General features: G+C 40.3%; 1 protein-coding gene and 1 non-coding gene across 2 annotated transcripts; both read right to left on the reverse strand.

The window, feature by feature from the left end:
- Positions 1 to 62,161: 62,161 nt before the first annotated feature.
- On the reverse strand, positions 62,162 to 238,525 carry LOC126418501 (merlin). The gene is made up of 12 exons (XM_050085289.1): positions 238,299 to 238,525; positions 202,591 to 202,720; positions 196,586 to 196,791; positions 186,731 to 186,958; positions 177,335 to 177,544; positions 170,524 to 170,630; positions 159,716 to 159,845; positions 145,456 to 145,587; positions 139,828 to 140,028; positions 128,596 to 128,888; positions 97,774 to 97,933; positions 62,162 to 71,092 (listed from the first exon to the last, which is right to left on the reverse strand). The coding sequence occupies exons 1-12, from the start codon at positions 238,440 to 238,442 to the stop codon at positions 71,042 to 71,044; spliced, it is 1,992 nt and encodes a 663-aa protein (XP_049941246.1). The 5' UTR covers positions 238,443 to 238,525; the 3' UTR covers positions 62,162 to 71,041.
- Trnai-gau (transfer RNA isoleucine (anticodon GAU)) lies at positions 149,852 to 149,924 on the reverse strand. Its single transcript has one exon. It is a non-coding gene; the product is annotated as a tRNA-Ile (tRNA).
- Positions 238,526 to 285,235: the final 46,710 nt, after the last annotated feature.

Consider the following 285,235-nt stretch of genomic DNA (forward strand, 5'->3'; position numbering starts at 1 on the left):
ACAGTTCATTCACATCGTCCTCTCCCTTTGAAAATTGATGTGCTGGTTTGTTGGCCTACTCGTTATGCTGCGACGTAATTATGACAGTGCTTGTTCACATGCCTAAGTCCAGCCCGCACTGTGAGAATTGTGTTCACCACATTGGTTTTAAGTCTATTCCTAATGAAGGTTTTCACGTTGTTGAGCATGCTAAATGCTCTTTCGACCTCAGCATTTGACCAAGGTAACACCAAAAGCATCATTGCAAAATCTGAGAACTCCTGAATTGGATTTTGGGAACTAGCGTCTTTATATAATGCGATCTCTTGGCAAAGTTCTGCTGTATTGTCGACATTTTTCCATTGAACAGCAGTTAATTTTGACCACTGAAATTCAATTTTTGTTATTTCTGTGTCAGATAATTGAAATTCCTGAGCTAGCAGGATTATACGTCCTTTCACCACCCTCAAACACTGTTCTGGGGCAATTAGGCATACTTTTTGCAAAACCTTGACATTATTCAGCAGTCATCTCTGGAGCTCCTCTGCTACACAAAGCAGAAAATTTTCGAATCTGCTGCAAAAAACGTTTTCGCTTTATGCGTTAATTTTATATTCTTACATCATATTTACCAATGAAACTTCTCATTCATGGTCAAGACAAATATTAGTAGATTTGTATTTTCTAACATCTACCGTTAGCAGATCCCCCTTATAACAGGGGACAACAATCATTCTCATAAGACCTACAGTAAGAACTTAAGTCTTGCAGTAGCTTTGAACGGACTCCTGTACTTGATTGACATGTTTCATTGACCCTATGACATTCTTCTGGAGTTGGTCTAAGAAACAGAAGATAAAGCTTATTGATGGCATCAGAGCACATACTATATAATAGTTCAGCTGTGTAGCACTTAGTCTGGACATTTCAAAATGTGTCTGTAGTTCAAGACACAGACTTTAAATGCGATTAACAGTAACTTTGGTCGATAGCCATCTTTTGCTTGATTGGTGTATAATTTTAAGGGGTTCAGCTCCATCATTTATTGCTAAACAACTCCCTATACACAGTTTGTCGAGAAGAAGATTTAGAAAACCAAGAATAAAAAAGTTCCAAGAATTAAGAACTCAAGATTCCTTGGTAGCATTTGGGCAGCAGAGGGCACTGCTAACTGAACTGAATAGCAAACACAGGGGATCAATAGAAGATTAGGGACCTCACATTTCAGTTTCTGGTAAACCTCATAGTTAATACCCATCATTACTAAGGCAATATCCATATCAATTCCTCTCATTTGTTTAATATCTAGACCATAATCTCAAAGTAATAACTTTACTGCAATAACAAAACATTCAGCATTCCCCTGTTCTAGTTCAACAATTCCTAAAAAGGTGGAAATATCTCTGCTTTGTTATTCTGAAAAATATACAAAGCACACAGCCAACAATTTGCTGACAGAAATGTCTGTAGATTCATCTGCAAGAAGACTGAAATGTCAATTACCAACATTCCTCTGTAGTTCTGTTTTAAAGTGCTGGAAGAGAATGTTCTGATCAAAGCACTGCTCTTTGTACGATGTAGCCACATCAGCAGCAAGACGTTCGTACATATGTTTGATACACTGAAATGGCAATGTTGACTGATGTGAAGATGAAAAAGGTTCAGCTGCTTTTAAATGTTTCTTACTTTTTCCACGCAGAAGTAAATCTGACAAACGCACATTCAGGCTGCGTTGGCAATATTTGCACCACGCACAACTAGGTTCCCCAGGCATGTTTAACAACCAATCCATTAATTTTTTATCACTTAACCACTATTTTCTAAAATGTCGTACATACTGCTTGACATTCTTTTCAGACATGTTCAGTCACTCATAAAAACAAAACAAAGAGCACCAGACACTAGTGTTAAACACACAATAACTCACAACAACACCGCAGTCCGTAGCCTGGTACGCAGCTCCCCAGTTATGAGTGATAGCTGTCAGCAGCAGCCAGGAGAATTTGTGCCCTTGTGATTCGCAGATGTTCGTTGCCAACAACGCAGGGTACCATTGCCCTGTGTTGGCTGCATTGTTGTCTTCTTTGTTGCTGAGATGAGGAATCTGTCTTTTGTTGTACTACATTCATTGTGATTTTTACGAAAATGGGTGATGATGCACTTGCTGGCTCATAGCGGGGGCTATCTTCTACTCCATTTCTGAAAAGAAAGCCGGTTATCAGGAGTTCATTGAAGCTCAAAACACAGGTTTCTGTTGCCTGCACTGGGTGCTTACAATACATGGAGGTGGAGTTTGTTCTCCCTCCCTCTTGCCCTCGCAACTCATCACTGCATGGAGAATAGTCTGTCTGCTCTCCCCTTTGTCCGCAAACTCAGCTCAACAGATGCCAAGTTACAATTCATGAGAAGTACTGCACACTAATGTATTGCACTCACTATCCAGAAATCGTGGTATTAGCTCTTAGAGCAATGCATATTTTTGTTAGTGTGCTGCTGGTGCTAGAGGCACAGATCGTATATTTAAAGCCAGTTCGAATCCTGGTGGTGGATGGTACTTTTGCTGCTACTATTTGGCCATCCAGGGGAGGAGAGATGGTAGTTCAAACTTCCTGATCGCCAGTTTTTGCGCCAATGTCCTGGATTAAACTCCAAGCCTCTCCACAGTCTATCATGAAGATAGGACAGGTGCCACTGTTGATGGTGATTCGTCCATCAGATGGGGATGTTAAGCTCAGCAGCCCCCTCAATGCTTTTCGGGAGAATTATGCAGTATGCCAGCAGCGAGTTTCAACCCCTCCCTCCTCATCCATAAAAACACGAATACGACACCACAAAGTATCAGCGCTCATCAGAGTCCTCGCCTGTGTACAAAAACTTGCTCAACACTTCGTAACAGGTCAGACGAGGGCAATGGCAAACCATTTCCACTCGGACCCTTCCCCAGGATGGCGTTCCAGAATTCGTGCTTCTGCTCCCCATGCACATTTCGTGAGTATGGGACCCCTACTTACTATTGTGTCTTTGCTTACAATGGAAATTAGAGCCATTTACCACTGCATTATGTATGCTTTGCTGAGTTTGCCAATCATCAGAGATGTTTGATACTATTAGCTAAAAAACAGCCATGTACACTGCCCAGTAGGAAGGAAATCTAAGGAGTTAATTTCAGTTCAGTTTTCAGTCATGTCCTACATGTACTTGTGGTTATCACAGGAGATCAGTCGAGAGATAACTCACTTCGATATGAAATATATATATTTATTGAACACTTGTAAAGATGACAATTATGGCTGTTACACGTATCACGAGCAGAAAGTTCACGCCAGACTAGCTAGTCCAAAGAAAAAGGTTCCCAAAGACAGGGCTTTCTGCGCCAGAGATGCCACAGAGGCCTCCCTCCCCCCCCCCCCCCCCACCCCCACCCCCCGTTTGTGCAGAGCACGGCGAAGGGAAAGCTCATGGGATGAAGTAATAATCTCAGTGGCAACGCGGTGGGCGTAGGCAGCGGCTGGCACAGGAAGCGGGGGCAGCAGTGTTGGCGGCACTGAAATCCGCTGGTTCCAGCGGCTGCACGTGATAGGTGATGGAGGGCGGAGACGAGTCGGTCGAAGGCGGGGCAGCTGCGTCAGGTGGAAGGTCGTCGTTGAGGGACCGAGCTGGTTTATGTCTATTAACTGAGACTGTCTGGGGCCATCTGTGGAGGTGGATGACAAACGTGTTGGTACCATGACATAGCACATGGTGAGGGCCCGAACAGGGTGGCTGAAGGGCTGCCTGCACAGTGTCGTCCCACAGCATAACACAGTTGCACGTAGCTAGGTCGTTGTGGACAAACAAGGGGGGGGAGGGCATGTGTGGGGCAGGGGGGTGCAGAGGTGTGTGGGGTGCACAGGTGGAGAAGGAGTGGCATGCCATTCAGAACCTCAGTTAGCGAGTCACTAAGATCTTCCTTATCAGCCGAGCGAATATCCAGCAGAACCCATGGGAGAGCCTCCGACCATAGTCCTCTGTGGCACATTAGGACGGCCTTGAGTGTGTGGTGCCACAACTCGATGAGGCCATTCGCCTGTGGGTGGTAAGCTGTGGTATGAAACTTGGCGATGCTGCAGAGTTCGCAGACTTGTTCGAAGAGTGCAGACTCAAATTGGCATCCCTGGTCGGTGGTGAGAGATAGGGGACAGCTGAAGCGAGCAACCCGTGCCGAGATGATGGAACGTGTGACTGTCTCGGCCATGATGTCAGTAAGGGGGACCGCCTCGACCCAGCGGGTCACACGGTCGATGACTGACAAGATATATCTGTAGCTCTCGGATGGAGGAAGGGGACCAACGACATCAATATGCGCGTGCCAGAAACGCCCCTTAGGGATGTCAGACTTGCCCCGAGAAGGTTGAGTGTGCCTGCCAACCTTGCTGCACTGGCATGGAACGCATGCACAGCTACAAGTGCGACAGTCGTGGTTGACACCAGGTCAGACAAAGCACTCTGTAACCAGCCGCATTGTGGCTCATGTCCCAGGGTGAGCTAAGCCATGCAAAGTGGTAAAGACCGTATGGCGAAGAGTGGCAGGGGCAAGGGGGCGAAATGTGCCCATACAGGTGTCACAAAGTACAGGGATTGCCGAAACAGGTAGTATACGGGGCTAGACAGAGAACGATGAACCCTTGTCTGAACTTAGTTGCTGTATATCATCGTCGGCTTGTAGTCAGGTGAGCTCCTCCAGATTCAGCAGCGTGGTTAGCATGCAGATACGGGAAAGGGAGTCTGCCACAACATTCTCTGTGCCACAGTATACCATGCGTCAGAAGAGTGCTGACAGATGTAGTCCGTATGGTGGAAACGCCCGGGCGGAAGGTCTTCAGCCGGATTTTGAATAGCTTCCACGAGTGGCTTGTGATCAGTATAGATCATGAAGGGTTGCACCTCGAGGTCACTATAAAATGTTTAAACACCTCGTACACTGCAAGCCACTTGCATTGGCTCTTAGTCAGTTTCTTGGTAAAGAAGCGGAGGGGCTGGGTGGAGTTGGTGGTGTGCTGTTGTAAAACGGCGTCCACAGCTGAGTCACTGGCATCAGTCATGAACGAGACATGGGCCTCAGGGTCAGGGTGGGCGAACGTGATGGCTTTGGCTAGAGCAGTTTTATGGTTACCAAAAGCAATGAGCATTGGTGGGTCCACTCCAACTTCCATTTTCCAGTGGTGTTCTTGCCGGAGAGAGTGTCAGTGAGGCCATTTGGACAGAGGCAGCTTGAGGAATATGGTGGTAGTAAAAGTTTGCCACACCCAGAAAATGATGGATCTGAGCATAATCCTCAGGGAGAGGAAGTTTAAGTGTGATTCCGACACGAGAACTCATTGGCTGGAGGCTGTCGGCAGAGACGGAATGGCCGAGGAAGGTAACTGATGTGGAACATAGTTGAGATTTATCATGGTTGATCACCATGCCATTGGAAGCGAGAGCCAAACAGACTGAAGCAAGGTGAACTTGATGCTCCTCAGCAGAGGAAGAAAAGATAAGGATATTGTCTAAGTAAGCGTAAGCAAAAGGCTGAGGAAGCAAAATGGAATCAATGAACTGGTGCCATGTATGTGCAGCATTTCTGAATCCATAAGGCATGTAACAGTATTGAAATAGGCCAAAGGGTGTAATGATGGCCATCTTCGGAATATCTGGTGGATGCTTAGGAATGTGGTGATATGATTTGGAACAATCTAATACAGAGAAAAAGCTAGAACCATGAAGCAATTGTTTGAAATTTTGGATATATGGTATCAGGTAGTTATCGATAATGGTGCGGGCATTAAGAGACCTGTAGTCCCCGCACATGCATAAGGTGCCATTCTTTCTGGGAACAAGGTGAATAGGGGAAGACCAGTTGCTATTGGAGGGGCAGAAGATGCCCAAAGCCAACAGATCCTAAATGATCCCTTTGGTGTGCAGAAGTTTAGAAGCATTAAGGTGCCTGGCCTTATAATGAACAGGTGGGCGAATCTTATGGCAAGTGCCATTACTGATGGCCGACAATCACGTAGGGTAGCCGGCATGAGGGGTCAAGAAGGTATCCACAGGTAATGTCAGTTCACTGACCTTGATGAACCAGGGCAATGTAGGCCAGGCATCGGCTGTAGCCGGCGACAGAAGATGCGATGCAGGAGTGAAGCGGAGTGAAGAATCTGGAGAGGTGCACCAAGTGCATCTTGGAGATTCATCCGTGGCGATGCGAAAAAAACACCAGGTGGTGGGTTGTGTAGCGATCCTTTTTTCTATCCCGACTTCCGTATCTTGCATGAAAGCAGGAATGTTAATTTATCTATACATTGACTGGTATTGAGGGGTTTTGTTTTATCCTGGCTAGTTTTAAATTAACCCCAGTGAGTCACTACACGTATTGTCTTCCCAGTTCTGAAGGAAAAAACCATAATTAAATTAATACTAGTGTTTTCAATAGATTCTCGTTCACTTATTTCAGTTACTAGTCTGCAGTTCATTCTTGGTGAAAATCACGTAACCTAATTATTTATGAACCTAAATCGAAGTAAAGTTCAAGATGAATAGTCAGTTTCAAATTAACACCTTATTTTACTTAACAATAATTATTAATAGATCAGTTCATTCAGACGATCGCATTCAAAAGGGGTTCTTTGAATAAGTATCTAATCTGGAATCCTGTCAATATCAGAGATTCTAAACAATGTTCTGTCACTTTCCATAAAAAGATTGTTCCCGTTTAATATCCATAAACTGTCATGAACTATGATTACTAGTTGCGTGAAGTAAAGCTTTTCCACTGTCACAATACAAAGTCCGAATCTGTCCAGAAATCGTTAATTCCGTAAAATATTTAAATCTTCACACGAAGTGACGTTAAAGTCAGAGAGATTATTGATCACCTCCCCGTTCCTCTGAACGACCTGTGTCTTGAGACCCGCTGGTCGCGAGTCCTCTAAAAGTGCGTCTCGCGGGCCCCGAGGAATCGCTTCATGACGTCATCAGTAAGGCTGAAAGCGTGACAGCGCTGCCTGGTGACTAGACCTATAAACAACTCTGTTGACGTAAGTGGCGTCACACGTTGGCCATAGCGTTTATACCATGGAGGTAATTCTTACCTCCATGGTTTATACAGACTTGCCTTCAGCTGTTGTTTTGGAACGTCAAATCAATCCAGATTGTTTGAATGAAGTTTCCATTAACTGAATTAAATGTAGAAAGAAGGTTTGAATGCGAATAATCTGGATTATGGTGACATAATAATCCGCAGCGTAGTCAAAGTTACACATTAGAGTTTTACGTGATTGATTGAAGCCAACTGATAACAAATTATTGGTCGAAAGGCAGAATGATTTGTAGCATAACACATATTACGCATTGAGGACAATGTGTATAAATGTTTTTAACGCATTAACTGCAGCTTACTAATGTAGGATAACTACCTCCTTCCTCTAATTTGACAAAAGTTCTAATTCTGATCTGAAATTAATACTCCCCAAAAAACAATCTCATCGGGATTTATTCTTGCACCCTGGTTTAATAAAGCTCCTATTGTTGCTTCCTAAAGCTGTACGTCCTAATTGACTTCGAACAGACTAGAGGATAGAGACTGGAGTATCATAATTGCATTGTATGTCTATTTATACTTTAGTAAACGCTATCTTTGGTGTTCAAGACCTATGTTCCGTGACTATAATATTGATTTTCTCATATATAAGAATAACTAATAATTTAACCCTTTCTATCGTTTCCCCCCCACCCTTGCTTCCAAAATTTATGATTAAAATTATTTTCTTTTTCTATTATTTTTCTACTATAGATTTCACTCTATTTGTCTCTTATTTCTATTTCGTAAATTACTATTTGTGGAGGGGCTTAGGACATTTTCTGAATTTATGTTTCGAGGGCATGGGAACTAATTTGGGAGCTATTTTGGTTTATTAACACCGATAGGCGTTGTAGGTGTTACAGTTGCTCGACACAAGCAGGTTGGCGAGAAGACTCTGTAGGTGCGTGTGCAGGGCTGCCTTGCTGCGGGGCTGCAGGTAGGCAATGTATGGTATGCCATGCATGTGACTATTAGACGGAGGCAGAGGCAATGTGGGTGCATAAGTCATTGTCTGGGTGCATAGTTCATTGATCTGGAGCACATGTATGACAGACCAGAGAGCCCTGAGGTTATGTGCTCGACCAGGGAAGCACATATGGAAAGTGCAATCAAGGAGGCAGAGAGTGAAGTAGTGCTCAACTTGGGTACGAATAGAACTGTAGAGCCGAACGCACGGTGGAGCATGGCGGCCTGGTGAAAGTTCGAAACTGTGTAGAAAATCCAACCCAATCACAAGTTCATCCATGTCGGCAATGGAAGGTCCGAGGGAAGGTGTTATCCGGTGAGAGGTGAAGCAAAATCTTGATGGAGCCGTGGACCACAATGGGAGAACGGTTGGCGGCGATCGAGGTGAGGTAGAAGAGGATAGCGCATTGCCAGCATGCTTGGCCGGGATGACACTAACATCGGCGCCAGAATTGACAAGAAAGCAGATGTCGGTCGAGATATCTGTGGTACAGAGGTGTCACGTCGCTGAAGTGGGTGGTGCAGCATTGGAAGATAGGTGTGGTGAAGGTACGTGGTGGGATGTGGCACCTAAACGTGCCTGACAGTCATGTTTGGGTAGGTGTAGTGCGCACGGCAGTTGTTGGGGTTGTCCCTGTAAGTAGTGTGGAACCAGCACAGTGGGAAGGCCGGGTGGTGGGCCAGCGCAGAGTGGGTGGAGTTAGCAGCTGACTGTGGCGGGGCCGGTAACCGATCGGGCTGCTGCTCACGTGGGGTCAGCGGCTGTCGGGAGGCCGCTGGCAGTACATCTTGTAGGCCACTAGGTGGAAGCTCCTGACGGGCAGCTGAGGTGCCGAGATGAGCGCACCTTCCTCTGTGGCAGGGCATGGAACCGGAAGTGCAGGTGTGCCAACTGAGTGGGATGGTGCAGATGTCGGTCGTGACAGGTGGTGTCGGTGATGGATGATGGCGTAAGCCTGATCTGCAATACGTAATCGAACCTCGAGTGGGTCAGCAACATGAGACAGGAGAGGAATCTGCAGACCCAAAGTAATTTTGACCATCCACAACGTCCAAAGAGCGATGTCAAGCAATGCCTGGATGTCCATTAAAGCACATACATGCTGTCAAAGTTGCGAAGGAGTGCAGCCATCGAGATGCTCTTCATGTGTAATGTGATGTATGGCCTCCACCGGAGGGCAGGAAAGGTGCTCGATTAGCAGTGATATGGCCGTCAAATATTTGTGCGAGGCAGGTCGTGAGAGGAGCAAGTCGCTGATAAGGTCCGTATGTGTGTGGAGATGGCTCACCGGGCAGACAAAATGGGCGCTGTGGATGTCCAGGAGAGAGCCCACTACGGCGAACCAAGTTTTTAGGTTGTCTTTTTGCAATGCAGGTAGCTTAGGGAACCTGCCTGGTAACACATGTTGAGCCTGCACCAGCAGCTGGAGATTGGTGTGGGCAGAGCAGGACGCCTCCAATGCCGAAAGTGCAGTAGTGGTGAACGGTGCATCGCCTCAGGTCTGAGTGGGGCGGTGGCCGCATGCAGCACGCAATACGAATGGGGCAGAGGTGGGGGTAAGCGTATAAGCCGGCAAGATGTAATGTGCTGCGAATACATAGAAAGATAGATCCCTTATCATTTATCTACAAAATAGCAGGTCAGCAACTGGAAGCAGTTAATTCCATAAATTATCTGGGAGCACTCATTAGGAGTGATTTAAAATGGTATGATCATATAAAGTTGACCGTCGGTAAAGCATGTGCCAGACTGAGATTCATTGGAAGAATCCTAAGGAAATGCAATCCGAAAACAAAGGAAGTAGGTTACAGTACGCTTGTTCGCCCACTGCTTGAATACTGCTCAGCAGTGTGGGATCCATACCAGATAGGGTTGATAGAAGAGATAGAGAAGATCCAACGGAGAGCAGTGCGCTTCGTTACAGGATCATTTAGTAATCATGAGAGTGTTACGGAGATGATAGATAAACTCCAGTGGAATACTCTGCAGGAGAGACGCTCAGTAGCTCGGTACGGGCTTTTGTTAAAGTTTTGAGAACATACCTTCACCAAAGCGTCAAGCAGTATATTGCTCCCTCCTACGTATACCTTGCGAAGAGACCATGAGGATAAAATCAGAGAGATTAGAGCCCACACAGAAGCATACCGACAATCCTTCTTTCCATGAACAATACGAGACTGGAATAGATGGGAGAACCGATAGAGGTACTCAAGGTACCCTCCGCCACACAGCGTCAGGTGGCTTGTGGAGTATGGATGTAGATGTAGATAGAAGGTGTGTTTGGCCAGCAAACCTGATGAAGAACGCGGCAGAGGCGTAAGGGCTGGTGCCGTTGCAACAGCAGCCAGGGGATGGTCGTGGTGGAGCCACGGGGCAGCTGACCAGGGAACCAGCATGGGTGGAATGGCCGGCACCATTACGAAAGTGAGCAGAAGGTGGTCACGATGCAACCACAGTGCGATGGTCGTGGAAACCAGCGTGGTCGAGGCGACTGGCGTTGCCGAAACGACATGCTGAGTGGGGGATGCTGCAACACTGTAAATGAGAATGTGCTATCCCATGAATTGTAATGTTCGATTCACAGCCCTGGAAATGTGCTGGCATGCCAAGCCATCCTGAAGGTAACATTGTACATGAAGGATAGACTGCAATGTCTTAAACTGGAATGTCCTCCATGTTGCAGTTAGGCGGTGTGGGCACTGTCCATGTTGTGACTGTTGTTGTGCTTCCATGCTAGGCGGCAGCCATGTTGAATCAGGTAAGGTTAAGTGGCCGCCGACATGGCCAGACATAAATAACTGTTCACATTTTACCAAGTTCAAAGGAGGTACACTTGTCCACTCATGGTTGCAACCGGCAGAGTTAATGGGGCCCATTATACTTGCACTGAAAGTCCCAGGTGGATGCATTGTGTTGTAAATAATGCAGTCTGGCTCGCAATGTGAGTAAATGACAAAAACAAGCCCAAATACTGCTAGATGAGACGTCGACAGTGTTAGGGTCACCACTGTGGTTATCACGGGAAATTAGTCAAGAGGTAACTCACTTCAGTATGAAATATACATTTATTGAACAGTTTGTACATACAACAGTTATGGCTTTTACACATATCATGAGCAGAAAGTTCAATCCAATCTAGTTAGTCCAAAGAAAAAGGTTCCCAAAGATAGAGCAATCTGCACCAGAGACACCACATATGTAATTTGAATGAACAACTCCGAAATACAGCCAGCTTTTCAACACACTGAGTGAAACTTAGCGTTTTAGAGCAATATATCCATGGCACAGTCTTGCACATGCACAAAGCTTTTCATTCATAATAGGTTTATCAAAGAATTTTTTAAAATTAAATTGAAACAGAAAAATCCATCAAAAAAAGGCCCAGTTTTAATTATATCCACCAAAAAATCCTTACTCGTCACACAATATGAAATTCTGTCGAATTTTAAGGGAAATCCATGAAGTTGACAGGGCTTTTTCTAGAAGACTGTGGCAGTTGTTCATGAAGATATAGTATTCTCTATCTCTTTGATTCTCCAACAATGTAAAACTACTATCGAATTATTTTACTCACTGCAGAAGCATTCTGAAGTACGATTCACAGTAGATTGTAGAATATACGTCACGTCAACTTCGGAGAGTATTCACAATGGACGCCATGTAACGTCATGTCACGTCACGTTACATCAATTCGCTTTTAGCCCTGTAAAGAAGACTCCTCTTTTTGGGAACAAATAAATGACGACATGGTTAGGACACGGGGTCTGGCTAAAGACACACAACACAGTGTTCAACTCGTTTTGCAAAAGAAAAAAGTCATTTGTAAAACCTAAATTACACAAAGAAGATTAATATGTGTGTGCAGTGCCCTCAGAATGCAAAAGAAGGAGGATCAGTCACAACAAAACATGATAAGCCATCACTGCAGGACTTCATACAGATTGTTCTACAAAACCATATAATGTGAAATCACCTTTTCAATTAACAAAACATGCCGACACAGAGGTGCCGAAACATGTTTGGGTAACAAAAGAAAAAAACAGTGTTTTTGCATGAAAGTCGGAACTTGTATCCAATAAAAGACTCCTATGATTCACATATCACAGAATAAAACGGGATGAAACACAACTCCAATCATCCACAAGACACTTTAAATAGCGACTGGTGATAGGCTTGCCCTTACAAAACCAGCAGCCCATCAGATAACAGGTAACTTGCAACTCACCTGTCTGCCAGTATTAGCATCTGTTTTATGTGAGACATGAACCAAGGACTCAGAGTTTGTGAATTAAGTAGTGGTTCCGACACATCACTCCTTGGTACTTGTGTCTGAAGTGGTAAGTGGGCGTGAATGCTTGCAGTTGCATGTACAGGGTCCTTTACACTGAGGTGAAAAAAGTCATGGAATAGCGATATGTACATATACAAATGGCGATAGTACCACGTACACAAGGTAGAAAACGGCAGTGCATTGGTGGAGCTGTCATTTGTAATCAGGTGATTCATATGAAAAGGTTCCTGACGTGATTATGGCCGCACAATGGGAATTGACAGACTGAATGTGGAGCATACCAGAAGCTGTTAGGGAATTCAGTATTCCAATATAGTGTCAAGAGTGTGCTGAGAATACCAAATTTTAGGCAATACCTTTCACCAATGACAAATTAATGACCGACAGTGTTCATTTAAGAACCAAGAGCAGCGAAGTTTCTGTAAAGTTGTCAGTACTAACAGACAAGTACACTGTGTGAAATAACCACAGAAATCAATGTGGGACGTACAACAACCATATCCTTTAGGACAGTCTGGCCAAATCTGCCATTAATTGGCTATGGCAGTAGATGACCAATGTGAGTGTGTTTGTTAACAGCACGAGATCACCTGCAGCACCTCTCCTGGGCTCATAACCATATTGGTTGGACTGTAGATGTCTGGAAAACTGGGCCTTGTCAGATGAGTCCCAATTTTAGTTGGTAAGAGCTGATGGTTGGACCTGAATGTGGTGCAGACCCCATGAAGCCGTGGACCCAAGTTGTCAATAAGGCATTGTGCAAGCTAGTGGTGGTTCCATAATGGTGTGAGTTCCATGGAATGGTCTTGGTCCATTGTACAATTGAACCAGTCATTCACTGGAAATGGTTATGTTTCGCTACTTGGAGACCATTTGCAGCCATTCATGGACTTCATGTTCCATGTCAACAGGGTGCAATTCGTTTGAGGAACATTCTTGACAATTCAAGTGAATTATTTGGCCACTCATTTCACCCAATATGAATCTGATTGAACATTTATGGGACATAATTGAGAGGTCAGATCGTGCACAAAATCCCACTCTGGCAACAATTTCACTTGTTGAGTCCATGTCACATCGAGCTGCAGCACTACACTGGGCAAAAGGAGCTCCAACACAGTACTAGGAGGTATCCCACGACTTTTGTCACCTCAGTGTATACATGTTGGTTTGAAGTCTTCAATTGGAACAGTTTCTAGTTTGCTGTTTTTTTCTGTTGTGAACATTTTATCACTTCCTTTAGTGACCCTAAAGGATCTGGCAAATGGTGGAGTGAGTGGAGGTCTTATGGCCATCATCCCTCAGTCACACACAATCACACTTAAATAAGCGCTTAAAAAAGAAAAATTTTCTTTCTCTGTACCCTACAGGGATATACAGCACAAGAGGACACACATGTAAACATAACTGGTGTAGGAATGCTGCTAAATAATGATGGGGAAGCTGAGGAACAGGTGTGGTCAAGAAAAATTCTTCTGTTACTAGTGGGCACATCTGTTCACCATACGCAAGATGTGCAGCTGAACAACACAATCTTTTTTCATCTCCATGTGCAGTCCCAATAGCACCAAATGCAATGTGTCTGACAACACTCCTTGAACAGCTGGGCCGCAAGTTGTCTGCCTCTGTCCATAGTGATTACCTACAGAATTTCAAATCTCCCAAAGCAACAATGCAATAGAGAATGGGCGACTGATTCCATAGAAATGTCTGGAACAGATAATACTTCAGACCAACTGGTAAATCAACGATTCACAGTAAAATAGAATCAAAATCTGTCAGAATATGGATGGGCCCACAATATCTATATGGATCTGCAAAAATCTTCTGTAGGTGGGGAAAGGCTCCACAGGTGCAAGGACATGCCTGGAAACTTTGCAGCTTTGACATTTCCTGCAAGCACACGACTATCGCCAGTAATCCTTTTGAACCCTTGACCAGACGACCTTATCTACAACCAGCTTTGTGGACGTTTTAATGCCAGGATGTGATGGTTTGTGGTAAACATTTTAAATGCTGTCTCACCATCTCTTAGGAACGAAGGGACGTACTCTGTTACTCGATGTGTCACAACGAACCCCTCAATGTGTGTTTTGCATCAGAATGTGTTCTAGGCATAACACAGCAGAATCTGGGTCAACTATAATCTGCTGGAGGAAAGCATCTGTTTCTTTTTACGCTGCCAACTCTGCCCAGTCAACTACATTAAGGCTTGCTCTGTTCCAGGACAGATAGTCTGTTACAACACTGTTTTCATGTGCAGTGTGATGAAAGTCAGTCACAAATTGTGTGATAAACTCAGTGTGTCTGCACTGGCAAGGCAAATTGAGTTCTGTCACTTATTTAAAGATCTGGGTCAGAGGCTTGAGATCCATAAAAACTATGAAACTCTAGCCCTCAATCCAAGGTCTAAAATGTTTCACTGCCAAGTACATTGTGAGTAATCTTGATCAAATGCACTTTATTTTTGTTGTTGAGCCAGCAGATTTTTAGAAATGAAGGTTAGTGGTTGCCAGTTTGCAGAAACAAACTCTGGCAATATTGCACCCACAGCTGTCTGGCTTACATCAGCCACCAATGCCATGGCAGCACCTGCAACTGTATGTGCTAAAGTGGTAGCATTTGACAGTGCTGTTTGTAGGTCATGAAATGCATCTTCAGCCTCTGTTGTTCAAGGAACCTTCCTACTGGCAGCTGAGTTTTTACAGATGAACAGTCTGTTTAGAGGTTTCTGTATGCCTGCCAAATGTGGTAGATGCCATCTATAATATTTCAGCATTCCCAAAATCTTAACAGGCCTCTGAACGCAGGAGGCAGGGGCATCTGTATAATATTGTCCACCTTCTCAGGAAGAGCTGAGTTACCTGTGTAAGATACTGCACAGCCCAAACACTACACTTCATTTATAGCAAAGACACACTTATCGCAACTGATCATCATCCCATAATTCTCTAGTCTTTAAAACAGCATCTGTAAATGCTAAATGTGCCACTTACTAGTTTCAGTAAACACCAAGATCATACACGCAGCAAATAAATGAAGGCAAAACCATGCAGCACTTTGTGCATGAAATGCTACTGTGTCTGGGTCGTGTTCCTTAGGGTGAATGGCATAGCATTATATTCAAATAACTTGAGTGCAGTGGTGACTTCAGTTTTGTGCTTAGCAGTCTTTGCTACTAGTTTTTGTGAGGATACCTTCACACAATCTATCATCCTAAAAATACCTACATCAGACACATTATTGTTAAAATCAGCTACATTTGGAACTGGATATCTGTCCAGAATGGTATGTACATTTAAGTCTCTATACTCTTTGCGCATTCTCCATGAGCCATTATTTTTCTTTACAATTTGAAGAGGTGATGCCCAAGCACTGCCAGACCTTGTGACTGTCCCCTCCAAAAGCATACTGTCGAAATCTAACTGTGCAGCATGTAATTTATTTGGTTGTAAATGCTGGGCTGCAGTAGCCACAGGTTGCCCCTCAGTGGACCGGATGTGATGTTGTGTGGAACAGCACCATTTGCTCTTAGCCAATACTGAGTTCATGAATGTAAGGAAAATCTTGGAGCAGCTGTTGACAGTCATCATCTATGTCCAGCGTGACCTTGGTAGCCACCATAGGGGTATCTGTATAGCTCCAATCATTTGACTCAACAGAGTGGTGAAATCACTGCAGTAAATCCCATTGTCCAACTCTGCCTGTGTAGTAGCCACTTTAGCTCTAACTCCAGCATTGCTCTTTTGTAACTCCTCTGTGATCACATGCACCTTGGTGTGCTTCTCTGCAATTTGCAGCAATGTGCTTGCATTTAGTATGAGGCAAGTTTCTCTCCATGGTGAAGTTTCTTTAACACTGGCTGTTGTCATTCTGAGTGTTCTCATGTAACGCATGTGAGTGTATTCTGCATTGTGACAAGTGTGGCAATGAGTAATGTAGAATGGCACGGAAGCTGTGGGCTGTTTGGAAATCAACATATGGTGTGTGTTGGTGCCATCACACACTTCGCTGCCTGGCATGAAAGAGAGGTATGGATGGTATGGTATATAGATTAAATAGTGGTTTGTGAAGTCTGGCGCCATGGAGAAATGACAAAGGAAGTCTTCTCCAATAATCACACCACTCAATTCTGCTGCCATAAAAGTCCACATGGGGCAGAAATAATTATATAAATCTAATGCAGAATTATTCATTGCTGTAAGTAAGGGAAGTGCTGGAGATGTAAGGTGTTCATATGGGCCCTTAGGATACAAACTGATTTCTGATCCTGTGTAGATCAGAAAATGGTCACCAGTTGTACTGTCTTGTAAAAATGGCATCCAGAGCTGATAAATATGGATACCATGGCATTTTTATAGTGAGAAAGGCAATTTGTCTTTCTTGGATGAACACGCATTTCTACTGGCACCTGTCATTGGAGTTTGGGTAGTGGCATGGGCTGCGGATTTCCTGGCAGCATCACCAAAGTTCTCTCATTTAGAACTGTGGGGAGGTGAAGTTTTCCTTCGTCCATACATCTCTCCAGCTTCACACTCAGTCTTACAAGTCCAGCGATCAGTCGGCTAACAGATGGTTCTGTCTGCTTATGTCAATAGCTGGCATGGCAGAGCAGTGCATGGTTCCAGGCTGCCTGATGTGGTAAGTGTTGGGAAGTGTGATTCAGCTCCTTCTGCCATAACCTCTCTAATCGATGCACGTGAACTGTCATCCTTACAAGCAACAGCGACACCATCTGCTTTGCATGTCAGATCATCAGTTGGAAAGTCTGCAAAAGTGGACATAATTACACTAATACTTGCAGGTGATCCACAAAGCCAAAACATCTGTAGTGTCTGTTCTGACAGTAGTTCATTGCCAGACAACTAGCACAGTGATCAAAGTATCTCAGAAAGAGAACCACTGATATAAGTTTCACTTTCAGTAAAATTATGCAGGAGAGGTTCAGGTGTAACACAAATCATTACAACAGAGTCTTTTTAAGAGCTGTATAAGACTGCTGTTGTAGTAAGCCATTGATTTGTTTGATTACACTTAGGTCCAACTGTGACACACCAATGATCTGCATCAGCATTGATCCCATGTACATGAAAGATGGTCCCCATTGGTGTGTGGCACAGCTGTTTTTGGTGTGTCAGAAAGGTTACTGTTCTGTTCCAGTAGCCTACATTGTTGTTGTCGTTCGGTGTAGGTAGTGGTGGCACGACGTTACTAGTCAAGGGAAAAACCCACTGTTCTTGCTTTATTGTGGTGTTGTTACCAGGATCCATTGTTCCATGCACACACAAAATAAGATGGTACATCTATTCGCAAACAGTTCAGTATAGGGTAACCACTGTTGGGATATGCTTGCCCCAGATCTTTTATAAGTACACCGCAAAATTGTTTAATACACTTTATTCATATTAATTACATTCACTACATGAAATCTCTGGAATTACACAGTAATAATACACTGAAGCGCAAAAGAAACTGGTATAGGCATGCATATTCAAATACAGAGATGTGTAAACAGGCAGAATACGGCATTGTGGTTGGCAATGCCTATATAAGACAACAAGTGTCTGGCACAGTTGTTAGATTGGTTACTGCTGCTACAATGGCAGCTTATCAAGATTATAGTGAATTGGAATGTGGTGTTACAGTCAGCGCATGACCAATGGGGGACAGAATCTCTGAGGTAGTGATGAAGTGGGGATTTTCCCATGTGACCATTTCACGAGTATACCATGTATATCAGGAATCTGGTAAAACATCAAATCTCCTACATTTCTGTGGCTGGAGAAAGATCCTGTAAGAATGGGAACCATCGAAAACTGAAAAGAATCATTCAACATGACAGAAGTGCAACCCTTCTGCAAATTGCCTGCACTAAATAAAGTCTTACGCTTTGCCTGGGCCTGTCAACATGAGCATTGGATGGTTGATGACTGGAAACATGCTGCCTGGGTCGGATGAGTCTCGTTTCAAATTGTATTGAGTGGATGGACATTTACGGGTATGGAGACAACCTCATGAATCCATGGGCCCTGCATGTTAGCAGGCCACTGTTCAAGCTGGTGGAGGATCTGTAATGGGGTAGGGCATGTGCAGTTGGAGTTCTATTGGGTCTCTGATACGTCTAGATATGACTGACTGGTGATCACCTGCATCCATTCATGTCCATTCTGCATTATGCATTCCGATGGACTTGGGCAATTCCAGCAGGACAATACAACATGTTACACATCCAGAATTGCTACAGAGTGGCTTGAGGAACACTCTTCCGAGTTTAAACACTTCTGCTGGCCACCAAACTCCCCAGACATGAACATTACTGAGCATATCTGGGATGCCTTGCAACATGCTCTTCAGAAGAGATTTCCACCCCATCATACTCTTACAGAGCCTTGCAGGATTCATGGTGTCAGTTCCCTTCAGCACTACTTCAGACATTAGTCAAGTCCATGCCACATTGTGTTGCGGCAGTTCTGCATGCTCATGGGTGTCCTACATGATATTAGGCAGATGCACCAGTTTCTTTGGCTCTTCAGTGTATAACCATTATCAAACACAAAAAACACAAACAAGAGAGATAATTTTATACCATTATGATATTAAAGATAAGTCATTGCTTGAATAATTGCACCTGGACTTGTATCGACTCATTCTCTATTGATGTTGCCTCAGTGGCATTCACGTAGGCCACCAGTGGAATGGAGTGGGACGTCAAAGTTTCTTGGAAAGAAAGTTTTACCATTGATGTTGGTGAGAGTGGGCAGATGTGTCATTAACATCAGAAAATGGCCTCTTTTTGCTGTGTTCAATAATTTACAGTAATGGATTTCATGCTTTAGAGCCTCCTCAGCCTTTGTTTTATGATTTTGCTTTTTTTGTGACGCATTGCAGATGTGACATTTGTACTATTAACTGTTACAGCAGTAGTTCTGTTTAAATTAAAATGATCAGCTGCTTTTCTGTGATGTAGTCATTGCTTAACGAATTAAATCTTGAATCAAAAAATTAAGTTCTCAACTGTCTGAGTACGAATATTCCTCCATGAAAGTATGCCGCATCAAAGTACATACTCAGGTGTGACTGTCAATTTAGCAGCTTAACCAGAGAGTGGCAGTTTCACACCTGGTTTTGAGGGAGAAACACTTGTTTTGGTCTCAACAAGATGACAGATTGCCCTGCCTCCTGGCTTGAGCCAATGCTTGTTCTCAGCCCCAACGAGCTGGTCTCTCAAGGCTTTGGATCCCTCAGTGTGCCCAGTTGGCAAATATTGTACTACACTATGAACCAGGGAACTTTGTGCCACTTTTGAAGGTTTTCTTCATAAAACCTTTTTTCTAAAGAAGAGTTTATGATAAATTCTGAGAGTGTATATGTTACAGTCAAAATCCGTTTTTAGTTAGAATGCGTTCTTACTAGTTAAAACTAGTTTATACTGAGCCACTTCATCAAAATGTATTTTGCCTTCTTAAAACTAGTTTTAACTGAATTTCGCTTTTGACCAGCAGTAAATTCTAGTTGAAACTAAAGCTATCAGTATCAACTAGTTTCAACTAGTAAGAATGTGTTCTAGCTAAACTTGACAGAACTAGTTTTCACTAAATTTATTTAGTGGCAAATATTAAAATTAAGAGCAACTGCATATTAACTGAAATAAAAAAACAGCATTTTTGTATTGTGCAATGCAATATTTATTGAGAATATTGATCATACATCTAAGTCATTAATATTAACTACAGCAATACAAAAATAACCATACACTGAAGGAACATTTTAACAAACATTACAGAGCCATATTAACAGTATTAGTCATACAGTAAAAGAATATTAATTACTCATACATATGACAAAAGTTGCTACAGTCTTAATGAAAGAGAAACGTACCAAAAAATTTAACAATTAAATTTTGATTATTTGTTATAGCAAGGCAAACTGTTGTGACATTTTGAGTTACAAAGGTTTCCTTTTTCCCTACAAAATCACTTTTTTGAACTACATGTCTTCTTACACACACAGCGAACAAATCCTTGTCCTGATCCTAAGGCTGCCATCTTGGCAGCAGTTCTTAATGATACCTTTGTCTCTGGCACGTCTTCCAGCAGCAAGAATTTATCTTTGGACACATTGAATTTGGATCTGGAAGAGAACTTTTAATTAGCTTGTTTGAAAGGTGATTAGGTACTTAATATATATTATAAAATATATTACAATGCAAGTATTAAAACCTTAGCTTGAATGGAAGAGGGCAGCGCGCAGAGTACTGGTAGGGCACTTAGAGGGAAAACGTCCTGTGGGGAGACTGAGGCATAGATGGGAGGACAATGTGAAGGCTGATTTGAGGAGCCCAGGTATTGAAGGTGAATGGAAGGAAATAGCCCAAGACAGGGACAGATGGCGAAAATACGTTGCTGCGGTAATGGACTCTCAAGTCCGGTATGACCAATCTGAGTGTAAGTATTAAAACTTAAAATATTAATTAATTGAATAGTTAGCAACATTTTCAGAGCATTAAATCAATGAAGTAATCTATATTCTGACATTTGTCCTTAATTATTGAAATAAATTGAGAAATACATACCTGCAATACAATTTGTTGAGTATCCCATGTCTCATTCCATTCTTGTGCAAGCCCTGTTCATCTTTCTGAAGAACAACTCCAATAATATTGGAGTAATCTGCTTTTGCTCTGTCGATAACAGGAATAAGTATAATTATATTGTCACTGATTTCTACAGTGGAGTGTATTGAATCTGAAGCCATCTTCATTCTTTTGGCCTGTTTCGTCAGGTTTTCATGAGTGTTTTCTCTAGCTGTTGATATTTGAGATTGTTGTTTCGTAGTAGCTTCAGCTTCTGGATCTTCGTGGCAAGCTGGAGTTATTTGAGGCTCAGCACTCATACTAGCTATGGCTTCTGAATCCTCTTGATTGGCTGCTGCTGTTGTTGGAGACTGTATACTTGTACTGGGCGAAGCATCTGCATTTTCTTGTCTGGCTGCAGCTGCAATCTGTCCATTGCTACTAGTCATAACTGCTATCTCCTCTGAGTCGTGAAATAGTTCCAGTTCATCAGGTGTCTCATTTACTGCATCTACCACATTAATTTTATTTAAAGCCTCTTTAAGATCATCTTCATCTTGTATCTCCTTAATAACATCTAGAGGCAAACTCGAAGTCATAAGCGCTACAAGCACTAATCATGGTTCTGTGCCAAACATAGCTTTGTAAGGTGTTTACTTGATACCAGAATGATATCCCTTATTTTTCATAACCTGTACAAAGTGAAGACCATTTGACCAGTTGGTGGTAATGTTGTCTTGCATCCATGAAGCCAATATTTTTTCAACATCTTCGTCAGTGCGTTCAACAGAACGTTGGCTTTGGCTGTGCCTCGGTTTTTTGTGAACCAGTTTAAACTCAGGCCAAAATACAGCCAGCTCATTTATGACAGAATTAACAAATTCTCTGCCATTGTCAGAGTTTAATATACAAGGAGCACCAAATGTCAAAAATATATCTGCTAAATGATGTGGCAAAACAAAACAAATTTTGTCAAGTGGTCCTGATACACCATTATATACTTAAATCCATGATCTTCTTGAGTTTGCATGTTGATCAGATCAACTTGGCAACGACTGTTCATTTCTGAATGAAGTATAGGTTTCGAAACATGCTCCCTTTTCTTAATGCTCCTTTTGCGCTAACAAGTTTTACACATAGACAGATGAATGTTTATCATCTCCACTGTTATGTTTGCATATTTTTTTGAAGTTTCAACCTTTAATCTGTCTCGACCTCCATGACCAATGACCTGATGAACTGCTTCAATAATGTTGAAAATTTCTTCGACACATAAGTAGTACTTCACAGGCTCTTTTCTTGTCTCTAACTTCCTGGTCCCACAAATATTAATAACTTTGAATCAATTTAATCTTCTGTAATGCTTCTGTGTCTTTTTCTCAGCTGATTGTGCTTCTTCAATTTCGTCCACTAATTTATCATAAGATTCTTTTGTCATAACATTATAGTGGTTTTCTCTTTTGTCGTGTTCTTCAATCTGTAACATCCTTCTCACAAATTCTTCTTTCCATTGCCTTTCTTGATTTAGACCTGCCATGATAAATACGTGCAAGCTGATCTGCACATGCTTAACCCCTCGACCGTGTTGTTTGTTGTAGGGAAAAGTGCCCAGTGGCAGGCTATTGTCGGCCATTGCAGTGCTGCTCAGACGGGGAGTTTTGGCTCCTAGACCTGTTCTTGTGCATATAATTTTTTCCGCGCCTCTAGTACTTATAGTGGCAGCACGTATTTGACACGTTTATGTGCGATTGTTGTGGAAGCAAGTGATTATCTGACACTGAATCTGACAACAACAATTCGAAGGTTTTTGCAGTAGCAACGCTGTTGCAGAATTAAAAATTATTTATTATTAATTTTTATTTAATGAGGAAGGGTTTTAGTTGTAGATCTAATGGAAACACATTTTCTTGAAGAATATTTATTAGAAATGACTCTTTGTATGGTATAGCTCAAAGCATGGTATTGCATCCAATCCGACATTGCACTCTTCACAGTACACACACATTTCTCTTCTTACGTTTTTCCCGTTGTCATCCAGTTTGCAGCAACACTCACCATTTTCATGTCAGTGCCTCCTTGTTTTCACTAACTGAAATGTGTTTGGATGTATGATCACTATTCCAATAAATATTCCATTGCACAATACAAAAATGCTGTTTTTTATTTCAACCAACATGTAGTTGCACTTAATTTTAATATTTGCCCCTAAATAAATTTAGTGAAAACTAGTTCTGTCTAGTTTAATTAGAAAGCGGTCTTACTTGTTGAAACTAGTTGATACTGATAGCCTTAGTTACAACTAGAATTTACTGCTGGTCAAAAGCAAAAGTCAGTAAAACTAGTTTTAAGTAGGCAAAATGGGTTTTGTCGAAGTGGCTCAGTAAAAACTAGTTTTAACTAGTAGGAATGTGTTCTAACTAAAAATGGGTTTTGACTGTAACATATATAAGTCGAACAAATGCGCCATACAATAAACTTATTACTTATTTCCTGGAGTTACCTGCCAGGTTAGCCGAGGGTGCTAATGTACTGCTTCCTGGACTCGGATCAGTGTACTGGCCCCGGATTGAATCTGCCCAGCAGATTATCAACAAGGGCCAGTGTGCCGGCCAATCTGGATGTGGTTTTTATGCGTTTTTCCACATCCCACTAGGTGAGTACTGGGCTGGTCCACATGTCCCGCCTCAGTTACATGACTCACAGACATTTGAAAATGTTCATACTATTTCACGGCTTACTCTAGATGCAGACAGCTGGGATACACTGATTACGTCCCAGGGGGGGTACAGGATGGTGACAGGAAGGGCATCCGGCCACCCTCTGACACTAACTTCACCACATCCATAGTTACAGGGCCAACCCTGCATTGAAGTGGGACAAAGGCCCAAGGAAATGATGATGAACTATTTCCTGGCGTACACTTTCTACAAAAAATGTTGTCGGAAACTTGGCACAAAGTCACTTCGCGGGGGGAGGAGTGACTTTGTGCCACCGGCTTGTTCTTGGGTTTTTCAATGCTAAACAGCGTGTTGCTTAATGCCAACCACCTAAAAACTAACTATATGACATTAAAAGGCAACAATTCCAAAATAATTATATTTTTTGAGTATTTAATGCAATCATGTCATTGTGCATCCAGTCAGTGTTCTATAGGGGCACAGGCATGAATCCAAAAACTAACAAGGTATCTTTTCCTTTTAGGTGTGCCTGTCAATGATCCAACACTTCTGCTCTTAGGTCAGTGACCTCCATTACTCCTAAATTGTTCACAGTTTACTGGAACTTTCCTACCATATCTATTCTCTTCTGACGTATTTTTAGCACTACTCTTAATCTTCTCTCCTTCCGTCCTCAGTTAGTTGGTTTCCACATGAAAAGTTGACCAGGTGCAAGAAGGACTTGTGTGCCGAGAGTTTTCTTCAAACTTAATTATGTATGTAGACCATTCACTATTCTAGGAACCGAGAATCTCAATCATTTTTGCCTGTTATCAACAATGGTACTGGCAAGATATCGGTCCTAGGTATACCAAGACTTTTGAGAATATTTTAATTTCAATAATATAAATGTGATATAAAGTTATGCAGTAGGTAGGTGACCATTATTATAATAATCAGCAATTCTCCATTCAGGCTGACTGGATTACCACGGCAAAAATCAAACATCTTGCAAGGAATGACTTTATTGCTCATATGATATGTTCGAGAATTTATCCATCATCTGATATCTGGGAAAGATTACTGCATGTAGATATGGCATTTCAAGCTGTATGCAAAACAAACACTCCCAGACTAATATGTGACATAAATTTCAATGTGGTATGTGTTCCCATTCTTGAGAAAAAGGGGTCTTAACAGATCGATGGATGGACAATCAGATAATAAATGACCAAATAATTTTTTTCATTTGATGTAATTACAAATTTACAATTTTCAGATTTTTGCTTAGGTAGTACTGTGAAACATTGCTTCTTGTGAAATTCATGATTCTAGTCCAATGGGAAGTATCCTATAGGTTCTTATGCATGATTTTGCAAGTATCAAAATATGTGACATAAATGGCCATATCTTTTGGCTGCACTCACTTAGAACTTCCAAAATCTTACTCTATCAAGGAACTATAGCCCTTGGGGTGTGACATAAATGTCACATCAGGGTCACTTTGCCTGTCCTACTCAGTTCCAAGTTGGTAAACCCTTGGAACCTGAGCAACCCTGTGGAAGACTGGGCTGGGTACCCAGCCTCAATGGGAAACAGGGAAGGGGAGATGAGAGTATGAGAAACGGTCCTCTGAAGAATATGTGTTGGGCTATGGGCTGATAACCCATACCCGGAAAAAAGTCTTATTACGGAAGCTCAAGGAAATACAGCCAGACAGATACTCAGGCAAAGACATGGCAAAGGAACGAGAAATATGAGAATTGGATCATGGAATGTACAGAAGTTACACTATGTGATCAAAACTATCTGGACACCTGGCTGAAAATGACTTACAAATTCTTAGCACCCTCTATTGGATATGCTGGAATTCAATATAGTGTTGGTCCACCCTTAGCCTTGATGACAGCTTCCACTCTTGCAGGCATATGTGCAGTCAGGTGCTGGAAGATTTCTTGGGGAATGGCAGCCCATTCTTCACAGAGTGCTGCAATGAGGAGAGGTATCGATGTTGGTTGGTGAGGCCTGGTGCGAAGTCGGCATTCCAAAACATACCAGAGGGGTTCTATAGGATTCAGGTCAGGACTCTATGCAGGCCAGTCCATTATAGGGAAGTTACTGTCATGTAACCACTCTGCCACAGGCCGTGCATTATGAACAGGTGCTCGATCATGTTGAATGATGCAATTGCCATCCCTGAATTGCTCTTCAACAGTGGGAAGCAAGAAAGTGCTTAAAACATTAATGTAGGCCTGTGCTGTGATAGTGCCATACAAAACAACAAGGGGTGCAAGCCCCCTCTATGAAAAACATAACCACAACATAACACCACCGCCTCCAAATTTTACTGTTGTCTCTACACCCACAGGCAGATGATGTTCACAGGGCATTCACCATACCCACACCCTGCCATTGGATCACCACATTGTGTACCATGATTCATCACTCCACACAACAGTTTTCCACTGTTCAATCGTCCAATGTTTATGATCCTTACACCAAGCGAGGCATCGTTTGGCATTTACTGGTGGGATGTGTGGCTTATGAACAGCCGCTCAACCGCGAAATCCTAGTTTTCTCACCTCCAGCCTAACTGTCATAGTACTTGCAGTAGATCCTGATGGAGTTTGGAATTCCTGTGTGATGGTCTGGATGGATGTCTGACTGTACACATTACGACCCTCTTCAACTGTTGGTGGTCTCTGTCAGTCAACAGACAAGGTCGGCCTGTACACTTTTACGCTGTACATGTCCCTTCACATTTCCACTTCACTATCACTTTGAAAATGGTGGACCTATGGATTTTTAGGAGTGTGGAAATCTTGGATACAGACATGTGACACAAGTGACACCCAATCACCTGACCATGTTCGAAGTCCATGAGTTTCATGGAGCACCTGAATATGCTCTTTCACGATGTCTAATGACTACTAAGGCTGCTGATGTGGAGTACCTGGCAGTAGGTGGCAGCACATTGCACCTAATATGAAAAACCTATGTTCTTGGGGTTGTCTGGATACTTTTGATCACATAATGTATATAGAATTTGAGCCTTTGGAAGACTGATTGAATTAATGAAAACATAAAAGATAGATATCATGGCCTTACAAAAAATAAGGTGAGTGGAAAGGGTACCTTCCAGAAACAGCTGTCTGCTATGTACTACAGTGGCCACAATAGTAAACACATACACTGAAGAGCCAAAACATTATGACCACCAGCTTAACAGCTTGTTTGTCTGTCTTTGGAAAGAAATACATCACTGATTCTGCATATCAGGAATCTGACAGTTTATTGGTAGGACTGCGGAAGTATGTGGCATTAGATGTCTATGCATAGGCCACATAATTTGGATGAATAAGTGGCTGCTGATTTGCATCTGCAGTGATGACGCCCAATAGTGACCCAGATGGGTTCAATAGGATTTGCATCACAATAATTTGGTTTTCGAGTCTCTGTAAAGTTCCTCAAACCACTACAGCCTGGTTCTGGCTCTGAGAGATGTACAATTATACTGCTGAAAGATGACATCACTGTCAGGGAAGACATCAAGCACAAGAGATACAGGCTATTCACAGTTGTTAATATGTCTTCGATTACTAGAACAGGTCCAGTGCAAGCAGGGGAGAATGTTTCCCATAGCATAATACTGCTCCCATCAGCCTGTTTCCATGGTGTGCTGCATGTTTCAAGCCATTTACCTTGATGATGTCATTTGTGGAGACAACCACCAGCCTAGTGTGGCAAAAATCTGATTCAGCCAAAGAGCCAACATGTTTCCATTGATCAACAGTCAAATCCTGATGGTCTTGTGCCAACTGGAATCATAACTGACAATGTCATTGGATCAACATGTGAACACATAGGGGTGGTCTGCTGCGGAGCTCCAGGTTCAACAGTGTACTATGAATGGTGTGCTCTGAAACACTTGTACATGTTCCAGTATTCTTCTCTTTCAGGGGAGATGCCACATATCACCATCTATCATACTTTACAGAGCAGACGAGCCTCCAAACCACATGTCTTGTGAAGAGTCATGGATATGCAACCATTTAGCGCCTAGTGGTAGTTTCACTATCCTCCTACCTCTTTCCGTAGATGCTCACAACAGTAGCATGTAATCATTTGAACAACTTTGCTGTTTTCAAGATACTCATCCACAGGCTCAGTGTAGTAAAAATCTGATCTGCTGGTTGTCAAAGTCACTTATCTCAGTGGATTTCCCCATTTTCAGCCTGTATCTTCGCTAGCGTAACCCCCATCTGTGTCTGGTCTGCTTACATACTTTTGTTACTGCGTCAGGTGTCACCAGGCAGCATCCAATGCTGCAGTGGGCAGTGGTCATAATGTTTTGGCTTATCTGTGTATTTCATGTGAGATTTACAGTCAACCAAAGCACTGAACAACTAGTGATAGTATTTAAACCAATAAGTCTGTGGGAATCGAGATGTTATGTACGGTAATATCGAACCCAACATTAAGTATTCGCTCATTTATAATGAATTAACTTTATTTTGATCATGTCAGTACAAACACATCCGCTCAAATACAGAGTTCGGAACACACTGAGATCAACAGTTTTCAAAGAAGTTCGTTCTCAAAGATGAGGCGGTCAACTCTTGCAGTCGATAACCACCACAGAGCCCCCGCCAGCAGTGCGGAGCTTGGTAACGATGATGAGAGGCGTGTGTGCACCCGGCAGGCTGATGGCGCAGGTGCGCGTGACCGATCCTGTCGTGGCAGGCACTAGCGCAAGGCGCGATTGTACCTTTTCTCGATGTCTTGGTAGGCATTACCAGTGGAGAGAAGGAGGCGCGGAAGGCGTCCACAGGCTGACCGTGCCATGCTGCTGATGGCACGATGGAAGCAGAAGGCAGCGGCGTCTCAGTGGGGAGAACATTGTCGTGCTGAGGCCATGCGGGGCAGTGGGGTTTTGATCTGATCAAAGGGCGGAGTGTGTCGAAGATGCGATGTGATGTATTGCCAAAGCATTTGCCGGCGAGTGCCACAGTAAGTGCAACGTGTCTGGGAACAGTTTGTTATTGGCCGTATGACATAAAGGAGCAAGCATACTGTGGCTTAACAGGTTGTGTAGGAGATGCCGGATGAGCAACATTCGCGGTAATGACGGAGTTATAGAGACACTTGATGTCGCTACAGGAGAGAAAACAGCAAGCTGCACATGACTGACCTTGGCGGCGGATGGCTTTGGTGTAGACGGAAGCGGCACCTCAGAGTCCGTGGACGGTGAGTGTGTTACAGCGGTAGATGGCAGGATGTTCCAAGCGGAGTTGACAGTGTCGATGTTTTGATGTGTAAAACAGCCATGATCGAAGGTTGGGGAGCGTGGCCGTGAGCCCTGTGCATGAGGCATGGCGACGGCGAAAGGTGGTGGAAGGAGGATGTGGTCGGCGAAACCCTGGCCAGAGCAGGAAGGCGATGAGACATAATGTGAATGTGAAGAAGTCAAATCGGTGGATGAACTACTGGTCCGTGGCGGAGAGGCAACACAGTTCGATGGAACTGGAGCTGCATGTACGCTGTCACTGTCGGCTCTGCAGTCGAGTCGTAAGGCTGCAAGCTGCTCGCACGAAACTGCTGCACGGTCGAGTGTCAGAGCGGAAAGGTGCTCACTCATCGAAGCAGAAACGGCAGATGTGTTGGTCGTACATTGCAGAGGTAGTGAAGAGGGTGGCATAGCAAGTGGCACTGGAATGCGGCTGGTTATGCCATGGTACAGAAACGAAGTTTCTGGAACTACCAAGGAAAGGTGGCAGCGGCTTATATAAGTTGCTTGTATCACATCAGTAACGTAGAATTTCCACTTGAGGTGATGTGATGATGACAGTTGTGACATCTGGGACATGGATCCATGTAGTGTGATCATCAGGGTATTAGTTGCAGCTGGTACTAACAGCAAAGGATCATCAGCAGTCAGAGGTGGAACAATGACAGGAGCATCTCATTGCATGTTGTGCTCGGTTGGTGTCGGCTGCAACATGTGTAACTGATCTTGTACAAACAAGTTCTATGTCACAATTTGCTCACGTAGCTGTCGCAGTTGTTCAGGTGAAAATGTATGTCGTGAAACAGTCTGCTGTGTATCACTGAGTAAGATGGGGTCGAAATCAGGATTTGTCTCAATCAAAGGGTAACCTGGCGTACAAGGCAAGGTTGGCGGCACAGTATTGACGTAACAGTTCGAGTAGAAGAGATCATGTGTGCGATCACGTATGTGAAACTCAGTACTCAGTGGCGGCGGAGTGAGAACACGTTCACTGCTGTATGAAGCATTGATATGGCTGAAATCGTTCTCTGGGGTGGGTGAACAAGTTGCGGGCGTGATCAAGTAGTGAACGGACGGGCGGTAAGCGTGCGTAGTGTCAGCAAGTTGTTGACAAGATGCAGGTGCGGTAGCCGTGGCAGGATCGTATGATGCGCAGCTGTTTGTTTTGACTGGGTCGAGGTCAGTGAGCCAGCAGGCGGTGGCCGTGACGTCGCTGTCGGTAGCGATCGAGTAGAGTCGGTGTGGCTCGGGTGCTGTGTAGAGGGAGGCGTGGCACATCCAGTGTTTCACTGAGAAACAGCCAGCATTGTCATTAGTGTAATTGGCACATTGTTGTTGATCGGTAGGATGTCCTTGATGAAATTGTTCCTTTGAATTTGACCAGGCATGTGATTTAGCCGTAGTTCGGAGTTCGTGTGAACTGGGATTTGCAACATAGTCCCTGTTTGTTGCAGTCCATTGTTTGGCATGATTGTCCGATGTCAAAGCACTGCACAAAGTTAATGCATTACACAAAAGCAAGTCAAAATTGTCCAAATTAATCGGCGAAGGAGCACTGCACTGTCCGGAAGTGAAATTACCGACACATTGAGCGGGTTTCGACGGATGACGTGTGCGCCTCGGTCACATTGTCGATGTGTGAGAAGGTGACGAAAGTTACCAAAAAGCATGATTCACACAAGAGTTGGGAATTTACACACTAATTACACTTCCTGTACGCTGCAGATGTGGTGCGATGCGAAGTCGATGGACATAGAAATCTGACAAAGGGTTGCTGCATTGTTTGTCCATGGCAATGTTCCAGTACACATTTCTGGTGTTGTAAGCAGCGTTCGTGAGCGTCGGGGTCACCAGTGTGGGGATCAAGATGTTACATACGGTAATATCGAACCCAACATTAAGTATTCGCTCGTTTATAATGAATTAACTTGATTTTGGTCATGTCAGTACAAACACATCCACTTGAATACAGAGTTCAGAACACACTGAGATCAACAGTTTTCAAAGAAGTTCATTCTCAAAGATGAGGCGGTTGACTCTTGCAGTCGATAATTGCCACAAGTTCAAGGATATGTTATATGCAAATAAAAGGGAAATTCCAAACTGCAGTCTCCTAAATCAACATGCCCCTACTGGAGAGAAGACAGCAGAAGAGAAGGAGATCTTCTATGAGGAACTGGAGCAAGCTTATCAACAAAATGATATAAAAATGGTGGTAGGAGATATGAATGTTAAGATAGAAAGAGAGGGCTGTTTCCTCTGCCATTGGTATATACGGCCTCCATAAAGAGAATAACAGTGCATTCCATGTGAAAAATTTCATAGCACCACTTCACATGACAGTATCCACCACATGGTTCCAGCATAAGAATATATGTAAAATGACCTGGGTGTCACCAGACAACTATACTAGAAATCAAATTGATCATATATTAATAGATACCAGGTATGGTTCTGATATACTATCCTGCTGCAGTTTCATAGGTGCTAATTTGGGATCTGATGATTAACCTGCTCATAGAAAAAGTTAGAGGGAGAATTTCAATTGCACATAATGTTAAAGGAGAAAGACAAAATAAGTGTAATATCTCAGAACTTAAAGACCCAAGGAAGGCTGAAGACCTAGCTGTTAATTTGGAAAATAGATTGACAGAAATCCTGCAGAACTATACTCATTATGTAAATGAGCAGTGGAATAAAATCAGAAATTAAAATCAGGTTGTTGCAGAGGAAGTGATTGGTATGGAGCAACAGACCAGAAGGAATGAACATTGTGATGAAGAGTGTGATGAGGCAACAAGAATGAAGAAAGAAACAGCAGATTCTGAAAGCAAAGAAGAGAAGCGTTTTAGAAAGACAGTTGCAGGACATTGAATCACTGCATAACACTATTGAAAGCAAGAAATTCTACAGAAAGGTCAATAACCTTAGAAAGGAATTTAAACCAAAACAACACAACATAGAGGAAAGAATGGTAAACTAATAGCATCACTGGAAGGAGTGTTACATTGTTGGGCAGAGTACTTTAAGGAAATATTATACTTTGAGAATGCTCAAACGTGGGAACTAACTGAAAACCAACACGTGGAAGAAGAGGAAAATGAGATTCCCTTGATGCAGAGATTTAGCTAGCAATAAAGAAACTAGCCAACAATAAGTCACCTGGCAATGACAACCTGCCAGATGAGCTTATTAAGAGTGGTGGAGAATGTCTGGTTAGATGCATGCACGCCCTGATCTCAGATATATGGACGCAAAAATTCATCCAAGACAATTGGAATATTTGTGTGACATGTGCTATACACAAGGAAGGGGACATCCTGGAATGTACAAACTGTAAAGGAATTACATTATTGAGCACCTCATATAAAATATTCAACTCCATGCTTTGTGCCCTTGTGAAACATTCTGCAGAAAAAGAAGTTGGGAGATATCAGGCACGCTTTAGATCTAGTAAATCAACTATTGACTGGATATTCACCCTGAGGCAGATATTGGAAAAAGCAAGGGAATATAACATACAAACACATTGTATATTTGTTGATTTTAAAGCAGCATATGACACCATAATAAGAAATAAGCTTATTGAAGCCATGAATGAACTGGGCATACCTCAACATTTAATACGCCTCATAAATCAAATAATAGAAACTCCAGGTAGGAATATCAACAATGTAGGAAAAGACAGATTGCCACTTACCATAAAAAAGATACATCAAGTTGCAGACAGGCACAATTAAAAGACATTTAAATAAAGTTCTCGCCACAGCCTTTATCAGTAAATGAAAGACACACTCCATTCACACACACAAACAAGCACACCTCATGCACCTCTCTTTTCCTGATGAAGACTGTGGCCGAAAACTTAATGTAAATGTCTCTTAATTGTGCCTGTCTGCAACCTGACATGTCTTCTTTATGGTAAGTAGCAATCTGTCTTTTCCTACATTGTTAATACACCTCACAAGTTTGAATATGGAAAAAGTAGTATATAATGTACAGATACAAGGAAATCTAACACCAAGTTTTGAATCTAATTGTGTGTTGATGCAAGGGGATATACTATCATGTATGCTTTTAACACAGAATTAGAGAAGATAATAAGGACAGCTCAAATCAACATAACAGGCACAATGTACAACAGAATGGTGCACCTTCTGGCCTATGCACACGATGTAGATATAGCAAGAACAGAACTGGCTGCTAAAGAAACGTTTAGGGCACTGGTGGTAGCAGCAATAGAAATGGGACTGGAAGTGAACATCAATAAAACCAAATACATGTGAATAATTCAACCAGAACTAAATACAATGCTAGAAACTGACCAGGCACAAATAGAATCTGTGAGTGACTTTGTCTGTCTAGGAACACTGGTAATATCACAGAATGATATTAGTATGGAAATAAATCAGCACATCCACATAGCTAATAAAAGCTATTATGAGCTGGCCCCACAACTTAAGAGCAGAAATCTGCCCAGAACAACAAAGTGACTGTTGTATAACACTTTAATACATATCCAGTATTAACATATGTCTCAGAAACCTGGACCTGACACACCAGTGTGAAGAGCTAATAAAAAGTTTTGAACTAAAGGTGTTACGCAAAATCTTTGGGGCAACTAGTGAAGACGGAGCATGGCGCAGATGATATAATTTTGAACTTGAAAAATTATTGGTGTCAGAAGATAGAGATGTAAGACACTGAACAGGGACAAATGAAATGATGTCCTAGAGTTGGCATCAAGACCCATCAAGGGCTGTAGAGCCAGGAAGAAGAAATCCAATGGGAAACGCTATAAATTTTGATGAGTGCCTTTGAGAGCATCAAAATATGTGACGTAAATGGCCATATCTTTTGATTGCATTGACTCCAAAGTTTCAAATTTTTACACCACCAAGGGACCACAATCCTTAGTATGTGATGTAAATGTCAATTTGGTACACCCACTCGTTCCAAGGAAAAATGAGTCTTAGCAGGTGGATGAACAGTCAGTCAGATAATAAACGACAAAAAATTTCTTTTGTGTGATGTAACTACAAATTTAAAGTTTTCAGATTTTTTCTTCGCTTGTACTGTGAAACCTTCCTTTTTACCAAATTTTGTGATTATATGTCAACAGTGTGTACCCTATGGGTTTTGGAGAGTGAGTTTGCAAATATTAAAATATGAGATGTACCGTAAATGGCCATGTCCTTTTGTTGCACTGACTTAGAAACTTCAATATTTTACACCACCAAGGGACCATCGACCTCATTATGAGACATAAATTTCAACATGATACATTTCCTCATTCCTGAAAAAAATGGTTTTTAATCATTGGACAGACAGAAAGACGAACAACAAATTGATCCTATAAGGTTCCGTTTTTACTGTCTGAGGTACAGAACCCTAAAAAAGTGCTTTACATTATTCCAATTTCAAATTTACCTTTGTTTTAAGAATTTGTCTGCAAGTATTGCTTCACTTTACACCAACATCCAGAGATGAGATTCTTCTTCAATTTTCTTTTGAAGTTGTTCAGCTCCCTTATGCTCTTTATACTAAGTGGCAATCTGTTACAAAATAAACTTCCTGCATTTCTACAGTCTTTATCTGTCATTTTCATCCTTCTACTGAAGATATGGTAATTTTCCCTACTTTGTGTATTGTGCTAGTGTAAATCTCTGTTTAGAGGTGTTGTACGATTCACCATCAAGAGGAATACTGTTTCATAGATTGACAAAGTAGGTACAGTGTTATCTCTGATGCCTTCATGTGTACTTCATGGTATTGTATCCAGTGGTTTCAGTTCTCTCATTGACTCACCTTGATGATGGCTGTATGGTTATCAGCCAGAATATCAAAAAAAGGATTTAATACTGCCACAGATGCATGCCAGTAAAATGATTTAATATTCCATCCACTGCGAAAACTCCAAGAAAAATGTATGCTGGTGGTAGTAGGATCATTCTGCAGTCTGTTGCAAATAACAGTTCTCTGAACTTTCTCAATAGTGTTTCATGAAAAGAACATCAGATTTCCTTCAGGGGTTCTCATTTCAATGGTGGAGCATTTCCGTAATATTTGCATTCTGATGGACTGCATTGGTATCAAATCTCGTAGACCAACTCTGAAGTGCTTTGATTTCTTCCTTTAATCTGACATGTTGGGGACCCCAGACACCCAGGCAGTACTCGAGAATGAGTCATACAAGTGTTCTTACACAGTATCCTTTATAGATGAGCTACACTTTCCTTGAATTCTCCCAATAAATTGAAGTTGAGCACTTGACTTAGCCATTGTTATACCTAGATATTTAATTACTGTGACTGTGCACCACTAATACCATATTAGAACATTACAAGATTACTTTTCCTATTCGTCTGTATTAACTTATATTTTTCCACAATTAGAGCAAGTTGCCATTCAACATACCAAATAGAAATTCTATTCAAGTTATCCTGCATCCTACTGCAGCCCCTTAATGCTGACACTTTCCAATGCACTACAGCCTCATCAGCCAACTCTTGCGCATTCCTGTTCACACTATCCATCAGTTGGTTTATATACACAGAGAACAAGAATGGCACTACCACAGTGCACACACAATCGATAGACATTGGTTCTGAGGGGCACTTTTCACAGGTGCACACATTTCATTCTGGAATCCCCTGAGCCAAAATTCTACATGCTGTGATTGCATGTGTGGGTTTTCTGGCTATAATGACTGACTGCACACAGAAAACTCCAACTTGCTTCGATCAGGCACTTTTATTAAGGTTCGTATAATTACACAAAACACAAGAAAAACAATACAGAAACTCACAACATGCACATCATAACCTCTGTTCCACAAGACCCAAACAAAGAACAACGAGTCCTCCAAAGACCTTTTACTCTGCACTTCATAGATGGCAGTTACTGGCAGTCGATGGTTGCCACAGAGCCACACCCTACCCCTTCCACCCGCCCCACCTCCCTCGGGAGAGCAGAGCACTGGGAGAAGGACGTGGGCGTGGTGTCTTTCTGTGCTGTGTAGTGGTGTTTTGGGATGCTTGCTGGTTGATAGAGGCGTGTGCGAAGAGTCCATGCTGTCAGTGCAGGGTGGACTAGCACTGGTATAGTCCACCATCCAGTGGAGGTTATGGACTGGTCGACCTGCACGTGTGAACTGGACTGGCACGGAAGATGTCGGTGTTGCAGTACAGGCGGAGAGGGGGATGCAAATCTTGAGCATCCTGTAGGTGCTGAAAGTTGCAGCTATACCAGCCATGTCCATCCCATTTGGGATGGGGACTGTGAGCAGTGTCCCCTATGTGGAGGACAAAGACGGATCCCTCGTGGAGCTGCAAGGAAAGCTCATCATGTGGGCACTCAGAGGTGCTGATTGAGATGCAAATTTTGTCAACAGTGGACATAAGGGGCACTATGGGAGGTGGTGGGGAAAAATAACATAGTTCAGGAGAAACACTGAAACACTCTGTGGTGGCACTGGGTGCCGCCACTTGCCATGGGGTAATGTCACATGCAACATGTTGTTGGGCCTGAGGTTGTAGATTGTCACATGCAGAGCTTGAGTGAAAATAAGGTAGAGTATCGTTACACGCAACAACTGAGTTGCCCTCAGGTGTAGGCTGGGTGCATATATGATCACAGTGGGGCACAGGGGAGTGTCCCATCTGTGTGAGATCAGAGTTGTCACCTGATGGAGGAACACTTGACTCGAGAGGGTGTGGTAAAGATTCCTCGATCATCCAGGCTGGTTTCACGCATTGAAGGGAAACTGTGTACTGATGGCCACTGATGAGAATATCCATAGCATTGTCTGTGCGAGCCACTACTTGATGTGGGCCAGAGTAAGGTGGCTGTAATGCCAGTTTGACTGTGTCATCCTGTAACATAATGAACTCGCAACAGTCCAGTGCCAAATACAGAAAGACCTGAGGACGGGTATGTGGTCATGGAGGGGGAGTGCGGATCGCAGAAATGTGTGTCTGGACACGCTCAACCAGAGCGTGGAGGTTGGACAGGTCGATGATTGCCTCATCATTGATGAATTCTGTGGGGACAACTAGGGTCTCACCACACAGGAGCTCTGCAAGTGAAGCATGGAGAACTGTCCTGTAAGCCACGTGTATTCCTAACATAACCCAGGGAAGGGCGTCGGACCACTCACCAGCGTGGCACATGAGGGCCTCTTTCAGAACCCTGTGCAATTGACTAGTCTGTTGCTCTGTGGGTGGTAGTGCCGAATATATCCACGCCACAGAGTTTGTTAAACAGCAGGGATTCAAACTGCCTTCCCTGGTTGGTGGTGATGGATGTAGGGTAGCCGAATCGAGCTATCCAGGAGGACACGAATGTGCTTGCTACGGAATATGCTGTGATGTCCTGCAGGGGTATTGCCTCCACACAACGGGTAACACAGTCAATGACAGACGGGATATACCTGAACCCATCAGACACGGGTAATGGTCCTACGAAGTCCAGATGCACATGCCAGAAGTGCCCTTTCGGGATGTCGAATTTACCTAGGCGGGGTTGTGTTTGCCTGCCGACTTTGCTGCACTGGCACTGTAGACAAGCACTAGCCAAAGTACGACAATCCCTCTTCACACCTGGCCACACGAAGCATTCTGTAACAAGGCGTGTAGTAGCCTTAGCACAGGGATGTGAAAGGTTATGTAATGTAGTGAATACTTTATGACGCAGCGCAGAGGGAACAATAGGCTGCACGGCACCCATTGATGTGTCGCACCACAGTGGCCTGACCGAGCCTGGTAGGTGGCAGGAAATGATCTAGAGGGAAGTATCTGGGTTCTGTTGTACGTTGTGCAATTCGGTATCATTGTCCTTTAAGCGGGCCAATTCATCAAAATTAATGGGGGGCGAAACTGCAGTGATACATGATAGGTAGTCAGACACCACATTTTTTGAACCTCGGATGTAACAGATGTCTGTTGGGGATTGGCAAATTAAGTCCATCTGCCGAAACCTACCTGGGGGAAGCTCAACAGCGGGGTTACGGATAGCCTCTGGCAGGGGGCGACAATCTGTAAAAATTGTTATGTTCCTTCCTTCGATGTCTGTGCAGAAATATTTTACAGCTTCATAAACTGCAAGCAATTCTCTATTGAATGCTGACCATTTACGTTGAGCCGTAGATATTTTTTTGGGAAAAAAACAGAGTGGTTGTGTCGTGCCACCAACGTGCTATTGTAGTACTGCACCGATTGCAAAATCACTTGCACCTGCTGTAATAGAGATGCAGGCTTCTACCAAAGGGTGGGCGAGAGTGACACCATGTGCTAATGCTGACTTAAGGTCTTCGAAAGCTCTCACCGTGTTGTCAGACCATTGTACTCGGCAATAGCCTGAGATTTGTTTCCCGGCCAATGCGTCAGTCAAAGGGGCTTGAACTGCTGCCGCCATCAGCAGGTTACGAAGATTGAAATTGATAGTTCCTAAAAACCAGCGTAATTCATGGAACAACACTGTGAGAGGTAGATCGCAAATGCAGTCAACCCACTCCTGAGGGGGGTTTATACCTTCCGAGGAGATAGTGTACCCCAGAAAACTGACTGCGGTGCAGCGGAGTTGTGACTTGTCATTATTGATCTCGACTCTGTTACTTGTCAATAAGTCCTGTATCATGGCCAGGTGGAGTTCATGTCCTCTGTAAGAGGAGGAAAAAATGGGTATGCCGTCAAGGTATGCGTAACAATATACTTCGATCAGGCACATTTATTAAGGTTCATATAATTACACAAAACACAAGAAAAACAATACAGAAACTCACAACATGCACATCGTAACCTTGGTTATACAAGACCAAACCAAAGAACACTGAGTCCCCCAAAGACCGTTTACTCTGCACTTTGTAGGTGGCAGTTACTGGCAGTCAATGGTTGCCACATATGCAACACATTCTGATCCATTATCTCCTCTGCCGGCTTGTAGTTGCCTTGTAATTGGCACAATGCTTTGACTACTTGTGTGTCTTCTGTAACTGAGGAGTTTGTGATAGTTATCCTGTTGTCTCATTCAATGTTCTGTGCTATGAGCATGTTGAACTTAGTACAGAACTTGTGTTCTTGTCAATAGTCAATGTTAGAGCAAGTGCCATCAACAGGGCTTGGCAATGCTCTGAGACTCATCCCCTTATTAGGGTGTTCAGTCTGTTCCAGGCAGGGTCCAAGTCTGGGCCGTTAGTGAGATGAAGTTTTGTGTGAAGTTGTCTTTCTTCCCACTTGTGTAACAGTACATCATGGGAGGGAGGTCATAAATTTCCAGTTATGTGCAGTTTTATTGGTATGACAGATGATAATTGTTCTGTGTCTTCCTTGTGTAGTTTAAGTCTTTGTTATCAGTTATCATCAAATGAGTGCAGAATTTGTCATTAATTATTGCCTGGCTTTTCAACCAGCTCTGCAGTTGAGATGAAATATAAGGTCCTTGTAACCAGCGGTGTTGATGGAATCATTAGTAACCACCATCTTGAGTACAATGTGGACATGGTCACTTGTAATGCTGTCCATCACTGTCTCAGATGTGTAATCAGCTAGTTTTGGGCTGTGTAGTGGGTAGTCATGATGGGAGTCACCAAGGTGACTAATGAAAGTGTAACTCATCAAGTGGCAGTTTGATTATGTTCTCTCCTGTTTAAGTTTGTTGTCATGTCATCCATTAGTATGTATTAGAGAATAATAAAGCATTGTAGGAAGACAGTAGGCTGGAATTCATTAGATAGCATACAAGATGTTTAAAAGAAAATTGTGTCATATTCTTACAGGAGACAGCACTGGTCAGAACCAGGCAAAAAGTCCTGTAAACACATGTCCAGAAATAAATACTTGTTCAGATATAGGTCATGGTAACTGCATTGAGAATTGTCAATATTCTATGGTGTTCACTGTTTGCTTTCTCTAACGTTCTGTCTGTGTTATTTATAATAATCAAATGTCCTGTTACTGTTTGGCATAGCCCAAGTCTCTGCTATGCCTTCAATTTCAGTATATTGTTTAGGTGTGTCTAGCACAGTGGATATGTCTGCCTTAAATAGATTGCACTTGTCTATTTCTACTGCTCCATATTTTGGACATGCTTTCTCTTTACTTACTAAGGAGTGTGATATTTAATCATGTAGAGTGTGGATGAAAGGACATTCTCTGGCAGCAGAAGGGGACATTTCTTGTACCTCAACTCTCAATGATCTGCTGTTAGCGTCTTGAAAAGAGGTAGAGGATTTGTCAATCAGTGGTGGGTATTTGATCAGCACTAAATGACTCTTCAATCGATAGTGGGTGAGGCATCTGCTACTGTCTACCCATTTCAGTATATTTTACCGACAGTAAACAGGACAGTAATTTGCTCTTTTTTATGTACATGATGGCCTACTTGACCAACGGTGCAGCAATAGGTTTGACAAGAAGCACCTCTCAGGACCACACCACCTCTAAAGTGCTACTGCTGTTGATCTTCATCTCTGGAATTGACCTTTCCAGGCTGTGGAGTTCAAATCCTTCTGCTGTGCATCGAGCATTCAAAAGTGATATTGTGATTTCAGTTGTCTGTCATCTGCTTTTGTTCTTCTTGGATACTGTTGGTGGCATACATTTATTTAAAGCAAATTTCGTCTCTCAGTATCTCACTATGTCCTTTATTTAATTGGATAGATAAAAAAAATCTACTCACCAAATGGTGGCAGAACACACACATAAAAGACTGTTGTGATTGGCAAGCTTTCGGAGCCAGTGGGTCCTTCTTCAGGCAGAAGCATTGAAGGGGAAGGAAGAGTGTTGTGGAATGCAATGGACAAGATTTGAAAACATGAGAGATTGAAGGTGGAAGACAGGGTAATATACATATTACACAGTCCCCAACAATCTGCCTTTCCTTCTCATCCCATACGGTAAGTCTCCCCTGACCCACGGTTCTGGGTGACTTTCACGAAATCTACCCCTTTTCCTAGACCTTTTGAGTCCTTTTCCTTCACCCTTCTTCCTTCCCCTTCAACCCTTCTTCCTTCCCCTTCAACCCTTCTGCCTGAAGGAACCACTGGCTCTGAAAGCTTGCCAATCACAACGGTCTTTTATGTGTGAATTCTGCCACTGCTTGGTGAGTAGATTTTTTCATCTATCCAACTAAATAATTTATCAATAATTGATTGTTTTCATTATGTTCTTTGATGAATATTTGTTTTCTTGACCTTTGTCACTATCCCATGAAAACCACATCACATTATTTGCTGGCTCTGATGGATGAGATTATCTCTGGGATATTAATAAAGTGAGTGCTGGATCCCAAACATTCCTTACATTGAAACCTCTGCCTCTGATTATAAGATCTCACACATCCTTATTTCAATAGTCTTTAATTCTTATGACCCAGAAACATGGATTCTACACCACACTATCTCACTTCTAGATCATGTTCCAGGCAGTGCTTGGTGACAGACAGTCTGCTTGCTGTGTTGGCTGGTTGTGTTGCTAATATTCCTTGCACTTCTAAATTGTTCTGATGGGCTTCACACTTATGACCAGCAGCATTCACATCCAATGCACTGCACTTCTGATTTTCTTATGCCTAAATCACCTGTAAAATATACACTGTTCACTCACATTTATGTGACCACCTGTCAAAAGCCTAAATAACCACCTTTTGCAGCATGGATCACTGCGAGACATGCATAAAGAGAATCAGTGAGGATCTGCAAGGTACCGATAAGGATGTGGAACCATGCTGATTCCAATGCTCTGGCCACCTGAACCAAGTTTCTTGGTTGAGGACTCATGGTCCATACAGCCCAATCAAGTTGGTTCCACAGATTCTTGACTGGGTCAAGTCCAGGGATTTTTGTGGCCAAGGGACACTTTGCACTGTTATGCTGGTAGAAGCCAAACTGCATGTAAGGGAATACCATGAAAATATTCCCCAGACCATAATGCTTCCTCCTCTGGCCTGCACCCTTCTGATGATTGTTGCAGGGTGTTTTCTTCCAGCTGTTTCACACCATACACACCAATGGCCATTTGACTGACAGAGCATAAAATGCGATTCATCAGAAAAGGTCACGAGCAACTGCTCGGTGTCCAGTTGTGGTACTATCACGTGAATTCCAGCCTTCGTCACTCATGAACAGCAGTCAGTATGGATGCATGAACCAGTGCCTGTTGTGGAGACCCATATGCATCAATATTCGCTGAATGGTCATTGCGGAGGCACTGTTGGTAGCCCATGTTTCACTTGGCCAGTCAGTTGCTCGACAATTGCATGTCTGTTTGCCTGAACACATCTCTGCAGCCATCATTCACCCCCATCATCTATGGCCCAAGATGCACCACAGTTGCCTTGGTGCTGATTTTGTATAGCTCCATTTTGCCATGTATGAACCATGGACTTTGACACTGGTGGGGAGGCTTGTGTGCCTCAGCGATACAGATAGCTGTACTGTAGGTGCAACCACAATGGAGGGATACCTGTTCAGAGGCCAGAAAAATGTGTGGTTCCTGAACAGGGGCAGCAGCCTTTTCAGTAGTTGTAAGGGAAACAGTCTACATCATTCACTGATCTGGCCTTGTAACATGAACCAAAACAGCCTTGCTGTGCTGGTATTGCACTTGGCTGAAGGCAAGGGAAAACTACAGCCATAATTTTTTCTGAGGGCATGCAGCTCTACTCTATGGGTAATTGAGGATAGCATCCTCTTGGGTAAAATATTCTGGATGTAAAATAATCCCCCATTTGGATCTCCGGGCAGGGACTATTTATAAGGAGATCGTTATCAGGAGAAACAAAACTAGCATTCTAAGGATCAGATTTTGGAATGTCGGATCACTAAATCAGGCAGGTAGGTTAGAAAATTTAAAAAGGGAAATGGATACGATAAAGTTAGATATAGTGAGAATCAGTGAAGTTCAGTGGCAGGAGGAGCACGACTTCTGGTCACATGAACACAGGATATAAATACAAAACCAAATAGGGATAATGCACGAGTACGTTTAATAATGAATAAAGAAACAGGAACTTTGATAAGTTGCTATGAACAGCATAATGAATGCATTATTGTAGCCAAGATAGACACAAAGAATGCACCCACCGTAGTTGCACAAGTTTATTTGCTAACTAGCCCCGCAGATGAGGAGGAAATTGAGGAAATATATGATGAGATAAAAGAAGTTATTCAGATAGTTATGAGAGGCGAAAATTTAATATTCATGGGGGACTGGAATTCAACAGTAGGAAAAGGAAGAGAAGGAAAAGTAGTAGGTGAATACAGACTGGGGTAAAGGAATGAAAGAGGAAGCCGCCTGGTAGAATTTTGCACAGAGCATAATTTAATCACAGCTAATATTTGGTTTGAGAACCATGAAAGAAGGTTGTATACATGGAAGAGACCTGGAGACACCAGAAGGTTCCAGATTGATTATGTGAAGGTAAGACAGATATTTTGGAACCAGATTTTAAATTGTAAGACATTTCCAGGTGCAGATGTGGACTCTGACCACAATTTATTGGTTATGAACTGCAGATTAAAACTGAAGAAATTGCAAAAAGGCAGGAATTTAACAAGATGGGACCTAGGTAAACAGAAAGAATGAGAGTTTGTAGAGAGTTTCGGAGGGAGCATTAGGGAAAGATTGATGAGAACAGGGGAAAGGAATACAGTAAAAGAAGAGTGGGTAGCTTTGAGAGATGAAATGGTGAAGGCAACAGAGAATCAAGTAGGTAAAAAGATGGGGGCTAGTAGAAATCCTTGGTTAACACAAAATATATTGAATTTAATCAATGAAAGAAGGAAATATAAAAATGAAATAAATGAAGGAGGTGAAAGAGAATATGTCTAAAAAATGAGATCAACAGGAAGTGGAAAATGACTATGCAGGAATGGTTAGAGGACAAATGTAACGATGCAGAAGAACATATCACCAGGGACAAGACAGATGCTGCCTACAGGAAAGTTACAGAGACCTTTGGAGAAAAGAAAACAACCTGTATGAAAGTCAAGAGCTCAGATGAAAAACCAGTCCTAAGCATAGAAGGGAAAGCAGAAAGGTGAAAGGAGCATATAGAGGGTCTATACAAGGGAGATGTACTTGAGAAAAATATTATCAAAATGGAGAGGGCACAGATGAAGATGAGAAGGGAGATATGATGCTGTGTGAAGAATTTGACAAAGCACTGAAAGACTTAAGGCTAAACAAGGCCCCAGGGGTCGACAACATTCTGTTAGAACTACTGGTAGTCTCGAGAGAGCCAGCCACGACAAAAGTCTTGCATCTGGTGAGCAAGATGTATGAGACAGGCGAAACCCTCAGACTTCAAGAAGAATGTAATAATTCCAATTCCAAAGAAAGCAGGTGCTGACACAAGTGAAAATTACTGAACTATCAGTTTAATAAGTTATGGTTGCAAAATAATAACATGACTCCTTTACAGAAAAATGGAAAAATTGTTAGAAACCAATCTCAAGGAAGAATAGTTTGGATTCCAGAGAAATGTAGGAACACGCAAGACGATACTGACCCTACAACTTCTTATAGAAGGTAGGTTAAGGAAAGACAAACCTATGTTTATAGCATTCGTAGACTTACAGAAAGCTTTTGACAATGTTGACTAGAATTCTAAAGGTGGTGGTGGGGGGGGGGGGGGTAAAATACAGGAAGTGATAGGCTACTTACAATGTATACAGAAACCAGGTGGCAGTTCTGAGAGTCAAGGGGCATGAAAGGGAAGCAGTGGTAGTGAAGGAGGGTAGACAAGGTTGTAGAATATCTCCGATGTTATTTAATCTGTATATTGAGCAAGCAGTGAAGGGAAAAAAAGAAAAATCTGGAGTATGAATTAAAGTCCAGTGAGAAGAAATAAAAAGCTTGAAGTTTGCTGATGACATTGTAATTCTGTCAGAGACAGCAAGGGACTTGGAAGAGCAGTTGAGCAGAATGAACTGTGTCTTGAAAGGAGGATAAGAGAAGAACATCGACAAAAGCATGATGAGAATAATGGAATGTAGTTGAATTAAATCAGGCGATGCTGAGGGAATTAGATTAGGAAGTGAGACACTTAAAGTACTAGGTGAGTTTTGTTGTTTGGGAAGCAAATTAACTGATGATGGGCAAAGTAGAGAGGATATAAAATGTAGACTGGTGATGGCAAGAAAATTGTTTCTGAAGAAGAGGAATTTGTTAACATTGATTATAGATTTAAGTGTCAGAAAGTCCTTTCTGAAAGTTTTTGTATGGAGTGTAGCCATGTATCGAAGTGAAACAAGTGCAATAAATAGTTTAGACAAGAACAGAATGGCAACTTTTGAAATGTGGTACTACAGAAGAATGCTGAAGATTAGATGGGTAGACATAACTAATGAGGAGATATTGAATAGAATTGGGGAAAAGAGAAATTTGTGGTACAAGCTGACTGGAAGACGGGATCGATTGATAGGACACGTTCTGAGGCATTAGGGGGTCACCACCAATTTAGTATTGGAGGGAAATGTGCAGGAGGGGGGTTAAAATCATTGAGGGAGACCAAGAGTTCAATATAGTAAGCAGATTCAGAAGGATATAGGTTTCAATAGTTACTCAGAGATGAAGAATCTTGCACAGGATAGAAGTAGCATGATGAGCTGCATCAAACCAATCTCTGGACTGAACACAACAACAATGATATACTTTAAGCACAGCAGCAAATGGACAGTTTACAAACTTTGCCATTTCGGAAATGATTCCACCCTTGGCCTAAAAGCAAGTCATTGTACCCGTTTGGATGTCAGATAAAGTGTTCTGTTTCCACATTATGACACCAACAGCACTGTTTTCCATGTCCCCTTGACAAGCTTTGTGCACCCTCCATTGTTGTCACCTGCCATCTGTGACTGGTTATTGCATGTTGATGACGAACAGAGGCAGTGGTCACATTAATGTGACTGGACCTGTATCACTTCATTGCATGTGTTTCAAGATACTGTAAAATTTTTACCATGACTAAGAAGTGTGTGAACTGTCATAGGTTACTGAGTTGCAGATGGAGACATGCTGTGTGCAGTTAGCCCACCGCAGACTGCCACAAGTCTGCAACTGTTTACTGCACCAGCCATGCAGGGGCTGTCAGGCTGCTCATTAGGCCACCTGCTTACCTCAGTCTGGTGAGTCTGTGAAAACTCCGGGCTGGCCCATAGCTTGACCGTACACAAGCTGCAATGCTCGCTCCATGTGCTGCATCTCATTTACATGCTGAAGACCTATAGTAAGAGCTATTTTTCTATAGGATAAGCAGGCACATGTATTTTTACATTTCCATTCACGAGAGCCAATGATACGTAATTAAAAATACATACATTATGAAGATAGCTACCACAAAATAAATCACCTAGGTAGGACGCAGTCTCAAAAAGTAGGGAGCTTTGTTTCCTTGTTAGCTCTCTGCATCAGATTCAGCTTGACAAAAAAATTATTAATGCATTCTGTACACAAAAGAAAGCTATGCAGTTTTACAGTCAACAATTCTGTTGAGAACCTTAACAAATAATTGTGTCTAAGTAGAATGTCACTGATATTTTGAGCACTTTATAATACTCTTTCTCTCTGAAACAACAAGTTTTGAACTATTGAAATTATGTTCTGTCAAGGAACTAGTAGCAGGAACGACTAAAATACTGCATTCAGTCCACAAAGATTTGGAAAGCAATGCTGCTGTAGTTTACACCAGCAAAAACAACATATTTGGGTCTTCACTGTCAGGCTCATCTCTCATTAAGTCCAGTCTGAGAGTGCCCTCAAAACACATACTGACCTTCTCAGAATCCCAGTCCCCAAATCTGCTCATCTTGGATGATAGGCTTTTATTCTCTGACACAGTTTCATTCTGTACATCTAAACATAAAACCAGGTATCTGTATTTACAAGAAATCATTGTCAAGGGATTATTGTAAGAGTTAAAACTTCAAAGCTTGGGATTGCATTCTAGTGTGATGCATAAAGTTAACTGAGAACTTTGATCTCTCCCTCCTGATGTATTTCCTTGAGTACTTTTCCCCTTTTACTGTCTTAAAGTTCACATATTGACACACTGAGACAGAGTCAATAACTCGTAATTATTTTATTTGTGTAAGTGTTTCCAAAGCATTCATACATTATCACTTGGTGATTACCCTTGCTCTCATTAGGTAAAGTTCACATCAAAGCAAACAAACAATAGCAATTCAAAGGAGGCATCAGTTCCATTTGTTCAGTAATAGTAGATACATAACTGTATAGTAGCTGCCCTTTTATTTACTGATCAGATCCTTCAACTGTAATGGATAAAAAATCTGTGGATGTGCTGCTTTCTCTGCGGCTCAGAACATACAATTTCCAGCAACTTCCTGGGATGATTGTTGGAGGACTCTGCTTCTGTGCTGGACCAAGTAGTAGCTTCATATCACTGGTCCGAGATGTTCTCCTTGTTTCTGCCCCTCAAAACTGCATCATCTATCGTGCTGTGCAAGGCATGTTTACGGCAATTATTACTTTACTTTTCAAACAGTTAATTTCATTGCCATTAACAATTAAATTTACCAAACATTCAAATATTGTGCTAGGTGCACATACTGCAGTTAGGGATGACAAATCAAATGAAATACCCAGCTGGATTGCCATAAATTCCTTCTAATAAGGGACTGCTAAGAACATGACTGATAGCAGTTTATCATAAAAGACTCAAAAGAAAAACTTAATTCTTAATGATCAATAATGACAAGTCAGTGCACACACTGGGGATCACCCGAACTCGAGATGACAGGTGACATCAGCTCTGGAGACTATTGAGGAGGTTGGAAAGTTCACATGAGCTGTTGACTGTTCAGAGTGCCCTGGTACAGCAGGGCCTGGTGACACCACTGTGGACTGAGCCAGTATACACCATGCAAACCACCCCATCTGGGGAAGCTAGTTCAGGCTGTCAGTGCACAATGCATGCCTCCGGTTGTCAGGCATTGTGAGTTATGGGGCGAGGGGTTTCACAAGAACGAATATGGAGGGGAGCTAGTGGGGAATGTAATGAGGCCCTCTCCTGGGGCTGGAGGACATGTAGTAAGAACAGATTAGTAGTGAAGTAGGTAGTCAGAGTCTGTGACCTTTAGGCAGAGATAGAGGAAGCTAGATGAGAACTAGAGAATCTACAGAGGGAGAAGATGGGGCATTCAGTGTGTATATACAGGTGAGAAAAAAAATTCCTGAATTTTTCCAGGTTAAAAATACACTTTTTTCTGGGTGAAAATATACAATACCTTGGGTGAAGGTACAATTATTCTGTGCTCCCTTGGCGCTGTAAAACTTACCAGTCTTTGGAATGGTGAAGGTTTTAAGGGTTTCATACACAGGCATAGAACTTCCGAGCACGTTAGAGGACGGGGTGGGGGAAGGCGTTTTGGGAAGACCTTTGATGCATGGCAGCATATGCACTGCATTATTTTCACATTAAGAAAGTATAAATATGAATTCCATCAAATACAGCACACTAGCTTCCCCAGAACCGAAATTGAGATCAGCTCGTGTCACACGATCTTGGCAGCCAGTGACAACAGAGATTCTGCATATGGTACATGATGTAGTCAGCCAGTAGCAACATTAAAGTAGCTCGAACACACAATTAGGAAAAGCTAATTGTTTAGATTAAGATACATACAGTACAGAGTACCAAGTCACCAGCATTTTTAACTCAAGTGTAAAGCTGAGTGAAGTGGCATAGGACTTGTTGACTTTGTATAGGGACTTCACCAAAGACATTCAGGTAGCGATTTTAGGAGGAACTTGGCACAACTGTAGTGAGAACGAGGTTTGTGATACAGGTGGTGAACTGGGCACAATTGCTACTCATACCAAGACCGTTACTGTTCACTTTGTACAGCTGTTCCGTCACAACGATGAGCCCCATCTTGGCAGTGCTGTGAGGCAAATTAAATATAAGACTTGAGCTAGGGTGGTTCCAGATCAGCAAAGTATTCAAAGTTCAAGTTGTACTGTACACAGCCTACATGCAAATAGAAGTGTGAGATGATGCTTGGTTAAGCTTATTAGTGACAGTATAGTGAGTGGCTTTGTGTTCACTCACGGCTGAATTCGTGTGATAATGTGTATAAGGACTCAAGCCTTTTTAGGATGAACTCTTATACGGGGGTATTTCTTCTAGAGGAAGAACAACAATATGGAAAGCAAAGACCATCACTCAGCACGTAGAAGAGGTGTTGAGTCACAGACAGACATAATGAAAAAGAATGCTAGAAATATTCAGCTATAGGGCTAAGTCCTTCTTCAGGTCTAAAAGACTGACACACATTTACATAAGTGCAAAACACACACACACACACACACACACACACACACACACACACACACACACACACAGAGCCATGACCACTGCTATCTCTGGTGTCAGGCCGAGTGCCCAGAAACGACAGTGACCATGTGTATGTTAGTTGTGCTTGTGTGAGAGTCTTTTATGTTTGAAGAAGGAATTAGTTCAATAGCTGAACATATCTAGAATTATTTTTCACTATGCTTGTCTGTGACTCAATGTGGTGAGCAGCAACCTATACTTTCCATTGTTAACAATGTAGGAAATGACTGATTTCTACTTACCATAAAGAAGACATGTTAAGTTACAGACAGGTACAATTAAAAGGCACTTACATAAAGCATTTGGCCACAGCCTTCATCAGTGAAAGAGAGACATACACCATTCATATACAGAAGCAAGCGCACCTCATGCACACAACTAACAATTCCAGCATCTCAGGCAAGTGCAACTATCACGTGGGTACAGAACCAATCTAGAGGCAGCAGAAAATGGGAAGGGATAGTAGTGTACAGTTGGTGGGAGAGAGAAACACTGTCTGGTGGAGTGTGCAGGGACTAGAATGTCAACAGGTGGAGCGTCAGAAGATTGTGGGGCAGGGAAATGGGGAAAAAAGAAGAAAGGGAGAGGAGCAGGGAAAGATGGGTGGATATGTTGGAAGAGGACAGCAAATAAACAGGATGGGAGATGAGAATGGGGAGGAGATGATAGGACTCGATTGGGAGTGGCATAGAGATGGATTAGGATGCTGTGGAGGTTGTGTGGGTGACGGAACACCACTTTAGGAGGGGTGGGAAGTAATTTGGGTATGATGTCCCTAATTTCAGGGCATGATGATAGGCAATAAAAAGCCCTGGTGAATGATGTGGTTCAGTTTTTCCAGTCTGGAGTGGTCTGAGTGATGAGGGGGACATTCCTTTGTGGCTGGTTCTTGGAGGTGGTGGGATGATTTGGGGCAATGAGTGGGAATGGCACGGGAGATCTATTCACGGGCTAGGTCCGGGGAAAGTGCCTGTCTGTGAAGACCTCAGTAAGACCCTCAACATACTGAGCAAGAAGATTTTGTCACCGTAGATACACCGTCCCGGATAGCCAGGCTGTACCAGAGGGATTTTTTGGCGTGAAAGGGATGACAGCTATCAAAATGAAGGTGCTGTTGGTGGTTGGTGAGTTTAATGTGGACAGAGCTGGAGATGGAGCCATCAGATGGCACCTGACACCAGACTAGGTTCAGCTGCCAGAGAATATGGTCATGTGTGTGTGTTTGTTGTCTATTTTTGACAAAGGTCTTGTGGGCTGAAAGTTTATTGTGTGACAGTCTTTTTGTTGTGCCTATCTGCAACTCAGCATGTCCACAATATGATGAGTAGCAACTATCCTTTTCAATATTGTTAGGTTAAAGTTAGTAAGGTGTATGAGGAAGAAGGTAGTGTGTTTGGAGTCTGAAGGACAATGGTAAAGGTAGTGTTCAATAGTGGTAAGACCATGGGGATAAGGGATTTTGATGTATAGGGAGGTGGTGTTAACAGTGACAAGTACGGACCCAGGAGGTGAAGGGATGGGTATGATTTTGAGTCCTCCCACCACCCCCAAGAACTAGCCACAAAGTAGTGTCCCCTTCATCACCCAGTACCACCCCATACTGAAAAGACTGAACCACATCATTTGCCAGGTCTTTGATTACCTTTCATCATGCCCTGAAATGAGGGTCATTCCACACAAGATACTTCCCAACCCTTCTAAAGTGATGTCCCGTCGCCCACCCAACCACCACTACATCCTGGTGTGTCCCTATGCCACTCCCAATCCCAGATTCAGATTCTTTATTGGTCATTCAACATTATTACATAAAATAGACTGTCAGTTAACTTAACCTATTAATTTTACAAAATAAATTTTTAAATATTTAAGTTGATATTGGGCGTTTCTAAAAATTATTCTAATGAATAGAATTGATTAGTTAACAAGAAGTTATGTACATTTTCTTTAAATAATTTGTCAGGTTTGATTGACGCATTCTTAAACAATTTGTTATATATTTTAATTGCCATATCCTTATGACTATTGTTAGTTTTAGCTAATCTATTTTGTGGCAACAGCAGAGAAATACAGGTTCTTGTATAGTAGTCATGCCTTTGATTTGTTACACTTAAATTAGATAGTTCAGCAAGTATGTAGTTAACGCTGTCAAGAATATATAAATTAATAACTGTTAAAATTCTATATGTAATGAACAATGGTTTATAATGAGTCCTTTTACCTACCTTAGCCATTGCTCTGATTGGTTTCTTATGGATCACCATAATTTCATTTATGTTTCTGCTGTTTCCCCAGAGTATTAACCCATACCTTAAAACAGATTGAAAAAAGGCAAAGTACGCTGCCCTTACGTACTTAAATGTCACACAACACATCAGTCTCTTCAACAAATATATAACTCTTGACAACCTAACCACTATGCGATCAACATGGGAGTTCCATGTTAGACTGTTGTCAATTATGATACCTAAAAACTTTGACTTTTGTTTTTCTATTTTTGTAGTCTTTGATAGACTGAACCACATATTCTGTGTCTTTTCCTCATTTAATAGTAGACCATTTGCATTAAACCATGATGTTGCATTTTCTTTTGCCAATTTCATACCACTTACAAGGTTATCAAATACATGGTTTACCAATAGAAAAGTTGTATCATCTGCATACATATACGTCTTTACATCTATATTTCCTGGTAAGTCATTTATGTGTACAAGGAAGAGAAGTGGTCCCAATTTAGATCCCTGCGGTTCTCCGTGTTGAACCTCGAGTGTGTTTGACAGGTGACTTCCTGAACTCACCACCTGTTTCCTTTTATTGAGGTAAGATTTGATGAGTTTTAAATTTTTATCACATATTCCATAGTACTCAAGTTTAGAGAGCAAAAGTGAGTGGTCAACACGGTCAAAGGCTTTGCTCAGATCACATAAGGTTACCTCTGTGTGAGCACGGTCCTTGAATGCTGCTCTATGGCATGTATAACTGACCTTCTTTTCTGTAACCAAACTGTGATGCACTTAACATATCATTTAGTTCTAGGTACTCATACATCTGCTGATATTTCCTAGTACTAGAATTAGTGAAATTGGTCTGTAGTTTGCAGGATCTGATTTGATACCCTTCTTAAAGACTGGAGTCACCTTGGATAGTTTGAGAGGATCAGGGGAAAAACCTTTTCTATGAGGCACAGGTTTGTTGAATATATTAATGGTGCTGCAATGTGATGTATGATTTCTTTCAGTAGACAGTTTGACATATTAAAAATATCTGTACTGTATGAATTTTTCATTTCTTTGACTGTTTTAAGAACTTCATGTTAGCGTACCTCTTTAAAGTGTTTCAATGATGATCTGGCCCTATTATGATTTAGGTTTGGACTCTTAAGATAATCTATATATGTAACATTGGGTTTACTGGTCAACTTTTTGATATCATCAGCACAGATCACAAAATATTTATTGAATGTATCTGCTGGTATTGGGACTGTCTTGTCAAAGTTTCTGACTTCATCTTTAACAATATTAATTAATGACCAGGCTGTTTTGCATTGGTTTTTACAATTTTTTATGAGATTTGTGTTGTATCTTTGTTTCACCAATTGTAACTCTTTCTTATACAGTTTCTTAGTGGTTTTTTGAGATCCTTAATTTCATTAGAATTATTTCCTTTGCCACGGCACTTCAACAGCAGTAGCTTATTTTTTAGATTCTCCAGTTCTTTGGTGTACCACAATTTACCCTTTCTAGTTTTATGGTATTCCTTTTGAACAAGATGGGCTTTTAAAGTACCTATTAAGTAATTGTGGAATGTTTCATAAACTGTTTGGGCACTGGAATCACAGTTTCGAAATAATTTGTCCCAGTTAGTTATGCTCAGCTGGTGTGTTAGTTTTCTGAGATTGTTAACTTTTGTGCAGCCTTGCTCTCATCCCCTTTTATAAAAGTCTTAATGCTACTGTTAACATGGAGTGGTCTGAGAAAACAAATTCCTTTACCTTGGTGGAGTACATATCACGAGCACAGTTGACAAAAGCATTATCCAAGTAGGCTTTTAGTCTTGTTGGTTCTGAATTTACATGATGGAAGTTGTGCTGCCTTAGCATATTCAGTAACTAATTTACACTGGGTTTGTTACATGTTACATCAAAGCTTGAATTAAAGTCTCCCCCAATTACAGTTACATACTGTTTCCATTTCATTATGTAGCAGAGTACACTGTCTAAATTATCTAAAAAAGTTTTATCATCTGAGTCAGGGGAATGGTAGATACATACTATGATAAGTTTCATTATATCCCATATGATGCCGGTAATTTCTAAGTGTTTTTCTACACATGCCTAACTAAGATCTAGTGCTCTACACTCTATTTCATTTGAAACGTAGATAACAGTACCACCATTACGGTACTGAGGCCTGCAAAAACTGTTTCCATGTTTATTACCTTTTGGTTGGTACATACTATTGCATTTGTTCTGGTTTAAGCCAATGTTCAGATAGACATAAGAAAGAATACTTATTCTGTGGCAATGACTCCTCCAGAATTCCAACTTTACTTTCAACAAATGTTTTAAAAATGTTTAAAAATAAGATGTTGCTGTGACTTACCTGTGAGTTAGCAGGCACATTTTTCACATTTTTATATTCTTCTTGGCTTGAAAGGAAAAAAAAAAAAAATCACTGAATGACACAGATGTATTTTTCCTTTGGCTCCTTCTTAAGCATTGCAGTGTTGCTGCTCCAGTTGTTGTTGGTTCTGCTACTGCTGCTGCTATTTTAGTTGCTGTTGCTGTTGTTGCTGCTTCTGATGATAATCATGGCGCTGCTGCTGTTTCACTTATTTCTGGTGTTTGTTGTTCCACAACTGCTGTGCCTTTCTGTGAATTGTTAACATTTGCGGTGTTCACTTGCATTAATAAAATTTCACATTTGCCTTCGAGAGGTGTAGCTTCACCGACAGCAGATTTCACATTTGAGTCTCCAGGTAACACACACTTCCTGTCCATGAGAGGTATGACTTTTCTATCATGACACTGCACATCTGAGATTTTATTTACTAGTTCTAAAATTTTTGTTACCATTATGTTTTTTCCAAGTACATTTAGATGAGAACTGTGTGTTGTGTGAAATCTTTTCCCTAAATTGCTGATGTTCACAAATGTTACATTTTCAAACCGGTTGCAAATATTTTGCATCTCTTTATTTGCATTTTCAATTTCTTTATTTACACAAGACCATTCTATCAAGTTGTAACAGTGTGGTACTGAAAAAAACAGTAACATTTGTTCCTCTCAGCTCATACAGTTTTCTTTTTAGCGAGATTAAGAGATCGTTTTTTTCGTTCCTAGTGACATCATTTGATCCCGCCAGGAAGATGGAAAAGTCCTTTTTGCTCAATGAGGAAATTTTTTCTTGACTCGTTGATGTAGCAGCACCGAATTTTGCTCCTGGTTTTATTGTACAATTAAAATTACAATTCTGACTGCATGTACACCAAAATTCAGTGACTATATTTTGTCCTTGACTGTCTGCATACACTTCAATTTTACCAGTACTTGCTGTTCCGAGATTACCTGTTTTCTGCCTACCTTTGCAGTAAGCAAAGTCTTGTTTGGCATTATTTATTATGTCTTTTTTGCTAACACACATCGATATTGTCTCAGTAGAACAGCTTAATGGTGGAAGATTTTTTGTGAGCACTTTTGCATATGATCTTTTACTTAACTGTTGCTGAAATATTCCATGTTTTACCTCATTCACAAAGTCGTTTGGTTTTCCACATGGTACACTCGAACTGTTAACAACACTGTCACAATCTGTAGTCGAAAGAGATTGAAAGTAATTTTCGTTCACTATATTTATGTTTCTTTCACCGTTTTCTGTATCTTGTATTATCTGTTTGCATCTTTTGTACTTCACTTCCATCCAATTCTCCGACATATTCGTACTTTCATGGCATGATTTTGTCATGTTCCATTCACTTTTTTCTTCTTTATGTTTCTTGATTTCCATCTTCAAGGAACTGATAATAAATTGTAAACTAGACACACATTTACTGATCTTTGTTTATTTTATTTATTTATTTATATATTTATTGTTCCGTGGGACCAAATTGAGGAGAAGTCTCCATGGTCATGGAACGAGTCAGTACATGAAATTATAACACGATATTAGAAACAGATAAAATGAAATATAAAAAAACATATTCAGGTGACAAGTCGTAAGTTTAAATGAAGAAAATCAACAATGTAACACTGGAATTTGCTTAATTTTTTAGCTCTTCCAGGAGCTCCTCGACAGAATAGAAGGAGTGAGCCATGAGGAAACTCTTCAGTTTAGACTTAAAGAGTTTGGGCTACTGCTAAGATTTTTGAGTTCTTGTGGTAGCTTATTGAAAATGGATGCAGCAGAATACTGCACTCCTTTCCGCACGAGAGTGAAGGAAGTGCGTTCTACATGCAGATTTGATTTCTGCCTAGTATTAACTGAGTGAAAGCCGCTAACTCTTGGGAATAGGCTAATATTGCTAACAACAAACGACATTAAAGAAAATATATACCATGAGGGCAATGTCAGAATTCCCAGATTTTTGAATAGGGGCCGACAAGACGTTCTCGAACTTACACCACATATAGCTCGAACAGCCTGTTTTTGAGCCAAAAATACCCTTTTTGAATCAGAAGAATTACCCCAAAAAATAATACCATACAACATAAGCGTATGAAAATATGCGAAGTAGACTACTTTTCGTGTTGAAGTGTCACTTATTTCAGATACTGTTCTAATGGTAAATAAAACAGCATTTAGCTTCTGAACAAGATCCTGGACATGGGCTTTCCACAACAGCTTATTATCTATCTGAACGCCTAGGAACTTGAACTGTTCCGTCTCACTTATAATATGCCTATTCTGTCTGATCAAAATATCGGTTCTTGTTGAATTGTGAGTTAGAAACTGTAAAAACTGAGTCTTACTGTGATGCAGCATCAAGTTATTTCAACAGAAATATTTTTGAATCACCTGTAATACTAGAAGGCATATCATTTATATAAATAAGAAACAGCAGTGGCCCCAGCACCGACCCTTGGGGAACGCCCCACTTAACAGTGCCCCATTGGGACTGAACATCACTACCACTCTCAATATTGCGGAGAATTACCCTCTGCTTTCTGTTCTTAATGTAAGAGGCGAACCAATTGTAAGCTACTCCCCTTACTCCATAATGGTCCAACTTCTGCAGTAATATTTTGTGGTCAACACAGTCAAAAGCCTTCGTTAAATCAAAGAAAACACCTAGCGTTCGCAACCTTTTATTTAATCCGTCCAAAACCTCACAGAGAAAAGAGAATATAGCATTTTCAGTTGTTAAGCCATTTCTAAAACCAAACTGAACATCTGACAGCAAATTATGTGAATTTAAATGCTCCAGTAACCTTGTATATACAACCTTCTTGATAACATTAGCAAACACCGATGGCATAGAAATAGGTCTAAAATTGTCAACATTATCAATGTCTCCCTTTTTATAAAGTGGCTTCACTACCGAGTACTTTAATCGGTCAGGAAACCGACCACTCCTAAAGGAAAAGTTACAGATATGGCTGAGAACTAGGCTAACATACATAGAACAATACTTCAGTATTCTGCTAGATACCCCGTCATATCCATGAGAGCTCTTGGTCTTTAGTGATTTAATTATTAACTCAATCTCCCTCTTGTCAGTATCATGGAGGAGCATTTCAGGTAACAGTCTCGGAAGACTTTTTTCTAAGAGCGCTACATGATTCCCTGTTGGGACTAGGTTTCTATTTAGTTCACCTGCTATATTCAGAAAGTGATTATTAAATACTGTACATATATGCGACTTATCAGTAAACACAGACATTCCCACTACGCACTGATTCTATATCCTCGGCCTGTCTCTGCAGACCAGCAACTTCCTTTACGACTGACCATATGGTTTTAATTTTATCCTGAGACTTAGCTATTCTATCCGCATACCACATACTTTTTGCCTTCCTAATAACATTTTTAAGCACTTTACAGTACTGTTTGTAATGGGCTGCTGCATTTAGATTTTGACTGTTTCTAACTTTTGATATAATTGCCACTTTGTTCTACAAGATATTCTTATCCCTCTAGTCAGCCACCCAGGCTGCCTGTTTGGGCTAGTACCCTGTTTTAAACGCTCTAATGGAGAGCAACTTTCAAAGAGCATGAGAAAACTCTTGAGAAAAGCATTATATTTATCGTCTACTGTCTCAGCACTATAAACATCTTGCCACTCTTGTTCCTTTATAAGGTTTACAAAGGTCTCTACAGCAACTGGATCAGCTTTCCTGAACAGCTGATGACTATATTTGATCCTTACAACTGTCACAATTTTTCTTTTTCACAGCAAAATTCACACTTTTTCTCGGAGACACACATCGAATTTCTACACTAGCCGCCATCTTGTTAAGAGAAAAATGAGGGTAATTTAGAGAGTCCTAAAATACCTGTAGGAGTTTTGCTACCAGTTTCTAATAATTAATGCAATAATAATCAAGGTGAGGGTGGTATTAGCTATGAAGAAGTTGAGAATAATATATTATTTGAAAAAGAAGGTCAAGATGATGGTGCGTCACAGGGGAGTCCTTACATCTTTGTTTATGCCCATGCCACAAGGATCATATCCCTTTGGAAGACCCAGGTGCAAAACCTGCCCAGTCCACCCACTCAGCACTTCCTATTCCAGTCCTGTCACAGGTTTATCCTACCCTATCAGGGGCTGGGCCACCTGTGAAAGCAGTTATGTCATTTACCAGTTCTGCTGCAATCACTGCAAAGCTTTTTATATTGGTATGACTACCAAGAAGCTGTCCACCATGGTGGCACAACATGCAGTCGAACATAACATGCCTGATTTAATGGTTGGTTCACTTCTTGAGCCAATCCGTTCCTTCACCACCAGGTTTTCTGAACTGGCAGATGGGAGATTAGATTAGATTTGTTTTTCTTTCCATAGATCCGTGCTGAGGATATCCTCGTGGATGTGGAAACAATACTAATAGTATGAATATATACATCATTTGTTTCTATTAAAAAAATCGTCAATGGAGTAGAAGGAGTTGGCCACTAGTAAGTCTTTCAGGCTCCTTTTAAACTGATCTTTATTTGTAGCTAAATTTTTTATGTTTGCTGGCAAATTATTGAAGATGAGTGTTCCTGAGTAGTGGGCCCCTTTTTGAACTAAAGTAAGTCCTTGTGCAGATCATTTTTGTTCCTGGTATTGTATGTACGAACTGAGCTGTTTGTTGGAAAAAGAGATATATTATTTAGGACAAATTTCATTAAGGAGTAAATATACTGAGAGGCAGTAGTTAGTATACCCAGTTCTTTGAAGAGGTTTCTACAGGACATCCATGAATTTACTCCACAAATAATACGTATTACACGCTTTTGGACTCTGAAAACTTTTGTTTGACTTGAAGAGTTTCCCCAAAATATCATACCATATGAGATTATGGAATGAAAGGAGGCAACGTATGCAAGCTTTTTCATTTTTATGTCGCCTATGTCTGCTAACACTTGAATTGCAAATACAGATTTGTTAAGCCATTTCTGCAGTTCTGTGGTGTGCTCCTCCCAACTGAATTTATTATGAAGTTGTAATCCCAGGAATGTAAGACTGTCAACCTCCTCTATCTGCTCTTCTTCATACTTTATGCACATGCTGGGTGGAAACCTCTTACAGGTTCTGAATTGCATGTAGTGAGTCTTTTCGAAGTTTTATGTCAGTGAGTTGGCTTTAAACCATTTATTAATATCCATGAAAATATCATTAGCAGATCTTTCTAGAACTACACTCGACATACTATTTATTGCAATACTTGTGTCATCTGCAAACAAAACAAACTCTGCTTCTGGCAATGTAACTGATGAGAGATCATTAATGTACACAAGAAAAAGCAATGGCCCTACGATGGATCCTTGTGAGACACCACATGTAATATCTTCCCATTCTGATGACTTAATTCACTAGTCCCTTGCACGGACACCCTTTGTTTTCTGTTCGTGAGGTATGACTTGAATCATTTTGCAGCACTGTCCGTGACACCATAGAATTCTAATTTATTTAAAAGGATGTTGTGATTCACACAATCAAATGTCTTTGACAAATCACAGAAAATCCCTGCTGCTTGTAATTTGTTATTTAATGAATTAAGTACATTTGCACTGTAGGTGTAAATAGACTTCTCAATAGCAGAACCCTTCAGAAATCCAAACTGTGTTCTTGGTAATATGTTATTTGTGGTCAGATGGTTGAGAAGCTGCCTGTACATTACTTTTTCTAAAAATTTTGAGAATGCTGGCAAAAGTGAAATTGGTCTGTATTTTGATGGTATCTCTTTATCCCCTTTCTTGAATAGAGGCTTAACATCTGCATCTTTTAGCCAGTCAGGAAATGTCCCAGTTATAACTGACTGGTTACACAAGTAACTTAGAATTGTACTTAACTCACAGGAACGTGCCTTAATTAACTTTGTTGATATTTCATAGTAACCACTAGAATGCTTTGTTTTTAAAGATTTTATTATGGAAGTTATTTCTTTTGGTGAAGTGAGTGACATATTCATGTGCCGGAAGCTATTTGTAAAGGCCAGTTTAAGATATTCAAGGGCATTATTTACTGATCCTGACAATCCCTTTCTATCAGTAATGGATATAAAGTACTTGTTAAATAGATTTGCCACACTATGCCCATCGGTTTCTAATGTGTCATCTACCCTTAATGCTATTTACTCCTGTTCCTTTCTGGTTTTACCAGTCTCCTCTTTTACTATTTCCCATATTGTTTTTATTTTGTTCCCTGACATTGCTATCTTCTTCTCGTAGTACATTTGTTTAGATGTTGGATTACGTTTTTTTTTTTTTTTTTTTTTTTTTAAATATTTTACAGCATTCCTTGTATTTAGCTAAATCATCAGCATTGGAACTATTCTTGGTCAACAGATACATTTTCCTTTTTGTCTTACAGGAAATCTTTATTCCTTGTGTAATCCATGGTTTTATTATAGACTTCTGTTTAATTTGAGTAACTTTTAGAGGAAAACAGTTTTCAAACATGGTACTGACATTGTTCATGAATGTGTTATATTTTTCATTCATGTCATGAGCACTATAAACATATTTTCGGTTCATATCTTTGAGCAGTTTTCTAAAACACTCAATTTTTGGTTGATTGACTACTCTCCTGTACTCAGATTTAGCAGTCTTGATAATCTGCTTAGAATTTACATCTAAAACAAGGAGCTGCATGTCATGATCTGATAGTCCATTTATAACAGGTTTCATGATATGATTTTGTTCCTTTGATTTGTCTATAAAAATGTTATCAGTGGCTGTCCTTGAGGATTTAGTGATCCTAGTTGGAAAGTTTACAGTGTGAGTTAGATTGAAATACAACATTACCAACTGCAGTAAATGTTTACTGGAAGATTGCATTAGAAAATCAGTATTAAAGTCACCAGCAATCAAAATTTCTTTGTTTCTTCCTGTTAAATAACCCAAAAGAGCTTCTAGATGATTTATGAATAGATTATAATTTCCTGCAGGTGCTCGGTAAATAGTTACTATTATATAGGATCTGTTATGGACCTCTTCTTCTGTTGCACATGCTTCTAGATGCTGCTCTAAACAGAATTTATTAATGTCAATGTTCTTGAATTTATGGCAGTTTTTAATAAATGGAGTTATCCTTACAACACATTCTCCACTCCCATAATTATCCCGGCCTCAAACTATGGCAACATACTATCCCTATACCTTCCATCCAACAGTTTCCACCCTCACTGTCCTATCATCTCCTCTCCATTCGCATCTCCCGCCCGGTTTATTTACTGCTCTCTGCCAACACATCCGCCCGTCTTTCTCCACTCCTCTAGTTTTTCCCCACTTTCCTGCCCCACAAAGTCCTGATGCTGTGCCTGTTGATATTCTAGTCTCTGCACACTCCACCAGACGGCATTTCTCTCTCTCCCCACCCGTACACTACTATCCCTTCCTCTTCCCTGCCCCTTCCAGATTGCTGCTTGCATCCCACATGATAGTTGCATTCTGGCCTGAGATGCAGGTGTTGGTGGTTGTATGCATGAGGTGTGCTTGCTTATGTGTATGAATGGTGTGTGTCTCTCTTTTATAGATGAAGGCTGTGGCTGAAAGCTTTATGTGAGAGTCCTTTCATTGTGCCTGACAGCAACTTAGTGTGTCTTCTTTACAGTAAATGGCAATCTGTCTTTTCCTACACTGTTGATATTCCTACCTGGAGTCTCCATTGTTTGACTTTCCATATTGTTGTTATTCCATCCTGAATTTTCCTTCTTGAGGGGGGGTGGGGGTCTTTCAGCTCTGGAAGTTAGTTCAGTAAATTGGAAATGGCGAATAGAAGGCTCAGTAAGCTTATTTCATCAATATGTCAGGCCCAGTTCTTAATAAACTGAAGAAAATTTGGTGTGGACATTTAAACATAAACTTTCTGACTGAATCTCCAGAGGAGAGAATGTTTATGGATTTATCTGAATCTTACAACTTGCTACAGTCTACTTTTCAGCTAGAGTTAAGAGAAACTGCAACAAAATGATAGACATTATCTTCATTGCTTGGTCTCTTGCCGGTGCACACAGTGTGAGAAAAATTAGAAATGGTATGTTACATCATGCGGCACAGACAGTAATGCTGAAAGGAATGTTTGGACTACTCAGTGATGAAAGAAATGTGTTTAAGTTGTTTTACACTGTGTAGTCATTAACAAATATATATTATTAATCTGAAACATAAAGTTCTTCCACTATTCTCTCAATCACCTCACTGAATTTATGAATACACACCTTGGAGTCACATTATAATTAGTCATTACACACATCTGGCATATATAATCTTGATTTAATGTAATTTCTTCATGTCAACCATTGAAATGGTAGAATATATTAACAAAACTATTTATTTGCATATGTAAAACATGATGCATAAGTATTACATTCAGTCTACATCATGGGCTAATCTGTGTTGAACAAATGCCACTGGTGAGGCACTATCTGTCAAATTCTAGAGACCACAGCTTACAAGACAAAAATGAAACTCTTTTAGTTTAAATGATAGCATTCAGACCTACCAAATGTACAGAGATGTTAAAAGCAATTTTAACTATGAAATTACAAATACCAGTACATTAATGAAATCATTCAACTCAGCTAAAAGGGTAGTAGCTATGTAGAAAATTTATAGCATTTTGAAATAAGGTGTGAAAAGCAAAGGACAAGTTAAATATGTATTATGATTGTTGTCTTCAATCACACTGCAAATACTGTACATTATGCAGTGCACAAAATGACATCAATAACGAATGTAATGGAATAATACATGCAGAATGTAAATCATATTCAAATATAAATAATTTATTTATCAATGAAACATTAATCCACTGCAAGTAATTTATTTCCTATAAACTGCACATAAATAACATAGTTTCCTCAGGAATAAAATAACTAACACAAAAACAGGAAAAAGTATGTAATTATGACAATGCAGGGAATGTTTTTATAAGCGTAAAGGAAATATGGTTCAGTGAATACGAAGTTCACTATCTGTGGCACATAACAGTGTGAGTAAATATGTAAAGATGTCACAGCATGAACTTAACACCAGACATAAATAATGCTTCAAGACAAAAACACATAGTATTTAATTTGAGGAGAGTTACAAATGACCTTTGCAGTTTATGAGATAAATTCAGAATAAATCATGTCAGTTCCATACAATACCACAAAATAAACAACTACCATTTAACTATTCATCTTACATGAATGTTGTGCTGCTTGTATACACAAAATTGTATGTGATTAACAAAATATTGAAAAATATTTGTATATCCACTGTAGTTCGTTTTATGTAGATTGGACAGCAAGTAACTGGAACTATCAGCTGTGAAAGCTTGTATTGTATGATTAGTACACATAACTGTTACAGTGCCTCTCTCATTGGTTCATTCAAACATTTCTCTACTGTAATTATTAATATCTAAAAAACATTTTTAAATATTTGGCAACAGTTACAATTGGTGATTAATAAACTAATGCACACATTATCAACTTGAAAAGAAGTTCATTACATTTTTTAAGTTATCAAATAATAAGGTGAAAACAACTGCTAACAATTTTGTTCATGAGAATACATGAGGGCTTTTTCTTTTAATGATAAGTGCACACAAGAAACTTACTTTCACAACAGTTCCAATGCTCCATTTGTGCAAGGAAGTAAAACTAGTGTGAAATACTATTACTTTTTCCTTGATGAAGCTCCAGTTACACAATAAGTAACAGATACACCTGAGAAGTGTTTTACAGAGCCACAAGTGGAACCCATTAACCAAATAAGAAAGTCAAAACTGAAGATATTGTCTTTTACAAAGATTAAAAAAGTAAGCATAAATAATATTTACATGTACAATGTTTACAATATGTACACAGCTGAGTATAAAGTAATGAATAGACTTGTGACAAAAAACAATGATTTTAAAATAATTCTTTTCTACAATGAAGCACCAGTCATCACTTAGACATTAATAATAAGAACTGATGACTCTGAAGACAGAGATGACATGTATAAATAAAATAGCATATTTCATTTACTTGTAGCTTATTATGTGGACCATACAATGTACTACTGATGACAGTAAACTACAACTTTTATCTATGTGGCATAAAATAGTAAAAATAAGAATTATATTTTGGGAAGGGGGAGATAGACCGAAAGTATATACAATAGTAAATTCAGTGAGATTCAATACTTCAGCATACATACATTTCATCAACTTGAAGAAGCCATATACAACAAATAAGTATTTAAAATGATTCCAGATGATAATATAATAGTTGAGAGAAATTTGAAAGATTGTGAGAAAGAGACAGCATTGCTTGACAGGATGCACTTTTTTACAACCAAAAACCAAAGGAAATGGGTCGGAGGGGCAGTGTGAGCAGGTATTTGTAGTAAAACAAGAGTAATGTGTGTAGATAATAGTACAGATGGTGAACAAATGCACAAAGCTCATTAGTACTATCTAGCATGAGGAATATATGAGAAATTTTTCAGCTGAGGAAAAAATCAAGGAAATTAGAGAAACTTATTAATACAAATACTAGAATATTTAGAAACTTAATTAAGGAAAGGGCAGTTTGGTCAAAGAAACAATAATATAGTGACAGCAATAAAAATGAGATTAATCATCCAAATCCAATCGGAAAACTGAGAAAACATGCACAAAATGCACATTACAACAATAACAATAATATGAAAAGGAAAATTGCTACTCACCATATGGCAGAGATGCTGAGTCACAGATAAGCACAACAAAAAGACTGTCACAAATTGAGCTTTCGGCCAGTAAGGCCTTTGTCAAAAATAGACAACTTCTTTTTGGTTGTGCCTATCTGTGACTAACCATCTCCACTATATGGTGAGTAGTGACTTTCCTTTTCATAATATTGTTACATTCCATCCTGGATTTTCCATTGTTTGACTATAACAATAATATGCACATGAGTTGCAGAAGGAAGGAAAACAATAATATGAAAGCAAAAATAGTTGAAACACAACTAAATATAAATCAAAAATAAAAAAGATGTAAAACAAAAGAAAAAAACCCCATTATGATAAGGTAGTTCTACAACACAGTCAAATGGCTGTAAATGTAAATTGGAAGGATGAGAAAAAAGAATAAAAGGAGTGGTACGTGACATGGAAGATGTTGGCACATGAACACTTGGGAACATTTGGAATCTTGGACTTGTTTTATTAAGTTGATTTGGGCACCAAGAGTATGAGGTTATCTTACACAGATAGCAGCACAGCCAAAACAAAAATTAATCATAAAGGAGCATTACTTCCAATTTTGTTAGAAAAGTATTATGGCCCCATGTATTATCTATCACACAAAGTCTATGACACATTCAAGACAAAGTGCAGGATGACTTACTTTAAATGTACTTCCACAAAAGAAGTGAGGCAGACTATGAGTAAATCTACATGCTGAAGAAATAATCATATTAGTTAACCTTTAAGTAAAAGAAAAGCATTCATTTACGTAAAGCACTAAGTCTAGTATCACACCTTTCCCTTTGGATAGGAACGGAGAGATAGCTTGCATTTTCCAAAGTCAATATTATTGCATATGACAAGAATTCAGTCAAGTGGGGAAAAAGCACAATTGGTGTTAAGAGTGTGTCAAGCTCAACAGATCATCAATTATGGGGAATAGTAAGTGGAAAACAGATGATTCATAAAGAAGATGGAAATATTCAATTTTCAAGATTCGTAAGCCCCTTCATCTGGAGCAATACGACAAACTCAAGAATAAACAGAAGAATAGGTGATGGTAAATAAGACAAAAATGGCACTGTTATTCAATGTTAAAGATCAAAGAGTGCAGAGGGTGAAGGGCATCTGTCACATAGAAGATGCTTCAAATATGCTAGTCTACTGTTTGCCATTCACATACAACTGATCATTAATGCATTAAAGGTATATCACACTGATTTTCTCCTTACGTGTGGGTGCTGATAAAGAATGACACATAAATATGTTTGTGAAAATCACATTTAATATTACACATCCAAGAGCAGTGTACATGAGATCACTAGCGATCAGGACATAATACCATGTTACCAAGCCTAATCCAAACAATGTAGCCTGGGTTGTAACAAAACAAGCACTTTTACCAAAGTCCTTTCAGTTGGTTGTAGATGCTAACATGAGTGATTTCACATGACAAAAAATATGTATTTACTGGCAATTTTATATTACATACTGTGGGAACAGTTTATCTTTACTACACAGGCATTACAGTCAGAATTCATAGTTATCAGGAAAGAAAATGATTTTGTGGAAACACTAAAACAAACACAAACAGGCTTTTTTTTACACTGTATGCGCATTTCCTCTAAAATTGCACATTTGAATATGCCTATGTCCCAAAATAATGTTGAAAGATAATACCATCCTTCAACACTATAAATACAAGAGACTACAATGACAAGTCAGATACTCTATGGCTTTCTTTCACTTCTGATGGCAATAGAACACTTCAGATGTATGCACAGCTGAGGAACAATTTTTATGTGATTCCATCTCATTCCATAACAGTGCAATGAAATACTGTTTTTCTTGATTATTTGAGCATTTTTTCCAGCAACGTTAATATATGGACAATATGTATAAAGCTCTTAATGTTAAAGGTTCAGAATACATTCATGCCAAGATTTTTGTCTTTACTTAACTGGAGGGACCATTGTTGTATGTATACAGAGCTTTCAGCACTGCTATCATACCAATTACAAGGCTCAAATTAGAGGACAACAGCATAGTTTCAGTGGTGAACAATTTAAATTTCCTTGCATTCAACAATGTTCCATTACAGTTGAGTATTTAATTCTTATTTCCAGCTTTGAGTTATAATCTTCAAATCTCAACTGATTCTTTTCATAAGTCTTTCAAATAATACTGTAATAGCACACCTAAGAAATGTAATACTTATCGTAATTCCTTATACATTATACATCATGCTCTTGCATATGCATGTCATCCTCACTGTCTTGTATATAAAAGTAAAGTATTTTCAGCAACTGTAATAGTTTGATGATTCACAACGGCCATTTAAACTGCCAGTAACAGTTCCATGTCACAGAACAGAAAATTTTGCATTATGGAAATCTACCTTTCTAAATGGAGATATCAGAGTGTAATCATCTCAGACTTGCACAGACTAAAATGTCCATGAAAAGGTTTTTCCCCCCCCCCTCCCCTCCCCACAATATAGGCAATAAAATTCTACTAGTAATTATTCATTCACTCAGTCCCAATTTTTACCTAATAGTATGCATGAAAGTCATTTCTTTTCTTTGGCACTATCAAACTTATTTCTTCAAAGGCTACCCAAAACAGCTTTAAGACTGCATTTTGTTTTATGCACTGTCAGAACAAGGATAGCATCAAGTACCAAATGAATTCCATTAGTTTCATACAGTGGCCCCCCCTGACCCTGTGAGCGGTCACTAAAGCTCAAGCCAAGTTCTCAGCATCTGAGTGTATGGTACATCCTGATATTCAAGAGAATGTAGCAGCTGACAGTGTATTCAAACTGCCAAACTTCTTAAAAACTTAGCTTTATTCAAGGTTGCTTGTTCCCTTGTAACAATTTACAATGACAGATTCATCATTCTGTGCATATCTTGCATGACAATAATAAAAATTTCTGGATGGAGCAATGCATAGAATAAGGGAAAGGCAACCACTAACATACATAGGATCAATGTATGGAGCACAGAAACATATAACAGAAAACACACTAGCTTTCGAGCACTACCTCCTTTTCTAGCAATAGTGCATACATTCACACACACAACCACACAGACGCCCTAAACACACTCCCATGGCCACTTGCAGTCTTGCCTTGGCCACAGGAGTGTGCATTTGGGTATCTGTGTGCAAATGTGTGCGCGATTATTAGAAAAAGAGCTAGTGCCCAAAAGCTAGTGTGAATGCTGTTCTCTGTTATGTGTTTCTGTGCTCCACACATTGATCTGCTGTAGGTGAGTGGTTGCTTTTCCTTTATATATCTTGCTTGACATAGCACCAATATATTACACATTGAGAGATTTTGAGGGTGTGTGGGTGGGAATGTATTCTGTCAGTGTTTGTTTCCGTTCTGTTTGGCACAACATTTATACAAGGAAAGTGGAGATATGTTGTTTGGGCTCAAGATTTTTTTAAAGCTGTTTCAATGTCCTCTTTTTCTGAATGGAGAAAAAAGGTAACAGGTACAGTATGCAAGGCTAAGTATGGTTGGTACGCAAATAGTTTATCGAGGTTTTAATACTGAAAATCACAAAACACTGTTTAGTAAAATTACCTGTAGTGATACTTGTCATAAATTTACTTAACTGGACCAAGAATGGGAATATGACAGACAGAGACTATTCTTCAGATTCTGTGGATCAACTTTCAGTGAGTAAAGCCACAATAACACAATCAGATAATTAAATAATCAGATTCCTTTTTACATTGCATACATGAAATGGTAGAGATTCAAAAAATCAGGTACCCTGCACAATATACTTAATCATAAATATGAAACATATGCTATTATACTTTATAATTAAAAAGAAAGATAGTTGTAATTATGAATTATTGACACAATTATTCAGATGTTCAGTTTCTTATAATGAAGAAGTTCATTCACAGTCACAACTGCTACCACATTTTATGTGGAGGATCTGCACACATATAAAGAAACCTTACAGCACACTTATGATCGCTCAAATGCATTTAATTATTTCTCACTGACTTATCATAAATACAGTTTACTTGAGAAAAGTAAGTGTTTTGTATAATGACTATATCGGAAAGCACTAGGTGGAATGCAAAGAATGGAAGGAGTAAAGGTAACCATTCACTATGAGGCTGAGGTATTGAGCTGAAGACATGTACATAAACAAGACTGAAATCTTAGTTAAGTCTCTGGCTAATATTCTCTCTTGGAGCATACAATTAGGGTGCAGCATCTAGCACCGTGTGTGTGTGGAAAGGGGGGGGGGGGGGGGGGTGAAGGAAGGGGGATGCACACCTCTAAACTATAGAATAAATTATTACCTTTATTTCTTCCATTGCTTGTGTTTTATTTAGTCAATCTTTTGCTGAGAGCAGCAGAAGAGTAAATGAAAATCTGTTTGAAATTCAAGTCAGTGAATATTTTACATAAAATGTAAACCTTATGAAAATTGCCTCAGCTCATTCACACTGTGCATTCTTTATAACAATTACCACAGTTCATATTTTCATGTATCAATGAACTACAAGTTCTGCATTTTTTAAATATTCAATCCAGCTGCTTATCCAAAATTACAAAACACAAGTACATGCTCAGATAAAATGCCAGTAAGTTATGCAAATCAAATGTTTACGTAGTTGTTCCGAAACATTGTCATTTCCTTCTCAGCCCCTAGCCTTGCAAATATCTGCCATTAACGATTCTCACATAATGGCAATACATTTATGTACTTTATGCAAATTTGTTTTTGCTTTATCTGAAAGTACCCATGAGCACACATAACCAAAAATCATTAACTGATCAATTATCAAACATGAGTGTCCTGACAGGTTTACACCTTGCATCCAAAAAGTTCTTTGACTGGTTTTACTCCTGACATAAAAGCAATGTCAGTCAGGAACTACAGTGGCAGTTCAAACTAACAACTGCAGTGGGCAAAATTTGTCCTGCACACATTAACTCCTGAACAAAAATGACAACACTCAGATGTGAGCTACAGCTTTATTGAAATGAAAAATGCGGAAAAGTCTTTTCTTGAAAAAAAAATTTTTGCAGGTGATGTGACTTGGTGTTATCAATATGAACCTAACACAAAGTAACAAAGTGGAGAAATTCACAGAGAGGGTCAACAATTTGATGATATAATCAACATTCAAGTCAGTGTGATATGCAAGTTGAACAACATCTCATCTCAAAGAAAGGAATTTCTGACAGTTTCACATACTTGTATGAATGTTGTGTGTGTTGTAACCAAGTGGGGGGGGGGGGGCAGGGGGAGGCAATGTAGATCACCTGAAACATTAATACCACCATCTTAATGTTTATCTAGTTTTTATTAGTCCACTCTCGAAACTTTTTGGACTGACAGGGTACACATGTGCCAGAGTGGGATTCGAACCCGTATATTTTCGTTTTGCCACCAATTGAGCCATACAGCCCACATAAATATCAATATGACAGTATGTCCCTTTTGACTCCAAAACAGTTATTTTCATTCCAGATATGATGCTCTTATATTGTACTGTGTGGAAAAAAAACATATATACCAGTAACTATAGATGGCAGTGAACTCAGATTTGCAAATTTCTCCCTGGAGCATTCTATTCTTTGTTTAGTTACAATGGCTACCTACAGAAAACTGACTTGACGATTTTCTTTCAGCTGGAAAAACTAGTATTTCTTGGAGATCCCAGAAGGAGAGAGAGGAAAATATTACAAAGTTTGAACATTTCTCAATGCAGAACAGTAAAGTAAATGTAGATATGTTTGCAACCACATATTATAGACAGCTAGATGAAATTAAATGTTATATTCAAAATAAAACTGCAGTGCAAATAGATTGCACACCATGCCGGTGTTACTAAATACTGATGACCACCAATGCTGACTGCCTCCAACAAAATATTCTGTCATGAAGAGAATGAGATAGGGGACAGAAAAGGTATCAGAACCAACATGATAGATCCTGTCCTTCAACAAAGTGAGGAACATTCATAATGCTTTTTAATACCTTAATCATTAGGCAATGAATTTTGAATTATATGTGTATGGTGATGACAATATAAAAATGTATATAATAGCAACACACTCATTATAAACATTGCTCAAGTGGTGCAGTTATGATAATTTCCTTTTTGTCCCACCCTCTCTTTCTCATGAACTACGTTGTGTGTGAAGACACAAGTTCCCTCTCCTTCTCTGACACACACACACACACACACACACACACACACACACACACACGAGTATTTTTTTATACACCAAATGAGGCAGAATATTACAATTTTTTCACAAAAATAGTGTTTTTCATATAATGTAAGTCTATAGAGAATATAAAAAAATAACATTTCTACAACATCTTCAGATGCCACTGTGATGTGAAGTCTGTGAGCACAATACACAGTTTAATGTCATCCTATTCAACATTTGGCTAAATTAACATACACTGAAGTGCTTATTATGCACATTTGGCATCTCTTCTTAGAGTTCTTCAAAGAAGGCCACGCGAGCTTTTGTTGAACCTGACTTGACCTGTAAAAGGAAAGTACATCAGCAAATCAGAATTTTGATACTTTTAATGTACCAAATAATAACAACAACAGTAATAATTATAAGACTTGTAGACATATTTCCTAGAACTGATGTTCGTTGATTCTTGGAAACATATAACATTACAGTACTTCCAGTTAAAAGAGACTTTTTAGTGGAAACGCAATCAGTTTGCTCCTCCCAGTACTACCTTACCATGAAAACAAACTGATTGTAAGACGCAGTAAACAAAACTAAAGGTAGGTAGAATAGAATTAAATTCCATGACATTAAACTCTCTCTTTGTTGTGTATACAACAAGAGTGGTGTATTGTCTTTTGTATTATCCTATGTGTCTCCTATTCTGTGTTTCCCTTTTTAATGTGAAACATGAGTGTTTATAAGAAGGGACATATCATGATGAGTTCAATAGATTATGTGACAGAATCACTTTGAAGGATTCCTAAATCATTTCACAATAAAATTGACATCAGCAATACCTAAAAAAAATTGTACATAAATTAATATATGACTCAGAAATCCCCCCCCCCCCCCCCCCCCAAGATGCTCTCCTTCTCCTCTTATTATTATTATTATTATTTAATGGGATGACACAATAAACTAATTGGGCAGAAACTATGACAGGAATGGTTTCAGTGAAGGTACCATCTTGACACGCATATGAAGTTTCTCAGGAATAACATCAACAACTTGAGTCAGAATGATTTTAGTTGGATTTTACTGTATCATCTCCTGAAAAGGGTTCTAGTGACTCAACAGCAACCACAACTCATTGAGAAATATGTGAGCAGCTGTTGACACAGCAATTACCAATATCTCTTCATAAGTTATGAGGATCCTGTATCTTCAAATGTATGTTTATTTGCCCTTTTTTATAGTTCCATTCACTTAGTCTTATGTTTGCCTACACATCAAGCTGCAGAATATTGATAGTGAGTTAGTAATACCTCATTAAATACATTCCAAGAGTTGAAAGAACGAGGTAAACTCCTCGTGCTGCATGATTTTTAAAAATTACATTTCTGAATACAATATGCATTAACATTTGTATGCCTACTGTTAGTAGCAAGCTCCCACAACATATATATCATAAAAATCATCACTCTTTCTGACAAGATGCAATGGATTAAACTTATCATTTGCACAAGGTTTTCCACAGATACATCTGTATGAAAAAATTTAATATTTAGGCAACAGGCATTTTCCAGAAGAATATATTAGTTATTGGTGTTCATGTATAAACACAGAGATAAATGAGAAGTTTTTTCCCCATAGTTAGCTGTTCTAGTTTGTAACCTTCTTTATTGGCCTCAGTACCTGATCCCATGTAGATTCTCACAGTATTATTAAAATTAATGCAATCTGTTTCACAGTGAATAATAGTTTTCACCCTGTGTCTAGGGAAAGGTAAGCCAGGCTTGGAACTGCAGATTGGAAGATAAGAGGGATTAGGGGGTGTAAAGAGGCATATAAACAGTCACTTTTCTCCTCATTCAATATGAAAATGGAATAAGACAGAACATTTATAATACTGGTATGATGCAATGCCCAATAGTTTTTCAGGATACACTTTTATACACAGGTGTAAACATAGATTTAAGTGTAGAAGGAAACTAATGTACTCCCATTTCATTGGGTGTGTTATGAGGCTTTTTTTCTGTTTGTACAAGATGAAATAGTGAAGGCAGCAGAGGATCAAATAGGTAAAAAGACAAGGGTTAGTAGAAATCCTTGGGTAACGAAGAGATATTGAATTTAATTGATGAAAGAAGAAAATATATATATAAAAAAAGCAGTAAATGATGCAGGCAAAAAGGAGTATAAACATCTGAGAAAAGAGATCGACAGGAAATGCAAAATGGCTAAACAGGGATGGCTAGAGGACAAATGTAGTTCACTAGGGGTAAGATAGATACTGCCTGCAGGAAAATTAAAGAGACCACCTATATGAATATAAAGAGCTCAGCTGGAAAACCAGTCCTCCGCAAAGAAAGGAAAGCAGAAAGGTGAAAGGAGTATATAGAGGGTCTATACAAGGGAGATGTACTTGAGGACAATATTATCAAAATGGAGAGGACACAGATGAAGATGAGAAGGGAGATATGATGCTGTGTGAAGAATTTGACAAAGCACTGAAGGCTTAAGTCCAAACAAGGCCCCAGGAGGTGACAACATTCCGTTAGAGCTACTGATAGCCTTGGGAGAGCCAGCTATGACAAAAGTCTTGCATCTGGTGAGAAAGATGTATGAGACAAGCAAAACCCTCAGACTTCAAGAAGAATGCAATAATTCCAATTCCAAAGAAAGCAGGTGTTTACACACGTGAAAATTACTGAACTATGAGTTGCGTAAGTCATGGTTGCAAAATACTAACATGAATCCTTTACAGAAGATTGGAAAAACTGGTAGAAGCCAATCTCAAGGAAGAGCAGTTTGGATTCCGGAGAAATATAGGAACACGCAAGGCAATACTGACCCTACAACTTATCTTAGAAGATAGGTTAAGGAAAGGCAAACCTACGATTCTAGCATTTGTAGATTTAGAAAAAAGCTTTTGACAATGTTGACTGGAATACTCTCTTTCAAATTCTGAAGGTGGCAGATGTAAAATACAAGACAGCAAAGGACCTGGAAAAGCAGTTGGGCGGAACGGACAGTTTCTTGGAAGGAGGATATAAAATAAACATCAACAAAAGCAAAATGAGGATAATGGAATGTAATCAAATTAAACCAGGTAATGCTGAGGGAATTACATCAGGAAATGAGATACTTAAACTAGTAGATGAGTTTCGCTGTTTGGGGAGCAAAATAACTGAAGATGGTCAAAGTAGCGAGGATATAAAATGTAGACCGACCACGGCAAGGAAAGCGTTTCTGAAGAAGAGAAATTTGTTAATGTCGAATATAGATTTAAGTGTCAGGAAGTATTTTCTGAAAGTATTTGTATGGACTGTAGCCATGGAAGATACACAGTGTAGACAAGAAGAGGATAGAAACTTTCAAAATGTGGTGCTACAGAAGAATGCTGAAGATGAGATGGGTAGATCACATAACTAATGAGGAGGTATTAAATAGAATAGGGGAGAAGAGGAGTTTGTGGCACAACTTGACTAGAAGAAGGGATCGTTTGGTAAGACATGTTCTGAGGCATCAAGGGATCATCTATTTAGTATTAGAGGGAGACCAAGAGATGAATACACTAAGCAGATTCAGAAGGATGTAGGTTGCAGTAGTTATTTGGAGATGAAGAGGCTTGCACAGGATAGAGTAGCATGGAGAGCTGCATCAAACCAGTCCCTGGACTAAAGACCACAACAACAACAACAAGAAGATGCAATAGCCTCTTTGTGGTGTTAGGTATTCAGCCTAATATTTTTGTTGTCTCAATATGATACCAAATCACAGATAACTTGCAATCCATCTGCCTAAAATTCGAAAAGTTTCATAGATAGTACAAAAGATGAATATCTCCAAAATGAATTTTCACTCTAAAGTGTAGTGTGCACTGATATGAAACTTCCTGGAAGATCAAAACCGTGTGCCAGGATGGGACTCGAACCCAGAAGCTTTGCCTTTCATGGGCAAGGGCTCTACCAAGCACAAACACTGATAGAGCACTTTCCCCTGAAAGGAAAAGGTACCAGGTTTGAGTCCAGATCAGGCACACAGTTTTAATCTGTCAGGAAGTTTCAAAGTGAACACCAGTTGATGCTTCATTGTGTAATTTTGATTAATTGTTAATCCATTGATTCTTTTTCTTTATATGTAACTTCATGCTTGGTCACATTTAAATAACTTACTTTTTAATTTCTCTTAGCAAAATATGAAGCAGAACAACATAAACAATATGCATTTAACAGTAGAAAATAGTGCATCTTCTAAATTCATGCAATGGTGTTTGTTGAAATCATTACATAAAACCAATGAAATTTTCTTGGAAAGTCAGCCAACTAAGGTAATTAATGAGGTGATATATTTCAGAAAGTTGCTGTTTTCTGTGCATTGCTTTCTAATAAAGAATAAGACCCTTTCTGGAATGTCACATTTCATCAACAACTGCACTATGGTAAGTTAATGGTTTAAGGAGATTGAATCAAAAGTGGAAACTACCTGGTAGGCTGTATGCCAAGATATTTGAGCCACTGATAATCCGCATTAAGCACATTCAATTGGGATTTTTACCACAAACTACTTACAACATAATTCAGGAAAATGCTATACCTGGTCAAAATTGATAGTGTAACAAAGATATTCTGAATTGGAGAAATGATCAGTAATGGTGAAGCTCTCAACTAAAAATTTAATATATAAACCAGTAATGAAGTATGGCAAAATATTGACAATGACCTTACAGAGAGGGAAAAAGAGTGTAACAAATGGTAGATTACATGAAATAGGATTACAATAAAGGAAGCCACTGGCTATTAATGTAGAGTTTTATGAGCAGAAAAACTGGCATAACATTCACAGGAAATGTCAGATAACTTATTGGTTATGGTAGAAGGCAAAATGTAAATAATGAGAAACTGAAGATTCTAAAATCTCTACATATCTGCCTACTGAAACAAAGAACTGACCACAGCATAACTTAATAAAAAACCACAGACTTCTCAGGTGCAATTCACAATGACAAAGAAAAAGTTTAATCGTAAAGGCTAAAAAGCAAAGAATATTAACAATGTAGGAAAAAACAGGTGCTACTAATTGTAAAGAAGACACATCAAGTTACGACAGGCACAATTAAAAGACATTCACATAAAGGTTTTGGCCACAGCCTTCATCAGTAAAAGAGAGACATACCGTCACACACACACACACACACACACACACACACACACACACACACACCTCAATGCACACATAACTGCCAACCCCAGCATCTCAGGCAAGAGCAAAGTAAATTTAAATGGCCACTTCACTACCCAAGCCATCAGTATCATTCCCATCATCACCAGCTTTTTCCAAATGGCGCAGATGGGTGTTATCCTTATAACACATTCTCCGCTCCCATAACTATCCTGGCCTCAACATACAGTAACGTACTGTCCCCACACCCTCCTTTCAACAGTTTCCACCCCTTCCGCCCTATCATCTCCTCCTCATTCTCATCTCCCACCCCGTTTATTTGCAGCTCTCTGCCAATACATCCACCTTTCTTTTCCTGATCCTCTCTTTTTTTTCCCCCCACTTCCCTGCCCCACAATCTCCTGACACTGCGTTTGTTGGCAGTCTAGTTCCTGCACACTCCACAAGACAGTGTTCGCCTCTCTCCCCATCCATACACTACTATTCCTTCCCCTTCTCTGCCCCCTACATATTGCTGCTTGCATCCCCATGATGTTGCATTCTAGTACAAGATGTTGGAGTTGGCAGTCGAGTGCATGAGGTGTGTGTGTGTGTGTGTGTGTGTGTGTGTCTTTTACTGACAAAGGCTGTGGCCGAAAGCTTTATGTGAATGTCTTTTAATTGTGCCTGCCTGCAACTTGACATGTCTTCTTTACTGTAAGTAGCGATCTGTCTTTTCCTATGTTGTTGATATTCCTACCTGGAGTTTCCATTGTCTACTTGTTCCACCACACTTCATTAATGGGCTGTTCTATTCTGTGTCATGCAATTATCATTTATTCTCAGCCAGTTCAGACTTCCAAGTACAACTAAATTTCAAAAGTGCACAATTTTCCAATACCTATACATCAGCATCACATGAAAAGATCATCTCTTTTGCAAAATAAATAACAAAAACTCACAAGTAAGGCACAAGAAAAAATTGGAATCAAATTAATTTCTGATGGCAAAAGTAAATAGTGGGAAACTGTTACTGAAAACAGCATGCAGAAATAAAATTTCAAAATTACAATACACATACAAATTCAGTAAGTAAGCAAACAGTATGGTGCAAGTTTCACGCAAAAGTAAAAAATATCCATTAAATGGTATACCAACATTTTTGAAAATCCAAAAGTGGCATGACTGGAAAATAACATACAATACTTAAATCTTCAAATAATAAACTATGCTTAAATTTGCACACAAGTAAGGATAGCAAAAATATCACTGTAAAAGCAGAAGTGAAAATGAAATATCAATGAACAAGATCGCTTTGGGGGACAAAATCTGATGGTGCAGTGTAAAATATCTACTAACTAAAAAAAAGTATTTAGAACGTAAGAATGAGGTTGTTTTGTGACATTACACTTGGCAACATAACATGAAACTCAATAAACAGATTCTGCATTTGGTACATAATGAATAAATGGGCAACTGTCCAGACAGGGTTTTCTTAATTTTGATTTTAGGGTCATCACAGATAAAACAAGAATAAGAATTCCACAAGACACATTCCATCCAGTACCCCTCACAAGCTTATTGCAGATAATAGCTGCTACCATGTATGTGAAGTATAAACACAAAGGCATACTTGCAACAAAGTCACACTTAAGTAAGTAAGCTATGATACATGAACCTTCTAGAATTAGTGGAGATGATTCAGGTAAATCATTACACACTGGCTAAAATAGTCAATTGGGAATTCTACAGCGCTGCTGATTATAGCCAAATAAGAATTATACATTGAGAGGTTGTATGAAAGCTCATAAGACCTTCTCTCAGTTGCAACCAGTTTGTAAACACAAGGCCAACTGTGCTGCCTGTTGTTTACGCTGCAGGTTCAGTAGTGATGTCACAGTCTCTTGCACACTCACTTTTGGAGCTGCTGAAGAAAGCACTATACTTTTGGAGATATTGTGGTTTCTTTGTGTTTATGGCCATTACCGAATGGCATCAGAGAGTTGTAATTCAACAGAAAAGTTTATTTCATTTACAGAAAGCATGCACCATGCTCATTTAGAAATATCTTTTAACTTGTATGTTATTATGTAATTAATGATTTCCACAAAAATTATAAAACCTGTTTAGATTAACTATCCTTCGTTTTAAGGCCCTGATATAGATATTTTGATGTGTTGCATTGTACTGAAATTCATACAGGTGTGTTGTCTTGGAGCACTATAAAATTATTACACCAGCTGAAACGAAGTCTTTAAGAGTTCCTTCAGAGACCACAGCCTACTATGTCATATCTTTAAATATTCCTCCGTCTTTGTTTTTCAAACCAAAGTGACACTTTTCGCTGGTTTTCACTCAACAAAATGCTTCAAAACGTTATATAATTATCAAGACATAGGAGAGATCCATTCACAAATGCTATGATTGATACAGTTGGTCTGATGGAGCATATTTTCCTCAGGTGAAACCAGTCATTGTGGGCATATGTGGATGAGACCACCAAGGCTGCACCCCTCACCAGGCAGAGAAAAGTCACAGTGGTACACAGATGCTGTCATGGCACTAATCTGCACTCTGCCTTGGATACTGTGTTGTCTGTAAATTTAAAAGATTCTTCATCCTGACAGGTGGTGGTCTTATGACGAACCTACTTGATTTCTGACTAAATTCTGTGGAGTAGGTGAAGTGCTGTAAATATTACAAACAGTTACTTGTGTAATGTCAACATATACTATGACATGGCAACTATCTTCCTTTCATATTAAGGTCCTATAACTGAAATTTATGTGTTTAAGAATCTGTTTCAGGACAACCTGTCTGAACGAATTTTGCTGTCATGACTTGCAATTTCTCCATCAGTTTATAAAGTTACGGCAAATGCAGGCTCTGAATGTCAACAGCAAGAGGAGAACTCTGTTGTATTTTTTCAGAATATATCTAATGATCTACAGAGTGTGTGTTTTTTTTTTTTTTTTTTTAATTCTATGTAGTAAGTTGCCACCACACCCACTCCCCCAATCCCAAAAACCTACAAAAAGGTGCAAATAGTTAGTCACTTTGTAATGTGTTTAGTGGACTAACATTTACTGGTATCATTTGACAGTTCAAACTGCTCCCTAATGCCTGCAGCACTCTACTGGCCTCCACATCTAAGTGTTCTCCTCTAAACGCCTCCACATCTCAGTGTTCTCCTCTAAAACTTACGTCTTTGCATATTATTTAGACCTATCATTCTGTTTAAATTTCCTGTTATTCTACTTACTAAATAGTGTCCAATAACTTTCAAGTTACCAACAGAATATCATTTTCAAGTTTATAATACAACTTAACTGTCAAGGCCACAATTCTATAAACTTATTAGGAAAGAGACAGGTATCAAGCTATCAGGCATCATTCAACTGGGAACTAAATACACGTGGGGTCCCACAAGGTTACATTTTAGGGCCCTTACTTTTTCTTGTGTATATCAATGACCTTTCATCAGTAACATTACCAGAAGCCAAGTTCGTTTTGTTTGCCGATGATACAAACATTGCAATAAATAGCAAATCAAGTGTAGTCTTAGAAAGGTCAGCTAGTAAAATATTTGTGGACATTAATCACTGGTTTCTAGCCAATTCTTTGTCACTAAACTTTGAAAAAACACACTAAATGCAGTTCAGAACTTGTAAGAGGTGTCCCATGAGTATATGCCTAACATACGATGACAAGCAGATAGAAAGGGTGGACAGTGTTAAATTCTTGGGATTTCAGGTTGATAATAAATTCAACTGGGAGGAGCACACCACAGAACTGCTGAAGCGTCTTAACAAATCTCTATTTGCAATGCGAATTTTGTCAGACATAGGGGATATAAAAATGAAAAAGCTGGCATACTATGCTTACTTTCACCCCATAATGTCATATGGGATTAGTTTTTGGCGTACTTCATCAAGCCAAGCTAAAGTTTTCCAGGCACAAAAACGTGCAGTGAGAGTTATATGTGCTGTGAACTCAAGAACATCCTGCAGAAGCCTGTTTAGGGAACTAGGGATACTAACTACTGCTTCCCAATATATTTATTCCTTAATTAAATTTGTCATTAAAAATACATCACTTTTTCAAATCAGCAGCTCAATTCATGGAATAAATACTAGAAATAAGAATAATCTTCACAAGGATTTAAAGTCACTTAGTCTTGTAGAAAAAGGTGTGCATTATTCAGGAACACACATTTTCAATAACTTGCCAGCAGCCATAAAAAGCTTAACAACCAATGAAATTCAGTTTAAGAGAAGCCTAAAGGATATATTGGTGGCCAACTCCTTCTACTCCATTGATGAATTTCTCAGTAAAACCAACTGATTTTTGTGTGTGTGTGTGTGTATATATATAATTATAATAGAGGGAAACATTCCACGTAGGAAATATATATATCTAAAAACAAAGATGATGTGACTTACCAAATGAAAGTGCTGGCAGGTTGACAGACACACAAACGAACACAAACATACACACAAAATTCAAGCTTTCGCAACAAACTGTTGCCTCATCAGGAAAGAGGGAAGGAGAGGGAAAGACGAAAGGATGTGGGTTTTAAGGGAGAGGGTAAGGAGTCATTCCAATCCCGGGAGCGGAAGGACTTACCTTAAGGGGAAAAAAAGGCCAGGTATACACACACACATATCCATCCGCACATACACAGACACAAGCAGACATTTGTAAAGGCAAAGAGTTTGGGCAGAGATGTCAGTCGAGGCGGAAGTACAGAGGCAAAGATGTTGTTGAAAACAGGTGAGGTATGAGCGGCGGCAATTTGAAATTAGCGGAGGTTGAGGCCTGGCGGATAACGAGAAGAAAGGATATACTGAAGGGCAAGTTCCCATCTCCGGAGTTCTGACAGGTTGGTGTTAGTGGGAAGTATCCAGATGACCAGGACAGTGTAACACTGTGCCAAGATGTGCTGGCTGTGCACCAAGGCATGTTTAGCCACAGCGTGATCCTCATTACCAACAAACACTGTCTGCCTGTGTCCATTCATGCGAATGGACAATTTGTTGCTGGTCATTCCCACATAGAAAGCTTCACAGTGTAGGCAGGTCAGTCGGTAAATCACGTGGGTGTTTTCACACGTGGCTCTGCCTTTGATCGTGTACACTTTCCGGGTTACAGGACTGGAGTAGGTGGTGGTGGGAGGGTGCATGGGACAGGTTTTACACCGGGGGTGGTTACAAGGGTAGGAGCCAGAGGGTAAGGAAGGTGGTTTGGGGATTTCATAGGGATGAACTAAGAGGTTACGAAGGTTAGGTGGACGGCGGAAAGACACTCTTGGTGGAGTGGGGAGGATTTCATGAAGGATGGATCTCATTTCAGGGCAGGATTTGAGGAAGTCGTATCCCTGCTGGAGAGCCACATTCAGAGTCTGATCCAGTCCTGGAAAGTATCTTGTCACAAGTGGGGCACTTTTGTGGTTCTTCTGTGGGAGGTTCCAGGTTTGAGGGGATGAGGAAGTGGCTCTGGTTATTTGCTTCTGTACCAGGTCGGGAGGGTAGTTGCGGGATGCGAAAGCTGTTTTCAGGTTGTTGGTGTAATGGTTCAGGGATTACGGACTGGAGCAGATTCGTTTGCCACGAAGACCGAGGCTGTAGGGAAGGGACCGTTTGATGTGGAATGGGTGGCAGCTGTCATAATGGAGGTTACCAGGCTGTAGGAAGGGACCGTTTGATGTGGAATGGGTGGCAGCTGTCATAATGGAGGTAACCTCCATTATGACAGCTGCCACGCATTCCACATCAAACGGTCCCTTCCTATAGCCTTGGTCTTCGTGGCAAACGAATCTGCTCCAGTCCGGAATCCCTGAACCATTACACCAACAACCTGAAAACTGCTTTCGCATCCCGCAACTACCCTCCCAACCTGGTACAGAAGCAAATAACCAGAGCCACCTCCTCATCCCCTCAAACCTGGAACCTCCCACAGAAGAACCCCAAAAGTGCCCCACTTGTGACAGGATACTTTCCGGAACTGGATCAGACTCTGAATGTGGCTCTCCAGCAGGGATATGACTTCCTCAAATCCTGCCCTGAAATGAGATCCATCCTTCATGAAATCCTCCCCACTCCACCAAGAGTGTCTTCCCGCCGTCCACCTAACCTTCGTAACCTCTTAGTTCATCCCTATGAAATCCCCAAACCACCTTCCTTACCCTCTGGCTCCTACCCTTGTAACCGCCCCCGGTGTAAAACCTGTCCCATGAACCCTCCCACCACCACCTACTCCAGTCCTGTAACCCGGAAGGTGTACACGATCAAAGGCAGAGCCACGTGTGAAAGCACCCACGTGATTTACCAACTGACCTGCCTACACTGTGAAGCTTTCTATGTGGGAATGACTAGCAACAAACTGTCCATTCGCATGAATGGACACAGGCAGACAGTGTTTGTTGGTAATGAGGATCACCCTGTGGCTAAACATGCCTTGGTGCACGGCCAGCACATCTTGGCACAGTGTTTCACCGTCCGGGTCATCTGGATACTTCCCACTAACACCAACCTGTCAGAACTCCGGAGATGGGAACTTGCCCTTCAGTATATCCTTTCTTCTCGTTATCCGCCAGGCCTCAACCTCCGCTAATTTCAAGTTGCCGCCGCTCATACCTCACCTGTTTTTCAACATCTTTGCCTCTGTACTTCCGCCTCGACTGACATCTCTGCCCAAACTCTTTGCCTTTACAAATGTCTGCTTGTGTCTGTGTATGTGCGGATGGATATGTGTGTGTGTATATCTGTCCTTTTTTTCCCCTTAAGGTAAGTCTTTCCGCTCCTGGGATTGGAATGACTCCTTACCCTCTCCTTTAAAACCCACATCCTTTCGTCTTTCCCTCTCCTTCCCTCTTTCCCGATGAAGCAACCATTGGTTGCGAAAGCTTGAATTTTGTGTGTATGTTTGTGTTTGTTTGTGTGTCTATTGACCTATATATAAGTACAATATAACTTCTGCACAATTTCAGTGCAGTAATGTGTTCATTGTAAATATGTGTATGTGTGTGTGTGTGTGTGTGTGTGTGTGAGAGAGAGAGAGAGAGAGAGAGAGAGAGAGAGAGAGAGAGAACAATCTAACTTCTGCATCATTTCAGTGCAGTAATGTGTTCATTGTAAATAAGTATTATAGTAGTTGTATTACATGTTTATTACCTTATAAATAAATAAAAAAAATTTTATTTTGAATTCAGTGCATTAGCATTTGTAAAATGACTCTTTCATATAGTGTTCATTAAAAAATGACGATCATTCCACTTGTGACCTGTGGAATGGTACATTAGCTTATTCGTTTTAGTTGTAAATATTTGTCAAGTATTGTTGTTTTTCTGACATGTTCCACATCCTGGAGGACCTCCTCACTACGGATCAATTGGAATGAATCTAATCTGGCCTAGGAAAACAGCCATTTGCAACACATGCCATGACTAGACAACTTAGGAATGATTCAGGTGAGTACTGATAATTCTTTAAAAATGTCTGGAGCCATATGGGATTATTTTTTGGGGTAATTCATCAAGCCAAGCTAAAGTTTTCCGGGCACAAAAACGTGCAGTAAGAGTTATATGTGGTGTGAACTCAAGAACATCCTGCAGAAGCTTGTTTAGGGAACTAGGGATACTAACTACTGCTTCCCAATATATTTATTCCTTAATGAATTTTGTCATTAAAAATACATCACTTTTTCAAACCAACAGCTCAATTCATGGAATAAATACTAGAAATAAGAATAATTTTCACAAGGATTTAAAGTCACTTAGTCTTGTACAAAAAGGTGTGCTTTATTCAGGAACACACATTTTGAATAACTTGCCAGCAGCCATAAAAAGCTTAACAACCAATGAAATTCAGTTTAAGAGAAGCCTAAAGGATTTATTGGTGGCCATCTCCTTCTACTCCACTGACTAATTTCTCAATAGAACCAACTGATTTGTGTATCTTCTGCACAATTTCAGTGCAGTAATGTGTTCATCGTAAATAAGTATTTAGTAGTTGTATTTATTATCTTATAAATAAATAAAAAACTTTTTTATTTTAAATTCAGTGCACTAGTATTTGTAGAATGTTTCTTTCATACAGCGTTCATTAATAAATGACAACCATGCCACTTGGGACCTGTGGAATAGTACATTAGCTTATTTGTTTGAGTTGTAAATATCTGTCATGTATTGTTGTTTTTCTGACATGTTCTACATCCTGGAGGACCTCCTCACTATGGACCAATTGGAATGAAAGTAAATCTAATCTAGAATGAGATTTTCACTCTGCAGCGGAGTGTGCGCTGATATGAAACTTCCTGGCAGATTAAAACTGTGTGCCCGACCGAGACTCGAACTCGGTCCCGAGTTCGAGTCTCGGTCGGGCACACAGTTTTAATCTGCCAGGAAGTTTCATATCAGCGCACACTCCACTGCAGAGTGAAAATCTCATTCTGGAAACATCCCCCAGGCTGTGGCTAAGCCATGTCTCCGCAATATCCTTTCTTTCAGGAGTGCTAGTTCTGCAAGGTTCGCAGGAGAGCTTCTGTAAAGTTTGGAAGGTAGGAGACGAGGTACTGGCAGAAGTAAAGCTGTGAGTACCGGGCGTGAGTCGTGCTTCGGTAGCTCAGTTGGTAGAGCACTTGCCCGCGAAAGGCAAAGGTCCCGAGTTCGAGTCTCGGTCGGGCACACAGTTTTAATCTGCCAGGAAGTTTTAAATCTAATCTAATCTGGCCTAGGAAAACAGCCATTTGCAACACATGCCATGAGTAGACAACTTAGGAATGATTCAGGTGAGTGCTGATAAATCTTTAAAAATGTCTGGAGCCATACTGTCTGCTCTGTTTCACACAGCTAAACAAGATGGCCCAGTGAATGATTTACACAGTAATCACCATGGATAAAAAAGTTTCACAGATATTCAACTGAGTTAGTATTCAAGCAATTTGAGCACCAGGAAACTACTTTTATGTCATTTCTTGATGTTATAACCATTTATCACCGTTTATAGCCATGTTGTAAGGTCTCTTACCCTTCTGAAAGAGCCCACCTTTCCCAGACAAGACAATCATCATGCAATCTTCATTCATAACAAAATTGGTCATGAACGGCTTCCAAACTGGTCAGTAATTAATGATCCCGTTGTTGTTGTTGTGGTCTTCAGTCCTGAGACTGGTTTGATGCAGCTCTCCATGCTACTATATCATGTGCAAGCTTCTTCATCTCCCAGTACCTACTGCAACCTACATCCTTGTGAATCTGATTAGTATATTCATCTCTTGGTCTCCCTCTACGATTTTTACCCTCCATGCTGCCCTCCAATGCTAAATTTGTGATCCCTTGATGCCTCAAAACATGTCCTACCAAACGATCCCTTCTTCTAGTCAAGTTGTGCCACAAACTTCTCTTCTCCCCAATCCTATTCAGTACCTCCTCATTAGTTATGTGATCTACCCACCTTATCTTCAGCATTCTTCTGTAGCACCACATTTCGAAAGCTTCTATTCTCTTCTTGTCCAAAGTAGTTATCGTCCATGTTTCACTTCTATACATGGCTACACTCCATACAAATACTTTCAGAAACGACTTCCTGACACTTCAATCTATACTCGATGTTAACAAATTTCTCTTCTTCAGAAACCGTTTCCTTGCCATTGCCAGTCTACATTTTATATCCTCTCTACTTCGACCATCATCAGTTATTTTACTCCCTAAATAGCAAAACTCCTTTACTACTTTAAGTGTCTCATTTCCTAATCTAATTCCCTCAGCATCACCAGATTTAATTTGACTACATTCCATTATCCACGTTTTGCTTTTGTTGATGTTCATCTTATATCCTCCTTTCAAGACACTGTCCATTCCGTTCAACTGCTCTTCCAAGTCCTTTGCTGTCTCTGATAGAATTACAATGTCATCGGCAAACCTCAAAGTTTTTACTTCTTCTCCATGAATTTTAATACCTACTCCGAATTTTTCTTTTGTTTCCTTTACTGCTTGCTCAATATACAGATTGAACAACATGGGGGAGAGGCTGCAACCCTGTCTCACTTCTTTCCCAACCACTGCTTCCCTTTCATGCCCCTCGACTCTTATAACTGCCATCTGGTTTCTGTACAATTGTAAATAGCCTTCCGCTCCCTGTATTTTACCCCTGTATTTTGATCCCATAGAATGAAAATATCCACCAGATCATGATGCTACCTCGTATTCTTAAAGAAATGGTTGTATAGTGTTTGTTTTACAATATTTCCTGATCAATATGTTGATGTCCTCTTGGTTTATACATAAAAATATGCAACCCATCAGAGAAGGGCATCTGTTGCAAAATGGTAACGGTTTCTAAAAAATTTCAACACTTCACGCAAATTCCATTAGTTTTTGTGGATACCCCATCATTAGTGTGGGTGCCAATGTCATATGCTTGGTTTGTAATTTCATATGAACACGGGAAATGTCAAATAAAGATGGGAAGAAAGTAATATGTATAGATGAGGGGAAGAAAGTTTGGATGGATTGTATGGAAGAGTTATACAGTGCAGAAATCAAACAATGGAAACTCCAGGTAAGAATTATGAACAATGTAGGAAAAGACAGATTGCTATTTACCATAAAGAAGACATGTCAAGTTGCAGATAGGTGCACTTAAAAGACACTCACATAAAGCTTTCAGCCATAGCCTTCGTCAGTAAAAACACAACACAATCCACCCACACACACACACACACACACACACACACACAAAACCAACTTCAGCATGGCATTCCAGCACAAGATGCTAGAGTTGGAAGTTGTGTGCATGTGAAATGTGCTTGCTTGCTTGCTTGCTTGCTTGCTTGTGTGTGTGTGTGTGTGTGTGTGTGTGTGTGTGTGTGTGTGTGTGTGTGTGTGTGTCTTGTCCTACATTGTTTATAGAGTGCAGAGGCAGACAACACCAGACTGGTTTGGGAGATGAAAGGGGAATGGAATGAAGAAGACTGAGGTCTTAAAATATTGAGATGGCAATTGGAGAAAGCAATTCAGAAGCTCCAGGAAAAGAAAGCATTGGACTTTGACAGAATATCTTCTGAGGCACTAAAAGTTATAGGTCCAAATTCAACAGCCAGACTGATTGAGATAGTAAAAAAGAATTTACGACACCTGAATCCAACCCCAAGATCTACTTAAGACCTTTCTAGTACCTTTAGCTAAAAAGTGCAGTGCAAAAGAATGCAAAGCCTACAGGACAATTATTTATGATAGTTATGTCACATAAGGTGTAGTTGGAGATACTAGGGAGAACTGAAAAGAAAATTGAAGAAAATCTGGGCAAGAGCAGTCCTAGTTCAGAAAGCTTGCTACAGGATGTCTGGGGTAGATTGGAGAAAGAATCAAAGAAATGAACAAGGAGGTATACATTTGTTTTATTGATGGGGAGAAGGATTCAATCGAGTCGACTAGAGTACACTGCCGAGAGTTTATAAGATGTTGGTAGGGACTTTTTTTAAAGATAGAAGGTTTCAAAAGGAGCTGAATGCAAAGCAGAAAGTGACATACTAGAGAATGCGGAGATGGAAGAGATGAGCATTGGAAGGGATGTAAGGCAAGGTTTCCCACTATCACCAAAGCTGTTCAACATATACGGAGAATTGCTAAGATACACCATACAGGCCATAATTGGAGGAGAAAGGATAAAGAGTATAAATTTGCAGATGATCAAGCAATGCTGGCAGAATCAGAAGATGAATAGCAGCTGTTGAAAAGTACTGCAAAAATGGATGAGGAAGCAGGGAAAAATATAAATACAGGAAAGACAAAAATGATGAGAATAACCAAAAGAAGTGCCAGTTAACATATTCTTAGATAGAAAACAAGACAGAACAAGTGAAATCCTTTGTGGGCATGGGAGACCAAGTGAAATCCTTTGTACACATGTTAAGTTTAATGACAGGTAATGGAAGGTGCACAGAAGAAATAAGGAGGAGGATACCTATGGGAAAGAGAGCTTTTGAAAAGGTGAAGCAGTTACTAACATCTAGAAGAATTCACATGGTGCTGAGGGAATCATCTGCTAAATGTTATGATGGGAATGTAGTGTTATATAGCAGTAAATCATGGACAATTAAAAAGAAAGAAAGATGTATAGAAAGTTAGAAATGTGGCTATGGAAAACAATGATTAGAGTTAAGAGTCATAAAGTAACGAAGAAAATATAACAGGAAGAAACAAGACTATACAAAGTGATCCACAAGAGGAAAAAACCTTGACTGGGACATAAAGTGCATAGAAATTGTCTGCAACAAAGAATGAAGAAATGACAAGAAGAAGTAAAAAGAGAATTGGAATCATGGATGACATCAGAAATGGATGAACTCACAAACAGAGGAAGGTACATGCTCAGAATAGAACACAAAGAAGGAGGAGGAGGAGGAGGAGGAGGAGAACAACAACAATACAATTGGCTGAACTGTTGTAATGGATGAGTGAAGTGTTTCAACAAAGCATGTCATTTGGCCTTTATGCACTAGCAACCAGCATTCACCTTAAACATCAATGAGCCACTGATATTGCAGTTTCCATTTACACACTGCAATATAAGTTTACTACTGAGACACATAAACAGCACACCATCCATGTCATTTCAGAAATTCCACACCCTCTTGACCCAAATATTGATGATCATCCTTTTTTGCAACTAGCACATATTCTTCCTTCTACCCATAACAGCAGTGAGCAAACTGCTGCTGGACTATCAGGCCCATTATCTAGAATTTTCTAGTCACAAGACTTATAATGTACTACAGATGTCTTGTCTAAGGGACTTTTTCATAATTTGATTATATCACAAATAGGTGGTATTCATAACAATATAAATGGTGTACACCACTGGTGATTGATACAGATGTAGTAATATATGTGGCTTTACACCAACTCCACCTATAAATTATAAAGCATAGAAATAGCCCACAATGTTTCATTATTGTTCTAAATTAAATTTAAAAAATTACAACAAATAGCTCTGTGACACTTTGTACATCTACATATATACTCCAAAAACCACCATACAGTGTGTGACAGAGGGTATTTCATACCAATGTTTTTTTATTTTTTGTTCCATTCCATTAGCACATTGTGCAAGGGAAAAAATACTGTTTATGTGCCTCTCTATGTACATTATTTTCTCTTACTTATTCTGATAATCCATAGATAAGATACACGATGGTGGCAACGTAAGAGTTCTTTGAATACAGGTACGCTAAATTTACCCAACAAGGCTCACGAGAACTACGTTATCTTTCTCCCATAGCACATCATCTCAAGATTTTTTTGATATACACGATGTTCGGAACATACATACAGATATTTTTATTGGTATCTGAGGACAGAGCACTGAACAACATTACACAGTATTCACTTCATTTCTAGACTAATAATTCTAGCTATCAGCAGTAGCATGTTTTTAGGTTGGTTAGTAAGTCAAAGTACGTGTGGCAATAGCAAGCCATTAATGCTCATCTTCCCCAGGGCAGCATGTCAGATGTTGAAGAGTGGCCACAAAATGGTTAGTCTGTAATGACATGCGTAGTCCACTTAATGGTGCAGTTACGACCATGAAGAAAACATAATTTAATATATTATGTGATATGTTTGCAGGAAGACTAATTAGAGACAGAGAGAAAACAACTAATGCACTGAACTGGGTACATATTAAGGTACCAATGAACACAATATCTGCACTTAAATCCCTCACACCCTGTATATTCAAATGAAAATATGTGGTTCCAGAGACCTTTTCAAGTCTCAAACACCTATGATATATGGGACGTTCAGTTTATCTGAAGACAATGAAATATCTCAAAAACAACACATTGGATCCAAAACATTTATAACGAAAATTTGTTTGCCTCAGAGGGGACATCCAATGACACCAAACTGAACAAGGTGAAGCCTCCCATGGTGCAGATGATGCAGAATTTGCATGAATAGAGGAAGAATGAAATATTTCCAGAATGAGATTTTCACTCTGCAGTGGAGTGTGAATGAAATAGCCTGAATCAGTCAACTACAGAGGTAGGTGTTAGTCCAGTTAAGAAACAGAGGCCAGTGAAGTTGAGTCATAAGCTCTATGCATCAAGAAAGTGCAGAGAAATTACTAAAGCTATAGATGAATACACTACAGCAAAAATGACCACAATCTTCAAAGTAGAATTTCCATCTTCAGAAGAAAATGAACCAAAGCACTCTTGCATCTCTTGATAGGAATTTTTCACAAATATCAATTCAGCTGTTGAATACTGTGCATCTTACAGTGAAAAGGTGCAAGTTTTAACTATTATTCCAGAGACATTTTCAAAGAAAACAATCTTGAACCACATTCCATCACTATCGAAGTAAATGGTGAACAAATCAAGAAATGTGAGGTCTGTAGAAGGAGTCTTTGGAAGACCAGATCCTCACTATGGTCATCCTGTAGAAACAGCTCAAGTTCAAATAGTGCAGTCATTTTATCTTCTGGAAGATAAATGGGACTGTTCTCGCCAGAGTGCCAACAAAAAAAGACACTATAACTGTAACAGTTGAAGGTGAAAAAGTTGTGAAAGTGAAGAGGTACATGACTTGCAGTATTAAAGAAACTTTTGCAGTTCATAAGAGCAACTATACAACTTCACATACTGGAAGATCAAAATTTTATGCACTGAGACCTAAGTGGGTAGTCCCATACCCACCTAAAGAAGTCTGTTTATGTGTGTACTGTGCAAATTTTGAACTCTTGTGTGGTAACTTTGAAGAACTTACTGGAGCATGTGACATATGGCACCTTGGTTGGGTGTGTGAAGTCATTACTAGTCTGTGATGTAAAGTGAGAGATTTCTTTGTTTCAAGAATGTGGTGACTGCCTTGGAAAGGGAGGACTGTCTTTACAGACAATTGGCCTGGAAAACATAGCAGAAAACTCTGCAGAAATTATATATGCAACATGGGAGGAAAATAAACTAATTAAGGAAACTGTTGCTTTTGACAGTTTCATTGATGAACTTTGTAAATGGTCAATGAAAGCAGTAACACGCCAGCATCTGAAGAAATTGCAACAACAACACATTGCAGAAGTGAAAGGTTGTGTACAGGCTGAAGAACTGTGTTGAGTGCTTCACTGTGATTTTGCTGAGAACTGGTCTGTAACTCTCCAACAAGAAGTACAAGGGTATCACTGGCGTAATGACCAGGTTTCAATTTTTACAGGAGTGACATATTTTCAAAACAAGACCACAAGTGTTGTAGTTAAAAGTGATGACACAGGACGTGACTCAGCACATGCTTTGCTAGCAATGCGCAAAATTCTTCAACTGCAAACAGAGGCAGAGAAGATCATCATTATTTCTGATGGTGCTCCTAGTCATTTTAAAAATCGTTACCAGCTGTTTGAATTGAGTAAGCTGCTTGTGCCAATTGACTGGGTATACAGTGCTACTGGTCACGGGAAGGGGCCTTATGATGGTTTAGGAGGCCTGCTGAAGTACCATGCTACAAAACATAATCTTTCCAGAACAAATACAGCTGCGATTCAAAATGCTGAGTATTTTACGAGAGTCATGAAATCTTACACATCGGCAGCCCTCATTCTTTTGTCCAAAGACGAAATCGAAGAATTCTGTGTGCAGAAATGAGAAGAATGGTCCAAACAAACTACTCCTTTGACAGGAATTCTGAAGACACATTTTTGGATTCAAAGTGATGGACGAACTCATAGTGTACGCACTTTAAAGAGCAAGAAAGAAGAAATTTTGTTCTTTCGGCCAGCTCCTCAGAAACAGCAGGATAATATTCAGATTCACAACCTGAAAAGGGGGATGTTTGTGGCGTGTGTGTGTATGAGTGTGACTGGTGGAGTGCAGAGATTCAGACACCATTTATAAGTTAAACAAAACTGTAGTGAACTTTATGCTATCACATGGACCAGCTGCTAGATATAGGTTTCCAGCCGAAGGACAGCAACAATGCCATCAGTGCTCACTTCCTGTTCACAATGTTTTGAAGACTGTAAGTGCTCCAGTTCCTATTGGTTCAACAGGAAGGCATCACTCTATATCAAAGGAAGATACTGAAGCAGTGGAACACATTTTTAGTTCATTGAGTGGCTAATTTCAGTACAAAACGAAGTGCACAGAAGTTGTATAAATTTAAACCTCACATTTTGAAACCATTTAAAATGCTTGCAAAATGAGTCTCTTACTCATCTTTCAAAACTAAAATTATGTTAAATCAGGCTAGGTTTCGATTTTTATGAGCCTGTTATGTGATAATGGGGAATCATAAAGCAATTATCTTTCAAATAAAAAAACCAAGAAAATATCTACAACTGTTCCAGAGATATGGCATTTTAAAATATTTTACCAAAATTCATATCTTCAAAATGGTAAACGCAGTGGCATCTTTGGAGGGCTGTACCTCTAAGCAGAATTTTTTTGGAGAAAACAAAAAAATGTGTGTTTTTTACTTAGTCCTTCATTTTAACATATGCTAAATTCAATAGCATCCGGAACTATGAATGTAAGATTTTTTCCTAGCCTACCTGAATTGATGTGGACTAGGCCTATTATGCTTTCTTGGGGAACACGTGGTGTGACCTTCATTTCTGAAGAACATTGGTCCAAACAGACATCAACTCAATTACATACATGTGAAGATATGCCTTCTACTATATCTAGTAGTTAATGCTACTGTCCACCTGCACCTACTGTTTGCAAGATGGCATGTATGAATGAAGCGAGGCATGTCCCACATGAGTAGCTTTTCCTGAATCCATGCTGATATTCTGAGAGAAGCTTCTTTCCTCCAGGAAATTCATAATGTCAGGTTTTAGAATATGCCCTATGATCTTGCAAGAGATGAAAATCAGTGATATTGGTCCATAATTTCATGTGTTCTGTCTCTCATCCTCTTTGTAAACAGGAGCCAATTGTGTTCTTTTCCAACCACACTAGCCTATCTGTAGTGCATGAGGTTCTTGATAAATGGTTCAAATGGCTCTAAGCACTATGGGATTTAACATCTGAGGTCATCAGTCCCCTAGACTTAGAACTACTTAAACACAAACATCCATGCCCGAGGCAGGATTCGAACCTGTAACCATAGCAGCAGGGCGGTTCCAGACTGAAGTGCCTAGAACCCCTCTGCCACGGCGGCCGGCTCTTGGTAAAGCAAGGAAAGGAGTTAATTCTGCAATGTATTTAATGTAAAATCTAACTGGAATTCTGTCAGGGCACGGTGCTTTGTTCACTTTAAGTAGTCTCAATTTTTTTTCAATAGTTGGATCACTAATATTGATGTTTCTCATTTGTGAGCCAGTGTGGTGGTCATAGATTGGTACTGTTTTATCATCATGTATGAATACATTTTAAATATGCAATTTAATATTTGCACTTCCTGTCATTTGTCTTCAGTTCCAACATTAGACAAATCTTCTATGGGTGAATGGAAGGTTTGAACCCATTCATTGACTTTATGCATGAACAGAACTTCCTAGAATTTTCTGATAGATCTTTAGCAAGGCTTCGACTGTGAAAATTATTGCTGACTTCATGCATGGTTCTTCTTATGGATGCACAAGTTGCTATTAATTTATCAGTTTCCTTGCAGTTTCTTTTGTGACAAGAGTGTAGCAGTATAAGTCTTTGGAGCAGTGTCTGAATGGTACCATTAAACCAGGATACGTCTTTGTCACTTTTTTAAACTTTACTTGGGATGTATTTATCCAGGCCATGGTTTGTAACATTTTTTAGCTTTAACCATTATTGTTCTGTGTTTGCCAGATCTGAACTACATGTTCTCAGTCATCCTTTAATAAATCGATAGTGACTCACTCACACAGTTTGACCGAATGCAAATGCTCACCTAGCTTTGTTGACGACCTATTTGCCTTTGGCGAACCTCTCAAAAAAGACTGGCCTGTTTGTAACTAAGAGGTCTAAAATATTTCTCTTGTGTGAATAATCAGATTGTTGTTCTTGGAAGTTGTTAGACAATGTATTTAGAATTACTTTGCCGATAATGTATGATTACTTTCCCCAGTTGATACTGAATACATTAATGTCACAACTTGCTACTACATTATGTTCCGAGTATTTCTCAGCTACTGAATTTGGCTCTCCTTGAATGACTTTATGACCAATGCGTCTGAATCTGGCAGTTAGCAGAAACATCTATCTGGTAATCGAAGTCCACCAATCCTAGTTACTCTTGTCCATACTAGTCCACAATCGGAATTGTTTCCAGCTCGCTTGGGCTCAGGCTTGTGGTGGTTGCTACAAATAATCCTCCTCCTTGAGTCAAATCTACACACATCAAAAAAAGTTTTGCATCACCCCGGTTCCCAGAACTCCTGAAGATAGATGTTGACTGTGGATATTGTATCAAAGACACAGTCCCTTTGACTCTTCAGAGATGTCACTAAACCTGCCCAAAGATGTAAACAATCATGCATGAGCAGCGCCTATTAGATGGAGGGGGTCCAACAGCCGATCAGTTGCAGTCACTCCACCAGGAAGGAGGTACACGGCTCGTCTCGTCTGTAGTTCAACCATGCCTAAATGGTCAATACTGCAGTTCGATCATGTCTGCATTGTTACTTTTTGTGTCAAGAAGGGCTCTCAACAAGGAAGTGTCCAGGCATCTTGGAGTGAACCAAAGCGATGTTGTTCGGACATGGAGGAGATACAGAGAGACAGGAACTGTCAATGGCATGCCTCACTCAGACCACACAAGGGCTACTACTGCAGTGGATGACCGCTACCAACAGATTGTGGCTCAGAGGAACCCTGACGGCAACGCCACCATGTTGAATAATGCATTTAGTGCAGCCACAGGTTGTCTTGTTATGACTCAAACAGCACAATAGCTGCATGATGCGCAACTTCACTCCCGACATCCATGGTGAGGTCCATCTTTGCAACCACGACATCATGCAGCGCGGTACAGATGGGCCCAACAACATGCCAGATGGACTGCTCAGGATTGGCAACACGTTGTCTTCACCGATGAGTATCGCATATGCCCTCAACCAGACAATCATCGTAGATGGAACCCGGTCACGCTGAATGCCTTAGACACACTGTCCAGCATGTGCAGCAAGCTGAAGGTTCTCTGTTGTTTTGGGCTGGCATTATGTGGGGCTGACGTACGCTGCAGGTGGTCATAGAAGGTGCCGTAATGGCAGTATGATACGTGAATGCCATCCTCTCATCGATAGTGCAACCATATCGGCAGCATATTGGTGAGGCATTCATCCTTCATGGATGACAATTCACGCCCCCATCGTGCACATCTTGTGAATGACTTCTCTCATGATAACGATATCGCTCAACTAGAATGGCCAGAAGTTTTCCAGATGTGAACCCTATCAAACATGCCTGGGATAGATTGAAAAGGGCTGTTTATGGATGACGTGACCCACCAACCCCTCTGAGGGATCTACGTCGAATTGCTGTTGAGGAGTGAGACAATCTGGACTAGCAGTGCCTTGATGAACTTGTGGATAGTATGCCACGACAAATACAGGCATGCATCAATGCAACAGGATGTGCTACTGGGTATCAGAGGTACCAGTGTGTACAGCAATCTGGACCACCACCTCTGAAGGTCTCGCTTTATGGTGATACAACATGCAATGTGTGGTTTTCATGAGCAATAAAAAGGGAAGAAATGATGTTTATGTTGATCTCTATTACAATTTTCTGTACAGATTCCAGAACTCTTGGAACTGAGGTGATGCAAAACTTTTTTTGATGTTTGTATCTAATCAATATACAGTGCCTGGGTGTCAATCAACTCTCTTGTCCTAGTGTGATGTGGAAGTGACTGCTTTCTATAAGAAATGTTTGTTCTGGAACTTAGCTGCAAATTCTCTGGCAGTTAACAATTAATATTTTAAGATTCTCATGCTCTGCGTATACTATCCAGTCTGTTGAAATAATTGTTGATATTATACTGGTTTTCATATTTGGTGTATTGGTGTTTGAAACTGGTATATGAGAATTTTGTTTAAATTATGGCCATACAAATGAAGATTTATTACTGATATGATTTGCAACTATCCAGCAAACAGTATTTCTTAATCTGTTGTGACTACCTAGTATTTGCAGTGTTCTTGGTGTTACAACTGTACAAAGGACACAGTACTATATGTTCATGGATGACAACATCTGCCAAGCTGTATATGCCAGCAATTTTCTAGCCACTGCCCTACCCAGAAGTTCAGGTGGTGGGCTCAGTACATTGGCTGCCTGTTAAACCATTTACAATTTATTGTTAATAAAGTGAAACAGAGTTGCAATAACTAAGCTGGCTGCAGGAAGAATTTAGTTGAAGATGGAGGATGGGTTGTGTCTACTAGTTGCAACAGAGGTGAAAAAGTACTGATTACACTGACTTCTGTTAGGAGTTATGGCAGACTGCATTAATGTAATTTCAAAACAACTACTCAAGAGTAAAAGATAAACCTTACTCAATTTTGCTGTTGTTTTTGATATGTGGCATTATTCCAGTAATTATTAACTTTCTAATAGTAACTAATATCTGATGTCAGCCTTGTGCAAATGAAGCTCAGTAATTTCTTTAATAAAGCAATCTGATGTTACAAATGGCAACAATCACAGTTCATTGGACTTCACCAAATGTGTTTACCTTGTATCATTTATTACTGGTTGTAAGTGTGGTACAATATGAAATTGTTAATAACAATGTGCAAGTGTGAGTGTGGTTTTATTCCAGGCTTCCTCTATAGTCCGTTCATGACTGTATTTGCTACAGCACACTTTGTTGCTGTTGTTGAATCATATTATCTGTCTTATGCTAAACCCTGACTTTCTTAGGGAACTATAAGAGAATATTTCATGATATTTTTGGGTTAGTCAATGTTTTCCAGATATCTAGCTTCAGGTTATTTGAGTGTTTTGGGAAGAAATTTGAATTAATTAACGGAATTATGAACGTTTCTTCGCTGTCTGAAAATGAAAATCTGACTGATGCAAACAAAAGTGTTTCGCCTGGCGGAATCTCATATCTCAATTCTCACCCTGCTTATAAGTGAGTTAAGCTCTAGTTTTTCAACCACTGCTCTGCAAATTAAAAATTATAGGGTGATGTATCACGGTAATGTTCAATTATGACACTGACATTAGTTATGCCAATTGATTAAATCAGTTAAATTAAAAAGTTGAGCCTATTTGGCAATTACCTTGACATGACTTGGTAAAAGTTGACTGTTGCCTTACACTGCATATAGTGACCATTATGTTACATGTTGTCTTGACAATGCCAGTTGTCATATAGCAAAATCTATTGTGGACTGTCTGACAGAATATAAAATTATCATACTTTGCTGCCACAAGAAGTCTTTACTTTCTTTCTTTAAAAATAAAAGAAGGAAAAAACAAACAAATCACATTATGGCTCAACTCTGTAGGAAAGATAGATTGTCCTTTCTGTAGTGATGATGAGAAGCTTTATAGTGCAAATTGTCTGGTTCTTTATTTAATGTCTCACTAAAGCCAAGGAAGTTATCTAGTGACATTTATATAAAACATGATGAAATATATTAAATGTAGATATTAGTGATGACATATGGCAAACGCCTTTGTTGCACAATATTGACACTTACTAAAGATAACATATTAGCCATGATAATAACCCTAAAAAGCAGATGTTAAATAGTAACCATGAACGATATGCTATGAAACAGAATAGTTTATAGTTTCATCTTTGCTCACATATGTCATCAGAAAATCATGACTAATAATGCTGATGTCATCAGAAAATCATGACTAATAATGCTGAACATTGTTTAATGGAAAGAAAGATTATTACCAAATTCTGGAATACAACTAAGACACATGTTTGACACACTTACCTTACGTAAAGTTGAATACTTGGTTTCACCAAGCCGGACTTGCTCATCATGCAGTTGGTCAAGCTGGCTTTGCTTCTCCCCAACCTTGAGAACTTCTATCTCTGAACGTAACTCTCGTAGCTGCTCTTGCAGATGCTTACTCTTTTCAAGGTACTCAACCCTGCAAGTAAATCAGTACTACTGGTCAGACATGTCTGTTTCATAATACCACAAACATTAAACTATGTGTCAGTGCCACATACGACCACAGATGGGAAATAACATTTCCTTGTCAGACAGTCAGTGACAATCTGAATAGCAAGTAGCACATATACTGTACAATATTGAATGTCATAGCTAAAAAATACAGAAAGAGCATTCTCCCGAAATACAAAACACACACATATTCACACAAGGACAATTCACGCATATGTGGCCACTGTCTAAGGGCACGGGAGCCGAACTATGACTGCGTCTGACGTGAGCAGCAATCAGGTCGCAGGGGTAAGGAGGAGGCATGTAGACTGTGTGTCTGAGATATGTTTCAGTGAATGTGTGTGTGTTTTCTACTTCCCAAGAAGACTTGACCTGAAAGCTGAAATATTTCTAGCACGAATGGCCTGAAAGCTGAAATATTTCTAGCATTATTTTTCATTGTGCCAGTCTGTGATCCAATGGCTGCTCTTGTGGTAAGTAGCAATCTATCCTTTCCATATTCTTGTCAAAGGAAAAGTGTTACGAGAAACCTAAAACACTTTTAGGAAAGGCTACTTAATATCGTCTGTGATATGTGAGCTAGTGCATACACTGTTAATGAAATTAGATGAGACAGAAAGGGTGGCATGTTTATTTCTAGATATATCACACGCATTTGGCAAAGTATTTTATTAGCTGATACTTGATAAACTGGAATCTTATGGTATTAGAGGAGTAGCTAAAGCCTCTTACAATCATGTCTGCAAAACAGCTACTAGGTAACACTAGTCACACACAAAGTGGGTATCATTATTACGGGGTACAATTCAAATCTAGCTACTTTAAAGTGTGGTGTGTGTCCCAGGGGTCAGTACAGCCTTTATTGTTCATATTGTATATTAACACACGAACTGCTACAAGTGTAGTGATGGATGTTTCACTGCCAGGCCAGACAAGAACAGGCCTTGGCGTGAGGCTCTGCTGTCGCCAGCAATGTGCACATGGCCTGAGGTGTAAGGCTCTGCTGTGAGCAGCAGCAACCTCATGGCAGTCAATATGTTAATGATCTACCCACAATGCACAATAGCAAGGTACTTAACTAAGCAGATGACATAAAAAGTCTGGCCTTTAAATGTTTCTGATGTCTTACTTGGCTTGAAGAAGTACTTCCAAAATAACCGCTTAAGCTTAAACTTTGGTAAAACAAGTTCAAATACACCACCAGGCTGACGGAGTGCAATGGAATATTGTGTCTGATGATGGTTCAGAAATGAAACTGAACTATCCGCTGACATTATGTTAGGCAGAAATCTTTCGTGGGAAGCCAAAAATAAGAAAATCAATTTGCTCAATGAGGACAATGCCACAATTTCTGAATTATTAGCAAATGAATATGATCTACTATTCTTTACCATACTAATACCTTGCATGTGGAAAAATGGCACTGTGCTGCTGCCAAGCATGCAAATAAGAAACAGGGTAGTCATCCATAACAAAAAGGCACTTATATTGCAAAGTGATGTGCAAAAGTAAGACTTCACTAATAAGTTTATAAAACTGCTAAACTAATTTTAAAATACAAGCCATACAATGGTGTAGATATGTACACATTTATAATACTACAAGGCATTGCTGGAAAGGCATAAGACAAAAGCTGCAAACACAGCCCCTATTAGATAGGGATCAAATTTTGTAACAAACTTCCAAAGATCATACAATGTAAGCTTTCATGGCCGGTATTCTCCTCACTTAAAATTTTCGGGTTGATAGGCCACGGTCGAAGTATAAAACTCTCCCCTGACGTTTCGTCTCCCGCAGTCGGAGACGAAACGTCAGGGGAGAGTTTTATACTTCGACCACGGCCTATCAGCCCGGAAGTTTTAAGTGGAGAAACTTCCAAAGAATTTAAAAAGATCTAGTGGAAGCAGCATTGAAATGGCTTTGAAGGAGTTTCTTTCAATAAATGTTTTATACTATCAAGCAATTCCTTTCAGAGGGGTAGAATACTTTCATTTGTACCACAAAGTTATGATAGGTAATATAAAATATGTCCACAGTCCAAAACAAATCCTGTATTTGTCCATGGAGAATAAATGAAAGTACACATGGAGTTTCACTTTCTTATGCTTTTTCAAGGATACACCTTCTTTCGTACATTCATCTGTTATAGCCTCATACAATATAATTGTTCAGTTTGCACAAATTGTAGTCTGTTCCTAAGCTATTTACTTGTCATCTTTCTTCTTTCAGTGGCTCGTCTTTCGCCTTTCTTGCTGGATTGTCACCACAGTATTTCCCATAAGACATTAAAAACATACTTTTCACCTGGGCAACATAATTTAACTGCTTTTCCCATATGCAAATCACTTATGTTCTGGGACTTTTCAGGAAGAAAAACTGCTGTTATGTTACAAACTACCAGATTCAACTACTGTTTGCAATAAAGTATTGATGACAGTGATAACTGCCAATTAATATTGGACAAATAAGGCACAGTGCATCAAATCACTCACAAATAATACGCTACTGGATGACAACCAATAAGTGACTGTACCTCCCAGGTGTTTGTACCTTACTATGTGGTACACATGTAAACCTCTGCTCACTTTATGTTACAGGGCAGATTAGCAAAGGTATTGGAATCCTGTCACTGGACACTCCTGTCACAGAAAAGTATTACCTAGAATGCTCTCCATACACATACACAAGCTAAATAATTTAGGAGTGAAGGAAACTGCTCACTGAATAGCAGAAGCACTGAGTCATTGAAAGGCATACATAAAAGAGAATGACTGTAAGAGAATTCTTGGAAAATGTAGGTCACCTATAAGGGAGGCTGTGTACAGAACATTTGTGTCATCCATTCTTGAGTACTGCTCGAGTGTTTGGGATTCCCACCAGATCAGGTTAAAGGGAGATATTGAAGCAATTCGGAGGTGTGCTGCTAAACTTGTATCCAGTAGGTTTGATCAAGTGAACTCAAAAGAGAATCCCCGAGGGCAAGAAGACTGTTTTCATGAAACAATACTGAAAAAGTTTAGAGAACCCACATTTGTGGCAGACTGCAGAATGTTTCCTACTGCCATCAACATACATCTCATGCAAGTAATTGACGATAAGATAAAAGAGAAATCAGTGCTCATACAGAAGCACAGAGACAGTCACTTTTCCTTCATTCATTTTGTCAGTTTAACATGAAGGGAGAGACTAACAGTGGCACAATGTACTCTCTGTCATGGTGGACATATCCATTCTTTTCTGCACATCCCCATCTGTTCTGACATGAAGGGATTGTATAAAATTCCAAAAGCTGGAGATTCCATTGTGTTTTTAAACTTGTTCGTGTCATCTGGTGCTCTGGTTGATGTCGTTTTGACGGCTGCTTAAGAAGACTCTTTTCTTATATCAACAATGTTATTAGTACTCATTTTAATGAGCTTAATAATTAGATATGATGCATTGGGGAAAAAATATCATCTTTGCTGCAAAGCAAATGGTGAGAAAAGCAATTTTTTTTTACGCTGTGGAAAATTTGCTACATAGTGTATGATCTGCAGCTATTGTGGTAGTGTCTAGACTGTCATAAATAACAATGCAGTTACACACGTAGTATTCCTATAACAACAAATATCAGTACAGAGGGGGGGGGGGGGGTAGGGGGGGGGAGAGGGGGGGGGGGAAGGGGGAAGAGAGAGAGAGAGAGGGGAGAGAGAGAGAGAGAGAGAGAGAGAGAGAGAGAGAGAGAGAGAACACTTCTGAAGAAGTTGTACCTTTTGTGTTGAATAGGATTAAATAACTTACGAATTTGTTTATGGTCACATTAACTCATAATCGCTTAGTAGATGGGCACTGCTCTGATTGGTGATTGACATGCTCAGAGCTTCAATGTATCAGAAGACGTACATTTTGGGAGATGGAAGAACATATCTAAAATCAAAAAGTTTTCTGATGTGGGTGCAGTAAATGCAGAAATGTGAATTATAGTGACATTATTACCAAATGTGTCCAACAAGGACCAACGTTCTTTTCTCGGCTGCCAAAGGAAAAACACTGGTAGACATCCACTAGAGAATGAAGAACGTATATGGGGCAGCATTTCTGTAAAAACCACTGTTGTGGACAAGAGTTACTGCTGTTTCATGATTTCGTGTGTCCCTTTATAGCAAATGTCGTAACACAAAAGTTACGCCAACTCGAGGGGGAGACACTAGAGCACCCACCCTATAGTCCTGATCTCTCCTTATGTGATTATCAGACCTTCAGTGCCTTAAAAAAAGGCCTAGGAAGGTTGACAATTCCCACTGGATGAGGATGTGCAGCAGGCAGTTACAGACTCCTTTATGAAGCACGACACACTGTTTTAAGAAACGGGTATCTTCAACCTGATGCGTCACTTGGATGATTGCCTCAATGCTCATGGTGCTTTTGTCTGATGGGATACTGATTCTGGACCCTACAGTCTTTGAACAGAAACTTTTTTGTCGCCCCTTATACTATAGAGAAGTCACAGAAAGGCTGAAATGCAAAAGACTTAACTTTTTTTAACAGAATTAATTTAATAGAATTTTTTCCACTTGATACAGCTTGTTTACTTCTAACTCGAACATAAAGCCATTCCTGTACCTGTTCACAGTTGGCACAATAATAAGGCCTCAGACAACCCACTGATCCATTGGATAAATCATCATCAAACAATGTCACATGCACTCACTTCTGGAGACACTGTGAACACAATGGCACAAAGCCTAGATATGTTAGCTATGTGAGTACATACATTTGATTGATACAGGTTTTCAATCTTTAGAGAAAAATGTTGGTAAGTCCTATGGGTGGAGAAACTTAAGTTAAAGTTACTGATGCCTAATTTAATTTGTTGTACGAAAGTTTTACAAGTGCCCTTATATGTTAATTCATAAAAATAGAAAGCCCTAAAGTGACATTCATATCTAGAACTATTCTGCATGTGTCAAAAATTCCAAATCACACAATTACTAAGATTCCCATCCAAACTCTTAGGTTCCTCTTCATAACTGACTTGGTGAACTGGTTTTCAAGTGCTAAGAAGGTAAGAGTTTGCAATTTCTCATATGACCATGCCTAATAAAGTTTTGTAATGAAATGAACAAATATTGTGAATCATGGTTTATTTGTCTCATAATGTACATAATCTAAATCATTTGAATCAGGTACAGGAGACACAGCAAATTGGGGTAAAATTTCACTATAAACAAAGAATAGCTGATCTTGACAGACAGCATAATAACAACAACAATAATACAATTTTGCTATACATAAATGCAATAAAATCTAACATTTAATTACTCCTTGCTCAAATTATCATTTCACCCTCCATGAATTCTTCTTTTGAATAGCAGCATTTCTATCGCAGAATCAGCTGTGGCCTTGTTTTTAAAATTTCTGGCTTAATATTAAATATTTTTTTGTCCATTAACTTGTTATGTGTTGTCATCCCCATATACTGTGGAGTCCATGCATGTAATTTCAACTGGTGTGTAGGTAGCATAAAATTATTTTTATTTCGTGTGTTATATGTATGGTTAAAATGATTCTCTTCAACTAACATTTGTCGGCCATGTAGGAAGATTATAATTTCATAAATGTATCTGGAGGGAACATTTAGCATTTCCAGTTTCTGAAATAACAGGCAACAAAACTCTGTTTGCTGTGCACCACACATGTATCAGATAATTTGTTTTTGCAGTTTCAGTATTCAAGATGCACTACTTAAACTTCCCCAGAAAATTATCTTGTATCTAATGACAGATTCAAGTAAGTGGAACTAGCTAGTACTTGCATTACAAATGCAAAACTACTTAGTTTTTTTGAAAGGAAGACAACATGTTTATTCCAGCTTAAGTTCTTGTCCACATTTACACACATATAAAATCTTCTCAGTTACTGTTTCACATGCCATTTGATTACTGTGGCATTTTTATAGTACTCACACTGAAACTGGTCACACATTCTGGTGGAGCTTTAAAAAATCAAACACTCAACTTCATTAGCTTCGAAAATTATAAGAGGAGCTTACAATGTGGTACAAATAAGCAAAAAATTAAAAACAGACAAAATATAATCAAAATCTACTTCAAACAGAAGTGTAACATTCTTTGTCCAAATGAAAAACACACACTGCGTCATTAAAATATTTATCAGAAATTGTGGGAGAGAATTTTATTATTTTCTGTTTTGTCAAAAGAGAAAAGCAAGAAGAAATGGTTCTGGAAATTTCTTTCTAAGTGGTGATAATTAAGATTTTTTGTGTGGCTTGTGCCTACGTTAAATCCTCTCTAGTTTAGAATGCTTGGGCAGTTTGCATGTGATATGCCGTAATGGTGATTCTCTTCAATAGCTGACTGATGAGAACATGTGTAGTGTGGTGTCATGTTTTTGTTGTTAGAAGAGAAGAGAAGCTGTGAAAGCCAGTACTGGCACACTGCCTGCTTTCCAAAAATAGCACCAAGGAGGCTGTATAGCTTAACATCCCTATCAGATGAATGTACCACTATCAAACCCCATGCACTCATTTCTCGAGACCCTGGGAACATAATGGAAGAAAGTCTAGATATCTAAACTTAAGAGTATGTGAAAATTCCATTTTAAAATGAACATGTTGAAGAATACCAACTGTCTCACACAGTGATGAATATTTTCATTTGTTTTTTCAGACATCATTTGCATGTAAGATTGGGGAATGTAGTTCATTATCAGATTCCACTGTAATGAATCTGAGGAGTGAGAGACCTGATAGTTGATGGCTGAAAGTACAACTCTTATCTTTTTCAAGAATCAAAGGCAGAACTGTCAATTTCCTCCAACAAGTACTACTATATGTTCAGAGAGTGTAGTTTATGCAGCATTATTAGTATACAGGGTATGTCAAAAAGAATCACCTGATTTAAAAAAAAATCATAATTATTATGTTATTTGATATATGTGCGTGAACAATGTACTGTTAGAAAGAGCAAACTTCCACTAGGTAGCACACTGGCATCTAGAAGTGCGGGAATTTTTAAATCAAAGGATTACTGAACGATGGATTGTTCACACTGGACCAAATGATTCAGCCTTACATTACTGGCCTCCAAGGTCACCGGACCTGACTGTATGTGGTTATACCTTGAGGGGTTTATAAAAGACGATTTATGTGCCTCTGTTACCAACAACAATGAATTAACTGAGACATCGCATAGCAGCAGCTGTGGAAGCTGTAACTCAAGACAGTGTGGGAACAACTGAATACCGCACTGACATGTGCCGAGCATCTCAAGAGGGCATACTCAACACTTATGAAAAGGTATGAAAAAAAAATTTGTTTTAGTTTCCTGTTCATCAAATAACAAAAATTCATTGTACATGTTTATTAAGTTCAGAAATATAGATGTGTCAAATCAGATGTTTCATTTTGATACACCCTGTACGTTCTCCGCAATTGAAAAAAAAAAAAGGGGGGGGTCAGATGTTTCATTTTGATACACCCTGTACGTTCTCCACAATTGGAAAAAAGGGGGGGGGGGGGGACCAATCAGGAATTTTCTCATTTTGGTTGCTTTAAAGTGCACCACCGTCATTATGTATCATGATAGTATTTTTATTGTCTTTGTGATGTGAAACTGCCTGCTGAGTCATTTTCTTAAGAACTCCCCTGAAATAAAAGTGAACAATTAAGAATACAAGCACAACTCCATTAAGAGAAACAAGAAATGCTTTATTTCTCAAAACTGAGATGATGGCAATGTCTCTGTAGGAAGACTACACATCAAGAAGATACACATAGATCCCGCAGAAATACATGCTGATGTGATGCTGTCGGTTCCTAAAGTTGAGGACTTGTTATTGTCAGGCAGTTTTGGAGTGGAGGGGGGAGGGGGGGGGGGAGAGGTGTGCTAGACTTCCACTGTTTCCAGGGAAAAAGTATTTGTGGGCAAGTGCTGATTACTGAAGAGAAATTAGCTACACAGCTCAAGAAACAAGTTCCTCACTTTTTATTAAGTTAGGCATCACAATTTCAGTAAACTTGTCAGAATTATAATCAGTGAGCATGAGGTGTTACAGCTGCTGTGACTCTGTTAACATTAATCTTACAGAACAAGTTAATAGATAATGCTATCATCACATGTACAGAGATGCAGCTGTGTAAGCATGTAACAGACATAACACACAAACTTCTCAGAAGCACTTGACTGAAAGATCACAAAGGTTGACACAAATAACTAGATCAAAAGAAGAATGTTTCCCTAGTTTATACTACTGTGTGCTTTTAGGTGAAATCAGCAATCCTGATTGTGCATCCATTTACTCGAGCGCACAAATCTACTTATGTGCAAAATGATTTCAGTGGCATGCAACAATCATCAAAGCAATTCTTTCTACATATTACTACAGGGGTAGTAATAACTGAACTGCTGATTAAAGTGTTGCACTAAATTTGCATATTTTCACTTCAGGCTTTCATGTTTATGTTTTACACAAACAGCTGGTTATGCAAAACTGACTGCCATTGAAAACTGTACACTATCATCAAGTTAACTCCAAGAAAAACAAAAAAGATAATCCTATATTGATTTGGAACCACTTATTAGCATTTTGTGTAATTTTTGTAGCATTTTATGTATAGCCTGTGTTTTCCATCACATAATGCCTGCCACTCTTCTTTTACTTCCCATTAACAGCACCTAAAACTAGAGCATTGATGAATACTCATTTTAAGAATTGTGTTTTTATACCATTCACTTCCATTACAACAACAGCATTTACCACTTATGTTTATTTCACAGCTCATCATACTGTGTGCATTTTGCAAAAGAAATCCCACATATCTTTATCTTTTGTTGTGCATGGGAACCCTGTGTAGTTTCTAGTCACTGAACTGCTATCAAGTCCTTCTACCTACTTCACAAAAAAAAAAAAAAAAAAAAAAAAAAAAAAAAAAAAAAAAAAAAAAAAAAAAAAAAAAAAAGGGTAGCATATGAGGAGATCTGCTTACCAACGATCAAATCAGGAAAAATGGCGGACCAACTGTGTCAAACACTTGAATTGATATTTATCTTTATCAGAACAAAGGTTGATAACAGCAGAAGTAATTGGTAGATCACAAGTGCAATTTTTGCTTCTAACCATTTCCTTGTGTCCTTCCTGACTAAGGATTTGAAGAGCACTTTTTATTTCCCATCAGTAGCTGTGCATGTAGCTTTCCTTCTTTTTTCTGTTTTACCACATTTATCCTGATTTAAAAAATTGATAATTTCTAAAGCCATAGATTTAATCATATTCTATGGTCATACCTCTCATCAACACGAAGTTACTTTGAAATATATTTGCCTGAGGAGTTCTGATTTTTTATAATACCAGTAAGAGCTTTGAAAAAAGCAGTGAGTATGTGTTTTGTATTTTTATGAATACTTTGCTATACAGAGCTACTATAAATGAGTCACTCATTTTCAAAGCTATATATTTTTCAAAATATTACATGAACAAATATTGATGTATGTATAGAACTGTAAACTCACCAAGTTTGCTTTGTGCCCACCAGTTCGCATTACGAGTGCAGTGCCTTGACAAAATGGTGACAAAGCAAGAAAAGAGGTTTTGTGTTAGGAATTAGTGAGATGTTTATCGGTTACTACAGCACAGTGTGCATTCACAAGGAATTGTGGAAAAGAACTGCCACTTAAACAGAGTGTATTTTAGTATCCACAGTTTAGGGATGCAGGTTGCCTTTGTAAACAGAAAAGTTAACGGTCAACCCAGTATGCCAGGTGGAATTGTGGTGAGGGTGAGGGAAAATTTGGTGTGCAGGGTATTTAAAAACAGTCCATGGTTGTTTTCATTATCACTACCCAAATGACGAACTTCTGCATCACTGGATTGGGAGTAATGCAGTTCCCTTTGCCTATCAGGTCATCTGACCTAATGCCCTGTGACATTTTCCTTTGGGGGGTACATTGAAGATCATGCTTACTTATCTCCATTGCCAAGAACTCTGGAAAAGCTCATAAAACACACCAATGCTGCCAATACAAAACAAGGATGATTCTCATGTGCAAGTTTCAGTGAAAAAAGACGCAGAGGACTTATCGAGTGGAAAATGTGTAAACAAATACACTTGGAAAACAGTTACGTACAAGAAAAAGAACAAACTCGAAAATATCGGGATCTCATCAAAACAGGTTGACGAAAATGAATTTCTCGTTATTGGCGACTCCATACTGAAAAATGTGGTAGTTCCAAACTGTGATATCAATGTTCGCCCTGGCATTCAACCCCAACAACTCGCAAAATATTTTTAAAATGTCAAAAAGCATGATTCTAACACCAGAAATAATGGTGGTCCTAAGACAAATTTCAAAGCTGTTATAATACATGCAGGGACAAATTCATTACGAAGCAACAGCCAGTAAGAAATAATAAATGAAACACGAAACATAATTCGCTGTGCCAATAATCTTTATATAGGCTCAAGACTGGTAATCAGTGGAATTTTACAAAGAAGATTGGTGAGTAATACTCACATAAACAATTTAAACAGTGGCATTAGGGAACAGTGCGATGAACTTGATGCAATTTTCGTTGACCCAAACAAATTCCTGAGTGACAAATGTCTGGGGAGAGATGGTGTTCATTTAAATAGACTTGGGTCAGTGACTTTTAGTAAAATGCTTGTTGACATCTGTAAAATAATTGAAAATAAGGGAAACTGATACTGTCTGTAGGGGGTGACAAATCAAACATATCTTCTCTAAATAAAAATCGTGAAAGTAATCGAAATGTAGAAGCTTCTCAAGGATTTTTGGAGCCTCACCAGGACACAGAACAGGACATGACACAGAACATGACTAAAAAACTTTCTCATATTAACAAAACACTAACTGTGATGCAAGTGAATTTATGTAGCATTAGGAATAAATTGGAACTGGAGCATTTCTACATTGATAAGAAAGTAGACATTGTTTGGCACTGGCTGAGGAGTAATGAGGTAGATTGCTTTATTTCTCAGGGATATGTTGCTGCAGATGTAATGTGTCGGGAAGTGAAAAAAAAAAAAATGGTGGGGGGGGGGGGGGGGGGGCAGGGGCAGGCATTTTTGTTAAAGAGGGGACAATATTCAGAAAAATTGATATTAGCCCATACTGTTCCGATATGGATAGGGAATTCACCTGTGTAAATCTTGTGGCTCATAACCTAATTATTAAGTCTCTACAGATCACCAAGTGGTGACGTGTGTTTTCTTTGAGAAATTTGAATTAATAATGGAAAAGTTGTTAAAATCTAAATAAAAAATTGCTATCTGTGGGGATTTCAATATAGAAATGGGAAATGATTGCAAGCAAGACACAAAGTATTTTTTTAACCTCCTCAGAATGTTCAATCTGTATTGTAGCAATAGAAATGCCACACATAGAAATGCCACACATGATGGAGCATGTATAGATAACATCATTGTTAACTATGATAGGGATTTGTACACTTGCCAGTATTGTAGTTCGGGGATTTGCAGACCATGATCCAATACTCCTCACACTCAACCAAAACAAAACTGAAGGACTCCCCTCCAACACAGGTGCCAATGCTAACGAAAAGGTAACGTGGGTTAGAGGGCAGAAGGAAGAAGTAGTAAACCAGTTCATTCAGAAACTCGGAGATATTAAGTGGACTGTATATATAACTGTCAAGTGGGAATAAGTAAAACAAACTGCTTTTGTGAACTTCATTAAAATTTATTTAGATTTATGGTATTATTGTTCTCCTCTTACAAAAATCAGTCATAAAATCCAACCTATAAAGAAAAACATCAAGTGGTACACAGATGAACTTACCAATATGAGGGAAAATATGTTATCGTTGTAAAAATTCTCTTAAATATGGAATGGAGCAGAAAGATGAATTGTACAAAGCGTATCTTGAATGTAAGAGAACCTACAGAACTAAGCTCAGAATGGCAAAAAGAACAGCATACGAAAGATACATTGAAGGGGCTCCTAATAAGTGCAAAGCTGCATGGAATGTTGTTGCACAAGAGCACTGCAGGAATGATGAACATAGCGTAGCTCTTGACCCACATAAAGTTAATCGTTTTTTCATGGACTCTGTAAGTGATATTAGGAACAAAATTGAAACAACAAACACTAATGCAAGTGATCTACTTGAGCAACAACAACCTGCAAACAATACCTTTAAATGGAGGACAATCACACCCACTGAGATTACAAAAGTAGTGGCAAAGTTCTCAAACTCCAAGAGCATGGACTACTCTTGGTTGTCCAATTACATAATTAAAAAAAAAAAACAGTGCACATAATTAACACTTTCGCTGCGGCATCGGTGCAGGCGCGCAACTCTCCAGTGCGACCCGGCAACGTGCGAGTGCGGGCCGGTAACACTCCGAAACGGCAAGTACCGCTCGTAACCGACGCTCCTAAGCCCACCTGAGCTACAAGCTGACGTCAAGACCTTGTAAGATCTGTAGGATCATGTTCTATACCGGCTCAATGATGACACCTTAGATGCATTACTTCAAATAAGCTTCGACTGTATTGTGGTCATGTTTTAAAGTCTGTTTGCTGTCTGAACCCTATAGGGGTCTCACAGGCGTCATTCAAATGTTCATTAGCCGCCATTGCAAACAATATACCTTCGATAACTGACCACACAAAATAAAAGTTTACACGCTGTGATGCTAGCTTAGACACTGCAACTAGACTGAGTAATCCGACAGTGAGCGCGGACGCTTATAAGCGTCAGCCGCACTGGCTCATGGCTTGTTGTGACGCTTACAAGCGTCAGCCGCAGCGAAAGTGTTAATGAACCATTGGCCTTTCTGTTTAATAGGTATCTAGAGTTTGGAGTCTATCCTACAACTCTAAAAATATTGAAAGTTATCCCACTGTATAAAAAAGGGGACAAACATGATTTCAAAAATTGCTGACCAGTTTCAATAGTTCCCATTTTCTCGAAAATATTTGAATCTCTTATTTATAACCAACTAAACTACTACTTTGAGTCGCATAACTTACTCTCTAATAGTCAATTTGGCTTCCGCAAGGGAAGAAATACCGCCACTGCTGTTCTTTCAATTGTGAATGAAGTAATAACAGCCTTCGAGAATAAAAATAAAGCCTCACATCTTTTATGTGATTTAAGTAAGGCATTTGACTGCATTTCTCATGATATCTTACTTGATAAACTCAAATTCTATGGTGTATAAGTCTCTGCATTGGCAGTAATTGAATCATACCTAAACAATAGGAAGCAGTTTGCCTCTGTCAGAAACAAAGACTCACAATTGCTAGAAGTTAAGACACGAGTCCCACAAGGTTTTGTCCTTGGGCCCTTCTTTTTTATAATTGCAGTCAATGATTTACCCCATTGTATCCCCAATACTGTTATTTGTTATGCTGATGACACAACTTTGCTTGCTCAGCATGAGAACATATCAGTTCTGCAAGATATGATGCAAGATGGCCTGGAAGAAGCACTAAAATGGTTCTCATCAAATACACTGCTTTGCAATCCTGATAAAAACCAACAGATTATACTAGGATTGTCAAAAGAGGTAGAGGTGAAAGCAATTAAATTATAGGAATCCATGTAGACTCTAAGTTAATGTGGGAAACACCCATCAACCATACCTGCACAAAAGTGTCTCGAGTTACGTATTTAATGTGGAAACTGAGAAGCCTGGAGACAAAAGAATATTTAAGAGTTATTTATTTTGGACTCTTTCAGTATGGACTGCTGATATGGGGACACTCTCTTCACATCACTGAAGTTCTAAAATTCAGAAGAAAAATGAGCAATTCTGGTAGATCAGACCACTGCCGGCCACTGTTCATTCAGCTGAAAATTTAACAGTTATTAATCTCAATATACACGCCTCAGCACTGTATGCAAAAAAACAATATAGCAGATTTTGAAATGAGGGAAAACATACACCACCATAATACCAGAGGCAAAACGAAATTAGACATACCTAGGCACTGGCTGACAAGAACAGGGAATTCTCAACTAATCAATACTCTAAAAATATTTAATAAACTTCCATTTTCTTCTCGGTCAGCTCACATAAGTAGCTTCAGGAGCAAGCTATTAAACTGGTTACTAATCAATCCTTTTTACAATATAACAGAATTTATGAATATAAAATCAATTGACATTAATTTTTAAGGATTTCATTATGTGATGTCACTGAATGTATTTATCTTATGTTATGGTGTATGTTATCATCTATGGGCACTATTTGCAATGCTCATTTAGTTTTAAGGTAATATTCAAGGAAAATGTTATATGATATCCATGTAAATTGCCTATTCCACGTCAGGTGGTCAATGGTGAATAAAGAATCTGAATCTGATGACCACTGATAGGATGTTGCTACAAAAGGTGTTGAACAAACTTGACTATCAAATGTACATGTGTCATGTGACCAGAGGGGGCACTCATAGAACATTTGTAGAGTTGAGAATGCGAACTTGGCGAGACTATGGTTCTATTCATGCATCAGTCATACTGTTACATATAATATGTTGAAAAATATAGACCTTTGAAAACAAGTGAATCATTTATACTAGCCATGTACTGAGGAGTTTTAACATGTCTACAACTCTGCAGAAGCCTTCATTTTTGGTAGTTTAATTTACATCCAGTAGTTTGCAACAGTCTGCTATGACAAATAGGAATAGCAGACTTCCACAGTTGTAGCTGGCACTATAAAGAGCAATTCGAGAATTGTTTTAAGAAAAGCAGACTTTATTACTTTCATCTACATCTTTTTTGACACAGGAATTAAGTGTTATAGAAAATTTGTGAATAAAAAGATGGAAAAGTTCAATACTGATGATTGCAACACATGCAGCACAAACTCAGAAATCCATTAGTGGTTTTAAACATGTAAGAAGTGACACACATTACGATAAGAAAAATGAGCAATCTTGTACGTCTAGACTCCTGTAGTAGGAAAGTTCTGGTAGAATGTAAATACTTTAGGAGTACAGGGATATCACTCACCAGATTGAAGAAGCACTAAGTCGGCAACAGGCTCACACGAAAACAAAAGAAAACCTGCTAGCTTTAGAGTTAGAGTACAAATATGAGCACGTGTGCACCCACCCGCCCACCCACACACACACACACACACACACACACACACACGCGTGTGCTTTTGTCCCTACATCATGCCAGTGCCCAGGCAGGAACCTGGGGGGGAGGGGAGGGGGGAATGTGTGTGTGTGTGTGTGTGTGTGTGTGTGTGTGTGTGTCCCTTGTACTCTAGCTTCTTTCCTTTTCATGTGTGCCCTTATCGACAACTCAACACTTCTGCTTTTTTGGCAACCGGTTTCCATTACTCCTGAAGTGATTACATCTACACTCTGTAAGCCACCTAATAGCGCGAGGTGGAGGGTACTTCTGGCAGTGGCATCATTTCCATCATCCTTGTTTCACTTGTGAATGGTGTATGGGAAGAACAACTGTCAGTACACTTCCATATAAGCACTAATTTCGATGAGTTTCACATCATGTCATTTCATGAGACGTTAAGTGGGAGAAAGTAATGTTACTTGACGTTCCTTGGAAAGTAAGCTTCAGAATTGTAACAGTAAATCCCTTTGTGATGCAAAACTCCTCTCTTCACCCTGGCTCATCAGTGATGTTTTCCCTCAACTGAGTTTGAAATGTTACAAGTAAAACATCAGAAAGTCCAGAAGGGAATAATAAAAACATGGAAAGAACAGATTGTTACTCAGCACATAGAGTTGATGTCAAGTCACAGACAGGCACAATGGGAATGAATGCTAGAAATATTACAGTTTTCGGATGTAGTCCTCCTTCAGAAATTGAAAACCAACTTACTTTCACAATGCCTACTGTTTGACTGAGTAGTGCTTGTGTGAATGTGTGTGGATTCTCTACTGTTGAAGGAGGACTTTGTTCAAAAGCTGAAATATTTCTAGCATTCTTTTTCACTGTGCCGGTCTGTGATTCAATGTCTCCTCTATTAGACGTTAAAAATATATATTTGTTATTGGTCCGAATGATAATGTAATGTCTGTCAATAAAACGACTTTGCTTGTCAGTGACAAAGCTATCGCAATAATGTAAATAACAATCAGCTTACTGTATGATTAGAAACACCTCTTACAGTTTTAAAATGAACATAACCGCAACATCATGTCCTGAATATGATCTAATTACCGATAAAATTGTGGCTCAAGTTTCCTACTTATTTGCAGCTGAGTGTCATTGTCTCAATTCTGTGAGTTTCAGTAGTATGAGCTCATTTTTTTTCTGTCTCAGTTGAAGAGTAGGAGAATGGAAGAACATTAGATATCAAGTTACAGCAATTAAAATTAAATAAACACTTACCACCACGGTGGAAAAGAAGTTTCTTTTACTCTCTCAGATGTTACATACAACAGTTTCTGGACGACACATCACATCATACACATACATCCCTTGTAATGTCTAATGGCACTTCAAATATTTTCAGTGATTTACTCCATTTGTAAAATGAATGTGTGTGTGTGTGTGTGTGTGTGTGCGTGTGCGTGTGCGTGTGCGTGTGCGTGTGCGTGTGCGTGTGCGTGTGTGTGCGCGCGCGCGCGCGCGCGCGCGCGCGCACGCACACGAGCACGAGCACAAGCGAGAGAGAGAGAGAGAGAGAGAGAGAGAGAGAGAGAGAGAGAGGAATTTAGTAAATTTATATAGTACGAGGGTTATTCCAAAAGTAAGGTCCGATTGATTGCCAAATTGAAACCACAGTGAACATCAGAAATGTTTTACTTGTAACAATTAGCTACACCTTTCAGCTACTTCTCTACGTAGTCGCCGTTCTGACTTAGACTTTTGTCATAGCGTTGTACCAACTTTTCAATAGCCTCATCATAGAAGGCAGCCGCCAGTGCTTTCCGCCAATTCTCCACGCTGGCCTACACCTCGTTGTCTGTGTCAAAATGTTGTCGTCAAAGACAGCGGTTCATGTGACCAGAGATGAAACTCAGGGGGAGACAATTGCGGACTGTATTGTGGGTAATCTAACATTTCCATTTGAAAACGATGCAGGAGCATCTTCATTGCCCCTGCAGAATGCGGCTGAGAATTGTCGTGAAGACGAAACAGCACGACAGTTATGTAATGTTGGCTGCATAGCTTCAGGCGAAATTTCTCACCAGGCCCTCGTACTTGGCGGCAGACACTATTTTCTAGACATCTTTACGCACTCACTGCGAGCTCAGAAATGAGAAGAGCGACGTGATGCTAACTGGGGTTATACTAGAGACACTACCCAACACATCTGTGCAAAGCTTTATCGGATTTTCATAGTCGTTTCCATTTCGCGAGCGATCGGACCTTACTTTTGGAATAACCCTCGTAAATAGAAATTACACGTTATACAATAAATAGGGATTACAGGGACAAATGAATTGCAGGTCACTACTCACAAGAAAAGAAACAAAAAAATGTGGTGCCACTGATGTGAAGGTATCTGTACACTGCTGAAAACAGATTTTAAAGTGAGGCCAAATGTAGCTACACAGTGCAATCCCTGCCAAAGGCTGTCTCTTTGTGAAGAGGACTGGTAACCAGAAGAACATAATGGTGATCGATTATTATAAAAAATGACAACAAAACATTTCCCAAGCAAGAAACTGGCTCAAAACAATGGTTGTATTTTTATGGAAAAATGATCTAACGATGCAATCAGATTTTTCTCTGCAAGTTTTGTTTAGAATCCTCAAAAGTTACAAAAGCAGTAACAAAGTATTTGGAAGGTGTGTTTTATCAGGCCAACGTGCAAAACGTACCTGCATGTACTGGCTAATTATTGACTCTATAATGGAATCATCTATCTGAGCTTATGTTAATTTGTGCTCATTTAAAATGCCTCAGTTAACTGAAAATCCCACCACATGTGAAATATGTGCAACTATCATCTCCCGTGTGCAATATCAAAGTGGTCAAAATTCACCAACATATTAGTGAAGTTGATGAAGATATGGAATACTAAGAAAATGGATTTGCATCTTTAAAGATGGCTGTTCTGAAATTCATGATGAACTGCTAAGTGGGTGACCATCTCACACCACCATATGCTTGGTGCAAAAATTTTATCCAGAATTTCAACAAAACAGATGCTTTACAATTTTGTTCTTATCTAAAGAGTCTTCTCAAGTTTCAAGTAGTATATTTTATGAAATTCTTACATATGGTTTACATCAGAGCAGACACGAGTGAATGAGCATGAGTGAACTGGAATATTCTCTGGTATAAAAGCTAGGCGAGTGAACTGCATTCTGTCGCGTTCAGTTCACATTCGCTAGCATTCACATGTGTTCCACTGGTTGTCGACATTTTAGTGAACCTTCAACGGAAATTCACGTCCTCTCCACTTTAGTGCTGGAAGTACACAAATGCTTTCATCTGCTATGTTGTCTATTTCTGTTGTTGACACATCTTTCATTAGTGCTGAAGTAGTCTGAAGAGAAAGTAATTTTGTTGGTAAAGGAATAGAGATATTGTAGGTGCTTTTGGAATCCGAGATATTCACAGCACAAATGCTAAAGGAAAAGAAATATGATTGGCAGAAAATTGTCGAAACACTCAAAAGTCCAACTGGACATGTGAAAAAGACGATAAATTCATTAAATGCTTGCATCAGGTGGGAGCGAAGTGAATAAGCACAACCTATGTGTATCTTTTTAGTAAAACTGAAAAAGCACAATAAATTTCCTTGAAAGAAAGCAAGTGTATATCTGTGTCTATTATGCTGAATAAAATTAAAAATATACTAAAGATCGTATTATTCTCGCTCCCTATGTTCAGGGTAACTGTAATTACATGACAGATGTATCACTGTTACATTAGAGACTTTTGATTATAAACAAAAATAGTTTATGTGGGATCAAGCCTTCTACCCTCTAACAAATTATACAGTGCATTTTATCAAGAAGCCTATGAGACAAAACATAAGTACATTTCAAATTTCATTAACAACATTTTACTGACTATCTTCCTTATACAAAATACTAATGAGCCCAGTGGTAATCCACAATTGCAAAATATGAATGGGAATTGGAGAAACATCCTAATCTTCTTCTTCTTCTTCTTCTTCTTCTCCTCCTCCTCCTCCTCCTCCTCCTCCTCCTCCCTACCTCTGTCCATCACCTCTCTCCCTATCCATCTCCTCCTCTTACTCCCCCCTTCTCCCCTCACTCTCCATCTTCTCTTCCTCATCTCTCCCTGTTCATCTCATCCCCCCCCCCCTTTTCTATGTCCATTTTGCCTCTCCCCTTTCTGTCCATTTCCTCTTCCCCCATCATCCCTCTGCCCTTGAGCCTTGTTTATTGTTATTGCAAATGAAACCTAAACTTGGAATTAAAAGTAACTTAAAATGAATAGCTAAATCAGTTGGGATTATTGGTATATACTGTGTCTGAGAGACATGCCTCCTGCTGATGGATCTGTGCAGATGGTAACTTCAATGACAGATTTCACTTAGTTTTAATCTGCAAACGGGTAGGATTACATAGTTAGCTACAAGCACAACTTCCCTGTTTTCTGTTACAACTGACGTTGAGAAAGAAAACAAAATAGTGCATTGTTGTGTATATAATTTTATGTAAAATTGTATATAAAGAGAATGAATATACAGGGTGAGTCACTAGCTATTGCCACCAACAATAACTCTGAAAGTATGATAGTAGCTAAAACGTTTGTGGGACAAAAGTTGCATAGGACAACAGAGGCCATAATATGACTCTGGTTTTTTATTGCTAGGTAGAGTTGCTTCAGAGACATGAAGGTCAACTTTGTTTTCTTAAATGGGGTGCTATAGTCTGGTACTTATTTTTTGATAGCGGCTATCGAGACGAATCCAATGATGTGTAACAGTAAGGTCTTTGAAGGTCAATGAAGGTCACAAAGGTGGCATTAACATCCATTTACAGAATCTGTTGGAAGTGATGACCATTGGTATACATGCAGTGCTGTAATCTTCTTATCATGGATTGAATGGTATTACTTATCACATCGGCACTTATCGGAAGCACATGCTCTGACAATCCTCTCTCGCATATCTTCAGGTGTAGTTGGAACGTCTTTATAAATAATGTCTTTTACGAATCCCCACAAGAAAAAAATCCAGAGGCTTCAAGTGTGGCGAACGAGCCGGCCACAACACATCTCCTCCATGTCCAATCCAACGATTTGGGAATTGTCTCTGCAACTTATTCTAGCCATCGGCAAAACATGTGCGGGACACCCATCATGTTGATACCACATTTTGTTCCTTGTTTCTAAAGGTATTTCTTCCAATAACGGACCTAATGTTTCTTGCAGGTATGTGGTGTACTTTCTACCATTAAGATTTCCTTCGATGAAATAGGGGCCTATAATTATATATAATATTTATATAACAACAAATATAAGAATGTAGAGACTTATCTCATGAGGGGTAAGATAGATACTGCATACAGGAAAATTAAAGAGACCTTTGGAGAAAAGAGAACCACTTGTACGAATATCAAGAGCTCAGATGGAAACCCAGTTCTAAGCAAAGAAGGGAAAGCAGAAAGGTCGAAGGAGTATATAGAGTGTCTATACAGGGGCGATGTTCTTGAGGACAATATCATGGAAATGGAAGAGGAAGTAGATGAAGATGAAATGGGAGATATGATACTGCGTGAAGAGTTTGACAGAGCACTGAAAGACCTAAGTCGAAACGAGGCCCCAGGAGTAGACAACATTCCATTAGAATTACTGAAAGCCTTGGGAGAGCCAGTCCTGACAAAACTCTACCATCTGGTGAGCAAGATGTATGAGACAGGAGAAATTCCCTCAGACTTCAAGAAGAATATAATAATTCCAATCACAAAGAAAGCAGGTGTTGACAGACGTGAAAATTAATGAACTATCAGCTTAATAAGTCACAGCTGCAAAATACTAACACGAATTCTTTACAGACGAATAGAAAAACTGGTAGAAGCCGACCTCGGGGAATATCAGTTTGGATTCCTTAGAAATGTTGGAACACGTGAGGCAATACTAACCCTACGACTTATCTTAGAAGAAAGATTAAGGAAAGGCAAACCTACGTTTCTAGCATTTGTAGACTTAGAGAAAGCTTTCGACAATGTTGACTGGAATACTCTCTTTCAAATTCTAAAGGTGGCAGGGGTAAAATACAGGGCGCGAAAGGCTATTTACAATTTGTAGAGAAACCAGATGGCAGTTATAAGAGTCGAGGGACATGAAAGGGAAGCAGTGGTTGGGAAGGGAGTGAGACAGGGTTGTAGCCTATCCCCGATGTTATTCAATCTGTATATTGAGCAAGCAGTGAAGGAAACGAAAGAAAAATTTGGAGTAGGTATTAAAATCCATGGAGAAGAAATAAAAACTTTGAGGTTCGCCGATGACATTGTAATTCTGTCAGAGACAGCAAAGGACTTGGAAGAGCAGTTGAACAGAATGGATAGTGTCTTGAAAGGAGGATATAAGATGAACATCAACTAAAGCAAAACAAGGATAATGGAATGTAGTCGAATTAAGTCTGGCGATGGTGAGGGGAATTAGATTAGGAAATGAGACACTTAAAGTAGTAAAGGAGTTTTGCTATTTGGGGAGCAAACTAACTGATGAAGGTCGAAGTAGAGAGGATATAAAATGTAGACTGGCAATGGCAAGGAAATCGTTTCTGAAGAAGAGAAATTTGTTAACATCCAGTATTGATTTAAGTGTCAGGAAGTCGTTTCTGAAAGTATTTGTATGGTGTGTAGCCATGTATAGAAGTGAAACATGGACAATAAATAGTTTGGACAAGAAGAGAATAGAAGCTTTTGAAATGTGGTGCTACAGAAGAACGCTGAAGATTAGATGGGTAGATCACATAACTAATGAGCAGGTATTGAATAGAATTGGGGAGAAGAGTTTGTGGTACAACTTGACTAGAAAAAGGGATCGGTTGGTAGGACATGTTCTGAGGCATCAAGGGATCACCAATTTAGTAGTGGAGGGCAGCGTAGAGGGTAAAAATAGTAGAGGGAGACCAAGAGATGAATACACTAAGCAGATTCAGAAGGATGTAGGCTGCAGTAGGTACTGGGAGATGAAGAAGCTTGCACAGAATAGAGTAGCATGGAGAGCTGCATCAAACCAGTCTCAGGACTGCAGACCACAACAACAATTCTGTCCTCCAGAATCCCACACCAAACATTCACCGACCACAGTTTTTGGTGTGCAACTTGCCGCAGCCATCATGGATTTTCAGTTGTCCAATAATGCATGTTATGTAAATTAACATTTCCATGGTTCATGAATGTAGCCTCATCAGTAAAATTAGTAAATGTGTTATTCCTCAGCTGAAGTTGAGCCCATCGGCTGGATTCAATGCGACACATACAGTCTGTACCAGTTAATTCTTGGTGGAGACTGATGTGGTAAGGATGATATTTATGGCAATGCAAAACATGAACAACATTACTCTGGCTCAGCCAGATTCCCTTGCAACCTGATGCAAACTAACAAAAGGATCTCAAACCACAGTGGAAAGAGTACCAATTTCCGTTTCCTCGTTAATAACTTTCCTTTGCCTGATATGTTTCCAATGCATTAAAGATCCAATAGTTCTCAGTTTGTCATAAACATATTTAAATATATGACATGTAGGGTGAGTACGTTGAGGATATCTTTGAGCATATCGACTTGTTCTTTGAAGGAATATATGATTCACATTCACTTGATTCAATGGTACTAGCCGTACCGTTCCTATTAGTGTTGTATTGCGAAGCCATTGAATGGTGTTTACATGTCAATGGCACGTTAGATGGCTAAGCCATATTTGGCAAATATTTAATATTGAATGATATACGAGAGAGAATTGTCAGAGCATGTGCTTCGATAAGTGCCGATGTGATAAGGAACACCACTCAATCCATGATACGAAGATTGCAGCACTGCGTTGATACCAATGGTCATCACTTCGAACACCTTCTGTAAATGGATGTTCATGCCACCTTCATTGACCTTCAAAGACCTTACTGTGACACATCATTGGATTCGTGTCAATAGCTGCGATCAGAAAACAAGTACCAAACTATAGAATACCATTTAAATAAACAAAATTGACCTTCATATATCTGACGCGACCCCACCTAGCAACAAAAAACCAACGTCATATTATGGCCCCCATTGTCCCATGCAACATTTGTCCCACAAACTTTTCAGCTAATATCATACTTTTGGAGTTATTCTAGGTGGCAATATTAGTGACTCACCCTGTATACGAGAGAAGCGATTTGTCTAATAATTTTAATGTCCTTCTATCATAGTTGAAACTGGCTGTGAGAAGAAAATGAAACCACATATTTTATTGGCACAGCTTAAAACTTTCTTTCTTGCAGTCGGTTTTAACAGGAAACCTGTACATTGTTCTTTTAAAAAAATTTAGCCTACATCCACCTCAGTTTAGAGTATCGTGTAAAAATTTGGAGTAAATCGGTCACGAACTTGGCGAGATTTTTTGCTAACTTCTCCCCCTTTGTATTACATAGCCTATGTCTGTCCAAACATTGTTAAAGTTGTGTAAAAATTTCATGTAAATCTGTCAAAAACCCTTTAAGTTTTTTGGAAACAACATTAAACAACAACCTGTCTGTATCCAGTAGTACAGATAATAAAACCCTTGAAGTGCTTCACATACATCACTGCAGACATCAGAAACTATCAAAGATACAGCAGCTATTGAAATGTGAAAGCATCATTAATGTAAAATTCTACAATTGCTAATGCTCAGAGTTCTTCAGTATTCTGCTCATAAATGCCCTTCTCAAACTTTATTAAAAGCCTGCAAAAAATGTCATGTGACATACATACAAAGCTTTGGAATAATGCTACGAAAAGATGAAGCTGCAATTGTGTTAAGTGCACTACTTCCACATAATTCACACTTATGTACAAATTCAAAAGCCTATATTATTCTTTTCCATTTTGTTTGCCTCATCAAAAACATCTCTCTCGCCATGCAAAATAATCCTCTCTAAGTACTAGAGTTTTGCATTGTGCCTCTAATTATACACATTATACCTTGTGTGCTGATTATTAATGCCAAAAAACAAACACAGTATTCATTGGCTATGCTTATTATATCTTTTTTTTTCTATTCTCTCCAATGTTAACACTTGTTCACAGATACCCGTGAATGGTAGCGTAAACTGGCAAATTTTCTGTGAATGCTCATTCACTTTTATTTGCTATTATTCATTCCACTGTACACAACTATTAGTACTCATAGGGAAGAAACTATTCTGCAGAGGTTGGAAATTCAAATGGCATACATTTCTTGGGACTGGAATTCAGATGATGGCTATTCATTACAAGTGCCTTAATAGTGCTGGAATTTGTGTAGAAAAGTATGTTAAAAATAGGCTTTCATGTAATAATAAAATATTTTTAAAATGTACTTGTGTTTGTTTAATGTAAAGATGATTCTTATTAAAAAAAACATACTTTTGAGTATTGTTTTTGTCTTGCCTTATTACGTTCAGACCCTCTGCAATTTGTCTTGCCAATTTTACAATATCTTCATTTGTTTCAGTGAATGCACTCTTGATCACAATGCAGTTGTAATTAATCAGATTTCTAACTCTATGAAATTATCAGTGTTTCTTTCTTCTATGGTATAAAAGACAGATCATGATTTATCAAGCTCATAATTCATGCTTGTTTCAGTTTTAGCATTATATGAATGCACATGTGTTCAAATTAATTTAACTATTTCTCCAGGACGACTTTTCATTCTCATTTTGTCTTCTCTGTCTACATACTATAAAGTAACAATACTTAATTAAAATTTCTATTGCGGCACACAACATACATATAACCGAACATAGAACACTTCATGTACATGAAGATAATTTTAACACACTTTGAAATGTTTGCAATACTGAACCATGACACAACTCTCAAAAACTCGGTTTGAAAAAATATAAATGACTTTGCAAATGCTACTGTAAAATAATTTGAGGGAATACTCCTCATTATATAAGCTTTATAAAACAGAGTGAAGTCAAAAGCAGCTTTCCATCTAAACACAATGTGTAGTAGATTAACTGTGATGTTTCAGCAAACACCTAAGGGGAAGAAGTGACCATTTTGTTGAAATATTTATCATGCCTGAGAAGCAGTCACCATGTGCAACTACAGCAGCAATAGCACTAGCCATACACCTACAGCTTTCAATCTTTGCAATCAGAATGATAACACACACAGCTGAACAACACAGCAGAACAGACACCATGCAATGGTTTAATATTGGATCAGGGTTACAGTGGAATGGGTACACACAGAAATCTACTCATACACTAAATATTGTGAAGCAAGTAAATGGAGAGGATGATTTATTAGATTTTTATTTAGCACAGACAGACATGAAAACATGTAAAAACAAGCAAATGCTAAAAGAATAAATGGACATCAACTTACGAAATAAGTAGCATTAAGAAATCTATTTAATATATGTACATATTTGATTAAAGCTGTATCAATAAACATCATGAACATATACTACAATTGCTTACAATTGTTCTGGTATATTACTGTAGTCATTGTCACCAATGGTTCTACATTCATAATGCAAGTGTTTTTTAATGAAACAAATCGCTAATTTTAACACAGCTCATGAGACATGCCAGCTGCATTACACTTTTTTTCTTTTTAAAATTAAAAATTTTAAAAGATATGAGAGAAACATGGGTTGTGAGAAATTGGCTGCATACCTATTTCCTCAGAAAGTAAAGCAGCACTTACGGGCTTCAGGAAAAAAGCACTTTTCATCTTTTTAAAACAAAGAAGATTAATTTTCCAGAATAAGTCCAGTGTTCATTCTGCTGCATTCCGTGCTTGATAAACCTCTGAAGAAACAGAGGAAGTTTCAATTTTACCATCTCACTGGCAGTCACTTCGTAAGAGAACATGCAATAACTTAGTTGGATAAGAGGAGGGATGGAATTACCCAAGACTTTAAGAAAACATTCTGGCATTCACTTGAAGTGACTTTGAGAAATCATTAAAATCAGGACAGCCGGAGAGGAATCCATTTGAAGATTTATACTCAGACAAGCATTAATTATCAATGAATGCCCTTATAATTATTATAATTAATATGTATTCATGAACTGCATGACTCAATTTAGGGTACAAAATTCATTGAGCAGGTTATGTAAACTTACATTTTTAGGACAGCATCAGCCTCACGTTATTGAGAAAAGTACAACTGCATAAACATAAGAGCTATTCCAAGATCAACTTGACAGATGCTGTAACCAAAATGTTGAGAACAAAAGGATGACATCATAAGTAGAAGACTGGTCCATAGTTGACGAAAGAGTTCTCCAAGAAAAGCAATCTAATAACATGAAACTTAAACTTAGAATGGAGGATGAAGTTTCTGAAAGATACTGATTGAGACATAGCAGTGTATGCAAGTGAAATAGGATCAGGGAACAACCCAAAAAAAGAAGAAATTGGATGATTTGGAAAGTGATGCTAAAGAGTGACACACAAAGACATTATGTAAATAAGTAGCAATTGAAAGTAAGATAGAACAGGCAACATGAGGAAGCATACTCGACTAGATGTTCTGGTAATAAAGGGAGATGTAAGGGGCAGAAAGCAGAGGGCAACGAAAACAGTAGATATTGATTACAATGTTATGTGAAATACAGAGATTATTGTGCGACAAAATGAAAGCCTGGACAAAACTAAAATGTTTGAAAGACTGACTTAGAAAAAGAAACTGAAGTTACAGTATCTGCCTACCAGCTTTTGGTGAATGAAGCATACATTCACCAAGGTAGTAGCCACACAGCCAATTCAGCTCTATTGTTCAGAAGGTTTTTCTACAATGTAAGTTTTCATACATTTCTATCATCTTGTACCATAGATGATGGCATTAATTAGATCAAATTCCTTGATCAGAAGTTATGTCTCTCATTACAAGGTAAATATTCCATCTTCAGAAACACTGATGGCAAATTGAAAATAGTTAAAATTTGTTAGAACTTGTACTTTCTACAAAATTCAGATTTAGTGATGACAGCAGAGTAAAAACACGCCACACACATAGAACAAGTGCTTACACATGTGGTTGTTCAACATCACTAATAATTTGTAAATGGGTACCATCTGTAAAGTATATTTAAAAGCAAAAGCTAAAATGGTTGACTGAAGTACAAACCTTAATATAATCATTTCAAAAGATAAGTTTTGTTTGTGACAGGGCAATGAGCAAGCAAATTTAGGATGTTCCTATGGTACATTTGGTCAGCAGCTGTGCTGAGGTATTGTTTTTGGCATTTGATAGGCATGTCTTTACAGAATAATTACATTTTAGTCAAGGAAAAAATATACATCACATTACTTCAATTCATGTAATGCAAACCAAATTAATGTTAACAATTTTTTCATGTAACACAGTCAGAACATTATGTTCTTTTCTAGAAATTTTTTTTTAAGGTAAAGCAAATTTGTCACTATAGTTTGGAAGTCTATTATTTTACTAGTTTTAATGTGGAATGTGCACTTTACTAAAAATTCCTTAATCTCAGGCAGTCTACTAAAGAATACAACCAAGAGAAATTTCTCTAAAGGAACCAGAAATTCTCGAATGAAAATTTTAATTTATATAACTGTACCAATGTGCAGATATATAATTTATATTTCAGAAATTATATATCTGTACATTGTACAAATGAAAGTAAGCATGATGAAATGCATGAGCAATAACAGAAAAAGCTACAACAAATAAACAATACATGGACATAGCAAACATAGGTATTCATTTCTCATGCAAGATCTCTGAGAATATGGGGAACACACAAAACAAACTCTCACTCTGCAGCTACTTCAATCAATCTTGATCAAATACAATAACGTGAAACACAGGGAACATCATTTTGCAATTATTCCCAGACAAGACATTGATGTTTTGCATAGCTGATTCTCTGTAATCTGTGTTTATGAAGCTAATTTTTATTTTATATTTCATTTTATAAAACTTTAATTTAACCCTGCAAAATCCTACATAACTTATTAAACAATGTCACAAAAATTTTATTACGTGGCATCTAGACAATTAAAGTAATATTCAATAAAGATATTAACTTCTGATTCCTTGCAAAAATATGCATGCATAACAAACAAGGGTTTCAAAATATGCCAATTTAGATCTTTCTTGAAGGATTTCTGGCATCCTCCCTTTCTCCCCATTGTATCTTCCTGTCTCTCTAGCCATCAATAATATTCAATATTATGAAACGTATAGATTACTATTCACCAAATAGTGAAGAAGTTGAGTCGCAGTGCTCCCCCCCCCCTCCCCCCCATGTGCATGTGCAAATGCAACTCATATACACATCAGCACAATCCAGATACTGTATGCGAGTTGCGTTTGCACGTGCACGTGTGTGTGTGTGTGTGTGTGTGTGTGTGTGTGTGTGTGTGTGTGTGTGTTGGGCTAATTCTGATGAAGCCCTTTTTGGCCGAATGCTTACATGTTTGACAGTCTTTTTTTTTGTGCCTATCTGGGTGATTCAACATCTCCGCTACACGGTGAGTAGCAATCTACCCCTTTCACAAGATTGTCATTATTCTGGCCTGGATTTTCCACTGTTTCATCAATAATGTTCTTAACATACAGGTTGTTTCCGGAGGAACAGTAAATACTGTAGGAGGTGACAGTACATACTAAGTGAACAAATACATTAAATGATATGTTCCCCTTCTCAGCACTAAGGATGCAGGTTGTTTCCGGAGGAACAGTAAATACTGTAGGAGGTGACAGTACATACTAAGTGAACAAATACATTAAATGATATGTTCCCCTTCTCAGCACTATGTCCTTAAATACAATATGATAGTATTAAGATGCATATTACCACCTCTTCATGTCATGTCTGTGCTGTCATTTTCCACTTACCATTGTATTCTTTAACAGTGTGATAATTATCAAATCTCTATCACAATCTGATTAACAGTTCATGGCAGAATGAGGTATGAGAGTAACATCTTAGAGAGAAGACAATAACTTGCTGCTTAAGAAATGAAGTTTTGGATCTCTGTCTTCTGTGATAAAGGTGATTATTTTCATTTCAATAATATTCATCTTAAGTTTAGTTAATATCTGTACACAAACCTTAAATCAACTATATCACTTACTATCGAGTTTAAGCTCGTCATTTGTCAACACCAGTTTCAATGTGAACTACACTGAAAACTATGTAACTGCTTACAATAGAGACAAAAATAATAATTACATTCAAACTAAGGTAAAACTTGTATGTAACATGTGTCTCTTTGTACTTTGTCAGGAGGTTCTCTAAATGTAAATGTTAATAATAAATATGGAAACAGATTTTCCTGCATTTTTCAAAGACCTCATGTTTGCTTTTTGCTTTCTAGTTACAATTAATATACTGCAGACACACAGGTACTTTACGACAAGAGCTAAAAAAAATTTGCAACTAATCTTGTCACAAATCAAAGCTCTCTTGTTCTACACATACCTCATAAAATGTCACCTGGCATACATCAGAACGAAGGATTTTCTGGTATTCTGAAAATGAATGTAACTGCCTGCACAAAGCTGAGAGGAATCTTCTATGACAGCAGAATTGATGACTAACACAACTGAAACATTTTCTTTGGAGGTTTTTTTTTTTTTTTTACCTCTACGATCTTCACTTAAGTATACTGTACTTAGTGCCCACTTAGCTCTAGGCAACATTATTATTTCCCAACACAACTGCTTGTCCTATACTCATAGGATACTTCTTATGGTTTGGCAGTTCACCAGTTGGATCTGTATTTGCACAATGAACATAAAAATTTATTCCATATTGATTGATGGAATGTATCTGCTACTCTTTCACAAATTTTATAGACACTGTGCAGCCTACTGAATGATATGACCTACAACAAGTAAACTGTAAAAATTCTGTTAATGTAAAACATGTTCAAATAGTTGCCCAACATCCCTTGAGGGTTAAACTATGGTATTCATTCTGGTTTATTTGAAAGTACCCTGAAGTACAATTTTATTGCAAATTAGTAGCAAGATCAATAATAAGTGAATAAATCTGTCAACAAAGAAAATCAAGTAAAATGTAATTTTTTTTTCCTCACTTAATGGTTACATCACTAACAAACAATGGCAACATAAATGTAAGATGCAAGCTACACAGAGCACGTCCACTACATTCAAGACAACATTACTCATTTATTCCTGAACAATATCACACCTTTGCTTCTTTGGTACTTCTGAATAAAAAAGACTTTGGAAGTAAGGCACTAAGGATGCAGATAATTTAAATGCAACTAGAAAGCAACTAATGGCACACATCCACAGCACACAATCTGACACTGCCACCTCATACCACCAAACATTTGAATAGCACCCAAGTTTTAACACATATTGGGAAGCAAAAGTGTTCTCGATATTTGTGGCCACAACAATCTACCAGCGACACAAAATCAAGCAAGCAGTGCAACAAAGCAAGCAACCAGTGCATTTACAAGTGCGTGCTGACAATTACGGAATCACAGTGCGAGCCACATGCAGATGCCGGCTGTGCACCTACACACCTCTCTTTCTCGATCTCGAGCGACAGCTGTTCCACATCACCATCTGCCATCAAATCGTAGGCGTTCAGGTCATGCGGGGCAGTTGTCAGAACAGTGCCGACACCGACGGATGCAACTGCAGCGGCAGTGGCATCTGCGAGCTGGAGAGCTCGGAGATCGGCTTGCAGCTCTGATGGCAGGACTTGCCCCCCGGCTGGGTACAGAGGAGGAACGGCAGTGGGTGGGGGGAGCACTGCCAGGAGACCACCGCCACCATCCATTCCGACACCAGTCTGCGACGACAGCGGTTGCAGCTGCATTGCAATGATAGAATTTGATATTTTTGTTGTAAAGTACAATATGTCAACACAAATTATCAATTATTGATAATATAATGTAATTGGGAGGATAAAAATTCTACTCACCAAGTGGTGATAGGAGGAAACACATAGAAGGTATTAAGGAGTGGTTGTTATCCAAATACTGGTTTGATGCAGCTCTCCATGCTACTTTATCCTCTTCATCTTCAAATAACTAGAGCAACCTACATCCTTCTGAATCCGCTTAGTGTATTCATCTCTTGGTCGCCCTCTATAATTTTTACCCTCCATGCTTCCCTCCACAACTAAATTGGTGATCCATTGATGCCTCATAATGTGTCATGTCAACCGATCCCTCCTTCTAGTCAAGTAGTACCACAAAATCCTCTTCTCCTCAATTCTATTCAGTACCTCCTCATTAGTTACATGATCCACCCATCTAATCTTCAGTATTCTTCTGTAGCACCACATTTCGAAAGTTTATATTCTCTTCTTGTCTAAACCAGTTATCGTCCATGTTTCACTCCCATAAATGGCTACACTCCATGCAGATACTTTCAGAGAAAGACTTCCTGACACTTAAATCTATACTCGATGTTAATAAATTTCTCTTTGTTAGAAATGCTTTTCTTGTCATAGCGAATCTACATTTATATTCTCTTTACTTTGATCATCATCAGTTATTTTGCTGCCCAAATAGCAAAACTCATCTACAACTAAGTGTCTCATTTCCTAATCTAATTTACTCCAGCATCACCTGATTTAATTCGACTATATTACATTATCCCTGTTTTGCTTTTATTGATGTTCATCTCATATTCCCTTTTCAAGACACTGTCCATTTCACTCAATTGCTTTCCCAAGTCCTTTGCTGTCTCTGACTCCCTTCTCAACCACTGTTTCCCTTTAATGCCCCTTGACTCTTACAACTGCCTCTGTTTTCTGTACAAATTTTAAGTAGCCTTTTTCTCCCTGTATTTTACCCCTGCCCCCTTCAGAATTTGAAAAAAAGAGTATTGTAGTGATCATTGTCAAAAGCTTTCTTTAAGTCTACAAATGCTATAAATGTAGGTTTGGCATTCCTTAAACTACCTTCTATGAGAAGTCGAAGGGTCAATATTGCCTTGTGTGTTCCTACATTTCTATGGAAACCAAACTGATCTTCCCCGAGGTCGGCTTCTACCAGTTTCTCCATTTGTCCGTAAAGAATTTGTGTTAGTATTTTGCAACTGTGACTTGTTGAACCGATAGTTCGGTAATTTTCACACCTGTCAGCACCTGTTTTCTTTGGAATTGAAATTACTACAAGGTGTACAACTTCGTTTCCACCGTTTTTTCCCCAACATTTGAGGCTTTAATGAAACAAATTGGTAACACATGTATCATTCAATGTATTTTCCATTGCTGGCCTCTACTTTTTCCCATCTTTGGAGCAGTGTACAAATCCAACGCCGAAAAAATTGTTCATCTCTTGAAGTGATTCACGAATCGATCCAATTTGTGACTTTTTCATGAGATTGGAAGTGTTGGTCAGCCAGGCCATGTGCCACTGATCTAAAAAGGTAATAGTCAGAGGGAGCAATGTCTGGAGAATACGGTGGGTGGGGTAGGACTTCCCATTTTAATGTTTCCAAGTATGTTTTGACCTCTTTTGCAACGTGGGGTCGAGCGTTGTCGTGCTGCAAAATCACTTTATCGTGCCTCTCACTGTATTGCGGCCATTTGTCTTTTAATGCTCTGCTCAAATGCATTAATTGTGTTCAATAACGAGCACCTGTGATTGTTTCACGTGGTTTTAACACCTCATAGTATACGACACCAAGCTGGTCCCACCAAATGCAGAGCATGTTCTTGGAGACGTGAATATTTGGTTTGGCTGTCAATGTGGAAGCACGGCCGGGATGTCCCCACGATTTTTTGCATTAAGGGTTATCGTAATGAACCCATTTTGACCCCGGACACAATGCGACAGAAATCCCTTCCATTTTTGGCTCTGAAGCAACTGTTCACAAACACACAAATGCCATTCAACATCTCTTAGTTTCAGCTCATAAGGGACCCATGTTCCTTCTTTCTGAATCATGCCCATAGCCTTAAGATGTTTTGAAATGGCTTGCTGTGTCACTCCCACTAATCATGCCAATTCTTCTTGAGTTTGACATGAACCTTCACTCAGCAATGTCTCGAATTCTGGATCTTCAAAACATTCTCTCTTCCACCACTGTACCGGTCTAGGACGTTAAAATCACTGTTCTTGAAGCGTTGAAACCACTCACGACACGTTCTTTCATTAATAGCATCCTTACCATACATACCTGAGGGTATTCAATGAGACTCAGCCGCTGTTTTCTTCATATTGAAACAAAACAGAAATACCTTCCGCAAATGACGAGAATTAGGCTTGTAAACTGACATTTTCAATCAAGAACAACTTTATGATGCAGACACAAATCCTTTCTGCTTTCCCTTCTTTGCTTCGGACTGGTTTTCCATCTGAGCTCTTGATATTCATACGGGTGATTCTCTTTTCTCCAAAGGTCTCTCTAATTTTCCTATAGGCAGCATCTATACTACCCAGAGTGATATCTGCCTCTACAGCCTTACATTTGTCCTCTACCCATTCCTGCTTAGGCATTTTGCACTTCCTGTCGATCTCATTTTTTTAGACGTTCTGCTTCATTTACTGCATTTTTATATTTTCTCCTTTCATAGATTAAATTCAGTATCTATTTTGTTACTCAAGGGTTTCTACTAACTCTCGTCTTTTTACCTACTTGATCCTCTGCTCCCTTCACTATTTCATTTTTCAGCACTACCCATTTTCCTTCTACTGCACTCCTTTCCCCCATTCTTGTCAATCATTCCCCAATGCTTCCTCTGAAACACTTTACAACCTCTGTTTCTTTCAGTTTATCCAGATCCCGTCTCCTTAAATTCCTAACTTGTTGCAGTTTCTTCAGTTTTGATCTACATTTCATAACCAATAGATTGCGATCACAGTCCACATCTGCCCCTGTAAATATCTTACCATTTAAAACATGGTTCCTAAATCTCTGTTCTTACCATTATACAATCAATCTGAAACCTTCCAGTGTCTCCAGGTCTTTTCCATGTATGCAACCTTCTTTCCATGTTTCTTAAACCAAGTATTTAGCTGTGATTAAATTATGCTCTGTGCAAAATTCTACCAGGGGGCTTCCTCTTTCATTCCTTTCCCTCAGTCTGTATTCACTTACTACTTTTCTTTCTCTTCCTTTTCCTACTATTGAATTCCAGTCCCCCATGACTATTAAATTTTCATCTCCCTGAACTAGCTAAATAATTTCTTTTATCTCACCATACATTTCCTCAATCTCCTCCTCATCTGCAGAGCTAGCTGGCACACAAACTTGTACTACTATGGCTACAATAATGCATTCACTAGGCTGTTCGTAGTAGCTTATCCATGTTCCTATTTTTTTTTATTCATTATTAAACATATTCCTCCATTAGCCCTATTTGATTTCGTATTTATAAGCCTGTATTCACCTGACTAGAAGTTCTGTTCCTTCTGCCATCGAACTTCACTTATTCCCTCTATATCTAACTTTAACCTATCCATCTCACTTTTAAATTTTCTAATCTATCTGCCCAATTATGGGATCTGACATTCCACACACTGATCTGTAGAACACCAGTTTTGTTTCTCCTGATAACAATTTTCTCCTGAGAAGTCCCCGCCCAGAGATCCTGAATGGGGGACTATTTTATCTCCGGAATATTTTACCCTAGACAACGCCATCATCATTTAACCATACAGTTAAGCTGCATGCCCTCGGGAGAAATTATGACTGTAGTTTCCCCTTGCTTTCAGCTGTTTACAGTACTAGTACAGCAATGCTGTTTTAGTTAATGTTACAAGACCAGTTCAATCAATCATCCAGACTGTTGCCGTTGCCCCTCTTCAGGAACCACATGTCTGTCTGGCCTCTGAAGAGATACCCTCCCTTGTGGTTGCACCTATGATACGGCTATCTGTATTGCTGAGGCACGCAAGCCTCTCTACAAATGGCAAGGTCCATGGTTCGCGGTGGGGTGAAGGGTAGAGTTTGGAAAAGTGCCCCGGAACCCCGTGTAGGGGAGACTTACGGGATGGTAAGGAGTTTTGGACAACTCTTCCCAACTGTACTCCTTTTCCTAAACCTCACCAGTCCTTCCCAGCCCTTTTTCTTCACCCCTTTTTCTTTACCCGCCAACCATTCTGCCAGAAGAAAGAGCAACTGGCTCTGAAAGCTCGCAAACTTTCACACTTTTTGTATGTATGTTCTTCTGCCACCACTTGGTAAGTAGATTTATTATCTATCCAATTACATTAGAAGTACAATATGTGGTGTACATGGAAACACAACATACGGAATCCCCACGTGGCCAGTTACGAAAGGTTGGACTACCACATCTATAGCTACTTTATTAGTTTCTCGGTGAGCATGCCCTTCAGTATTTTGTCATAACACATACAAACTTTTTTCGACCCTCATGACAGCCATTACTGTTTTTACCACTTCTACGATAACAGTTTCTGGAATCTGTACTTAATTTATGACCTCTTATAACATGTGTATTATAAGGAACATAATAAAATATGAAGAAAACTTGGTTAAATGTTACCACAGCATTGACAGACAGTTGTAAATAGTGAAGCAGAATATATTATTGATGACTGTCTGTTATTTGTATATGTTATCTTTATTAAACTTATGGAAAAACACTATGAACTTGTCCACCAACATAATATTTGTGTAGACACTGTCAGCGAAGTACACTGAAAACAAAGTTAGTGACAAAGAAGAAATGAACTTAAACTTCCTGTATGATGTGCAGTTTTTCACGTATCTTCTTGTTTATTATGTCATATCTCCTGAACTATGAGAATTCTTCTCTGTGTGCAAACGAAGGATACACATTTTAATTTAACTCCCTCTCACTTTCTATTAAATCTGTCATTTGTGTCTATAAAATTTATACTGCCTAGCTATACAAAGGCACAGGATTATGTGACACCATGGCTAAAATGTTAGTTTAAAAAAAAAAAAAAATTATTTTCAGATAAATCCTGTATTTGTCAGAGACTATGATGCAATTGATCCAGGTTCCGTCCCAGGTGTTCTCTTGCCCACCTAAATTATGCCCATGCTGCTAGGGGTTTGTACTGTTGTCTCAACGGATACCTAGGGGCCAAATTGATTGCAACGAGACAATCATGTATTGTATCAATTTACACAGTCTTCCCAGTTGCCTGCAACATGGCCTCATGCAGTTCTGCCATATCCTGCTCTGGTTGCCTACGAGCCACAATTTACAGGCAGCGGTTGCCGGCTGGTGTTGCTGACAATGAGACAGGTTTTCAATGTTTTATGATTCAGGGGAGCAGCTGAACATTTGTATGATGTCATTATGATGCACGAGAATTCAACACGCAACTTCGCACACCAACAACCATTCTTCACAATAGAGTCACAATATGTGGACAGTTGTAATGTCAGAACTTACTCAACTGGTACCACTATCAGCAGTTCACCTTATTTTGTGCATCTCTTTTTCTGCAGTTTACTACTGATTTTATGCATGTGCTGCTTGAGAGACAAATCACATACATCAGAGAAGGACGAGAAAGTCCCGACTCTTTAAAGAATCACATTCCAAAGTATAAAATGGTTAAAATGTCTGATTACTTTACAAATCAGTTGCTGTGCTAAATATTTGACGTTAAGCATGTAAGTGAGGAAAAAATTATAAAATGTTTGAAATTATGCTTAAAGTTTGTTGGAAGTCACTAAGTGCTACCATTCTCAAATAATGGATATAAAGTATAGGCATCTGTGTGCCATCATTTATGCTGCATCAAGACAAACACAGTTTCCACTTGAAATACTTGTGTTAAAAGTATAATGGAAGATTATATCTCTTAATGAGCAGATTATAACTGCATTTTAATTTTTTAAATTTGGTAAATAATTGTATGAAGTAATGAAAAATTTTTGTTGTCCCTGGATGTCATAAGATAGGCCACCTAGAACTGATATGGGATTCCAGGATAGTTGCTTAGTGATATAGATTATTGGGGATAAGATAATAACCTTAAAGGTAATAGGGAATGCACTACTAGGGCCATATACTGACACTTTTTTGTCTATTTTCTTGCTCCCTTGTATTAGAACATATGGAAGCAGACAATGGGGCAAGGCAGCAGTGCTGCAAGGGACTAATCAATACGTTTTACTGATCACAGATGTCAGGCAGTAACATTGATATGCAGCTACACTATTTTAAAAAAAGATAAGAGATTTCAAGTAAAACACCAGCAATATCAGTGATTGATTAGTTATCATTGTCTGTATAGAAGCATCTGAGGAAAACAGTTTCATAATCCAGGGCATATTGTAACTTAGTCCTCTTTTTCTTATTGACTTGCTATTAGGCAAGATGTACCAGGTAAAACAACATAGTTAAGAAAAAACTTCAAGCACTATTTAAAAACTAACTGCCAATTTTTTAAATTTTTTATTTTTGATTTTATGAGAGATTATTCCTGTTGCAGTTTGTTACTTGTGCATTAACTCAACTGTACATAATGGCTATATGCATACAGTATAACACTGCTTTTACATTCCCAGAATTAATGTTTTCCCACTGTTTACGGCTATTTTTATTGCTAGCATCAAATTTCCTATGTCCACAATGATGACTTGTAACCAATTTAGTGTTAATATTTTTATAACTTTCCTGCAATTTATGATTTATGAAAAAACATCTCTGGAGAAAAAAAACTGATGTAAGTGATGCAAAATGGCGCTGGCATGGCGATTGGCCATCAAGTAGTGCTTACAAACATTACATGGTTAAATTTCTTGACACCAGGGCGCTCTACTTAGAGGATCTGAACTGTAAATGGGTAAAAGTTTGAACATTTCCTGCTGCTGCCAAGCTATACTTGGCACGGTGGCTGATGGGAGTAATTAGGTTTGTTTGAATAAAGATATCATGACCAATCACAACAAGACACCTTTGTTGAACCACATTTAGCGTGTTTAATTGATTGGCCACTTGCAGCGCTAGTTAACACCTTCACTGACTTTCCTTTACTAAAATGTTTTTGGTTTACACACAGCACCAATTACGTATTTTTCCATGCTTAGCACCATGGGTTTCGAGTATTTATTTTTATTACCAAGAACAACATTTCCTTATGTATTTTTTGTGACGTTTCACAAGCAAACAATGTGAGTGATAGTTTGCATATAAATGGTTTCTACATAGCTAAAGAGGAACAGTACCTGATAACCCCCAAAAGACAACTACAATGCAAGATATGCAGAACAACACATATGCAAACACCACACAAAATACTTACGCAAATACTTGCACTTGACAACGAGAAAAAACTAGAAATGTGTTGTGCTAAGCATGAAAAATATGTGACTGGTGCAGTGTCTCATTATTTAAATAATAAATGACAGTTGCAGGCTTTCCAAAAATATTGATAATGATGTATGAAATTAAGTCAAACATTTCTACTTCCCAGACAGTTACCAGATCCAGTTACACCAGCAGCTTCTATTAGATAATAAATAAGTTCCTGACAAGTATTTTGACGACTATTATATACATATATCATATACGAAGTGCGAAAATGCAAAGGGGGTCCGACATTTAATTTTTACTGCACAAAATGTTACTACCCTTTACATTTGTAGCATTTTACACCATTTTTTAAAAGTCTGTGTAAAAGTGTAATAGTGGGTTTTCACTGTATGTTCCTTTTTGATGGCAGGAGGGAAGATCTAAATTTTTTCCCCTCTGAAACTACCATAGCCAAAACGCAAATGGTAATTTATGAACATGCAAGTGATAAGTTATAACAAAAGTCTGGTCTGCTGGAGTGGAATTTTCTATTAATTTTATTGGTATTCCTACAAGCAGATTTGGTGGAACTTCACATCAAGACGAGGAGTAAGCAGAGAATAATTTCAACCATCAGTACATTAGTCACCATAGCAACAAAGATCAACAAAGATTTTTTGTTATTCATTTCATTGCTCTTAGATGCATGACCCTTGAACCTCAAATCATTCTACAAACACATTATGTTAAGTACCATGTAAGGTTTTTTTTAAACAACCTATGTTTGAAATGACCCTCTATGACCTTATGACAGTTTAACAGATATTATCGCAATTATTACAAGTTGTCACTGACAGACCCTATTACACTGTGTGTAGTCAACAGAAACAAAGAATCCGACACAATGCACTCAACTGAACTGAACAGCAGTGCAAACACAAGTTTATTTTTACTTCCACCACAAAGGAGGCTGTGCATAGCATTTTTCTGTCATCAAAAGCAAAGTGAGAAAGAAGGTTCCAAATGAAAAGACACAAACTATGTAAGTCATGAGGGTGGTGCATTTTTTTTCCCCCCAGTTTATCAAATGTGGGTTGTTAGTTGATAGCTCTTGCTATCAGCATCCAACTAAATCTCAAAATAATGCATTATTTCAATGAGAATCTTAAATATACTGCAAGTGGATTTACTTCTTTTCCTTCAGTGTTTGTCCCCCTGTTGTAGAGACAAAGGGGTATCCTGGCTGGAATGACTAAAACCAAATAAAAATTATTTTAAACTACAAAGTCAAGTGTGTTGTAAAACAAGTGTGTTGTACCACTTATTGACGTCACCTATCTGTAAAACTCTGCATTCATATACAATCAATGTTTGTAGCTTAGCAATGGACTATTATTTGACAAAAGCTGAATGTCTGTCTGAAACAACAGATGTTAACAAACACAGTACTTGTAGAACCATATTTCCCAAAGTAGAAGTTACTATGTTGTTGTATGCTCTTCCCTTATTTGTTGTCAAAGAGGTGTTTAAAACATGGGTGAATGGAACAGTACGCACTCTTTATGTGTGTGTGTGTGTGTGTGTGTGTGTGTGTGTGTGTGTGTGTGTGTGTGTGTGTGTGTTTATAAATCTAATGGACATCCAACATCGAGGTTATCTGTGCCTTGACATTTATTAAAGCAAATGAATGTGGATAAGAACTAAAATTGTCGTACATGCATGCACTCGAAATGACCACAAAATCTCCCTATCGCACAGGCACTCTCACATGCAGTAAAACCAATGAGGGAAGATAGCTAATCATGAAAGTAAAACAGAGGGAAAACAAAACACAGAAGAGCTAAAAGAACAACACAGGGAAATGTGATTGGCTGACCACTTGGGTGAGCCAGCCACTCTGTTGACACATTGAAAACATCTCCCCAAAATCTGGTCAAAAACGTGGGGTAATTCACAAAACTTTAAAACATGAACCACATTCGTTTGATCATTACATAAAATAGACTGCAGATCCGCTGCCAAATACTCTTGAAAAAGGCAACATATGGTTTGTGTATCCACTCTGCAGTAATCCAATACTGAGAGTCAGTCATAATGTCACCTATATCTTTAACACGAGCTGATCCATTTGGCTATGTTTTAATCACTTAACTGAAGTGTCAAATAATTCCACATTTATGACTCTTGTCATAAACTGTGTCTATTCAGTGACTTGTGCTTTTGTAATCTTTACATATGTTAACCTTCAAACATTGATGTTAATACATGCAGTACTTACAAAATCATATTTCCCAAAGTAGAAGTTACCATTTTCTTGCATGCTATTTGTTATTCATTGTCAAAGAAGTGTTTAAAACATTGCTGAATGAAATAGTAAGCACACTTGACAAAGGCAAAATGTGAGCAAACAACAACATTTTTATGTATCAACTCTGTGTTAATTCAATACTGAGAACCACAGTGACAACACCATCTATATCTTTACCACAAACTGTTCCAGTCTGCTATGTTTTAATCACTTAACTGAAGTGTCAAATAATTCCATACTTATGACACTTATGAACCTGTCTATTCAGTGACTTGTGCTTCTGTAATCTTTACATACATTAGGCTTCAAATATTGGTTGTACAGAAATGCAAAGTTTTACAGATAAATGGTATACTGTAAAAGGCAGGCTTTAAGTAGGGCTTTTTTCTAAAATTTTAAAGCGTGCAAATGTAAATTATTTTAAGAAAATTTTATATTTTACTACATACAAACAAGATCACGTCAGTCAATTGTGAGAGTAAATAATACTGATAATGTATTATTTGCCAACAGCATTTGGTGGCTTACAAATTATGAATATGGATGAAGATACTCGTGTGTTTTCTGTGTGATGCATGTGAGAAAATTTCTTGGGCACCAAGCCTTTTCACTAATTAGACTGAGCTTTTACACTCAATAACAGGAAAGTTTACACTTTCTGAATTTAATGTTAGATGTAATTCATTAGAGCCAAAAGGCCATCATATTTTTAAAGAAAGAAAGAAACTGCAATCAAATATAAAGGAAAAAAGTGAAGATGGTGAAAAGCAGTTACAAAAATAGTTTAAAAAATTCAGTCTGTTACACAGGAAAACTTGAACAGTTATATCGTCCGAGTATAATGTTAGTATGTTTGAGAGATGAATGACTAGTCTATTATGAATGGTGAGCGGGGAAAAAAAATCAGTAACAGGAAACAATGAACATTCAACAGAACTGAATATGTAACAATAAAAAGTTCTACTGTGTTAATAAATAAACAAGAAAACAAAGTAATTATATCCTTATATTACAACAAAAAATAAAACTACAAAGGAAAAAGCTATACCCAAATTACTTTAAAAAATTCAGCATATAAACATGATCATGGTACATTGAAGTAGTTTTGTGATGGCTAGGTATTGTTACTAAATATTTTGTGGCAAACGCCTCTAATAAAGTGCCATAATAAATTGTCATAATTGTTCATTACTATGAAAAAGAAAAAATGATGCCCAAGAATGAGCTATCTAAACTGTTACTCACAGCTATATTTGTATAGGCACTGCGTGACAGGAACTCTAGTAATTTTTCCTTGGCTTGCTTCTCAGCAAGACGAGCTTTGATAAGCTCGTCCTTTAATCTCTCTGCTTCTGCTGCCCGTCTCTCTGATTCATCAACTAACCTTGCAGTCAACATTTCAGCTTCCCTAGTCTTTCGTTCCAAATGAACTTTCTCCTCTTCTGTCTGTAATGAAGTTCAGAACAGAATTATTACTATGTGACCTGCCACAGCCAAGGCTGTTGTGAATTATTTGGTCTCAAGTATAAAAACAGTGCACTGAGAGATTAAATAAGAAGAAGGCTGAAATTTCTGGAAGAACTTGGTATGTGAGAACAATCAACGAGAAAGGTCAACTAGAAAATATGAAGAAAGAAATGAAGAGATATAACATGAGTGTTTTAGAACTTTGTGAAGTGTGATGGGAAGGAGATGGAGAGTAAGTTTCTGGAGAGTATAAGATGATTTACAAGAAGAATCTGAATAAGAACATAATCCAGATAATGCCTGTCAGTAACACAGTGAGACTAATGAAGGTACTGAATTACCCTGTTGGCACCTGATTTGTTCAAGTGTAGACACCTATATCGGAAGCAATTGAGGTAGAGGTTCAGACAGAAGAAGTGTTTGAAGAAAATGGGATATGTCAAATAGGAACAGTGACGATGGGGCACTGGAACAGTGTGGTGGTGCGCTGTACGCATGAAATGTTGTTGGAGATTATGGACTAGGACAATGGAATGAAGGAGGAGATAATCTGGTAGAATTTCGTTAGAGCCTTGGCTTTGTAATTACCAACACCTGATTCAGGAATCATATGCAAATACATGGAAAAGCCCAAGTCATAAAGCCAGGTATCAGATAGATTACATTTTAACCAATCAAAGATTTAGAAATAGCATCAGAATGTCTAAGACTTTCCCTGGAGCCGATGCCAATAAGATCACGACTTGCTTGTAGCAGATATAAGAGCTGGGCTGAAATGTATTAAAAACAAACAACCTTTAAAGAAGTGGAATCGCTATACATGGAATGAGCCATATAATTGGATCCGTGAATCAAATCACTATGCAACAGCTCTTGGTGGCCAGGCGACACAGACTGGGGCAGTTTGCAAATTCCGTGTATAGCGATTTTATGACTATGATGTCATATGGCATCAATGTAATGCCAAAACTGGTAACATATAAGAAGTTCATAAAATTAATTTCTACAATACATATGGCTGTTGGTAAATTATTGCATCAAGAAATTAACTGATCTGGGTCAACTGGACTTCCACTTTTGATACAGCAAACAAAATTCTACAATACATAAGGCTGTCGGTAAATTATTGCATCAAGAAATACATGCCAGCTGTTGTCCCACAATCCATAATGGATCAACAGAGATCAGTTAATGTGAAACTTTTGTGTTTTTGTTCAGCTTTTATTAATGTATTCTGTTAACTTATTTAATAATTTTTAAATGCTTTTACAGGTTTAAAATCATCATAGAAACGCTCTGCATTAATATTGCTGGTTATCTCATGAGAAGTACAAATTATTTAAAACATTGTTGATGTTCAATATAAAAAACAACACAAAAGCAACAAAAATGTATTTCTGGGGACTAACTGTCTTGATTACGGCAATATGTTACGATGCAGTTTCTCAGAAAGCAATATTCATGCAAATTTTCTATACTTTTTCTGGCGAGAACAACTTTAGGGTTAATTTTTGTATAATTGGACCTAATTACATTTCTTTTTTATACTAACAATATTAAACTCAGATGTGCCGGTTCATGTGCATTTAGTTCAGACCAAGGTTTTAAAATAGGCAGAAGGATCGAAAGCAAAGGCCACTCACACAGACCTTTACTTGCAAGCCACTAGTTGCCACCATCTGGCACAGACAATGGGTGTTTTGAAGACCTCGATTCACTGAGCCCATGTCATATCTGATACCAATAGTTTGCAAATGGAACTGGCGCACCTGCACATTGTGTTTCTGAAGAATGGGTATTCATCCCAGCAAGTGGAGAAAGTGCTGCAGTCCTGTAAGAGACAGAGCGAAGAAGAGGTGGTGGTGGTGGTGGTGGTTAGTGTTTAACGTCCCGTCGACAACGAGGTCATTAGAGACGGAGCGCAAGCTCAGGTTAGGGAAGGATTGGGAAGGAAATCGGCCGTGCCCTTTCAAAGGAACCATCCCGGCACTTGCCTGAAACGATTTAGGGAAATCACGGAAAACCTAAATCAGGATGGCCGGAGACGGGATTGAACCGTCGTCCTCCCGAATGCGAGTCCAGTGTGCTAACCACTGTGCCACCTCGCTCGGTGAAGAAGAAGAGGAAGAGGCCTTTAAAACAACTGTCTATTTACCATAATTGGTAATATCTCACTGCAAATAGGCAGAATACTAAGAAAATATAATGTGAAAGCAATCTTTTGCCCTCCTGCAAAAATTTCGTCACTGTTGGGGTCTGTGAGAGACGACCTATAGTAGTGCAAAGCAGGTGTTTACAGGATTCCTTGCGAATGCAGCAAATCTTATGTAGTGCAAATGACACATATTGTGCAGGATTTCATTGCAGAACATCAGTGACATACTCACTTCCTTCAGCCTTGTAAGTCTGCCATCACCGAATGCTGTACTTCCACTGGTCATGTAATGAATTACAGTGAGACCAAAATTGTGGCCCATACGTCTGTTCTGTTATTAATGAATCCATGGAAATACGACTGTCTGACAGTGAGTCTCTTATTAATTGAGACGGTGGTTTTCAATTGAATTCAGCATGGAATCCAACCATTGAAAAACTTCAAATCCTCCGTAGCCAGTGTAGTACTGTGATGGAACCGTGAGAAGACAATCGAAGTGATATCGATGCGGTGAGTTTTCACTAAAGAGGGTGTGTGGTGCAGCAGAATCTAACACGCTCAAGTAGTGCACATGCAATGCTAAGTGAATCCACCACGCATGTGCGGGCAGGGCTGTAAATACCAAAGCTCAGTGCGTTTTCGCCAGTATCACCTGACGATGGCCAGAAGACTCTGCGCCAAAATACTGTGGCAGGAAGTTACAAACATCTGGCAGTTGGCCTGAAATTTTGCGGAACAGTAATAATTTACTTTTTCTTTTAGATTTTCAGCAAATGTACGTTACATAGTACAAAAACAGATTTACGCATTACATTCACGTGCCCTTTGCAAGTTAACCTTTTCATAACATATGTAAATCACAAAAAATGTAAACATGTCAAAGGAATAACTACATACAAATATATTGAACATTTTTAACCTATTTATATTAGAAAAAAGTTCAATATCTTTTTAAATGTAGTTACTGGTTGACATGTTTATATTTTTGCAATGTGCACACAGATTGAAAATGTTGGTGAAGAGAAATCAAATCTACTGTGTTTATCCATGTTTGTCCAACATGAATTACCAAGACTGCAAGTCTCCACAACTGCAGACAGAACAAGTAAATTATTTTTGACAACTGCTTTATTTTAGTCACATTTATTTCATCATGAGACTAAAATATATTTACGTGGGTGAATAAAATACAAAGGGGATTTTATTCAAAAATCATTTATTGAAAAACAAAAGGCAGTTACAATTTATTCTTCCACACAGTTTCCAACTTTAGAAAAACATTTTTCTCAGTGACAAGGGAGAATGAAGCTTGTTTCTTCAGGAGCCAATTGTGCACAAATTCCTCCACGCCCTCATAATCTTCAAATCAATGCCTTCTAGAACTTCTTTCAGAGGTCCAAATAGAAATTGCATGGTGACAGGTCTAGGCTATAAGAAGGATTGTCAAGTTGAGTCCAGTGCATTTCCTGACGTTTGGAGACAGAGTTTCAGTATGGGGCCTGGCATTATCATGGAGGAGGGTGACCTGTCAAATCAGTTGGTCTCATCTTTTGTGGCGATATGCATCCCTCACCTCCTTCAACAGCTAGCAACAATACATAGCACTGAGCATGCGTTACTAATGGAAAAAAATCAATGAGCAAAATCTTTGCCAGTCAGGAAAGGGGGGGGGGGGGGGGCAAAAAATATAATAATAATAATAATAATAATAATAATAATAATGATTGAAAGAAAGTTGCCAGCTGACTCTTGGCTTTCACTGGGGCTCCCTCCCTTTTCCTCCACCCTGACTTGCTTGTATTTGGGTGTTTCATCGTAGGTAATGATCAGATTAATAAAATGAGAGACCTTTTTTCACAAACCTTGCTGTAAGCCACTGATAGACTTCCAAATGTCTCAACTTCTTCTTTTCGGTCAAAAGGCAAGGGACCTATCTGGAACACACTTAACGAAATTGTAGGTCATTTGTGATGATCGCTTGACAGCTCCCATAACTTATTCCGATCTGCTATGTGATTTTCGATACTCTTGCCTTTCAGTCACCTTAAAAAATGCCAGGAACAGCATGAATATTTTCGTCTGTAATGCTGGTCTGAGGACAGCAATTGTGTTGCCAAATTTTCCACATGGTCTCAACCTTCCTGGAACTCTTTAGGCCAGACAAAAACATGTGTCCTTGACAATGATCACTGAACTGTGCACTCAGCCTCCGGAAACTTTCCAAACTTTAACTCCTTCACACGACAGAAATTTTAAAATTATGCATAGTACAGAGGAGGGGTCCACCTTTTGCTCCTGCGTCATTAGCATTACTGATGAAGCTGTTATATGTATGTGATGGCCAGCTCCCCCCACTCCTAATAGCACCACACAACAATACTAGAAGTGTGGGTACAGTCCTACCACCTGTTGATGCTCAGGAACAAAAATCCCCTTTATATTTGATTCATCCTTGAATTTAAAAGGGCCAATGGGAACTACCACGTAAGAATAAAAACAGAATATGTTAAGCACCTGAAGATATGACTTCTTGTCTCAAAATACATTGTGCCTAAAATACATTGTGCCTTAAATAAAACCACTTGTTACTAAAGGCTGAAGTTCTTTCCTTTACATTTTATGAATACCACCTTTCATATTTTCTTTGGTAATGTTTGCAGTTTTGTCATACAAGAAAAACATAATGCCTATTATGTAACAAGCTGTGATGTGAATATGGTAATGGAAAGTCCTTAGTAGAATACAACTAATTTATGGATTAAAGGTAACCACTCACCAAAAAGCTGACATGCTGAGTCATTGATAGGCATAGAAACAAGACAGAACATAGTCAGCTTTTGGACGAGTCCTCATTCACAGTAACAGGGTACACTTATATCAATACAGCTATAGTGCCCAGCTGAATAAATTGTGCCAGCACTGCAGCTCCCTCACTACAAGCAAGCTGCAGTGTTAGTACAATATAATCTGTCAGAAAAATGTAGCCGTACAGGTGTATGTTTATTCTATAGATCTAAAGAAGTATTCGATTGAAAGCTAGCAACATTCTCAGTCTCATTTACGTGCTTGTCGACAACTCCACGCCTCAATTATTCAGTAAGTTGGGATGTCTTATAGCTTAACAGAGTGATTGCACCTTAGTATCTCCTTATATCTACAGAACAAAAACAAAATTTATAAATATTACATGCAAACATGTAGCAATCAAAACACATTATTTCATATTTACTGGCAGCCTACAACACACTCACTTTCATAGCCCCAAGCCTCAGCCGCGTAATTTCCTGTTCGGCTTCTGCAGCTTTCTGGCTGAGCAGCATTGCTTCTTCTTCAGCTACCCTAGACTTCTCCGCCAGCAGGTCTGCTGTTTCCTCTGAGCGTCTCTGGAAAGAATGTCAAAACATAGTTGGTTTCACTAACAAACGGCAATGATTTTCGTTTATATTTTGCTATATTCAGTGCAGCTTAGACTACAGCATCCACACAATTATGTAGCCACAGAAGCAGTACTAAATATTTACATAAATATGTGCAAATAACAGACCATGAAATCAAGGAAGACTTTATGACTTTCACTCATAATTATGCAAATATCAGTATATACAAAATATGGACTACTTGTGCATCTCACATATTTAACACGTCCATGAAGTATTTTATGGCTGCAACAAGGCTGGTAAATACAGGTAAATAACAGCAACACAAGTGATTTCTCAGATGAATGTTGCTAGAAGAGGAAAATATTTTGTGCGTAGAACTGCATCAGATAGTACTTTTTTTTAGCACCATATATCAACAAACAAAAAAGTAAGGGATGGACAAGCAGGTAAAATCCACATCCATATTTAGACTCCATGAGTTGACGTTATTTCTAAAGTGGGTTGGAGTCACTTACATACAATCACTGCTGATTTGCAGTCATGAACGTAGCACAGGAAAAAGACATACTTGTTTGTCTGTTTAGGTATTAGGATCAATAGAGATAGTTCTTCTCAATTGCTGCATGATATATCCATTGTGAAAATGATAAAGCTCTTTTGATGAAAATGAAAATTTATGACACTGAAGATGCCACTAACAATGGTTTTAGATTGTATTTAACACTTTGTAGACCAAGCTAGAGCACAGCTTAGGGTACAACCCTGTGTTAAAAAGACCACCCGAGTATAGATTGGGCCGCAATTTTCTTGACACACAAACTGTCTGTCACTCGAAAACTGGACTCATTGCATATGTGAACAATGTACAGAAGTCTCATTACCTGTCCCTTGACTGGTGCTGCCTTCTGTTGTTACTTTTTAGAATTATTCCAAAAGAAACATCAGCAAACATAACAGCTGCTGTCGCATCACACTGATTCAGTATTGTGGATGTATTCATTAGGTTTCGCAGTTCACTGTAATTCTGCTACAAATACATCATGTTTTTTAAATGAGCAAGAAAATTTTGATGATCCGGAGGAAGGCATTGCTCAATAATCCCCCCCCCCCCCCCCCCACCTCTTTTTAAGGATAGTTATACTTTCGTCATCATTATTTTAAAATTTGTAATCTATCAAAGAACTAAGTAGATCTTGAAGCTTTGTCTTTTTTTTAGCATGTGTTACTTTTGAAGATACATCTGTTAAACATGTGCCAGTAACACTTTAAATAATGGCATAAATGACCAGATTCCTAGGCCTGATATTCTTGTACGTGGCTGGTCACACAAAGTGTTAACTAATATGAAGCAGCAAGTGGTGTTATATCACTTTATCAGTTGCATAAAAGAATACCTTCCAAGGTAAGGAAGATTCCAGTCCTTGTAACACATACGGAGTATCTGAGCATTACTAAATCTTCAATTCTGTGAAACAAATCTCTTCTACTGGAAGCTATGAACCAAAACAAGAGAAAAGAATTCAAATAAACATGGGCTTTTAAATATTATACAGAAATGTGCAACATGATTAGACATGATGCATATCCTCCAACCTATTTAAGGAAATAGGCATATTTACAACTGTCCGTCAACATAACAGCAATGTGAAAAGTTGCCAGACACAGAGTTTAATAAAAATTGTTTTTGTTGTGCTGAACAAAGTCAGTCAAGAGTCAACTTGATCTGCAGAACAGTTTTCATTTATACAGCCTTTTCAAATACCATAGTCATGTTGTGTGCGTGTTTTGGTCAAATTGACAAAGTGATGCCTTGAACATAATAAGGTGATTCTTTTGCCCAGTAAAGCAAATTCATCTGTAATGGATGTAGGTTTACAAGATGACTCCTACTTCATTTTCAACAGTGAAAAAATATATGACTGAATTAGAATATGACTGTATTTCTCCTCAAGATGATCCACATGAAGGACATACCAAAATTACAACTACATAAAAAAGTCAGGAATCTGTGCAATATGGTACTAGTTAACCAGCAGTTAAAATGTGTGAAATAGCTGACATCATAGACCCACTAGAAGAGAGAACATGATGTATCTTATATGAAGAATTAACAGTGGAAACCTTTTATGCATGATTGGTGATCCATTTGTTGAAAGCTGTCTGAAAGCAAACATAACATGCACATCCTGAAAGTCTTAAAAAGAATGCAACTGATTTTCTGTGTCAGTCTGTTACTACAACTGAGATGTGGACCCACCACTCCATGCCAGGAATGCATGAGTAATCAAAGCAGCGACTGGAAGCGCATGGCCTTGAACAGTTTTTACAGGAACTCAAAATAAATATTTATTATTGATTATCTGGAAGATACTTTTGTGTTGGAAGATGGAAATCTCAGCAGATTGTGTGTGCAACAGAAAACAGTATTCGCAAGCTTTCAAGTATGACTCCTTTTCTAGTAGAAAGTACACACATTTACATGCACTGCCATGGTTGTGGCGACACAACAATTTATTGATTATTTATTATTGAGAGCAGTTCCCTCAGCTGATGGAAGCAAAGAGGGGGGTAGGGAAAGGCACAAAAGGCAAGGAGGATGTAGCAGGATAGTACGAGGCAGCACGAGTGGGAAAGACAGATGACTCTTTGGTTGTACAACAAGACAGAAGAGATTCTGAAGTGCTGGAGATATAGAGGGAGAACGAAGGGAGAGGGGGAGAAGGGAAGAAGGTGTAGATGGAGAAGGAGAAAGGGAGAAGGTGAGAAGGATAAAGGGAGGGGAGGGGGGGGGAGAGGGAGAGAGGGAGCGAGGGAGCGAGGGAGGGAGAGAGGGAGCGAGGGGGAGAGGGAGAGAGGGAGAGGGAGAGGGGGAGAGGGAGAGGGAGAGGGAGAGAGATGCATGAAGGGAGGAAGAGTGGTGGGAGAAGGCAGAGCACACTCTGGATTGGGAAGTAGTGGTGTGGACAGAAGAGAAAATGAAAAAGATAAGGTGAGGCAGTGAGAAAAAGGTTAGCAGAGGTTAAGGCCAGGCGGACTGTGAGAATGCAGGTTGTGCGGAAGAGAGAAGTTCCATCTACGTTGTTCAGAGAAACCTGTTGCTGGATGGGAGTATATAAATAGCATGCAAAGAGAAGCAGCTCTGGAAGTCATTTGTGCTGTGGTGTGCACTGTGTTTGGCAACTGGATGGTCAAGTATGCAGTTCACCACAGCATGGCAGTAGCCATTCATGAGAGTAGGTAGTTGATAACCTGTAATGTTGACACAGAATGCTGCATGGGAATTGCAGCAAAGCTGATATAAAATGTTGCTGCTTTCTCACATACTCCTGCATTTTATAGGGTAGGAACCTATGAGTGGGATGCAGTAGGAGATGGTGGGTCGGTGCACAAGGCAAGTTTTGCACCAGGTTTGCCAACAAGGAAATGAACCATGGGCTGTAGGATTGGGAGAATGGGAACAGGGATGGACAAAATATTCTGTAAGTTGGGTGGGCAGCAGAACACAATTTCGAGAGCTGTCCCAAATTCTATGTCAAGAAGTCTCCTCCAAATGGCCTCACCACCTGTAGTTGCCACATCTGCAGTGGAAAGCAGGAGTTATTTAAATATACTGAACCCCTTACCAGAGCCTCTACTGACAGAGAACATCCTATCAATATCATCCATAAGTGGATTTCCCATGCCACCTCCCCCTCTTACATTAGTAAACCCCTTAATTAGCCACTGAGCAGCACTCCTCTTTTCAGTCAGTGCAGTATCGATGTGGTCTTCGTCAAAACACCCGACACACGGCTCACAGCTACACAGGAGAACATTTGGACCTCCCACCACCAAGCCATCAGAAGGTCACTCTTCTGTCGCCTGCTGTCTCTGACCAGGGGTAAATACATGCCACCAGAGGATGCCGAATTAAAGGGACCCCACTGCCTGCAATTCTGATTGGGCAGCCCATCTTTTTAGGCAGCCACACTCAGAGCTTTGTTTAGACTCAGTGAATCCTTGAGCTTATATCAACCTTAGTATGGAAGATTGCTGTGAGGGAATTACACCGATGTATCACAATGCTTCTAAGCATTGCTACGTGTCAGTAACTTATCGGGTTGTATCAGCATTCAAGACCATTATATATGTGGTGTATGTACTTTCAGGCATGTACAAAAGAAGAGACACCACTTTGATCCTGCATCCATCATAAATCAAGACACAAAGCAATGAATGACATTTAACTGCATAGACTGATTTACATCAGTGGGGAAAGTTGAAGAAGTGTACCGGACCAGGGTTCAAACCTGGGTCTCCAGCTTATCAGGTAGATGCTCTGACCACTAAGCCATCCGAACATAATGGTCATCACAACTTCACGGACTACCCTAGCATGACTCCTGTCAGACCCAAATTCTCAACTTAGTAGTGCCCCTGCCGGTTATCCTCATTACTCATGGTGTTTCGCAGATTCCTGTAAGAGTTTGAGTGTGGTGTGCATCTGTACTGAAGTTTTTTTTTTTTTTTTTTTTTTGTGGTTTTAGGGCGCACAACTTCAATGGTCATTAGCGCCCAGACTACGTTAGGAATGCACCGCGAGGCACAAGTTTAAAACAGCAACTAAAAGGGAAAACACGCTAAAAGATTGACAGGCATAGGATTAAAAAAACAGCATAATCAAATGTCCTTAGACAGATTTGTCAAGTTGATAAAATGAAGAACGCGAGCAGCTGCTCCTGGGTCATCCGCTAAAATGGCATCGAGAATACATGGCAGGCCAAGATCAAGATGCAGTGTAGTAAAATCCGGACAGGACGTTAAAATGTGGCGGACCGTCAGCAATTGCCCACATGGGCAGAACAGCGCCGGCGCAGCCGTCAGCAGATGGCGATGGCTGAAACGGCAGTGTCCAATCCGTAACCGGGCCGAAACTACCTCCTCCCACCGAGAAGGGCGTGAGGAGGACGTCCAAGCTGTGGGAAGAGGTTTCAAGGCCCGAAGCTTGTTGTCCGTAAGTGCAGCCCAATCGGCATGCCACAGCGATAAAATGCGCCGACAAATGACCCTGCTACAATCTGATGAAGGGACACAACAAGAAGCCGTCTGAGGCTGGAGGACCGCAGCCTTGGCTGCGGCATCTGCAGCTTCGTTCCCAGGGATACCGACATGGCCAGGAACCCACATAAAGCTAACCGGAGAACCGTCGTCCACCAGCTGCTGAAGAGAGCGTTGGATCCGGTGCACAAAAGGGTGAACCGGATACGGATCACTGAGGCTCTAGTGCTCAGGGAATCGGAGCAGATGAAATAAGCAGAATGTCGGTGGCGGCAGATATAAAGAACAGTCTGGTAGAGGGCAAAGAGCTCAGCTGTGAAGACCGAACAATGGCCATGGAGCCGGTATTTGAAACTTTGTGCCCCGACAATAAAAGAACACCCGACCCCGTCATTGGTCTTAGAGCCATCTGTATAAATGAAGGTCATATTAATGAACTTCGAACGAAGTTCAACAAAACGGGAGTGGTGTACCGAACCGGGGGTGACCTCCTTTGGGAGCGAGCTGAGGTCAAGGTGAACACGAACCTGAGCCTGGAGCCAAGGTGGCGTGTGGCTCTCGCCCACTCTAAAGGTTGCAGGGAGTGAAAAATCAAGGTGTTGAAGGAGGCAACGAAAGCGAACTCCAGGGGGTAGCAGGGCAGAGACATACAACCCGTATTGACGATCGAGAGAGTCGTCAAAAAAGGAACGATAAGACGGGTGGTCGGGCATTGACAGTAGCCGACAGGCATACCGACAAAGCAGTATATCGCGCTGGTAGGTCCGTGGCAATTCACCGGCTTCAGCATGAAGACTCTAGACGGGACTAGTATAAAACGCTCCGATCGCAAGATGTAAACCCCGATGTTGTATGGAGTTGAGGCGGCGTAAGATGAACGGCCGTGCAGAGGAGTATACGAAGCTCCCATAATCCAGCTTTGAGCAGACGATCGACCGATATAGGCAAAGTAGGACGGTTCGATCTGCTCCCCACGACATACCACTGAGAACACGGAGGACATTTAGAGAACGGGTACAACGGGCAGCCAAATAAGACACATGTGGAGACCAGCTAAGTTTCCTGTCAAATGTAAGACCTAAAAATTTTGTTGTCTAAGGTCAGTGGGAGAAACTCTTTGTAGTGCCAGAAGTTAATACAGACCGTCTTCTCGGCAGAAAAACGGAAGCCATTGGCGACACTCCAGGAGTAAAGGTGGTCAAGAGAACGCTGAAGACAGCGCTCCAGGAAACATGTACGCTGCGCGCTGCAATAGATGGTAAAATCGTCCACGAAAAGGGAGCCTGATACATCAGCTGGGAGGCAATCCATTATTGGATTGATCGCTATGGCGAAGAGAGCGACGCTCAAAACTGAGCCCTGTGGCACCCCCTTCTCCTGGTGAAAGGTGTCTGACAGGACAGAACCCACACGTACCCTGAGCTGTCGATCCATTAAAAAGGAACGAATAAAAAGAGGGAGGCGACTACGAAGGCCCCATGTATCCATGGTGCAGAGAATGCCCGCCTTCCAACAGGTGTCGTAAGCCTTCTCCAAATCAAAGAACACAGCCGCGGTCGGGCGCTTCCGCAAGAAGTTATTCATAATGAAGGTCGACAAGGTAACCAGACGGTCAACAGCAGAGCAGCGCCTACGAAATCCACATTGTACATTGGTAAGTAGGCGTCGAGATTCGAGCAGCCAAACCAAACGAGAGTTAACCATTCGCTCCATCACCTTACAGACACAGCTGGTGAGCGAGATGGGTCGATAACTGGAAGGCAAGTGCTTGTCCTTCCCCGGCTTAGGAATCGGTACAACAACAGACTCGCGCCAGCATGTGGGAACATGTCCCTCAATCCAGATGCGATTATAAGTACGCAGAAGGAAACCTTTACCTGCAGGAGAAAGGTTCTTCAGCATCTGAATATGAATAGAATCAGGCCCTGGAGCGGAGGACCGTGACCGGGCAAGTGCATTTTCGAGTTCCCACATAGTGAAAGAGGCATTATTACTTTCACGATTTGAGGAGCGGAAGTTAGGTGGCCTAGCCTCCTCTGCCTGTTTTCGGGGGAGGAAGGCAGGGTGGTAATGAGCGGAGCTCGAAATCTCTGCGAAAAAGCAGCCGAAGGCATTGGAGACATCCTCAGAGGCCACAAGGACGTCATTCGCGACCGTCAAGCCAGAAACTGGTGAGTGGACCTTAGTGCCAGATAGCCAGCGCAGGCTAACCCAGACAACAGAAGAAGGAGTAAAACTGTTGAAGGTGCTTGTGAAAGCAGCCTAGCTGGCTTTCTTGCTTTCTTTAATAATATGACGGCACTGCGCACGTAATCGTTTATAAGTGATACAATTCGCCACTGTAGGGTGGTGTTTAAAGATGCGTAAAGCACATCGACGAGCACGTAAAGCGTCTCTACACGCTGTGGTCCACCAGGGGACCGGTACGTGACGTGGAGAAGAAGTAGTGTGAGGGATGGAATATTCAGCAGCAGTGAGAATGAGCCCCCATTCTGCTTTGGAGATGTTCCAACTAGTTGAGCACGGAGAGGGGATATGATGCAGGAGATGAATGACACACGGGAAGTGGTCGCTCGAATATGTATCAGAAAGGGCATACCACTCAAACCGGCGTGCAAGTTGGGTAGTACATATAGAGAGGTCTAAATGGGAATAGGTGTGAGATGTGTCCGAAAGAAAAGTAGGGGCGCCAGTATTGAGGCAGACAAGATTGAGCTGGTTGAAAAGGTCTGCTAACAGGGAGCCCCTCGGGCAGGATGCTGGAGAGCCCCAAAGGGGATGGTGGGCATTGAAGTTCCCAGTTAACAAAAATGGTGCAGGTAGCTGAGCAATAATTTGCATCATGTCTGCCCTGGTAACGGCAGACGACGATGGAGTGTAAACGGTACAAATGGAAAATGTAAAAGTGGGGATAATTCGGACGGCAACTGCCTGCAGGCCGGTGTGCAATGTGATGGGATCATAGTAAATATCATCCCAGACCAGCAACATAACCCCTCCATGAGCCGGAATACCTACCACAGGGGGTAGGTCAAAACGCACAGAGGTGTAGTGTGCCAAGGCAATGTGATCGCATCGGCGTAGCTTCGTTTCCTGGAGGGCGGACAGTGTAAGCGGAGCAGCAACTTCAAGTCCACTCGGTTGGAGCGAATGCCATCTCGTTAAGATGGCCGGGAGGAGGAGCTTCATCCGCCGGTGGACGGCCAGATGTTCGGCTACCAGCGGTGTGGCCAGGCGAATCGGATGACGGCCTGGGACGACAACTGCTGGGTGGCGCAGGAGAAGAAATGCGCCGTGGCGGAGAAGGAGAACTGTGCTTCCTATGAGCCTTCTTGGAAGGTCGTTTAGTGGAAGTACTGGTCGACGGCTGGGAGTTCGAGGTACGTAGGAAGTCTGCACGGGACGGTTCCTTCTTGAAGGCCCGTGCATCTCACTTCTGGGTCTTCGTCCTGGCAGAAGCTGATGAAGGGGCTTGTGTCTGTGGGGTGACAGGAGGAAGAGGAGACATCGACCGCGCAATCTTAGCACTGGCCGAACGGACGACCGTGGTGCTGAAGGTCAGATCGCATGTCTGTGTCGCCACCTCCCTGGTAGTCCGAGGAGAGGCGAGGACAGTGCTGTATTTTCCCGCTGGGAGCAGCGTGGGCTTCCTACTAGCAAATAGCTTGCGAACAGCCGAGGTGGACACTTTCTCTTTGACCCGAATTTCTTGGATACAGCGTTCTTCCTTGTAGATGGGACAGTCGCGGGAGGACGCTGCATGGTCACCCTGACAGTTCACACAACGAGGAGACGGAGGTGGACAGTCACCCTCATGGGCATCCCTGCCACAAGTGACACATTTAGCCGCATTGAACAAGACTGGCGAGTGTGATTAAAATGCTGACACTGGTAGCAGCGCGTAGATGTCGGGACATAGGGGCGAACAGAAATAACCTCGTAGCCCGCTTTGATACGCGACGGCAGCTGAACACTATCAAAGGTCAAGAAAAGTGTCCGGGTCGGTACAAGGTCATTGTTGACCTTTTTCATGACCCTATGGACAGTCGTCACGCCCTGCTCAGCGAGGAAAGACTGAATCTCCTCGTCAGTCAATCCGTCGAGTGATCGAGTATATACCACACCACGAGACGAATTCAAAGTGCGGTGATCCACCACCCGGACAGGGAACGTGTACTGGAGTGTGGCCCGAAGCAGTTTTTGTGCCTGAAAGGTGCTCTCAGTTTCTAGTAACAAGGTACCATTACGCAACCTGGTAAAAGACTTGACAGATCCGGCTACGGCATCTACGCCCTTCTGAATAATGAAAGGGTTGACAGAGGAAAAATCCTTGCCGCCCTCAGATCGAGAAACTACGAGGAACTGTGGGGCAGGCGATAGTACTTTTGTCACTGGTGGCTGGTCAAGTTTCCGTTTATGGGCAGAAGTCGAGAGGGAATAAGAAGAGAAATCCATTGCGGAGGAATCCCCCATGATTGCCAGCGTCTCCGATGGCGCGCTCCTTCCGTGTGGGGACCCTCTCAGAGGGCACTCCCGCTTTAGGTGAATGTTTACACCTCAGGTCACACCTCCCGAGTAACAGACGGAGGGACCAATCGGCATGGTCAGAAGGTATCAGCTCAGGCAATCACCCCTCCCTGGGCCTGGCCTTTACCAGGGAGTATGTATGTGCCTTACTTGTCTACCCAGGGCGGGGAATTACGCGTTACCCCGTCACCAGCTACGCGTGCGAACGCGTGGGTCGGCCTTCAGGCGCGCACAAGGAGGAAGGAAGAAGAGGAAAAAGAAGAGAGAGAGAGGGAGAGAGAGGACAGACTGTCTCAAACGCCGAGGTGGAGACCAGAGAAGGCAAGGAGAAGAAGGCAAGGAGAAGAAGGCAAGGAGAAGAAGGCAAGGAGAAGAAGGCAAGGAGAAGAAGGCAAGGGAAAGAGTAAGGAAGACAGTGAGATGGAGAAGAACAAAGTAAGGAACCAACCAAAGGAAGGAAGAAACGAGAAGAAATGAAAAACCAAAATGACCGCAAATATGGGTCGTGGAACTGTCCGTCTCCGGACGCAGGCGCTAACTACCCCCTTGAGGGGGGAGGGACTCCTTTTAGTCGCCTCTTACGACAGGCAGGAATACCTCGGGCCTATTCTAATCCCCGGACCCGCAGGGGGATGCACTGAAGGTATCACAGGCCAGTCTCATTTTAATTATATATGGGGGAATCAGCAAAATGCTGCAAATAATGAGGATAACGGGCAGGGGCACTATGTCAGTAGTGTGGGGATAAGTTGACAAACTGACAGAAGGCACGGTAGTGTAGTCTGTGAAGTTGCGTCCTGATGGCTTAGTGGTCAGATCATCTGTCTGGTAGCAGAAGACCTGGGTTCGAATCCAGATCCACCACAAATCTTCAACATTCCTCATTGATGTAAATCAGTGACTACTATGGAGCTAAATGTAGTTCATTCCTTTGTGCCATGATTCAAGACTATTTGTTTCTATCAAGAATATTACTCTCAGTACCACAGAAGGACCTACAGCATTTCAAAGTTATGTACATAGGTTGGAACTTAAATAGTGGCAATACTGCTGTGGAGACACTATGCGATGGAAGCTACTATTGTCGCTGATAGCACATGTTGTTGACATACCAACCCTACCTCCGAGCAAATGGACTCGCCCATCCCATGTCACCAGTGTGCACACAATCAAGGGAAAAACAGTCACTTGTGAGTGAGCAGTCTAATGTAACAGTGTCACTATGTTTTCGAAACAGGAAAAATGGAGTTGGATCAAGATTGACTTCGCCAGAGGTCATACAGCATAACAGTGTCATCAAGGTCTTCAAGAGGCATGCAGGGAATCGGCATTGCCATACAGAACAGTGGCACGTTGGGTAAAAGCCTTCAATGAAGGTCGGCAGACTGTGGCAGACATGCATCGGACAGGTTGTCCTAGCATCTCTGAAGAAGTAGTGCATGCTGTTGCCGCATTAGTGGACAGTGGTCGACGTCATATGATTCGTAAGCTCGCCCATGGAACCAGATTAGCACATATGACTGTGCTTTGCATCCTGAAGGAACAACTGGGCACGCGAAAAATTGCACCACGATGGGTTCCAGATGACTTCACGAAAACGCAGAAATGGATGCATTACAAGGCTGCTCAGACCCACTTGGAGTGCTATGAGCATTAAGGAGATGCTTTCTTACAATGTATCATAGCACTGGATGAGATATGGACCACATAATATGAGCCAAAACTGAAATGCCAATCCAACGAATGGCATCATTATGGGTTGCTGCGAAAGTGGAAAGTGCATCAGAGCCCCAGTATGGTGAAAGTTATGGTGATTCTCGTGTACGACTGATGGTGTTATCCTAACGCATTACGTTCCTCCACGGCAGACCGTCAATGCACAGTATTACTGTTCATCTTTGGAGCATCACCTACGACCAGCTTTGCGAAAGAAGTAGCAACCCTTTCTGCGCAACCCACCCACCATTTTCCACGAGAATGCACGGGCACATACAACGCAAGCTGTGGCTGCTCTGTTTGGTCGATGAGACTGGGAAGTACTGAAGCATCCACCACACTCCCAGACTTAAGTCCTTGTGACTCTGATTTGATTCTGAATACGAAGGAACCACTTCGTGGCATTCGCTTCAGAGCTGTTCCAGAGATTTGACAGGCAGTAGACCGCTCCATTCGCACCATCAACAGAACAGGCTCTGCTAATGGTATACTATGCCTTCCACATCGCTGGCAACGGGTTCTCCACAACACTGGTGACTACTTTGACAGACAGTAACAGGTGCAAGCATGTAACTCTCTTGTATCGGTGTGAATAAATAGTTGCCACTATTTAAGTTCCAACCCTCGTATATCTCAATCATTAAGTGTAAATATTGTAAATAAAATATTAATGCTTTACCTTTTTGCAGATGTCTGGCTGTCTTTATTGGCCACCTCAACTAAATCAACACTTCACCCAGTATCATCCTGGGCTTCAAACATTCAACTACAGCCTCCACCAGGGCTTCAACAATCTCACTGTGCCCTAAGATGAGGGATATCATACCCAAAATCCTGCCCACAACACCCAAAGTAGTGTTCCACTGCCCACCCACACTACAGAATAACCTTGTCCATCCCTGTTGCAATCCTCCTCCCAACTCTGGACCCTTATGGATCATTCTCTTGTCGATAACCCCACGTGCAAGACTGGTTCCATCCAACCACCACCTCCTACCAAAGCACACTGACATGTTCCTATCATATAAAAGGCACGGCCATGAAAGAAAACAACCATGTTATATAGCAGCTACGCTTAATTACAGTGCAGTATTTTATGTGGTTATGTGGACATTACAAGTAACCAACTGTCTACTCACATGAATGACCACCATCAAACTTGACCATCCTGTTCTTGAACATGCTGCACACCACAACACAAATGACTTCAACAGTTGCTTCACTTCACTTACTCCCTTCCAGCACAAGTTTCTCTGAACCACGCAGGTGACAATTGTCTCCCCTGCATTCTTGTTAATCCCCTGGCCTAAACCTCTGCTAAGCTGTTTCCCATTATCTCACCCTACCTTTTTTGTTTTCTCTTTTGTTTTTGTCCACATTACTCATTCCACATCCAAATCGTTTACTGCCTTCTCCCACCAACTTTTCCCCTCTTCCTCTCCCCTGCAGGGTCGGTCTCTCTCTCTCTCTCTCTCTCTCTCTCTCTCTCTCTCTCTCTCTCTCTCTCTCTCTCTCCCCCCCCCCCCCCCCCACCTTCACCCTCCCCCCCCCCCCCTGAATCTCTCTCTACCCCTGTACCCCTCCCCTCAAAAGTCCTTTGGTCATGTTGTGCAGCCGCTAGCACTGATTTGTCTGTCTTTCCCACTCCTGCCTCACACTACCCCACCCCCTTTGCCTTGTGTGTCCTTCCTTACTCCTTACTAACACCCATCAGCCTAGGTAAGTGCTCTCAGTAATTGATAATCAATAATGAGTGTTGCCACAGCTGTGGTACTGTGTGTTTGTGTGCATAAATGTGTGTAATTTCAACTAGAAAAAGAGCCAGAGCTTGAAAGCTAGTGAACACTCTTCCTGTTAGTCCTTCTATGTGCCACACATTATTCAGCTGTATGTGAGTTGTTGGCATTCCCTTGTTTTACAAATGACAGAACAAGGAGATTGTTAACAGTTGTGAAGGCTGCCCCTATTCAAAACTTGAATGGCAACCATATACTAAAAGTGGAAACCTTGTCAAACACTGCAGTTGCAAGGTGAGACTGCAAAGAAAACAGAAGAGAAAGAGCTAGGAGTTAAATAATGTGGAAAAGCTGAATGCATATGTACAAATAACAGGGGATAATTTAGTTACCAGAACCACAAGAAATGGTGAAGAAGAGTGAAATGAGTTTCGGGAAGCCTTTGTTGCAGAAGCAACAAAGACCTTTGAGAAGACAACCATGAGAGTAGAGAGCAAGAAACAACAAGGTGGAACAAAAGGATGAAAGATGAAATACATCTGAGAAGTCTCCTTCTCAGATGTATTTCATGAGGAGACTTCTCAGATGTATTTCATCCTTCACCCTTTTGTGACAATTTGAAGCATAAACTAGAGGACCCTATGAATGAAGAATGGACCAAAAAACTGACCCAAGAGTACAAGCAATGAAAACTAATTATGAAACGAGTAGTAGCTCCCTCACCGTCACCCCTCTCCCCAACCACACACACACATATATATGTGAGAGCGAGAGAGAGAGAGAGAGAACAACTGATGTCTCCGGGTGCAGTGGCACCACAATACTCGAAAGATGACAGTGGACCTATGTGAATGAGTTTTCCTTGTATGAGTGTACGTGAATTTGTCTCCCATATGATGAAAGACTTCGTCTGAAAGCTGATATTATCCAAGAATAGACTTTTAAATGTGCATGGCTGCTGCTCAATATCTCATCCATGTGATGTGCAGCAATCTATCCAATTCATGCTAGTACTAAGGAATTCAGTTTTTTTTAAATTTCAGTGATTTTGTTCAAGTAGTATAATTGCACTCACTCCATAGGATGCACCTTGAAAGACATTATGCGACACTCACAAGAGCCTCATTGGCGAGCCGTATCTCCTCTTGGTACTGCACCAGCCTTTGTTCCATGGCAGCGCGTTCCCTCTCTGCTGCCTCCCTCAACTGCTTCTCTCGGGCAAGTTTGTTTCGTTCAATCTGTCGCCTGTTGGTACAATTTATTATTTAAATTAGGGGCAAATGACAAATAATGGTAAATATTAACTACAAGACTGAAAATCTATTCTAAATGAAAACAAAAAAATAATATTTTGGATGAGAAATGAGCTTCTCCTAATCAACTAACGAAATCAGACCTACCTGAATGAGGCATGTGCACGCCCATGGATTTCCCCCCCCCCCCCCCCTTCCTCTCTCTCTCTCTCTCTCTCTCTCTCTCTCTCTCTCTCTCTCTCACACACACACACACACACACACACACACACACACACACACAGAGGAGGGAGAGGGGGGGCTTGTTAAATCTATAACTTCTAGAACTTTTAAAAATCATTTAACTGGAATAGAAATTTAAAGGGAAAAAAAAGGAAAAATCCTGGTTCTATATGTGGAATAATAATTTTTTTCATGTTTTCAGCTGCAACAAGTTGTTCAATTCCCACAAGCTTGCCAAGTGGTAACTGACTACCTTGTTGTCAAAGGAATGGCTATACAAGGACCAGGCTATTAACGAAAGCAGCAGTCTGTTGCCACCTGGCAATGATCAAGGAGGACTCATGTCACAAGCTTGTTGAAATTTAAGCGCTTGACAATCCTGGAAGTCTAATAAGATTTTACTATGAAACATGAAGGGTAGATGTTCAGGTGCTGAAGGGGAACCTGTGATATTCTGAGCTCTGAACAGTGAGTGACACATGTACAGGAAATGAATATGAAATAACAATCAAGTTATAGCTAAGATTAAAGTAGATTAAAGGTCTAGAAGGCCACTAAAAATTAAATTTTGCCAGCTGATAAGTAACAGATGTAAGTTAGATTATAATGAAATATGAGAGAAAGAAATGGAAAGCTACAGATGCAAATATGTATGTGGGGAAAAGATGGGAAGGAGAGAGGAGACTGGTGTGTGTGTGTGTGTGTGTGTGTGTGTGTGTGTGTGTGTGTGTGTGTGCGTGTGTGTGCGTGTGTGTTTTATATGATGTAATTGAACAGATAAAAGATGTACTCACCAAGCGGTGGCAAAACACACACATAAAAGGTTATATAATAATTAAGCAAGCTTTCGGAGCCAGTGGCTCCTTCTTCGGGCAGAATAGTTGAAGGAGAAGGAAGAGGGGTGAAGGAAAAGGACTGGAGAGGTCTAAGAAAGGTGTAGATCTCAGGAAAATCACTCAGAACCATGGGTCAGGGCAGACTTAACGGACGAGATGAGAAGGAAAGACTGATTGTTGGGGACTGCACCAGACAAGATTTTTTAAACCGGAGAGCTTGAAGGTGGAAGACAGGGCAATATGCAAGACAAAGATTACTGTTTAAACAACATGCATGACTTAATAAGAGTGAAAAGCTAAGTGCACTGTACATAACAGAGGCGAGATGGGGGTGGTGAAAAATAGACGTGTAACACAATGTACGATGTAGAAAACTACAACAGAATGAAGAAAGGAGCAGACACTGAGAAGGAATGTTGAGACAGAAGAAATTAATGTAAAATAAGGCCAGGTGGGTGGCGAGAACCAAGGACATGTTGTTGTGCTAGTTCCCAACTGTGGATTCTGAGAAACTGGTGTCTGGGGAAAGAAACCAGATAGTGCAGGCATTGAGGTCATGACTGACATGTTGTAGAGCATTCTCTACAACAGGATATTGTGTGTTGGCAGTATACACCCTCTTCCTATGCCCATTCATCCTAACTGATAATTGATGGTGGTTATGCCGATGTAAAAATCTGAGCAGTGGTTAGTAACAACTGGTATATGACGTGTCATTTCACAGGTGGCTCTCCCTTTCATAGTATATGTTCTGGCAGTTACAGGGCTGGTACAGGTGGTGGTAGGAGGATGCACAGGGCAAGTCTTGCAGCAGGTACGGTCACAGGGGCAGGAGCCATTGGATAGGGAGATGGGTGCAGAAGGAGCATAGGATCCTTAAAATCCTTCCAAGAATTCCTGACACCCAGCATTGCTTCACAACCCTCAGGTCCCTACAAAATAAGCCTAACCTGTTCTCTGCAGAACTCCCCAAGTCCCGACACCTCTAAATAATACAGCGTCTGCCATCAAGATCTCATCCCTGTGATTCAAACTAACCTGCAGTCCCTCCTTGAAACCTCAGGCCCCTCACAAAGACTAACATCGCAATCCGCAGAACTTTTTACCCCACACAAACCACACACGCCCATCTTTAACCTTCTTCCTAAGATCCACAAACCCAATTGTCCTGCCATCCTTTGGAGGCTGGCTTCAAAGCACCCCATGAACATATATCTGCCTTAGTTGATGAGCACCTGCAGCCCATAGTACACTCACCATAGTACACAGACTTCCTTCCTATATCAAAGATACTAACCATTTACTAGATCATCTGAAATCTGTGCCTGCCCCATTCCCACCACACACCTTGCTTGTCACCACTGATGCAACCTCCCTCTATACCAACATCACCCACGTACATGGTCATCTGCTGCTGAACATTTCCTCAGTCAGCGCCCACCTGATCCGAAACCTATGACATCCTTCCTATTCACCTTAATCAAATTTATACTTACCAACAACCACTTCACATTTGAGGGGCAGATATACAAACAGGTCAGGGGTACGGCCATGGGAACCAGGATGGCTACTTCCTATGCTGACTTTTTCATGGGTCACTTAGAGGGGGCTTTCCTCGGATCCATATGTCTTCAGCCCCTGGTCTGGTTAAGATACACTGATGACATCTTCGGTGAGTGAGACTGATCCGTTAAAAAACCTAGAATCTCTGAATACCTCCTCCCAATTAATTTCACAAGTTCCTATTCCAAATCCTGTGCCACTTTCCTTGATGCTGATCTCATCCTCACCAAATGCAAGCTACACACTTTAAACCTACTAACAAACAACAGTACTTACATTTTGACAGTTGCCATCCTTTCCATTTAAAACTTTCCCCCCCACAGAGCCTTGGCATTTGAGGCAAACGTATTTGTTCGTGTGCTGGTGTAAGCTGGCGCCAGCACACCATGTGGCAAAGAGACTGCGAGAAGATCAACAGAGGCCAAAAACAGACTTGCAGGCAATACACCACAAACGCCCTCTCGGCTGCCACTATTTAGATCGCTGCCGCAGACTGGATGGCAAGTCTGCTGCAGTCTGTCGTACCCAAGCAAATCTTAGAGCAACAGGATTCAGGTGCCATAGCGGCCGATAAGTTTGACCAGGCCCCAATTTGTCAGGTCATTTCACCCCCTTGCTCACGACCGCCCCAAGCAGCCACAACAACGAGCGCGTATGTAGCTGCGCGGACAGACATGTATACAGGTAAACAGACCTGTGAATTTAGTGAAGTCTTGCCCTAGATGTTTTGCTCACCATGAAATAAAGGACTTCCCATCACATAATGCAACATGTTACATGTGTTGAAAACAAGGCCACATCCAAACAGTTTGTTTTCAGCAACACAAAAATGCCGATTTTGCCCACTCCCATAAAAAACAGGCTCATGCACATGCACTGAACATTGTATTTTCTAAACAAACAACAGGTTCTGACAAAAGTACGATTAAGGTTGTGCCGCCTCCTCTCCCTAGTGCTGTGCAACAACATTCTAACAAACTATTTGTCTCCTTATGAATTGCTGGCCATCGTGTGAACTTTCAGTTAGTCACACGTTCCTCAGTAACTTTGCTAAATTGTGCCACAAATGAACAGTTAGGCTCACCATGCCTTTCTAAATCTAACAAGCACCTCACTGCTTACAACGGACAGGAAATTCCAGTGCTTGGACAGGGTTGTTTGCCTGCCACTCGCAAATATCACACTAGAACAGTGAATTTTACTGTGTTGAAATCCAGAGACAGTGAGTACATTTTGAGTTTAGATGCCTTTGATTTGTTTGGCCTTAGCATCCAAGACGACACACTTTCCATATCAGCTTTTGATCCAAAAGACAGTGTTGCTAGCTTGTTTAAAGAATTCCCTGAACCATTTTCAGAAGGAATGGGAAAAGCAAATAACTTTGTAGCGCAAGTTACATTGAAAGGCAATGCACAGCCTAAGTTTTTACGGGCCCGCTCCGTTCCAATTGCTTTAAGAGACAAAGTAGCCACAGAATTGAAAGAACTGCAAGGTAATGGTTTGATTCCTCCCATTCAAGCTAGTCAATGGGCAAGTCCTCTCGTTTTGTTGCCTAAGCCTTCTGGTCACAAATGCATTTATGTTGACTTCAAGTCTACAAACAGTAGTTGACACTTATCTTTTACCTTGCCCACAAGAACTTATGAACAGGTTTGGTGCAGGATGTTATTTTTCTAAGATAGATTTGCGTAATGTCACTTGTAAATTCCACTGGATGAAGAGTCACAGAAAGTGTTTATTGCCAATACACACTTAGAAATGTTCAAGTATTTGTGTTTGCCTTTTGGCAGTGCTTCCGCTTCCACCATTTTTCAAAGTTACTTGGAATAGCTGACTGCTAAAGTGTCATTTTGTTCAAACTACCTTTATGATATTGTCATCTCAGGTCGTACACCAGAGGAACACACTGCCAATTTGCGTACCCAGGACTCAAATATCGTCTAAAAGTGTGGCTTTTTCCAAACTGAACTACAGTATTTAGGTCATGTGATAAACAGTCATGGTGTGCACCCCCTCCAATCTCATTTGCTTGCAATCCATGACCTGCTTGTTCCTTGCAATGTGTCTGAACTAGAGTCAGTACTAGGCAACATGACATACTACATTCGGTTCATACCGAATCCCGCTCAGATCGCGGCTCCGTTGCATCGCTTGGGTCACAATAATGTGCTTTTTGTGTGGACTAAAGACTGTCAAGAAGCATTTCAGAAACTCAAAAATCCTTTGCTTGTGACAGTTGTTTAATACAGAATCTGCACTGTGCTTTCACACAGAATTGATGCACAAGACAGGCTTATTTCTTTTGCCTCAAAATTGCTCACTCAAACTCAGTGATTGAAAAAGAAGCTCTCATTACTGTGTATAGTGTCACATAATTCCATCACTATTTGTATGGTCACAAGTTCCATTTAGTGACAGATCACAAGCCATCACAGTCCTCGTTTCATCCGTCAAAGCCAGTTCCTGCATACACTGCTTAAAAATTGCAACATTGGGCTTTGTTGCTTTCGCAGTATTGGTATGAAATAGTGTACAGACCTGTGGTAAAGCAAGGCACTGCAGACGCCCTATCTCGTCTTCTGATTGCTCCAGACTCTGATCAGGATTTTGAATTGCTGGAATCTTTTCCCATACACTATAGAAAAATTGCCCATGCTGCAGATGCAGACCCATATCTCAAGATTTTGCTGCAATACATTCACACCTCTCGGCCTCATTCATTGAACGGTATCCAGAAATCAGCTGTGCGCTGATACTTCGCTCGTCGGCATAAACGTTCGGTACAACAAGGTGTGATTCTAGTTCAAAATGGCAGTGGACAATCGTGTGTGCTTATTCCCAAAGTGTTGCAAATGGTGTGTTGCGATTGCTCCATCAAGGACATTGGGGGATTATTCGCACTAAACAGTTAGCGCGACGACATTGTACTTGACAGGGCACGGATGCCCACATTGAACAGATGACAACACAGTGTTGTGATTGCACAGAAAACCAATCTGCTGTGCCACAGACGTTCCAGCTTGGACCGAGACTCAATCGCCAAGTCAACGAGTGAACATTGACTTTGCAGGACCATTTTGGAACACTCTTTGGCTCATAGTGGTAGACTCTTTTAGCAAGTTTCCATTTGCGGTGCCTATACATTCTACCATGTCACATAGCACCATTCAAGTGTTGTCCTCCATATTTTCCATCAAAGGTTTGCCCGAGGTACTTGTGTTGGACAACAGACTGCAGTCCACCACACGTAATTTTGAAGAGTTTTGTGAATGCAATGGCATTCATCATCTAACAAGTGCTCCATTTCCCCACAGTCCAACGATGAAGCAGAATGGTTCGCAGGCATTTTCAAGCAACAGATCGCCAAGCTTTGCACCACCCACACAAGGGAACAGGCACTGCAACTTTTTCTCGCCTCCTATTGCTCCCACCCACGAGACGGACCATCACCGGCAGAACTTATGCAATGCTGATGCCATTGGACACTGCTACACTTGTTACACCCACTGCAGCATCCGGCGCCGCCAATGGTCCACAAGTATCACTTTGCACCAAGCTATCTCATTCTTTTTAGGGTTTATGGAAACTGTGGGCATTGGGAAAGAGGGGTGATCCAGGAAAGCATTGGCTCTTCCGTGTATTTAATTGCAGGTCCCAATGGTTTAAAGTGCCGCCACCAGAACCAAATTTGAGCGTTTCATTTGCCCTGTGATTCGGATGATTTTCTCCCCCCAGATTCACAGCTTCACAGGACTGCATGGCCTTTGCAGCCGCCTGCTGGTGCCACCAGGGCACCCCAGGAGGAGCGGATCGATGATGCACCATTGCCCTTACTATCCCTGTTCGCCAATCCCATGGACCTGGACCCGCCATCGCCATTTCCCCTGCCATCACCGTCACTTTCATCAACCCAGCATATGCCCTCAGGCCTGGACGTGTGCCCTGGCAGCAGTTTTCCAGAGGATGTTCCTGTTGCCTCGCAAGCCAGATGGCAGGGTACAGTTAGGAGTATGCCATCCTCCACACCTATGGCTCCTGGCTCATCTCTACGTCCAGTGACTGCCTCCTCCCCATTGCCATTCACAGCCTCACTACATGACAACGGTGCAGCATTTTTTTTATTTATTTATTCTTTTTTTTTGGGGGGGGGGGGGGGGGGAGGAGGAATGTGTTGGCATAAGCTGGCACCAGCACCCCATGCGGCAAAGAGGTTGCCAGAAGATCCGACAGAAACCAAAAATAGACTTGCAGGCAACGTGCCACCAATGCCCTCTCGGCCGCCAGTATTTAGATTGCTGCCGCGGACCAGAGGGCCAGTCTGTCGCAACCAGCGAGCCATTGAGTCTGCCGCTAGCTCAGAATCAGGCAGCCCATAATGACCAAAATTGTGTAAATAGTGTACTTCACCATCAGTGAGGCTAAAGTGGACTAGAACAGAAGAGCTTGTACCACAACGCCATTGTAGAATTAAGTAATTTTCTATTTTTATGAATAAAGAATCCAGTTAATATATGCGTGCAGGGTACTGGCCACCAATCAACATCCTCTCCTTGCTTCCTTGATACAAGCCTGCAAGAGACAACGAGATGACATAACAGTTTGGATGCAGACTCTTTACAGCAATACACCACCATTTTCACCTCAGCCTTCACTGTACGTAATTACCCCACCAGCCTAGTTCAAAATCAGATTTCCCAGGCCATCACGCCCAACCCCGGTACTGCTGATCCCTCCAAAAAACAACTTCGGAGCACACTACTGGTCATTCAGTATTATCCTGGTCTGGAATGTACTAATCAGATACTTCGAAAAGGCCATGACTTCCTAAAATCATGCCCTGAAACGAGATTCTTTCTGTCTGAGATTTTGCCCACCATTCCTAGAATAGCTTTTTGTCGCCCTCCCAATCTCCACAATATTCTTGTCAGTCCCTATGCTCCTTCTGCACCCATCACCCTACACTATGGCCCCTACCCCTGTGACTATTCCCACTGTGACTTGCCCTATGCACCATCCTACCACCACATATATCAGACCTGTAACAGGAGAAATATACATATGCTATCAAAGGGAGAGTCACCTGTGAAATGACAGCTCATATACCTGTTGTTATGTAAACATTATTCAGCCTTTTACATTGGTATGACTACCGCCAAATTAACAGTTAGGATGAATAGGCATAGCAGAGGGTGTATAATTGCAACACAAAATATCCTGTTTCAGAGCGTGCTCTACAACATGACAATCGTGACCTTGGTGCCTATTTCACCGCATGCGCCATCTGGATTCTTCCCCCAGACATCAGATTCTCACAATTAGCAGTTGGGAACTAGTGCTGCAACATATACTCTATTCTCGCCATCCACCTGGCCTTAATTTATGTTAATTTCTTCCGTCTCAGCATCTCTTCACAGCAACTACTATCTTCACTCCGTTTTAGCTTTCTACATCTTCAATTTTCTTACCTGTCTATTTTTCAATGCCCCCTCCCACCTCTCTTACATACTACAATGCACTTAGCTTTTCACTCTTATTAACTCGTGCAAGATGTTGAAGCAGTAATCTCTGTCTTGCATATTATCCTGTCTTCCACCTTTAAGCACTCTGGTTTTCAAATCTCATCCAGGGCAGTCCCCAACAATCAGTCTTTCCTTTCAATCCCACCTGGTAAGTCTCTCATGACCTGCAGTTCTGGGTGACTACCCTAAAATATACCCTTTTTCCTACATCTCTCCAATCCTTTTCCTTTACCCTTCTTCCTTCCTCTTCAACCCTTCTGCCTGAAGGAGGAGCCACTGGCTCCGAAAGCTTGCCTAATTATGACCTCCTTTTACGTCTGTGCTCTACCACCACTTGGTAAGCAGATTTTTTTATCTATTCAATTGAAGTATTTTGTCAAAATTAATTGTTCTCTCTCTCTCTCTCTCTCTCTCTCACACACTCTCTCTCTATAGCCCACTGTCCTCTACCACGCGCGTCCTGCCCCCCCCCCCCCCCCCCTCACACACACACACACACACACACACACACACACACACACACACACACACAGACACAGAGAGAGAGAGAGAGAGAGAGAGAGAGAGAGAGAGAGAGAGAGAGAGAGAGTGTCTGCGCGCGGAGGGGGGGGGGGGGGGGGGCGCACGCGCATGGTGGAGGACAATGGGACAGAGGGAGAGGGAGCCATGACTCTAGTGTTTTCTGTAAATCTGTAGAACAAGTTCTGGCAATCTGGAGTGCAAGCCTCTGTCCTGTCTCATTCTTATGAGTCAGTTACGGTGAACAGAGGCATGAGCAGTTCCATGGCTGGTTTTCTTGACTGGAGGTGGTTTCTTTCTAGGATAGCCATGACTTGAGGGACAGGGAGTTGCAAGTTACCTCGCATGTGTTCAAACTCACAGACAAGAGCTGTTTTTCTTGAAGGCTAGGGGGTGGAATACGGCTCAATCATATTCTGCAGTAGAGTAGACCAGTCTGAATGCTGAAGTGTGCAGAGTTTCAGCAGTAGAGCCCCAGGCTGCTCCACACAGCTCATGTACAGCATTGTGCCTACATCATATCTTCGCTGTGGTGTTTTTCAGATGCTTCTTGTAGGACAGTGTCTGATCCAGCATAACTCCTGGGTGTTTTGGATGCTGATTGTGGTGAAGCAGTCTATCACCAAAATAGACCTGAAACTGTCCATTTGTTGCTCTGTTGAACAAATGAAAGCATGCCATCTCTGCCTTGGTGCAGTCTGCTTTCAGTCTCCATTACCACCAGATCAGATGCTAAGATGACTCCCATTTCTCTAATATTTCAATGTACTGCTGCCAGCACTCAGTCATTAGCATATCAATTTAAATGATCTAGTTTCAAGCATATCAGCAGATCAAACAGCAGTTGGACGAGGACAGATACAGAGGTAGTACATCATTTAGCATCTTTGAAGAGCTTGTCCTACTGCCCAGCATGACCCAAAATGACCTGCTGCCAAGAATGCTATTAATAAGTTGGACTGCTTTTCTGCATGGGATGACTTGAATGAGTTTGTACAGAATATCATGTCTCCACACTGTATAATAGGCTACTGACAGATCTATAAATGCAGTTGAAGCTTTAAAATTCTTTTGAAAGCCTGTGTCTATTTAGGTTGTGAATGACAATCTGGTCTGTACAGGTTCTTTCTGGACAAAAATTGACTTGTTCACTTGGAATTTTTCCAAGTACTATGGCCAAGATTCTTTGTAGATGACTCTTTCAAAAAGCTTGTATATTGAGCTAAGAAGAGTTGTCAAACAACAGCTTTTTGGCTCACTTCTTGGCTTTACTGGCTTAAGGACAGTGGTGATGTTGGGCTTTTTTATTTCATATGGGATTCTCATACTCTTCATGATATTGGCAAATAACTCCACTAGCAATTTTTTGGTACATTTATCACAGTTTAGGATGGATTCGGGATGAATTCCGAAGGCCCTGGTGTCTTTCCCACTTTAACATCTTCGAGTGCCAATAGACACATAAAAAAGATATAACACTGTACTAGCATTTCAAACTATTAGTTCATTTCTTGGAGATAGCAGGAGAAAGTTAAAAAGGAAGGACAGGTAACTCAGACCCCAGGCCGAGAGGGAGCCACCTGCTGTGAGTACCAGGCAATACAATGATGAATAGTTGTCTCCCGTCATCTTACTTCTGACTTTGTAAGTCACAGTCCTGAAAGTCAGTGGCTATGGTTTGATAACTGAAAAACTAGCCACTTGTGAGAAATAAACAAACACAATGACCATCATGTTCAGTTGCATCCCTTCATTACCGTTGGGGATTTCACAGCTGGAAGTAAAAAACATTAGCAAAGAGTGTTCTGCTTCCTCCTCCTACACAGAAGGCGCCATAAAAAGGGCACTGAAGTCTCCATATAGTATTACACCAATATTTTCCAATAAAAGGGAGTTATCATAGTTCCAAGGTTACCCAAGGAATAACCTGAATTTAAATCAGGGTACCTAAATATCTATTACTAAAAATTTACTTTCTGCAAACTCAAATATTATCGCAAAAAATGCTTACCTCAGCTTTTCTTCCTTAGCTTGGGCCTTCATTTGTTGTACTTCCATAGTATCGGGCTTCCTACGTCTCATAAATAGATCATGGTTCCCAATACACAGATCTAAAATCTATCACAAGAAATATGTCAACATCTCATACAAAATTTTGATTTAACATTGATATGTATTACCTCACAAATGTAAAATACAATTAATGGAATTCCCCTATGGGAAGGTATTAAATCTGATCAAAACACCATATACTGCCTAAAAAGATAGATTTCTTTCCTTCTCCTCTGGTTATTATTCTAACTTTACACAGCATTGCTTGCAAATATATCTCGAAGACAATTAAATAACATTGGATGAATAAAATCTCTTTCATTTGTCTATCATTTACATGCAAAAATGATAAGCAAAGGTTAAGATGATAGCTATCTTGTGAACAGTTTATGACATGTAAAATATGAATGATGCTATCCAGAAGTGAAATGATCATTGCACTTTAAGACAGTGAAATTTGACCTGTGAGTGAAAGAGACCAGAGTTGTGTAACAACTTTCCCATTTGTCACAGGTATTTAATTTTTTTTTATTTAATGTGTTACATTAACTGGAGTGTCCATTACAGTGGGAAATGAGGATGATATACAATTAATCATCAATCAGAAATCTATCCTCGAATTTCACGTAAAGGTACGTGAAAAGGACAAGAAACTTTTAAAATAATGAAAAGAAGCATATGATATAGAATTCCCAAATTCAGGTGCAGGGAGCATTTTAAATATGTTAAACATGGCATGATACATGAGATTACAAAAGGACATTAATAAAACAATGGAAACTCCAGGCAGGAATATCAGCAATGTAGGAAAAGACAGATTGCAAATTACCGTAAAGAAGACACATTGCTAGAGTAATCATTTAAAGCCAGTTCTTGAAACTTTGTTAATAGACTTTCTTGTGATGGTTTATGTCGGCCTTCAACAGTCTTCCGCTTCAGTACCTTCAGTATATTTATGACGTCTCCCACAGATTAAATAAACCTGTGACCATTCATGCTGCCCTATTCTGCATTCATTCAATATCCCCTGTTAGTCCTATCTGGTACGGGTCCTCCACAATTGAGCAATATTCTAGAACTGGTTGTGCGGTTGATTGGTGGGTAATCTCTTTTGTAGACTGGTTGCATTTCCCCAGTATTCTAACAATCTGTCTTCTCCTACATTGTTAAAAGAACATTAACAGACATTTATGAATGAAGTTTCATTACGAAGAATCATCTCCTACTGTCTGAAGACAATAGCAATTAGACAAAGTATAAGCTAAACAGATGTATGCAATGAAATCATGCTGATGCAGTGGCCAATGTACTCTGCCACCTTGTCTAAACTACGGATAAAACATTAAAATCTGTTGAGTACTATCAATAATTTTCCACTCTGAGAGGGAAGTATGTAGGGCAATAAAAATCAGCACATTAATAGGATCTAGCTAATGCTGTTACACCAAATATTAACTACAGAAACTTTTGATATTTTGGTTCATCATAAACAATTATTTCTGTTTTTTATCTGTGGAGTAATATTTACAATATTAGCTGATCATGAAACAAACTAAACTTAAAACACACTGTGACACAGGCAAATTGCAAGAAATAATGAGAAAATGACATTTTTACATTATATAAACTGTAGTGGGTGGATGAAAAGATATTATAGTACCACAGAGCACAATTTAAGCTTTGCATCAAAGCTCATGAAAGAAGTTGTATATGTAATAGAGACCTGCGGATGTCTGAAGTTTTCAGATAGATTATATAATGGCAAGAAGATACTGCAAAACCAGTTTTAAACTGCAAAACATTTCCAGGGGCATATCTAGGCTCTGAACTTAATTTACTAGTTACCAGCTGCAGATTAAAACTGAATAAATTTCAGAAAGACAATAAATTAACAAGATGGAGCTTGAATGAATAGAAAGAACAAGTAGTTAGAAGGGAGTACTAGGCAATGACTGGGTGAAACAGGGGAAAGGAATAGAATAGATGGTGAGTGAATAACTTCGAGAGATGAAATAGTGAAGGCAGCAGAGGATCAAACATACAAAAACACAAGGCACAAGAGAAAAGTTTGGATAACAAACAATATACTGAATTCAGCCGTGGAAGAGAGATAACACAAAAATGCAACAAATGAAGCAGGCAAAAGGGAATACAGACGTATAAAAATTGAGACCAACATTAAGTGCAAAATGGCAAAGCAATAATAGTTAGAGGAGACATGCAAAGCTGTAGAACCATGAGTGACTATGGGAAAGATAAATGTTGCCTATAGGAAAACTAAAGAAACGTTTAGAGAAAAGAGAAGCAGCTACATGAATATACAGGACTGCTGGGTTTAAGGATATTGGGAAGCATACAAAGAATGTGTGCTGTCCAAACCATCGAATCCCCCAACAATCTTACCATAACACTCCCCTTTCTGGAAGCCACCTCTCATTTCACAATGGCCTTCAAATATTTACATTCTGCCATGTTCTATCCCTCGCTAACCTGATGCTACAGAAACAAATCACCATGATGAAGGCATCCCTGAACCTCCTCTGCTCCCTGATAATGTGTACCACCAACTACCAACACCGTATCTCCCAAATTGAAAACCTTGCCCTTCAACAACTGGAAGATAATCTGCAACATCTCAAAACTGTGTCCTAACATCCCACAAATCCCAAAACCTAAACAAAACTAAAACACAGTTCTCAATCTATTCACCAGAACAAGCAATCCTACAGAAGTATCATCTCTATTCAGAGGTCTCACCTTCAGCCCCTCACAAAGATATGATCAATCTTTGTGAGGGGCTGAAGGACTCATGATGGACTCATCCAAGACCTACTCTTCTTCTCCCAATTGCTATAACTGAAACACTTTTTTTGCTACCAATTCCTTCAACCAAAGACACATTAATTGCTATGCTGAACCTTGCCTCTCCTATTTCGTACTACCATCCAAATGTGACCTTCCCACTCTTCCACCTAACCTATGCCTGGTTATTCCTTACCTGCAACTTATCACAATCCTTCCCAAGTCTCTCTCTAAGAACAATCCTCACAACAAAAGGAAAAACAGCTGTTCAAAACCTCAAAGCAGGCCTTGATTTAATCATCCTTACCAGGGGCAAAGGTTCCATCACTATAGTAATGAATCTCAGCAATTAATTGACAGGAGGCATATGCCATCTGTCTGTCTCCTTCACCTACAAGCTCTGCCATATTGATCCCATCCCAGAAGTTCAGCATAACCTATAATCCCTTTTTAAATCTTTAGTCTCATTCCAGAATCTCTTATTCGAATCCTTCTCCATCATGAATATGTATGTATGTATGTATGTATGTATGTATGTACATAAGTTTGTGTGGGTGGGGGGTTATCAGGGTAATAATCCACCCATCAACCTTATGCCCACATTCTACACGCTTCTAAAAATCTATATACCCAATTATTCTGGGTGCACTATTGAACTGTTTCCAATGCTTTTGTCAAGTGATACCACCTACCAACTGAATGTAACCTAGCCTTCCTATATTAAAGATGTGAACCACTTCCTCCAATGACTCTAAACCATACTCATCCTATTACTACCCGAATTCCTACTTGTTATTACTGATGCGAACACCCTACATACCAACATTCTCCTTGTCCCATCCCAATGTCTTCAGGCTCCAAACCACAACCTCATTCCTTAGATATCTAACTACATCTTCACACATAACTACTTCTCTTTCGAAGGGAGATCTACAAGCAAACCTGGTGTGGCCACAGGCACTCACATGGCATTTTCCTATTCCAATCTGTTTGCAGACCATCTACACAAAATCTCCCAAGCTTTCCAAAACACTAAACCCCTTGTCTGGCTCATGTTCATTGAGCATTTCTTCATACCCTTGACCAAAACATCCTACCCTCATGTCTACAATGTTTACATGTTTATCTCATTTGCTTCACTGGTCCTCCTCAGCCCAATGTGCCATCTTCCTAAACAATGACCTCTACCTCTCTGATGGTTCTATCAATACTTTTGTCATTAATGAGCGAACAGACCATCAAAGGTACCTGCATTTTGACAGCTCACATTCCTTCCACACCAAAAAAATCACTGCGGTTTTGTCTCACTATTCGTGGATAGCACATGTGCCGTGACTAGAGTTTCCTTACCCAGTGCACTGGACGTCTCACTAAGGCCTTCACAAACAGGCACTATCTGCCACACATAGTCCACAGATAGATTTCTCACAATATATCCTCAAAAACTCCTTATCCTTCCATTACCCTCAAGAGCCAGCAGTAAAAGAGCACCCCAACATAATTCTGGACTGTAACAACTGAGCCATACCCTTAGCAATGGAGACTGCTTCAATTACCTATCATCATACCCAAAACACCTTTCCTTCTGCCGCCCACCCATCCTACACAGTATATCCCACACATCCTATGGGTTTTGACAAATGAGCTCATGAGCATTGCGGTTGAAAATTTCCCTGTTTGCTTCCAAAACCTCCAGAAACATTGGCAACTGCTTATAGATAGCCAAGGGGACTCTTTGACAGGAGCTAGCATAATCACTAGGTAAGTGCAATTTTCTATTTTTTTAAAAATAAAAAAACCCATCCTGGAACTTTTCTGACAAAGGGTGTACATTCCCTGATTCATTCATAACTGAAATACATGGTTTTTAATATTCCTATGTTCCTCCAAGTACCAACTGAGTATTCCATAGGTGTTGTTGCTAGATTCATCACTTAAAGCTGGTTCTCGAAACACTGTAAATAGGGGTTCTCAAATAGTTTGCATCTTTCTCCAAGTGTCTACCAGTTCAGTTTTGTCAGTACCTCTGCAATGCTCTCCCAAGGATCAAACAAAAGTGTGACCATTGGTGCTCCCTTTCTTTGTACACACGCAATATGCCCTGTTGGTCCTATTTGGTATACGTCTTTCAAACTTCAGCAATATTCTAGGATGGGTCGCACATGTAATTTTATTAGCAGGCTGACTGCATTTCCCACGACCTTAATCTGCGCGTGAAATTTTTGAGAATGTATGTTTGGAACATAGTGTTGAATGGAAGTGAATCATGGACTGTGGGTAAACAAGAAAAGAAGATAATTGAAGCATTTGAGATGTGGCACTATTATGTGGACAGGTAAGATAAGAAATGAGGTGGTGCTCTCCCAAATCAGTGATGAGGAGACGAACATATGGAAAACATTAGCAAAAAGAAATGACAGGATGACAGGACATGTGTTAAGACATCAAGGAATAACTTCCATATTATTTAAGGGAGCTGTGAAGACAGAATGGAATATATTGTGAAGATAGAGCAATGGAGCATATTCAACAACTAATTGAGGACAAAATTAAGCTGTGGAGGTCACTGGGTTCAAGTGGTATTCTAGGGTGAAGAGATAGGCACAGGATACAGAATCACAGGGGAGTTGCATCAAACCATTCAAAAGATTAATGAAAAAAAAAAAAAAATAATAATTTTCTAGCAATGAAACGAAATCTGGTACCTGCTTTACCTGGAACTTTAGCTATGTGACTGTTCCATTCCACATCCCTACAAACAGTACATCCAGGTATTTGTAAGAGCTGATCGATTTCAATTGTGACTCACTGATATTGTAGTCATAGGATACTACATTTTTTATGAGGGGGCTATTTCAAGCAAGTTGTCAATCTCTGCACCACTTTAAAATCTTATCAAAGTCCAACTGAACATTTATGCAGCTTTTCTCAGACAGTACTTCATTAATGATAATCACAGCTGCAAAAAGTCCTGAGGTTGCTATTAATGTTGACCACAAGCTCATTAATCTACAACAACAACAACAACAACGATGGCCCTAAAACATTTGCCTGGGGCACACCTGAAGTTAGATTTACTTTTGTCGATGATTCTCCACCAAAGGTAACATAGTACAGCCTTCTTACTAAGAAATCCCAAATGCAGTTCCAAATTTCACTTGATACCCTGTGTGATTGGACTTTTGATAATAAGCATAGGAGTGGTACAGACTCCAATGCCTTTTGGTAGTCAAAAAATGCTTTGTGTACCAACTGCCTTAAGAAGCTGGATGCACAGAATCATTAAAGCAACAAAGATTATACAGTGGACTAATAAGAAAAGAAAACAGGGGGCTCTGCAGAATCTGCAAGGAAAGAAATATGTGGAAAATACTAAACAGAAGAAGGGTAAGGATGATAGGACATGTGTTAAAACAACAAGAAATAATTGCAATAGTACCAGAGGGAGCCATAGAAGACAAAAATTCTACTGTAAGACAGAGACAGGAATACATACAACAAATAATTGAGGACAATGAATGTAAGTGCTACTTTAAGATGAAGAGAGTTATGTAGTACAGAAATCTGAGGTAGGCTGCAGTTAGAAGGTTGGTGAAAGAAAAGGTAAAACTATTCAGTAGTGAAAATGGCAGACATCTCCTTTTCCTCAATGTCCAGCAACAGCTTTAAATGAATTCTGGGTGGAACAAATAAACGGATATGAACAGTGGAATACTAATATTTCAAAATATCCCTGCACTACCATTATCTGTATGGAAGCACATTTTAGCAGTGTACCACTGCATAGAGAGTTAAAAAGATGCTTGTAATTCTCTGTACTATCAGTCTTCCATAAAAATGGAGCACAGCAGTTCAGTCTATTGATTACTCTAGTTTAATATTTTCCAGTCAGATGATTTTTTTAATCACTAATTTCTCACATTCTTAAATTTGAGTTCTATATTTACAATTGGTGGATGTGAACTTACCAATTTATTCATTCGTACTTTCTGTGAGAAAAATACAAAGTTCGGTGAGGATTTTTCTACTGGTTTTATAATAAACTTCTTATCATCAAAGCTTATGTGCCTAATCTCAGACCACGTAAAAGTTGTTTTTGGTGTAAGCTTGTTCTCTTTTTCATATATGTTTAACCCTAATGCTGTCACTCCTAACCAAAGTTCTGTATCCTTTTTGTTCTGAAAAAATAAAAGTAAAATACATTAGTAAACTTAATTTTAAATAAAAACACATGTTTCAATAATTATTTTTAAAATAACTGCTCAATATTTTCTGTATTTAAAAGTAAAGTCAGAGCTAAAAAAACAGTTAAAGCACGGGAAACTACTAAAAATTAGCAGCTTATTTTTGGATTTTTAATTAAAAAAAAGACACTGCCAACCTACATCCATTTCAACTTGCTTACTGTATTCATCTCTTGGTCTCATTCTGCAATTCCCTCCCCCCAACACACACTTCCTACCATTAGCAAACTAACCATTCCTCAATGCATCAGGATGTGTCCAATCAACTAATCCCATCTCTTATTCAAGTTGTAACATAAATTTCTTTTTTACCCAGCCTGATTCAGTACCACCACCTCTGTTATTCTATGTACCCGTCTAATCCTCAGCATTCTTCTACAGCATTACATTTCAAAAGCTTCTGTTCTTTTCCACTTCAAACTGCTTATCATCCATGTTTCACACCCATACAAGCCTACACTTCAGGTAAATACCTTCACAAAAAACTTCCCACCACTTACATTTATATTAGATGTTAACAAATTCCTCTTTTACAGGAATGCTTTTCTTGCTGCTGTATGTCTACATTTTATAACCTCTGCTTCTGCCACCATCAGTTATTTTACTACTCAAATCACAAAACTCATCTACACTTTTAGGTCCCATTACCTAATTTAATTCCCTCAGCATCGTCTTTTTTATTCGACTACATTCCATTACCCTTGTTTTACTCTACTGATGCTCATCTTACAATCTCTTATGATGCTGTCCACTTCGTTCCATTGCTCTCCCAATGCCTTTGCTGCCTCTTACAGAATCACTATGTCATCAGCACCCAAGAAAGAAACTACAGAGAGGCACTCAAGAAAAAGACCACCTAGGCACCCCCTTTACTCTGAAAGAATTAGAAGATTCCATCTCCATAATGAAAATTAATAAAGCCGCTGGCCTAGATGATCTACGCCCAGAACAAATAAAAATGTTCGGACCTGTTACCAGACGGTGGTTACTAGATATGATGAACAAATGTGTTCTTGAAATGAAAATACCCAAGACTTGGTGGAAGGCAAATATAGTAGCTATACCAAAACCTGGAAAAAATCCCACAGACCCTAAAAATGTTCGGCCTATCTCCCTGCTTTGTCAGCTCTATAAAGTCTTAGAAAGAATGATCCTTAACCGCATCTCAGAACATGTAGACAAGAATGTAATTAAAGAGCAAGCAGGATTCCGCCCAGGAAGGTCATGCTGTGGACAAATCCTCAACCTTACACAGTACATAGAAGATGGATACGAGCGGAAACAAATTACAGGTGCAGCCTTTATCGACCTTACAGCAGCTTACGACACCATAAACCACAGTAAGTTAATATCAAAAATATATAACACCACAAAAGACTACCGACTGGCGCAATTCATCCAGTGCCTGTTGCAGAATAGACGGTATTTTGTCACGCTGCAGTCGAAGAAGAGCCAATGGTGGACCCAGAAAAATGGCCTACCTCAAGGTAGCGTCCTCGCCCCATTGCTGTATAATATTTATACCAATGACCAACCGATCAGCATGGACGCTCGCTCCTTCATCTATGCAGACGATACAGTCATTGCCACCCAGGGAAAAACCTTTGAAGAGGTAGAAAGTAAATTAACTTTAGCGATTGAAAAGCTGGGTGACTATTATGATAATAACCACCTCAAGCCAAACCCAGCAAAAACCCAGGTCTGTGCTTTTCACCTACGTAATAAGGAAGCAAGGAGGAAACTCAACATAAGCTGGAAGGGACAACATCTATCTCACTGCGACACACCAAAATATCTTGGGATTAAAATCGACCGTGCTCTCACCTACAAGGAACACTGTTTGGCCACAAAGATGAAAGTGAGTGCCAGGAACAACATCATCTGCAAGCTAACAAATAGCAGATGGGGAGCGCAACCTACAGTTCTCCGCACGTCAGATTTAGCTTTATGTTTCTCCACTGCGGAGTACTCGGCACCCGTTTGGCACAATTCCACCCACGCTGAACAAGTAAATATAGCATTGAATGAGACTGGACGCACTAAAGCCCCAATAAACTGAAAATTCCAGACTTATCTTGAGATTTGTTAACTGACTTAATGTTTTCAATTACTTCACACCACTTGAATAACATTCCCAATACAGAGATCAAAATTACACACTGGTGCATTTTCTAATTTACCAATCCACTTGCCACATAAAGCAATACTTTTTTTTTCTTTTAACATACATCTAGTTCCTTAAGACCGAACTGAGGAGCAAATCTCCAAAGTCATGGAATGTGACAGTACATGAAATTACAACACATAAGTAATAACAGTTAAAATAAAATGTTTATGAACCCAAAAAAGGTAAGCCATAAATTTATGTAAGTGCAATCAACAATACAACACAGGAATCAGCTTCATTTTTCAAGGAACTCCTCGACAGAATAGGAGTGATCCATGAGGAAACTCTTCAGTTTTGATTTGATAGTGCGTGTGTTATTGCTAAGATTTTTGCATTCTTGTGGTAGTGTACTGAAAATGGCTGCAGCAGTAACTGCACACCTTTCTGCACAGGAGTCAAGGGAGTACAATCCAAATGCAGATCTGATATTAACTGATTGAAATCTGCTAATTCTTGGGAATAAGCTGATATTGTTAACAAGAAAAGTAGAGAGAGAAAGAGAGAGAGACCAATGTCAGAATACCCAAACTAATGAACAGGGGCCAACAAAAGAGTCACAAACTTACACCACTTATTGTCCAAACTGCGTCTTTCTGAGCCAAAAAAATCCTTTGAGAATTGGATGAGTTACCCCAAAATATAATACCACATGCCATAAGCAAATGAAAATAAGCAAAGTAGACTACTTTTTCTGTCTAACTATCACTTACTTCAGATACCATTCAAATAGTAAAAATGGCAGCATCAAGTCTTTGAACAAGATACTGAACGTGGACTTCCCATGACAGTTTATAACATTTGAACACCTAGAAATCTGAACTGTTCAGTTTCACTAATCATATGCCCATTCTGTGAGATTAAAATGTCGGGTTTTGTTGAATTGTGTGCTAGAAACAGAAAAAAACTGAGTCTTACTGTGATTTAACATTAGTTTATTTTCTACAAGCCATGAACTTATGAAATGCACTATTTGAAACAGTGCCAATGTCACACACAACATCCTTTACTATCAAGCTAGTGTCATCAGGAAACAGAAATATTGTAGAATCACATGTAATATTAGAGGACTTGTCATTTATATAACTAAGGAACAGGAGTGGCCCCAACACTGATCCCTGAGGCAACTCCCATTGGAAAATGCCCCATTCAGACCACCACATCTTAGCCATTCTCGGTACTGTGGATAATGACCTTTCGTTGTCTGTTGTTAAAGCAACCAATTGTGAGCTACTCCCCTATTCCATAATGGTCCAACCACTGGGGCAATATTTTGTGATAAACACAATCAAACACCTCAGTTAAATCAAAACAGATGTCTAGCATTCAAAACCTTTAGTTTAATCCATCCAGTACTTCACAGAGAAAAGAGAATATAGAATTTTCAGTTGTTAAACCACTTCTAAAACTAAACTGTACATTTGATAGCAAAATATGTAAAATAAAATGATCAATTATCCTTACATACACAACCTTTTCAATAACTTTAGCAAAGACTGACCACAAACCTTTTTTCATATCACATAAATCATTTTTAAAGAAGCTATGGAATAAAAATGACTTTACTGACCAAAAACTGAAAAATACAGATTAAAACTGACCAATCTGGAAAATACTTACTTTTAATGATTTTAATGAATGTTTTCCATCCCTGCATTCTTCTGTAAATAAGACATCACTATTTTGCACGTATGACTTATTAAACTATTGGAGCTGGAATTATTACATTCTTCTTGAAGTCCGAGGGTATTTTGACTGTCTCATATATCTTGCACAACATGTGGAATAGTTTTGTCATCACTGGTTCTGCCTAGGATGTCAATAGTTCTGAGGTAATGCTGTCTACTCCAGCGACCTTGTTTCCATTTAGATATTTCAGTGCTCTGTCAAATTATTCTCGCTATGTCATATTTCCCCTCTCCTTTCCATCTCCTTTCTCTTCCATTTTGATAATATTGTTTTCAAGTTCATTTCTCTTGCAGAATACACCTATATATTTTGTCGCTCTTTCGCTTCTTAAGTTAGTACTGACTTGTCATCTGAATACTTTATATTGATACATAGTTTATATTCTTTTCTCAAAAGGTCTCTTTAATCTCCCTATAAGCAACATCTACCCTACCCTTTCCTTCGTTACAAAAGCTTCTATAGCCTTGCACTTGTTCTCTATGCACCCCTGCTTAGCTACTCAGCACTTCATCATTTTGCAACATCATTTTTTATAAATCAGTATTCCATTTCACATGCTTCATTTGCTATATTTTTATATTTTCTTTCACTCACATACATTATCTGATCACAAGTATCCAGACACCCTTATATAATGTGGAAATGCAAGGGATGGGACCACTAGTATAAATGATAGAGGTAGGGAGTATTGTATAGTCAATAGAGAAGCAGTAACAGAAGAATGAATTGGTCAGGAGAGCTGACTGACTTCCAACATGGACTAGTCATTGAATGTCACATGAGTAAATCCATCCGGAACATTTCAACCCTTCTAAAGCTGCCCCAATTGACTGTTGGTGAAGTGACTTTGGGAATGAGGAGGAAGAACCACAGCTAAACCAAGACCAGACAGACCTCATGTACAGATAGATAGGGACTGTAGAGCACTGTGGAGGGTGTTATAAAAAATCTGCATGAAATCTGAAGAAGGAATCACTCATGAGTTCCACAGTGTTACCAGCAATCCAGCTAGCACAGTGACTGTGTGTAGGGAGTTAAAAATAATGTCGTGCAATGGTCAATCAATTCCTCAAAAGTCACACATTTCTGTTGTCAGTGCTAAGTGACAACTGAGGTGGTGATGACACTGGAGTGTGGATGATTGGAAATGAGTGATGAATCATGCTATACCCTATGGCAATCGAATGGAAGGGCCTGGGTTTGGCAAATGCTGGAGAATGTTACTTGTCATCATGTGTAGTGCCAACAGTGAAGTATGGAGGAGGTGGTGTTACAGTATAGGAGCAATTTTCATGATTAGGTGGTGGTACCCTTATTGCACTTAAGAAAACACTACATGTGGCACATTATGAGCGCATTTTACAGCATACCGTGTGGCATACAGTAGAGGAACAGTTCCACAACAATGGTTGTTGTTGTTGTCTTCAGTCCTGAGACTAGTTTGATGCAGCTCTCCATGCTACTCTATCCTGTGCAAGCTTCTTCATCTCCCAGTACCTACTGCAGCCTACATCCTTCTGAGTATGTTTAGTGTATTTATCTCTTGGTCACCCTCTACGATTTTTACCCTCCACGCTGCTCTCGAGTACTAAATTTGTAATTGATGCCTCAGAACATGTCCTACAAACCGATCCCTTCTTCTAGTCAAGTTGTGCCACAAACTCCTCTTCTCCCCAATTCTATTCAATACCTCCTCATTAATTATGTGATCTACCCATCTAATCTTCAGCATTCTTCTGTAGACCACATTTTGAAAGCTTCTATTCTCTTCTTGTCTAAACTATTTATCGTACATGTTTCACTTCCATACATGGCTACACTCCATACAAATACTTTCAGAAATGACTTCCTGACACTTAAATCAATTCTCGATGTTAACAAATTTCCTTGCCATTGCCAGTCTACATTTTATATCCTCTCTACTTCGACCTTCATCACTTATTTTGATCCCCAAATAGCAAAACTCCTTTACTACTTTAAGTGTCTCATTTACTAATCTAATTCCCTTAGCAGCACCCGACTTAATTTGACTACATTCCATTATCCTCGTTTTGCTTTTGTTGATGTTCATCTTATATCCTCCTTGCAAGACACTGTCCATTCCGTTCAACTGCTCTTCCAAGCCCTTTGCTGTCTCTGACAGAATTACAATGTCATTGGCGAACCTCAAAGTTTTTATTTCTTCTCCACGGATTTTAATTCCTACTCCAAATTTTTCTTTTGTTTCCTTTACTGCTTGCTCAATATACAGATTGAATAACATTGGGGAGAGGCTACAACCCTGTCTCACTCCCTTCCCAACCACTGCATCCCTTTCATGCCCCTCGACTCTTATAACTGCCATCTGCTTTCTGCACAAATTGTAAATAGCGCTTTACTCCCTGTATTTTACCCCTGCCACCTTCAGAATTTGAAAGAGAGTATTCCAGTCAGCATTGTCAAAAGCTTTCTCTAAGTCTACAAATGCTAGAAACGTAGGTTTACCTTTCCTTCATCTTTCTTCTAAGATAAGTCGTAGGGTGTTGTTATCAGCACAAAAATGCACCCTTTCATAAAGCAGCATCTGTGAGGCAATGGTTTGTGAACAACAAAATTCCTAAAATGGACAGGTCTGCCCAGAGTCTCAACTGGAACACACCGGAACACCTCTGGGATAACTTAGAACACTGCCTTCACTCCAGACGCCAGCATCCCACATCACTACGTTATCTGGCTTCAGCTCTTGAAAAAGAAAGGGCTCCCATTCCTCCACAGACATTCTGACATCTCACAGAAAGTTTAAGCTCTCATAAACATTAAGGGTGGACACATTCCATATTAATGTCCACTACATCTGGATACTTTTGATCAGATAGTGTACACTTCATGAAATGACCATTGTAGTAAAATCACAGAAATTTGACTTCATACTGACAGTAATTGACAGTCATTCTTCCCACAAACAAATTGCAAATGGAGATGGAGTGAGGGGAGATGAAAGCAGTACTTGAAGTACCGTCCACTGTGTACCACAAGCTGGCTTGTGCAGTATAAAGATGGATGAATATTTTTTTAAATTTTTTGTTATATATGTTTTTGGGTGATACTTTATTGTCATGCTCTGGTGTTATAGTGGAACCATTGCACAAGTCAATATGTTGGTTTTTTTGTGGAACAGGTTGCTTCTGGAAGGTTGGCAATTCTTATCACTTCACCCTAATTTTTTAACAATGCAGGTTAAATTTAATCATCTGCTTAGTCAAAGAATAGCACAAACACTTTGCTCTTGCTGAAGGAATATTCTGATAACAACATAAGGTGGTTTGTAAACCTGTGCAGAATTCATAATTCAGACTTCCAGTCACAAATGTGGTCACTGTTTTGTGCACTTAGCTGTCTGTCGGGTTGCTTTGTCTACATGTGTGTACTTTTGCTAAAGAAAGGGCAAGAACTCATAAGCTAGTATAAAAACTACCTTCAGTTGCATGTTCTACGTGCTATAGGAGAACAGTTGCCGTTCCTTATTTTACGTATTATTTCATTCAGGAATTTCCACTGTTGCGAATTTTTGCACTGTACTCTTAATAAATGGTATTGGTTACTTTTTATTGTGTTGATACGTTTCCCTTCTAGAGCCAGTGGTTATTGTGTTGACACATTTCCCTTCTAGAGCTACCCTGTCAAGCACATATATATTATGTAAATTGGAGCTGGAGGGGGTACAAAGGAAATTAATTAATGATATTAGCTGCATTGTAACTTTATATATTATTTGACAGTGTGCAATATGCTACCCATTTTAAAGAAGTCTAGCAGTAAACATGTTTTTTGCTATCATGGATGTCTGGGGTAAATCAAATAGAAACATTCAGTTACAACATCGCAACAGGTATACACATATCAAATATTCAATTTGCTAAACCATACTTGATATTAATTACAAAGGCTTTCACAATGGATTTATTGCATGAAATGTTCTCAGTCCACTTGGCATTGCTGTAATATCTGGTTGTAGAAGGAACATTATCATCATTTTTATCTGCTGATTCTCATCATCTCTTTGATAGTTGCTTTCCTGTCAAAAGACAGTGGAGGATATGGCTGAAATATTGGAACTTTATACCAACCTGATGCAACCCGTCTATTTACTATATTCTTGATATTCTCTGCAAGCATTCTACAACATAAAAATAGACTGGTGATGTATCTCAAACCACAAGAAAGTATTTGTCAAAATGGCTCTGAGCACTATGGGACTCAACTGCTGTGGTCATCAGTCCCCTAGAACTTAGAACTACTTAAGCCTAACTAACCTAAGGACATCACACACATCCATGCCCGAGGCAGGATTCGAACCTGCAACCGTAGCAGTCGCACGGTTCCGGACTGCGCGCCTAGAACCAAGTATTTGTCACAAAAAGCTTAAATCATAATGGCCTAACAGGGATAGGAACCCATTGAGTAACAGGCATGCTTGGTAAATTATACCATAAATTACAAAATGGATGCATCAAAAGTGTAGCATATAAATGTGGATATTATACTGCACGGCATGAGCTGTAAAACTCTAAAGCAGTATGAAAAACAATCCAGCAAATGGATACTAAAGCTGGCTTTACAGCCAAAGACACAGCTGTATATAATTGTGATCACACGATATGGTCCTCCCAACAAGAATGGGAATTAAGTCAGCCACAGATTCAGTTATATCACTCCTAAGAATTCATAAAGAGAAATCTAAAAAATCATGGGAGATTTGAATAAGATTCTTTGAATTACAAGTGACACACATGTCTACTGTCTCACCTGGGCTCAATTTCTACAAGGTGTTCCATTTCTTAAATAATGGTTTACTTGCAAAGGTGAGTTAATTAATGTCTTGGTTGCCAATTCTGACACATACCAATAATAAAAAATAGAATACATCCACCCAGTTTGTCCATAAAAATTGTTATATAATGTCAAATTGAGCAGATATCACACATTATCACAGTGCTGCACACGGCTGTTAAATAACGTTGAGTCTGGAAGAAAGTATCATAACTCCAAGTAGATGCACAATGAAAAAATAACACACAGTTAACAAGCAGTATCTCTGATCTTGCATAATGAATTTCTACTAGTAACTGAACACAACTGTAAAGAGAAGGCAAGAGAAAATTATTCAACTAATAAGGCACTCTTTTGCAGTACACATCGTGCACTTGCAAAGGTTGTTGTCTAGATCAGTTATGATTAAAACTGTGATGCCAGAGATTTGATTGATATTACATACTGTACTGACTCACACAGATAGGAAAATAGTTGACTCCATACATCTCAAGATCCTGAGCAATCTTAAGATATTCCATCTCTGCTTCGTCTCTGGACATACCACGATGATCGGCGTACCAGATTTTTATTCTGTCTTCCCACATTTCTGGCGTCATCTGGTACTGATCAATTACTCTCTGAGGTAACAAATCTTCACTTGCCAGCATTCCTGGCTTATGAGTTGCTTCATCATAGTCACCATACTACAACAAATATGTAAAATTTTTGCATAAGATATAATACATTACAGATTATAACATTTTATTTATTTGGCTGTAACATTCTTCAATATATCAAGATTGGTTGAACATTCTTAAATATATCAAGACTACAAGTTTTTCAGCTTGATTTAAATATTTTCTTCAGCCAAATGGATACAGTATCTCTCAACTGTATCAATTATTGTGTTACATCTATTAATAACTTCAAGATTAAGAAGGCTGTAATTCACTCACAGAAATATGGAAACAGAGAGAAATGCAGGCTTAAACACAAATGCATATGTCAGCCAAGCCTGCAGGTTATGCTGATCCATCTCACCATGAATGGCACTTGTGTAACATCCTCACTGCATTGTAAGTGTCAGAATAGCGTTTGTGTGAAGCTGTGAGTGCATTATGTTGGAAATAAGTGAACTTGAATGTCGGCATATTATTGGTGCTATGTAGTGGATGCTCCCATAACCAAAATAGCCGAGTTTGGCATTTCAAAATTCATACCATATGCAGGGATAGTGAAAAAAAGTCATCCGCTAAGTCACAATGCTGATAAATGTGTATGTTAAAGCCATAAAATATGGACTGTGGAGCAATGGAAGGAAGTCATTTGAGGATGAGTCTCGTTTCACACTGTTTCCAACTTCTGGCTGAGTTATGTACCGAGAGTGAAATGTGGCAGGGGCTTGGTGACAATTTGGGCAGCATATTGTGGTACTCCATAGGCTCCACGGCTACTCTGCAAGGTTGTGTTATTGCCAATGTATAATGTTTGTTCTCCAATGGTGATGATGTGTTCCAAGACAACATGGTCTCTGCTCATACAGCCTGAATTGTCTAGGACTAGTTTTGTGAGCATAAGGACGAAATTGTCACATCCCCCCCTGGTCACTGTAGCCACCAGACCAATCACTGAGCCTTTGTGATATACTATGGAGAGAAGGGTGCATGGTTGCTATCCACCTCCATCACTGTTACTTGAACTTGCCTCTATTTTGAAGTAAAAATGGTAAAACATACCATATTTACTCAAATCTAAGCCGCAATTTTTTTCCGATTTTCGCTATCCAAAAAACTGCCTGCGGCTTAGAATTGAGTGCAAAATAAGCGAAAGTTCTGGAAAATGTTGGTAGGTGCCACCACAACTGACTTCTGTCGTCGAATATATGTAGCGCTACACAGGCGTGCTTTGCAGGCACAAAGATAAATACTGGTGCCAAAACCTCTGCATCGGTAAATAAACTAAAAGAAAAGATAGAAGAATGTAAACATTATGCCATGTATTCTTTCGTGTTTGCTGCTATCTCATTTAAATTCTGTCTGCCTAATAAACTACGAAACTAGAGTGAGACAACAGCAAACACGGAAGAATATACATATCACGTCATGCTTATATTCTTATTATTCTTATGCTGAATAGTGATACAGTCAGAAATGAAGCACGGCAACTGACTAGCTTTTTAAATCTAAGCTGACTCTAATTTCTGTACAGACTGTAATGTACTAAAGAGGCGTCTGCAAAGATTTTCAAACGGAGAAAATTTTTCGCTAAACTCTCATTCAGAACATCTTCTATCATACACAGTCTATTATTTGGTTCTTGTTGATCATTATCAAAGAAAGCAGCAGTGTAAATAACAACAAATAGCAGTCTCTTGCCATTGTTTCACTTATGAGACAATTCCTTTCTTTTTTTATTGTAAGCGGCGGTAACGTGCACAAAATCAAGCCATGACGCGGGCGGCGACAGGTTGTAAACATTATCAGAATGCGACAAACAATGCATGACACAGTGCAATAATGCATTTTCAGTTTAGAGTGATGTAAACACCTATAACAAAGAGAACGGCGCTTATCAGATCAAAGCAAAATAAGCAATCGATTGAAACCAGACGAAGCACGTGAAAAAGGAAGGGTACCCATATAAATACAGACGGAGCACCAGACGCATAGCAATGCCTACCTGGTAAAGCTTAACTGCTAAGCTTACGACTCGAACCAAACTACTGTAGCTGTACCTTCATCCATTCAACCTCAATTGTGTCTCATGTTACAATGGACCAACTTTGTTTTGATTTGGAGGTGCGATCTAAAACTAACCTCTCCCCTTGAATTTCGAGTCTCAAATTTCAGGTGCGGCTTAGATTTGAGTGCGGCTTAGATTCGAGTAAATATGGTACACATGAAAACCATACGGGACCTGTATTTATCGATTTTGAGATTACTGGAAGCTATTTTGAACACCAATTGATTTTTTACACCATATTAGGCAAGATACTGTGTTGTATTTTTGGTGTTTCCATATTTTTGTCCACCCGCTATACTTTATTATAATTGTGGTCTTCAGTCCAAAGACTGGTTTGATGTAGCTCTCCTGCTAGTCTATTCTGTGCAAGCCTCATCATCTCCAAATAACTGTTGCAATATAAATCCATATGAATCTGCCTACTGTATTCGTCCCTTGGTCTCCTTCAACAATTTTTACCTCTCCATTACCCAACTGGCAATTCACTGATGCCTCAGGAAGTGCCCTACCAATCAGTCCTCCTTTTATCAAACAATGGAAACTCCAGGTAGGAATACCAACACTGTAGGAAAAAGCAAATTGCTACTTCACTCAAAGAAGACATGTCAAGTTGGAGACAGGTACAATTAAAAGATGCTACCATACCTGCATTTTGACATCTGTCATCACCAAGGCCTTCACTGACAGGCACTATCCTTCAGACCTGGTCCACAAATAGAACTCCCTTGTCATTTCCCTTCACACCCCCAATCCTCACACCACCCTCAACAACCAGCCACGAATGAGTGTCCCCTGCGTCACCCAGTACCACCCCAAACTGGAAAAACTGATCCACATCCTTCACCAGGCCTTTGATTACTCTAAAATGAGGGACATCCCACCTGACATATTTCCTACCCCTCCTAAAGTGGTTTTCCATTGCTCACCCAACCTCCACAACATCCTAGTCTGTCTGCATGGCACTCCCAATCCCAACCCCTTGCCACAAGGATCATATCCTTGTGGAAGACCCAGGTGCAAAACCTGTTCCCAGTTTATCCTACCCCGTCAGGGGCCAGGCCACCTGTGAAACTAGCCATGTCATGTAGCAGCTCTGCTGCAATCATTGGACAGCTTTTTATATTGGTATGACTACCAACCAGCTGTCCACCAGGATGAACGGCCACTGCCAAACTGTGGCTAAGAGCGAAGTAGACCACCCTGTGGCACAACATGCAGCTGAACATAACACACTTGACTTCAATGGCTGCTTCACTACCTGAGCCATCTGGATCCTCTCATCCGCCACCAATTTTTCTGAACTGTGTGGATAGGAGTTATCCTTACAACACATTCTTTGCTCCCATAATTATTCCTGCCTCAACCCATGGTAACATACGGTTCCCACACCCTCCACCCAACACTTTCTACCCCCTCCGTCCTATCACCTCCTCCCCATTCTCATCTCCCACCATGTTTATTTGCAGCCCTCACTCCTCTACTTTCTTTCTCTTTTTTCCCCTTCTCCATGCTCCGCCACCCCCTGATGCAGTACCTGTTGGCAGTTTAGTCCTGTTCTTCTATAGCACTACAGTTAAAAAGCTGCTGTTCTCTACATTCCAGACAAATACCTTGAGAGAGAGAGAGAGAGAGAGAGAGAGAGAGAGAGAGAGAACTTAAACTTATAATCAGTGTTAACAAATTCCTCTTTTTTTCTGAAATGCTTTTCTTGTTACTGTCAATCAGCAATTTATATCCTCTCTACTTCAGCCATCAGTTCTTCCATTGCCCAAATAGTAAAACTCATCTACTAGTTTTGCTGTCTCATTTCCTTATCTAATTCCCTCCGCACTGTCCGATTTACTTCAGCTACAATCCATTACTCCTGTTTTACCTTTGTATATGTTCACCTTCTAACCTCTTTTCAAGATACTATCCAGTCTGCTCAACTGCTCTGACTAGTCCTTTAAAGTCTCTGACAGAACTGCAATGTTATCAGTGAATCTTGGTCTATTACATAATACCTTTTTAGAATTTTTACAAGAAAAGAAGACTGTTTAGAGAAAAATAATCAAAATAATTTATCACAAAAAGTATAGCTAAACACCTGTTAGACTTTGACATAACACCAGCAATATTAAATCAACAATTTTTTACTTAAAATAAGACATATTTTAGAGCTTCCAGCTGTAACTTCAAATGTGTAATGAAATCATAAAGACTGATCATTAATATTCTTGCAGTTCAATTTTCAAATTTTTTTTAAATTTATTAATTCAAAAATAATCTTGTTGTTTAATAAATACTACAGCTCATATATTAAGGAGATACACTCGACTCTGAATATTAAAACAAAGGTTTAAGAGATTAAGAACAAATAAAAGGCACTTGCAAAAGTGCGAGTGTATTACATACCATGCAGCCAAGGAAAAATGTATGTCAAAGTGGAATGATGTTCTATAATAACATGAATTAGAATAGATTGCTACTCACCACGTAGAGAAGCAGTTGAGCAGAGGATGGAAACAATTAAATGTAGACTCTTACATTTTTTAGCTATTGGGCAGTCTTTTATTATACAAAGCACACACATGCCGAAGTCACATACAAAAGGCCACTGTCGTCTCCTCTACTACGACGAGTAATGATATCAGCTGCACTGTGCAGTGTAAGTGCAGAAGAGATTTGTGGTGGAAGAGAGAGGTATAGAAGGGTAAAGGGTGGGGAAAGATACTGTAGTGCTGCCCTACTGATGAAAGCAGCCCTTTAGTTGCAAGTACTGTGCAGAATTCTACATAGTCATGACTGCTGACAAGCTGTCTGTTCATGTGAGTGGCTACTGCCAACTGTGGCCATGAGATAGCTGGCTGTTCAACATAGTATGCCTGACTTCAGTGGCTGCTTCACAACCTGTGCATCACAGCTCTTCCTATCAACATCAGTTTTTTGGACTGCGCAGGTGGGAACTCTGCCTGTGACGTGCACTTCATTCCTGTAACCATCCTGTCTTCAACTATCACTAGTCCCTGTCTCCACCTCCCTCTATCCCCTTCTCTATCCCACTCCAGCTTCTTCACATAGTGCCCCCCCCGGTTCTGCTTCTCTGCTCTCCCCTCAACCTTCCTGAGCCAACCAATGCTGTGCTGCGCACCCTTGCATCCCACCATACTCTCTTCATCATACCTCTTCACACTCCCATAGGCAGCACTACAGCATCTTCCCCCACCCCTACCCTCCTCCTCTCTGCCTCTCACTTCACTTGTGCACATATGAACATGTGCGGGGGAGGGGGCTGTGCACATGCATTTTTGTCTGAGAAAGAACTTTTCCCAGTCTGACGAAGGACATTGTCCAATAGCTAATAAATATCCAACAGTATATGTACTTTTAAATTTACCTATCACAGGCTGTATACGTGGACAAAGAAAATAAAATCCCAGATTTCCCGGTTAAAAATACACTTTCTCCCGGGTGGAAACATAGTTTTTCCCTGTTAATTGACAGTATATTTTCTCTCGGAACTGTATAACTTGTCAATCCTTTGAATGATTATGGTTTTATACATGGGCGTAGAATTTACCGGCGCTTTAGAAAACGAAACATCTTTTGGAAAGATGTCTGATGTGCAGTAACATGTACCCTGCATATTTTTGTATTATGAAAATATAAATTCGAATTCCACCAAACACCGCATGTTACTTTCTGAAGCATTGAAATCGAGATTGTGATGCGTATTTGTAAGCCAGTCATAGGTCATGTCATGTGATCTCACCTGCCGATGACAGCGGATATTCAGAACTTCGGACACGTGGTGTAGCCCGCCAATAGCAACATCACTGTTAAGTAGCGTGAACACACGAACAGGAAAAGTTAATGGTTTAAATTAATATATATAATGTTGCTACAAGAAAAACAAAGCTTTCACATATAATATTGGTCTCTAAGGCCAATACACTGCGAGAGAAGCTAAGCTTTCACATATAATGTTGGTCTTTTACGCACATGTTGCATTTTAAGACATATCACACAAATGTGCCAGTAAATGTTTTAATAATGACATAAAAGTGTGATCTTCTGGGCTATAAATTCTAAGTGGCTTGTTATCAAAGAGCTAATTTTTAAATGAGTCCCAGATTCCCAGTGAAGTAGGCATCGACCTGATATTAAGCTTTTCGATGTGGTTTCGGGATGTAAATTTCCTTGGGTACCAGTACTTTGTTATCTCATGTTTCGTTCTTTGTTATGGCATAATGCCATACGTGCTAGAAGATGAAAATGTACACTTGAAATGCACCGAACAGTTGAAACTAGCCAATAGTTTGAAATTAAACCCTTTGTTTCAAATATATTGACTGCCTCAGTGGAAAAGATTAATAAAAGAAAATTTCTTCAGCAAACCGATAAAAATAACTTCATTGTTCTGCATGGCAATTAGTGCCTGATTGCCAGTAAGGTGGAAATAAAATAAAATCTGAAACTAATAACGTATTTTAGCCTTCCGTAATTATGTGAATGTATTTTAATACACATGATAGCTCCCGCCAAAGAAATCAATTTTGTTTTCATTTGACGTGAGTGCAGTAGACAAAGAGGAAACAGCAAAATCTCTAAATGTAAACACGGGTCACATGGAGACTACCAGCTTCCCTATTGTAACTCAGACTGCTCTGCACATAAGACCCGTATCTACGATATTTCCGAAAGGGGGAAATGTAGATAGTGGCGTCCCTCGAGCGTTTGAGACAGGAAGCCAAAATTTAAAAAAAAAATTGAATTTTCAAAAATACGTTCACTTTGTAGCGCACATCTTTCTGAAGACTCGGATGCATAAAACATACGTGTCCGAGGAATTGTAAGACATGTTATCTGATCTTAAGTGTGCCAAAGTGCGGCACCACACCTCTTCACACACCATTCTTCTATCGCACGTCACTGTACTTCGGTCTGTGGAACTGAAACATGTATATTTTGTACTGGATGCCATCGAACTACATTCAGGACAGCGGAAATTGAAATGAATTTTTTAAAAAACTCTTCAGAAAATTTGCACTCTTTATTCCGTATTAGCTAACAACTTGCTGCTTTGTGTGACATAGAATTAAGTATAGGATACATAAAGCCAGTAAAGAGAAGAGACAAGCAAGACAGTACACATTTCTTCAATCCTTAGCTCCTAGAATTTTTTTCTCTCTAATCTTGCTACAGCTTTACATGGCATGCTTTCCTTTCTGCGAAAGGATCTGTTACCTCATCAAAGTTCGTCAAACGTTTTGCAACATGAAAAATCGAAATGTCGCTGTATAATACTGAAAAAGCTGTAATTACAAATAGGCCCAAGACTGGTGTGGTTTCTCGACCTGATTGCCTGTGTTTTGTCACTGTCTACGAGATAAAACAAAATAGGCTTTTATAATACTGCAGCAATTGGAACACACGCCAAATAAGAGAGACTATTTTGGCAGAAATAGTCATTTTTATAACATGGCAGATTATAATTCACAAAGTACCAATATCAAATGCCTATTAGGCCTACTACAAGCAAAAAGCTTTACGTTAGGAAATAGTTTTATACTTCATTCATATGCTCCAGTTTCTCAAGCATGAGATCGAAAAGTAGTAGTGCAAAATTTTTATAGAAATTTGGAATCGTCGTATTCTTCCACAACTTGTGTGATGTCCCCGCTTCTCCTCCTTCCTCGTTCTAACAAACAATGTTGTCATCACTAATTCTGTATCTATTCCTGCCAATGTCAAAGCTTATTCGCCGGTTAACTTCACTAACTCTGCCAGAATCACCAGTTCAGTTATCCCACGATTATTCTCCGGTTAGGCATTGTTACGTGTTCGTACAACGCGTTTTCCGCGCTACTTCCAGAATAGACCTTAAAGCGGCTGCTAGCCGGAGACTGTACAACTGGCCCTTGCTAGTACAGCGATCTGGCCAAAAACTTTCTGTGAAAATATCATTTTCTTGAATACACCGGGAAGATAATACGTAATCTTTCTTACCTGTTATTCCTGTTAATCGTTTATTTGCACTTTGGTAGTCTGAATCTATGGATTTCGCTGGTGATCGTAACAACGCTCATCATTCGCAAACCCTATCAACCACATATCAGACAGTGGTTGGCTTTCTTTCGATCAGCTATACTCTGCTCAGCTCGTATAGCCTCTTTTGCCGACGAGGATTCCACTGACAGAGACATCACGTACACTATGCACGATTTCACAAATCAACTTATGATTCATTCAGAAATCAACTTATAATGTGTTCAACAATGTTCAAAAACTGACAGGGAAACGTTTCAAAGTCATACGAATAATCGATAGACCAACGTGCGCTGGATGCTAGGCGCTTTGGAAAACAAGTTTTATATCAATTTTGTTCCCCCCTCCCCTCGCACTCATAGATCCAGGGCTGCTGCGCAATCTTTTATTTTTACTGCGACTGCTTACATAGCCAACAGCCACATTTCTGTAGCCAGAAGCAGAAGAAGATACTACTCAACTGCGCATGCACATTATCCCACTCGTAACTGCTAAAACAAATCTACTGTTAGCAGTTGTGACGTCATGCTCATAGGAAGCAATTTGTTGTTACGAAGCATTGCATGGCCTTCCTAAAGCCTTTGACACATTTTGCTGTTGGTAGACACTTGTATGAGCACTGTATTCTGTTGCTGTAAATTGCGCATTTCCTTTGCAATTTAAGTTTTATTTTAGTTTTTTCTCTTGTTCATGTTTTATGGCTGCAGTATTATTCTGCAGTAATAGGATACAGTAATTTCCTTTGTTAGAGTACTGGTTCTTAGGAGTCAAAATTACAAAAATTTAACTGAGAACAAAAACAATGAAAAATTCCCAGAATTCAAAAAAATTCCCGGGTTTTTCCCGGTTTTTTCCCGGGTCGTAGACACCCTGTATCAGCAACTCAATGCCTCTCCTATGTGGTGGGTAGCAATCTGTCTTAATTAGTTTTGTAATTCCATTTTAGATTTTCCACAGTTTGAAAGATTTTCTACAAATATTTAAGATTCAGTCATACACAGAAATTTGACCAGTTATGTTTGCAGTTCTGACTCTGTAATAAAGATATCATCAAATAGATTCTTGCCAGTCCTATAGCTCCACGGTCAGAATGTACTTCACCCACCATTCCTTTATTGATTTTAGCAATACAGAATGAAGAAAAAAATGACATATAATAATTTTATAACATTGATATTGGTGCCTTTGGCTTAACAGTGGTTGAGAATTATTTCTTACTTACCAGTATTTCAGGTGTAAGAAAGTATTCACTGATTTCTGTAGAAACAGAGGACCTTCTTACAATTCATTTACCACTAGGGTCAGAGGGGAGCAGGAGGAGGTGGTCGGGCGGGAGGTGGGTGGGGAGGGGGGGGGGGGGGGGGTGGGGGGTGGGGGGGGGACATTCAACAGTATATTTTAAAATGCAAACTCTGCAGACTTGGCATTCTTTCTTCTAAGTTAATGTTTTGGATTTCAGATATAGATCCCTCTGGCACATCTGGGGATGGTAAATTACTGAGTACTGTCACTTTAGTATACTTTTTCTGATGAAAATTAGTTGTATACTGCTATGAGCTCACCTTAGCTTGCACAGCATACGATGCAAGCAAAACAGATGCCTCTGGAGGGCAGTAGATGTCCATTGATAGAATTGCTTGTTTAACTTGCAGAAAGAACAGATGCTGAGTAACCTCCTGCACCAATTCTTCTGCCACATCTTCAGGATAGAACTTCCCCAGAAACATGAATGCTGTTTGAGGCTGTTGTGGGATGCCTTGGTCCTGCACTGAAACCATTTTAATTGTGTTTCAGACAGTAGAAGTGAAATTAACAACAATCATCAAAATGAGGGCACACATACTACATTTGGAATTGTTTTATAGTTTGTTTGAACACTTTGTGGACTTTGTCTTGCATGCACATGGAGACATGCTGAGACCTGCCATGTCGTGTACAACACACTATGTCTATAAGGGACAGTAAAATGAAAATGAGAAACTATATAATGAACATGGTGTGGACACTAGTAACACATGTAGATGTGTGTATTGAAGTGTCTCACCCAGGAATCAGTAAGGAATAGTAAGATGTTCGCCACTGTGCCATTGTCTTTAAGACATGCTTTATGTGAGGTCAACAAGTTGTATGTGCATTTGACTTCATTATGGAGACCAGGAAAGAGGAACAGTGAAGTGTAGTGCAGTTTTTGACTGCGGATGGGATGTCAGGAAGTGACATTAATGATTAAATGCCTGCTTTGTATGGTGAACACATGCACACATGTTTGCATGGAATAAATGACTTCAAGAATGTCGGATGTCATTGAAAGACAGCAGTCGGCCAGGAGAGGCTCATCATGTAACTAGCCCTTTTGCCATTGCTGTAGTGGATGCTCAGAGATGACCAACATATGGTTACATGGTGGAAGACATTTGGTTCATGTTCGGCATCAGTCATGGTTCCACTCCCACCATCATGTCAGAGCATCTGAAGTTTCAGAAAATCTGTGCACAGTGGGTTCCCAGAGCCTTACACAGGAGCAGGAATTGAACAGAATTTTGACATCACTGCAGCATCTGGAATAGTATCACAATGAATAATATCATTTCTTGTCACATACTGTCATGGGAGGTGAATCATTATGTCATCATTTTGAGCCCGAGCACAAGTGTCAGAGCCAATAATAGTAAAAACACGAACTCACGCTAATGAAAAAATCCAAATCCATGCACATCAGCTCTAGGAAAGTCTTTAACTGCAAGGGTATCGCTGCTTACTGACTTTCCGGAACATGGTATCACAATTAATACATACACGGATACTTTGCAAAAACTGAAGCGCGTCATCAAGTCCAAACATCCCGGAATATCGACAGATGGCATCATTTTGTTGCCCCCCCCCCCCCCCCCCCCCGGCCCAGCCCACACAACCTGGTCACAATTATCTGAACCCCTATTAGTGAACCTTAAGATGGAGTGTGTTCTTCTTTGGCATTTATGACAGCTTGCACACTGCTGGAGGAGACACTTTTAATGGTGCGTCTGAATGTCTGTGGAGGAATGGCAGCCTATTCCATTTTAGGAATGTTATTGTTCACAAACCATTGCCTCATAGATGCTGCTTTAAGACAGGTTGCAGTGTTGTGCAGATACAAACTATCATCATCTCGAAACTGTTCTGTTTGCATCCTTCTGCAATTAACGTTTTCTTAAGCTCAATAATGGGACCACACCCTAACCATGAAAAACAGTCTCATATTGTAACAAAACTTTCTCCGAAATTTCCAACACCTTGTGTTTATCTGCTCTGGGTGGTTATTGCAGATATGATGTGTTAGTGGAATAATGTGCTCCATTCCCACAAGATGATGTGTTAGTGTGATAACGTGCTCCATTCCCACAAGACATTAATTTTGTACCAATTATATCATGTTAAGCAAACATGCTGAATTGTGTATATGTCATCTTGCACAGTACACGGCAAAATACGTTAATAGGCTAAGATCACTATACTTGGTATAGTGTGGAAGTCAAAATCTAGATTGCACACAGGAAATAGACAAAAACACAGAGCCAAAGGGTGGTGTATTCCTCTAAAAAACATTGCCAGATAGTTATTAGTGACTACTGAAAGTTTAGCTAGGAATGAAAACAGTATACAAAGGAAACTGATGATTTTTGTGTTTTTTAAGAAATAATATGCAATCGTAATACATTGTACCACAGCTACTGCAGATAACTTTAAAATGAAAGTTTCATCTTTACTGTTGCCCGTCACCATTCCATGCCATTGTGTGATAACTTTAAGGATATAAGAAACCCACACAGGAACATGTTCTAATCTATTGTCACTTGAATGTAATATCAAGACACTACAATATAGAATGGAGGCAGGAACTATTATTAAGACAGCAAAGAGTTCTTTCAAGGCAACAGAAATGAGGCTCTTTTGTTACTGGCTACAAAAGACAAAAATGGACCAGAGAATGGCAATATTTTTACATGAAGACATAGCAGCCCAAGAACTTTAACATCCAGGCACATGGATTGAGATATACGACAGCATTTAGGATCGGAAAAAATTCTCCTGGGGATCCTTGAAGTAAAACAATTACAGCTTAGAGCCATATGGAAAGAAAAGCTCCTCTTAGAAGTTCTTGAGTATACTTCGATCAAAATGTTTCTGATAAGAGACCAAGAGGGAGAATTTGTTATGGCTGAAGAAACAGATTTTTAATGACCCCAAAGCCAGATATGCCACCTGATATAAAATATACAAACAACAATTACAAACAGGCACAACACTATGAAGGAGGCTTACACAGAACTGCAACTGACTCATCAATGTGGAGCAATAACACTGATGACAGTTTGTCTAGAGTTAACAGAAGAAATTAAATGTAACACTCCAAGACCACGTAAACTTGACACAATCTAAAGAATTTTGCCACTAGTTCTACAATTCAATGCTATTTCTCTTTATCAAACACAAAATATTAACATAAAAATTGCAAATTTTATTTTTTCCTTCTTATGATGTAGCTACTACAATAAATGAAATTCCAAGGAGGAATCAATAAACATAAATGAGGAAAATCAACTGCTCACCTGTTCCTCAGTGACATTTGCATACAGATGATGAGTAACAGTACATAGATGTAACTAACCAGTGAGCTGCAATTATTTTCCAGTCTAAGACTCTCTCTCTCTCTCTCTCTCTCTCTCTCTCTCTCTCTCTCTCTCTCTCTCACACACACACACACACACACACACACAAAGGCAAACTCCCAAATTCTTCTATCTATGGCCATGGTGACACTGTCTTTGATGAGTGTTTGCTTAAGCTGACAGAAGTAGGGACAGAGAAAAAGTGTGAAGCAACTGGAAAGGTGTAAGATGTTATTCAATCTGTGCATTCAGCAAGATGTGAAAGAAATGAAGGAGAAGTTTGAAATGGAAATTAAAGTTCAGGGAAAAGAAATAAAAACTTAAAGGTTTGCCAACAGCTTGGTGATTCCGTCAGCAATGGCAAATGACTTGAAGGAGCAGTTGAATGGAATGGATAGTATCTTGAAAAAAAAAAAGCTTATTATACAATGCACATTGACAAAAGTAAAACAAGACTACTGGAATGTAGTCAAATGAAATCAGGTGATGCTAAAGAAATTAAATTAGGGCATGTTATTTGGGCAGCAAAGTAAGTTATGATGCACCAAGTAGGAAGGATACAAAATGAGGACAGGCAATAGCAGAAAAAGCGTTTCTGAATAACAGAAATTTGTTAACATCTAATATAAATTTAAGTGGCAAGAAATCTTTTATTAATCTTTTATTTGTCTGGAATATGGCCTTGTATGGAAGTGAAATGTGGATGACTAGCAAGAATAGAATAGTGCTACAGAACAATGCTGAATATTAGATGTATATATAGAATAACAAATGAGGAGGTAATGAGTCAAACTGGGGAATAAAGAAGTTTTTAAGGCACAATCTGACTAAAAGAAGGGATCTGTTGATAGGACACAGCCTGAGGCATCCAGGAATAGTCAATTTGGTGATGGCTGGAAATGTGGGGGTAAAAATTGTACAAGCTTGAACACAGTAAGCAGGTTCAAATGGATGTAGGTTTGAGTAGTTATGCAGAGCTGAAAAGGCTTGCACAGGATAGACTACAACAAACCCGTCTTTGAACTCCTACAAAACTGATCTACATTTGCATGTGTCTGTTCAATGGAGCTCCTTGAAAATGTGAATGGGCTATGCATTTTTCCACCCCTTGGAATATTTCACTCCTCCAGCAATCTACAGTAAACTGCTGCTAGAAGAGGAGCAAGTTCTTTAGCGTAGTCTAGGTGGATCGTTTGGGCAGATCACTCTGTACTGTCACTTTTCCTTTGCTGAGTGATTTTTAGCTAATGTTGTGTCCCATAGACAGTTATTTAGTTATTTGTCATTTAGATGTTTAAGCAATGGTTGAAAGGAGGAATTTGCATGATCTTCCTCGGTGAAATAATTTTGGGAAAAAAATTTAGTGTATCGGCATTCTCTCTATTATCCTCAACTTTGATGCCATTATTGTAACCAAGTGTCTCAATCAAATTGGTAGATAGAATTTTACTTTAAATACAACAAATGCTTCAGACATATGAATCATTTAACACTAATTTTGGCTTCTTTCAGTATTTGTTCATGTATGAGATATTGGTTACATTTAAACCTGTGTTCAAGTGCTCTTTGCTATTGAAGCAGCTTTATAGCTTCAGCAAAGGTTTCTGAATATAGCCTATAATATTTATTTTAAGCTTGTGCAAAGCCACCCCCACTATCATAATAAATTAAATTCTCCTCTACCAGTAGTTGCTACAATGAACCACTTTTTAAATCCTGTTTTTATAACTGCTTCTTCATTTTCAGTCCTCCTTTTACCACAATTTGCCTCCTACCATCAAACCATTAGCCCTTGCTGTTTTTACCTCTATCAGTGAAGAACACTTGTTTTTGTCCTAGTTAGAATTCAATCTCATATATTCTTTCTGAAAACCTATCTGATAACTAATGACCCTCCCAAAGGACTTACCATCAAAATCAGAAGATTAGAATACATAAGTAAGTAACAAGTCACCAGCAATAGTTAGCATTTTTCATTATATTCTTCGAAAATGGTATGAAAAACAATGTACATAATGATAGTTCTTTCACTTCTTGTTATTTTATTATTTAGTTCTTTTTCACAATTTGGTTCCATCAACAAATTTTCATATATGTAAAAATGTCTTAATCATGTAAAAAGGGTATTGGAAATTACTATTTATAGCGTTTTCTTAAGCATGACCCTCACACATGCATCAAGAGATTTGGTAAAACAACATGGGAGCTGAGTCAAAATGGCCAGTTCAGTGAGTAAACATATATATTCAATTTTCACTTTTTTCTATGCCCCACAAGCTTAGTATTTATCAGTTTTTGAAGCTCATCTTTGGAACATTATAAAGCTGAAACTTCCTGGCAGATTGAAACTGTGTGCCGGACCGAGACTCGAACTCGGTACCTTTGCCTTTCGCAGGCAAGTGCTCTACCATCTGAGCTACCCAAGCACAGCTCACGCCCTGTCCCTCAAAGCTTTAGTTCTGCCAGTACCTTGTCTCCAACCTTTCTTCCAGGAGTGCTAGTTCTGCAAGGTTCAAAGGGAGCTTCTGTGAAGTTTGGAAGGTAGGGGACAAGGTACTGGCAGAACTAAAGCTGTGAGGATGGGGCGTGAGACGTGCTTGGGTAGCTCAGATGGTTGAGCGCTTGCCCGCAAAAGGCAAAGGTCCCAAGTTAGAGTCTCGGTCTGGCACACAGTTTTAATCTGCCAGGAAGTTTCATATCAGTGCACACTCCACTGCAGAGTGAATATCTCATTCTGGAATCATTATAAAGTTAATAATTAACTGTCAAAACTTCAAGTAATAAACCTGGCAGCAATCTGCAACAATAACTGATTGGCAGAAACTACAAGAAATACACCTGAGTTTTTATCACTGTACGAATGCTGTATCGCAGAATACTGTTCCCACACTATGGTGCTTCAGTAAATCAGAAATTACCTTTCTTGTCCAGTTTCAACCATGATATAAAGCCTTTTGAATCTTCATATTGAAGTCCAAAATACCATGTTTCTCTTAGTCCAATAGTGCGGCACACCAAATCGAACAGATCTCTTCCAGTAGCACGCCACTGAAATTAATATGAAGGCCCAATAAAAATAAAGCGCAAAAAAATTACACTACACATGATTAAAATTTATGTTTATAATATTTTATTTCTAGAAAAAGGCCACTATCATTCAAATATTATGCATGAATAAACATATCTGAGTGTGAATATGCTATTTCTAATGTCAACCAATTTTATTGGTTGCAATTGCAATTTTGACTACCTACTATTATCTAGCAAACTTAATGGGTACTATAGTATATGTTGATAAAGCTGTGTTATCTATATGAGTTGGATCCTAATGAAAACTTGAATGACATAATGACAGCACACAAACTAAATTTCCCCACTCGTATACCTCCCAGCCAGTCAGATTAAAATGACAAGTGAATCCCTAGTCGTAATGGACATCACTGTACCATTTCACATGTACAGAGCCCTGCTACCCGTGAAATTCGGCCACAGCAATCAGTAGTGGATTACTGCTGTTGTTGTGGTCTTCAGTCCAAAGACTGGTTTGATGCAACTCTCCATGCTACTCTATCTTAAACAAGCCTCTTCATCTCCGAAATAACTACTGCAACCTACATCTTTCTGAATCTGCTTAGTGTATTAATCTCTTGGTCTCCCTCTATGATTTTTACCACCCACACTTCCCTCCAATACTAAACTGGTGATCCCTAGATGTCTCAGAATGTTTCCTATCAACCAATCCCTTCTTTCGGTCAAGTTTTGCCACTAATTCATTGTCTACCCAACTGTATTCAGTACCTCCTCGTTAGTCACATGGTCAACCCATCTAATCTTTAGCATTCTTCTGTAGCACCACATTTTGAAAGCTTGTATTCTCTTTTCATCTAAACTGTTTATCGTCCATGCTTCACTTCCATGCATGGCTACACTCCAGACAAGTACCTCCAGAAAAGACTTCCTAACACATAAATTTATATTCAGTGTTAACAAATTTCTGTTCTTCATAAATGCTTTTCTTGTCACTGCCTGTCTACATTTTATATCCTCTTTAACTTCGGTCATCACCAGTTATTTTGCTGCCCAAATAGCAAAACTCATCATCTACTTTAAGTGACTTGTTTCGTAATCTAGTTCCCTTAACATCACCTGATCTAATTTAACAACATTCCATTATCCTTGTTATGCTTATGTTGATGTTTGTCTTATATAATCCTTTCAAGACACTGTCCATTGCACTCAACTGCTCTTCCAAGTCCTTTGTATCTCTGACAGAATTACAATCTCATCAGAAAACCACAAAGTTTTTTTTCTCCCTTCCCATTCCAAATTTTTCTTTGGTTTCCTGTACCGCTTCTTCAATGTACACTCTGAGTAACACCAGCGATAGGCTACAACCATGTCTCACTCCCTTCTCAACCATTGCTTCAATTTAATGCCCCTACAAGTTGTAAATAGTGTTTTGCTCCCTGTATTTTATCCCTGCTACCTTCAGAATTCCAAAGAGAGTATTCCAGTCAACATTGTCAAAATCTTTATCTAAATCCACAAATGCCATAAATGTAGGTTTGCTTTTCTTCTCTTTATGGGGGGATTGTGACCAAAGTTACTCAGGTGGATGGAGGGGAGGACATAAAAACATGCATGGGGCATAGTTGCATGTTTACAGGACAGAGTCAGTTTTCCAATCAGACTGTAATGAGTGTCAGATGCATAGCAGTATGTTCATGCTCCAGCAGTCACCAGCAGATGTCTAATGTGAGCAATGATGCAGTCCAAAATTACGTTGAAAGTATAAGTTATCTGCTGCAAATTGTGTGTAAGTCAAAGAACACTGTACAATGAACCAAATGAGGCAGTGCAATTGTAAAAACAAACAAACAAACAAACAAACACACACACACACACACACACACACACACACACACACACACACACGGAAGACAAAATTTGCTCTGTCTGGCTATCATGATTTAGGTTTCTCATGTTTTCTTAAATAATTTCAAGCAAATATTGGGATGGTTCCTTCATCAAGGCCATGGCTGACCACTTGTCCTATCTTCACATAAATATTATTACATATTTGGTGTATATGTATAATTTAAGCTATCTATTTTCATTGTTATAATGAAGAGAAATCTTATATTATTGTGAGATATCTGGACGAATAAATGAATCAAATGAAATACTTTCAGAGGACCTTACAGTACAATGACACACAATATTCCTCAGCCCAAGAGTGAAGGAATGCGTTACTTTAGAAAACAGTGAATTTATTTTTGTGATAGTTCTCTTTAGATCAATTCGTGTTGAACAATGTTTTCCTACAGAGTAGATTCTAACCCTGAAGCACAATTATATAAAGTACACAAATTATTTATGTACAGCTGTCCTAAGTCCTTCAGTGGATGCAAAACATTTTGCAGCCACTAATGTCTTTAGCCGTGAGAATTGGTGGAAGTCAAGGAGTGTGACATGAGGTGAACAGTCCAGATGTACAAACAAATTACACTTCAAAATTTGGTTTTCTCACTTACAAAGAACTTTTGTGGGCAAGTGCACAGTCAAATAAAAGATGATTTTTTTTTTCTTTGGTCTGTTTGGCCCTCAAATTAGTTATGCCTAAATAAGTAAATAAATAAAAATGGATGTTAAAGAGTGTAAGGTGATAGAATGCAGGGGAATGGCGCATTGAAATAACTGGGGATCACAACATGCTGCCTTGGCTGCTATATGTGTCCTTTCATTCCCCATAATAACCACATGCCCTGGCACCCAGCACGAAGACACCTCCTTCCCCAGCTGTTGTAGTTGGAGGAGAATGTCCTGAATATTACGGACTATTTTATTTGACGGGTACAAGTATTGTAGATAGAGAGTAGGGCACTCAGAGAATCGCACAGATGTGAAATTTAGCACTTGAAGTCTATCTCATCTGTTCCAGTGCCCACAAGATCGGACATAATTCCGCATCAAAGACAGTGAAGTCTCGAGGCATTTGGACCTTGAGGACAGGATCAGGGAAAATGACAGAGCAACTAACCGAGTCACCCTGTTTTGACCAATCCTTAAAGACAGCTGCAGAGTTGCAGTTATCAGTTAAAATGTCATAAAATAATTTATTAAAAACATAGACAGCAGTACAATCTGTCCTGCACTGCACCAAATCTAAAATTAATCTGGGTGGTAGGCAGTTAAAACCCTGAATTTGGGGTTGTTTGTTTGCTCCACACCAAGTGACTCCAGCACACGCTACACGTGGATACCGACTGGCATCGTTGTTCGTGGGTGACTAGAGAAAAGGCATTCCAGAGGTGGACAAGCAACATAATGGTATGTGAGGAACTTAATGCCTGATGCACCATGAGCAGTTGTCACCCGATGGTGAGCGGAGGTTCCTCAGCCTCAGCAGAGAGACTAGATATGGGGCTGGTCTTGTAAGCATCTGTGGCCAGTCTAATCCCCTCATGGTGGATAGTGTCAATAACCTGCAGGTAAGAAGGCCTCACTGACCCATACAATGTGCACCATAGTCTAGCCACAAATTCACTAAAGGCCTATAAAACTGGAGCAGACATGCCCTGTCTGCTCTGCAAGATCTGTGGCTTAAGCACTTTACGGTACTGAATTCCTTCTGGGTTCTAACTTTCGGGTCCCTCAGGTGTGGTAACTATGACAGTTTGGGGGCAAAAATGAGGCCCTGAAACCTCAACAAGTCTTTAAAATGTAGAAGGTGTCCCTCATATGCAAGTCAGTTAAAATAAAAATACAATGAGTATGATTAAAATTAAGACACACACACTTATCTGCAGAAAATGGGAACCCATTTGCTCAGCCTACCCCTCTAACCCCTGCATAGTAAGCTGCAACTGACGTGCAACACTGGAGGAGGAACTGAAAATACCAAAATTGTCCACATACAAGGAGAACTGTACAGGGCTCCTTTCTGTAGACGTGACACTGTTCATGGCTATAGCAAAGAGAGTAATGCTCTAAGGAACACCAGCCTGCCACTCAAAACCATGCAACAGTACACCACCAATCTGAGACCTAAAATGCGATTATAAAGGAAGAAATGTATGAAAGTGGGGAGATGCCTATGAAAGCCCCATTGACGGAGTTGATCGAGAATATTGTGTCTCCAAGTCTTGTCGTACACCTTACTTATATTGAAGAATATGCCAAGACAGTGATGTGTACATAGGAAAGACTGCTGAATAGCCACCTCTAGTAGGGTCAGGGCATCAACAATGGATCCAAATCTCCAGAATCCACACTGAGAATGGCTAAGGAGTTGCCTGGTCTTTAACAACCAGACCAGGTGACAGATAACCATTTGCTTTAGGGTCTTTCCTACACAGCTCTTTAAGGCAATGCTCTGGTAACTACTGGGATGTGTGTGGTACTTGTCTTGAGCTGGGTAAGTTGCCTTCTGCTATATAAAATTAAAACTTTCAAGGAGGATTTACTTTGACACTGCTGGCAAATGCCAACGCATGCTGTACCGGTTCTGGATGTGACCAGGTGCAGTATCATGCGTCTCAGACAGTGCCAATTCCAGCTCCCAAACAGAGAAAGGGCACTTGTAAGATTAAGAATTGTGAGATCTGAATTCCAACATTCCCCTCTCTACATTCACAAGGTAATGGGAAAATGTTGGATCACGGCTATCATTGGCTGTAGCCACTGCAAAATGCTCTGCAATTGTCTGAGCAATGCCTCCATGTGTTATTTGGAGACATCCGTTTCAGCACTGCTGCTATTAGGAAATGACTGTTTACCGGAAATCCTCCAATGGGTTCCCATACTTTTGTAGAAGTGGAACAGCTGATAGAGTCAAGGAATACTTGCCATACCATTTTCTACCTAGTGTGGTGTGTATTGCTGCCTAAAAGCCGCATCCAGGCTGGCCATTACACTGACTTAAGTCTATCAGCTTACATTTTTCTACATTTAGAGCAAGTTGCCATTCATCACATCAGACAGAAATTTTGTCCTCAGTCACTGTGTCCCCTAGAGTCACTAAACGACTACGCTTGCACATATACTACAGTCTCAGCAGCAAAGAGCTCTTCTGTGTTTCACCATATGTTCCTCTCTATTCTTGGCAAAATTTTTGGTTCAGAAGTTGTGTATATTGATGTTTCTAAGGTTGACAATTAAGTAAATCTTGCCTTCATGCTTTCCTGGGGTCCCACACAATACTTACATTGTAGCCCTCAGGAGCTTAGCATTAAATTGCTGTGTACGGGCTTGGCAACCCTGGGGTTTCTGAGCTGGGGACTGTTAAATGCTACAGTTCCTTGTTTTTGTAAGCTATGGGTGTGCTTGAACGACCACCGTGTGGCAAGGCAGTGGAACATTGTGTGTCACAGGGAACAAGAACATTTATTTAATTGCCCAGATAGCAAAGATGGTAAAAATCTCTATCAAAAAAAAACTAAACCTCAACTTCAAGGTCTGCTGCACACTGACAAGATGCATGGCTGTTGATATGGAACAGACATTAGCGGGCAACCTCTGGGAAACCTGCTGCACCTCAGTTGTGTAAGGTTTACCTATCATGCGGGGGCTCTGTTAAGGTGGATTTTTTCCTTAGCTGCTTGTGGGACCAAGATGGATTTTTCGAAATTTTCACTTTCTCCTCCCAGCAGAAAGTGTAGACCAGTGGAAGGTACCAAACCCAATCTAATGGGAGGGGTCATGTAGCCAGTTCTCTCGCTTCAGAATCAGTTAAAAGGAAAGAAACAAGCTCTGAAAAAGTCTCACTGTCTTTGATTCAAAAGAGGTTAGAAGGGATTGCAGATAAGTTAAAATCTGTTAAGTGGCTGCGAAATGGGAGACTGTTGGTGGAAACCTGAAGTTCCCAGCAAGTGACAAGCCTGCAGAAGGTCAAAAACCTCGGGGAATATGCCACTGAGACAGAGCTCCACACCACATTAAATTACAGTAAAGGTGTTTTGATATGCAAGGACCTCCTGGACATACCCAGAGAAGACCTGAAAGTTGAGTGGGCCCAAGAAAGCCTTGTAGATGTACAGAATATTAAGAGAAGGATGGAAGGCAATCCAATGAAATCCAACTCATTTATCTTCACTTTTAATAGCTTAAAACTCCCAGAACATATTAAGGCAGGTTTTCTTTGCTAACCATGCAGCTGTATGTCCCAAACCCAATGCTATCTTTTAAATGCCAGCACTTTGGGCACACCACTCTTGGAGGTTAGGGAGAAGTCACTTGGGGCAAATGTGATAAGGCTGGCCACAAGGCAGTCGGATGTTCATCTCCTCCAAAGTGTGTGAAATGCTCTGGGGCTCAACCTGTCTGGAGGAGGGACTGCTGTGTCTTCCTTGAAGAATGGAAGACACAGGAGACAAAACTACAGAACGGATCCCCTATGGTGAGGCCAAAAAGATTTATAAGGCTATGCAGCCCCCCTACCCCATGCTCGCTACTTCTTTGCTTCATATGTTAAACTGTCAGTCCAGAAAACTGATGCTGCTACACAAATAGAGGTTGCTAGTGTCAGAACTGGTACCTGTGTTTGTCAATGTACTTTTGTGTTGTTACAGTTACTTCAAAGCCTACACTTCCTCCCAGAACATCAGATGACGCTGTAGTAGCTGATGTTGTTGAGCTCTCTGCTCCTCCAAAGGTTCAGTCAAGTCCATTGCCCAGCACTGCAACTAGCACTGCCATGGTTGTGGCTCTGAAGCCTACACAGGCAAAAATCAAAGGTCATGCATCCACTACCAACGGAGTCAGGAAGTAAACAGCGTGACAATGTAAATGCCGTCCTCTTTGACGTCTCTCTTGATTCTTCTGTAGAGCTAATGGACCCTGAGGTCGGACTGGGACAATAATCTCGCACCAAGACTGAGCCTCATCCATGATGGGCTCCCCTGCCTGGCAGAAAATTAGAGTGAAATTGCAACCTCTGTGATAGATAGCTCCCATATTACAGTAGAACATTAGTGGGTTCAGGACACGTGTGGAAGAATGGAAACTGCTAGCGCAGGAATGCCCTGTGCTAGAGAGCAAGAAAATGGTATGGCAAGTATTCCTTGACTCCATCAGCTGTTCCACTTCTAAAAAAGTATGGGAATCCATTGGAGTATTTCCGGTAAACAGTCATTTGTTAATAGCAGCAGAGCTGAAACGTGTGTCTCCAAATAACACACAGAGGCATTGCTCAGACAATTGCAGAGCATTTTGCAGTGACTACAACCAATGTTAGCCATGATCTGACATTTTGCTATTACCTTGTGAATGTAGAGAGGGGAATGTTGGAATTCAGATCTCACAATTCTTAGTCTTACAAGTGCCCTTTCTCTGTTTGGGAGCTGGAATTGGCACTGTCTGAGACGCATGATACTGCACCCGGTCACATCCAGAACCGGTACTGCATGTGTTGGCATTTGCTAGCAGTGTCAAAGTAAATCCTCCTTGAAAGTTTTAATTTTATATGGCAGAAAGGCAACTTACCCAGCTCAAGAGAAGTACCACACACATCCCAGTAGTTACCAGAGCATTGCCTTAAAGAGCTGTGTAGGAAAGACCCTAGAGCAAATGGTTATCTGTCACCTGGTCTGGTTGTTAAAGACCAGGCAACTCCTTAGCCATTCTCAGTGTGGATTCCGGAGATTTGGATCCATTGTTGATGCCCTGACCCTACTAGAGGCGGCTATTCAGCAGTCTTTCCTATGTAAACATCACTGTCTTGGCATATTCTTCAATATCAGTAAGGCGTACGACAAGACTTGGAGACACAATATTCTCGAGCAACTCCGTCAATGGGGCTTTCATAGGCATCTCCCCACTTTCATACATTTCTTCCTTTATAATCGCATTTTAGGTCTCAGATTGGTGGTGTACTGTTGCATGGTTTTGAGTGGCAGGCTGGTGTTCCTTAGAGCATTACTCTCTTTGCTATAGCCATGAACAGTATCACGTCTATAGAAAGGAGCCCTGTACAGTTCTCCTTGTATGTGGACATTTTTGGTATTTTCTGTTCCTCCTCCAGTGTTGCACGTCAGTTGCAACTTACTGTGCAGGGGTTAGAGGAGTAGGCTGAGCAAATGGGTTCCCATTTTCTGCAGATACGAGGGCAGTTCAATAAGTAATGCAACACATTTTTTTTCTTGGCCAATTTTGGTTGAAAAAACCGGAAATTTCTTGTGGAATATTTTCAAACATTCCTGCTTCGTCTCGTATAGTTTCATTGACTTCCGACAGGTGGCAGCGCTGTACGGAGCTGTTAAAATGGCGTCTGTAACGGATGTGCGTTGCAAACAATGGGCAGTGATCGAGTTTCTTTTGGCGGAAAACCAGGGCATCTCAGATATTCATAGGCGCTTGCAGAATGTCTACGGTGATCTGGCAGTGGACAAAAGGCACGGTGAGTCGTTGGGCAAAGCGTGTGTGTCATCATCGCCGCAAGGTCAAGCAAGACTGTCTGATCTCCCGCGTGCGGGCCGGCCGTGCACAGCTGTGACTCCTGCAATGGCGGAGCGTGCGAACACACTCGTTCGAGATGATCGACGGAGCACCATCAAACAACTCAGTGCTCAACTTGACATCTCTGTTGGTAGTGCTGTCACAATTGTTCACCAGTTGGGATATTCAAAGGTTTGTTCCCGCTGGGTCCCTCGTTATCTAACCGAACACCATAAAAAGCAAAGGAGAACCATCTGTGCGGAATTGCTTGCTCGTCATGTGGCTGAGGGTGACAATTTCTTGTCAAAGATTGTTACAGGCGATGAAACATGGGTTCATCACTTCGAACCTGAAACAAAACTGCAATCAATGGAGTGGCGCCACACCCACTCCCCTACCAAGAAAAAGTTTAAAGCCATACCCTCAGCCGGTAAAGTCATGGTTACAGTCTTCTGGGACGCTGAAGTGGTTATTCTGTTTGATGTCCTTCCCCATGGTCAAACGATCAACTCTGAAGTGTATTGTGCTACTCTTCAGAAATTGAAGAAACGACTTCAGCATGTTTGTAGGCACAAAAATCTGAACGAACTTCTCCTTCTTCATGACAACGCAAGACCTCATACAAGTCTTCGCACCCGAGAGGAGCTCACAAAACTTCAGTGGACTGTTCTTCCTCATGCACCCTACAGCCCCGATCTCGCACCGTCGGATTTCCATATGTTTGGCCCAATGAAGGACGCAATCCGTGGGAGGCACTACGCAGATGATGAAGAATGCAGTACGACGTTGGCTTCGACATCGACCAGTGGAATGGTACCGTGCAGGCATACAGGCCCTCATTTCAAGGTGGCGTAAGGCCGTAGCATTGAATGGAGATTACGTTGAAAAATAGTGTTGTGTAGCTAAAAGATTGGGGAATAACCTGGTGTATTTCAATGCTGAATAAAACAACCCCTTTTTCATAAAAAAAATAAGTTGCATTACTTATTGAACTGCCCTCGTAAGTGTGTGTGTCTTAATTTTAATCATACTCATTGTATTTTTATTTTAACTGACTTGCATATGAGGGACACCTTCCACATTTTAAAGACTTGTTGAGGTTTCTGGGCCTCATTTTTGCCCCCAAACTATCATAGTTACCACACCTGAGAGACCCGAAAGTTAGAACCCAGAAGGAATTCGGTATCATAAAGTGCCTCAGCCACAGATCTTGCAGAGCAGACAGGGCATGTCTGCTCCAGTTTTATAGGCCTTTAGTGAATTTGTGGCTAGACTATGGTGCACAGTGTATGGGTCAGTGAGGCCTTCTTACCTGCAGGTTATTGACACTATCCACCATGAGGGGATTAGACTGGCCACAGATGCTTACAAGACCAGCCCCGAATCTAGTCTCTCTGCTGAGGCTGAGGAACCTCCACTTACCATCAGGTGACAACTGCTCATGGTGCATCAGGCATTAAGTTCCTCACATACCATTATGTTGCTTGTCCACCTCTGGAATGCCTTTTCTCTAGTCACCCACGAACAACGATGCCATTCGGTATCCACGTGTAGCGTGTGCTGGAGTCACTTGGTGTGGAGCAAACATACAACCCCAAATTCAGGGTTTTAACTGCCTACCACCCAGATTAATTTTAGATTTGGTGCAGTGCAGGACAGATTGTACTGCTGTCTATGTTTTTAATAAATTATTTTATGACATTTTAACTGATAACTGCAACTCTGCAGCTGTCTTTAAGGATTGGTCAAAACAGGGTGACTCGGTTAGTTGCTCTGTCATTTTCCCTGATCCTGTCCTCAAGGTCCAAATGCCTCGAGACTTCACTGTCTTTGATGCGGAATTATGTCCGATCTTGTGGGCACTGGAACAGATGAGATAGACTTCAAGTGCTAAATTACACGTCTGTGCGATTCTCTGAGTGCCCTACTCTCTTTCTACAATACTTGTACCCGTCAAATAAAATAGTCCGTAATATTCAGGACATTCTCCTCCAACTACAACAGCTGGGGAAGGAGGTGTCTTCGTGCTGGGTGCCAGGGCATGTGGTTATTATGGGGAATGAAAGGACACATATAGCAGCCAAGGCAGCATGTCGTGACCCCCAGTTATTTCAATGTGCCATTCCCCTGCATTCTGTCACTTTACTGTGGTACAGAGTCATGCATTGCATAGGGAATGATTGGCTGGAAGTGACAGATAATAAGCTGTGTCTAGTAAAGCCCACTATTCATCTTACCTCCTTTCAGCCACAAAGACGGGATGAGGTCCTCCTACCTCGCCTTCACATAGGCACAGTCTTCTGACACATGGCTTCTTGACCCGGCCCAACAACACTCTAGTGTGTAGCGCATGTGGCATAGAGATCACTGCGCACCACGTTTTAAGTGACTGTGTTATGTTTTTGGATCAGAGGGTAGTGGCAGATTTGCTGGCAGATCCGCCCTCTATTTTAAGTCATGTTCAGATGAATGTGGTGAAGCTTTTAACCTTTTTGTTATTTGTCCAATTTGTTTCCAGAAAATTTAAGGGACATTTTCTTAATCTGTTAACAGGGTAAATGGCTCCCCAATTTTTTTGTAAGTGGTAAGCCAGTCACATATATTTGTGCCATTGTTTTAGCTCCAGTGTCATTATACCTTTCACACTTTTTCTGTTGCCTTAAGGCATGACAAATGGTGAGTGTGTTAGCGAATGTGAATTAGGTGGGAATGAGTGCATGAGTGTTATTGAGTAAATACAATAATTTTAGTGATTTTGTGCGCATTTGTTCCTTTGAAAATATGTCAGGGAGTTGATAATATCATTGTTGAGTACCCATAAAGTACGTACACACACACACACACACACACACACACACACACACACACACACTTGCTGCGTACGAATGCCTACTCCCCCCCCCCCCCCCCCCCCCCCCCCCCCACACACACACACACACACACACACACACACACACACACACACAAACAAACTTACATTGCAACTTAAGCTTTTGGAGACTTAGAACAAGGAGTGGCAGAGTGGCAAGCCATGGATACTGCAAATAAGCTACAAACAATGAAAGGAGCCACGACCACATGGCAATCTTCTCTGCATTCTTCCCAAGGAGAATCCACTATCCATTACCAGTTCTGTTTCAGCCACGCCTGATTGACTCACGGTCACATCCACAGGCGAGAGGACCCATCCTGTGTCACTGTGATGACCCTTTCTTAGTGATGCAAATTGTGTGTGTGTGTGTGTGTGTGTGTGTGTGTGTGTGTGTGTGTGTCAAGTTTACTGCTTTACAGTGAACACTGAAGCCTGAGGACTTATTGCCTCTACTGTTGACTTACTATGTTCAGGTGGAAGACCTGGTTTAAAACTAATGTAGAAGTGGCCACTGTTGAAATACATGCTATCGTTAGAATTCCAGTGCCACCACATATCCTCCACAACACTTATTATAGTACATGTCTGTCCCTTCTTGTTCTCTGTATGCTGAATATAGATATAGATGTAGATTTGAATGTAGGTAATTTGCTGTGAGGCTCTACCTCCACCTTCCCTAGTGGTCATGTAATTTGCTTGCTCAAAAAATAACAAGTTGAAGTCTGGTCATATAGGGTGTCCATTGTTGCAGGAAATAACTCTTAAACAGCCACTTGTTATGGTACTTAGAGGGTAAGGTTTTTGAGTAACCTATATATTTCAGATGACTTAAGATCCAGCTATATTTTTCTTCTAGCCATAGCAAAGTTTATTCTGGACTCCTTTAGCAGAGCCTGTGTCATTCTGATCATTCTGGCCATAAATCGCCTATATTCCACCCCCTCCCCTTTATGAATTTCAACTGCAGCACTGGTCAAAACATTGATAAATGCAACAAAGTGTTATTGCTATATATCCTAAAATATCTATATATCTTGTATGTATGACCATGGCCCTTAAAGCCTTCTCAAGCAAATACTGGGTGATTCAAGAAGAAAGAACATACTTCAGTTGCTTATTACAGATATAACATAGCAGATAGAAGTACACTGTGCCTGTCACTGGATAGAGGAACATTTGATCCAGATGTGCTGTTGTTTGTAGCAACATGGTGACTACACAACAAGGGAACTAATTCTGTGCATTGGAATTCGTGCAACGTCAATCCATTGTTCGAGTGCAACACACAGTCCACTATCAATTTTGCAACAAGCTGCCTCTACACAAGCAAATGTGTAGATATACAAAATTTTTGGAAGATGGTTGCAAATGCAAAGGGAAGTGGACTGGTCGGCCATGTGTGTCTGATGAAAATGTCGAGCATATCCAAGATGTGTTCACATCGAGCCCTCTGAAGTCCAAAAGATGGGTACCCCAGGAACTTCAATTTCCGCAAACAATGGTGCGGTGTGTTCTGAAATGACACCTGCATTTGAAGCCTTACAAGATACAGTTACTGCAGCAATTGCATCCCGGTTACTGTAACAGAAGGTGCAAATTTTGCATTTCAGTTCCTCAGGATATGGCAGAGGACACTTTTTCCAAACAACTCATCTTTTTGGATGAATCAACAATTCATCTATCGGGTAAAGTAAATCACCACAATTGAGGGTCACAAAATTCTGGCATCGTATTTGATCATGAAAGAGACTCATCGAAACTGAATGTGTTTACTGCCATTTCTGTACTCAAAGCTGACAGACCTTTCTTTTTTGTACATGAAACTGTGACAGGAATGTCATACCTGGACATGCTGCAATGCTGATTGTTTCCTCAGCTTAATGATGATTCCAATGATTTCATTTTTATGCATGACGACGCCCCACCTCACTTTCATTAGCATTTTATTAACACTTCCATCCCACAATGTTGTACTGGAAGAAGTAGACAACAAGATATTGTTAATTTCTTTTGGCCTTCCAGCTCACTAGGCCTCACACCTTGTGATTTTTCTTCTGTGGGGGTACATAAAAGACAGAGTCTTTGCCCCACTTATGGCAACTATTCTTCAGGAGCTGAGAAACCTAATTTTTGAAGCTTTCAATCTAATAAACTGAGAGGGACCTGTTGATTCCTGTGTGAAATGAAATGGACTACTGTTGTGATGTTTCTCGAGCAACACGTGGTGCTCATGTGGAGTGTATGGTACATACAAATATAAAACTTTGAATCTTCCACTATCCAGTGAGATGTGCATTGTGTTTCTGTCTTCATAATTCATATGTAATAAACGACTACAATCTGTCCTTTCTTTTTTAGCCATCCTCTAAAATGTATTCATGGAGAGACTAAATAGTAGATTAACAGCAAGTGTTTAACATAACCGATGAAACAGCAGCTGTTCTCGAAACAATGGCTATCGTCTATTAGTTTTACTATGTTAAATTTAGCTTGAATAAGCAAACATAATATATGCTGTAAGAGAATGATTAAAAACTAAAATAGTTTCTAATAACTATTTCTGTTTTGCTTTTTTTATTGTATTAATTCATGTAAAGTTTACAATGATACATTTCTTTACAAGGTTTTTTTTATTTTAAATCAAATTGTTTCTTGTTTATGGGAAGAATTTCAAAAAAATTTAGTGATCCAAGTGACAGAGGAAACATTCAAAAAACTTCTCCAAAGTTCATTTTTTTGCTTCATACATCCTCTTTGCTCCTGTTCTAATTGCATTCTGATACACTTTTTTCTGCACCTTTTAGAGGACTTCATAGTCTGTATTTTAAACTTCCTGGCAGATTAAAACTGTGTGCCCGACTGAGACTCGAACTCAGGACCTTTGCCTTTCGCGGGCAAGTGCTCCACCATCTGAGCTACCGAAGCACGACTCACGCCCGGTCCTCACAGCTTTACTTCTGCCAGTATCTCGTCTCCTACCATCCAAACTTTACAGAAGCTCTCCTGCGAACCTTGCAGAACTAGCACTCCTGAAAGAAAGGATACTGCGAAGACATGGCTTAGCCACAGCCTGGGGGATGTTCTCCATGTCTCCGCAGTATCCTTTCTTTCAGGAGTGCTAGTTCTGCAAGGTTCGCAGGAGAGCTTCTGTAAAGTTTAGAAGGTAGGAGACGAGATACTGGCAGAAGTAAAGCTGTGAGGACCGGGCGTGAGTCGTGCTTCGGTAGCTCAGATGGCAGAGCACTTGCCCGCGAAAGGCAAAGGTCCCGAGTTCGAGTCTCGGTCGGGCACACAGTTTTAATCTGCCAGAAGTTTCATATCAGCGCACACTCCGCTGCAGAGTGAAAATCTCATTCTGTATTTTAACTTTATGTTCCTATTACTGCTTGTGTTGGAACTTTATGTCCTGAACTTGTTTTGCACTTTGTTCTACGAGTTTTGCTCCAAGCATCTTATTCACATACTATGTTTGTGATGGTCTTTTGTATTCTTCTTAGAATGATCAAGAGTTTTGCTGTTTGACTTATGTGAGTCCATTGAAGGTGCTGTATACATTAGGACTGGCCTTATAACAGTGGATTATCGCAGTATCTTTGGTACGTCTTGTCAATTCTGGTCAATGTCTAGTGTGCTTTGCATGTTGAACTCCAATGTGTTGGCTTTCTAGAGTATCTGGTTTTATTTTATGCTTCTCAAATCACAGTTCCAATTTTGAGATATAGTTATATATACTAGATATTTTTATCAAGTTTGCCATTTTCCAGTTGACATAGGCATTATGTAACATGATACTACATTAAATAAAATCTGTAGTGGTTCTACAAATTTTTTCCTGTGGTGAAAAGTGGAGGTGATCTCACCTACTCAATGTAAATTGTTTCTTCCACTAGCCAGCAAAGCCATAATTTTATCATGCCATAATTTTATCATGATAATTAATTTTGTTCCTTTAGTGATTGCTGGAGGGTCTATACAAGAGCAATGTACTTGAGGACAATATTATGGAAATGGAAGAGGATGTAGATGAAGGTGAAATGGGAGATATGATACTGCGTGAAGAATTTGACAGAGTACTGAAAGATGTACCACTAAACAAGGCCCCGGGAGTAGACAACTTCCTGTTAATACTACTGATAACCTTGGGAAAGCCAGGCCTGGCAAAACTCTACCATCTGGTGAGCAAGTTGTATGAGACAGGTGAAATATCCTCAAACTTCAAGAAGAATGTAATAATTCCAATCCCAAAGAGAGCAGGCGTTGACAGGTGTGAAAATTATTGAACTATCAGTTTAATAAGTCACGGTTGCAAAATACTAACACAAATTCTTTACAGACAAATGGAAAAACTGGTAGAAGCCAACCTCGGGCAAGATCAGTTTGGATTCCATATAAATTTTGGAACACGTGAGGCGATACTGACCCTATGACTTATCTTAGAAAATAGATTAAGAAAAGGCAAACCTACATTTCTAGCATCTGTGGACTTAGAGAAAGCTTTTGACAATGTTGACTGGAATACTCTCTTTCAAATTCTAAAGGTGGCAGGGGTAAAATACAGGGAGCGAAAGCCTATTTACAATTTGTACAGAAACCAGATGGCAGTTATAAGAGCTGAGGGGCATCAAAAAGAAGCAGTGGTTGGGGAGGGAGTGAGACAGGGTTGTAACCTATCCCTGACGTTATTCAATCTGTCTATTGAGCAAGAAGTAAAGGAAACAAAAGATATATTTGGAGTAGGAATTAAAATCCACGGAGAAGAAATAAAAACTTTGAGGTTTGCCGATGACATTGTAATTCTGTCAGACAGTAAAGGACCTGGAAGAGCAGTTGAATGGAATGGACAGTGCTTTGAAAGGAAGATACAAGAGGAACATCAACAAAAGCAAAAAAGGGATAATGGAATATAGTCGAAATAAATCAGGTGACACAGAGGGAATTCGATTAGGAACTGAGACACTTAAAAGAAGTAGATGAGTTTTGCTATTTGGGGAGCAAAATAACTGATGGTGGTCAAAGTAGAGAGGACATAAAATGTAGACTAGCAATGGCAAGGAAAACGTTTCTGAAGAAGAGAAATTTGTTAAAATCGAGTACAGATTTAAGTGTCAGGAAGTCTTTTCTGAAAGTATTTGCATGGAGTGTAGCCATGTATGGAAGTGAAACATGGACGATAAATAGTTTAGACAAGAAGAGAATAAAAGCTTTCGAAATATGGTGCTACAGAAGAATGCTGAAGATAAGATGGGTTGACCATGTGACTAACGAGGAGGTACTGAATACAATTTGGTAGACAATAAATTTATGGCAAAACTTGACCGAAAGAAGGGATTGGTTGATAGGAAACATTCCGAGACATCTAGGGATCACCAGTTTAGTATTGGAGGACAGCATGGAGGGTAAAAATCACAGCAGAATACCAAGAGATGAATACACTAGACAGATTAAGAAGGATGTAGGTTGTAGTAGTTACTTGCATATGAAGAAGCTTGCACAAGATAGAGTAGCATGGATAGCTGCATCAAACTAGTCTCTGGACTGAAGACCACCACCACAACAACAACAGGTGTACTGGCTGAGGAAATTCTCATTGCTGCAGATGCACTGTCTATGGGTGGCTTGACTATACAGAAGAGATTTTTTGGTGTGGCAGGGATGTCAGCCGTCAAAATGCAGGTATGTTGATGGTTCATGGACTAGATATGGGAAAAAGTACGCATGGAGCTATCAGAGAGGTGGGGAACAAAGTCCAGGAAGGTGGCTGAGGAGGACCAGGTGCAGCAAAAGGGAGAGGTATCAAGGCTGTCGAAGGATGAGGACAGGGAGTCTTTGCACTGGGTCCAGATCATGAAGAAATCATCAACGGACTTGAACCAGACAAGGAGTTTGGTGTTTATGGAGGCTAGGAAGTTGTCTCTTGATAGCCCATAAACTGACTGGCATAGGAGGACCTCATTTGATTATCCATGGCGATGCCACAGATTTGTTTCTATATCTCTCACTCTAAGAAAAAGTAATTATGTGTGTGGATGTAATTAGTTAGATGTATTAGGAATGAGGTGGTGGTTTTGGAGTCAGAAGTATGTTGGGAGAGGAAGTGTTCCGTATCAGCAAGGCCATCAACATGGGGGATGATAGTATACGAAGGGTGGCATCCACAGTGAAAAGTAAAGATCCAGGTGGTACCACAATAGCTTGGCGACGGTCAAGAGTAGGTGAAGGAAGTAGTTTGCAGCTTTAATATGAGAGCCTTGACTATTGTTTTGTTTTAAGGCTCAAAAGCAACTAGGGCCATATGTGCCCAAGCCAGAACCATACAACACTAAGAAAAAGAGGGTTAAAAATGACTACACGTTAAGCCCAAGTGACAGAAGGAAACATAGCTAAAACAATAAATTGAGGAAAGGTCTATAAAATATGCCATAGAGAAACGGAGGTCCTGAACTGAAGATTAAATGTCCTTTGCCACTTTGCTGCGATGAATAAAAAGTAAAACACGGTCAACAGACCAAGCATTGTTCACTAAAGCGACTGGTCACTCAGATGGCAAACATAAATGGTTAAAAAGAGGGCATCCTGTCAGGAAATGGTGAGCCCGACACCACAGTCAGTCCGAGAGTCATCAGTGTACACAAAGGTACTATCACAAAGTTCTCTCCGAAGGTCATGAAATGTATGGCAATAGAATGAGGCTGGAGTAGTGTCTTTACGATGTAAATGAAGGTGATTAAAGGTTCACACCCATTGGGAAAGTGGCAAGTATAGTGAAGTTAAGCTGCTGGAGCAAGAACCGAAAGCGAACTCCAGGAGGTAACAGAGAAGAGGGATGTGCTCCATACTGGTGATCAAAGGAGTCATCACAGGAGGAGGCATGGGATCAGTGGCCAGGCATGGCAGACAAACGACATGCATATCCGCCGAGAAGAAAGTCACGGCAGTGTGACAGCGGTTGTTCAGATGCTTCGCCATACACGCTCTCAACCAGGCTAGTGTCAAAGGCGCCAGTGGCCAATTGTATGCCACAATGGTGAGTAGTATTGAGATGGCATAAGAGGGACGGATATGCAGATGCATAAACAAAATACCCACAGTCTAGTTTTGAACAGACAAGGGACTAATACAAATGGAGGAGGGTGGTCCGATCCGCTCCCCAGGAAGTACCACTGACGTCACGTGGGACACAGGGACCGCATACAGTGGACAGCCAGATAAGACACGTCACAGGACCAAGAAAGTCTCCTATCGAGGATGAGCCCCAGGAATTTTGTAGTTTCAACGAACGGATGACCAATAGGTCCAAGATGTAAAGACGAAGGAAGAAATCAATTGCATCACCAGAAATTCATAAAACTGTTTTGTGACTGAAAAAGCAAAAGCCATTGTCAATGCTCCACGAGTAAAGGCAATCGAGATATTGCTGAGGATCCCGCTTAAAGAAACAAGCCCATGGAGAACTGCAATAGATGGCAAAATCATCAACAAAAAAGGAGCTGGAGATGCCCAGCAGGAGACAGGCCATAAAAAGGTAAATGGCGACAGCAATGAGGGCGACACTCAGAATGGAACCCTGGGGGACACCATTTTCCTGGATAAAGGTGTCCAACAAGGCAGAACCCAAACATACCTTGAAAACTCAGTCTTGTAAGAATTCCTGAAGGATAGGGGCATGCGGCCCCGGAAGCCCCCATATAGTGTGTACGGAGGATACCAGTCCTCCAGCCGGAGGCTTTCTCCAAATTGAAAAACATGGCCACAGTGTGGTATTTCAGCAGAAAACCATTCACAACATGGGTTGACAAGATGGTCAACTGCAGAAGAGCATGCTCAAAATCCACGCTGTAAAGAGGTAAGTAAATTGCAAGACTTGAGCCACCATACACACCGGCCAGGCATGAATCATACGTTCCATCACCTTGCAAATACAGCTGGGGAGAGAAATACTGTGAAAACTAGAAGGAAGGTGTTTGTCCTTGCTCGGCTTAGGTATGGGTATGACAGTGGCTTCGGGGAACATGCCCTCTGCCCAGATGCGATTTTACGTATGAAGGAGAAATTGCAAGAAAAAGGTTCTGCAACATCTGAATGTGAACATCATCCGGCCTTGGGGCGGAGGATCGGGATGAAGTGAGAGCATGATCTAGCTCCCTCATAGTAAAGACAGCATTGTAGCACTCACAAATCTGAGAAGAGAAGGGTATTGCCTGAGTCTCCTCCATTCATTTCCGACGGAGGAAGGCCCAATGATAGAGGGTGGAGCTCGAAATCTTCGCAAAATAGCAGCTCAAAGTGTTGGAGATAGCATTAGGGTCTACTACGACATGATCTGTTACTGTCAGGCTAGAAATTAGGGAATGGACCTTGGTCCCAGACAGCTGTCAGAAGTTGGCCCCACACGATGGAAGACGGTGTGGAACTGTTAAAAGAACTAGTAAAGGAAATCCAGCTAGCCTTTCTGCTATCCCGAAGAATGAGACGACACTGTGCATGTAACTGTTTGTAATGAATGAAGTTGGCCATTGTAGGATGGTGGTTAAAAACACGGAGAGCACGTCTCTGTGGCATGCCCCATTCTACCAAGGGACTGGGACATGGTGTGGTAAAGAGGAAGTGTGAGGAATGGAACTTTCTGCGATGGTAAGGATAAACACAGGTTACACATTTGGCCAGGTGTTGAAAAGACATTCAAGTGTGATTGTAGTGATGGCACAGATAGCAGCTCATCGGGTTCAGAATGTACAGTCGGAATGTGATGACTTCATAGCCTGCTTTGATCTTTGATGGCAGCACCACTCTATCAAAAGTGAGAAAAAGTGTGCGTATGGGCACTAAGGATGCATCTACCTTTTTCATCACCCGATGGAATGCAATGACGTCCTGATCAGAGATGTACATTTGGATTTCTGCCTTGGACAGACCATCGAGCAGCCTAGTGTAATAATGTCATGGGAAGAATTCAGTGTTCGACGGGCCTCGACACAAACAGGATAGCCATGGAGGAGAGAAGCTGCAAGTAATTGTTGCGCTTGAGAATCAGAAATAGTCTCCAAAAGCAAAGGCCCATTTTGTGAACGAGAGCAAGATTTTACAGGGCCAGAAATTCCATTGACAGCTTTCTGACTAATAAACGGATTTACCATAGAAAAGGACTAACAATCTTCAGTATGTGAAACCACGAGGAACCATGGTGCAGCTGGCAGCGGCTCTGAATCGTTGGCCTCATTTCGTTTATGTTTGGTAGACGTTGACTGTGAAGATAATGACTGGCTCATTAAAATTCCCCATGATTTCAAGCATCTCCGATGGTGCGCTTGCTTCTTCCAAATAGGGACCCCCCTTCAGAAGGGTATGCACCCACCTTATATGATTGTTCACACCACAGGTCACACCTCCTGAACACCTGATAGAGGGACCAATCAGCAATTTGGGAAGGCAGCAGCTCAGGCAGTCACCTGTCATTGTGCCTGGCCCGTACCAGGGGGTACATGTGAACCCTACCTGTCAGCCCGGGGCTGGGAATTATGCTTTATCCAGTCACTTGTTATGCATCAGACGCATGAGCTGGCCTTCAGGAGCATGCACGGAGGAAGAAGAAAAAGAGGAACCTCACAAATGGAAAAGCGGAGGAAGGATAGGAGAAGGGGAATGAAGAGAGAACAAAGGAACAAAAAACAGTGGAGAGTCTGTTCTGATATTGGCTACTGAATATGCAGAACACATTTCCAAAAACACCCCAGACATGTTCCCCAAGGGAGGGGAAAAAGAATAACAAATGGATAGACATGCAGCACGGATGGAAAATTATGATGCAAAGGCTGGGGCTCATGTTAGCCAAACATGAACCCGCCAATGAGTGGCGAGTCCCATGGGGGTAGAGCCTTGGCTATGGGAAATTGGTAAGAGCTATTGACCTGTTGATTCACGTATGGAACGAAATTGACAACTGTTGTGCTGTTTCTTGAGCAACACATGGTGCTTATGTTGGGTGTATGATATTTGTGAACATACAACTTTGAACCTTTCTCCATGCAGTGAAATGTGCAATGTGTGTGTGTCTCTCTCACAGTTCATCTGTAATAAACCACTGAAATCTGTTCTTTCTTTCTCAATCATCTTGCACAATGTATTCATGGAGATACTAAACTAGCAATAGCACATTAACAGCAAGCGTTTAACATAACTGATGAAGCAGCAGCTGATCTCAAAATAGCGACACTCCTCTTAATTTTATTGTGTTTCATTTAGCTCGAATAAACAAAAGTAGTGTAGAGCTGTAAGTGATGATTAATTAGTAACATAATTCTACTAACTATTTTCCACTGTTTATGAATACACTGTCTATAGCACATACATGATGATTTCTCTAAGTATTGTGATCCATGAGACACAATAACTGACTTTAATTTTGTCTTTTTTCTTTCATTAATTTGTGAAAGACTTAGAAAAACACATTCCTTTAGAAGAATGAAAATAATCAATTTTTGACAATATAATGTAATTGGATAGATAAAAAAACCTACTCACCACACAGTGGCAGGAGAACACACACACACACACACACACACACACACACACACACACACACTAGAATATCTGGTCTTATTTTCTGCTTTTCAAATCACAGTTCCAACTTTAAACTGTAGTTATATATACTAGATATTTTTATCTAGTTTGCAATTCTCCAGTTGACAGAGGTATTATGTAACACAATGCTATATTAATTAGATTTTGCAGTACTTCTACAAATTCTTTCCTGTGTTGACAGGTGGAGGTGGTCTCACCTACTTCATGCAAACTGTTCCTTCCACTAGCCAGCAAAGCCATAATTTTATCATGATAATTAATTTTGCTTCTTTAGTGATTGCTGGAAAGTAGGAAATAATGAGAGAGTTGAGTTTGGATTGTTCACTCATGTAGTTTGTTGAATTTCTCACCCTCTGACAAGATCTAGAATATTTCTAGGGACACTCCAAAGAATTTTTCCTTTTTCCTTGATATACATTTTTCTGCCACTTGTAATATGTGATTCACATGCTGCATCACACCTACTTCCTTGAGTACTTTCCAGTTGTATTTGGTGTGTCTATGGTCAAGGTTTCTGCAGTCTGAGAATTCCTTACTTAATATTATGCAAATTGTCTTCTAGTGAGGAAGTTTAGCTTATTTCATCTTCATCTGTACTGTGCTTAACTGAAAATCTTCCATAATCTCTTTTTGAGACTTAGATTGTCCAAAACTTGTGTTAAGATTTCTGGTATTCTTTCAAAAATTATTTCTCTATAATATGGCACAGGACATTTGCCAGTCCATTCCGCTCACTAAGACTTTCTTCTTGATTAGTTAGTTAATTAATTACATGTTCCAGTGATTGTTTTAACAATTCTTTTATCAAAATGATGCAGAACGAGTCAGTTTACAGGATATGTACAACATGAATATGTTTTGCATCATTACCCGAATAAACAACAACGAGAGGCAGACGTTCCAATGTTACTCCTTAAACATACCTCACCACAGTAGGTGCTGACACTTCTAATATACATTATGTTGTTATGGATGGAGCTACCATCATTGTTCATGATGTTGGAGCATTAGATTTAAAACACACAATCTTTGTGCCTTCTAGGAAGATTTATGCTATTTGAATTCGGTGTTACAGCATGCCGGTGAATGGAATCGATTTAGTGTTCAGGCCTTTCATCCACAGAGAATGGGGTGACATAGAAGCTGGCCTTGGGGAAGATCAGTTTGAATTCCATGGAAACATAGAAATACAGAAGCAATTTTCAACTTGGAAGGTAGGCTAAAGAAAGCCAAACCCATGTCTATAGCATTTGTAAATTTCAAAAAAAGTTTGATGATACTGACTGGAACAAACTCTTTGTATCTTTCAAGTCAATGGAAATAAAACATAGAAAGCAAAAGACTGTCTACAACTTGCACAGAAACAAAATTGCATTGTAAGAGTCAAAGGATGAGAAAGAGAGGCTGTAATCAAGAAGGAAGTGAGGCATAATTAGCAGGCTATCCCCCATGTTAATGAATATGTCAGCACAGCCAGGCGACTAGCGCGAGTTTTGGTGTTCTCGTAAAGATAAGTTATTTTAGATTATAAAACATATAGATTAGTACTGATTACGTGGTAAATAAGTATATTAGTGTGCCGTTTAAGTGTACCATTAAAGGTTTCACTTTTCTTTACGTAATATAGCAGAAAACGCGAAAAGACCGTACAGTCGTATTTTTTGTTTACGTTCTGCTGCAGCAAATCTATAGAATTTCGCTTAGTTGTTCCTTGCTCTCTCCAGCAATTTAACTTAGCTTACCTCTTCATTATTTAACTAGCATTTCCGGAAAGTAGCGTAAAGTTTAACTTGTTGTTTCAGAAACTTTGCACTTTTGTTTTTGTTTACACACAGTTGCGTATAGGCCAAATTTGTGTAACCATATTTTCGTGTTTATCTGTAATTTAACTGACTTATTCTTAATCAACTATTACGTTTATCATGAGTGAAAAGTGCTTGACTTGCCGTAGAATTGTTAGGTCGGGGCTTTGGTGTGATGGGTGCTGTAGTTTTTTCCATGTGGGTGACTGTAGTGGCGTGGGAATAGGGGAAGTAAATGAGACTCATCAGTGGTTTTGTAGGATTTGTAGTAGAGATAGGAAGATACTGGAACAGGAGGGGAAAATTGCTGCCCTTCAGGCTGAATTAGACAAGGCCAGGGGAGATCTTGACAGGTTAAGGAGGGAGAAGGGTAAAGAGAGGTGGGAAGTGGCAACAGGCAACAGGAGGAACAGGCCTAGAACTTTGTCTGACAGCTTTATGGTGAATGTGGAAAATAGATTTGACCTGTTGCTTCAGTTAGAAGCTGGTGAGCCTCAAGCAGTTGCAGGTGTAGACAGGGCACAACAAACTTTCAGCAGCAGATTGAAAAGTAAGAATGTAGGGAAATCAGAAAAGAGAAAGAAAGTGTTGTTGTTAGGTAGTTCCCATGGAAGAGGTGTTGGCCAACTCTTGCAGGATGAACTAGGATCAGAATGCCAGGTCACCAATTTTTTTAAACCTAGTGCTGGTCTGGAGCAGGTGACAGAGGATTTAGGATCACTTTGCAAAGATTTCACTAAGGAAGACACCGTGGTTATAGTGGGTGGGGCAGGTAACAGTATTGACAGAAATCCTGGGTACAGTATAGAGTGTGACCTGGCGAAGATTGCATCAGCATCGAAGCATACTAGTGTTGAGTTTGTATCTGTTCTTGGGCGTCATGACCGACCTCATTTGAACTCTTCTGTCAAGAGAGTTAATTTGGAGCTGGAACGGCTGCTCATGTTGGGTGCGGGGTCACACATTGGTGTGGTTCAAGTTGATTCTCTCAGCAGGTGGGATTATACTAGGCATGGCCTTCACCTCAACAGGAAGGGGAAGGGTAAATTGGCTGGGGAAATAGCAGGAAAGTTAAAGGGGGGAGGCACTGTCATGAGTGGTAAAATACCAGTGGTTATAGGATTCAGAAAAGACCCTTTTTTAGGGTAGGGAGGACAGAAAGAAAGCAAATTTTAAGAGAGGTTAGAACTGAGACAAACCTTCAGTTTGAAAAAGAAATCAAAAAACATAATTCCAGCTTATTACATCAGCATAAACAGCCATTGGTTAAGAATTTTCAACTGTCAGCAGATATTTTAACTCCACCCAATTTTAACTCAGACAATGTGAAATGTCAGCTATCTTTATTGCATCAAAATATTCGAGGACTGAGAAATAAAATTAATGAATTAACTATATGCATAGATGAATTAGAGTCTTCAAACCCAGCTGACATAATCTGCCTCTCTGAACATCATGTGACCACTGGTATAGAACTTTTAAGTGTTACAGGGTTTAGGTTAGCATCTCACTTTTGTAGATCAGAAATGGAGAAAGGAGGAGTTGCCACATTCATCAGGAACTGTCATAAATTTAAGAACATAGACATTCATAAATTTTGCCTAGAACAGCATATGGAAGCATGTGCAACAGAATTAGATTTTCACAAAAAATCTTTCATAATATTAAGTGTATATCGAGCACCTGCAGGTAACTTTAATCTGTTTGTAAACCACCTTGAAGCTGTACTGGCCCATTTAATAACCAAAAACAAAGAAATAGTGGTTGCTGGTGATTTCAATGTAGATTTCCTTAAAGACTCTCCGAATAAGAACTTATTTGAGTTAGTAACACTATCATTCAACTTAATTCCCACAGTAAAGTTCCCCACTAGGATAGCCACTTGCTCACAAACAGCCATTGATAATATCTTTATAGAAAAGTCCAATGAACAAAATTATATTACAAAACCAATAGCCAATGGCCTCTCAGACCATGACATGCAGTTCCTTCTGTTAAATGTTAATACTGAACAGGATATAAAATCTGTTAAATCTGAGCTCAAGAGGGTAATCAGTAAGCCAAAAATTGATTATTTTAGGACACTCCTCAGAGACATTCACTGGACTGATGTTTACAGTGCTCATGGCATGAATGAAAAATATAACATTTTTGCTAATAAAGTGCTTACCTTATTTGAACACTGCTTTCCCCCAAAACTTACCAAGGTTAGAGGAAAATCTACAAAGAAGCCATGGATTACTCGAGGAATAAGGGTATCTTGTAAAACAAAAAGAAAACTGTATCTGTCAATCCGAAACATTTCCAATGTTGATGCTATAGCACATTATAAGAAATACTGCAAAATATTAAAGACTGTAATACGGATGTCAAAGCAAATATATTACAAGGAAAAGATAGTCATATCAGATAACAAAATAAAGACAATATGGGATATAGTGAAGGAGGAGACCGGTAGGACCAGACATGAAGAAGAACAAATAGCATTAAGAGTAAATGATACATTGGTGACAGATGTGTATAGTGTTGCAGAACTTTTTAACAAACATTTTATAACTGTTACTGAAAAGATGGGGTTGTCAGGTTCGGTAGATGCTGCTATGGATTACCTTAGACCAGACATTTCAAGTAATTTCCATAATATGAATTTGACCCTCACTACCCCAACAGAAATAATGTCCATCATAAAATCTTTAAAATCAAAAACATCTAGTGGGTATGATGAAATATCAACAAAGTTAATTAAAGAATGTGATTCTGAGCTAAGTAACATATTAAGCTATCTGTGTAACCAGTCGTTTATCAGTGGAATATTTCCTGAATGGCTGAAATATGCTGAAGTTAAGCCACTGTTTAAGAAGGGAGATAAAGAAATAGCATCAAATTTCCGTCCAATTTCACTGTTACCAGCATTCTCAAAAATTTTCGAAAAAGTAATGTACCGTCGTCTTTATAACCATCTTATCTCAAATAACATACTGTCAAAGTCACAGTTTGGATTTCTAAAAGGTTCTGATATTGAGAAGGCTATCTTCACTTACAGTGAAAATGTGCTTAATTCATTAGACAAAAAATTGCAGGCAACTGGTATATTTTGTGATCTATCAAAGGCATTTGACTGTGTAAATCACAATATCCTTTTAAGTAAACTAGAATATTATAGTGTAACAGGAAATGCTGCAAAATGGTTCAAATCTTATATCTCTGGCAGGAAACAAAGGGTGTTATTAGGAAAGAGCTTGATACATGTCTATCAGGCATCATCCAACTGGGAACTAATTACATGTGGGGTCCCACAAGGTTCCATTTTGGGGCCCTTACTTTTTCTTGTGTATATCAATGACCTTTCATCAGTAACATTACCAGATGCCAAGTTTGTTTTGTTTGCCGATGATACAAACATTGCAATAAATAGCAAATCAAGTGTAGTCTTAGAAAGATCAGCCAATAAAATATTTGTGGACATTAATCACTGGTTCCTAGCCAATTCTTTGTCACTAAACTTTGAAAAAACACACTACATGCAGTTCAGAACTTGTAAGGGGTGTCCCAAGAGTATATGTCTAACATATGATGACAAGAAGATAGAAGAAGTGGACAGTGTTAAATTCTTGGGATTACAGCTTGATAATAAATTCAATTGGGAGGAGCACACCACAGAACTGCTGAAGCGTCTTAACAAATCTCTGTTTGCAATGCGAATTTTGTCAGACGTAGGGGATATAAAAATGAAAAAGCTGGCATACTATGCTTACTTTCATTCCATAATGTCATATGGGATTATTTTTTGGGGTAATTCATCAAGCCAAGCTAAAGTTTTCCGGGCACAAAAACGTGCAGTAAGAATTATATGTGGTGTGAACTCAAGAACATCCTGCAGAAGCCTGTTTAGGGAACTAGGGATACTAACTACAGCTTCCCAGTATATTTATTCCTTAATGAAATTTGTCATTAAAAATATATCACTTTTTCAAACCAACAGCTCAATTCATGGAATCAATACTAGAAATAAGAATAATCTTCACAAGAATTTAAAGTCACTTAGTCTTGTACAAAAAGGTGTGCATTATTCAGGAACACACATTTTCAATAACTTGCCAGCAGCCATAAAAAGCTTAACAACCAATGAAATTCAGTTTAAGAGAAGCCTAAAGGATTTATTGGTGGCCAACTCCTTCTACTCCATTGATGAATTTCTTAGTAAAACCAACTGATTTGTATATAAGTACAACATAACTTCTGCACAATTTCAGTGCAGTGATGTGTTCATTGAAAATTTGTGTGTGTGTGTAAGTATAATCTGACTTCTGCACCATTTCAGTGCAGTAATGTGTTCATATTAAATAAGTATTACAGTAGTTGTATTACATGTTTATTACCTTATAAATAAATAAAAAACGTTTTTTATTTTAAATTCAGTGCATTAGTATATGTAAAATGACTCTTAGTGTTCATTAAAAATGACGATCATTCCACTTGGGACCTGTGGAATGGTACATTAGCTTATTTGTTTTAGTTGTAAATATTTGTCATGTATTGTTGTTTTTCTGACATGTTCCACATCCAGGAGGACCTCCTCACTACGGATCAATTGGAATGAAAGTAAATCTAATCTAAAAATCTAATCTAAACAACAATCAGTGAAGGAAGGCAATAGAAATTTGAAAAGGGAATTAAAATAACGGAGAGGAGACAAAAAATTTAAGGTTTGCAGTTAATATTGTAATTTTGTCAAAGACACCAAAGGACTTGGGATATCAGCTTAACAGAATGAGCAGTGTCTAGAACATAAATAAAACACAGAGAATAAAGTTTATAGGAGAAAAATCAGGTGGTGCAGAGGAAATAGTGATAATATAATTTTTGAGAAAGATGGTAAGGAATGTAGGGATCCAAACGATGTCAGCAATATTTTTAATCTACACTAGTTGAAACAGTGTAAAAACTTATAAAGGATAACAATAGGTCCCAAAAGCCAAGTAATATGTATAACATATTCAATATTACAGAATGTATTTTTCTGATGCCAACAAGTGAAAATAATATTTTCATTATGAAGCTCAAAAGTACAGAAGGTCTTGATGGGATATCTACCTGTGTAGTAAAGAACTGTTCTCAGTGGTTAGGGAGATCTCTGGCTGATTTAGTAAACTCAACCTTGGAAAATTGGGTATTTCCTAAATGTCTGAAAGACAGTAAGGTTGTGCCCATTTATAATGGTGGTGAGGTGTTGAAAGAAGAATCCTGCAAACTATGGACCAGTTACTATCATAACTGTCTAATCTGAAATTGTGGAAAGAGTATTGAAAGATACATTATTTAATTTTAGAGAGAAGAATAACATACTAAATGAGGCTCAGTATGGTTTTAGAAAATGTAGATCTACCATCACAGCCACAACCAACTTTGTAGCCAATGTTATTGGAGCATTAAACCAACAAAGGAAAGTCTGTGGTCCCTTCCTTCAGCTCTCAAAGGCATTTGATTGTGTGTCACTGCAAACTAATTCACAAGCTGAACTATTACGGTATCAGGGGTAAAACAGCAGATGCCATAAAATCATTTATGTAAAACAGAGAGCAGTGTATAGAAGTAAAACATAAAATGAGTGGTGCTATTGTAAACATACACTCTAATTTTCTGGCAGTTAATTATTATGTACCTCTGGGATCAGTTTTGACCTCCCTTCCTTCCACTCTGTATATAAACAATATTGCATCAGCAGTAGGTGACAATGCAGTAATTTGCAAATGATACTTCACGCATAATAAAAAGTGACTTGGTAAAAGAACTGGAATCAAGTGGTTCTGCAAATCTCAGTGAGGCTTACAAATATTTCAGTGAAAACTTGCTGCAAATGTTAATAAGTCAACATGCCTACAACTATAAGCAAATAAAACTTCAGAAACTGACAACATTTCTCTGTAACTGGGATGCAGTTCTCAAAGGAGTAAGAAATTACAAATTCTTGGTTATCATCATTGATAAGCATTTGACATGGGAGGACCATATCAGCAAAGTATGCTGAAAAGTAAGCATCAACATATTCCTAATGACGACGATGTCTAGGACAATAAATAAAAACACACACACACACACACACACACACACACACACACACACACCATTAACAAAGTACTACGGTCTAGTCTACCGCCACTTATCATACAACATTTTAGTCTGCTGCACATATGCATATCTATGGGTTAGTGAAGCTTCAAAAGAAGCTTGTTAAATGCATTGCAAATCTAACCTCAAGACAATCCTGCAGGAATAAATTCAGGGATTTCAATATCATGACAGTCCCTTCACTATATATAATAGACACAATTATGTACATGAAAGCAAACAGTACTATCCAGCTGAATACAGATGTATACAATTATAATTCGAGAAACATGGATGATTATCATCTACACAGGAAGCGGCTCAAGTTATCTGAAAAAGATCCAGTAACAGCTGGGAGCATTTTTCACAATAAATTGCCACCCAGAATAAAAAGCATTGAAAAGATACACGTTTTCAGAAACAAATTAAAAGATTATTTAGTCTCCTTAGCCCTACATAGTTTAAATGAATATCTACATCAAAATTGTCTACAGATGGATTAAGAAATAAATAAATTAGGTTTGGAAATGATACACTATTGCAGACTGGCAATATCAAGAAAAGAATTTCTAAAAATGCAGAAATATGATAATATCAAATATAAATTTAAGTGTTAGGAAGTGTTTCTTGAAGGTATCTGTCTGGAGTGTAGTACAGTATGGAAGTGAAGTGTGGCCAATAAACAGTTCAGACAAGAAGAGAATAGAAGCTTTCGAAATGTGATGCTACAGAAAAATGCTAAAGATTAGATGGGTAGACCATGTAACTAAAGGCGAGGTACAGAACAGAATTGGAGAGAAAAGAAATTTGTGGCACAACTTGAGTACAAGAAGGGATCGGTTGGTAGGACATAATCTGAGAATCAAGGAATCATCAGTTTAGAATTGGAGGGAAGTGTGGGAAGTAAAAAATACAGAGAGAAACTGAAAGATGATTACAGTAGGCAAGTTCAAATGGATGAATGCTGCACTAGTTATGCTGGGATCAAGAGGCTTGCAAAGAACGAACCAACATGGAGAGTTGCATCAAATCAGCCTACAGACTGAAGACCACAACACCACCACATTAGAAACATAATTTTTATACAGATTTAAACAAAATGTGTTACTGACATGTACAGATGTACTGTGGAGCCATTAGAGAGGTTGAGGCCAACATCCAGGAAGGTGGCTGAGGAGTCCAGGTGGAGCGTATGGGAGAGGAATGAGGATAGGGTGTCTTGGCACTAGGTCCAGATCAGGAAGAAATCATCAATGAACTTAGACCAGACAAGGAGTTTGGTGAGGCTAGGAAGGTTGTCTCTTGATGGCCCATAAACAGATTGGCCCAGGAGGACCTCATCTGACTATCCATGGACATGCCATGGAGAAATAATTATCTGTGAGGATGTAATTAGCTAGATGTATTAGGATTGGAGTGGTGGCTTTGGATCCAGAAGTATTTTGGGAAAGGAAGTGTTCTATTGCAGCAAGGCCATTGACATGAAGGATGTCGGTACACAAGGGGAGGCATAAATAGTGACAGGTAGGGATCCAGATGGTAATGGCAGGAAGACGGTCAAGAGTCGATGAAGGAAGTGGTTCGTATCTTTAATATGAGAGCCACGACTCTGGGTAATTAGTAAGAGGTACCGATCGACAAGAGTGGTGAATCTCTAAGTGGAAGCACACTAACCAGCTCCAATGGGGTTTTTGAGATTGTGCATTTTATGGATTTTGGAGAGCACATAGAAGACAGGTGTACAGGGAGCCATTGGGGTAAGGAGAGAGATGGATTTAGGGGAAAGATCCTAGCATGAACAGAATCAGAGAGAAAGATTCTGAATAGTGATTGGAAGTTATGGAGGACTTCTGGGATGGGACCACTATAGCAGGGTTGTGGGTGAAGGTGTCAGACACCCAGCAGGTTCCTTCTGTCAGATACTCATTGTCATTCATCATGACATTGGTGGAAGCTTTGTCTGTAGGGAGGATGATTAAATCAGGGCCAGTTATGAGGCTGCAGTAGGCTGTTGTTTCTTCAAGTGAGAGGTTTGTGTTTTTGAGCAGGGACCCGGGAGAGAATGGTGAGGCCGAGTTGGAGGTAAGGAATTCCTGGTAGATAGTCACGGATGGTTAGGTGGGAGAGAGAGCCACAAATGGATGTTGGTCTGAACTGGAAGAGGCAATAATCAATGTTGGGATTAGGTTGGTTTTGGTTGGAGGAATTGATAGCAAAGAAGTGTTTCCATTGAAGGGATACGGAGAATGATAGCAGATTTTTGACGAGTCCGGCATCACTGGGGTATCATCAACAGTGCCTGCAATTAAACAGCTGCCACACACACACACACACACACACACACACACACACACACACACACACAAAACACTTCTCAATATATATTCTCCAAAGCTAGTCCACAAACAGATTTCCTATTCCACATCCTTAATCATCCCTAATCTGCCCACCAACTGCAACAGGTAGCACTAGGAGAGCAACCCGCTCATCACCCAGTACCAGGCTGAACTGGCACAATGGAACTATGACCTTTGCCAATGCTTCGACTATTTAAGATTGTGCCCAAAAATGAGGGAGACCCTACTGCCAACTAGATGCTGTATAATCATATCATGAAGCTACCGTCTATATTAATGTGGGTTTTTCTGCCAGTGTCTGGGCGCACAACCTTCATCTGCAGTACTAAACGATGACACTACAATGCAGATAGTGGATCATGTTTCCGAGGTTTACTGGGGGCTTCTGTGCAAGGGCTTATTGGCGATGCCCGGGATTGTACTACTTATGGTATACGATTGGGGATTAGATGGTTTGGTTTGGTTGTTGGGGGGGGAAGAGACCAAACAGCGAGGTCATCGGTCTCATTGGGTTAGGAAAGGATGGGAAAGCAAGTCGGCCGTGCCCTTTCAAAGGAACCATCCCGGCATTTGCCTGGAGCAATTTAGGGAAATCACTGAAAACCTAAATCAGGATGGCCGGACGTGGGATTGAACCGTCGTCCTCCTCAAAGCAAGTCCAGCATGCTAACCACTGCGCCACCTCGCTCGGTGGGCATTAGAGATCACAGGAACTCATAAATCTAATATCAGATGTTTTCAGATTGAGAGACTGGAAAAACAGCAATCTGATTGAGACAGTAGGAGTATTGTGAGTTGCTGGTACAACATCTACCCTAGTATGAAGAACAGACATAGTATACAAACACTGATCTCCAACAAACTATGGTGTACCCATTGACAGGTCATGCACCACATTCAGTGGAGAATAAGAGTACATCAATCTGTGAACAGAAAAAATAAATTCCCACTATTTACTTGATTACTAGTCGCCCCCATTTCCAGAAAGAGATGGACTGTGGGCAATTTGTTAAATACGATATGCAAGAAACCATCAATAAATTATATGTAATATTATTGCAAATCACTGTTTAAAAAGGCAATTGCTAACATTGAAATAAATTAAATGCACTCATATCAAATGAATGGATTAACGGCGATGCAGTGAATGACGACATGATACCATGAAATAATATTCATTAAATTGGTACACTTTCAGTTTTAAAAATCTACTAGAGGATATTTTAGATATCAACTAAACATTATTGGAGCTGATGAATCAATTTGGATGGGAGGGATAACATGAAGCTTCCCTTCTACAGTCAGTAACATAGCACCTAAGACTACAATGTGATGCAAATTCAAACTGTAAAATTATTTGTATAAAATTCCATCCACATGGGAATACACAGACTTGAAGAGCACCAAGGCATGCATGCAACGGTAAAGATTATGTAGTTGCTGGAGGATCTTCTGTGTTGTCAGGCTGTACTTAATTTAAATTTTTTGTTCCCGACATAGGCCTACTGTCATCTTCAGAAAAAATTTCATGGCTCACAACCATAACAGTCAGAAAATTCATCAGCAGCTATGACAACCAGACGTGAAACCTTTAGTGTGTGGTGGTGGTTGTTGGGATGTTTAAGGGGGACTAAACAGCGAAGGTCATCAGTCCCCCCCTTTAGCGTGTGATGAAGATCATGTAGAACAGTTTATGCAAGTAATTGGTTTAGATATAGAAAAGATAACTGCATTTAGTATAAGTCTGCAAACCTCAACCACTTCCAAAGTACCTTTTTGTGAAAAAATAACCAATAACTAAAGATGACGACTACTTTGTTAAGATTTTCTTTACCAAATATTTTGCTTTGTTTCCTTATTATAAATTGATAAATTTCTACAGCCTATATATAAGTTACAGCAATACAGGAATAACTTATGTTGTATAAACCAACCAAAGACAACTATAACATGGCATAAAAATTGTAAAATATATTGCCCATTTCAGAGTTTATAAGTTATAGTATAAGAATTTCTGGCAGTAAATTCCACTGAATGGCTTAGAGTTCAGATGTTGGAGCACTTCGGTAACACTAACTGGCCCGTAAAATAAGCCAGTGATCATTAGTACTGCCACCTCCTTTTAGCTTGACTTGATACCAGGAACTTGAGAAGTATTCCTACAATGTGGTACAAATGTTCTAGATGTTCATTAAAATACACAGTCACTTTCCAATATCTTACCAATGAATCAAGCCTCAATCCCCCTGAACCAATGTGGTAGTTCCACTTTGTACCTGCACGTGCTGTTAGGCCTGGGCCCACTTATACATTACTGACTCATGTTGTAATTCATTAATCATGTAGCTAGTAACCAATTATAGCATACTACACAGAGAAACATTGCCTACTCCAGAAGAACTGAATGCAAAGGGGATAAAATGCAACATACCACTAAGTTAAGTAATCTGTTACAAAGGATATAATCGAACATCCACCTTCAAACTGCACAGAAATGAGTTCTGTTACGATACAAAAAAGTTAGGAGTCTAAACATCTTCTATTCAATGCATGAAACCTTCAGTCAATATCAAGTACACCTTCTTCAGTATGTTGGTAATTAGAAATATTGCTGGATAATGTTACCACAAAATTTCAGTTGCCAATATCTATGTATTATCATTTCCTCATCTAAAAATAAACTAGGAAAAGGTGCTGTTGTGATACACAGGAGTGTACATAATTGCATTAGGGAAGAACATATCACCACCAACTTCAGCACTTTAAAGTTGCTTACAGAGGCGCCGTGGAAGTCGAGCATATTTATACAACTATGGCGCCAAGCCCACATGAACATACAGGCTAATAAAAGGATGCAAAAACAAGTATTTTGCTCTCTCACTCCCCATAACTTGGCAAGAGTTACGTACTGCTTGCCCACCCCTTTTCTAGCACTTTTCATTGCTGATGTACGGTATATTTACAAAATATGTCAGCATTCTAATCGACTACCTTTAATAAGAAAAAAACATGCTGCGAACTTCACGAGAGGCTTTAACTACATTGTCAAAAAATGCCAATTAGGTCTAGAAATGAAAGACAGCCGAAGATTCCTGAAGAAATATTTATGAAACGGTCATGGTTAACGTACGGTCATCAGGAGAATTAAAGTGCTTTCGGCAGACTTAAATTACACCTGCTGCAACCATTTTGATTATATTTAGAGTAAGTTTATTATACCCAACTATTGTTTGTTCGGTATACTAACACACTGCTTGACTCGATGCGTAAGTCGTTTTCTATGGACCGCGATGTTTGTGTGAGTAAAATTTGTCTAAAATTTATGCTATCACAATAACTTATGTACAATTTCTGTAAGCTTCACTAAATAATCCCATCCAGAGTTCTGGGTACTGAGGTCACTGAAGATGTTGACTAAACTAGTTGCTACTGAACTGGATGACAATAGATATATCAGTAACAGTTATTGCACAAACCTCTAAATTAAATTCGAGTTCAGCATCCAAAGTACACACTTTTACGGGGAACGATTTTCCCGCTTTTTTTCTTCTGAATGGTGGCATTTTATCCTTCATTTTCTTATCACCGACCATTAGGCCGCACTTCCCAAACTTCGACATCTCTACCGACGAGGATATACATAATTTCGCCGTGCACAACAACCTCTCACATCACTGTACACACCGAGTCCATCTTCCACTGAACTAATCGCAGACTAGTATTTCAATTGTTGTTTACAAACAGGCAGTACTGCCAATACTCCGCGGAGTACGTTTGTTCATAGATTTTGGATGAATGTTTTTCATAAAAGAGGCTTTAAATAACACTGTTTCGCGACCTTTGACATGTGACTATGCACTTCTGTAGTTTAGTTCAATGTTTGAGAGACATTCGAGGTCGGATGCATGTGACCTGTAAACAAATCTTTTATCTCAATACATTTTTGTAATTGTAAGTATGGCATTCCTGTTAAAAGATAATTTCTATTGTCACTTGCAGACGTCAGGATCCAACAGATACAGAATACAGAAAGCGTGAAGAAGAGAAGGAATTTGCGAAAGGCAGACGGAAGGATGATCTTTTTCGCTATGAGACATGAAATTCACGTTACGTAAAGGCAATCAACGAAGAATTTGTTTGTAGTCACCTCCTGCAGTCACTGTCACAGTTCTCCATAACCGATGCAAGAGAATGATATATGTAGTCTGAATATGGTTTATACTGCTTTGTATCAAGTCTTGAACCAGTAAACTGAGGTTCCGAATTGGAAACCTGTAACAACTCCATTGTATAGTGTGCGGATTAATATGTATGTTAAGTGATTTTTAGTTTTAAATTTAAATTACTTAAGCGTTAAAGCTATTTATGTAAACGGAAAGTGCAAAGAGAAATTGTAGGACCAGGTTTACTTGTATTAACAGTACCGGTACTTTAAATCTTTACATAATATTTAACTGCATCTGTTGCCAGCCCAATGTTGATGTTTTTTAATTTTAAAATTTAGGGCTACCCAAGAAAATTCCACAACAGTATCTCACTGTATAAATCTCACATTGTAATTTTTATTCGCTTTTAAATGACTTTGTTAGCATTATCAAATTCAGAAAATTGTCATTAACATTTGAGCTTTATTGATACAGAGCATGTTTAAGTGAAGATAATAAAACGAATGAAAAGTGTCTATGCCCTATTGCAAAACCTTCAATAGTATGGGTATAGGCTACAGAAAATGATTTCTTTATTGGGAAGCAGTAGGGGGTAATACAAAAGTTATAAAATAATAGCATTGTCAGAAATATGTGCAACCCAATGCAGCTTGGGCAACACTGACTTGATCCAAATTTAATGAAACCAGGCTCATGAAGAGGCTGTTTGTCAGTGTTGCCAATCTGTTACTGTACTATAAGTTCTGCAAATTCAACCTGTTATTGAATCAGTAGAATGTTTTGTGTATAAAAAGTGTAAATCTTCATATCAGTGCATGGATTATGCATGAGGTAGAAAGTTTCAACAATGAACCACAGACTGAACATGAGCACCGTCCTAAGAATGTTAATGTGTGCTGACGTAAAATGCTTTGTGGCACACAAGTTCTGAGGCATCAATCAACTAGGTGGATTCACATGGGTGGTTTTTTTGCAGGTTATTTGTGTTAGGGAAGTGGAGTGTACTTAAAATCATGCCACTTCCACTCAAATGAAGCATCACTGTTGAGAAATGACAGCCACCAAACAAGTGCAGTTTGAGACATCAGAAAAACAAAGTCCAATGCATTACCAGGCAGTTTTATGTAGTGCAAAATATACAGCTTAATAGGTACTTCAACAGTCATTTCCCTTAATCAAATGTGCAGCCTTTTAAAAAACATTTATTTGTTATTTTCTGTATAATTTATATGATGTATTCCTACATTTTATTGTGCAGCACATACAAATTGTTCAACAGAATATATATAAAGTAAATAGGAAGATTAAAAATGGCAAGTAATGATACCTAATAGTAAAGCATTATGAAAAAGAATAAACTATGAACCTAAAAAGAATGCTGCAAGTACATCACAGTTATTAATCCAAGTGTGGCAGTAAATAACACACCTTCTCTTTCTAACTTATGAAACAGATGAGGAGAAAGGCAGTTTTTTTTAGAAGTGGGGGGGAGGGGGGAAGAATTTTGAAAAGTAGAGATCATCATCCAGATTCCTGGATGAGAGAGACTCACCTGTAGTGAAATGATATTTTTGGTTGAGGTTACGAGTGAATGAGAGGATATCTTTGACTGATGCAGTATGGTTTCATTTGGGTGTGGGGCTGAAGGTGAGGCCTTTGGAAAGAACAGATGTACCAGGATTATGGAGGGGACTGAATGAGGCCTTGAGGACTGAACTGGGACCTTGGTGTTTGATTATGATTATGTTTGTTTGTGGGTGGAGATGTGCTGGACTTTGGGGATTTGGAAGTCAAGTAAGGAGACCTGGCTGAGCTTGTTGGCCAGAAAAAAGGGTGGGGGGGGGGGGGGGGGATTGTTGGAATTATTGTGGGTGGTAGTTTAGAGAGGTGAACATCACTTCTGAGATGTTTGACTCTCAGACTATACAGCTTCTTTAAGAGGTGTGAGACATTTTGTTCAAGTTCATGGCTAGGTTCAAGGAGTTTGTACTTGAGCATGACAGCACATCTAGGGGCTAAAAGGTGATGGATTTCATACAGAGACAGAAGCTATTGGGGTGGTTGGTTGGTATAGGCAATGTATAGTTCAAGGACAAGGTGGGCAAGGGCTAAGAATTCTTCAGTCAGAAATTTGAGAGGGAGTTTTTGGAAGGATGGATTGCAGCCAGATATTAGCACTTTTAATATAAGATCATCTGAAGCAATGCCGAAGGTTAAGCAGGACTGGACAAAGAGTAGCTGGAATTGTTGTTTCGCTATGATGAGAGCATGTTTGGGAAAGGAAACTAGTTATTGTGGTAAAGGATTTGGAACATGAGAGTACGTATGAATGAATGACGACTTCAACTGGTGCACCTGAAGAAAAAAAGGAAAAAGATAGTGAGATGAAGGATTTATGTATACGGACACATGAAACATTGATAGAATGAAGAGAAAATAGATTATCATTAACTACAGTAAAGATTGCTTAAACGCATATGACGAAGCCAGCTGGGATCTTTTTACTTCCTCTTATTTTGCCATCTGATTCCTGAACTTCATTTCATTTTCATTTTTGCCTAATTACCATTAACGCACATGAGTATAATCTGCATTTTCATAGAAAAGAAAGATTGGCCCTCAGTCTTACGAAATATAGCACCAGATTTAATTTTGTGCTTAGCTTTGTAGATGTAATCAATTTCCTAATTTATTTTGACTGTTACTTGTCAATATCTTTTATTATAGGGTGAAATCAACAATTGTTTCATGACTTAAATCCTATTGTTGACTTATTAACAAATATAAATTCTGTAATAATTTTAAACATTTGGAAGAACTACTACTCAGATTACTAAAGTATTTGTTTGACTCTATTTGAAAACATATCAGCAAAGCCAGCCGATAATTAGTTCCAAAATAATTTCCAGGTTTGTCAAAAGTATTGTTTGTGTAATGATATCTGTTAAATTCGTCATTTAAACAAATAATTCGGCTTAACCCTTGTAGTAGGAGAAGCTTAAAAAGAAGGAATTTTTCTGTATATTCAGTTAACTGAATGAATTATGTTTTAATAGTAATTTCTGAAAATTAAACATTGAAAAGCGCATAGTTTCAGTACCTATTATTGTGAGGATATATAAAGACCTGATTTTTGCTCCTGAGACAGTCTACGGCTGATTTTCAGATGAGAAACCTGTAATGGTTAGGTCAACAACAAAGCATCAATTTAACCACAAAATAAGTCTAACACAAACAGGCTGCATGTTAAAACAATAACAGTGTCTATTCAGTAGTTTCACACATTCCGTATTATTCTGCAAGAACTGTGCGGTCAGGTTTTTACTGCTCATAGATGTTAAACGGTAAACTATTGTAGCAGTATGCTGACGTTTGCCTGCAAACTATTAATGAGGTGTATCAAAAGTTAACCAATAGTGAACTGGACTTATTGTTGTGTTGTGGTCTTCAGTCCAGAGACTGGTTTGATGCAACTCTCCATGCGACTCTATCCTGTGCAAGCTTCTTCATCTCCCAATGCCTACTGCAACCTACATCCTTCTGAATCTGCTTAGTGTATTTATCTCTTGGTCTCCCTCTACAATTTTAACTCTCCACGCTGCCTTCCAATTCTAAATTGGTGGTTGGTCCCTTGATGCCTCAGAACATGTCCTACCAACCGATCCCTTCTTCTAGTCAAGTAGTGCCACAAATTTCTCTTCTCCTCAATTCTATTCAGTACCTCCTCATTAGTTATGTGATCCACCAATCCAATTTTCACCAAATTTCCGAAAGCTTCTATCTTCTTCTTGTCTAAACTATTTAACATCCATGTTTCACTTCCATATATGGCTATACTCCACACAAATACTTTCAGAAACGACTCCCTGACTCTTAAATCTATACTCAATGTTAACAAATTTCTCTTCCTCAGAAACGACTTTCTTGCCATTGCCAGTCTATATTTTTATATCCTCTCTGCTTCAACCGTCATTTGTTATTTTGCTCCCCAAATAGCAAAACTCATCTACTACTTTTACGTGTCTCAGTTCCTAATCTAATTCCCTCTGCATCACCTGATTTAATTCGACTATATTCCATTCTTTTTGCTTTTGTTGATGTTCCTCTTGTATCCTCCTTTCAAAGCACTGTCCATTCCGTTCAACTGCTCTTCCAAGTCCTTTGCTGTCTTTGACAGAATTACAATGTCATCGACAAACCTCAAAGTTTTTATTTCTTCTCGAAGGATTTTAATTCCTACTCCAAATTTCTCTCTTGTTTCCTTTACTGCTTGCTCAGTAGACAGATTGAATAACATTGGAGATAGGCTGTAAACCTGTCTCACTCCCTTCCCAACCACTGCTTCCCTTTGATGCTCCTCGACTCTTATAACTGCCATCTGGTTTCTGTATAAATTGTAAATAGCCTTTTGCTCCCTGTATTTTACCCCTGCCATCTTCAGAATTTGAAAGAGAGTATTCCAGTCAACATTGCCAAAAGCTTTCTCTAAGTCTACAAATACTAGAAATGTAGATTTGTCTTTCCTTAATCTATCTTCTAAGATAAGTCGTTGGGTCGGTATTGCCTCATGTGTTCCAAAATTTCTATGGAATCCAAACTGATCTTGCCCAAGGTCGCCTTCTACGAGTTTTTCCATTTGTCTGTAAAGAATTTGCGTTGGTATTTTGCAGCTGTGACTAATTAAACTGATAGTTCGGTAATTTTCACATCTGTCAACACCTGCTTTCTTTGGGATTGGAATTATTATATTCTTCTTGAAGTCTGGGGGAATTTCGCCTGTCTCATACATCTTGCTCACCAGATGGTAGAGTTTTGTCAGGACTGGCTCTCCCAAGGCTGTCAGTAGTTCTAATGGAATGTTGTCTACTCCTGGGGCCTTGTTTCGACTTAGGTCTTTCAGTGCTCTGTCAAACTCTTCACGCAGTATCATATCTCCCATTTCATCTTCGTCTATGTCCTCTTCCATTTCCATAATATTGTCCTCAAGTACATCACCCTTGTGTAGACCCTCTATATACTCCTTCCACCTTTCTGCTTTCCCCTCTTTGCTTAGAACTGGGTTTCCGTCTGAGCTCTTGATATTCATACAAGTGGTTCTCTTTTCTCCAAAGGTCTCTTTATTTTTCCTGTTGGCAGTATCTATCTTACACCTAGTGATATATGCCTCTACATCCTTACAGTTGTCCTCTAGCCATTCCTGCGTAGCCATTTTGCACTTCCTGTCGATCGAGACGTTTGTATTCCTTTTTGCCTAATTCATGTACTATATTTTTATATTTTCTCCTTTCATCAATTAAATTCAATATATCTTCTGTTACCCAGGGATTTCTACTAGCCCTCATGTTTTTACCTACTGGATCCTCTGCTGCCTTCACTATTTCATCTGTCAAAGCTACCCATTCTTCTTCTACCATATTTCTTTCCCCTGTTCCTGCCAGTCATTCCCTAATGCTCTCTCTGAAACTCTACAACCTCTGGTTCTTCCAGTTTATCCAGGTCCCACCTTCTTAAATTCCCACCTCTTTGCAGTTCCTTATGCTCTGTGCAAAATTCTACCAGGCGGCATCCTCTTTCATTCTTTACCCCCATTCCTTATTCACCTAGTACGTTTCTCCTTTTCCTACTGTCGAATTCCAGTCACCCATGACTATTAAATTTTCGTCTCCCTTCACTATCTGAATAGTTTCTTTTGTCTCATCATACATTTCATCAATCTCTTCGTCATCTGTGGAGGTAGTGGGCATATAAACTTGTACTACAGTCGTAGGCATGGGCTTCATGTCTGTCTTTGCTGCGATAATGCGTTCACTATGCTGTTTGCAGTAGCTTACCCGTGGCTCCTATTTTCTTATTCGTTACCCCTATTTGATTTTGTGTTTATATCCCTGTATTCATCTGACCAGAAGTCGTGTTCCTCCTGCCACCGAACTTCACTAATTACCACTATATCTAAATTTAACCTATCCATTTCCCTTTTTAAATTTTCTAACTTGCCTGCCCCATTAAGGGATCTGACATTCCATGCTCCAATACGTAGAATGCCAGTTTTCTTTCTCCTGATAACGACATCCTTCTAAGTAGTCCCCGGCCTGACATCCGAATGGGGGACTATTTTACCTCCGTAATATTTTACCCAAGGGGACGCCATCATCATTTAACCGTACTGTAAAATTGCATGCCCTCGGGAATAATTACAGCTGTAGTTTCCCCTTGCTTTCAGCCGTTCACAGTACCAGCATAGCAAGGATGTTTTGGTTAATGTTACAAGGCCAGATCAGTCAATCATACAGACTGTTGCCCCTGCAACTACTGAAAAGGCTGCTGCTCCTCTTCAGGAACCACACGTTTGTCTGGCCTGTCAACAGATAACCCTCCATTGCGGTTGCACCTACGGTGTGGCTATCTGTATCACTGAGGCACGCAAGCCTCCCCACCAATGGCCAGGTACGTGGTTCATGGGGAGGGACTGGCCATTTAACTGCGTAATATTGTGGGGTTGTGAACTGCAAAAGTAAACAACTGTGAAAAGCAACTGTCAGCTACATTATTTAAACAATTCCAGGCACCCATGACTATTAAATTTTCGTCTCCACATTTTGAACTTCCACTCCCCATTTTTCAACACAGTACATTGACACCAAGGACTATCTTTGAAGAAAGAAAGACTGTGAGAAAATGGAAGGAGGTTGTTAATAACATGGGGAATAACCAGCACAAAACCTAGAAAGGAGATAGTGAAACAAGGAAGCTCATTGAACAATGAAAAGGTGTAACTAAACAAAAAACTTAATAAAAAAGGAAATATATCAGATCCCCTTTCTTCTCTGTCTATCCTCATCCTCACTACAGTGTTCTCCCTTTGTCCTGAGCTCTCGGTGACCTGCCCCTCCCACAGACCTGAAGTAATGAACTCTGAAGATCACTGCTTATTAGGAAACAAAGAAGTCTACAAATTGCAGAATACATCAGTCACAGTATCTCTTTGTACCAGCAGGTAAAGAGAGGAATGAGGTGGTACAGTTGTTAAGACACCAGTCCAGGTTTCAGAGTGATGGATGTTTGTACTCAGTCAGGACATCCTGATTTAGGTTTCCCTAAATTGATATTGAAAAGGATAGATTACTACTCATCATGAAGATGACATGTTGAGTTGCGGACAGGCACAACAAAGCAGATGGAAGCTTTTGGCCAAAGCCTTCTTCTTGGGAGGAGGGGGGGGGGGGGAGGGGAGAGGGAGGTAAACACACACACACCTCATGCACGCATGACCGTTATCTCCAGCTGCAGCAGCCAGAATCCAACTGTTGCATTGAATGAAAGCATGAGTCTGGAGTGTGGTGGGGAAAGGGAAGGGATAGCAGAGTGTGGGTTAGAGGAGAGAAGAGTGCTGTATGTTGGAACATGGGGGGACTAGATGGCGACCAGATGACTCAGGGCCAAGACATCCAATCCTCATTCCTTCCCAACCTCAAACCCTCTTCTATCCGGTTCACCTGCCCCCCCTCAATCCAGCATGCCACCTTCCTGGATATTGACCTCGTCCTCTGTGATCGCTCCATCCACACCTCCATCCATATTAAACCCACCAACAGTACCTGCATTTTGACAGCCACCATCCCTTCCGCACCAAAAAATCCATCCTATGCCGCCTGGCCACCCAGGGATGGTGTATCTTCAGTGACATGAACTCCCTTGCCAAATATGCTGAAGGTCTCACAAAGGCTGTCACAGAGAGGTACTGTCCCGTGACTTAGTCTGCAAACAGATTTCCCGTACCATATCGCCACACACTCCTAATCCTTCCACCACCCCTAAGAACCAGCTACAAAGGAACACCCTCTTCGTCACCCAATACCACCCCAGACTGGATCATCTGAACAACTCCTTCATCAGGGCTTTGACTGTCTATCATCATGCCATGAAATGAGGGACTTCCTACTCAAGATCCTTCCCACCCCTCCTAAAGTGGTGTCCTATTGCCCACCAAATCTCTGCTACATCCTAGTCCATCCCTATGCCACTCCCAGTTCTAAACACTTACCACAGGGGTCATATCCCTGTGGAAGACCCAGGTGCAAGGCAGTCCATATTTGTAAAGTATCAGGTGCTGTAACGCACCTTTTCAGCCATAGCCCCACTCCTCAACTCATTCATAAAAGTCATGAGTTCCGATTTCTGAAAATATTATAGAGATGCTCATTGACACACGTAACATGAGACATTGCCATACTACTGGAGCACTGAGGGTGTTCACAGTTGTAAACAAGAGGCTATATGTACCGATCACAACTTCGTTCTGAGGTTGTGATCGGTACATATAGCCTTTTGTTCAACTCTTGGATATACTGTGTGTGCACCAACACTACGCCCCCCCCCCCCCCCACACACACACACACACAGACAGAGTACATCGCCCCACATCTCTGTCCATCACATCACATTGACCACCCATTGTCACATTCACTGGTGCTGGTGCAGTGGCAAATTATAGTATATAGTTAACATTGTGATTTAATACACATGTATTTTTTTTTAAAATTTACAGTGCCATCTTGTTCAAGTGAGTTAAAAAAATTCCCTGGGAGGTGCCAGAACACTATTCCAGCTGGAATTAAGACCTGCCCAATCCACCTGCCCAGCACTTTCTGTTCCAGTGCTGTCACCAGCTTATCCTATCCCATCAAAGGCCAGGCCACCTGTGAAAGCAGCCATGTCATAAACCAGCTCTGCTGCAATCATAACACAGCGTTTTACATTTGTTTGACTACCAACCAGCTGTTCACCAGGATGAATGGCCACTGCCAAACTGTGGCCAAGAGCAAATTAGGCCACCATGTGGCACAATACGCAGCTGAACATAATATGTTTGATTTCAGTGACTGCTTCACAACCTATAGCATGTGGATCCTTCCCTCAACCATCAGCTCTTCTAAACTGTGTAGATGAGAGTTATACATTCAGTACATTCTCCACTTCCGAAATTATCCCAGCCTCAACCTGTGGTAACCTGCCATCCCCCCACCCTGCCCCAACAGTTTCCGCCTCCTCTATCCTAGCACCTCCTCCCAATCCACAACCCATCACCTTCATTGTATGTCACTCTCTGCCATTGCACCCACCATTCTTTTCTCTTTTTCTGCTCCTCTCCTTGTCCGTTCACCATTTCTCCAACCCCCCCTCCCCCCCCCCCCCCCTTTTTCTCCTCCACAGCCTCCCAACACTGCACTTGGAAGCCTTGTCTTACTGCCATTGAATCCCTGCACACTCTGCCAGACAGCACTTATCCCCCCCCCCCCCCTCCCCCTTTCCATACCCTGCTATTCCTGGCAGCCTTTCCCTGTCCTACTCCCTGCTATTCCTGGTGGCCTTTCCCTATCCTACTCCGAATTGCTGCTTGCATTCAACATGACAGTTGCATTCTTGCTGACGACAGCAGTCGTGTGTGCGTGAGGCATGCTTGCTTGCCTGTCTGCAACTCAACATTGTTATTTTTACAGTGAGTAGCAATCTGCCCTTTTCATAATGTTTTTGATATTCTGTTCTATACTTTCCATTGTTCAATTTTTTCGTAAATTGTTTCAGACAAATGCAGGGATGGTTCTTAAACAAGGCCATGGCCAACAACCTGTTCTATTCTTAAACACATTTGCCCCTATGACCGTATGCATAGTTTATGTGTTTTCCTTGTACCAAGCTGACAAAACCTGTATAACCATAAAAATTATTGCAGGATGAAAAAGTTATTGTACGTAATGAACTGCAGCTGCAACTGTCTTTTCACTGCATCAGATCAGATAGCACTGTTCAAATCAAATTCTGTTCATGCAACATAACCCATGAGCAAAGACAGTTGATGGATGATCTGTAATACTTAAGAACTGTCTGAAAAAGAGCAATTCTTGATGTAATCCGCACACCCAATGCTAGTTCCTTGTACAGTCCTCCCAGCCTGAAGGGGAACCTGTACAATGACATGGAGGAGTGTATTGAAAGGTGAAGATAGAACAGAGGAGGGGAAGATTGCAGGGAGAAGGTGTGAGTGCAGGATGAGTCAAGTTGGGTTTTGGGGAAGGGGTGGATTTGGGCGTCAGTATAGCACTACTGAAGATTGAGGCCAGAACAATTATGGGATTGAAGGACGCATTCCACGGGCAGCTTCCATCCACATAATTTCAGAGAAGTTTTTGTTGAGGGGAAGAATCCAGATGGCATGGGTTCTGAAGCATCCATTGAAATAAAGCGTGTGTTCAGCGGCTTATTCTGCCACTGGGTGGTCAACTCTGTATTTGGTCACAATTGGGCAGTGGTTGTTCATTTGGGTGGACAGCTGGTTGGTGGTCATGTCCACATAAAATTCTGTGCAGAAATTATAACAGAGCTGGAACAGAATATGACTTTCAGAAGTGGCCCTGCCTCTTGAACAGGATATTCCTGTGAGAGAAACTAGAACAGTATGGACTGACTGGATGTATTGGGCAGGGGTTGCACAGAGGTAGAAGTTTTTTCACTTCTAAAGACAATCAACTGGCTATAATGGAAAATGAGGTTTATTACAACACATTCCAAGAGTGGCAGCCCTGCAGTATAGGGCAGAGTAAGTGGTCAATCTGTACTATGCTCATAGAACACCATAGAAACTGGAGAGTGAAGCTAGATTTATTCTTTGGTGAACATTGCTTAAACCAAGATTGCAAGTATGTCAAGGTGTAGCAGTCATACACATAGGGGGAAAGGGAGCAATGCTCAGTCAGTTATTATTAAAAACCAGATATTTTTATCCACACATTTACTATTAAATGAGGAGAATCAGTTCAATTAGTCATTCCTTTTAGAAAATACTGTAACTTCTGCATTAGAAGGGATGTGGAAGCTTTCATTCATAAATAGGTAACTGCACAAATACCTTTTTCTGTGTATGTAACTCTATTCTAGTGTAGTTTTATCTGTAGTCAGAGTAAATGCTGCCATAGTATTGTACTATACAAATATAAATGTGTCAAAATAGTCAACAGAGATACTGTGATAGTGTTGCCATGTTTGGAATCAGTTGTGTACTGGAAAATAGGCTTACGACCTTAAACCTAGGTTGTACATAAATAATAAGACTTTGTGAAACAAGGCAAAAAAGTGTTTTATGTAGTTAAAATTGAAAAGGTAGTGCAACTTCAATGATGTAAGAAGTTGTCACTTACTTTGAGGATATAATCAAGAAGAAAGATACTCAACTTGAAAACAAATCAGGGAATAAGTGGGCACTTTTTTGCTGGAGGGGGGGTTGGTGGTTTGTCAATGAAAGTGCCGTAGTGCTGTACAAACTTTTGAATGCACTTCTTCTGTGAGAAACAATTTCAGGCCAAAACCCAAACATTCAGCATGGGTCTCAAAAACGGGGTAAACAAAATCACTCTTTCAAAAGTTGAAATGCTGATACTGAGAAAAGGTGCTGACTCTGAAAAAAGAAAAGATGCAACAAAAACACAGTTAGTAGTGCTTATTTCGAATTTCTTTGCATACTATATTTAGAATTTATTTACATGTTTATACTGTGAAACTAATTATTGTATTATGCAGAAGTTTGTGTTGTTGTACCAACTGTTGCAACAGGCTGGTGGGCATTCTGCTTAAGGCAGCCAAGAGAGTATACTTACAAAAGTGGAATAGTGGAGAAAAGTTTAATATAAAACTGATACTAATCACACTTGGCTACATGTGGTTGGATCAACACACTGGCTGGAAAACAAATTAGGTGGCATCTAAAGATAATTCACCATGTAACTACAGTACTGATTCTGTTCTTATTTCTGCCAGCACTTTGAAAGAAAGGGCACATCAAAAACTTCCAAGTAAGCTATCAGTCATTTTCGTGTGCAAAACAGATAAAGGCTAACTTCTAACAAGGTAACATCCCCATCGCACCCCCCTCAGATTTAGTTATAAGTTGGCACAGTGGATAGGCCTTGAAAAACTGAACACAGATCAATCGAGAAAACAGGAAGAAGTTGTGTGGAACTATGAAAAAATAAGCAAAATATACAAACTGGGTCGTCCATGCGTAAGATAGGCAACATTAAGGGCAATGTGAGGCGAGGAGCGCCGTGGTCCCGTGGTTAGCGTGAACAGCTGCGGAATGAGAGGTCCTTGGTTCAAATCTGCCCTCAACTGAAAATTTTACTTTTTATTTTCAGTTTATGTGAAAAACTCTTATGTTTTCATCACTTTTTTTGGAGTGATTATTACATCCACAAGAAAACCTAAATTGGGCAAGGTAGAAGAATCTTTTCACCCATTCGCCAAGTGTACTAGTTAGGTGGGTCGACAACATATTCCTGTCATGTGACGCACATGCTGTCACCAGTGTCGTATACAAAATATCAGACGTGTTTTCCTGTGGAGGAATCGGTTGACCTATGACCTTGCGATCAAATGTTTTCGGTTCCCATTGGAGAGGCACGTCCTTTCGTCAACTAATCACACGGTTTTGCGGTGCGGTCGCAAAACACAGACACTAAACTTATTACAGTGAACAGAGACGTCAATGAACAAACGGACAGATCATAACTTTGCGAAAATAAAGAAAGCAAAATTTTCAGTTGAGGGCAGATTTGAACCAAGGACCTCTCGTTCCACAGCTGTTCACGCTAACCACGGGACCACGGCACTCCTCGCCTCACATTGCCCTTAATGTTGCCTATCTTACGCATGGACGACCCAGTTTGTATATTTTGCTTATTTTTTCATAGTTCCACACAACTTCTTCCTGTTTTCTCGATTGATCTGTGTTCAGTTTTTCGAGGCCTATCCACTGTGCCAACTTATAACTAAATCTGAGGGGGGTGCGATGGGGATGTTCCCTTGTAAGTATTGTAATTACACCAAAACAGGTAATACAATTTTGAAGAGTGAAATGCCATTGAATAGGCCTCTTAGAACTACTGTACTAGCAGCATAAATCACTATAGTTTCACATGAAAAAATGAAGTTGATAATGATATCTCTGTTTATAATAAAAAGAGGACTTTCTCTCAATTCATCTGGGTGAATATATAATTACAGTATCTGAAACGGGTCCAGAAATATCTGAGCTGAATCACCCTGTGTAGTGGTAGTGTAATAACAACTGAATCATTTTTAAACAATAAATACTAATGAATTTTAATAGAAGTAATTTGTTACAATTAATTACTGAATTTCTTGGGGAAGTCTCAGCTCTCAATCAATAGATAAACCTCTGTGTAAGTAAAGCGGAGTGTATGTGTATGGATATGTCCCGAACCCTTGTATCGATTTCAGCAAAGTCTGGCACAGAAACCACTGGCATCACATATATCAACACTGTGGGGTTTATAATCTCATAACTCCAATAGGGACAGAGAAATTGGAAAAGAATATGTTTTTGCCAGCTGTGGTGTGGGTGTAGAGGCTGCCATGCATGATAGGTGGATTGGTTGAGAATGGTAAAGACCTGCAGTGCAGTCTACACATCAGGTATACGAAACAGTTTTCAGGCTCCTAACATGTAGGCCGCCCTGCACGACATGTGTGCGAGTAGTATCAGCCTGCTTTGTTGACCTTTGCAGGGGCTACATGTGCAGATGGACATGGCTGTACAGGAAGATTGGAGGGGAGGAAGGAGGAGGAGACAGATAGTGAGAGAGGAGGAGGATGAGATGAACAGAGAAAAGGGGGAGGAGCAGATGGAAAGAGAGGGAGTAGAGTAGACGTACAGAGAGAGAGTGGAAGGATGACATGAACAGAAAGTGTGGGGAGGAGGTTCGTTGTGTGCAGACAGCAACAGCATGCCTTGCAAAGCATACACCTGTGGATGGGCATGGCTAAGCTGAGAGAGCGAGGAGATGTATAGCAATAGAAATGGGAGAATGAACTGCACAGAGAAATGAGAGAGAAGGAGATGGAAAGAACGAGGGGTCAGAGGAGATGGACAAAGAGTTGGACAAGGTGGAGACAGACAGGGAGAAGGAAAGTAGGAGATATGTATTGAGAGGCAGGAGGCACATGGAAAAGGAAGAGGGGCAGGAGTAAATGGACAGAGGAAGGGGGAAGAAGATGTGATGAGAGATAAGGGCAGAGGAGATGGACAGAGAGAGGGGAGAAGGATATGGAGAGACAGAGTGGCAAGAAGCAGATGGACATATAGAGTTGGGAGGCTGAGGTGGGCAGAAAGATGGGAGGAAGGAGGAGGTGATTTCTGCACATATGGGTTGAATGCATTTGTGAGCAAAGCTGTGCAGAAAAGACAAGCAATATGTAAAGCATTGTGTATATGTGTATGGCCAGGATCTCCTCCCAAACTCATGGATTGATTTTAATCAAATTAGGCCCCGAAACAGCAGGTCTCTCGAGTCTCAGCACTATGGGATATATAACATTGCAGCTACCATGGGAATGAAGATAGGGCAAAAAGTGTTTTTTTCAGCCTCTAGTGTGTAGACTGCCCTCCACGAACGGCATATTGTGTGGGAACACTGTCAGTCTGCCAAATCCGTCTGCTTGGCAGGGCAGCCTAAATGTCGGGGGCAAGAAATGGTATTCCGTGTCCTAACATGTAGGCTGCCCTGCACAACAGACGTGTTGGCGTACTATTGGCCAGGGTCATTGACCTGCTTTGCTTAGCAGCCTGTACACAGTGGGAAATAAATGGTTTTCGAGCACCTGATGTGTAGTCTGCCTTGCATGATGGGAATGTTGGGAGATAGTATTAGCATGCTTTATGAACTGTATTGTAGGGGCTACATGTGCTAATGAGCATCGCTCAGAACAGGTTGAGATGGGTAGAGGAGGGGTGGACAAAGGGGAAAGAGGAAATGGACAGAGAGAGGGGAGGAGGGGGAGGTGCATGAGGCAAGTGGAAGGTGTAAGGGGCAGGTGGAAGGTGTAGAGGACTAGTGGGCAGGTTGAAAAGGAAGAGGTGGAGACAGAGATGGAAAGAAGTGGGGCAGGAGGATACGGTCAGACGGAGGTGGGAAGAAGATATGGTACTTGAAGACATAAACATACACACAAATATCATAGATGAAATCAGTAGCATGGTCATGAAATCCTCCATAGGTTCAATTTCTCATGTATAATCCAATAGGAAAGATCAGTATATTATGAGTTAATTTTTCCAATCCATTGTACTTGTTAACAACTGATTCTCTTTTGTTAATGTGTGCTTCTGCTAAGCCATCAACCTGACAGTTCTGCCTAATGGACCAAACATGGGGGTGAGGCAGTGAACTCACATTCAGGAGGGCTGGGGTTCCAGTTCCTATCTTGATTTCCATGATTTCTCCATTAAAGCAGACACCGGTATTATTGCTTTGAAAAGGACACTAGATAATCACACATATTCCCTATCTTTCCCTAGTCTGAGCACATGTTCTGTCTGTAATGGACTTACCATTGATGGGACATTAATCCCTAACTGTCCTTACTTCATCGTACAACATTAAGTCCAGGATGGGATAGCAACAATATGGAAAGGAGAGATTGCTGCTCACCACATAGATGAGGCCTTGACATGCAGACTTGCACAATGGAAAAGAATGCTAGAATTGTTTTCAGCTTTCAGACCTTCATGTGTATGTGTGTGTGTGTGTGTGTGTGTGTGTGCGTGTGTGTGTGTGTGTGTGTGTGTGTGTGTGTGTGTGTGGTTTTTTTACCCCCTCCCCCCATCATAACAGGACATTCAGAACACAATGAATGAAAATATGAGTGAATCTCCCAATTTGATCCATATCACTATTTTCTGATATCAAGCTGATGATAGAATTGAAGGTTATTCCTTATACATGTTTAATGCATACAAGATTATGTGTGTAGAAAGTACAATACTCGGAATAGTAGTTACATATAATAACAACTGACAGGCCATACAATTCCATACAAATATATATTTTAATGTCCCACAAGGTACAAAGCATGTTGTCACGAATATCAGAGTGAACTCCTGCATGTCCAGAGAGGTTAGTTGAGCTATCTCAGTGCAATGATATTGTTTCAGCTGATTCCAGGGAGTTACATCCCCACAGAGATGGAGAACATGGGAGAAAGCTATATGCACCAGTGAGATGTCGGTGCAGTGGTGGTGGTAACTGTTGAAATCTCTTAATCGGTGAGGTACGCTGGTGGGCATAGGGTGCAGCCGAAGTAGGAGGAGCTACTGGAGGCTGAGGAGAGGGGGATGGTGCGGTGTAGGCGGTATAATGATCCCCAACCTGGGAGGCAGCAGGAGGCGTGATATCAACATCGGTGATGGAGGAGGGGGCACTGTACCAGATGCGATGATTAGCGGCTGACGAGGTGGTGGTAGAGGCGGTATCATCCCAGGCATCAGCAGCTGGACTAGTGTATACAGGTGTGTTGAGAATAAGGGCTCCATTGGTCCGAAGCGAGATGTTAACCCCTTTATCAATGAAGGAGAGCAGGGGTATGGCAAGTTCAGTTGACCTGGAGACAACACTGGGGCCTGCCTGCCTATTTGCGAAACTGAAGAGTGACATCAGTATCTTCCGGCAGAAGGTCACTCATATTTAGTTCTGCTTTGAAGTTAGTGTCTGTTGGCTGTGGAGACTGTGATGCAGGGCATACCACCAGGGAGGTGACTGAAGTCCATGATGGTTTAAGTCTGTTTAAGGACACCTTACTGGCCTTTCCTGGGATGATAATGTCAAACATGTTAGTGTCCCAGTTGACTATGCAGTATGGTCCACTGCAGGAGGGGTGAAAAGCCAGCTCGATAGCATGTCTGTGCAGCATAACATGGGAACAGGTGTTCAAGTCCCTGTGAACAAGTATTGTCAGCTTTGCATGATGGGTAACTGTTGGCATATGGATGATGCATCTATGGTCAAGCACCCACTGCACTATTTCCGGCAGATCATAGTCCTCTGTAGCCACACCTTGAGTGACAAATTCTGCAGGGAGGCAGAGTGGCTCATAATACACTGTGCAACAATAAAAATGTAAAGCGAATGAAAATAGCCAATTCCTATCAATTCTAATGTGCTGATCGCGAATTTCACAAAGACAATTCAAATTAGTTCTAGTTTTCATTTTACACTGTTTTATTACAGTGAGATAATTATATATGGATAATTATATATGGTTTGTCAAAGTCATAATAACTACTAACAATGGATTATATTATTGTCCCTGGTCTTACTTGTGTGCAATATTTTTGATATAAACATTTTGATACCAATTTTAGTGATCCTTTTGTCTCCCTCCTCTTCAGCTTCAGTGACTTTATTAATGCATGTAATTATTTTTGCACATTTGTTTCCAGATTAACTACCAGTAGTTCAAGTTGACTGCTATTGAAGTGAGCAAAAATGCCACAAGCTTGTGTTAACAGTGCCGACACATTTTGCTGTGTGTGCGGAGAAGTGACATTTGCTTCACAAAAACAGCAAATAACTCCACTGATTAAAAAAGCTTACAGTTGTTATTTTGGGTGCAAAATAGGTGATCAGGATAAACCCTGGGCTCCACATGTGATCTGCAACACCTGGGCCAGCAACCTCAGGAATTGGATGCATGGGGAAGGACGTTCAATGCCCTTTGCAGTGCCCATGATCTGGCATGAGCCCACTAACCATGTCAGTGACTGTTACTTTTGTATGGTTCCTCCTATCAAGAAGGGAATATCAAAGAAGAAGCAGACAGTGATCTAGCCTAACATTCCATCTGCCATACTTCCAGTTCTACATGGGGAAGGATTGCCAATACCTGAACCACCAACAGAGTGCGAGAGTACTTCTGATGGGGATTCTGAGTGTCCTGAACCATGTACATCACAAGATCCAGAGTTTCTTCCAAATATATCATCAACTGATGATCCACAAAAATTGTTTCAAAATGAGTTAAGTGATCTCATTAGAGATTTGGAGCTCTCTAAAGCTAAGGCTGAGATTTTAGCATCCAGATTGCAGCAGCGCAATTTTCTGGAAAGCAATGTAAATGTTTCATTCTACCACAGAAGAGAGCAACAGTTCACTTATGTGTAGACATAAATGCTCAAATGAAGGCTCTCAGAATTAATTACAACTCTGATGAGTGGAGACTCTTTATTGATTTGTCAAACTTGAGCTTAAAAGCAGTGCTTTTACATATTGTTAATGCGCTTCCTTCTATTCCAGTTGGGCATAGTATGCATAAGAAAGAGTCATACCAAAACATGAAAATTTTACTAGAAGCCATCAAGTTGAATGATTCTCAATGACAGTTTTGTGGTGACTTGAAAGTGGCTCCACTGCTATTAGGTATGCAGTTAGGGTATACTAAATATTGTTGCTTTCTCTGTGAATGGGATAGCCAAGCTTGTGCATCTCATTACAGTAAAAATGAATGGCCCACCAGAAAATCTCTTCAGCCAAGTATAAAGAACATTAAGAGTGAACCTCTAGTAGACCATAAGAAGATTCTGCTCCTGCCCTTGCACATCAAGTTGGGTCTCATAAAAAACTTTGTTAAGGGAATGAACGAATATGGTGACACATTTAAGGTCTTAAAGCAAAAATTCCCTTAAGTAATGCCAAAATAAAGGAGGGCATCTTTGTAAGCCCACAGATTCGAGAGCTTTTTGGATACCATACTTTTGATGGAATCATACAAGGTGATGAGATGCATACATAGGAATGTTTTAAGACAGTCTGTTTACAGTTCTTAGGGAGCAAACGAGCAATAAGATTTCATAAGATAACATGCTGTCATCTAAAACTTGGTTGCAACATGTCATTGAAAATGCATTTCTTACATAGTCATCCTGACTTCTTCCCCAAAGATTGTGGTGCAGTAAGTGATGAACGTGGGGAAAATTTAATCAAGATATTGCCACATTTGAGAAGAGGTATACCGGAAAGTGGAGCCCTAATGTTTAGCAGGTCACTGCTAGATTGTCATATTGGATGTTCCAAGTTTGCGTATAAACGTCAAGCCAATCGAAAATGGTCATCATCTGAATGTATCTCTGAACAAAATATGTAATTTTATATCCTGCACAAATGGACATTTAACATTTGTAATCCTTTATACACATTTGTCACCAGTTAATTATATTTTCTTTTTGCTTTACATAGTTCTGGTACAAAGTATTTTCATTCATGTAATATTTTCTTCATTTTTTCTTAATATTTTACTTTTGTACTTCCAGAATGGCATTGAAATTTATCAGTGCATAACAAATAACATAATTCAAATAATTATTCACTTAAAATTTGTTATGCTGAATCTTGGAACATGACTGCATATTTAGTTAGTGAGTGATTTATACAAAAATGTAGATTACTTTTTTTAAAAAAGAACTAGAGCTAAATATTTATGAAGAGGATGATTTTGTATCATTTTATACTGAAATAAATGTAACTAACTCAAAATCATACAATTTGCACACTTTCACTTCAAATTTGTTGTTCAGTGATATAAGACCTTAGCAAGCAAGGCGTTCAAACCTTCTTTATGAATAGTCTTAATTCTGAGACGCACTCAGGACAAGGCATTGGTCCACAGCTGCAAGTGGCAGATTAACGCTGCCTTGAGTGTGCAGTGCCATCGTTCCACTAGGACATTCGATAAGGGTTGGTAAGCAGTTGTATGGAAATGATGACACCCGCAAAGTCAGTACATTTCATTGAACTAGGCAAACTCAAATTGCCGGTCTTGGTCTGTCATCAGTGATGTAGGTTGTCTGTTGACAAGGGGTACAGCCCCTGGTCCATGAAATGCAATCACACTTTACATTGGGCCAGACAAAGCATTCTGTGACTAACTTGAGTGTGTAACATACGCTGGGATGTGCAAGATTTCACAGCAGATCAAACAGAGTTTCGTAATAGGACTGCGGGATGACTGGTCATATCCTCTCCTGTGACACTGGTCATATCCTCTCCTGTGACACATCACACCAAAAAGGTTTGGTGGTTCCTGGCAGCGTGCGCTGTAATAGTTGTAGCCCAATGTCATGTCTTGTCTGGTGCGTAGGTGTTATAGGTCAGGATCTGTGGCCTGTGTGTCAGTGAGTAGATCAAAGTCTAGCTGAGTATATATGGTGAAACAGGTTGTCCATGCCTATATTTTCTGCACCTTGGATGTGTCTGACATTGTTGGTAAATTATGAGACCAGGTTGAGGTAGTGAAAGCACCTTGGCATCATTTGCCAGTGCTGTTCTTGCCACACAGTGCCTCAGTTAGAGGCAAGAGTGTTTCAGCAACATGTGGGAGATGATGCCTGTAAAATCGATGACTCCGAGGAAATGTCGTAATTTTTTATTCTCTAAGGGGAGAGATTTGTTCCCTAAGTGTAAACCACATGTCCAGCAAAGGTTACAAACAATTGCCATAGTTGACATTTATCATTACTAATTATGATGCCATGTGCTGCTAACTTGTACAACACGGTGTATAAATGAATTGCGTGTTGATCAGGAGACTGCAAGAGAATTATCACATCATCGAGGCAAGTATAGCAGAAGGACACATTAAATAGGAGGCCGTCAGTAAACCTCTGCCAGGTGTGGGCCATGTTTTTTAACTAATATGGCATAAATAAAAACACAAACAGGCTGAATGGTGTGATTGTTGCAGTTTTTGGTATATCCTTGTTAGCCATAGGCATCTGTAAATAGGCTCTTTCATAGTCAGCAACACTGAATATAGAGGCACCAGCAGGTTCATGTGCAAAGTCTTGTAAGTTTGGTACAGAGTAGCTGTCTATTACAATCCAGGCATTGAGGTACCGATAATCACCACACAGTTGCTAAGTATTATCCTTTTTGAGGACGAGCATAATGGGGGAAACCCAGGCACTGTTGGATGGCTGTACAGCATCAGCAGACAAGAGTTCATAGACAGTAGTTTTTGCTGCTTTGAGTTTGTGGTGAGGTAGGCAGCGGGGGCGACAGTGGACTGACGGGCCGTGGGTGGTGTTGATCTGATGAACTGTCCCATCATGGAAAGTACAAACAGTCTGCAGCCAGATGGGCTGGCATGAAATGTGGGCTGAGGGCATAGTGATAGGTATTATCTCATTGTCAACTGACACCATGGTCATGGAGGTACTGTCGGTAACTCTGGGTGTTGTCAGGTGGGCACAATTGTGTAATGGCACTTGACTGACCTGTTTTGAGGCTGACGTAATGTCTTTGTCGTCAGGAAGTGGGTGTAGATGTTGCGGAATGATGAGTTGCTGTTGAGCCATATGAAGCTCGCTAGATGTCTCAACGGTGCGTGAGTGGAGAAGACCTTTGGTTGCTCACTGGAGTTTGGAGTGCATGGCAAATGTTATGCAGTGCTCACCCAGAGGCATTTGCCATTTTAAGATAAGATCGAGAGGCACCTCTGACTGCCAAGTAGGAGATGGCAGTTTATCACTGGCAGGACGGGAGTCGCTAATCTTTTTGCTGATCAGCCATTGGCCATCGTGGTGCAGGAGCAGGGTAAGCTTCAGGTCTGGCAGTAAACTGTAGTGCGTGAGGAAGTCGGTGCCTAAGACGGGTTTCATTTTTTTCAGTCACCAAGAATGTCCAGGGCATAGGTGCATGATTGCTGAGATCGAGAGTGATGGAGGCGGTGCCAACTACCAGTCTCATGGAGTCATCAGCTGCGTGCAATTGTAAGGGTGGAGATGAAAGTGTAGCAGGAATGAGGGATGGTGGAATTGTGCTGATGTTGGCTCTGACATCAACTAGAAAGTAAGAATTTAGTTGTGCATCATAAATGAAGAGCTAGAGCCATGCGATTGTGGATGAGACCTGCGGACACTATCCAGAATGGTGATTTGTGGTGACTTAAACAGGACGAATGATCTGGTGCATTGGTACCAGGTTGCAAAATTAGTTCGGGTATGAGCATGGCTGTTTGCAATGTAACATTTTGGACTCGAAGCGAGTGTGGAACCAGTAGAGGCAGTGGGCATAGTGCCCGACAGACTCACATTGTTTTGACTGGCAGGCATGGTCTGTTACCAGGTTGAGGCACACCAGTGGTGGTCCACACTGTAGGCATTTTCTTATATTCATCAGCCAGGAGACCACAGAGAGTAGTAGTGGATGCTGGCTCCGCAAGGTTTAGTGAGTCCCGGTAGACATCGGGTGGCTGCCGTCTGCACGGTAGAAGTTGCACAGTACTGGCCGGGACTGCAGGCTGGGCTTCGGCTAGGTTCATTTGTGGTCGTGTGTTGTTGGCGACATCGGTGGGGTGTTGTCACCTGTAGCATGGACACAATGAGAATTTATCAACAAGTGGTGATGTGTGAGAACCAGCATTCTGTTAGGCATAGTTTGAAATCTAGTGGAGCATCCTCATTTGTGAGTATCGCTGTTTGAATGTTCTCTGGCAGTTTTAATAGCCACTAAGTCCACAGGGTACGATCTGGAAGTAGGCGCATATCAGTTTGCAGATGAAGCTTGCGCCACCATTTGGAAGGCATACTGTTACCGAGTGAGGTTTGACTTATCACTAGATGAAGTTGTTGTTCTGGTGAGCAGGATAGGTGTTTAAGCAGATGTGCCTTGACAGTCTGGTACTTATTTGTTTGTGTGTGCACATCAAGCAGAAAGTTAACTAAAGAGATCAGTTTTATCACCAAGGTGGTTGAAAAGTATTGCAAATTTGTCATTGCCCTCAGTGTCACCAGCAGACTCCATTATGCACTCACTAAGCACGAACCACAGCACAGGTGAGTCCTTTTTCAACAAAGGGAGTTTCAGCCAAGGATTTACGGAGTAGTAAGGGCCATTGTTTTTTGAGGCTGGCAGCATCATTAGGGCATTGCCTGGTGTGGTAGATGCAGCAGGAATGGAGACATCGTGGAGTGGCACATGGTAAAGCAGCAAAGAGATATGTGGCATGGTAGGAGCGGCAGGTGCAGAAGCATCAAAGAATGGTGCGTCACAAAGCAGTGAAGAAAAATGCAGCACAGAAGGCACAGCAGATGTGGAAGCATCAGGACGGAGCATGTCATGAGGAGATGAAGGTACATGTGATGCTTTAGACGTGAGGAAAGCCTGAAGATGGGTGTGACTGGTGGTAAGTGGTGCTTGATGCTGGTCCCCGGGAACTGCTGGATGCTCTGAGTACCTGGTATGCTCATGAGGTAATGAATATGGTGAGGCAGTTGCGCTGAATCCAGATGTTACACGTGGAGGAGTTGTCATGTGTGCGTGATGTGTGTTGCGGTGATGGCTGCAAGTGAACACAGGGCAAATGCTGGAGATGTGACATCACACAGGTGATACGGCAGTGGTATGACACAGATGATGCGCATAGATGTTGCATGACAACATAGTCTGTGTTGAGTAGTTCACTTTTATGTCCAGGAAGAACGCTCAAATTCAAGATATTTTGTCCGGGAGGCGATAAATAGTTGAGAATGGTTTGAGGATCATTTATGGGGCGCCACTGGCGACCAACTATCATGGCACTCTGGTAGATGTCTGTATAGTTTTGCAAAACACTGATGATGTTAATGCCCATAGGTTCACTGGCACTAAAGGAGTGTCCACGGGAATAAGTGTCATTATTTCCCACATGGAAGCTCGGAGCACTATGTGTACTGACAAACGGGGCAGCAGGTAGCTAACTACCTTTAGCCCAGGATCACATTCATTGTCACAGCAGAAATGATAGGCAAATAGTAACCCGGACACATCATTGGCCAGTGTGGTGTGAAGCGACATGAGTCTGGCATGGCAGATGTTGAAACAATGGAAGCATTGTCATCGGTTCACTACACACTGCTGAATGAGACATTTTATCTAGGTCTTGGCGAATTTGTACCAAACTGAGGCACAGAAAGTTCATGGGATTCTCAGACATTGACAAAGAGGTGGGACTGACATCCCTCGGAGCAGGAAACAGTTGAGCTGGAAATATCTGCGACATTGTAGGACAGCAGATCGGCACGGGAGATTTCACATTTTATAAGCGGCGTAGTTGAAAGTTTGGAGTCATCACTGTAGAAAATATGGTACACAGGATAGTAGTTATGTTTAACCCATTTCTGCCTAGCGTAACATATATGTCATGGAACAGCCTGTCATTGTTTTCTCTCGTTGGCAACAATGCCTGCGTTTGGAGTGGCTATTGTTGTACGGCTTTCAGATAAGGAGGCTTCGTTGTTCATGTTTAGGTAGGTTTCAGTCAGTTGCAAGCATTAAGTGGTCAGTGACTGATGCTTCAAGTACAGAAGACTTTTCTGAGTGAGATTATGTCTTGGAATAAGAAGTAGTATCATTTTTTATCACAAATTATAATACAATTTGTTTAAATTATGGTTGATTATAATGTTAAAAGTACTGAAATTTATGTTAATCCTTATCTACAGAATGCAAATCTTATTTTTGTGACTCCAAGTACAGTTTTAATTTTGTGTTGCATATATGTCACACTAAGCAAAACAGTGAAAATAACGATTTGTTCTCTTTAGAGGTCTATCTCTCCAATTAAATCCTGGCTATTCTTGAAGGGGAGGAAGAGGTTGCAACAGATTGAACCTCCTGAAGCTAATGTGCATTCGGATGAAGATTCTGGGGAAGAAGATGGGGAGGAAACTTCGATAATCTTGGACCAAGGCAACTCCAGGCTGGTGCAGAAGTGGTCTTAGCAAGTAAAAACAGTCTAGGTAGTGAACCTGAGATTAATTTCTCTCCTGATGATAAACCAGATGAACAGGAAAAGTTACAGATCTTAAAAACTGTAATCAGAGATTGGAAAAAGGATGATCTGCATAGTGTTAGTTCTTTATATCCTGAGAGTGATTATAGTAAATACAGAAACTTGTCTCCAGTTCATTGCTTCAAATTATTTTGGAACGACAAAGGAATTGAATTTCTTCTCACTGAATCGACGAAGTATGCTTTGTTCAAGAACTGCTCGGATCCAAAAATAACATATGAAGAGATAAAAGGTTTTCTAGGAATTCTAATTCTTTCTGGCTATAATCCTTTACCTAGCAGAAGATATTACGGGGTCCTGGATTGGACATGAGAAATTAAATTGTCCACAGCACGATGAGAAGGGACAGGTTTGAAACAATTATGAGACTCATTCACTCGTGTGACAACACAGAAATAGATGCTAATCATAGAATGTGGAAACTTTGTCCATTAATAAATATGCTAAGGAAAAAAGTTTGCTCTTCACTTTCAGCCTGAGCAAGATTTGTCTTATGATGAGAGCATGATAAAGTATTTTGGCAGACATGGATGTAAAGACTTTCTGAAAGGTAAGCCCATTAGATTGGGTACAGAGCATGGTGTCTAAACACAACCATGGGTTATCTAGTGGACTTTCAAATATACCTCAGATGAATGAAAAATATGAGAAAGCATTTGGATAATGTGCTGCTCCTTTGGTTCAAATGATTGATTCTCTTCCTGAAAAGAAGAAACATCTTCCCTAGAGGTTTTATTTTGACAACCTGTTTACATCACAAACATTGTTGATTTACGTGAAGCAACGAGGTTTTGGTGCAACTGGAACTATTCGTGAAAATTGTCTGCCTAAAGAGTGTCATCTCATACCTTCTAACACTGTGTCCAAAAGGAATAAGAGAGGAGATTTTGATTACAAAAGCAGCAAGGAAAGTGGAATAATTGTTGCCAGATGGCTAGATAATTCTACAGTAACAATTTCTTCCACAAGCCATGATATCAATCCAGTCAGCACTGCTGCCCAATAATCTAGATGAGAGAAGAAAAGAATACTTGTATCTTGACCTAATGTAATTGGAGACTACAACAAAAATATGGGAGGAACTGACCGAATGGATGAAAATTTAGCGTTATATTGAGTGAGTATCAGATGAAAGAAATGGTGGTGGCCAATTTTTACATGGCTTCTAGCTGTCTCTATACATAATGGGTGGCTTCTTCATAGAAGGACTGGTATAAATATGCCTCAGCTGCACTTCTGGCGCAACATTGTGAAATGTTACCTGACGTCCAATACTGCAGTACCAAGAGGTTCTGGACGCCCTGCAGGTAATTCAAGCCAAGGCAGAGTGCTGCATTATATTAGATATGATGAAACAAATCATCCGGTAGCCATGGTGCCACAGAAAAAAAGAAGATGCTGTGCAGCAGAAAACTGCAAAGGAACCCCAAGAACAATGTGCTGCAAATGTGATGTTGGTTTGTGCATAGAATGTTTTGTACCATATCACAGAAAGTGAGTACTGTTGCCTGAAGTTGATGTAAATCACATACAGTGTATTATTTTACTTGCTGTCATATATTCTGCCTAAAATGTGTGTTCTGCCTAGCGTGACATATATGTTACGCCCTTTTTTTGTTTCAATTATTGATTATTTTTTTTGTTTTGATTGTTGTATTGCTTTTCTTTGATGACAATAAACACATAAATATCTAATTTGTAGAAATCAGAAGAAAAAAATAATTCAGTCAGAAATGGGTTAATAACTAACAGGTTGTACAGTTCCATACAAATAATTATTTTATTGTTGTGCAAGGCACAAAGCATGTCATCACAAACATTGATCAGAGCATACTCCTGCAGGTTCAGGGAGGTTACCTAAGCTACCTCAGGGTAGTGATGATGTTCTGGGTGACTCCACAGAGTTATGTCCCCACATGTGTTTGTGTATTTTGGGTGTACCATCAAATGATATACAGAAGTTGTTCATCTTTAGCATCTAATACCACTCTCACTATTAATTATGGAAGTGAATGCTTCAAACATAATGAGACTCATTGTAACTTTTATTTGAAAACTATTTTGTGATCTTATTAATTGGTAATCAAAATATCCACGGGTGTACTGCCGGTCTACAGTGTCCAAAGGGCACAATATTTCGGCGATCATACATGGCACCATCATCAAGTGAACTGACGGACTGAGCTCCTGTGAACATGCCGGCATGGAGATCCGTATGCTATGGCTGCTCAGGGGGAACTGGGTTCGGTCGCGGCGGCGGCCGATTTAAATACCCTCCGCCCGCGGCGCGCTCCCTCCGCCGTCCGCGCCCCACACCACGGTCGCGCGGTGCGCGGTGGAACAGATTGCGACGGCGTCTGAGATGATGTCGGTGTGATGGCTCTGTCCGCCGTGGTCATCACAACTATACGTTTGCTCAATTTACTCTTGATAAACCCAATCGCTGGTTCCCAAGCCTTGCTAAGATTATAGCCACAGTCACGGTTTATGAGGTCGTCATTGGTGCGAATTTCGATGGCCTTTCTAACAACGCTGTCCCAGTATCTCGACGTCTGTACCAGAATCCTCATGCGTTCATACTTCATAGCGTGATTTTCCGACAAACAATGTTCAGCGACTGCTGACTTGCTCGGATACATCAGTCGAGTGTGCCTCTGGTGTTCACGGCATCGATCCTCGACGGTACGCATTGTCTGACCAATATACGACTTGCCACATTGACACGGAATCTGGTACACGCCGGCCTTCCTCAAACAGAGGTCATCTTTGGCGCTCCCCACCAGTGCACAAGTTTTATTCGGAGGACAAAACACAGTTCCGACCTGGTGTTTCTTCAAAATGCGGGCGATTTTCCCAGAGAGTGCGCCTGTATATGGAATAAACGCAGTGCCTACCTCCTCCCTCGTGATTTCATCCATCTCCACAGGTTGCGCTGTAGTGGTTCGGCGGAGAGCACGTTGAATCTGCCACTCTGAGTACCCATTTTTTCGAAATACAGTTCTCAGATGTTCCAATTCCTGGGGTAGACTCTCTGCGTCGGAGATAGTGCGCACCCTATGTACTAGAGTTTAAGTACCCCATTCCTCTGTGGAGGGTGGTGGCAGCTGTCTGCGTATTTAAATCGGCCGCCGCCGCGACCGAACCCAGTTCCCCCTGAGCAGCCATAGCGTACGGATCTCCGTGCCAGCACGTTCACAGGAGCTCAGTCTGTCAGTTCACTTGATGATGGCGACATGTATGATGGCCGAAATATTGTGCCCGTTGGACAATGTAGACCGGCAGTACACCCGTGGATATTTTGATTATCAAATACGCCGGGAGAAACTTAAGAATTATTAATAGGTGTTTATGGTCTGTTCCCATCACAGTTTTCTTTTTATTACTTTTTTGTACCTGCGAGTTTCCTTCTCGTACAATGCCAAACTTATATATCATCATACTAGCTGATTACCTGGCTTTCTCTAGCTACATGTATTTATGTTATACTTTTCCCACTCCTACCTCAACAATAATGCTGAAATATCATTGGAACTGTCTGCTTTCAGACAGTGTCCCCAAAAGCTTTTGAGTATGACACTAACATCAGTCATTTCACCCACACATAAGGATGCTAGAAATGTCCCCCTCCACCCTCCCCCTCATTGTTTTATCCAGATAGCAAGTGATATGCTCACAAAGTTTTATTAAAATTGTTCCACAATTTCCACACTAATGCCTTTCATGTCATCCCTTTCCCTCTCTCCATCCACCCCTATGTATCAAATGTCATCAGGACAGTTTCTGTTCACTGTAGCAACTCTGAATATGGTGGATTTGACATTAATATTTACCATTTTTTGTTATTTTCATCTCAGTTCCATCCCATCCTATCCCATCCCATTCCCAACCAAAACTCCTGTGGGTGGAATGTCTTTGTAACTTTCATTGCTCATCCAAGCAAATTCAAATAATAGTACGGTGCTGCTGCACGCGCTGCTGCACGCCGACTGACGCCGGCTTAGACTGATACACACTCGCGTCTGCACTCGCCGAGCGCTGGGCAGCGACTGGCGGTGCCGGAGGCGGCTTATCCCGGCCGCGCGCGGTAGGAGCTCTAGACCGCGCGCGGCCGGGATACGGCTCGGCGCAGCTGCAATGCTATTCAAGGTCATGCATTGCTTACGTCATGCATTGCGTAACGAGCTAAAAATACTGTTCTCGCTCTATGGCCTCCGGTCAATGGAGCGTACGTCTGGCGTTCAGAATCTAGCCTTCTTATCCTCTTGCATTAAATCCTTCCAAACCAGTAACATTTTTCACTTTATCACCATTATAACGAACAACAGCAACAGTAATCCAACCATTACCAGCTTGATGTGCGTCTAATTGGGTAAGTGTAAAATTAATAACACAACCACAAAACACAGATGGACCTTGCAAAATGACCTGTGCTCCTTTGTTAGCAACTCTAATCTCCAGATCGTCTAAGCCCTTATAAACAGTCAGACGCGAACGTCTATATCTTCTCCTGTGACAGTAACATCTCCTGTGACAGCAACAGTAATCCAACCATTACCAGCTTGATGTGCGTCTAATTGGGTAAGTGTAAAATTAATAACACAACCACAAAACACAGATGGACCTTGCAAAATGACCTGTGCTCCTTTGTTAGCAACTCTGATCTCCAGATCGTCTAAGCCCTTATAAACAGTCAGACGCGAACGTCTATATCTTCTCCTGTAAGGTGGCATCTCAAATAATAGTACGGTGCTGCTGCACGCGCTGCTGCACGCCGACTGACGCCGGCTTAGACTGATACACACTCGCGTCTGCACTCGCCGAGCGCTGGGCAGCGACTGGCGGTGCCGGAGGCGGCTTATCCCGGCCGCGCGCGGTAGGAGCTCTAGACCGCGCGCGGCCGGGATACGGCTCGGCGCAGCTGCAATGCTATTCAAGGTCATGCATTGCTTACGTCATGCATTGCGTAACGAGCTAAAAATACTGTTCTCGCTCTATGGCCTCCGGTCAATGGAGCGTACGTCTGGCGTTCAGAATCTAGCCGGTCAATGTTTTTTTTTTTTTTTTTTTTTGAAAGGAATTCAGGATAGGATAAGAAGTTCTTTATTTTAATTTCTGTAATAATGTGTTACATCTCCAGTAACTTGTATTTTAGCACATCTTCCTGCACCTTTAATCCACACACACACACTCTCTTGTTCACTTATTTTACGGTGATTCCTTGTTCTAAACCAAAATGCCTGGTTAGATGTGAAGTAGGATATACCCAAATCTCTATTGAACACTTCTCCAACATGGAAAGTGCGGTAGGCTATGACATCTCTTGCATTAAATCCTTCCAAACCAGTAACATTTTTCACTTTATCACCATTATAACGAACAACAGCAACAGTAATCCAACCATTACCAGCTTGATGTGCGTCTAATTGGGTAAGTGTAAAATTAATAACACAACCACAAAACACAGATGGACCTTGCAAAATGACCTGTGCTCCTTTGTTAGCAACTCTGATCTCCAGATCGTCTAAGCCCTTATAAACAGTCAGACGCGAACGTCTATATCTTCTCCTGTAAGGTGGCATCTCAAATAATAGTACGGTGCTGCTGCACGCGCTGCTGCACGCCGACTGACGCCGGCTTAGACTGATACACACTCGCGTCTGCACTCGCCGAGCGCTGGGCAGCGACTGGCGGTGCCGGAGGCGGCTTATCCCGGCCGCGCGCGGTAGGAGCTCTAGACCGCGCGCGGCCGGGATACGGCTCGGCGCAGCTGCAATGCTATTCAAGGTCATGCATTGCTTACGTCATGCATTGCGTAACGAGCTAAAAATACTGTTCTCGCTCTATGGCCTCCGGTCAATGGAGCGTACGTCTGGCGTTCAGAATCTAGCCGGTCAATGTTTTTTTTTTTTTTTTTTTTTGAAAGGAATTCAGGATAGGATAAGAAGTTGTTTATTTTAATTTCTGTAATAATGTGTTAAATCTCCAGTAACTTGTATTTTAGCACATCTTCCTGCACCTTTAATCCACACACACACACTCTCTTGTTCACTTATTTTACGGTGATTCCTTGTTCTAAACCAAAATGCCTGGTTAGATGTGAAGTAGGATATACCCAAATCTCTATTGAACACTTTTCCAACATGGAAAGTGCGGTAGGCTATGACATCTCTTGCATTAAATCCTTCCAAACCAGTAACATTTTTCACTTTATCACCATTATAACGAACAACAGCAACAGTAATCCAACCATTACCAGCTTGATGTGCGTCTAATTGGGTAAGTGTAAAATTAATAACACAACCACAAAACACAGATGGACCTTGCAAAATGACCTGTGCTCCTTTGTTAGCAACTCTGATCTCCAGATCGTCTAAGCCCTTATAAACAGTCAGACGCGAACGTCTATATCTTCTCCTGTAAGGTGGCATCTCAAATAATAGTACGGTGCTGCTGCACGCGCTGCTGCACGCCGACTGACGCCGGCTTAGACTGATACACACTCGCGTCTGCACTCGCCGAGCGCTGGGCAGCGACTGGCGGTGCCGGAGGCGGCTTATCCCGGCCGCGCGCGGTAGGAGCTCTAGACCGCGCGCGGCCGGGATACGGCTCGGCGCAGCTGCAATGCTATTCAAGGTCATGCATTGCTTACGTCATGCATTGCGTAACGAGCTAAAAATACTGTTCTCGCTCTATGGCCTCCGGTCAATGGAGCGTACGTCTGGCGTTCAGAATCTAGCCGGTCAATGTTTTTTTTTTTTTTTTTTTTTGAAAGGAATTCAGGATAGGATAAGAAGTTGTTTATTTTAATTTCTGTAATAATGTGTTAAATCTCCAGTAACTTGTATTTTAGCACATCTTCCTGCACCTTTAATCCACACACACACACTCTCTTGTTCACTTATTTTACGGTGATTCCTTGTTCTAAACCAAAATGCCTGGTTAGATGTGAAGTAGGATATACCCAAATCTCTATTGAACACTTTTCCAACATGGAAAGTGCGGTAGGCTATGACATCTCTTGCATTAAATCCTTCCAAACCAGTAACATTTTTCACTTTATCACCATTATAACGAACAACAGCAACAGTAATCCAACCATTACCAGCTTGATGTGCGTCTAATTGGGTAAGTGTAAAATTAATAACACAACCACAAAACACAGATGGACCTTGCAAAATGACCTGTGCTCCTTTGTTAGCAACTCTGATCTCCAGATCGTCTAAGCCCTTATAAACAGTCAGACGCGAACGTCTATATCTTCTCCTGTAAGGTGGCATCTCAAATAATAGTACGGTGCTGCTGCACGCGCTGCTGCACGCCGACTGACGCCGGCTTAGACTGATACACACTCGCGTCTGCACTCGCCGAGCGCTGGGCAGCGACTGGCGGTGCCGGAGGCGGCTTATCCCGGCCGCGCGCGGTAGGAGCTCTAGACCGCGCGCGGCCGGGATACGGCTCGGCGCAGCTGCAATGCTATTCAAGGTCATGCATTGCTTACGTCATGCATTGCGTAACGAGCTAAAAATACTGTTCTCGCTCTATGGCCTCCGGTCAATGGAGCGTACGTCTGGCGTTCAGAATCTAGCCGGTCAATGTTTTTTTTTTTTTTTTTTTTTTGAAAGGAATTCAGGATAGGATAAGAAGTTTTTTATTTTAATTTCTGTAATAATGTGTTACATTATGTGCAGACGCGAGTGTGTATCAGTCTAAGCCGGCGTCAGTCGGCGTGCAGCAGCGCGTGCAGCAGCACCGTACTATTATTTGAGATGCCACCTTACAGGAGAAGATATAGACGTTCGCGTCTGACTGTTTATAAGGGCTTAGACGATCTGGAGATCAGAGTTGCTAACAAAGGAGCACAGGTCATTTTGCAAGGTCCAAGGTGGATAAAAGGACACTAGATAATCACACATATTCCCTATCTTTCCCTAGTCTGAGCACATGTTCTGTCTGTAATGGACTTACCATTGATGGGACATTAATCCCTAACTGTCCTTACTTCATCGTACAACATTAAGTCCAGGATGGGATAGCAACAATATGGAAAGGAGAGATTGCTGCTCACCACATAGATGAGGCCTTGACATGCAGACTTGCACAATGGAAAAGAATGCTAGAATTGTTTTCAGCTTTCAGACCTTCATGTGTATGTGTGTGTGTGTGTGTGTGTGTGTGTGCGTGTGTGTGTGTGTGTGTGTGTGTGTGTGTGTGTGTGTGTGGTTTTTTTACCCCCTCCCCCCATCATAACAGGACATTCAGAACACAATGAATGAAAATATGAGTGAATCTCCCAATTTGATCCATATCACTATTTTCTGATATCAAGCTGATGATAGAATTGAAGGTTATTCCTTATACATGTTTAATGCATACAAGATTATGTGTGTAGAAAGTACAATACTCGGAATAGTAGTTACATATAATAACAACTGACAGGCCATACAATTCCATACAAATATATATTTTAATGTCCCACAAGGTACAAAGCATGTTGTCACGAATATCAGAGTGAACTCCTGCATGTCCAGAGAGGTTAGTTGAGCTATCTCAGTGCAATGATATTGTTTCAGCTGATTCCAGGGAGTTACATCCCCACAGAGATGGAGAACATGGGAGAAAGCTATATGCACCAGTGAGATGTCGGTGCAGTGGTGGTGGTAACTGTTGAAATCTCTTAATCGGTGAGGTACGCTGGTGGGCATAGGGTGCAGCCGAAGTAGGAGGAGCTACTGGAGGCTGAGGAGAGGGGGATGGTGCGGTGTAGGCGGTATAATGATCCCCAACCTGGGAGGCAGCAGGAGGCGTGATATCAACATCGGTGATGGAGGAGGGGGCACTGTACCAGATGCGATGATTAGCGGCTGACGAGGTGGTGGTAGAGGCGGTATCATCCCAGGCATCAGCAGCTGGACTAGTGTATACAGGTGTGTTGAGAATAAGGGCTCCATTGGTCCGAAGCGAGATGTTAACCCCTTTATCAATGAAGGAGAGCAGGGGTATGGCAAGTTCAGTTGACCTGGAGACAACACTGGGGCCTGCCTGCCTATTTGCGAAACTGAAGAGTGACATCAGTATCTTCCGGCAGAAGGTCACTCATATTTAGTTCTGCTTTGAAGTTAGTGTCTGTTGGCTGTGGAGACTGTGATGCAGGGCATACCACCAGGGAGGTGACTGAAGTCCATGATGGTTTAAGTCTGTTTAAGGACACCTTACTGGCCTTTCCTGGGATGATAATGTCAAACATGTTAGTGTCCCAGTTGACTATGCAGTATGGTCCACTGCAGGAGGGGTGAAAAGCCAGCTCGATAGCATGTCTGTGCAGCATAACATGGGAACAGGTGTTCAAGTCCCTGTGAACAAGTATTGTCAGCTTTGCATGATGGGTAACTGTTGGCATATGGATGATGCATCTATGGTCAAGCACCCACTGCACTATTTCCGGCAGATCATAGTCCTCTGTAGCCACACCTTGAGTGACAAATTCTGCAGGGAGGCAGAGTGGCTCATAATACACTGTGCAACAATAAAAATGTAAAGCGAATGAAAATAGCCAATTCCTATCAATTCTAATGTGCTGATCGCGAATTTCACAAAGACAATTCAAATTAGTTCTAGTTTTCATTTTACACTGTTTTATTACAGTGAGATAATTATATATGGATAATTATATATGGTTTGTCAAAGTCATAATAACTACTAACAATGGATTATATTATTGTCCCTGGTCTTACTTGTGTGCAATATTTTTGATATAAACATTTTGATACCAATTTTAGTGATCCTTTTGTCTCCCTCCTCTTCAGCTTCAGTGACTTTATTAATGCATGTAATTATTTTTGCACATTTGTTTCCAGATTAACTACCAGTAGTTCAAGTTGACTGCTATTGAAGTGAGCAAAAATGCCACAAGCTTGTGTTAACAGTGCCGACACATTTTGCTGTGTGTGCGGAGAAGTGACATTTGCTTCACAAAAACAGCAAATAACTCCACTGATTAAAAAAGCTTACAGTTGTTATTTTGGGTGCAAAATAGGTGATCAGGATAAACCCTGGGCTCCACATGTGATCTGCAACACCTGGGCCAGCAACCTCAGGAATTGGATGCATGGGGAAGGACGTTCAATGCCCTTTGCAGTGCCCATGATCTGGCATGAGCCCACTAACCATGTCAGTGACTGTTACTTTTGTATGGTTCCTCCTATCAAGAAGGGAATATCAAAGAAGAAGCAGACAGTGATCTAGCCTAACATTCCATCTGCCATACTTCCAGTTCTACATGGGGAAGGATTGCCAATACCTGAACCACCAACAGAGTGCGAGAGTACTTCTGATGGGGATTCTGAGTGTCCTGAACCATGTACATCACAAGATCCAGAGTTTCTTCCAAATATATCATCAACTGATGATCCACAAAAATTGTTTCAAAATGAGTTAAGTGATCTCATTAGAGATTTGGAGCTCTCTAAAGCTAAGGCTGAGATTTTAGCATCCAGATTGCAGCAGCGCAATTTTCTGGAAAGCAATGTAAATGTTTCATTCTACCACAGAAGAGAGCAACAGTTCACTTATGTGTAGACATAAATGCTCAAATGAAGGCTCTCAGAATTAATTACAACTCTGATGAGTGGAGACTCTTTATTGATTTGTCAAACTTGAGCTTAAAAGCAGTGCTTTTACATATTGTTAATGCGCTTCCTTCTATTCCAGTTGGGCATAGTATGCATAAGAAAGAGTCATACCAAAACATGAAAATTTTACTAGAAGCCATCAAGTTGAATGATTCTCAATGACAGTTTTGTGGTGACTTGAAAGTGGCTCCACTGCTATTAGGTATGCAGTTAGGGTATACTAAATATTGTTGCTTTCTCTGTGAATGGGATAGCCAAGCTTGTGCATCTCATTACAGTAAAAATGAATGGCCCACCAGAAAATCTCTTCAGCCAAGTATAAAGAACATTAAGAGTGAACCTCTAGTAGACCATAAGAAGATTCTGCTCCTGCCCTTGCACATCAAGTTGGGTCTCATAAAAAACTTTGTTAAGGGAATGAACGAATATGGTGACACATTTAAGGTCTTAAAGCAAAAATTCCCTTAAGTAATGCCAAAATAAAGGAGGGCATCTTTGTAAGCCCACAGATTCGAGAGCTTTTTGGATACCATACTTTTGATGGAATCATACAAGGTGATGAGATGCATACATAGGAATGTTTTAAGACAGTCTGTTTACAGTTCTTAGGGAGCAAACGAGCAATAAGATTTCATAAGATAACATGCTGTCATCTAAAACTTGGTTGCAACATGTCATTGAAAATGCATTTCTTACATAGTCATCCTGACTTCTTCCCCAAAGATTGTGGTGCAGTAAGTGATGAACGTGGGGAAAATTTAATCAAGATATTGCCACATTTGAGAAGAGGTATACCGGAAAGTGGAGCCCTAATGTTTAGCAGGTCACTGCTAGATTGTCATATTGGATGTTCCAAGTTTGCGTATAAACGTCAAGCCAATCGAAAATGGTCATCATCTGAATGTATCTCTGAACAAAATATGTAATTTTATATCCTGCACAAATGGACATTTAACATTTGTAATCCTTTATACACATTTGTCACCAGTTAATTATATTTTCTTTTTGCTTTACATAGTTCTGGTACAAAGTATTTTCATTCATGTAATATTTTCTTCATTTTTTCTTAATATTTTACTTTTGTACTTCCAGAATGGCATTGAAATTTATCAGTGCATAACAAATAACATAATTCAAATAATTATTCACTTAAAATTTGTTATGCTGAATCTTGGAACATGACTGCATATTTAGTTAGTGAGTGATTTATACAAAAATGTAGATTACTTTTTTTAAAAAAGAACTAGAGCTAAATATTTATGAAGAGGATGATTTTGTATCATTTTATACTGAAATAAATGTAACTAACTCAAAATCATACAATTTGCACACTTTCACTTCAAATTTGTTGTTCAGTGATATAAGACCTTAGCAAGCAAGGCGTTCAAACCTTCTTTATGAATAGTCTTAATTCTGAGACGCACTCAGGACAAGGCATTGGTCCACAGCTGCAAGTGGCAGATTAACGCTGCCTTGAGTGTGCAGTGCCATCGTTCCACTAGGACATTCGATAAGGGTTGGTAAGCAGTTGTATGGAAATGATGACACCCGCAAAGTCAGTACATTTCATTGAACTAGGCAAACTCAAATTGCCGGTCTTGGTCTGTCATCAGTGATGTAGGTTGTCTGTTGACAAGGGGTACAGCCCCTGGTCCATGAAATGCAATCACACTTTACATTGGGCCAGACAAAGCATTCTGTGACTAACTTGAGTGTGTAACATACGCTGGGATGTGCAAGATTTCACAGCAGATCAAACAGAGTTTCGTAATAGGACTGCGGGATGACTGGTCATATCCTCTCCTGTGACACTGGTCATATCCTCTCCTGTGACACATCACACCAAAAAGGTTTGGTGGTTCCTGGCAGCGTGCGCTGTAATAGTTGTAGCCCAATGTCATGTCTTGTCTGGTGCGTAGGTGTTATAGGTCAGGATCTGTGGCCTGTGTGTCAGTGAGTAGATCAAAGTCTAGCTGAGTATATATGGTGAAACAGGTTGTCCATGCCTATATTTTCTGCACCTTGGATGTGTCTGACATTGTTGGTAAATTATGAGACCAGGTTGAGGTAGTGAAAGCACCTTGGCATCATTTGCCAGTGCTGTTCTTGCCACACAGTGCCTCAGTTAGAGGCAAGAGTGTTTCAGCAACATGTGGGAGATGATGCCTGTAAAATCGATGACTCCGAGGAAATGTCGTAATTTTTTATTCTCTAAGGGGAGAGATTTGTTCCCTAAGTGTAAACCACATGTCCAGCAAAGGTTACAAACAATTGCCATAGTTGACATTTATCATTACTAATTATGATGCCATGTGCTGCTAACTTGTACAACACGGTGTATAAATGAATTGCGTGTTGATCAGGAGACTGCAAGAGAATTATCACATCATCGAGGCAAGTATAGCAGAAGGACACATTAAATAGGAGGCCGTCAGTAAACCTCTGCCAGGTGTGGGCCATGTTTTTTAACTAATATGGCATAAATAAAAACACAAACAGGCTGAATGGTGTGATTGTTGCAGTTTTTGGTATATCCTTGTTAGCCATAGGCATCTGTAAATAGGCTCTTTCATAGTCAGCAACACTGAATATAGAGGCACCAGCAGGTTCATGTGCAAAGTCTTGTAAGTTTGGTACAGAGTAGCTGTCTATTACAATCCAGGCATTGAGGTACCGATAATCACCACACAGTTGCTAAGTATTATCCTTTTTGAGGACGAGCATAATGGGGGAAACCCAGGCACTGTTGGATGGCTGTACAGCATCAGCAGACAAGAGTTCATAGACAGTAGTTTTTGCTGCTTTGAGTTTGTGGTGAGGTAGGCAGCGGGGGCGACAGTGGACTGACGGGCCGTGGGTGGTGTTGATCTGATGAACTGTCCCATCATGGAAAGTACAAACAGTCTGCAGCCAGATGGGCTGGCATGAAATGTGGGCTGAGGGCATAGTGATAGGTATTATCTCATTGTCAACTGACACCATGGTCATGGAGGTACTGTCGGTAACTCTGGGTGTTGTCAGGTGGGCACAATTGTGTAATGGCACTTGACTGACCTGTTTTGAGGCTGACGTAATGTCTTTGTCGTCAGGAAGTGGGTGTAGATGTTGCGGAATGATGAGTTGCTGTTGAGCCATATGAAGCTCGCTAGATGTCTCAACGGTGCGTGAGTGGAGAAGACCTTTGGTTGCTCACTGGAGTTTGGAGTGCATGGCAAATGTTATGCAGTGCTCACCCAGAGGCATTTGCCATTTTAAGATAAGATCGAGAGGCACCTCTGACTGCCAAGTAGGAGATGGCAGTTTATCACTGGCAGGACGGGAGTCGCTAATCTTTTTGCTGATCAGCCATTGGCCATCGTGGTGCAGGAGCAGGGTAAGCTTCAGGTCTGGCAGTAAACTGTAGTGCGTGAGGAAGTCGGTGCCTAAGACGGGTTTCATTTTTTTCAGTCACCAAGAATGTCCAGGGCATAGGTGCATGATTGCTGAGATCGAGAGTGATGGAGGCGGTGCCAACTACCAGTCTCATGGAGTCATCAGCTGCGTGCAATTGTAAGGGTGGAGATGAAAGTGTAGCAGGAATGAGGGATGGTGGAATTGTGCTGATGTTGGCTCTGACATCAACTAGAAAGTAAGAATTTAGTTGTGCATCATAAATGAAGAGCTAGAGCCATGCGATTGTGGATGAGACCTGCGGACACTATCCAGAATGGTGATTTGTGGTGACTTAAACAGGACGAATGATCTGGTGCATTGGTACCAGGTTGCAAAATTAGTTCGGGTATGAGCATGGCTGTTTGCAATGTAACATTTTGGACTCGAAGCGAGTGTGGAACCAGTAGAGGCAGTGGGCATAGTGCCCGACAGACTCACATTGTTTTGACTGGCAGGCATGGTCTGTTACCAGGTTGAGGCACACCAGTGGTGGTCCACACTGTAGGCATTTTCTTATATTCATCAGCCAGGAGACCACAGAGAGTAGTAGTGGATGCTGGCTCCGCAAGGTTTAGTGAGTCCCGGTAGACATCGGGTGGCTGCCGTCTGCACGGTAGAAGTTGCACAGTACTGGCCGGGACTGCAGGCTGGGCTTCGGCTAGGTTCATTTGTGGTCGTGTGTTGTTGGCGACATCGGTGGGGTGTTGTCACCTGTAGCATGGACACAATGAGAATTTATCAACAAGTGGTGATGTGTGAGAACCAGCATTCTGTTAGGCATAGTTTGAAATCTAGTGGAGCATCCTCATTTGTGAGTATCGCTGTTTGAATGTTCTCTGGCAGTTTTAATAGCCACTAAGTCCACAGGGTACGATCTGGAAGTAGGCGCATATCAGTTTGCAGATGAAGCTTGCGCCACCATTTGGAAGGCATACTGTTACCGAGTGAGGTTTGACTTATCACTAGATGAAGTTGTTGTTCTGGTGAGCAGGATAGGTGTTTAAGCAGATGTGCCTTGACAGTCTGGTACTTATTTGTTTGTGTGTGCACATCAAGCAGAAAGTTAACTAAAGAGATCAGTTTTATCACCAAGGTGGTTGAAAAGTATTGCAAATTTGTCATTGCCCTCAGTGTCACCAGCAGACTCCATTATGCACTCACTAAGCACGAACCACAGCACAGGTGAGTCCTTTTTCAACAAAGGGAGTTTCAGCCAAGGATTTACGGAGTAGTAAGGGCCATTGTTTTTTGAGGCTGGCAGCATCATTAGGGCATTGCCTGGTGTGGTAGATGCAGCAGGAATGGAGACATCGTGGAGTGGCACATGGTAAAGCAGCAAAGAGATATGTGGCATGGTAGGAGCGGCAGGTGCAGAAGCATCAAAGAATGGTGCGTCACAAAGCAGTGAAGAAAAATGCAGCACAGAAGGCACAGCAGATGTGGAAGCATCAGGACGGAGCATGTCATGAGGAGATGAAGGTACATGTGATGCTTTAGACGTGAGGAAAGCCTGAAGATGGGTGTGACTGGTGGTAAGTGGTGCTTGATGCTGGTCCCCGGGAACTGCTGGATGCTCTGAGTACCTGGTATGCTCATGAGGTAATGAATATGGTGAGGCAGTTGCGCTGAATCCAGATGTTACACGTGGAGGAGTTGTCATGTGTGCGTGATGTGTGTTGCGGTGATGGCTGCAAGTGAACACAGGGCAAATGCTGGAGATGTGACATCACACAGGTGATACGGCAGTGGTATGACACAGATGATGCGCATAGATGTTGCATGACAACATAGTCTGTGTTGAGTAGTTCACTTTTATGTCCAGGAAGAACGCTCAAATTCAAGATATTTTGTCCGGGAGGCGATAAATAGTTGAGAATGGTTTGAGGATCATTTATGGGGCGCCACTGGCGACCAACTATCATGGCACTCTGGTAGATGTCTGTATAGTTTTGCAAAACACTGATGATGTTAATGCCCATAGGTTCACTGGCACTAAAGGAGTGTCCACGGGAATAAGTGTCATTATTTCCCACATGGAAGCTCGGAGCACTATGTGTACTGACAAACGGGGCAGCAGGTAGCTAACTACCTTTAGCCCAGGATCACATTCATTGTCACAGCAGAAATGATAGGCAAATAGTAACCCGGACACATCATTGGCCAGTGTGGTGTGAAGCGACATGAGTCTGGCATGGCAGATGTTGAAACAATGGAAGCATTGTCATCGGTTCACTACACACTGCTGAATGAGACATTTTATCTAGGTCTTGGCGAATTTGTACCAAACTGAGGCACAGAAAGTTCATGGGATTCTCAGACATTGACAAAGAGGTGGGACTGACATCCCTCGGAGCAGGAAACAGTTGAGCTGGAAATATCTGCGACATTGTAGGACAGCAGATCGGCACGGGAGATTTCACATTTTATAAGCGGCGTAGTTGAAAGTTTGGAGTCATCACTGTAGAAAATATGGTACACAGGATAGTAGTTATGTTTAACCCATTTCTGCCTAGCGTAACATATATGTCATGGAACAGCCTGTCATTGTTTTCTCTCGTTGGCAACAATGCCTGCGTTTGGAGTGGCTATTGTTGTACGGCTTTCAGATAAGGAGGCTTCGTTGTTCATGTTTAGGTAGGTTTCAGTCAGTTGCAAGCATTAAGTGGTCAGTGACTGATGCTTCAAGTACAGAAGACTTTTCTGAGTGAGATTATGTCTTGGAATAAGAAGTAGTATCATTTTTTATCACAAATTATAATACAATTTGTTTAAATTATGGTTGATTATAATGTTAAAAGTACTGAAATTTATGTTAATCCTTATCTACAGAATGCAAATCTTATTTTTGTGACTCCAAGTACAGTTTTAATTTTGTGTTGCATATATGTCACACTAAGCAAAACAGTGAAAATAACGATTTGTTCTCTTTAGAGGTCTATCTCTCCAATTAAATCCTGGCTATTCTTGAAGGGGAGGAAGAGGTTGCAACAGATTGAACCTCCTGAAGCTAATGTGCATTCGGATGAAGATTCTGGGGAAGAAGATGGGGAGGAAACTTCGATAATCTTGGACCAAGGCAACTCCAGGCTGGTGCAGAAGTGGTCTTAGCAAGTAAAAACAGTCTAGGTAGTGAACCTGAGATTAATTTCTCTCCTGATGATAAACCAGATGAACAGGAAAAGTTACAGATCTTAAAAACTGTAATCAGAGATTGGAAAAAGGATGATCTGCATAGTGTTAGTTCTTTATATCCTGAGAGTGATTATAGTAAATACAGAAACTTGTCTCCAGTTCATTGCTTCAAATTATTTTGGAACGACAAAGGAATTGAATTTCTTCTCACTGAATCGACGAAGTATGCTTTGTTCAAGAACTGCTCGGATCCAAAAATAACATATGAAGAGATAAAAGGTTTTCTAGGAATTCTAATTCTTTCTGGCTATAATCCTTTACCTAGCAGAAGATATTACGGGGTCCTGGATTGGACATGAGAAATTAAATTGTCCACAGCACGATGAGAAGGGACAGGTTTGAAACAATTATGAGACTCATTCACTCGTGTGACAACACAGAAATAGATGCTAATCATAGAATGTGGAAACTTTGTCCATTAATAAATATGCTAAGGAAAAAAGTTTGCTCTTCACTTTCAGCCTGAGCAAGATTTGTCTTATGATGAGAGCATGATAAAGTATTTTGGCAGACATGGATGTAAAGACTTTCTGAAAGGTAAGCCCATTAGATTGGGTACAGAGCATGGTGTCTAAACACAACCATGGGTTATCTAGTGGACTTTCAAATATACCTCAGATGAATGAAAAATATGAGAAAGCATTTGGATAATGTGCTGCTCCTTTGGTTCAAATGATTGATTCTCTTCCTGAAAAGAAGAAACATCTTCCCTAGAGGTTTTATTTTGACAACCTGTTTACATCACAAACATTGTTGATTTACGTGAAGCAACGAGGTTTTGGTGCAACTGGAACTATTCGTGAAAATTGTCTGCCTAAAGAGTGTCATCTCATACCTTCTAACACTGTGTCCAAAAGGAATAAGAGAGGAGATTTTGATTACAAAAGCAGCAAGGAAAGTGGAATAATTGTTGCCAGATGGCTAGATAATTCTACAGTAACAATTTCTTCCACAAGCCATGATATCAATCCAGTCAGCACTGCTGCCCAATAATCTAGATGAGAGAAGAAAAGAATACTTGTATCTTGACCTAATGTAATTGGAGACTACAACAAAAATATGGGAGGAACTGACCGAATGGATGAAAATTTAGCGTTATATTGAGTGAGTATCAGATGAAAGAAATGGTGGTGGCCAATTTTTACATGGCTTCTAGCTGTCTCTATACATAATGGGTGGCTTCTTCATAGAAGGACTGGTATAAATATGCCTCAGCTGCACTTCTGGCGCAACATTGTGAAATGTTACCTGACGTCCAATACTGCAGTACCAAGAGGTTCTGGACGCCCTGCAGGTAATTCAAGCCAAGGCAGAGTGCTGCATTATATTAGATATGATGAAACAAATCATCCGGTAGCCATGGTGCCACAGAAAAAAAGAAGATGCTGTGCAGCAGAAAACTGCAAAGGAACCCCAAGAACAATGTGCTGCAAATGTGATGTTGGTTTGTGCATAGAATGTTTTGTACCATATCACAGAAAGTGAGTACTGTTGCCTGAAGTTGATGTAAATCACATACAGTGTATTATTTTACTTGCTGTCATATATTCTGCCTAAAATGTGTGTTCTGCCTAGCGTGACATATATGTTACGCCCTTTTTTTGTTTCAATTATTGATTATTTTTTTTGTTTTGATTGTTGTATTGCTTTTCTTTGATGACAATAAACACATAAATATCTAATTTGTAGAAATCAGAAGAAAAAAATAATTCAGTCAGAAATGGGTTAATAACTAACAGGTTGTACAGTTCCATACAAATAATTATTTTATTGTTGTGCAAGGCACAAAGCATGTCATCACAAACATTGATCAGAGCATACTCCTGCAGGTTCAGGGAGGTTACCTAAGCTACCTCAGGGTAGTGATGATGTTCTGGGTGACTCCACAGAGTTATGTCCCCACATGTGTTTGTGTATTTTGGGTGTACCATCAAATGATATACAGAAGTTGTTCATCTTTAGCATCTAATACCACTCTCACTATTAATTATGGAAGTGAATGCTTCAAACATAATGAGACTCATTGTAACTTTTATTTGAAAACTATTTTGTGATCTTATTAATTGGTAATCAAAATATCCACGGGTGTACTGCCGGTCTACAGTGTCCAAAGGGCACAATATTTCGGCGATCATACATGGCACCATCATCAAGTGAACTGACGGACTGAGCTCCTGTGAACATGCCGGCATGGAGATCCGTATGCTATGGCTGCTCAGGGGGAACTGGGTTCGGTCGCGGCGGCGGCCGATTTAAATACCCTCCGCCCGCGGCGCGCTCCCTCCGCCGTCCGCGCCCCACACCACGGTCGCGCGGTGCGCGGTGGAACAGATTGCGACGGCGTCTGAGATGATGTCGGTGTGATGGCTCTGTCCGCCGTGGTCATCACAACTATACGTTTGCTCAATTTACTCTTGATAAACCCAATCGCTGGTTCCCAAGCCTTGCTAAGATTATAGCCACAGTCACGGTTTATGAGGTCGTCATTGGTGCGAATTTCGATGGCCTTTCTAACAACGCTGTCCCAGTATCTCGACGTCTGTACCAGAATCCTCATGCGTTCATACTTCATAGCGTGATTTTCCGACAAACAATGTTCAGCGACTGCTGACTTGCTCGGATACATCAGTCGAGTGTGCCTCTGGTGTTCACGGCATCGATCCTCGACGGTACGCATTGTCTGACCAATATACGACTTGCCACATTGACACGGAATCTGGTACACGCCGGCCTTCCTCAAACAGAGGTCATCTTTGGCGCTCCCCACCAGTGCACAAGTTTTATTCGGAGGACAAAACACAGTTCCGACCTGGTGTTTCTTCAAAATGCGGGCGATTTTCCCAGAGAGTGCGCCTGTATATGGAATAAACGCAGTGCCTACCTCCTCCCTCGTGATTTCATCCATCTCCACAGGTTGCGCTGTAGTGGTTCGGCGGAGAGCACGTTGAATCTGCCACTCTGAGTACCCATTTTTTCGAAATACAGTTCTCAGATGTTCCAATTCCTGGGGTAGACTCTCTGCGTCGGAGATAGTGCGCACCCTATGTACTAGAGTTTAAGTACCCCATTCCTCTGTGGAGGGTGGTGGCAGCTGTCTGCGTATTTAAATCGGCCGCCGCCGCGACCGAACCCAGTTCCCCCTGAGCAGCCATAGCGTACGGATCTCCGTGCCAGCACGTTCACAGGAGCTCAGTCTGTCAGTTCACTTGATGATGGCGACATGTATGATGGCCGAAATATTGTGCCCGTTGGACAATGTAGACCGGCAGTACACCCGTGGATATTTTGATTATCAAATACGCCGGGAGAAACTTAAGAATTATTAATAGGTGTTTATGGTCTGTTCCCATCACAGTTTTCTTTTTATTACTTTTTTGTACCTGCGAGTTTCCTTCTCGTACAATGCCAAACTTATATATCATCATACTAGCTGATTACCTGGCTTTCTCTAGCTACATGTATTTATGTTATACTTTTCCCACTCCTACCTCAACAATAATGCTGAAATATCATTGGAACTGTCTGCTTTCAGACAGTGTCCCCAAAAGCTTTTGAGTATGACACTAACATCAGTCATTTCACCCACACATAAGGATGCTAGAAATGTCCCCCTCCACCCTCCCCCTCATTGTTTTATCCAGATAGCAAGTGATATGCTCACAAAGTTTTATTAAAATTGTTCCACAATTTCCACACTAATGCCTTTCATGTCATCCCTTTCCCTCTCTCCATCCACCCCTATGTATCAAATGTCATCAGGACAGTTTCTGTTCACTGTAGCAACTCTGAATATGGTGGATTTGACATTAATATTTACCATTTTTTGTTATTTTCATCTCAGTTCCATCCCATCCTATCCCATCCCATTCCCAACCAAAACTCCTGTGGGTGGAATGTCTTTGTAACTTTCATTGCTCATCCAAGCAAATTCCAAAACTATGAATTCAGTACTAATATTTGCCATTTTTAATTAGCTTCATATCGTATTCTTAGCATCCTAGGCCTACCCTTATGGGTAGTATGTGGTGTTTTCTCACCAACAGTAAATTTTCACATACATCTATCTTTATGCATGCAGGTGGTTTCCTTTTCTTTCTTGCCTTTAATCTGTACAAAGTAAAAATTGGTGTAAGATAGTCATGTAAATTGCCAGCATGTTGTCATATTTTTGCTGAAACAGTGTACTATAATTTTTAAACAGACACATTCTAAAATTATAGCAAGATGTCAGAACTATGATCCATAAATCATACAGGTAACTAAACTAAACTCAGATTTTCTCCAGAGTCACTCCAGTTCTTCCTTCCTCGAATCCCCCTCTTC

The sequence above is a fragment of the Schistocerca serialis genome, chromosome 9, assembly GCF_023864345.2.
Source record: "Schistocerca serialis cubense isolate TAMUIC-IGC-003099 chromosome 9, iqSchSeri2.2, whole genome shotgun sequence".
NCBI lineage: Eukaryota > Metazoa > Arthropoda > Insecta > Orthoptera > Acrididae > Schistocerca > Schistocerca serialis.

Bases quoted from the DNA above. Each gene is read 5' to 3' on its own strand.
- LOC126418501 (XM_050085289.1), bottom strand. From the start codon at position 238,442: ATGTCGAAGTTTGGGAAGTGCGGCCTAATGGTCGGTGATAAGAAAATG. The intron at 202,721-238,298 runs GTTTGTGCAATA...TATTAATTTCAG, and splicing joins AACTCGAATTTAATTTAGAG to TGGCGTGCTACTGGAAGAGA. The intron at 140,029-145,455 runs GTGAGTGTGTTG...ACTTCATTACAG, and splicing joins TGAGGCTTGGGGCTATGAAA to ACAGAAGAGGAGAAAGTTCA.